Source organism: Euwallacea fornicatus, chromosome 26 (assembly GCF_040115645.1).
Source record: "Euwallacea fornicatus isolate EFF26 chromosome 26, ASM4011564v1, whole genome shotgun sequence".
Taxonomy (NCBI): Eukaryota; Metazoa; Arthropoda; class Insecta; order Coleoptera; family Curculionidae; genus Euwallacea; species Euwallacea fornicatus.
In genome coordinates, this window is record NC_089566.1 from 1,679,191 (window position 1) to 1,906,581 (window position 227,391).

Sequence of the window (227,391 nt, forward strand, 5' to 3'; positions counted from 1 at the left end):
TTTTGAAGTCTATGATAACATTTAAAAATTTAAACGTTGCATCTCAGGGAAGTTATCTCAGTAAAGTCAAGCACATTTTTTCGAATATTTTCAAAATATATTGGAAATTATTGTAAAATATTAAAGTAAAATATTAGCCACAATTGCTGAGCACAACAGTCCAAAATGCTTCTTATGCTAAATATAGCCGACTCCTTATTCCTTGCGATTCCTGGGATCCTCATATTAAAACATAAATTTGAGACATACTGTATATGCTAGTATAGAGTGTGATCCTATGTGGTGATGCATGTATTAGAATTTTCTAAGCTGTAAGTGATACAGGCAGACAGGAACTCATATCTGGTGTAAAAAATGAAATATATTTTATTGATTTTTAAAAAAAGAAATGAAAAATTTTAGGGAGGGGAGTGTTAAAAATTTAGAGACGCACAGTATATATATACTGTATTAGATTGATATATGCGTTGATATGTGTATAAACATCATTTAATTCCATGTTAATTAGAAACTTTTATAGAAATTTTGCTTTCTTTGCTTCTTTTCTTAGGAAATTCTACTTGCGCTACTCTTGTTTCAATACCTCCTCTATTAAGAGTCTTTGGTCTATCTGTCTGTAAGTTGGTCCGTCCGAATTTAGGTATATCGGTCAATTACTCGATCAGTCAGTTGATCGATAGATCATCAATCAATTAGATGGTCGGTGAGTTTCTGGTTTGTTTTTTTCTCTGTTGGTTGGTCAGATGGCAGCAATATAAATAAAGCGTTTGTGCAAGTGGCTCTTCATATTACGTTTTTTCCATACAATCCTGGACGGAAAACGGAGAGTAGTAGCAAATAAAAGGCGCATAAGACTAAATACCTTTCAAAGCGTATCATGGTACAAAACCATATAGAGTGCAAAAGAGCAAAGTTTTTGTCTGTATAATGGGAAAAAATTGTAAATAAATGGAAAATGGTAACAAGCAGGGATGAAATATAAGAAACAAAAATGGTTCAAAATTGAACAATAAATTTTGATTTTTAAGAAAAAACGATCAGTGCTTCACAAAAAATTTTGGGCGAAAAAATGTGCCACGACTCTAGAAAAACATACGACCCTGTAGAGTTTTACAATCAGTTTTCATATCTAAATCGCGATAATCTTAAAATATTTGCTATATTCAAAATTTGCGTTAATTATCTAATAACGTCTGAGGGCTATAAAGAGAAAAGTGAAAAACATTGGAAAATTCATCATTTTGCATTTCACAAAGAAAAAAAAACGTTTGCCAACCTTAATTTGAAGGACCTTTTCGCTTCACTTGCAGAAGAATGCGGTATTAAAATTGTGAAGTCTAATTTAGGGACACCCGCTATGTTCTTTACAAAAGTGTATATCTTTTTTTATTTATGAGAAGAATCAGAAAAAAGTAGTTATGTGTAAAGTAAACCTACCAGCATTACCATTTATTTAAATCAACATTATAATGCGAAGATTTCAAACAATTTTTAGGGGTTAATTTTTCCGAAAAATGCACATTTTACCGGCTATTTATTATAAAAGACAAACAGCGGAAATGACGGCGTCAGCCATTTTGAAAATTTTATTCGAGAAAAAATAAAAACGATTAAACCAAATTTGGTTGTTTTTTCTCAAAATTCAAATCATATTTCTCAAATATTAAAACAGCATTTCTTTAGTCTCTAAAATACGGACCTCCTTCCATGTTTAACCGACTTTGTATCTGCCATTTCTCAGACAATGGAGCCGAAACCTTTCTACCATTAATCCCTTTTTCCAATCTCAGCCTATTATAATTCTCACTAATACACTATTCACTTTAGGAAAATAATAGATTGCATTCACTTAAATGAACTTTTTCCTTCACGAGAAGTACACCGCAGAGATTTGATGGATTCGGCCGACCAAAGTGAGATTAATGGAAGAGTTGGAACTCTTTCAAAAATGACAATTTGGGATCCGGCGTATACTAAATTCAAATTCGAACCGTTGCAAACATGTAAAATTACAAAAAAAAGTATTGCAGAGGTACCATACCGCCAGAGGTACTATCAATGAACTTGATACTGCTTTTTCTCCAAATTCGGTTCTTGTGAAAAATCGCATGATGGATTCGATCAATAAACCGAATTTGACGGTACATTCGTGTCAAGTTTTTATAAATAGAGGAATATACAAACTTTTCAAGTTTATTATATAATTTTCAAATAATTATAATATACAAAAAATAAATAAATTATTCAAAATTATTTGTTGGAAGTATTGAAACTTTAATTTGCATTACGAAAATATCGTATATTATCAGAATTATAGTTTGTAATTGGTTCTGTGCGTGCATATCGAATTGGGCGGCACGTACGTGCCAAGGGTGTGCAGGGGAGACGTGATATTCAAACAACAAAGACGGAGATATAATGTGCATGTCTTCTAAAGGCAAGACTGACTGGTCAAAATTGATAATGAGAGCGTACACGGGTTGAATAAAGATGGTGGCATGAACACATGTCTCTGACTTAGTCATTTGCTACAACCAGAGGTGTGACAATATACAGGTTGTCCGAAACGATCATGTCATAAAATCTAGAAATTATAGAGAGGGCTGAAATAATGCATACGATTCGTGTGAATGACGCTTATGCGAAGGTTCAAATTACAACTGTACCTACATCACACATATTGAACGTACAAATATCCCTTACGCCTGTACACTTACGGAGGAGCCGCTCTACGATGTAGGCTAGTTCGTGATAAACGTACCTATATGTCCCTTTGTCAAAATCAAAAACATTCGAGCCCACCCTTGTACTCCTAAGAGTGTTACCTACATTTCTTACCCCTAATCTGTGGATTTAAATTTAAGATCTACAGCGATTAGGTAGAAAAGCCTTTTTTACAGTTAGTGCTCAATTGAGTGTGGCATTAACTCGAAATTTCAAACATGTCACATCTCGTGTCAGTTTTTGTTTATCAACACGAGAACAAATAATTTCAGTCATTACTTACACGTTTTGCCTCTTAAGGGTTTTCGAAATTATTTTCTGATATAAAACACAGCTGTCGTATCGCGCAGGTATTGTTCAGGGTAAGTCAAGGGAATTCCAAAGGGACTTAATCAATCCCGATTAAAATTTAATTGAAAATTGAATATATTGGGTGATATGGTTAGGAAATATGTATATTTCAAAAATATTTAGAGGCCTACAGGGTCGCTCAAAAAAGGGCGGCTTTCAAAAGCTACATTTTTTAGGTGGCACATTTGAATGGCTCTACTTGCACAGCTCATTGTAATCATGATTGTAAATGTTTTGTATATGTAGCTCGATTTGCCCGTTTTTTGTGGTTTAGGAGGTGTCGAAACTTTTTTCGAAAAATTGTCGTTTTCGACCACTTCACACGTGGCATCTTTAAGTTTCGTGGGTTAGCATTCATATTTGGCATCATGAAAGTAAAAAGATTGGTCAAAGCTTCACCAGTGAACCATTAGAAATAAAACGTGCAAGGGGCCTACTGATTAGGTGCTAACGTAAAAAAAATTAAATTATAAGAAGTTGCTTTTTTCAAATAGAACACCCTATATATTTTAAGCTTGCCTAATAGCACTTTGAAAAATCGCCACCTTTTTTAAATATTATATTACATTTACGTTCGTTTTACGCAAAATTCATTGTTACTAGTTACGAAATTATATTATAATTACATTAATTATTTATTAAATGACAAGGTCAAATATAAAAGGAATCAAATATAACCATACAATAAAAACACTTTTATTTTGCCATATTGGAAATCACGTTTGTTTAACTGCTAATCGATTAAAATACTATTGTTTTCGTAAGTAGTGTGTAGAATTAACTGAATTCAAAATATCTAAAAAATTATTAAAAATGCAACTTGGGCAGAAAGACCTAGCGGTCGATAGCCTATTTCCTAGGAAATAAAGATTGTTATTATTATTGTTATTAAAAATGGATGTAAAACCTAATATTACTAGGCCAGCTCAACATATACAGGGTGTCCCATTAAAAAAAATGACTTTTTTTTAATTTAATTTTTTTTACGTTGACACCTGAAGAGTAGACTCCCTGTGGTTTTTATTTCAAATGATTTAGTTGACGTAACATTGATCTTGCTTTTTACTATCAAGACTCCAAATATAAATGTTATCCCGTAAAAATTTAAGATTTTATGTGTCAATAAGCAGCCGCTTGAAAATGAAAATTTTTCGAAAAAATTCGCGATATCTCCTAAACTGTAAAAGATAGACATATTCAACAAATACATAAAAAAGGTTTGTGATTGGAATAAAATATTATACTCAAATACAGGGTGCATCACTTCAGAAATGTAGCTTTTGAGAGTTAAAGTTTTTTGACAGTCCCTGTAGCTCACCAAACATTTTCAAACAGTGCATGTTTCACAGCCATATCACACAACATGTTCGGTTTGAGAGTAAAGTTTAAATGTAATTCGTTAAGTTACTTTGTAATTTCGTCGCCTGACCCCGTACAAATGTAAAAGCTATATTCCTGAACCAATTTCATGCAAGAAATGTCTTATAAATATATCTACAGTATAACCCACGTAAATGGCATAAATACCATCAATAAAACTATATGGGATGTCCCGAATTTTCTTGCCATCAAATACTTTTGTAGAGTTTATTACATTGAAATTTAATAAGCTCAAGTTCGACCCAATTTAATGGCGAAACAACCTGAACTAATGGTAATCAATGTTATCATCATACAGTGGTGTATAAATGTTATACCCTGAATACTTTTTTGAAATTTGCTGTTACGCCTTGTTTAGTTTTTATTTTTATGGTAATGCACTGTTTTCTAATGAATAAAATTATTTAAAAAAAATAATAATACGTACAACACATACACAGGTTAGTTCAAGTTACAGTATGACCCCCCTGAAGTAATGCCTAGCGGCGGTTCCGGGGGGGAGGGCAGGGTAAAGAGGGGAGGTTTTTAGTGGGTAGGCGCCCCATTCAGGGGTGAATCCCACATAACCACTGCCGACAGAACATCAGGCAGTGGTACCTATGATAGTTTTCCTTCCCTATAAAAAAAAAGGTTATAGTATGAACAGTATGGTTAGTACAGGTTATTGTATGAAACACAGTACTAACTTACTGGACACGTTCTCTATGTCATGTTAGGCACAAAAAAATATGAACATACATCTGATTCACCCTGGTTAACCAGTTTACTATTTTTCTAACCAAAAATTTGAATCATCGTGACTTGCCAGAAGCAAACATGAAGGTACAAAAGCATCTCGACAATCATCCCCGTATCCCAGATCCCTCATCAAACTCACACCTTTCTTCTCTAGCGGCAACACCGTACCCTTTCCTGCAGAATGTCGCTGGACCACGGTGACTTACAGGGTGTTCTGTCACAAACACCCTCTTTATAACATTTTCATTTTTGATTTTCACAAAAAATGTTTTATCCAAAAAGTGTAGTAAAAGTGTGTCTAAATATTTGGCCACACGTTATTTAGAGCAAACTACTGAACGATGTGACAACTTCGATACTAAATAACTTTGGTTGCTCTTATATATATTTATAAAATACAAAGTAAATATTTAAATGTATATTTTAAATTTTGAACGTTGATAATTCGTCATCCACGGCCATTTCGACATATGTTCATACGATATTTTTGCATAAAACGAGTTCCACATAGTACGTTACACCATCATTAGACAATAATGGTGGGCATACCAAGTACATGTATAGACATGCGCTTCGTGTAATTTGTGTTAAGTTTCAAAATCGCATTTGCAATGAAATCGGCATTTACTTTATTTAAATTTTGTATGTTCTGTTCAATTTAAATTTAACTTCATTCCAGTCTGCATTGGTACCATTATAAACTTCGGCGTTCAAATAGACCCATAAAAAAACCATACGCGATATGCCTGGCGTAACGGCGTGCCCGGTTTTTTCAATGCTTTATTGAAATTGCACATCGAAAATTACTTTACATTTTATATATTTTTCATCAAATTGAAAAAACTGGGGAAGGCCAAATATGCATTAGTACACAGGGTGGCCCGCGAACACGGGCCTCTCCTCTCGCCGTATCTTAAAAGCCGTGCCTAATCAAAAATGTTCGCAATGTTCCGCGGAATCCAAATTTTATATAATATACAGGGTGTTCCGTTTAAAATAAGCAAGTTGACATTGATTTCTGGTATGGCCGGACGTGGTTTTTTGATAAAAATATTTTCAATCAATAGATCATTTCCACTTCAGTATGATACCCAACTTGCAATGTGTTCCTAATTGCAGTTTTCAAGATATGGCTAAAAGCTCACTTCCGTGAGCACACCCCCAGACAGGGTGTCCCAGTTAGAAAAACTGAACGTCGATTGACTTTTTTTTGGGTTCTGATATTCTTTTGTTTTTTTTTATATTATATCATAAAAATATACGGCAACATATAAAACTTTTATGTTAACAACTTTTTCCTAGTTTTACCAATAAACACGTGACAGCTTGTCAAATTATCAAAATTAACCTTTTAAATATTGGCTAGTTAAATTTAATTTTGCTTATAACGACGATATACTAATTACTTGAGCAATGTGGGGCACTGCTGATTAAACATAACGTGCCCTTGGCCCTGTGGAGGGAGTGGGAGGTTAAAAGAACCAATCACGGAGCAAATTTCCAGCAGCCCGCTGCTGGAAAATAAAAAATATTTATCCTCATTTTGCCGCGATGTGAGGAGTTGGGTGTGATGCTTTGTGAGCAGCCTCAGTTAGTTCGCCCCCATATGGTTCTGAGGTACCATCGTCAAATGGCCAGGTAAACGTCGAGGAGCGCAGCGAGAGGCGCCGCTTTCCTATGTTTTTACCCTAAGAGAAGCTTTGTCGAAAACTGCGAACTCTTGTTTAGGACAAATCAATATTTCTGAAGCGATAAGTTGGCCAGGCTTGGCCCGTTGGGAGGGCATCATCCTGTACACCACGAGTGGTAAAAATCGGAATAACAAGGAAGGTTTTATAATCGATTTAATAAAAATTCAACATCACTTGATAGGCAAGTTTGCTGAAGCTTTTACTAAACATGCAAAAAATAATCACTTATTAGGTTTCCTTATGCTGCCTCGTTACTTCAATATATACCCATCACGATATTAAAGGGCTTTGTTTTGTTCAAAATAACTTCTCAAACAGCCTTTTGAGTAGCTTTGTGCTTACAAACAAGCGTACGCCTTATGAATATTGAAATTCGCCTTCTCGAATTCAGCTATTTTGACTTTGTAATTTCGCCTTTAAATATTTCATCAGATATTCAGTTTTTCTAAATGCCCCGCGAAAAATGAGGCATCCCCACTGGGTTTACATATTTCAGTGAGTAATTGAAATTGTACGTTTAATAATAACGTCTTTTGGGCCTCGAAGAAACCCTAAATAAAATCAAACCAATAAAATCATGATACTGTGGCAGGGTGCTCATGAAACTGATGTGCGAATTCGCGGCACGATCGTGAAATATCTCTACGTTTCAAAACAACGTCCGCTCGGACGACCTAACAAAACATGTCAGAGCCGATGCCCCCAGTCAAGCTCTATATATTTCCCCTCGATTGTAGCTCATCACTGCCATTAAAATTAAACCCGTATGTACCTGAATAAGCGACAAATACATAAATAAATAGTCTTAGTGGAAATTAACGCCCTCGTTGAAATAAATACGAATTGTCCTATAGGAATTTGAAAATGACTTATAATTTCATCGATAACGCCATATAGGACACACTTTATTTCAATAAAAGGACACGTTGCCATCTGGAGTAAACGTTTAGATGCCCGAAAGCCACGCCACGGCTTAATTACAGGCTTGGGGTCCCGGGGGACCTGGGGCCCGTTCTCTTTTGCCTCCGACATTCGATCCCTCACAAAGAACAATTTACACCCCCCAAAATGTTCATTTGGTGACATAACCATGAAACAGAGGTTTTGAGCGTATATTTTCGAACTATAACAGCTACCTCAGTTTATAAATAATACATAAATAATCCGTTCTTGTGGAAGGGTAGAGCGCACACTTGCAGACATATACTGGGTGATTCGCTAGGAATGGGGCAACCGCAAGGTGGAGATGCTACACGTCAAATGGCGACGATTAACGAAAATACGCCGTGGTCGAGAGCTTATAGTTTCAAATATAGACAATGTACTGAGTGTTCAAATGTTAACTCACTTTTTCCCAGTATTTTCAAAATACCTGGATTAAATGTTTGAAAATTCGTAAAGTAGCGTTTTTTAGGTGACGAATAAAATACGGTTTGCAACTTTCGCGTTGCTAATAGAGGGCGCTGCTCGCGGCCAATTTCACGGAATTTACAGACAACTTTTTACCCTGTATGTAAGCCCATTTAACGAACACCATGTCCAAATTTGATAATACGAGAAATTCAAAGCGAAGCGCGTTTTCATTTTCTAGAACACGTAGACCGCACAACTTTACAAATTTTAACTACCTAACTTAGGCATTTTCAGAATAATGGAGGAAAAATTAATTAAAATTTCAATTTTCAACACCCCCCGTGCAGAATTTCCCGAAAATTCACGTAAAAAATGGTAAGAACAGGTAGTAGAAGTGTTGACTAGAACTTGATGTGGCCTTGTTAAAATTTAGAAGAAAATTTGTGGCCTACTGAATTTTGATTTCAGGTTGCATCCCTGAATACAGGGTGTCCTGAAAATGCATTGGTGTCATGGGATTCTCTGGGTCAATGCGTTGAAATTCGGTTCAGAACATATTTGAAAAAGGTGTCTCGTTTAGACGCTATTAATGGTCAATGTTCTTGAAAAATAAACATGTTTTTTGCTAGATCTAGAGAACGCTTGAATGGATTCTAATGAAACCTATTGTGCATTTATTCATTAGTACAAGGATTATTTTCATGTAACATTCCTGTCCATTCGCATTGAACAAGTGGCAAGTTCTTAGCCACCTTCCTAGAAAAATGGCCAGAACTTTTCACTGAGTCACCGATCGTATTGATTTTTCTTCTAATGATGCGTTAACCCTTTTTCCAACTTTTTTACCTATTGGAAATTTCTCGTATGGTTAGCACATCACGCCAAAGAAAGCTATTTCCTTTTCTCATACAGAACACCAATTTCCCATCGCTTCGATATACCATGTATATCGAAAATGTCATAAAAAGTGTATCTATATTTTTTTAAGTTTATTTTGAGTGGTTTCCTTCAAGACCAATAACATCGTTGCCGAACGAAGAAATGACCAATATGATTAAAATTGCGGGATTTCATGAACATGGTCTAACTAAGTTGTTTGATTTCAATTGAATGGCCGGCCAGGTCTCTCGGTTTGCAGCGAAGGCCGAACTCGTAAAAAAAATAAAATAATAGAAAATCATTTAAATGAACCATGAAATGCACATTTTCTCCAATCGTCACCATTTGACGTGTAGTATTTCCAGCTCTCGACTGTCCAATTGTCACCGAATCGTTCTGTATACATATATGGAGTCCCCGTCCTGCTTCTGTGTCCAAAAATACTATACCCGTTAAACGGTTGTCGACAGCTTTTATTGCTTCATGAAAGCGATTTTAAATACTATAAGCTTTCGTTCACGAAAGAGTTTTCAGTCACTAATTGTCACTTATAATCTATAAAACAATGTATAAAACGACATGATATAAAGAAGAGCAAAAGCGAGAGAGGTGATAAATAATGCAAATATAAAAGCTGGAAATGCAGAACGAGCCCTGTGGTGGTATGTGGCTTGTGGCTTTTGGCAAAATCGAAGCTGTTATACATTACTACATCGATCTAGGGCCCAGTCAGACGGAAACCACCATTGGAAATGTTGTAAATGTCCCAAATTAACCGGAGTGCTTTCCGGGCTTTTTCACCAAAAGCTCTGCTATGCTAATCTACTCGATTTCAGTTTTTGTATGTTGTTAAAGGGGAGATGACCAGTTTTTTGTTTAATGATTCTTCGCTTCAATTTTAAAAACGAACGCTGCTTCTAGATTATAGATACGAAATTAAAGCTTCGGAAACTAAAGGCGTTTTCGGCTCGCCTTTGGTACCTACTTTTGGTCCCTTAAACGCCAATAGATTGCGGATCAGGAACGGTGACGTAACGGTACGTCTCGAAGGCATTTTTGATCTGCTAAATGCTACACCGGTAACGGTGCGGTAATCTGACTTTGTATAGATTTCTATATATTGTTCATTTTATGGAATTTACACGGTTTTTAGTATTCGGTATCGCAGCTAAAGCTTTTTTGCTTGCGAATTTAAGTAAATTTTAACCTCGTCTTCCGGTCAAGCGTTAAAAGCTTTAAAAATGATGCGAAATTACTCCCTGTAACTATCAAAATGCTATTTTTTACCAAACAGTTTTATTCCATCAAAGTAATTGTATATTATTATTATTGTTATTAGTTAAAACTGTAATAAATAAACATTTTTAAAGAGAATGGAAAATACATTAAAGAGGGTACGAATGTCTTCGTGCAAATCTGATCTAGATTGTACAGCAAGAATCCGAGTTAGCTTATTACGGTACGTCAATAAAGCCGATTGGCATAGAAATAAGTTTGAGAATAAATATCAGCCCATGTAACACGCAGTACTAGATACATAATATACTTAAATGGCTACATTATCTATTAACGACCTATTGTGAATCACAGTCCTAGCGGGTATTATTTATAAAGCAACCCGAGCTTCAAAACCTATAAGAGGGCCATAAAACCGTCTCTTCATTCCGATAAGTTGTTAAGTTGAAAATTGTGAAATTATCCTAAGCCACATGCTCTTTTTTCGAGAAAAAGTTGATTTTATGTTGATTTCTGAAAAAAAAATACGCCTTATAGAAAAGCTTCTATCTTTAATGTCCGGCACCCAGGGAGAAATGTTCAGCAATCAACGGTCATTAGGTTAATAGCAAACTTTAAATTCGCTACTTCGATAGATGATCATTGGAAAATGATTTAAAAGCGATTAAAAAACCCTAAATTCGTGGAATTGAAAGTATGTTTGAATGTGGTTAACATCAAGAGTATGAGCTACAAGGGCAATAAGCAAACCTGAATTCTTGTTCTATAATCTAGATTGATTTTGTATCAAGGCGTCGTTTCGACGTATTTTATATTTTCTTTGAAATTATTTACTTACATGTGCGTTACAACTAAAACTGGCCGTACATAGAGTCCATCAACATCAACGAATTGTGATCGACACCACACTGCACCGAAGCTAATAAAAGCTCAGAAAGCAGCTAACACCGAAACTGCAACCACATCTACAATAGCGACTCTACGGACCATTTTTGACCTTTTAAGCCACTTAACCGTCTCTGCATTTTTACAGTTTCCGAGATTCTAACATGTGCCTCACCAATTTGGACCATTTTACTTACTTTTTTGGAATACGAGTTGGTACGTTTATGAAAAACTATTATTCACGAACGCGAGCACACAAGTGAGGTTTTGTAATTTCTATACGGCAGATACGAATCTGCACGGACACCTTCACGGTTTTTACTACGAATTGCGAAAAAAATCACTTCCCGTTCCGATGAAAATGATAAAAATGTTTGTTCCATATAAAAATAATAACAATAATCTTGATAATAAAAATCTCAATTCTCACAGTAAAAACGTACAACAAAGTAACAGTAAAAGAATCGCAAAGTACAACCACTTTTTGTCACTTACCAGGAGCACGACAGTACTTCTGCAAAAAGTACTGCTCCGAACTTACAATTTAACTCACTTTTTTCTTAACCGTTTCAATTCAGTGCGTTGTTTTGTATCTAATGGAATGACATCAAGTTTAATCATTTTAGGCGTTGACTATAGACCATTTTCTGAATTCAGACCATAGAATACCCTTGGTATTCCATTGAATGTTAGCCTAAAAGGGCTCCGAATTCACTGGGTTAGATTTCCTCGAACATAATGCCTTGCGTGTATTTGCCGTGTAACGGGTGTTTCCGATTGTCTACCGAGGCTTCTTATGATTTCCATGATATACATTTTGCACCACATTAGGACGATTTCATCTTCCACCGGTCTGAATCGTACCCGCAGTTAAAGAAAAGATTTCGAAAAATACTGTCAAAAATTATTACTAGAGAAGTAAAGCAGAAGTCTCAAGGGAGCAATCTCTTGTGGGAGAAAACTATGTTTTCGAAGGGAATATCTTGAATATATTTCCTCTAATAATCGCACCTGCTAGCCCTAGATGGTGCAAGTTCCTCAGGATTGAAGTTACACTCTATTTCCGTAAACACGTGGTTTCTTGTCCAACTATTCGTTAAATAATGCGTCGATGACTCATCATATAATGAAGAATCCGGACTCTCATCTTGAGCTTCGCCCCCGTCATTTTGGTGATAAAAAGTTTATCGTGTGCGTCACTAACTTCAGAAGGTTGGTCTAATATCTGAATCGTCGCAAACCAAATTATCAACGATATCTGGCAGTTGCTTCTGCGCCGGAGGTCCGGGAAACAAGGTTTTCTTGCCTCAGAAAATTTGCAATCTTAAAAACTTAACGTGTCTCCCTCGACGCGTTAACAAACATCCCGTCCTGGACAAAATATTGTTCCTTTCAACAGACCCAGACGGTGCCGTGCGTTGTCCAATGTTAGGTCAATACCAAAACGCCGATTATTCACTTGTTTTTGAGTTTGAGGCCGTTGCGCAGCCGCACGCCATATAAACACAACCAAAACATCTAATGAATTCAACCTCAACACTTTGAGCGAGCATGCGCAGGAATTACAGCGGTTAGTTCTAAAATATTTCAAGGGATAGATGGGATGGTTGCGGCGCCAGAACAAGCTCCGGCTAGTGTAAATAAGTTTGAATCGCATAGATCACCGACGATACCTGGGATTTGAAGAGGGTATGGGTGTGATATGGGGTTAATATGCCATCGACATAAAACCATCGACGATGCCCAGATGTAAGTTAACACAAACACTTGTTCGATAAAATAATTTGGGTTGGAAACAAAGCAGCTGGATGTGCGATATTCCCTTAATGCTAAATATATGTGCAAACGAACAGTAAAGTGTTCGTCAAATTCAGTGGATTTGGAAACACAAATAGTAAAGATTTTATAGGGAGCAGTTATCCTTCCTTTTTCGAGGAGCAAAAGCACAGGCAGTTGGAAGGACATCATGATGGCGAGGCGGGGCTTCGCCCGATAGGAAGGGAATAGCTCCCCCCGATTGGATACCCGTGTCCCCGCCTATCAACTGTTATCAAATATTGGTCGACAAATAGTTAGTGTTTGTTACATGTTTAGATACCCAGATGGGCCCTTTGCAAGAGAACAGTAACAGGGTGTAGTTTACCCCCTCTGAGCCAATTCTTAATAATGCTGCAAAACAAACTTATACCTCCGACCTCTAGACACTTTGTGTGCAATATTTGAGTGAATAGTGCCCCGTCGAACTTCTACCGTGAAGTGTTTAAACTGTCCGGCATGTGTAGTAACGAAAGTCCTGCCAACACCTCGCCACGCGTCCCGATGCCATTTCCTCTGGAACCCAACGGACCCAGAGCTTTACTCCCGATCGACCATTACAGACTGCAGCTCTATCAATACGCCGTTGCGGAACGCTTGAGGTATCCTCTATTGAACCCGTTTCCATCGCCCTTGACGTGCTATCCACTATTTCCTCGGGCCCTCCAACCGGAAGAACCAAAACCCCAGCACAGCTATATCGGGCTCATCGCCATGGCGATCCTGAACTCGCCGGAGGGAAAGTTGGTTTTATCCGATATATATCAGCACATTTTGGATAACTATCCGTACTTCCGAAGCCGCGCTCCCGGTTGGAAAAACTCAATCAGGCACAATTTGTCGTTAAACGACTGTTTCATCAAGGCCGGCCGCAGTTCCAGCGGCAAAGGTCACTTTTGGGCCATTCACCCGGCGAATGTTGAAGATTTTCGCAAAGGCGACTTCCGGAGACGTAAAGCGCAAAGGAAGGTCCGCAAACATATGGGTTTGGCAGTTGAGGAAGATGGAGCCGACTCTCCCAGTCCTCCGCCCTTATCCGTGAGCCCTACAGTTCTTCCTGGACCATCAGCTACGTCCGTCTTTCCCTCATCGTCGACGAACGTACGAAGCACGAGAAAGCGACAGTTTGACGTGGCTTCCCTCCTGGCACCCGATTCGGAAGAAGACACCACAGAAGAAGACATCGACGTAGTGTCAAGTGATCAGCAGGACTCCACCGAATCAAAATCTTGGCCAATGTTACCTATAGTGAATTATTATCAGGCCTTGCTCCAAGCTAGACCTTCGATGGCGTCTTCGACGGAGCCGACGCACAATGTGAGTCCAGATCCTTAAATTAATATGTTTTTTAGCGAATTCTAACTGTGAACATACTCAATTCAAATTCTCTAGTTGATGCATGTTTCGTTTTGGAAGTCATACCTGTTTGTAGTGTCAATAATATAAAGTTTAATTTATTTTAATCGATCTCACTGCTCGGCGCTCCGACAACTCTGAAGATGGTTATGTCGTTGTTTCATAGTCACTTTTGAAACTTGTAAATATAAATTAATATTACGTACTAAAAATCGAATAACACGTAGGTAGTACTGTATAATATTATTTGAACGAGTTACTACTTACAAAATAATTATTTCGACAAATTTCAGTTACTGATTCTGGCATTATTTTGGGGCAAAAGTTTACATAAATAACGCTCACTGGCGGCGTCGTTACGAAGATACAGGGTGGTGAAGTTTTACTGGCAAACCAACGGTTTTGCTCAAAACAAAAAATATGCGATGAAAGTATGTTCGAATCCATTGGCCAGTTTAGAGTACAGATGCTCTGTCGAGTTTCTGTCTTACGTCGTCGCGCTTCTTTCGAACGCACTTGTAGTAATCACCACTAGTGATGGGCAATCGGGAAATTTCCCAGAGACATTTACACTGCGAAAGAGAAAGTTCCTGGGAATTTTCCGCAATTCCACGTCCGAGCAAAAAACCAGAACTTTGTTGCGTTTTTCATTTTCGTTAGTCAAGAAACTCTGTTTCGAAGACGGAAGATTATGGTTTCCACAATGTCACACGTGAAGTACATCGTTGCATAGGATTTATTTTACATATTAGTTTGTTCAAATTTTGACTTCTAGTTTTCTTCAAAAATGACGAAAAATCACATTCAAATCAAAAAAACAATCGACTGCCGAATTGCAAAGTGTTTACTAAAAATTTCAAAATTTCTCAGAATTTGGAAAAACCCCACATGGAAAGAATCTTTCTCACTCCTTTTTTTCTACCATAATCCAATTCCTACGTTCTTTGGGCGATTTTGACTCGAATTTTTTTTTGTTTTTCCGCATTTCACCAACTCTACTTGGATTGATAACAGTCATTTAATGTGCATTGGCCGGGCATTCTAGGGTGATATTTGTTTTAACATCTACTTGTGCCATCTAGCTTCGTAAAAGTACCGCCTCAAGCTAACTTGAATATTTGCTTTATAATTTAAATCGAGTTTGTATCAAGGTATTCCTAGCCTCTTCAATGCATTTTGCATTTACATTAAAAAGACTTTTTATCCCAGTTTTCACTAATAAATTTTCATTTAAACAGTTACTTTGACGTAACAAAATTATTGCCACGAGACTGCTGACCGAGCTGAACTGAGCCTTTCGGAAATCCACGGAATTCAAAAAAGTTCAAAAACTAAAAGTTACCCGATCAAGCTGAAAACTGGTATATGAATGGAGGATAAGGAAATAGCCAGTTTTACTGGTTTTCCTAAGTTTTGAGAAATTTGGATATGTCTGTAACCAACCTGCAATTTAACAACTAGAGACGGTAATTTTTTTTAAATTTCAATGTCATTTCTCTTCGTTTTTGAAGCAGAGCCGGAAGACAAAGCGTCAATTGACTTCGATTCCCAAGTGAAAAAAATCCTCATAATTCGGACTCCATGTGTTGCACCTCGTGTACAAATACAAATTTTAATTTGTTTTCGTTTGGAGTTTGATTTGCTCGAATAGGAAACAACTTGAAATATTTCAGGAAAACTTCCTGAAAACCGTGCCGAGCCCCAAAGATTTTTTCAATTCAAAAACCGGGTGTCGTAGTAAGAAATTCGAGCAGCGAGATTTTATATTTAGAATTGAACAAACCAATTCAGAACCGTTTTTATTTTTGCGAACACCATTGGCGTGCCGTTTTCGTGTTTAGAAATATTCGATTTCGTTTCGACTCACTGGTGAGCCTAACTAAAACGGGTTCCTTTATTGCAAAATAGCGCCCGTTCGGCGTTCCAGGGGCAGGGTCCCGGAAATTTAGAAATCGGCAATTTTTACATAAAATTTGAAAATCTGCCTAACGATGTTGCCAAGGAGTATGGTTTATGAGCACTTACTGTCTTAAAACGATGCCAACAACCACCCCTCGAAATTTGTCGAAATACTAGCATTGAATCACCTTGTATAAGTACCTACCTACAAATAATATATAATTTCCATTTGTAGAATTCCTACGATCGATGATAGTTATCTATTAAGTATTTATTGATTGTTACCTAAGAATATTCTTTGTGTATACATATACCTAGGTACGCCAGTATACATATAGAAAGGACATGAGATATAATAGTTATAGGTTACACCAAATATTTAAATAGTCCTTGTACTGTCGGCTATAGATATCCTGTTAACATATTTTTATTTTTAATGCACAGAGAACCTTGTTCTAAGCAAGGAAATTCTATTCCTCCTTCTTTTATCGACTTCGCCAGGATACTTCATTACGCACAGACCCATAATATGCTTATTCTCTAGACTTACATCTTTATTTTACGAATTTCGCGTTAACGTCTTTCTTTTGATCCAAATACCTTTAAGTGTAATAGACCTCAGCAGCTCAGCAGCTCATATCATATTCCGAGTTTTTTCATTTTCAGATATATCAATTTCGATCATTTATAAATATCTATACATCTATGGGGATTATATGAAAGTCTGTGCGTTCACCAAATCTCGGCATAAGAACAACGTTCGATAAAATTGAAAATGCGAAGGGTAGAAGTTTCAAAATTGTATTTAAACTGCCACAGCTATATACTAAGTTGTATTTACATATTATGTATTTCTCGTTTTCAAAAATTAAGGCATATATATTTACATGCATGCTTAACACATCCTCGATGTGTGTGCAGGACGCAACATGTTAGTGGGTAACTGGATTTTTTCTATTGCCATTGAGATCGTTGAGAGAATAAATTATTTGTTGTACTTTGGGGGTAATTGAATTTCGCTGCATTTCTGGCAGTTCAACTTCGGTTAAAGATTTGTTATCTTTCAAATCGGGAATTGATCAATTTGATAATTGGTCGATAGGAACTTGCATAGTGGAGCCGTCGGGGGATATCGGCGGATTTTTTGTACGTTCACTTTCACATCCTTTCAAAATCGTGAATGAACGTTTGTTGCAACCTTAAGTTCGTTTTAACTCTGGCCGAATGAACAAATTTCATTTGAAATATATTTATTTCCCCTCTCCGACATCTTGAAAAATATAAACATTCGGGTATATGCTCCTTATAGTTTTGACAATATTCCCAAGTTTTTTTCTGTTTTTATGCTCGGTAATTTACCAATTTCACGGCCATGGGTCGTTAAAAAACCGAGAGGTAGGTAAACATTTAGCAAGGCATTTAAAAATGACTGCACATATCCATCTCCAATCCAAATAAAAAGTACAAGAATTATATTAAGTGGTAAAAACCCAAACACATTCCACCAATTTTCTTTCGTGAAATGTGACGTTGTTATACGTTAGCCCATCAGAGAACCAAACTACGGATGTAGGTCCTGTATACAGGGCGATTCGCGATACAATTGACCTAGAATGCATGGAGGATCTCAAAAAAAGTTGATTTTTGGAAGGATTTTTGTTCCCACGTTCGTGTTTGCTGAAATATTGCCTTCAGGGGATGCCTAATTTAAAAAATGGAAAAACTGTTTTTTAGCAATGCCTTAGCATAAAACCGCCAAATTTTGAAGATGTATTTCTTTAATTGACATATTCTGTTGGCGAAAACTTGAAGAAACTGGTAACTCAAGAATGGTGACTTGGAGGTGGGTCGCTCTCGAACATCCACCAATTTGTTTACCGTAATTTGATCTGCAATTAAGGTCTACCAGTTTCGGACCAATTTTAACGTCAAGTATGTATTTTCTTCATTCTTTTACCAGATCGTTCCTTTCAAGGAAACTGCAGATTTCTGATAGGGGTTAAAATCGATTGAATGCAATAAAAGCAAAATTACGTTTTTAAGGGTGTCCCAACAATTGCTGGTAAGGAGTTCCATGGAGAGAATTGAAGAGAGGAACTACATCTCATAACCTTTTTCCATTATTTATCAGTTCTTAACATCTAGAACTTAACTTCAACGTACTCACAGTAAATGAATTTTTTGGCACACTTTTTATGACAAAAGCCACGATTGAGCTTCTCTGCATTGAGATTTGGATTTTTGCGAACAATAAGCATAGTGTTGCCTTATCACGTGTTAAAACACTAGTATTTATTTGAAAAGAATTAAGTAACAGTAAAAAATGAACGTTAAAGGTGCTGCTCAAGATGGCTCCTACGCTCTCTTATGCGCAAATGCAGTTGTCGCCAAAAGGCACAGTCCACATTATTAAATACCTCAATATGATTTTTTTATAAGGGTAATGAGTGCATACATCTTCCTTAGTTGCATCAGGCATCGAACACACAAGCTTTTTTCAAATCTCCCAGAGAAAAAAAAGTCACATTCATATAAATCTGGCGATCGCGCTGTCCAGTGTCGAAAGCAGTTATTTCCATGATCCGGACATTGATTTGGAAACTGTTCATTCAAAAAATTCCCGGATTTCTAAACTGAAATTCAGAGGCGAACTATGGTGCATAGACCACGTTTCGGGCCGCAATTCTTAGAGCAAATCTTCCAGGAGCTCTGAAAGATATTTAGTAGTACAAAAAAGTTCATACAACCAGCAGCACCTGTCCAGACATGTGCTTTAGACTCTCTTTTGTGGTGATTGGTGTTTGTATTATGTACTACTGTGATAAAAAGAAAATAAGGTGATCTCATTTAAAAAATGGGAAATCTTTATTGATTCTGTCAAATAAACTTCGTCCCTTTCAAAGTACTTCCCGTTCGACACAACGCACTTACGCCATCCAATCCTCGAAACAGAAAAGTCCTCCTTTCGGTATGGCATTCGATTTGAATTTTATCTCGCCAGTCGAATCGAAACGCTGTCCCGGGAACTGTCCTTCGAGCTTGTTGAAAAACCAGGAGTCCAACGGTGCTAAATCAGGCGAATAGGGGGGTTGTGGGACGATGTGGATGGAGTTTCTGGCAAAATATTCTCGAAAAATCAATGCACATTATGGGAGGATCCGCTATCGTGGTTCAAAAACCGAGATGTTGTCCGCCCATGATTTAGGCCTCTTGAGGCTAATTGCTTCACGCAAACGACGCATAACGCTCAAATCAATTTCTTGTTAACAGTTTGGCCTGGCGGAAGAAATTCATCATGCGCAGCGCCACGATAATCGAAGAAAACTGTCAGCACGAGTTTGATCTTTGGGCAATTTTTACGTGAGTTTTTCGATCATAGTTCACCTTTTGCACGACATTCGCTCAATGAATCGGTCATTTCTGAGTCGTATGAATTGATTGAAGTCTCGTCTTCCATAATGATGCATTTCATGATAGTCAGAAATCGTTGTTTGACAGATTTCATCGCAACGCTTTCTTTCCAAAAAATTGAGTGTTTTTGAAACCACTCGAGATTTGACGCGTTTGAAGCACAAAACATCTTTTGAAATGGTTTGAAAAGGTCTCTAATTGTTAACCGACGATTTTGGGGCTGCGAATCTTCGACTTTCTTGACATGGATTTCGTCGGTAGATGTTGATGATCTTCCGGGGCACCATCTCTCTAGAACCCCTTCTCGGCCTTGTTTAAAGCGTTTGTGGCTCTTTTTATGGTCTTCGTATCACCGAAGGCCTTCTCTAACATCCTCAAAGTTTCCACTGCAAAATATTCGTTCCGCAAACAAGATTTAATGCAAATTCCTTGCTCAACCAAATCAGCTATAGTAAATATCTAAAAATTCACTTTTGTATGTTTACAAAACACTCTGCAGCAATTGAATAAATTAACGTGAAACTTTGCATAAATGTCACAGACAGTGCTACCAACTTACAAAAAAATAATTTTATAATTTTATAGTACCAGTGAAATTTAAATGAAAAAAACGCCTTATTTTGGTCACGATAGTGTATTTTGGTCGAAATATTCATGACTGTTATGTAAATTACTTTCGAAATTAAGAGTTATTTAAAAGTGAGTATAACGATTTAGGGAAAAATTACAAAAAGTCACCCTTGGCTCCAGGTTTAACGGCAACTATTGTTGAAAATTCTGAAAATAGTAGGGCTACAGCAGATTACGCCCTATTTTCCATTCAACATTGCAAATGTTTTGTGGCTTTGAAGTAATGGGCTTCAGAAATCTTTGGTATTTTTCTACACTTCTGGATAATAACCCCCGCAAAATCCGACTATTAATACCATATCAGTTTGTTCATTAAACGAACATTTTCCAGTCATTTTTACCAATAAATAGCAAGGAAAACAAGGACAAGGTTGACATTGTGTGTCTGGAAACTGATTTTCCTTGATTTTATCCCCTGTCATAATTAAAGTTGCCTTCTGTTTGTCTTCGTTTTTATCGATATTTTCTTTGATGCAATGAAAAACATTAGGCGAATTGGGTTTATCGGCTTCGCATACTAAATCATAGAGGCACATGGCACTATTTAGTTCCGCCTAGATCAGATGCGGTGAAAATTCGTAAGCTTTCCATGTACATCCATACACCTAAGTTCCTTCAGGTTTTTAACAACTAAATACTCTAACAAAAAAAAATACATTTTCAAAATTGGGTTGCTTTATGTTAAGGTATTGCTGAAATACACAGTTTTTGCGAATCATTTAAAACATTTTCTGCGGTCAATATCTCAGTAACCATAACCCTCAGAAAAAAATGTTCATACGAAAACTTAATTTGTATTGAGGTCCTCTATAGGCACCTGTCCTATGACCATTGCATTGCGACTCACCTTGTATAACGTTTTATAAAGATCATCAAGTGACTGGTGACGTTTAATTTTATTAATTTGTTATAATTTAAATGGCATGGAAATCTCGTCAAACCTAGTGTCACCAAAATGATGACGTGTTAATTCCTACAAAATTTCAATATTTCTATTGAAGTCTTAGAATTTCGTAAATTTATTTTAATTAATTTTGTAAAATTTTAAATTTTGGTACTAAATTTAATTCAAATGTATGTCAAAATTTTATGAATTTTATGGCCAAGTCTTGGCCCAATATCCGAAATTTTCATTCTTTTAGAAAATTTCGCTAGAATTCTTGGGGCAAAAAAATAGGAGGATATTTTGACAAAAACAGAGATAAAGCTTTTAATGAATTTCACGACGTCTAAATTCACTTTCTCTTTTAGATTTCATCGAAAAATTTTCTAAAATTTAAGGAATTTCATAAGATTTTGATTCATTTTGTGAAACTTAATCTTATAGACTTCAAAAACATGTATGTAAAAAAATCTTAGTATTTCGCTAATTCGAAAATTTAAAAAATCTTTCAAGCAGAAAATTTTTAGGAAATTTTGATCAATTTCCTTAGAGAATTTCAATGAAATTTATATAAAATTCTGTAATCTTTTGAATCATTCTTTTATCACTGAAAAGCTTCAATTTTATCTTCCGGCATTTCATTAAACTGCTATCGAAATGTGATAATTCAATAACGAAAAAATGACCAACCTTGGGAAAATTTATGAAATTAATTCTCTAAAATAAACTGATTTTGCAAAATTAATGTAATAGTGCTTCTTCCTGACAACAAAACAAGATAATTAACCAAAAACGTAATATTTGTCAGGTTGAACTTTACTCGCATTACCGATGTTTAATAATTGTCACATAAAAGTAAACTCACCATTTTCTACCATTTATCGACGTTATATACAGATGTCAAATGTCTGGATCCGTTTACATCAAATGAAACGTCACCACCTCTTGTCATTTGTTTATCCAGATGAGAGTAAATTTGACGTAGACTAATTAATGGTTATTTCTACGTATGCAGCAACTTTAATTAATGAAATAGCGAATTAGCATTATATGGATTTTTAGAATAGATGGTAAAATTCATTCGTAAATAATTTTTAAAAGTGAAAACTAGAATCTAATTAATAGTCAATGTTTCAGTTTAAGGACGAGAATTAATCGATTTTAAAGAGATAATTTTGAATGCGTCCACTCCATCGTTCCATACTGAAAATTATTCTCTGTTAGACAATACCTAATGCTTAAAAAACCTTTTTTTGGCAAAGTTTCTCTCAAAATACTATATATGCCCATGGGCAAGAAATAAGGAATGTACCAACCATGTGATCAGAGAAACACGCTGTAAAATGTTCCTATATTAAGCCAAAAATGATCTGTCATAATATACAATGAAATTTGTAAAAAAACTTCTTTTCGTATTTATTCGAATCTTTTGAAATTATCCCAAGGTATAGATTACCCATAAAAGACAGTGAGATAATAATATTAAGGGTACTTCATTAAAAGATAACATTTATTAATGCCACTCTTTTTCGAAACACTATACAGGGTGTCTCTAAAAGGTGCGGAGAAAATTCTACCACAAATTCCTGAGGCTAAAATACGACGATCTAACCCAACTTACTTCAGTCCAAAAGTGGATGATTTCAGAGGTACAGAGTGTCGAAAATTCAATTTAATTCTTTACGACGTATTAACCTTTGTACACACGAAAATGGAGGTCATTTTTAAAATTTCTTAAAAGCGTTTATTATTAATTAACTTTTCGTTGATAAATCTTTTATTGATTGTTTTTACTAGAGAATAAAATAAACAACACATTTACTTGTTTTTCTAATTTTTGGTGTTACTCTTGTGGCAATGCAATACACTGGTGAGTTTGTGTAAGAAATCAAGTTAATTTTCGTTTCAAATCGTGTTCAATCATTACAATTAATTTAGACTCGGACATACACAAAATGAACTTTTTAAATCCAGATATCTCACAAACGGTTGCTCAAATCAACTCTTACCACGCGTACCTTTTTTAGGTAAAAGACGTTGGAGAACAAGAAATTTTATTTAGAAGTGAAATACAGTGTGGCTCAAAAGAATTATTTCGTTTTAAATGTGGGCAAAGTTCTGCGGGTGGCGCCTCCTACATTTTACAACGAAAATGAGAGCAAATTTCAATTTATCACCCCAAAAAAGCCCCCCTAGCCGAATATTATGATTATACACCAGTTATTAAAAAAATATATTTATAAAAAACTGAAACCAAATTGAACTTTTGACACTTTGTATCTCCGAAATCATCCACTTTTTGACTGAAGTAAGTTGAGTTAGATCATCATATTTTAGCCTCACGAATTTGTGGTAGCATTTTTTCCACACCTTTTAGAGACACTCTGTATATTTCATTAAAATTTTAAAATATGTGCGGTACTTAATTCTTTCCAAGTTTTCATATTTAACTCGTTGTAAAAACTCTTAAAAAAGGTATCAACCGACGGCACGCGATTATGACACCCTGTATATGCGACAAAACATTGAATATTTTTTTCACATAGGTTTTTCTGTAATATTTTTGACAAAAATAAAATAAGTACTTATTGAAAAAATGTTTTTAAAAGATTATTTTTAATTTTGACGAGGAAATGACAGTTTTCGTGTGCGAAACGGGCGGCAAAACAAACAACTGGGACCAATAACAAAAATATTGATTGCGGTAGATTGCTTTTTGCTTGTGATTTTATCACCAAATTTCAAAATTCGAGAAAATTCGTTTTCCAAAAAATGTCTTTTGTCACAAAGCCATGCATTTCCTAACTTCACACCTCCATTAAAAGTATTCTATACTTATATACAATGATAATACAGAAAATAATTAGAGATCTGAGTTGTTTATGACGAGTTTCAGAATGAACAGCTTGTTATCTCTTGGGACTAGTTCTGGAGGTGCATGACCATAAAAGCAACGTTTCTTTCTATTAGTTTTGGATATATCTGCATAAAGCCGGGTTTACCCAATTTCTCAATTCGTAATTCACATTCATATTGTAGTTTATGCAAGTTCCTAATTCTAAATGTTGTATTCACGATTGGCTAATTGGTATTTTCCACCATAACTTTTTGGAAGTAGTTTTTCCAATCCGTTATTTGAAACAATTTCTCGTAAGGGACATTTTTCCAAAAAAAAAATGGCTACGATTGTTGTCCATTACAAATTTTCTAAAATAAGATGGTCATCGTTTCTTCAAGTGGAACATCTTGTAACTGACCAACACTGCACAAACAAGAAAATTCTTACGTTATAGGAGCACCTTCTATAATCTAATAACTCTCAGTGAGTTGTAGGAGATACTCAGAGATATCATTCGGTATCAGGCATTTTGTATCACCAATATTGAGAAATAACGAGGTTCACTTCCACTTTCTGACAATGATCTAACATCAGGAGATTTTTAAAATATGGCTGACCGGAATATTTTCAAAATCAGTAGGTGAATCAAGCACTAAGAGACCTTCAGAACATGGTGTGAATTGACCCTCCTTTCGATTAGAAAAAATGCTTCAAAACTCATTACGATTCTCAATTAAACGGTTAAGGCTGTCATTACCATCTCGCAGACAAGCAACTGTAGTATTATAAGCGTATCCCGCATTTCTTTGTAAACTTATCCAACGAGTCAACAGTAAGGAAGGAGCAACGGACTTTTTTTCCGCACTGTATACATATAGATATAAATAGGTACATACTTATATCGAAATACATTATTAAATTATTATTTAAACTTGTTTTCTTTTCTATCCTATCACGGACAATGCAAGAGCTCTCCTTCGCAACGTAGAAATATCTATGACTAGAGAGTGCTACGAGTTTGTAGAAATGTGTAGAGATCTTCTAAACCGTAAAAGTTGCAGGATCGGTTAAATTAAGGTAAATATGCGCATTCTAATTCTCACTTAAAATTCGCCTTAGCAATGTCTGAATCCTTTCGGAAATAATCTCAACAATACTCACTCATTTTAGGAAGAAAAAGCTAAGATGTTGGTAAGCCGGTTATATCATGATACGAAGTCCAAATTCGTCGCACACTTTAACCCGACGTGTAAACGTTACAGAAGAAAATATTACTTCCCTTACGGAATTCCTTACAAGAATTAATTTTCTAAATCATAATTAAAAGTCTAGACTATCCGTGCTTCTGCAAAATCATCTTTTAAGAAGCAATTTGCAAACAGCGATGAAAGGTTTCACTATAACAAACTGCCAGTTTAAGGAAAATTATAAATAAACTGCAAAAAATCTTTTTTTATGGTTTTAATGTTCTTAATTGTGTTCATAGGAAATTTCGAATCTCCTTACTGTCATTTTCTAGACAAAAATATACCGAAAAACCTCTGGAAATGCTATGCATAAAGCCATCAGGAAAATGATATTTTCTTCTTCAACATTTGCAGTAGCGCGCGGGAAGAATTTTAGATAATGTTTGGATGTCGCATAAAAAGGGCATTAACAACATTCTAGTTTCAACCCGAAAAAACACACAAAATGCGTCTACTACTGTGATAAAAAAAGGCGAATTTATAAAATTTAAATCTTTATTTATTCCTTCGAATAAATTTTATCGCATTTAAAGTACTCCCCGACACAATGCACTTACGCCATCGTTTTTCCAAACCTCGAAACAGAGAAGTCCTGTTCCGGTATGGCATTGGATTTGACTTTTATCTCGTCAATCGAATCGAAACGCTGTCCCGGGAACTGTCCTTCGAGCTTGTTGAAAAACCAGGAGTCCAACGGTGCTAAATCAGGCGAATAGGGGGGTTGTGGGACGATGTGGATGGAGTTTCTGGCAAAATATTCTCGAAAAATCAATGCACATTATGGGAGGATGCGCTATCGTGGTTCAAAAACCGAGATGTTGTCCGCCCATGATTTAGGCCTCTTGAGGCGAATTGCTTCACGCAAACGACGCATAACGCTCAAATCAATTTCTTGTTAACAGTTTGGCCTGGCGGAAGAAATTCATCATGCGCAGCGCCACGATAATCGAAGAAAACTGTCAACACGAGTTTGATCTTTGGGCGATTTTTTCGATCATAGTTCACCTTTTGCACGACATTCGCTCAATGAATCGGTCATTTCTGAGTCGTATGAATTGATTGAAGTCTCGTCTTCCATAATGATGCATTTCATGATAGGCAGAAATCGTTGTTTGACAGATTTCATCGCAACGCTTTCTTTCCAAAAAATTGAGTGTTTTTGAAACCACTCGAGATTTGACGCGTTTGAAGCACAAAACATCTTTTGAAATGGTTTGAAAAGGTCTCTAATTGTTAACCGACGATTTTGGGGCTGCGAATCTTCGACTTTCTTGACATGGATTTCGTCGGTAGATGTTGATGATCTTCCGGGGCACCATCTCTCTAGAACCCCTTCTCGGCCTTCGTCAAATGCTTCGTAGCATTTTTCGCGGCACATTCGTATCACCAAAAGCCTTCCGTAATATTCTGAACGTTTTCGCGGCAGAGTGTTCATTCCACTAAAAAAAATTCATGCAAATTCTTCACTCAACCGAATCAGGAATACTAAAAACCGGAAAATTCACTTTTACATGGCTACAAAAACACGTATAAGTAAGAAGCAATTAGATACATTGCCGTGAAACGTTGCATAGAGGTCGCAGAGAGGGCCACCAAAATACCAAAAAAATATAATTTCATGATTTTACAGCACTCGTGAAGTTCCAATGAAAAATTCATCTTATTTTTTGGTCACTTCACCCATTCACCAACCTGTTGAATGCATGCAACAATATCGCCAACCCGATTAGGAATACCTATCAAGCCTAATTTTTTATTGCATTCAAACATTCAAATATCTTGTGATCGAAAGGAGAACGTCAAATACTCGCTGTTAGTTAGAAATTTTTGACCTATCATAACAACATTTCAAACCATTATAAGCACGGTGGATCTATATCGCTGGATGGAACATTTAATAAAAGCGAACAATTAAAAAATAATTCAATTACTTGTGAAGTGCACGATTCATTGGTGAAAATTGCATTTTGAAATAGTTCACGAGATATTCAACTGTACGAATAGTTACCGCACTAGAGATGCGGCAAACTTTCAAAATCAAATATCTCAGAAAAGGGTGCTTGTAGAGACTTCTACCCAGAGACCTTTTCTCCCTAAAACACGTAGGAAAACACGAATTTAGTCACAAACAAATTTTATACCGGCTGATAAAAAAGGTATGCCCTCTTAAAGAGGGTTCATCGAGCGCTGACAACGCCCTCTACATTGTGCATCGGAAACGTAAACGGGTTCTGATTTCTCACCCCTAAAAACCCCCCGATGCGACACTTTGTGTAGATAACAGCATTGCCAACGAAGTAATGAATTTTTTTCGATTTTTTAATCTTTGACGCCCTGTATTTCGAAAACCGTCCACTTTTGGATTGGACAAATTAGGTTAAATCATCATGTTCGCACCCCAGGAATGTGTGATAAGATTTTGTACAGATCTTTTGCAGACACCCTGTATATCCGTATGTCTGTCTGTGTGTGTGTGTGTGTGTGTGTGTGTGTGTGTGTGTGTATGTGTGTGTGTATATGTGTGTGTGTGTATGTGTGTGTGTGTATGTGTGTACGTATCTCCATATACATATCCACTACATTATTGTATTTAATCAAATATGATTTGACTGGGTTCACAACACAAAGAATAAAACCTGATATGCAATCTGATGGAAAGAGAAAGAAGTTGCAAGTCACTTTCTAGGCGCACTTATTGAAAAGTATACAATTTTGACAAGATCCGGGCTTTGTTAGGGAGAGTGTTATTCGCCGGCAATGTCTTTTCGAGAAAATGAAAGCAACTTAGATGGTTTAAGTGACAACCATTGTTTATCTCGACATAGGTAGGTATTTGTTTTTTCAACTTGAATTGATATAAACGATGATTCTAAAGTGTACGAGGAAACAGCAAACAGGACTGTTGTTATACTTTCAACTATAAAATTAACACACATCACCTCGCAGCTATATCTATATTATGTTTGAGTGTTCTCTTTGACGCGGATCGTATGTACTGCTCCCTTCCAAAACATCTAATAAAGTGCTAAGATATCACCGTTTAAAAACGCCATAACTAAATTACAAGAGTGAAGAAATCCTCTTTAGGGGATAATACCCATCATGCCCCTGTCCAAACCGTTATCCGCGGCTAAATGTCATTAGGTATTTTCGGCAACCTGGAAAGAAATCATTTTTTACCACTTCCACCCATGCCGAGCTAGTTTTCTGGACCTTTTGACGTGGAATCGCAGAGTGCAAATAGGCCAACGATCTAAAACTACAAACAGGCCGCCATTAAGACAACTTTTTCGGGCTTTCAAAAAAGTTTTCGTGTCCCCTGAATTTACAGAGTAAGTGCGAAAAATCGCTCCACTCACTTCGCTTATTACATCATATCGTTGTATTTTACACGGTGTAATTACTTAACGACAGTTAATGTAGTGTGACGCGTAATTATGCTAATCAGACGCGATAATGAATAGTATGAAAGTTTAAGATTGATCACTACATATATGCAAGGATATGAATTTTCCTTATTTTGCGTTCGAAGTCTAAAACGTCTAAAAGACTTGTTAGGCGGCAAAGCGGTTATAGAATAAAAATTGTTTTTGATCTTATTTCCTCTGCCATGTAAAATTCAACACACATGTTATATATGAACTACGTGGACCGAATATTAAATCTACTTATGGGCGAAATATTACATTTTGTACAAAAATACGAACAGGAAACATGGAAGATGCTATTTTTGTAAAAAGGAGAAATGTGTGTTTTTTTTAATACGCACCCGCCCTAGGGTGAACTATCTGTGAAACACATAAGAATAATGATCGTTTCCTAGTGATTTTTGCCTTATCCACTTTCAAGTCTGCATAACATCGAGCATTTCCAATTATGGCATTGTGTTCGGTTTGTTAGACGATATAGCAGGCGATTAATCGTTTAAAGTTGGCGGGTCATGGAGAAAATAAATATGTAGAGGAAGACTTCTTCCCCTCATTTCACGTTCGGATACAAAGTTCCACCTTTTGTAAGGGCGAAACTGCGTAGAGATGACACACGGGATATGGATAATTGTGAGCCAGGGAAATGTTTTACCGAAAAATTATAGCAGTGGAAGTTAGATTTGCGGAAAAACATTTCTGTCGAACATGTTTCTTCAGAATGTGGACGTACGAAGCATCTAAAATAAGAAATACGCAAGGTGTTTTATGGAAAATTGATACAAGATTGCTTGTACAATATAGGTATGTTTAAGAGATTTGCCATACATAGAGGACCAAACGCCTCGTACAATTTGAATAATCAAAAATTGAAGGAAATACTTTGATGAAAACGCTGGAGCACATCAAAAATTGTTTTTTTTTATATATAGTATACAGGGTTACCCATGTAGTCGATAAATGCAGTTTTCATTTTTTTTTTCTTATGAAACCCTATGTACATTATGACGTTTTCGACTGTTTTGACAAATTTTGAACATATTTCCCGCAATATACCCATGTAACAATAATGTAATCAATGAAATTGATGAAGGGGACGATTAGAGCGGCCTGTTATTGTACAATAGATCACCCGACTTCGCACATCTCGACTTTTTGATGGGATTATCTGAAACATAAGGTGCATTTAAATGAGCTTAACCACACACAAGAGTTAACAAATGTAATTATTCAAGAAACTCAACAAACACCCCCTTAAATGATCAGAAAAGTTGCGGCTTGTCCACCGTCAGGAAGTCGACCAGAGACAGTTCGGACACTTAGTACATTGGATTATAGTAGTTTGCATTGTTACGTTTTAAGTATTAATAGTTTTATTGTTGTTTCCATTGTTTGTAATTTTTTCGAAAACTGTTGAATTTGGACATGAAATAGGTTCAGAATTTCTGAAAAAATTCAAAAATCTCATAATATACATACATGGGGTTCCGTAAGAAAAAAACATGAAAAAATACTTGTATCTACTACATGGACAACCGTGTATATACAGGGTGTCCCACTTAAAACAATTTACTTGAAATATTTTGAATGGAATTTTTTTCTTCGAATTACTCAAAATCTTTTACTTAAGCCCTTAAACCTATTCTGTTTGAAGTTGTATCAACGTAGATTTTTCTCTCGGCTCATGTTTAAAATCAATCAATATTTGATGCAACGATCGCCAAGAATTTTTGCTACCACTGTTACTTATTGCTCTTAAGCTATTTTAGGAATTTCTAGTGTTGTAACTAAAATTCTTGGGAATGGGTGCATTAAATAATGATTTATTTAAAGGAGAGTTTGTTATGAAATAAATTGAAAGGCTCTATACTGTTCCGACTGCAAACAAAAGAGTTTTGAGGGTTCGAACGAGAAATTTTAGGTAATTTAAAGAAAAACTTTCAAAAATTAATTTCTCAACAACAATAACATTTAAAACCCAGGTCATTTTAGCCAAAAGAACTTGCAAGTGACCCCACCAATCCACGGAAAAACTTTGACGATTCATGCGCCAAACACGGTGTATAACCTTTTTCGTTACGCCAACTACCAAGCGAACGTTATGTTACGCCACTGGAAGGATGATAGGTTCTATTGGCTTCTTAGAAACTTCTTAAAACGAGTGCTGGTGCCTATCTTCGATCAAAGTAAGTACCGGTACTGATTTCTCAAAGAACCTCTATAAAAAGCACCGGCTTCCGAAATTACAACCTACGCCGAGAAACCACTCAACTGAATGATATGTTGGTTTAAAATAAAAGGCAGGCTCGATAAAAACAACATATGACAACCAATTAGGTTACCCTACAAATTACAGCCGGGAACCGACAAAATGGCGGCAAGCTAGTTCACACCCTACGAAACGAAGTGCGGTCGTATGCCGGCAAAAGTATACCTGAGATGAGCATTATTCGATTTCACGAATAATTAATCTGAAAGGTTGTTTAAATAAGGAAATATAAACTGATACAAAATGTTGTTATACCTAAATATACATTGCATACGTAGAATACCGTGGTACTCACCGGTTTGCTTCGCACTTGTACCCTCCTTACACTCCAGGTACCGTCAATTTCAAATTTGTTTTTACGCACTGAACGTATTTTCCCCTCCCAGCACTGCATGGGCCCTTTAAGATATCATTCATATTTTTTCCAAATCCTGAAGCGCTTTACTTGTGTTTCAACGGTGTGCGGCTGCGCAATGGCTTTAACGTCAAAAACCAGTAAGTGATCAGGTTTTTATCGTTGTTTGCTAATATGGCACTGGACCGCGCATAGGGCCATATGGTCTTGCTGAAAAGAATAAAATTCTGTCTGGAATGGGATATTTGTTAACGCTTCGCTGAAAATAGGTTTTACGATGGCAGCATTGTTCAGATGAAAAAAATTGTCTTTTCAGAACCTTTGAAGCAAAAGGAAATTCATGATGTCGTGTACAAGTCAGGATTCTGAAAGCTCGCTCATGAGTTCTTCATGAGTTCGAGTTTTAGAAGTGGTTATTTATTTTCGAATCATGCTCGCGAGTCGTCCACGATACTCGTTCGGTTTAGGCTCGCGTCCATGAGTGAGCTCTTTTTAAGTAGCTCATGTGTCAGTTCTATAACTCGTATATTCGTGACTCACATCGTGAACACCACACCAACGTAAAAAATTGAAAACGGCAAAAATTTCATTGTTTAATGTTTACAAAAAGGAAGAGAAAAAATTCTTAAGCTTAATTTTTATGGGAATTTACGGTATAAATGAATTTAAAACGCTACGGAAATAATATACGAAACAGCGTTCAGTGAGTCACGCGCGATCGGCAGATGAGTAACTCATGAGCGAGTCTTTCCGAACTCTGGCGTAAGTGGCTCACCCATGAGTGAGCGTCGTTGATTTATTGAGCACCGTGAACAACTCATGGATCTAGAAGCAACTTGCAAATGGTGTTTTATAAGGCATGGACGAGTTTTTCCGAATTTTGCTATAAATTAGATATTGACAATTGCGACATTAACAAAGTTACTAAATATAATGATGCAGACGATGACTTTCTTTTTAACCAAAGTGCTGAGAAAGAATCTTAAGATAAAAGAATCGATTTTCATCTCATGCTCATTCATTTGAGCGGGGGTCACCACACTACGGCCCGCGGGCCCAATCCGGTCTTTAACACTTGTCCATGCAGTCAGCGGCCAAATTGGTTGTGAAAAAATTCTCAATTATTCACCATATTAAATATGAATGCCATATAAAAGCACATAGAAAATTTTCAATCCAGAGGCTTTTTGTATGTGGGGAAACGCTTAATTTAATGCACATTATGATTATTGTCGTTCATTTGGGAAATTTTATAGGAAAAGCTCGACTTAATCGTAAACAGTTTTCTTGAACATATCGAATTTTAGTAGGACGATTTATTGTACTACACTGAAACACCATGATTGAGTCGCGAAGCAATGCTAAAATGCTTCTTTGAGTTACGAAACGAAATTAATTTCCGATGGCCGATTAAGACCGGTTCCGAAACTTTCAGGTCCCATATGGTTCTGCGATTTAATATTTTTCACTAATGTAACTCGAGATCTTAGCTCCCTTAATGTAAAATTTACAAGGGAAAGGATAATTTGCATATGAACTTTGTTTCCATATTAAATCATTTCAAACAAAATTACTCCTTTTCCAGCAACAATTGCAGCAAAATAATTTTTCACATTTTCAGCTCAAAGTTAGATGGAAAAATTTTGTTGTTGGAAAATAAGCTAAGAATGCGCTCTCAAAATTTTTATAAATATAAAAAAATGTTCATTTTGTCCCAAAATCCATTTGACGCAGGTCCTGATGTCGATTTGAATATACAGGGTATCCTTAAGCCACCACGCCGAGCTGCAAGAGGTGGTCCTACACAACAAATGCTACCTAAAATGTAAGGTGGAATATTTCGGCAAAGTCGGCCCACTTTGAGGATTTTAAAAAAATTTTTTGTTCAGGTTAGTTCAGGTTAGTTCGGGGTTATTCTCAGTTCAAGTGGTTATCAATAGCGACACCCCCTTCACTGTTTTGAAAGTAAGATAACTCAAGAACCGCTACTACAATAGAAAGATGCTTGGTTGTAGATGTTTTTCGTAAAGTGTGAAATGGTTCAAGATGGGGAATCTTTTGCAGCAATGGACAATTGGAGATTTAACGAAATGGAACATACGAAAAAGTTTCACATTGAGGCCTTTGAAAAGTCGGCAAAGTGCAAATGAATTGAACTCGCCATGGTTGTTGATAATGGGAAATTTTAGTGGCTTCCAACGGTACTGTTGGAAATTTTGGTAGCGGCAATACAAAGATACGGGGGCATTTAGATTACAGAATACGATAAACCCTCAAAAATGAAAAAATTAAATTTCCTCAAAATTGGCAGAGTTTTCCGAAATTTTCCACCTTAAATTTTAGGCAGTATCTGATATGTTGAACCACCTCCTGAAGTTTAGCTAGATAGTTCAACGACACTCCGTATAAAATGAAAAATCCGCTTAAAACAGATCGATAATTGTTTAAAATATTTTTTAATATTCGCATTTCTAAATCGGCAACAAACATAAATAAAGTATTTGAGAGATCTATGATACAAAACAAGCACATCAATCACATTAAATATTTGTATTTATTTGTATCTAGTTGTATTTTCCGTTTGAGAATTTTATATATCTTCATAAATAATAAAAAATTCAATAATAATTTTTTAAATATTTTTTTCGTATAAAATTTTATATTCGATCTGCCCATAGTTCTATATATGGAGGCACATGCGGACCTGTCTCCAAAAAGTTAAAGGACCCCTGTATTGGAGCATTAACTACCAAATGGTTGGTTAAAAAATTCGACCTGAGGGATTAAATTTATCGGAACTTGGACCACAAGATGTGTATTCTCAAAAATATATTGAGCATATTTTCTTCTAAAACGTTGCCCTCTTAACAATACGCGTGAAGCTTTTTCAATAGAGATAAAAGCTCCTTTTGGTGCTTCCATATTGCTGAGATAGTAGGAAATGCCGACAACCCGGATGCACTGAGCACAAAAAAGCCATGAATTTGAATTGATTTTGGTAAGTTCGATCCTTGCTAATACGGTGCACCGTAGATGTTATAGAAGCTAACGACCAAATCAGTATGACTAAATGGAAAAGTTGTTTCTTTGCACGGGAATGTCCACGTGAGGCAATATAGTTGTGGAAAATTGTACAAATATGAAGGCTGTGGTTATGATGAGCATACGTATTGTCGCCTCTATGAAGAAAAAGGGACATCTCTAGAATCAGTGGTATCTCCAACAGGTGAAGAAAACGATGTTGATGGCCGAACGGTTTCGAAGCTTACTGCCGCGTGGCTTATGGGGGTTTATGATGTCAGACATAGATCTTTTAAATCAATTTTTTTAATTGATGCTCCATTTTCCAGACAGATTTTCTACAATGATGGCCAACCGAATTTCACAGAATGCGGTTTTGCGGATAGATAAATAGTTGAAGAAATTATGACAAGGTTGATCTCACAAATCAGTAAGGGAAGATAGGAAAATAGCGTTGGTTGAATGGTTTGACTCAAAAACTGTACATTTTGTAAATTCAAAATGAGGTGTGAAGCCTGAAAATACCTATACAAGAGCGTCAAAGACTGGTACTAAATGCATTACTGTCAAATAGCTTTACACGACGCGTACGATGGCAGTACCGGGACAGCAGATCTTTCAGGCAAAAATGATTGCGACATGTTTAATGCATGCAATGATCAACAAATGGACTATTGGTAAAATATCCCATTTTTTTACGTTGCAATTACTGCTGGTTGTCTGTAATGTCGAGAACATGCTACCCGGACAAATATACTGCCTGACATAGAAAAGAGAACCCACCGCAAAAATGGTTCTATTTAAATAATTTTCGGTATGCATGTTTGTCTATGGAAACACAAAAAACGATTAAATTATCAGTTTTTTTCATCAATGTATTTACGAGTTATCAAGAATTTCAGTTTTTTTCTAACTAAAAATATTTCTATAAAATATCAAAAATATGACTTCAAAATATCATTTATTGGTTTTTGTGTGTTTAGCAAGTGCCTTTAGATGAATCAAATATACCTAGACGCAGAACGCAGCGAAATTTTCATCGATTGAGCGAGTTTGAATCGAGCGAGTCGACAAAATACAGTCAGTTTGCTACCTTGGCCACCTTGCGCTCCAGACCTCTCCCAATTGGATATGTATGAAATGTTGTAGCTAGAAGGTTGCATAATTTACCCCACCCCCCACTAACCCTAGCAGCGTTATGTCATGCTGTCCAGTTAGCTTGGAATGAGCTGCCCCAAAAGGACGTCAATCACCTCCTCAGGTCCATGCCTGGATGTGTACAGGGAGGTACAAGACACTGCGGAAGACCGACAAATTATAAATTTTTTTTGGCTTTTAACAATTAAATTTGTTCAATTATTTTATGAATATAAATCTTTGTTTTAGCGTCAGAAACATGCACACCAAAAATTACTGAAACAAAACCATTTTTAAGGGGTGTTTTTTTTTATGTCGCGCAGTATATATCCAAAAAATATATAGTTAAATTATTAAGATTTCAAACTAAAGCTTACCGAATCGCTGATGACTTCCGGAAATGAACAAATTAGTTCTGAACGAGATGTTTTAGATGAAGTTGAACCACCTTATAAACAATGAAAACTTCGACCGTTATCAGAGTGATTTTCCAGCCAAGAAAATAATCATAATATTATGATGGAAAAAAAAATTCGTTTATAAAATGAAAAATCTTTATTTATTTTTTCAAATAAATTTCATCCCCTTCAAAGCACTCACCGTTCGAAACAATGCACTTACACCGTCGTTTGTTCCCATCCTCGAATCAGAGAAGTCCTGTTCCGGTATGGAATTCGATGCTTTCTTCGATTTGACTTTTATCTCGTCAATCGAATCGAAACGCTGTCCCGGGAACTGTCCTTCGAGCTTGTTGAAAAATCAGAAGTCCAACGGTGTTAAATCAGGCGAATAGGGTGGTCGTGGAATGACGTGTATGGAGTTTCTGACAAAATATTCTCGAAAAATCAATGCACATTATGGGAGGATGCGCTATCGTGGTTCAAAAACCGAGATGTTGTTCGCCCATGATTTAGGCCTCTTGAGGCGAATTGCTTCACGCAAACGACGCATAACGCTCAAATCAATTTCTTGTTAACAGTTTGGCCTGGCGGAAGAAATTCATCATGCGCAGCGCCACGATAATCGAAGAAAACTGTCAACACGAGTTTGATCTTTGGGCGATTTTTTCGATCATAGTTCACCTTTTGCACGACATTCGCTCAATGAATCGGTCATTTCTGAGTCGTATGAATTGATTGAAGTCTCGTCTTCCATAATGATGCATTTCATGATAGTCATAAATCGTTGTTTGACAGATTTCATCGCAACGCTTTCTTTCCAAAAAATTGAGTGTTTTTGTAACCATTCGAGATTTGACGCGTTTGAAGCACAAAACATCTTTTGAAATGGTTTGAAAAGGTCTCTAATTGTTAACCGACGATTTTGGGGCTGCGAATCTTCGACTTTCTTGACAGGGATTTCATCGGTAGATGATGATCTTCCGGGGCACCATCTCTCTAGAACCCCTTCTCGGCCTTACTTAAAACCTCTGTACCACGTGAAAACATTTTTTTTTGCGACAGATTCGTATCGCCAAAGGTTTCCTGTAACATCCTCAAAGTTTTTGTGACCGAAAATTCATTTTGCAAACAAAATTTACTGAAAATTCTTTGCTTAACAAGATCAGGAATAGTAAAAATCGAAAAACGTATTTTTGTATGTTTACAAAACCCCTGTAGGTGTGTGGCAATGACTATATTGATATGAAACTTTACATAAATGTCACAGGGGCTGCTGTCACAAAATAGTTTTAGTAGTTTATAGTATCTGCAAAGATTAAATGCAGCATGCAACTTATTTTTGTTATCATACTAGTATGCCAAGTTTGATGAAACATGGACAAAAATCTAGATCAAAGTATAGGTGTAGCCAGTGTGGAAAACTTACCTTTGCTAAATGTAGCTTATGAGATTTACTTATGTTGTGCGCTGGAAAGAAACCGTTACTTCATTTCATTAATAAATAATAATATTTAAATTTCAAGTCGATTCATACATTAGTTTTTATCAAGAAACATCCTGTCTTGGTTTGTTTTCAATTCTACTTTGCTCTTGGTCTTCTAGGTAGTTCAATAAAATACAGGGCGTTCCAAGAATATATCGACAATTCTTAAAAGGTGGTGGGGGACACTAATGCAAACTTAAAAAAAAATAAATATATGGCCGCGAAAGCGCCGTTAGGCATGCAAAACAAATAACACATTTTAATTTACATGAAATGACTAAATTAATTCTTGAGTTAGGTGGACACCACTGTCTTTCGTTGAACATTTTTTGTTTCGATTGCCTTTGTTGTTGGGGAACACAAGCATTTCTTTATCACAATTAGACATTCCAAAGATGCCAACTGTAAGGCCGTAGTAGGCATTATTTGCACATTATGATTATTCAGTTGGCCAGATAACATTCATTTTGTCCATTATTAAATCAAAATTTGTATTGAAAACGAACGTTAGTTTTCCATTTGAAGAACTTGCCGGCATGCACCGATAGATTTGAAGAGGAAATCCTGTAGCCTGTAGCTGACCCGCCCGTCCTCCTCATCTCAACCCCCTAGTTTTTTCCTTTGGAGGTATCTCAAATATCTGGTCTACGAAACGCTCGTTCATAATGGGGAAGAGCTCTCGGCAAAAATAATGGCCAGTTGCACCCATCGAAAAGTTATTTCCGGAATGTTCCATGAGGTCCGCGAGTCAATGAACCGTCGGTGCAGTCTTTGTATTGAAGCAAATGGGCGACATTTTGAACAATTGCAGTAAGGCACTCGTTTATTCATTAATGAAACAACGCCTAACATGAACGAAAAGTGATTATAACGACCAAAACCATACTGCATTTTCCAGCTTAAACAGCTCATTTGCGAGCATGTGTTTGCTTAACAAATAAGTAAGTACTGAAGTCTCCCGCCGCCATTTGAAGTGCGTCTGTATATTTTTGGGACGCCCTGTATGTTCTCGAAAAAATTTCCTCTGATTTGAGCCTGTGTCCGAAGGGGATACAAAAACTAGGCACCTGTACATATAGGGTAAAGGTAACGTTAAAAGAATACCATTCACATATAATGTATGAAAATAAACAAGTTGGTCACGTCGAACTGAACAAAGGAGAAAAAAGTTATTTGCATATACAGAGACACAACAGCCAAAAGGTGTTCAAAAACAACACGACGGAGGTAAAGTCAATATTGATCGAATCATTGGGAGTGTCAATTGATCTTAACAGCTTCCTATCTGGGAGGTCACTTACAATAAACACTCTAAAAGTAGTGGATAGCTACCAGTGGCCGTCTAAGATCTTCGGTTACTTTTGTTTGTCCGGTATCAATATAGACGATGAAAAACGCGCGTGGGTTTCACCGATAGATAATAATACACGATGGCTCATTTTTGCTGTGAAAGGGACCACCAAAATGAACTAAAAGCAAACAACTACAGTACGTGACAATAAAATAGCACACAGTGAAATTTATGTCAAAAGTCATTTGTAATGCATTTTATTTAATAATTTTTTGTTAACTTATGTAATACATAACAAAGGAGAATGATTACTTTTAAATTTTTATGGAAAAGAGGTATTAATAAATAATACAATCAAAATCGTGAAAAGTTAACGCGACAAAATAATAGCACATTCTTCAAAAATAACTAATATTACAATTATTTAATTAACAAAACTTAATACATTTTTAAGCTAGTACTTTGTACTACCACCTTTATTTTTTATCATCTCTGTAAGACGATCTGGTATTGATTCGAATAATTTTTTAATATATTTTCTAGGAATCTTATTCCATTCATAAATAACACAATTTTTCAAATCTTCTGCATTATTAAATTGTCTGCCATTTTTGTACACAGCTCTTGCAAGTTTACCCCAACAATTTTCGATTATACTCAAATCGGGTGATCTTGCTGGCCATTCCAAAATAGTAATATTATTCGTTTCAAAATACTCTTTAACGCACTTTGCGGTGTGTACAGCTGCGTTGTCTTGTTGGAAAATAAAATTTTCTCCTGATATTTGTGTAGCGCACTTTTTAAGTTGTGTATCAATTAATTTTATGTACTCACGACTATTTAACCATCCTTTAATAAAGTTCAATTCGGTCTTTCCTCTATACCCGATACCAACCCAAATCATAAGGCTGCCTCCACCCATTTGCCGACGACTTAAATGAACTTCCTCCTTTCTCAAATCATGATAGTAATGATTCCACCCATCTGGTCCAACAAGATTAAATTTTTTTTCATCACTAAATACAACACATTTTAATTTTTTTTATAGATTTCAGATGTTTTGTCGCAAACTGCAAACGAGCCTCTTTGTGCCTTGGAGATAGGGGTGGCTTCTTTTTAAGTTTTTGATGTTGTATGATTGAGGAATGTTGAAGTACACGTTGTACGTTTCTGATATTAGTATTTATGCCCACTGAATCAGCTATTTCTCTGGCCGTAGCAAAAGAGTTTGACGCTGCTCTCAAAATAGCACGTTCCTCACGGTCTGTTAAAGCTGGTGGTCTGCCCTTACCTTTTTTTTGCCATAATTACTGGGATTTTTAATTAAATTCTATATTACTTTGCGGCTTCTACCCACAATTTTGGCAATTCTTAATATGGAATATTTTTCTTTCCATAGGCATAGAATCTTAGCGATTTCACTCTCATTTAACTTTGTACCTCGCCCCATGACTTCGAAAATTGAATGGTATTTGTGTTTATTTATATTGCGTATGGGTTTCATCCTTCATAAAAAAAGATTAAGCATAAATACTTCAAATTACTATTCGCTGAATCACCGCAGAGATAAATCAAACCAATTTTTTTTTTTTTTTTTTAATTTTTAATCATGTTACAATCTGTCACATATTAATTACAAGGACATTCAGCAACTTATATACATGAACTTACAAAGAACAAAACAAAATATAAATGATTGAAGGGTGACCGAGGTCTCGGTCCTTCTCCCATTAGGTGCCGAACCTGTCGCTAAGTTCCAGTGGGTTGAATCTGTTCAATCCACTGGAATATCGAGAGGAGTCTAAGAGATTCAGCGCAAGGTGGTTGGGATGATTGTTTAGCCGGATCATGTACCTTCTGGCCTGTCTCCGGATTTCCTCTCTCACGGTTGCCATTTTGAGGTCGTTATGCAAAGTAAGGTTGCTCACGTACCAGGGGGCTCCCGCTAGCATGCGCAGAGTCTTTGACTGGAATCGCTGCAGAATCTCTATATTCGAGTTGCTAGCGGTTCCCCAAAGCTGGATGCCATAAGTCCAAACTGGCTTGACAATACATTTATAGATTAGGACTTTGTTGCTTAGTCCTAGTTGAGAGCGGTAGCCTGGGAGCCAGGCCAAATTCCTGATAATTCCATTCAATTGGACCCTTTTGGTGTGTATGTGCTTTCTCCACGTCAGCCTCCGATCAAGGTGCATTCCCAGGTACCTCGCGCTATCAGCCTGCGAAATTGGCTGGTTGAAGATGCTCAAAGTCAAACCAAAATGTGCTATTATTTTGTCGCGTTAACTTTTCACGGTTTTGATTGTATTATTTATTAATACCTCTTTTTCATAAAAATTTAAAAGTAATCATTCTCCTTTGTTATGTATTACATAAGTTAACAAAAAATTATTAAATAAAATGCATTACAAATGACTTTTGACACAAATTTCACTGTGTGCTATTTTATTGTCGCATACTGTAGACCTACCATAAGCTTTCGTTTTGAGGTCCGAAAACTGCCAGCCGATATCGACAATGAGACAAAGAAACGAGAAACAAATAACAACCATTCGCTCAATGCTCTCTGTTGTGGTAACTGGAAAACACAATCTGCATTATTTACCGCCGTGTCCAGGGGCGCCTTTATGCGTGAGAAGTTAGCTGTCGGTAACAAAATTTTATATGTTCGTTAAGTTTATTTTTATTCCAACTTTTTGAAGAGGAAATTCCCCGACAAAGCAGAAAATTAAAATGGTACAGCGTCCATATTTTCACCGAAATGAAAATGTTCGTGCGTTTTGCCACTTCCCTTCGAATTTTAGGGGCGAGGATTACATTATTAACCGTTTATTCGCTGTTTCACACCACCGCGCATATCTGAATAATTCAATAACATTGTAATAGGCAGCACTAGCATTAAAAAGACGCCTTCCCCCTAAACCGTCGAATTTTTAGAGACTTTCTTCCCCGGGGCTCGTATCCTGGAAAATTCCGTTTCTTAAATTCGAAAATGTACTTTCACAGAAGATGGGAGAGTTGCGTACCTATATCTTGCAACTACACCATACTATTATTGGATCATTTCAATTTATCACTGTTTCTATGTTTCAAAGAAATCCGCGGCTTTTTCTTTTTCGTAACTCGAACCTATACAGGGCGCGTTCAAGTGTTCCTTTCCGCAAATTGCCAATGCCCGCGTTTCGGAATTTTTTGGTTTGCAGGCTTAAAACTGCTCCAATGAAGAGTGTTCAACGTGACAAATTCAGCTGAAACGCCGATTTTCAACCTAGCAGACACCCAGAACGAAATCAAAAACCAATCGGTGAAACCAGACTACCTTTCCTTTATTTCAGTTTTGTCACAAAAAGCAATAAATATTATTCATTTGCCACATATACCTGTAACCATATACCACATACAGTGGTGGCCATAGAAATACGACCACTACTGGTTCAATTTTAAATATGTAGAAAAGTTTATTGAAAGTTACTCTATCTCGTTCGAAATAGGGTTCTAAATTTCTACAAGGTTGGTAATTATGTGTGTCAATAGAAACCAGGGGAATTACCTTATACTAGAATTGTACTTCCCCTGTTTCGTTCAGACGGTCAAAACTAAGGTGGTCATAATAAGAGGACCAGTGTATTAAAAGCTCGTTATTTTTTTAATAACTTTCATAATTCCTCATTCATTAGAATAGCAATTGAAAGGTAAATCTAATTAATTATTTCGAAGAATTTTGATGCATTTCAGTAATTAATATACAAACAGATGGGGCGTAAAAACCACTGTTCTTCAACTGAAAGAATTAGAATACAAACACTTAGAGATGAGGGCAATTCCCTGCGTCAAATTTCTCAAAAACTAGGAAGATCGAAAACGTTAATAATAAATGCTCTCAAACACGAAGAACAACAAGAAAATCGCTGTCGTAAGAGGAAAACAACCATTTTGACCGACCGCCGAATAAAGCGAGAATCCCAAAAAACCCTTTTTTAAGTTCCAAAGAACTTCAAAAGGACCTAAAATTGGAAATAAGTTCCAGAACTGTCCGAAGACGATTGCAGGAAGTTCATTTACATGGCCGAGTGGCTCGAAAGGTACCGTCGTTATCAAAAACAAACAAATTAAAAAGAATAAAATGTGCGAAAAATCATCTTCGCTTTGAAAACGAAGATGATAACATAAAATTGTGGAAAAATGTTCTTTTTTCGGATGAAACAAAAATTGATTTGTTTGGTTCGGATGGTCGACGGTACGTGAGGCGGTCACCAAAACAGGAATTGCTTCCAAAACATACTCTAAAAACCCTTAAACATGGAGGTGGTAATATAAAATTGTGGGGTTGCTTCTCTTGGTTCGGTGTTGGTCCTATTTATTGGATAAAAGGAATCCTGAACCAAGAGGAATACCTTAAAATAATGAAAAATGTTATGCTATCATATGCTTCGGAAGAAATGCCATTCATTTGGAAATATCAACAAGATAATGATCCGAAACATACGGCTAGGCGAGTGAAACAATTTTTTCAAAATGAAGCAATTTCTGTTGTGCCATGGCCTTCACAATCGCCGGATCTGAATCCCATCGAATATCTTTGGATACACCTTAAGGCTGCTGTGAGGAGTCATCAGGTCAAAAATAAAGAAGAACTGTGGTCCGTAGTCCAACGAGAATGGGAAGCTATTCCTGTTGAGCTCTGCCAGCGTTTAATAAGATCAATGCCTAAAAGTTTAAAGGCAGTGATTGCCCAAAAGGGAGAAGCAACGAAATATTAAACATTAGGCCATATTCAATTGCTAATTTCGTTTTTTTTTCCTTTTTTTTTTGATAATGTTTTACCGGTCCTATTTTTATGAGCACATATTTATTTTATTTTTATTGATTTATTGAAGACTTTATTTATTTTTCGTTAAATTATATTTTTGTATATTGTTTTCTTTAGTATTAAATGTATTCTAGTTTTTTTTGTTCTAATTTTTTATCTCTTTACTGATAAAAATAAAAAATTGAAATTTTTGAAGTGGTCCTATTTTTATGACCAGCACTGTATATCTGTAAATATGAAACCGGAATTTGCCTCCAAATATCCCTAGCGGTCAATATAGGTACTACCTTATCGTGTTATTAGGGTACTACATCTCTTATTTACATCTGGGAATGATTTTCAAATCATAACGATACAGGTTCAATACCGCAGTACAGTTTGCAATAGCTTTGAGTATGTCGAATTTTGTGCCTACATTGGACAGCATTGATTTTCTGTTACCACTTGAAAAAAACGGCTGCAGATTCACATCGCATGTTTGTTGAAGCTTACGGTAAACATGCCCTTGGAAAATCACAGTGCTATGAGTAATTTAAAAAATTCAAAAGTGGAAATTTTGACGTCAATAACGAAGAGCGTGGAAAACCACCGAAAGAGTTTGAAGACGGCGAGTCGCAAGTTTTGTTAGATGAGGACGATGCTCAAACGCAACAACAATTAGCGAACCAATCAAATGTGACACGCGAAGCCGTTTCCATTCGTTTGAAAGCTTTGAGAAAAATTCAGAAGATAGGAAAATGGGGTCCACATGAACTCAATGAAAGACAGCAAGAAAAGCGAAAAACCACTTGCCAATTGTTGCTCACCAGGTATAACAGAAAGTCATTTCTTCATCGAATTGTGACTGGTGACGAAAAATTGATATATTTTGAGAATCCCAAACGTAAAAAATCATGGGTAACTCCAGGCGAACCATCAGCATCGTCAGCAAGACCAAATCGATATGGACGGAAAACAATGATCTGTGTTTGGTGGGATCAAAAAGGCGTATTTATTATGAGCTGCTAAAACCTGGAGAAAGAGTTAATACTGAACGTTACCGACAACAAATGATGGACTTCCATCGAGCTTTGCGTGAAAGACGACCAGAATGTCAAGAACGGCAACACAAGGTGATATTGCTTCATGATAATGCTCCATCACACACTGCAAAACTGGTGAAGGAAACGATTGGGACGTCTCATTGAGAAGTACTATGGCATGCGGCTTATTCACCCGACTTAGCACCATTCGATTTTCGCTTATTCGCATCGATGGGACACGCTCTTGCAGAACAGCACTTCACCTCTTACGAAACAGTTCAAGAAGGGCTCGATGAATGGTTTGCCTCCAAAGAACAACAGTTCTTTTGGCGTGGCATCCACAAATTGCCAGAGAGATGGGAAAAATGTATAAGTAACGATGGGAAATATTTCGAATAAAATATTTTTTATACTTATTACGCATCTAAGTTATACTTTTTATTAAAAGATTCCGGTTTTATATTTACAGACCTGGTAGTACTAAAATATTCAACATTAATTATCATCTTACAAAATTCGAAACCAATGGGCGAAAGGTTATTCGTCCACTTGAAAAAAGTTTATAAATTTGCGTTTGGCATTCCGATTGCAGTGATGAAAATTTCTAGGAATTTATTATAAACATTTTCAATGTTAGTTTGAGACCATTTGTGGCAAAGATCACCAGCCAATTTTAAAGTGGGTTGCAAATCCACAGAGATGTCTCAAGAAATAAGAGAATTGATTGTTAAATGTTGTAAAGAAGGAAAATCGCAAAGAGATTTAGCGAAAATTGTGAGCAGAAGTCGATCTACGATTCAATACATTATAAAAATATATAATACAATACATACAACCAAAGATTTGCCGGGGAGAGGGAGGAAAAGTATACTGACACGTCGAGAGAAACGGGCAATATTAAGGAGAGTTCAAGAAAATCCGCGAACTACTGCGACTGAAATAGTGAAAAGTCCAGCCAGTGACCACCACAAGTTTTCCATAAAAGGACAGTGCGAAAATTTTTAAGGGGTGAAGGTGTACAGGCACGAATTGGCCGGAAAAACCATTAGTAAGGAAGAAAAATAGGACAAGGTTTGCTCAAAGGCATTTGGACAAAAATATTGACTGTTGGAAAAACGTCATATTTACTGACGAATCTAAAACTGAGCTGTTTGGAAAATCCAAAATGGTTCTTGTGTATAGAAAGTGAGGGGAAACATGTAATCCAAAAACTTAATCCCGACTGTGAAGCATGGAGGAGGTTCAGTTCTAATCTGGGGATGTATGTCGTGGCACGGAGTGGGACAATGAAATTTTATTGATGGAATGATGGATCGCTTTGTTTACGTAGACATTTTAAAAAGAAATTTAATACAAAGTGCGGAGAAAATGGGAATTAAAAACGAATTCGCATTTCAGCAAGATAACGAGCCAAAACGTATAGCCCGCGTCGTTAGAGAGCGGAGCAAGAGTGTTGGAAACGCCTCCCCAATCCCCAGATGTGAACCCGATTGAATATTTATGGTAGGAACTAAAAGGGTAAAAAACAACACATTTCGAACAAAGAACAGTTAAAAGCAACATGCCGAGAGGAATGGTCAAAGATTGAAACAAGTTACGTTAGAAAACTAGTAGAATCGATGCCTAACAGGATAAAAGAAATTATAAGATCTAAAGGATGCCCCACACGTTATTATTTTCGTACTGCTTCGACATATTAAAAAAAAAGTTTAGTGGACGAATAATTTTTTTCCCATCAGTTTTGAAGAAAATCTCATTTATTTTTGATGGTTATTATTAATGTTGAATATTTCATTATTGCATTTGGCATATAAACAATATTTTTTGTTTTTTGTAATAAATTTCAGTGTTTTGGATTTCATTCCATTATTTTACATTATTTCTAGGCGGACGAGTAATTTATCTCCCGACTGCATCTTGGTAGGACACAGGTCGCTTGTGCTTTACCCAGGTAATGTTTTATCAGTGATGATAACTCGAATATTTTTACGAATTCTGACACCCTTCCTCGTGATTATGGTTAATTTCTTACGTACCAACACATAATTTTTTACGTGTCCTTATTTCATTTTTACAGGGTGATTCATTGAAAATGAGACATAGCAAAACCCGCGATAGGAGAGATCAAAATGTGACGCTTGGAACCAACATATCTTATACCAATGTTGCGTGTTTCCAAATTACAGGGTGTTAAAGCTTGAAATTATATTTTAAAATCTCTTAATAACTTTTTGTGTTTTTATAGCATCAACACCAAAAATTAGCATACTTAGGTTTTGGAAGGTGCCATAGAAGAATTTTGATGTAACGTTTACGTAGCTCTCAGAGGGCGCTAGTCGCCACCCACCAATATTTTGCCATTTTTCTAAGAGGGCAACAAAGATTAAATTATGTTTTATATAATGAAACAGCGTCTAGTTTTACTGAAAAAAGATAATCTCGTTTAGTCCCGATATCTCTCTTCGTTTACGAGATTTTTACCCATAAACTAACTAATTCATGTCGTAATATTTCATATCCTTAATTAATTCAAAAATAAACTTTTCAATCATTAGAAAAAAAAGAAAACCCGTTAACAAATGAAAAATAAGTCTTATTATCAAATTCATTACCCAAAAACACAAATCATATCGTGCATCTCCCTAAAGGAAAACTGATTATGCCTTAGCATTTTTAGATTTGAATTTCAATTTTTTACTTAAAAAGAGAAACTAACAAAAGAAAATACTTTGGTAAGCCAAAATAACAATAATTAAGTAATTCTTTGCCATGCAACTGAACCGTAACCACTGTACTTTTTGAGGATTTGAAATGATAAAACACAATTTAACTTATGAGTGAAAATCTCGTGAACTAACAGAAATATCGGGATTAAGTGAGAGTTTTTTGTTTGAGTAAAAATACACGCTCATTCATTATATTGAGTAGAATCTGACTTTAATTGCACTCATAAAAAATATGACTAAATTTACCGAAGCGGTGGGTGGGGACTACGGCCCTCTGGGAGCTACGCAAAAATTACATCAAAATTTTTTCTTGCCATATAACAAAACCTAAATACACCAATTTCGGTGTTAATACAATGGAAACACAAAAAGTTATTAATTCATTTTAATTATAATATAAATAATTTTTAAAAAATTTAAATAAAATTTCAACCTTTAACACTCTGTCATTCTGATATATGCAATATTGGTTAAAAGAATGTTGGGCCCAATTGTCATATTTTGATATCTTCTATCTCGGGTTTTACCATGTTCCATTCCCAATGAATCACCTTGTATATGTCTGTAATTTATTTAGCAAGTAGTTACAGTTTATATTTTTGCAAGTTTAATAAATGTAGAAAAATTTGTTAAATTTCTCATTTTTCTCAAATTACTTGGAAACATTTTTCGCTCTTTTAACCTATTTAAAGTTTCATTTAATCAATTTGGGTGATTTATATGTATTTCGCATTAATCGTATGGTTTCAGAGCAAAATCAATGTTTCCAACAGTTTGGATTTATTTAAATATAGCTTTCCGAATTTTCAACTTTGTTATGACTATTTTGAATTTATACGAAGCTCAGTTTGATAGATTTGAATAAATCAGTCGAATTTCGCATTCTTTTCACGACTGCTTGCAAATCTTCGACATTTGGATTTTCGGGATCACTTAAGCAGAATTTTTGCTGTTTTAGCTTATTAATTTGATCAATTTGGGCGACTTATGCATATTTCGCTTTGATTGGATGATTTCAGAGCAGTTATCGATTCCCACACATCTCGCTCGTTTAAATACCAGTATTTGTATTATGTGAGTTCAATTCGAAACACCTTGCAGGAATTAGTTGAATTTCGCATTATTTTTATGACTAACTTTTAAGTTATTTCAATTTAAAGTAAAGATAGAAGAAAAATGAGCTTATTAAAATTCTTAATAAATTCACATAATGTTAATTGAATCGTTTGAAAATTTGTCCATTAAAAATAAAAGATCGTTCTATTAGAATATATTTTTAATTTACAAAAAATTTTATTAAAAGTGTGAAATATCCAAATTTTTCACATTTCAAGTGCCTCAAACTAGATTTTTTAAGTGTGACATCTTTTTTTTTTTTAATTAATTCTTCTTTTAATTAACTTTCAAATTAAAAAATTATATTCTTTAACTACATTCTAAATTGATACATTACTTAATAAGTTAGATAGATATGTAAGATCTCTTCAATTTATATATAAGTACAACATACATACATTATGTATATATCATTTGAAAGTAAATTAAAAAACTGATTTTCAAAAAAAAAGTCTGTCCTACTTCAAAAATCGAGTTTGAAACGTTTGAAATGTGAAAAATTGGGATATTTCTCTAATATTCTGCATAAAAGTTCTCGAAAATTAAAAATATACTTCAATAGAGTGACCCTTGGTTTTAAACTAGACAAGTTTCAACTAATATTATGACAATTTATTAAGAATTGTAAAAAGCTTTTTTATTTTAAACTGAATTAACTCAAAACTGCTAAACGTTTTTCATAATTTTTAATAACAGAAAATACTTGTAGTTTCACGCACAACTAGTGTCCGTGACAAAATACAGGATATCTCATATAAAATATTGTATTTTTGTCACGCCATGGTTTTCTGAACCACCATGTATCTTAAAAAATATTAAAAAATAAAAATTCATGAAAAATTCAATAGCTTTTATATTAAACTTTTGTTCTGGATCTCAAGTTTTTCGAAATAAAATACCCGACCACCTTACGTAGATCACCCTATACCTACTCGCTCATAGGTACCAAAGATTATGAGACTCTCTGCATCTCATAAATCATGGAGAAATAAAAATTGATTCTCTTTTTCGACCAGCGTCCTCGTTTGATAACATTAGGAATTAATGCATTTTAAACTTCTAAAAGAATAAATTAATTTTCTCGTGCTATTTTTAGCATGCTTTAATTCGCCAGAAGGTTAATGTTTATAAAAATGAAATATTTTATTGCGGTATACAGAGTGTTTAATTTACCGATATCTGAATTATAGTATAAAGTGATTCGTTTTTCATTGTACTACTATAATAAGAGTATACGAAATTTCTTTTTAAAATTTATACATTTTGGATGATATCAAACGCTTTTTTGATAACAGATCCAAATTCCCAGCGTCCTCAAATAAGCACGACGGGTGTTACATATTAAAAATATTAATTCTGCAAAAGTTCTTCATCAGTTGCTCCATGCCAAGGGTCTCTAAACTTTTTAGAGCCGCATATGAACATTGTAAAAATATGGGCGTACCGAATATGAACTATTATGCAAAAATAGTGTTAATAAAATGAGTTGTTGGATTTTTTGTTATTTATGAAGATATACAGGTTTAGTTGCCGCATATACCGGAAGTAGATGCCAATTTCTTAATTTTAAATCAAACTACCTAATTATCTTTTCGCATTTTCCCATTAGATTTTAAGGCCAGCTTATGTAAAGTGTCTTATGTCTAAAACTTACGGCAAGATCCTACGGAAATCGGTGTTGTGCTTTAACTGCTACGAATTTCGGAATCAGTGTTCTGGAACAAAAAGACGACTTGACAACCTACTTTTTGGTCGTTTTTTTATTAATTTTTTGTAAAATTTACCAACAATTTTAATATAGAATTACTGATAACAACTTAATAAAATTTTGTCACTTCTAGGAAGCTCTCAAAAATAGTACAATTTACAATTGGATAAAAAAGGAATATATTGCTTTAAAATTTTCTACGCAGTTCTATATAGCATTAATATGTATTTAATATAGTAAATATGTGTGAGAATTTTTGGCCACGCAGCCGCGGGCCGTAGGTTGGTGATCTTTGCTTTATACAGGGTACCAAAAAGTTTCCGTCCCATGGTGCAACATTAAAAAATTAGCTTTCAAATTGCAAAAAATAGCGAGTATTTTTATTTATTTTTATAGAATAAGTAAACTAGCACTATTTTAAGTATAATACTAAATAAAAAAATTAGTATTTTGTCGGGTTTCCAGATTTCTTTTCACTACTGCGAGTACTTGATTCCATTTGATTGTAATATTCTTTTTAGCTAATCCTTGTTATTTATGTTGTATGATCTTATTTTACGCTCCAATTATATCCGTAAATGTTCAATCAGATTTAAATCCGGTTATTGGGACAACTGGGCTAATGCATTTTCAATATTGTACACAAAGCACCAACTGCCTTTTCTAAAGCGCAATATGTTTTAGGTCGTTGTCATGAATGAAAGTCAACGATCTGTTGAGACCAAATTTTTCGGAACTGTTCAGGAGATTTGATTCTAAAATGTTCCGATGTACTTTACTGTGCACCATTCTATCAATAAATACCAAATTTCCAACCCCTGCAGCCGACATATAGCCCCACACCATAAGGCTTCCACCTTCGTGTTTAACAGTCGCAGATAAATTTTCAATTTTCAGCTCTGAATTCGGTTTTCTCCAAACCTTTTATGCACCATCTGATCCGGGTGCATTAAACTCACGTTTGTCGCTAAGTATGAGGTGATCCTAAAATCTTTGATTTGATATTCCCGACCATACTTCAGCCTCTTGGTTCTATTAACTTTGGATGTAAACGGCTTTTTGTGAATAGTTGGAGTGTTGTAATTGTGTTTCCTTTTACGATAATGGTCAATAAGGTATATTTGAACATTTTAAAGTCAAATCCCTTAGCAATTCTCAAAAACTGGACCTCGATAGATCGTTTACTTTTATGTACGGCAACGACCCACAGCACATTGCACTTTTAATGTGGCAGTAGCTGCTATGTAATATTAAAATTACATTATCCAACTCGCCCCAATTACTGGCTTTAAATCTCAACAAAATATTAATTGCCAAGTTTTTGTTCGAATTAATAATTGTTAATTGTAAAATAGTTCGGAAACTTTGTTATGATAGTATTCCTCAGGATTTGATGTCTTTTGACACGTCTGGTTAAAAATAAAAATACTAAACAATATATTTATTGTGTAACATTTAACGTAGTGCCAGTTGCTTATTGTAAAAATAAATATAAATTTTCGTGCTTTTTGAAGCAAAAGAAGAACTAAAAAAAATGAAAAGGTAAAAAGTTTAATAATTGGAGAAATAAGTTAAAAATTATGTAAAATGCATATATTTACTTAATAATTTTATTGCGTAAAAAGTTATAATGTAAAAAATAAATTGTTAATTTTAGTTATGCAAATTAGTAAGCATTACGAATCTTCGTCGACACATCTTTCACATTCACATCACTTCTTTTTTGAACCTCTGTTGAAAGCGCCGCACACCCATTGCATACCACTAACGCATTGAATCCATTGTCGATGGTCAATATAAAATCGAAAGTGGCATTTGGAAATGGTACACAAGTCACTGTCCTTATCAGCATTATCAGAACTATGCCTAATGGGTTTCTTCATTCTTCTTTGGCTGTTTAATTAACCTTTCTTTAACGTCTTGGACAGTTATTACTTTCGCTCTCGTTACTATCTTTTCGTTTTCTTTCCTTCATTTGACCAAATATTTGATGCGACTGAGCTTTAATATGAACTTACCCTCTATATAAATATTTCCGGGGTATAAGCAGACGAATATTTTGCTAAAAAAATATTAGAAAATCATCCACGATTTTTTTTAAGTAAACTTTATTTTTAAAAAAATATACTAACCAAAACTTACAATTCGGAACTAGGTATTTCACTAAAAAATACTGACATTCCATTGGGATTCCGAACTTGTATCCAAACTTTTGTTAAAGCGTAATTAATTTATTTACCCAGGTGAAACCCACAAATAATGCACTACATCTGTGCCGTTAGATTGAAACTACTATCAAGAAAATTCCCAATTGTTAACTAATACATTTTTCCTTTTATTATAATAGAGGGAACGCGGTAACGCACTTCCCCCCTACACATACTTGCCCCACTGCACCTTACCTAACTGACACAGTTGGGCCTCTTATTTGTAAATGATTAATTAGAATAAATACACTATTCGCAATAAAATTACCGACGTACGTAATGAATTACCTAGAAGGCAATGCACAAGACTGCAAACCTGACAGAACCAAACATTCAGAAGTAATTGTATTTTTTTTAACTGTTTGCTTTTATTAAATGTTCGAAGTGATCTTCACATAGTTGGAACGGTAGAGGAAATGATGCACCGGTAATATGGCCACCACGCTTCCCTGATTTAACTCCACTTGATTATTTTTTTATGATGAACTCTAAACTCCGTGATATACTCAATGCCCGTAAATAACGAAGAGGATTTGTGGAGACGAATTCAAAATTCAGTGAATATTTTAAGAAACGACGAGGAACTGATGGCGAAGATCCATTTTAACTTTTTATGTCGAATTAATTTTTGAAGGGATGTTAACGGAGATCACTGATTTCTCACCCCTAAAAACCCCCCGACGCGAGATTTTGTGTGTAGATAGCAGCATTACCAACGAAATAATTTTTTTTTTCAATTTTTTTAATCTTAACTTTGACGCCCTGCATTTCGAAAACCGTCCACTTTTGGATTAGACAAATTAGGTTGAATCATCATTTTCTCACCCCAGGAATATGTGGTAGGATTTTGTACAGATGTTTTACTGTATAAGCATGTGACGGTTGCCCTAAGTTAAAATATCTCTACGATTAGTGCAGTTTTGAAACTTCACAAAAACAATTACGGCACCCAAGATTTACAGTTGCCCAAACAAAAAAGGTTCGCATCCAACGAGGGTTATAAATAAAAAATAAAAATGTTGGAATTTAATGTATACCCATAATGTATTTTCGTTCTAAAAAATCCTCTGTTAATTCCCCAATCCAATTCCCGCGGTGATCATTGCTTTTTCCATAATGTGGCCACGTTGCCGACATTGAGGACTGTGACGTGCATCGAGAATTTTATTGCGAATGGTATAAAACCTACCACATCAACACCTTCGTGATAGCACCGTTAACCCTATGAAAACTATACATATAAAATTATAAATGACTTAATTTGACTATGTAACAGCATATATGCGCAACTAATATTCAATTTTAAACGCCCTTCGTTGGCGCTACTGGTTTCAGTTTCTTCACACTTATGAGTACCGGTCTCCGTACACAGTGCCGGCGCATCTCAAATATTTATAGTTTGACAACCGAAGCCGGGGCAATATTCATGTTGGTCCGCTGCCTTAGGCATCCGATATGTTACAGGGTCCTATCACCAGAGAGTAGAGGAAGCTTGGCGGTTATGATTTCATTTTGCATCATAATATTTTAGATCATACCTTCTAAGGGCGATGTTTTCAACTGATATTAAAAATACTACGCACTTATCAACACTAGGGCGCAAGGGCACTTCGTAAATAACAAGTGCATCAAGTGTAAACGCTAATTTTAAACATATATCAAAGGGTAAAAAACATTGTACACTCTCGACCGAACATGTGTATCAAACATCTTACGAGTTCACTATTAACCGAAGTACTGTTACTGTTAAAGCAAACACTCCAAGTGCCAGATCATTAAAAGAACGCCCGAAGTTATAAAATAAAATCTTAGTCAAGTTGAATAATCTATTGTGGGGGCTAATGTGATGTTTTCCATCCGACCGAGCAGCAATGCCGTCTGTAATTGTATTTATCGAACTGTGTGAAAGTTAGTAAATAATAATTGTACTCCTAAATACAGACTTGCTCACTCTGAATACCATTGTAAACGTATGGAACTCCTACTGCGAGTTAGTTACACTTTCGTGGTTGGTTTTCAATTTATTCCGTTTACATTGCTCCCCTTGCAGAACGAGGGCTAAATTAACACCCATGAGTTTTTTATTCTTCGTTATTCACTGTGTAGGTAAGTATTTGCCAGTGTACAGAACGACAGTTTTAAATAATCGCTTTATAAAAGGTACAATGTGGAACCGGTACTAATTAATTGGTATTCGTCACTCTTCCATGTACGATGAAAATAATAAGTTTATGCGCACGTACTACAATGATTCCAGAAGTACCCGTCCTAACACTTGGAGAAATTTTTGGAAATCATTACGTTATTTGTCAATATGGTTCTCCACGATTCCTTCGTGGAGTTTAGACGTGCCAAGCGATAGTGTGTTTACTAATAGAGTGTTTATTTCAAAGAACAATTGTTTACTCTCTGCATACCGAGTGCTGCGGGAATTCTATGAATATGGATGAAAATAGAGTTGAGAAAACTAATGAATTCGAATTTGCACGACGGCTGACGCCTATGCAGGTACATACCCCCGATAAAAGCCCGCTAGTCTCACCGCTGGTTATAGCAAGGAGTCAAAAAATGAATAGCAAACATTCAAAGGTAGGAAAAGACAAAGAATTAGTCCGAATGGCCCATCAGAATCCGTCAATGAAAGTCCGATTATAAAAAATAATAAATTCACCGCTTTAAGAGGTAATGGAGGCATCGACGAAGACATGCGGCAAGATACTTGCCAAAATAGTGAAGATGACACTAAACCTCCTCCCATTCTTCTACCGAACGTTACGAATATTAGCAAACTCCGTGGAAACGCGCGGAGTCTGGGACCACCTGTTGAACTTACATACAAAACTGTCAGCAGGAACCAAATACGTATCAACGTATCTACTACTGACAGCTGTAGGGCGATAATTAGGTACTTAGACGAGCAGGATGCTGAGTATCACACACATCAGCTAAAAAAAGAAAGATCATCCCGAGTAGTAATTAGAAATTTACGTCCGACAATGTTGCTCATTGATAATAAATGTGAATTAAGGAAACTTGGTCACGGAGTCCGAAATGTCGTCAATATAAGGAATAGAGTCGCCAAGAAAAATGCTCCGTTATTTTTCGTGGATCTTGAACCACATCAACCCTACCAGTAAATCTGCACCATCACAATCCTTCTTGGACCAGAGATAAAAGTTGAACCCCCTAAAAAGCATAAATTGTGCAATGCGCCTGATGCCAAAGATATGGACATGCAACAACGTGCGTAAAATCGAGAGATACACCGGCGCTATGTGCCTCGTGAGAAAATAATCATCTGGCTAATTATAAGAGATGTGCAGTCTACCAAGACGTTAAGGAAAGGAAAAGTCAACCGACAAAAACTGATGTAATTACATCTACTGCTCTAAAACAAAATATCTCTATCCCAGGCAGGAGGCAGGGCCGACAAATAACATTTTCAAACCGACCACGGCAAACCTATGCTCAAGTCATAAGAAGCAATACAAATAACAACTATGATAATGAAGCTTTACAATGCAATAATGACCCTATAGAAAAGTTCTTCGCCAAACTAGAGGCAACTATAATGAAACAAATCGACGAACTCGCGTCACTCATCAGATTATTAAGCACGCTATTCAATAAGATGTTACAATGGCTACAAACACAATTAGTCTTCTACTATGGAATGCTAGTGGATTCGGCCAGCACAAACTAGAGATTGGACAGTATCTTACGACAGACAGCGTAGATATAATGATTTTAGCTGGCACACATTTTACTGAAAAATCATAGTCGAGAATCCAAAACTATTAGATTTACTTTACTATACATCCAGATCGCAGAGCGCACGAGGGCTCAGCTGTCATCATAAAGTCCAACACTGTACATCACGAAATCGGGAGATTCCAAGAAGGTTTTGTGCAAGCTACAAATGTGAAAGCATTCACCAATAATGGATCAATTGTTGTTTCTGCGATTTACTGCCCATCAAGGCATGCATTCCGGGTGCAAGACTTGACAGGATATTTTGATGGACTTGGTCAAAGATTCATTGCTGGTGGAGACTTTAATGCTAAACACGCTCACTGGGGGTCAAGACTTATGATATCAAGAAGAAGAGTACTATTAAAATTGGTATTGCAAAAGACACAATGTTCTTCCAACTGGAGAGCCTACCTATTGGCCTGGCTTAGTGACCTCAATAAGATTCCTGACTTATTGGATTTCTTCTTTACGGCGGGACTCGTAAATTATTACTTCCAGACGGAATCAGTGCATGAATTAGCCTCTAATCATACTACTGTATCTCTTCTATTCAGCAGTGAAATAATTACCAAGCGACCCCCACTAAGTCTTGGAAATCGTAAAACTGATTGGTATGCTTTCGTCAACCATGTGGAAGCAAGAATAGATCTTAAATGTCACTGAAAGACCAAAAAGAAATTGATGAAGCCACTGAAAATCTAACTAGGCTTATACACGAGGCAGTACTAAGGGCACTTCCAGTATCAAACCCAAAAATACATAATCCTAACTCCCCGTCAGAAATTCAAAATAAAATCAGGGAAAAAAGAAAAATGCTACATATGTGGCAAAAACACCGAATTCCTAAATATAATACCAAACCGAATAAGTTGTCCAAGGAACTTAAGTAGCTACTTGACATCCGCTGGAATGACACGTTCAAGGATTTTCTTAAAAACTTTACACCCTCAAAGGATACGACCTATTCCCTATGGAGAATAACAAAGGCATTCAGGCGACCGAAGAAAAAACAACCACCACTCATCAGAACCTCTAATGGCTGGGCTAGAAGCCATAAGGAAAAAGCTGAAGTATTTGCTGACCACCTTCCAAAGATCTTCAAACGAAACAAACAGATCCAATGAATGGCAAACTAAAATTGAGGGTTTCCTCGAATGTCCACCACTTCCTACGTGTAAACCACAAAAACCATTTACACCATCAGAAGTAAGTCGTATAATTAAAGCAATGAAACTTAAAAAGTGTCCACGGTACCATTTGATAACCAAAGAGATACTTGTACGTTTCAAAAGAAAAGCCATAGTTCACATTATTACTTTATTCAATGGCATAAACTGTTCGGCTTGCTTCCCATCACAATGGAAAATAACTCCAATGGTAATGATCTTGAAGTCAGGTAAAGCACCAGAACTTGCATGGTCGTATCGACTTACTAGCCTTCTGCCAATAGTGTCAAAGCTGTTTTAAAACTCTTGAGGAGATTAAAAACAGAAATGCACAAGTTAAATTTAATCTCTGATTATCAATTTGGTTTTCTTGATAAACATTTCACGATAGAGCGAACACACAGAGTTATTGACAAAATAAGTGAATGCTTGGAAAGAAAGACAAGCTGCTATGGAGTTTTCGTGGATGTGAGGCAGGCTTTTGACAAAGTTTGACATGAAGCACTCCTTTGCAAAATCAAGTCTAACCTATCTCAATACTACCATATATGGAAATCACGCTTGAGTGATCGACTGTTTCAAGTGAGGGTGGGTGACAAATTATTAGACCTAAAAAGCATTAAAGCCGGAGTTGCTCAAGGCTCAGTTTTTGGACCATTCTTATATAGCTTATACACTGCTGACATACGTAATGGTCAAAATATTTTAATCTCAATTTTTGCTGATGATACCACACTAATGGTGACAGAAAGTGACTGTTTACAGGCTGCTGCTAGCATGCAGGAAGAGGAAAATAACCTTGAGAGCTGGCTTTCCAAATAAAGAATTCAAAAAAAGTGAATCGATAGTCTGTAAATGTAATCTACACGTTGAGCAAAAAATACTAGTCTTCCGGTTACATTAAATGGAGTTCCCGCCTCTTAATACGAATCTACCAAATATCTTCAAATGTATCTAGACTATTGTATGACTTGGAGAAAACATATAACAACAAAAGGAAAAGAGCTAAACTTAATTTTTTTTTTTATGTATTGGCTGCTGGGCTATAAACCTTAACTCACTGGAAAACAGAGTGTTATTATGTGAAGTTGTCATCAAAGAAGTTTGAACTTATGGAACTCAGCTGTGAGGGTAATGCCAGCAATTCTAACATAGCGATACAACAAAAATTCCAATCAAAAACTCCAAGACTCCATGGTTTGTAAACAACAAGACCATATACACGGATCTGAATTTCTCTTCGATTTGTGACGAAATACTTAGATTTTCACTTAAACATAAGGATCAGATCAAAAATCATCTTAATACCTTAGCGAGCAACTTGCTCAGAAAACCAGCAACTAGGAGACTGAAACGTTTCAAATCAAACGATTTATCTGAATATAAGGGAGGATGCGGAATAGGTGGGTGTATTGAACATATGTATATTCTGTATACTGTTATGTAAGGGCCGCAACATAATTGCGCATTAGAACTCATAATGCTGAGTTCTTCATAAGCTTTTTCTAATCGACAGATATGTTCTAATTATCAAATTTACTTATAGTAATATATTGTTACAGATTGTAAATAGTAGTTAAATAAAAAAAAATTCTCAACATAGCCTCCTTCGGGATTAATACACTTTTCTTAGCGATGTTCTATGACTTATACAGGGTGTAACATACGTAGGGATTTTCCTTTTAACACGACATAGACCTCAAAGAACTAAGCAATATTTTTATATAAATTTTTTTCGAAATCTAAAAAAAAAAACGAAATATGAGCAGATGAGTTTTAATACATTTTTTGTATAAAATCTAAATCCATTCCAGCATAAAAGAGTAATTCAACGCAAAGGAAATAAAATGTCCCACAAAAAATTATCAGCTATTGCAGGAACGCAAAAAACATTTAATGTTTACTGTTTTTATGCAATTTATCCGCGCCGCTCAAAAATCAGTCGTGAAGTTTAGCTCCAGGTGTTCTTTCGATAAATAATCACTATTGATACTATTAAATTGACAAAGGGCCATATAATTACTCGAATCACGAATTAGTGGACATATTGGTGATATACCGGGAGTGTCACCGGAATACCGTAGCAGCTTCGCAGTTGTGTGCCGAGTGCTTTCCGGAAAGACATCATCCTGGAGCCCGTAGATTTGTTTATCTTGTTGGAAGAGCTCGCAAAACCGGAAACTTAACAGCAATACATGGTGGACATGCTGGAAGACCTAGGCCACTTAAAATGGCACCCATTAAGGAGCATGTTTTAGATATCGTTCAGGACAATCTAACTACCAGTTCTAGAAGAATCGCAGAGCAAGTTCCTACATCTCACATGGCAGTGTGAAGAATTTTAAATGAACACCAACTTTATCCCTATCACGTGCAACGGGTTTAAGCGTTAATGCCACAAGACCATCTCCCAAGAGTATATTTTTGTGACTTACGGGAAACTGCTCGTAATAAAAATTTCCTTAAGTTTATTCTGATAACGGATGAATCAATTTTTACTCGTAACGGAATAAATAATTTTCTAAATGCTCACGTATGGGCAATGGAAAATCCTCACGTTATTCGTCGAACTAATTTCCAACAGAGATTTTCTTTAAATGTTTGGACCGGCATGGTTAATAACACGTTTATCGGACCTCTTTGTCTTCCACATCAAATAACGGGCTTAGACTATCTCTATTTTCTGGAACATAATTTGCCTGAACTTCTTGAAAATGTGCCTTTAAATGTTAGACAATCTATGTGATTTTCCATGACGGTGCTTCACCTCATTTTAGGCGCAAAGTACGGGACTTTAAACGATCAATTTCCTAACAGGTGGATAGGTCACAATGAGCTAATAAGATGGCCCGCAAGATCATCAGATCTTAATTCATGTGATTTTTATTTGTGGTATTACATGAAAAGTTTAGTGTTTGCGAGTAAAATTAATATAGTGGAAGAATTGCGTGAACAGATAGAAAATGCTACACAAATAATTAGAGGAAAGCCATCTCTTCTAACAGCAGTTTGTACAAATAAAACCAATGGAGACAATTTCGAACACTTTTTGTAGCCAGTCCTGGGGTGAGTAGTAGCTAAAGATGTAGCACTTATTAAAACTTTGATATGTGCATATTTTGGTTGTTTTTGAAATTTCAAAAAAATGTTATATAAAAATATTGCTTAGTTTTTTGAGGTCTGTGTTGTGTTAAAAGGAAAACCCCTACTTATGTTACACCCTGTATACTCTGTCATACGAAGCTTCGAACGTTTTAAAATAAACATTAACCTCGAACTTCAGCTCTTCGTTATTAGCAAATCTCTTTCCACCGAGCCATTTCTACAAGTTTGAATAGAGGAAATAATCTAAGAGGGTTAAATCTGGCCAATAGGGTGGGCGAGGCTAAAGTTCGCAACCAAAAAGTATTGAATTATCTATCGATGATCAATTTTTTTGAGGTTCGCAAAAACTCTAAAAGCGTTCATTAAAAACAGCTCTAAAACAAACACAAATCGATGTAAGATTCTAAAACTCTGGACATAAGCTTTTTAAAGTTAGGACTTTGCAATATAGGTAAATTTTTAACAAAAAATTGCCATTTATACGCTAGATCTGACACTACTGGGACTATCCTCGTAGATATCGTACTACAGGTTTTCCTTCGGTTAAATGAAAGTTAGTATGACCCTCGGGGACCTTATTTTCCAAATATCACAGCCGAAAAATTATTTGGCTACTAGCAGCAAAGAACAGTGAGAGTAAAATAAAGATTTTTCACACCCCTTCAAACACTATTACAAACTTTTACTGGAGTTTCTTCCAGATAAGGAATCATTTCGAGCAACTGAGAACAACAGAGAGCCGAAACTCAATTATCTCAACAAGAATCCTCCGTATTTTCGACGATCCCTTCCAGTTTACTTTTTAAAAAATCAAGCTAAACGTCGATGTATAGTATAAATGTACGGGGTGTAAGATTTATTTTTATAGCAGCACGTTAAGAGCTTATTGTATAACATCTTAGGGTAAAGTATCATAATACAGTATACAAGATGTGTCAAAATTAGATGATTACAGGATTTTATTAAAATCCCTGGCTAAATTCAAAGAGTAATTTTTTTTCTGATTTTAGGCCAAAAAAATGTTATTAACATACGTCCGATAATACTTCGTGTTCAAGATACAGAGTGTCAAACTTTTAAAATCAATTTTCTTTAAAAATTTTAATAATAATCTCTTAGCCAGTTTTGTTGAAATTTGGCAGTATTGTTTGTGATTATTATTGTTATTTGTGCGCCACTGAATTTTTAAAAACTATAATATTTTTTCCCATTAACCAACAAAAAATAGGACATGGTATGGAAAAAAATTCATGAGACAAAAATTTTTCACTGCAATGTCCGCTATAGTCTTCTTAAGTTTGGTACAACCTATTTCGAACATCCCGTATAAAGATAGGCCGGAAACTGAAACCTAAGGGAAAAATAATCAAGCATTGCCAAATTGAAACCTTTAAATTAAAAAATTTCAATTTCCGTAGCCAAATTTCAGGAATAATGGTAGAAATAAAAAAAGTTATAAGCAAAAATATCCTCTACATCTATATGTTTGTAAACAGCAAATTTTCGATTTCGGCAGAAATTAGAAAAGATCATGGCTGCATAACCGTACTACCGGCAGTTTTAATAATGAGTTCTATAACCGTACTGCTGTAGTAATTTTTCCTCGATTGTGTAGGCTACGACTCGTAATCAATTTAAATAGCAAAATAAACAAATACATCCAGAAACATAAAAAATTTCAGAAAAACACTTATCACTTTGTATCTAGGGAACAAAGTATTTTCTCTAAAATCGTCAAAGGACAAAAAATTCTTAAAATTACTCAGAGAATAACCCCGAAAATTTTTGCCTAACATGTAGGTAACACATTGTACATTGCTATGCGACCATTTCGAGTAAAATTCTGAATCACTTCTGCCCGGATAAATTTCTCAACACAATCTCAGATTATTGCACAAATTATGTAGAGACGATACAAAAGATACACGGTTGGTTATCATTAACGTAGGTTTTATTTCGTTATAGAGAGCCTTTACACTGTCGTAAGCTTGTATTTGCTGAGGTACTACCCTTCATTTATTTTCATGTCTAAAAAATATTTTGTCGGCTACACATCGGTTCCTGATATTTCAATTCCTCAATTTACTTCTCGCTTTGTCTGTGGAACCTGGGAAATTAGTTTCATTTTTGTCTTTTATAAACGTTCGAAATGGCTGTTCTTCGAAATAATGATTTGTTGATCGTCTTCAACATCAGCAGATTTTTCTTATGTAAAAGTACATTCTTACAATTTTTTTCGACTAAATAGGGGCAAGTCAGACACCTAAAAATGTGGCAACGTGAGTTACTTGACACCAAAATGATTTTCAATAACTTAGGAGATAAAAGTACTTATCCCATTATCCTGAAATTTTTTCAGTATCATTGTAACTACGTATAGGCCAATTTGTTGACACGACAAATTACGATACCTTGACGAAAGGGATTATGGGACGGAAAGGAAATGTGTAATAAGAAATGCCTTACATTGTAGCTTGAAGTCTACAATAGATTGTAAATCGCAATTTAAACTTTAAAATTTTGTTTAAATCGAAACTGCGACAGTGTTTTTAAAAATGATTCTAAATGACGTCAATAGTTGACATAAAAATATAATATTTTAAAACCACTTTAAACCTTTTTAGTAAAAAAAGACCCAAGTGTTGGAATTCTCTTAACTACATTTATTATTGATGCACAAAATTAAACATTTCTTACCTTAATCGTTGACAAGAAACGAAACCAGCAGGAAGTCCATGTTGTTGCGTAACTTTGGATATTTCTTGATCATTAAATACATTAAAATTAGTTCACCAACCGTAAGATTTTTAGTTTTTTAATGTTTAGAGAAACTAAAACTAACCACTTTCCAAAAAAAAACAATAAATTGTTTCGCGGAGTATTTTTTTCAAGGCACAAACAACTCCATTCACTAAGATAGTAAAATAGAATTTGCCATAAATGAATATGAAAAATAATGGATACCGGATATTACAGTGAATGCATTATATGCATATATGTACAAATGTTTTTATAACATTAATTATTTATCATTAGTAAGTTATCTATGTGTTATTTACCTATACAAAATTCACTAAAGATAACATCAAGAATCTCTTCAGATGTAACTGTGCCAATAAGTTTCCCCAAATTTCCAATTGCATTCTTAAGATATTCAGCCATAATAACCACATCACTGCCTTCATTTTTAGTAACTTCATTCATAAACAGCTTCAAATTTTGTTGGCATTTTCTTACTTGTTCTCGGTGCCTTTGTTGATTCATACTTGGGTGTTCTTTGGTAGGATCTCCACATCTGAAATTAGATGTTGAAACTAGGCATTGAATTATTTCCTTGTACATACAAAAATTTTAAATGTTGGGTCAGTACATCAACTAACTGAGAAATTCCATTTTCACTTTTACAGGACAGTTTCACCACATTCTCATTGAAATTTGCACTACAAATATTTTCATTATCCAAATCCATTTTATTCATGACCACAATGCACTCTTTATTAAACTGTATCACTCGAGATTTTGGATCATTTTTTACCAGATCTGAAACTCCTAAACTTTCAGTGTAGCTAATAATATAATCCTTCAAACATGAATCTTCATGAAGCTGGCACCAAGTGAAATATCTTGAAAAATCTAATACCAATACTACTAAATTTGCCTTCTGATACATGTCAAGGGTTCTTGACATGCCTTCTAATTCTACAATATCTTGTGATGAATTTCTCAATCCTGCAGTGTCTGCCAGTAGCAGTGGATAACCGCTAATATTCAAAGTAACTTCAATAACATCACGAGTTGTACCTGATATTGGAGTTACTATAGAAGCAGGTCTTCTGCATAGTAAATTCATTAAACTACTTTTTCCTACATTTGGTTCTCCAATAATAACTGTCTTGACTCCATGACGTATTAGCTCCCCTTTATGCCCATCTTTTAAGTGAGTTTCAATCTCTTTTAAAAGAACTTTTACATCTTTGACAACTAACTCTGTAAGTCCAATTTCTAATGTTTCGGTTTCCTCAAAATTTATGTATGCTTCTAAATGAGCCAGAGAATGTGTTAAAATTTGCTTCCATCTGTGATAGAGATTACTTAGAGCACCAGAGCATTGTAGAAAAGCCTAAAAAATCTTAGACATATTTATGTTTGTACCAATATACATATAACACAATTCATAATTAATTTATTTATAAATCATGAAATAATGGGCAACTTATATATTTATTTGAGGTAATATTTTTTATATACGAGTGAGTTCACATAAAAAAATGTGAAAATATAACCTACATTCCTAAAATAATTATATTATAAATATTCCTCTTAAATCACAAAATTCATCCTATATCTGAAATTTCCAAAAATAATTTTATTTAACTTAGAGAGCTTTGGAAAAAGATTGTGCAAAAATATTGCACTAAACTAAACTAACCTGTTTCCTTTGAGCTTCAGTTTCAGCTTGAAGCAAATCTGCTAAGCCCTCTACTTCAGTTAAATTTAGCTTTCCATTTAGAAAGGCACGTCTAGTGAATTCTCCTGGTTCAGCAAGTTTAAAGGTTTCCATACAACTTAAAGCTTCAAGAACACCATTAACAACAGCTGTACCCCCATGAATGTGGAACTCACAGCAGTCTTCACCTGTGAAACTCCTAGGGCCTAAAATATATAAAAACACAGAATGTTAAGTTATCTAAGGTTTAAGTAGATTTTGTGAGGTGACATACCTGGAAACCATAAAACGAACCCTTTATCTATAATTTCTTGTGAAATTGGATGCCTAATATTCTTTAACATTACAGTCCAAGGTTTTGGTAGATCAGAGGATTGGTGCCTAGTCATTTTCCGTATAGCACTCTCAGCTCTTGGACCAGTCACTCGAATGACAGCAACCCCACATTTTCCCAAACCTTACAAAGTTGAATTATGAACAGAGTGGTACTAAATTGATTCACAATAATTTAGAAACACAATATTATTCAGTACATCAAGCTATACAATCTTGAACTGACCGGAGGACAATGCGTACACTGTAGATTTATATCTAAAGAAAGATCTTCTAGTTGCAAATGATTTTGAAATAATATTGTTAACGTTGTTCATCACATATACTTTCAGCCAGCAACATCACAAATTAATAATAAACAAACGCCCACAAAAGAGTTGAACAAAATTTGATAAAAAAATAAAATCAGTCAAAAGCGTTCAAAAGACTACTAAAGAGGTAACTGCGCAAGAACAGGAACGCGTTCACAAGCATTGTCAGATGCCGGGTGCATGCCAACCAACCAACAGGTTAATCGCGTTCAATTTTAATTTTGTTTCAATGACTAAACAGAGATGTTATTATGATATCCATCATAATGGGCGATCATTAAGAAAAAACGCGCAATAAGTGAAGAATCGTAAATGTTATCCATTTGTTAAGCTATTAATTACTATTAAACATCTGCCTAAGAGATGAATCGTGTCCAGGTACGCCTCTGATATTTCAACTCCTGCTTGAGGATTTTCTAATGAATTCCCTTTATATATTGCATTTAAATACGAGTCGAATGACTCGACATATAACCGATTCGCGTTGAAGTATGCACGAGAAGTACGCTCGACATTGGCTGTGAACACAAACCTCAGGGAGAATCCGGCTGAATATCCCTCCTCACTGGTGACGCCAACAGAAAATGGAAAATAGAGGTGCTGCGTAAGACTTTTTTTAATATTATTTTTGCCATTTTTTCATTGTTGTCCTAAGTTTTTTAATTTTATATAACCGGGAAAACTCTAAACTTCCCCATTTTGGCGAATAGATGACCGAACAAAAACAAATGAATACCTCAACTGTCATTTGTTACTTGTCAGTTTTTATTTTGTTTTAATGTTTCAAAACTTTCGAAACCACTAAATCGGATTTTCGTGTATTTTGCAGAAACTACAGTGAAAATCAGTGAAAATGATGAATGAAAAGAAAGTGAAATTGTAATTTAATAAGTTTGGTTTGCATGAAGTTATCCTAAAGTGCTAAGTACACAATTTCTGAAGACCGAAGGAAAAACCTCAAGTAAGCGTTCCAACATTGCACGCATGTCTTGAATAAATTCATGAGCTGTTACCTTTTTGTCAGGTATTTAATGGTATATATCTAATGGCTTAATTAACGCCCTCCATTTGCGGTTCACTGCATAATGCGAGTTTTTTTAAGAGGATTAACTGCAAGCGATCCTCTGAAAACTAATTTCATTATTAAAAGTGTCATTTGCTCCAAACTGTGGTATATAAAAGGAAGTTCTGATGCCGCAAAGCTTTCAAACTGCTTTGTTTTGCGTAAATAATTAAACGCAATACTTGGGGGGCAATACGTAGAAATAATCCTACAAGATTCTAATTCATTGCCACCTCGTAGGGATATCCAAAAAAATGTGCAAAATTGATCTAATTAAGAAAATTAAGTAAACCGACACTTCTATGGTAGATTGTAGACTAAATGCGTTATGGATAATTGAAGGTACGTGTGGAAATAACTCTACAGCGGCCGAAGTCGTTGTCACCCCGTATAGATGTCTAATAACAAATATTGTGAAGAATGTAATTTTTTTGCTCTACACGTCTAATGTAAATCGCTCTGCTTAATAATTTACATGCGGTGAGTGGAAGTAAACACGTGATACTATATTCCTTGATAACTTTCAGATGATCATCGCATATAGGTGATTCTCTGAAAAATAAATCCATCGGGTGAACCTCCGATGGATTATCGAGCAGCTGTAAATACGAAAAATCTAAATATTTTACCCGATTAAAAGTCAATGAGAGTAACATGTCGAAAATCTTTGAACATGGCGTCACTTCCGGATACACCGGAAGTGTCGCCAATATATACTTTGTAATGGCCACCGATAATTTACATTTGAAAAAATGAAGTTGTACCAACTTGTAGGAAAAAGTTTAACGACAGAAACAACTTTAGCATTCCATTAGATTTTTCTCAAAAACGTGATATAATAATGTTTTACGCAATTCCAATATTTGAATAAATAAAAAAGTTTTTGGTGATTTTAAAAATGGCCAAAAATCTAAAAACCTTCTTAATGGGCTGCGAAAATATCGGAAATGGTTTTTGACATTAAACATTCCTCAAAAATTAAACCCGTGACACCTAAATCAGTTCTCTTCTATCTACTTATAAAATAGGTTTTTCCTGTCAAAACCCCCCACACTATTGAATACTCATCTGTTACGCCGTGCTTGGAGCCGTATCCTGCTACTATCAATATAAAACTACATAATTATTTAATAAACTTTACTAAATAAAAATATCTTAGTGGTTTTTTTCAACTTATATAATTTTTTCTGTACGTAATATATAATACAGTTAAAGGGAAAACGTTTTAATTGTAACAAATACAAATTTTTCATGGCCAATTGTGCGTTACCTATCGCTTTATGGGAAACCCAATTAGCGTCCATTTTCCGACGTCGGTATAACTGGAAAATATATGATCAATAAGAAAAAACATTCAGATAGCATTCGCGTCAAGACTCGACGTCGGAAAGATGCATATAACTGCGGACTCAGCCTTGTCTTTGGTCTAGGACCTGAAACCAAAAAAGAATCTATCCTCAGACGTCCTGAATAGTATAAAAACAAGGCAATAATTCTGACACCTTCTAAACGTAACATATCAGAATAAAGGGACACTTCATAATTATTTCAAATCATGCACAAATAGAAATTAACGAAAATTCAATAATTTTTCGAATCGAACTTCTTGCATTTGATTTTTCATCACCTACATCCAAAGAACAGACAGCGACTAATATCACAATATATAATAATAATAATAATCATATTTTTTATTTCTACACACAGGTTAACAATACCTAAGTTGTATTTTCCACATCTTTCTATCCTTTTCACTATCGTCGTTCAAATATTTCCTTAATGTAGTATTTCCTACTTAAATTAATTATGACTCCTGAGTTGTCATACACTTAACGAAATAATTATCTGTAACTTCATTTCATATTATACAGAGCGTAGTTTTTGGCACCTTACGATGAGTTTTTATTTGATCCCTTTCTTATCGTTAATCTAGTTAGCAATTAAAAAATTTCGCACTAAAATCACTTTAAATTAACAACAATAACATTATCTTTAATAATACTAACTCACTAAATATTAACCAACTAGAATAGAAGGCACAATGTTAAAATGTACATCTCATCATCATCAGGTCACTATTCTCCTTTATTACATTTATATAAGTACATAAAATACAGATTTTATACAGATCAATTCGAATTCACTGGTCATTTTTGGGATCTCGAAATCCATAAAAGATACGAGGTCGCTTAAGATGGCGCATTTTCGAGCTTTGTTAAATATCGTTTTAAAACTTGGAAAATTTCGATTATATCCGAAGATAATCAAAATAAAACTGAAATTTCCACAAAAGGTTTTTTTTTATTATTTGGAAAGAATTTTGTAAAATGAATTTCACTTCCTCAAGGGTACTTTTGCTCCTTTATAAGATTGCGTCATTAGATTTTAAATATAACGTTTCGGAATTTCGAAAACATAATCAACTTCTTGTTTTTAAATACGGATCTGATTTTTTTTTTGGTATTTTTGAAAAGACTGTGATTTTTAAAAATAAATTCTATCACACTTGTAGTAAAAATAAACATAATAGTGCGAAATGCATATTTAATAAACAAAATAATAAAAATCTACTCAGACATAAGTATTATCATGGAAATTAAATGCATCATATTCTACCATATTTCGTTCCAACTGCCAAAAATTTTAATAATGTGACTGTCTTTCTTCAGGATATTCTTGAAGATATGCTTTACTAGAATACGCAGATCTTCTATGATATAAGTCTTTACATATGACAATATAGTTCCTTTGTGTGTTCTGCAACATGTTTTTTTCAAATTTAGTACGCTGTTAATAGTTTTGAAAGTGTTACAAAACTATTTAATACTTTTGACATCTCAAAACTGACTATCCTATGGAGACTTAGTTTGTTGTTACTATGGTAACATTTTGGCAGAATAGTTTTTTATTATTTTATTTATTAAAAATGTATTTTTCATTTTTACGTTCGTTTTTACTACAAGTGTGACACATGACTTAATTAAAAAAATCGAAAGATTTCCAAAAATGCAATAAAAACCCAGGTTAGTTCACACATAGTAGGCACATTTGAAAAAAAAATTAAGTAGACGATGATTCTCAAATTCTGGAACGTTATATATGAAATCTAATGGCGTCGTTTTATAAAGGAGGACTGTGCCCATCAGGAAGTGAAGTTCATTTTAAAAAATCCCTTTAGATAACTTAAAATAATAAAAGGGATTTGTGGAAATTTAGTTTTTTTTTCATTATCTTTGGAAGTAATTGGAATTTTACAAATTTAAAACATTTTAGCAAAGTGCAAAAATGCGCCTAATTGTTCCAATTTAAGCAGCTTCGTATCTTTTATGGTTTTCGAAATGAATGGTGATCGATGAATTTAAATTTACCTGTATATAAACAAGTTAGAAGTGGTAGTTCCACAGGCAAAACGTAACTCTTCCCATATGGAAAAGGACAGAAAGATAGAAAAGGCGGTAACAATAAATAGGCATGGCAACTAAAATTAGTGAGAAACGTGGTAAGGATAAGAAGATCAAAAAAAGTTTTAAAAAATGTTGTTTGGCAACGTAGAAAAACAATCCATGGTTGTTAGAAAACTACACGTTATTAAATAATTAACTTTAGTCTTCCTTGGACCAGAAGAATTATTTAGGCACTTGGTAAATGTGGTGATAGGGGATGCTATAATTGCTGCATAGGGCTAGATTGTCCGTGGGTACGACTTTTGAGCTGACGCTCGTGTTGTAGCAATTGATGGGCGGCCCGATCCATCTCCTCTTGAGTCATGTGCAGTGCTTCTTGCATTTCCTTCGAGGTATTTCTTACAAAATCAGGATCACAATATTTACCTAATTAAACAAGAATAATGTAACGCAAAAAGAGTACTTCGTTCATTGATAAAAATTTACCTAATCCCTGTTCCACCAAAATCCTGCCAACTAAACTTTCCGCCGACCCAACTACCTCAAAAGACGGAGGTCTTCTTTCCGCGGGACTTCCAGGTAAGGAATGCGTCAGTCTTTCATTAGCCACGTGTCCATTGGGTTCACCAGGAGAAACTGGAACTAATTATTAGGGGCAACGCATTTAATCGTTTAAGAATTGGTATCTAGCAAGGAACGTCAAAAGTAATGGTTCATCTCTCGTGGCTCAAGGTCTCAATTTTCCCCAACTATAAATGTTAATTCATACAATATCCCCTTGTATTAAAAAAAAAAATTAAAATTCTTCAATTTCAAGACTTGGAATGTGATGTCTTAATCTGATAATAAGTAGATATTGTGTTTACCCAAGTTTGTTGGGAATGTCTTGAATTGTTGCTAAGAGGTAATGGGAACTTGGTAACATCGAGAAGATTCCAAATCTTCTAAGGCAGGCGCCGTACTCAAATATTTTAACAAAAGGAACTAAGTACTTTACGAGAGTGCCCATTATTTATGACTGACCCTGTAGCCATTGGAAATTCTCTCGATCGGCTATAGAAAACCCATTGTAAGGAAATGGAAATTACTTGAAAATGATTCTGTTTTATAGGTAGGTTTTGTTACCTTTAAATGAAGCAATCTGCCTATTATATAGGGTGTCCATTTAACAGGTCTCGGACTCTCATGAGTTTGAGATTTTATAAAATAATCAATTATGAGAAAGTATATGAGGTTAATGAAGATACATTTTAAAATTAAGATCAACCTTATAGGGTGTCTCAAAAAAGTGGAACTTCATAAATTGTAGTTGTTTTTAAATGGACCCACCTGCATTTTTTTCACTAAATCGAGTCCTCTTTTGAGCCTCTGTTAGTTCCCAGATTTTTTTTATCCTGATATGCAACGACTCAAAGCAATGAAGTTTTACAAGAAATTTTTGATATTTGCAGTGCCTCATAAAAAATTTATATCGCAGTTTAAGTTAAATTTTGATCATTCTAGGTTGGATTTTTATGGAGGATCACCTTAGCAGGCAGGTGACCTCATTTAACCAAAAATATATACAGTGTTTACAATAACAACTTCAATTTCCACCTTTTCAATTTAAATTTTCTTCATTTTTTCAAATAGGATGGTGTCCTTTTTATGATGTAGAACGACATAAAATAAAATTTTCTTCGTTTTTGCTAAGATTGATGCCATATTTATATTAAGTATTAACAGAATTATTAATTATATCAGAAAAACCTGTATTCTTAGCTAAGGGCCTTAGTGTTTAGCATACGTTGTCTTGGTTTCAATGTTATGGAGAGCACTTATTGGTCTTAAAAAAGCAACTAATGATTTTTTATTTGCAGTTTTTTACCAATTCCTCAATTTCTGTTACGCTGATTCTTGGGTTTTTTACCACTAATAAGGTGATGTCTAGTTCTCTAGGTCATTTTCTTCTCCTAAACCCCTCTTCTTTTAAGTTTTCTTTTCTTAATTACCATTTCCCATCTATTTAAAATGCTTTTTGAGACTTTATAGGCTAAGTTATCAGAATGTCCTCTATAAGCAAATCGTTGTGCGTTAACTCGAAATGTTAAGAAACAATTTTCATTATAAGAATCAATTATATAAACCATACTAATAAGTTATTTTTAAGTATGTTTTGTTTTAATGGCCAGTTTTAAAACAAACAAATTTCGAAGGAACGGAAAACTTTAAATGACATGTCCAAATTTAAATCGAATATCGAAACCATGACAACGCTTGCTAAACTTTCAGGTACTTGTGCAGAAATGGAATTTTGCTCGAGATAATTAATAATGTCATTAATATTTACGATCAACATGACATTAGTTTATAGCAATGTGGAGAAAGTGGAATTTTCTTTCGTTCGATGTCATAAAAAGCACATCATCTTATTAAAAAAAAAATAAAGTTGAAAAGGTGAGAATTAGAGTTGTTATTGTGAACATCCTATAAGTATTATTGGCAAAATGATCATTAGTTCGTGTTAAAGTGATCTTATATAAGAGTCCATCTTAAAATCATGAAAATCTGGCTTAAGCTAACGGCCATATTAATTTTTTATATTGTACTGCAAATGTCTACAATTTCTTTTAGAACGTCATAGCTCCGAGTCACTGCATCCCAGGGTAGTAAAAATCTAGTAACTAACATAGGCTCAAGGGAGGATTCACGTGATCACGTGATAAAAATACAGGTGCTTTAAAACAAACACATTTTAAAAAAGTACTCCTTATGACGTCACGCTTTTTTGGGACACATTTTAAAATTCACCTTCGTTAGCCGCATCCTCATAATTGATTTTTTTATGAAATCATAAACTCATAGGAGTCCGAGGGACAGTTAAATGGACCCCCTCTATGTTATATTGTTACATTTTTAGTATAACCGATTCATGGAATTCCCGCTGGGCCAGAATGTGTAAATGCTTATTATATGTGATTTTTAAACACAACACAAGTGCACACACATGACACATCTAAAAGAATCTGAGTATTAAATAACACTCCTCCAAGCTTACTAATATTGCAATGAGACTGGCAAGCTTATACGTCTATGAATAATAGAAAAAGTTATTATTAATTGTCTCACTCACAAGCTCTTATTCAGCGAATAGCGTACCTTTAGTTTAGATGAAGCCATGCCTGTGCTAGCTATGCATACTATGCGGGATATCTCGTGTCGATTGTCCGTTAACAGGGTGTGTTGGGGAAGCAATTTTAAGTCTAAAACATCTAGTAAACATATACTCGAAACTCGATTCTGACTCAGCTACAAACATTTCATTTTTCAAATTATTTCATGTGACATAAGCACAAATGATAATTTAGTGCAGTTGCTTAGCCGGTACTCTGATTATCTATCAGTTGCATTTTGCGATAATAAATAATCCTAATCTACAGCCACCCTAGTTTTTCATTAGTTATTGTTATAGTTTAGGAAATAGAGGTAACTAATTGCTCACTGAAAACTAACCGAAACAATGCTAAAAAAAAATAAACTAAAATGCTCGGAGTCCGGTTAGGATTGTGTTTCAAGCATATGCTCACTAGAGATTTTTGACTCAAAATGACTTCGACAATACAATTTTAAACTCTGGCAGATACGCCACGGGACACCCTGTATGTATGCTATATCTACGTAGATATATCAACCTACTAGCTAATAAAGTTAACGAAAGGTAAGAGGGTGACTTTTAGGGCAAAGGAAAATGAGCTTGGGACAACTGAAATAATATTAATTGAGAAAATGCTTCCTAAACAATGAGGAGAGAGAATGCAGAATCGCTCAAAGAAACGTAACCTACTTATATTTATATCCACATAAATGGGGATATGGGATAAATTAGGAAGTGGGTCTCAGGATGGGCGGCTAACCTCGGCCGTGGAAAGAAGCTCGGTGGTTTAGGAGACAGCAGCGCCCGTGCCGGTCTTCCATTTTGGAATGCGGATCCACAGACTGAAGCGGGTGATTATCACCAAGGTCACATCCACCAGGAGCTGGAAGGAACCCGGCAACCGCCATAGCCTGGGCTTGGGCTAGTTTGAGGCCGCTCGCGATACGACTAAAACCGCCGCCACCACCTGGCGAGACCCTCCTTCGAGGGGGCGGCGTGGGCGGCATCAGCTCTTGACTGTCGCCCTGAAGACTGCACAACGCAAACAACGATTTCTACTGTACATTTTGCACTCAAAATAAATGCTTTGGGGCTTAAAGTAATATTTTTGAGCTCAAAATTTACAATAACTGTCAAGGCATCACAATTACCGGTTAGCGGTAAATCAATAAAAACCATCAAAAACCAAACATTATTTGTTATCGTTCAACTATATTCGAAAAAAGGCACACCATATCAAATACTACCCCCCCTCCCTCCCCTCCCCATCCCCCTTCCGCCGGTGTGAGCTTACCGTTATAGCCGGGATGCAGAAAACCAGAGTTACTGAAAATCAAAGTACATATATTTTTTGGGAAATGACCTTTTTGACAAGCCCCAAATTTAAATGAACGATTTTTGATAGAAATTTATGGAAAACGATTTTTTTTTTATTTCGAAATCCTGCGCGATACAACGAAAAATAATCCACTTCATAAGAATTACCAAAAGGCAACAGACAATCCACGTTCTGATGGCGAATGCTTATTTACGAATAATCAACCAGCACCAACGAAACTTACTCGATAATGGTGTACGCGTTCTTTTCCGTGTCTCCATTACGCAGATTCGTTAGAGACCTGAGGGGAATGTCTTCGTCATGGTAGGCTTCATTCAATGAAGCAACGCTCGTCATGTTTTGAACGGCATTTTTCACCCCAGAAGTGATGTGATTCATGGCATCTGTGACCGACGCATTCCTTAAAACATTGTAAGGCAAATATTCGGCGCTGGAGGCCGGGCTAACCTTTATTTCAGTCGGATTGAGTTTCAGGGATTTTGCCCTGTTGAAGCTGTGTCCCCGCTTCATCGAGGACCACACACTTCCGAAGAGAGAGTGATTTCGCTATCAACAGATCGCCTCGTCATTCAGTGTTAAACCTACGTAATAGCAACAACTTTCAACTCACCCTATGCATCGGCTCAGGATTATCATCGATCAATTCGTCCAAGTTGCCTGAAATAGCCCTCTTAAGCTCAGGGCCGGCTTCATGCAACGTCCTCAACCCAGCTTGGAGAGTTACCGTGTTGTGTTGCTCTTTAAGGTCTCCTTCGCGGAGTTCCTGTTCCTTTCTTTTTTTAAATCTTCGGAAATAATCTTGAATAAGAAAGGTGGCGTAAAATTTGCCCACAGTGACTTCATCGTCCACTCCAGGCGGCGGTACCACCTGATCAAGCAGTTTTGGGCTGGTTCTTTTCCATATTTTTTTGATGACCGCACGTAATTCAGCGTTGGCGTCATCGATGTTTCCTTCGGTTTTGATTCTCAGGGAAGTTCGAACGACCGCAAATAACGTGGCGTTAAAAAGCACAGTACCGTCGCTATTTAAGGGCATATTCATCGAAACCAGTCGTTTACAGGCGACACGATGAGGACATAGTTTTCCGAAGCCTAAAGGAGGCGAAATTTTTCTAAGAAGCGTCACGACGTCCAGATGCTTAATGCGACCCTTCGCGTCTGGATCGTACTCGCTCCACAATCTGATGAACTCGTCCAAATGATGTGGACCAAGAATCGACCAGTCTCTCGTTAGGTAATCAAAATTGTCCATAATTACCGCCACAAATAAATTTATAATCTAAAACAAAGAAGTGACTCTAGCACGTCGAAAAAACAGAGAAAATTTATGTCTTTACCAAAAATGAACATAATACGTAGAACGAAATGAAATATGGATAGGCAGTGTCGGAACCGCAATATTGCGTTTCGGTCTTATTGAGCCTGCTGTCACATTTCGCTCTTTTCGTATCTGCACAATCCATCATTATTTCTTGCCAAGCTTCACCTAAGAGGAAAAAAAATCAAGATTTTGTATCTAACGTAAGAATTTAACGTAATAAAGTGCTTTAAACAACCTACAGGGTGTCAATTTGAAAATGAACCACTCCCTATATTTCGATTCGTATCAAAAATATTCAAAAACACAACGATGTTTAAACACCGTAAGTCCGTTTTCTGTTAAATTGCATGCAGACTCTAGCGGGGGTGGAAACGACCACTAAAATCTTAAATGAGAAGGGGGGTTGAGTTATATCTTATTTAAAAGGTCTTTCAAATACATTTCCAAGTGTACCTGTTTTTTTATCAAAGAACAGTTTTCGAAAAATCATGTCCACACCGCAAACTAGCTTAAGTATCAGTTGTATTAAAAAAAATAGTTTATTAATGTTTAATTAACCAAAAGAAAAGGTTTTTTATTAAAAAAAAAAAAAAAAAAAAAACAAGGGTCGAAATATGCTTTAAATGGCCTTAAGTAAAAATTTGATTGTGTGCGTTGGACGTCCCCTTTCATAGCAAATTTGAAGCTTTTTTTGATGTAAAATTTGATTTCGGAGATAATCACTTTTTTAGGCCATGGAAGCTGTGTGTTTGAATTCTTTTTCGGTATTATTACCGACTACCCAACTCGTTGGAATATTGCATGTCGTTCATTTTTCACTAGGCTATTAGATTCACTATACCGAAATAACAATGGTACATGTTTGTACTTATATCACCAGTTAGTACTTGCCTGTTGCTGATCGAAAGAGTACCAAAACAGCTTGAAAAAATGAGGCAAAATTATTATTCCTCGATAACTGCGTGTCCGCTTCTAAGTCGCCGCTTTCAATTTTTCCGAACATCTGTAACAAAACCAACATGTACATTCTATTGGACAACCTATGGAACGAAGACGAATATCACACGATTCACTACCTAATAATCAATTTTGGGTCAGCAACAATAATGTAAGGTATGCCTGGTATGTACTTTTCGACTGCCAATTGCTATAGTGAGCCTAACCGTGCGATATTTTGATACCTATCGTTGTTTATATTTTTCGTTTTGTTTTCATTTGAGACTGCGCGTCTTTTTATTATATCGAATTAATTAAAAAATTGACGTTTAGCAAATCAGAATTTGTAAATTAGGTTTTTTTTTTAACTACCACCATCCTTCTTGCTAATCAGGCAGTCAGGTACATAACGCCCCAGTTCTGACGTTTCGCTTACCAACTGTCCTGCTAGAAATCTTACCAAAATAAAAGTATCAAAAGCTAATCGAAATTGGCTCCGATTATATAATAATATTAGTGTACGATATCAACCGCCATATTAGGGGTACCCGTGGCATCAGTGCGCACTCGGCGTGTCAAATATGGTCAACTTTCTCCTCTGTCCTTGTTTTGTTATGACGTTTCGTTAAATGCGCGTATTGGTGCGGGTGCACGAATTCGCCATAAGAGGTATTAATAACATTAATATGAAGTTACCAACGAACTCACCTGCATTCCTATTACGGCATAGATGAAGAAGAGCATTACTATGAGTAGTGCTACGTAAGGAAGGGCTTGAAACGACTTGAAAAATGTCCACAGTAGAGTTCGTATACCTTCTCCTCTACTTAGTAATTTGATAAGTCGCATCACACGGAATAACCGAAAGAAGTTTCCAGAAAATTTGATTTTCTTTTGCCCTGGCTAAAAAATTGTTGAATTATTAAAATCGTAAAAATAAACGATGTACAATGTGGTCCAAAATGTAGGTATCTTGAGAAATGTAAGAGGTAGAAAAATGGTTAACTAGGAAAAATACCATTACAATACGAAAAATACAAAATATTTAAAAAGTCTGTGAACACACTGAAGGGCAACTTTTTGCGTCTCCACCGTACATTGAATTGTCAAAACGATGTGTCGATTCCGAGATATTTTCATCAACTTTTTTTTCCATATTGCTTTTTTTATCACAGGCAAGAATATCGTGAACATTGAAGATTTTCCCTCTCCAATGATGTCCTTCACACTATAGAAATTTTTAGGGTCCATGTCCGAAGGTGACAAAGTTTAATTCGACCCTAACCGTAGGCTTCTTTTGCTATACAGCACCCTTACTATCATCCCAATAATTAACTAGACAATTTACTACTTTAGTAATAGTGTAAGCAGAATAAAGAAAGCTAGATTAGAAAGAACTTTTGCCCTGAAGGAATGCCGAAAGGCGATACTGGGGTGAAGAAGGGAGGTGGTTTTAGTAGGTAGACGGGCGACATAATGGTCGGTCGAATCCCACATTACCTGGCTTCACATCGAAGCCAGGTGCCTTAAGAAGATTCCCACCTCTCAAAAAAAAAAAAAAAATAGAAAGAATTTTAAAATATATATCGACTTAACCTGGATTTTTAAAATTACGTCTATTTTTATTAATACATTTTTGCCATTTCCGAAGACCACCTTAATCATTCTGCGAATAGTGTTTCCATTGAAACCCTTTAAAACATATCGGACTCTTCTGCAAGCTGTTGTATAGTAAAAGGGGGTCAAACTTACACTACTCTTTTTTTACATACCCGCAAAGATAAAAATCGAGGAGTGTAACGTCCGGCGATCGAGCTGGCTATTTTATCGAGCGGCTGTTTGCTATTAACTTGAACCCATTTACCTTTGTAATCATTACTATTTTACGCCCTGTAATTAACTTACCACACATGTTACGCTATACATTCAATTCAAATGTTTCATGTAGCCCACAATGAGTCAGTTGATGAGGGATCTCAATGGCTTAAAGATAGTGAATGTACGTGTTAAACAGTTCGCATTTACTGAAATATATTCCATCTGCCCAAATCAGATTCTTGCTGAAATGGCGTATTTCTTGACGTTGGTTTAGAGGTCAATTTGGAAATTAGGAAATTTTGTATTGCAATACACTGAGAAATCAGCACTCACTGTTTATCACAAAAAGGGCGGTGAAAGAGATTGGTCGACTTCGGACCCTAACGAATGAAATAACGACATTGTTCTTCTATAAAGGGAAATTGATACCAAATGATACTGAAAACTCTTGTATATTTTTCCTGTAATTTTTGAAAATGTTTGGCCCGTTTAATAATATTCATTTTGTTATATTGCGAACGTGTTTAGGGAATTTCAGTTTTTCATCAACAGTTACCCCCCAAGTAACGTAAGCTTTTTTTGATGAATAATTGTTTTATTGTTAATTACTTTGTTCATAGGCGAGACCAAATTAAACTTTGTCGTTTGGTGCCACGAAACCCAAGTATTTTTATAGAGCGTAACATGTCGTGGGAAAGACAAAGAAAACGTTTTTTCTGACTATCTTGAAATACAATCTTACGGCCATAGGATAATAAAAAATTGTTGACGATATCTCACAACTGAAACATTCCAATTGGAATGCGAAGATTGATAGGTCGCAAAAAGTTGCCCTAACAAGGTTTTTACAGGTTTGAAAAATATTTTCATTTCAATTAGGGCACTTCCAGTACTTTTCCAAAAAGCAGGTTAAATTTTTTTTTTCCATTCAACCTTTCAAGTCTCAAGATATCCATACATGTGGGTCCAATGTGGTCCATATTATATACTGCCTACGTTAGATCAAACATATGCAATGATACTTACGCTAACGTCTTGGTATACTATGTCAATGAAGCTACCTAAAACGATGATGAAATCGAAGGTGTTCCAAGCATCTCCAAAGTAATTCTAGGGGCGAAACAATGACTGCAAATTTAAACACTCTAACGGTGGCTCAAATGGAATTTACCTTGACTCTAAATGCTGCAAGTTTAAACACAAACTCCATGGCGAAAACTGCGGTGAAAATCATGTTCAAGTAATCCAAAATGTTGCCATAGTCATCTGGTTGGTTGTGGAATTTCATAGCCAGTGTAATGGTATTGATTATAATCAACGTGAAAATGGCATACTCGAAGGGTTTGGAAGTGACGAACCACCACACCTTATACTGAATCCTATGTTTGGGTATGTATCGCCTAACCGGCTTAGCTTTCAGAGCAAATTCAATACAATTTCTTTGGTTTTTGTCCAATTCACAATTCTTGTATTCCTGCTCGCCCTCGTTCTGGAATGTAACGATGACGAAACCGACGAATATGTTGACCATGAAAAACGCAATGATAATTATGTAAATTATATAGTACGCCGCTACTATAGGCCTATAATTGTGAATTGGCCCTTTATTTTCTTCGTTGGAGTCTATTGAAACATAGAGCAGAGCTGGCCACCCTTCGAAGGTCGAAACGGTAAAGAGTGTTAACATCGCTTTGGCCACATTATCGAAGTGGAACTTATTCTGTTCCCACTCCCTATCCTTCATTACTGGCTTGTTTATGTCTCCGTCTACATAAATTAAGTAGGTTCCACTAAAACCAATTACAGTAGGTATTTTCTATATTTGGATTTATAATATCACGACTATTCTATACTTACTTGCATTCGGTTGCTGTCAATTTCGAGCGGTCTGTGCAATGAGAAAATTTACCCTACACATAAAAACGAAAATTATATTAGACGATAATAGGTACTCATCACAAACATGTGCGGAACGCGCATGCAAAAACGTGAAAAACTGTTTGAACAATTGGAAAATCAAAAAAACAACTGTAAATTTATCAAAATATAAGTACCTACATACAAGGTTGCTCCAGGAACATGTTGCCAAACTTTGGGAGGTCATAAAGGGTGATAAGTTAAGTTATTTTGCCTCATAAACATATATCCGGAAATGAGTCGTAAAGGCACAAGACAAAAAAATTAAAATTAAATAAACAATGCTCATGGTGTCGCATTTCATTGATTTGTTTATAGCCGTAAAAGTCACATTTGGAGCGACCAAAATCCCCATAGAACATTTAAGAAGTCTAACCGCTATCAGTTCTCTACCAAGGTGTGGGCTGGCATAATTTCCTACTATGCCAACCCACATGTTAGTAGAGAACTGATATTGGTTTGACTAGTGGAGTTGCTGAACCGTACTTCGCGAGTTGCTCGAAAACGTCCCGTTGAATATCCATCAAAGGATGTGGACTCAGCATGTCATGGAGCTCCGGCAAATTTAACTTGCGACGTGTGGGACCACTTAAATTTACAATTTCCTGAGAGTTGGATTGGGCGCGGTCGACCTGTTAACTGGCCGGCCCGGAGTCCAGATCTAATACCTCTCGATTTCTTTTTTTGGGGTTACCTCAAATCACTAGTTTATGAAACAGTTGTAACAACAAAAGAAGAATTGGTTGGAAGAGTGACGGCTGCAAGTCACTTTATTCAGGAAGACTCACATGTTCTTTTTCGAGTGGTTCGGCGTACGACCGCATGCCGGCGAGTTGGTGGCCGCAATTTTCAACAAAACTTGTAATACTTTATTTATTTATTTATTTATTTTGATAATTGTCTTAGAAGACAAAAATGCAAAAAGCCGTAAATACGAAAACTTGTGCATTCCTTAACGTTTTTAACAATTTTTTTGTCTAGCGCCTTAACGACTCACTTCCAGATATATGTTTAAAAGGCAAATTGGCTTAACTTATCGCCCTTTAGAACCTCCTAAAGTTTGGCAACATGTTTCTGAAACGCCCTGTACATGACATATAAATCTGGTTAAGAGACGACAAAAACATGCAAAACTTTTAGGAGCGGTTATATAAAAACTGCGTATCACTTGTAGTCATAACTAGTAAAATATAACATCATCATAACCCAATGTAGGTACCCAGTAATTGACCATAACTGTGTTAAAGATTGCTGTTCGGCACAATTCCCATTATTATAATATATATTCACAAAATATATATAATCTGAAATTAAGTGCTATTTCAGAAAACATCAATTGATTTACATTGTGCTATTTCTCAATTGAGCTCAAGCTTACCGGCATCACTACTTTGATTTGCATTGCGCAGCCGCTGAGATCGGTGATAAAAACATTTCATGGCAACTACAAACATACAGACGGCAGGCTAAAGACAATAATTAACAAATAAGTTTAAAATAATGAGCATTCCTGCGACTGGCTTTTAGATTTTAAGTGGCAATCAAAATTAAGATAATTAGTCTTCCCCCGCTGGTAAAAGAACGCTAAAGTCGGCTCTAGAGAGTTTAAGTGGCCGATTATAGCAGTCGCAGAAACTCCACAACAATAAGTATCGAAGTGAAAGTCTCAGCACGTGATCTGTGAGCTGAGAGAACGGAGCGCTCTATTCATGCCACTACTTACTATACAGGATGAGTCAGTTTGTAGTAGCAGAGCTCTAGGAGCAAGTTTCGTAGAATAGATTGACGTCGAAATGGACGTAATTTCAGTTTTTTTATGGCTACACGGAACACAGGTCTCAATCCTAATGTATGCAAACGTTTGCCAGATTGGTTTGATTTTCTTAAAATTACACTAATGAAGCCATGTGCAACGTTATGATACGAAATACCCTACGCAAGATGTTAAAAATCTCTCATGGTGATGTCGAAACCTCTCGAAAAAAGTTCTAAAGACAATATATAAGGAAACGAATCTATATGTCCGACAATATTTTTGTATCTTTCCTCACAGCTCCTATTTTATATATATATATATATATATATATATATATATATATATATATATATATATATATATATATGATTGTAAAGGATCTACACAGGGTGTTGTTGAAGTACATGACCAAACACCAAGGGGTGAAGCTTCAAGTGATTCGAAAACGACAAGTTTATATAAATATAAGTCCGGCAATGCTGCATTTTTAAGCTACAGGGTGTCGAACTTAAAAAAACAAAAATTTTTCGTAAAAATCTTAATAATCCTTTAGACAACTTTGTTGAAATTTGGCAGTATTATTTATGGTCATTATTGTTATTTATGCGCCACTGACTTTTTTTAATTTTTAATTTTCTCGCATTAAGTAACTCAAAATAAAACTTTTTTATTTCTTGAACTTTTTTCGCACCGAGTCGCATTTTTAATTGCTCAATACAAAACACATATAAAGTCGGTGGCGCATAATTAACAATAATAACTATAAATAACACTACCAAATTTTACCAAAAACGGCTTAAGGATTATTAAGATCTTTATAAAAAAATTATAAAAAAAAAAAATTTCAACAGATTCTATGTTGAAAATGAAGCATTACCGGATCTATATTTAAATAAACTCTTCGTCTCAGATTCACTCAAAGAATCACTGTGAAGTTTGCCGACGTACTTGAAAAACACCCTGTATATTGAGATTTAATAAAAAAATATTGGAAATTAGAAGTGCAATTAATATTCAATAATCATATGCAATATTTAGAAAATTTTCAAATACTGCATATGAAAAGAATTTTGAACATAGTGGAAAGGGATTCAAACAAAGGAACTTCTCATATATTTCATGAGAGATTTTTTTTATTTATTTACTAGTTGGTCCACTAATTTTATTAAACAATGTAGTTAATGAAATATGATTTGACGTTGGTTGACTGGACATGATAGTGCCACTCAAGGCTCCTTAGATAGAAAAGGTTTTTTTTAGTTTTATTCTTATAAAATTCATTAAAATACTGGAACATAACATATTACTGCAAAAAAATTTCATGAAGATTCCAATTTTGTAGAAATCCAAGACGACGCGCTTAAGAAAATCCAAAATAGTTCACAATATCTCAAAAGCCAATCGTCGAGTAAAAATACCGATGACGCCAATAGAAAGCCAAAAGAAAAGTGGTCTAATAATCTTTCATTATCAGCTTCACTTTCTCCAAATAACGGTTTTCAATTAAAAAAAAAAAATCGAAAATGTAAATTTTCAGTTTTTATCGAATATATCCGAAACTATTGCGATTTTTTTAAATTTGCAAATGGATTATCGTTGAGCGCTAAAATATGCAACTTTGCCTCCGTTTAACCAACTTAGTGTCTCTTACCGTTTCTGATTTTTCATACATAGCCCCTAATTTGTTGCACCCTGTATACATGTATTTAAAGCTCTACGAATTTGTTTTAAAGAAGTAATTAATCACCGTAAAAGACTTTGATTAAATTTATCTAAATTAACATAATAGGTTCTTCGTAAGGAGAAGGATCGGCATATGGCAGAGGTGACTCGTGTAATAATTATATGATACTATCTGTTTTTATAATAATTATTTTCATAATCAAGCAGAAACAATTGTGAAATTGTGACATAACTCAATTCATTAAACCAATTATTGAACAGCTTCTGATATAAATTGAAAATGGTAAAATAAATAAATCGAAACGGCTAATTCTAGGCTCCAGCGTGATTCTGGCCCCCGAAGTTGCGTGATTCGATCACTCTTGACATTTTCTATGAGGGTTTTCAAAACAAAATATTTGTAACCAAAGACCCTCGAGCTCGATCATCTTGAGACTATTATTCGAGAATATATTTTACGCGTAAGCGGGTAAGCCGTCAAGAATTTGATGGCAAAAAGACGACTCTTTGTATTGAACGCGATGAAAAGCATACGATTTTTTTTTTCTTTTTGGCAATTGCCTCAAAGGAAAAATTTCGTACTTTTATTGCAAATGTTATGTCAGAATTAAATTTCCATGAAAATGTATGTTTTTAAATAACTTTCTTTTTATACATATTCTATACTGCCTTATAGCAAGTAAAATTATTGTAGAATAGGATCTTGTCTTTCTCTTCTAAAGTTATTAGTGTTGCAACGTGTAATGAGCGTTTATTTGGATTTATAATGACTATTTAACACGTAATATAGAGATTTCTAAATATTTGTTTAAAATCTATTTTTGTGCCAATCGGCTTTATGAAAATATCGCAATAGGCTAACTTAAATATTCGCTTTTTAATGTACTTCAATTTTGCATTGATCATCTTTAATTGATTAATAGTTATTAAAACAAATATCTTGAAGCATTAAAAATTATTGTTGCAGCTTGCTGCCGATTTGAATAGCGGAAACAATACAAAAATTGAAGACGCCTGAAAAATTGGTTTGAAACTGAAAAATAAATAGAAATTTAAAAAATCTTTATAAGTTTTGACAATTCTGGCGAATAATATTTTCCACTTTTGGATTAAAAAAAAAAAAACGTAATTTTGACAGTTGTAGAGAGTTATTTGTCTTTTGATTTGAATGCCGTTTCCCGCCATTTTTGAAGCAGAACCGGAAGACAAAGTCAAAATTTACGCGAACTCATAAGCGAAAAAACTCTTACCATGATGCGCACCCCATGTGGGGACGTACGTTTGTATGTATAAGTAAATTTCACCTCACGTTTATCTCCAATAACTCTTTATTGGGTGAGGAGTCCTGCTACTAGAAACTAACTCACCTTGTATATCATCGTCATCGGCTACGACAGAACATGCACATCTACTTCGCGAGAGGCCTGACGAGGATTACCTTGAAAAGTTGTACTCCAATAACAGCGAACATGAACTGGAGAAGGTAGGTAACCAACATGATATTGCCAATTGTCTTAATGGCTACTATCACACATTTGACTACATACTAGTAGCGGCAGGATTCGGCACGGGGATGAAACAAATGAATTAATCAGTTAAAAGATAGCATCCGACCATGCTTAGTTAAAAAAAAATACTGTTAGGTACTATATGTTTGAGCGCCAATTTGTGGGTACGACCCACATATAACAATAGTTGCTAATTTAGCCGTATTCAATGAACGGGTCGATCGACGAGTACTTGTACGATTTTGTACAAGTATAAGCGATAGAAAAATAGAGATTAAGCGGGTGGCGGGGCATCGCGCAGCCGTCTCAAATGCACCCTGGGTCGACCAAGCGGCGACGGTGCCCTACCCTGCTAGATATGACTACAAGTGGCTGATGAGGGTGGTGTCGCTAGGAGGTCGAAACGTCGCCATGCGGGGTTAGTAGCGATACGACTTGGCTCATCCACTCGAGGCTGCAGCTGGGAACCAACCCATAGGTGCATTTGCGGGACAACAACGGACTGCTGCTGGTGCCTACCTTAAATAACTGGACTCCGATTACCGCGAACATGAACTGAAGCAGGCTCGTGACCATCAGGATATTGCCTATGGTCTTAACCGCGACTATCACGCATTGGACTACGTGCTAAGAACAGACATTAAGTTGGTATCAATCAAATATGCAGTCCTCCATAACCTGCTTTCTGTACCCCGTAAAAATATTGTCATACATATTAAGAGGTGCGATGCATTTAGTACAAGATTTCGCCACTGTACAAATTCGAAAATCGTTAAATCTTACCTTCAGTCCTTTGGCGCGATTGATGGCTCTCAGGGGTCTGAGCACTCTTAAAACTCTCAAAATTTTAACCACGGACATCGCTCCTTGACTGAAAATAAAAACGAAATTACAATAGATCTGGGTACAAAGGTTTCCGGGGTAGCCGGCAAATTAGTTCCCTAACTCAGTTAAAAATTTCCCATATCGTATCTACCGAAAGTAGAATGAGTTGATATGATTGCACCCCTTCGTCTTCGACTGCGCATCACCCTTTCTGCGCTCTATAATGATGGAAAGTTACCTATATTTAACAAGCCGTGAAGAAGAAGTCAGATTAATGCTGGCTTCAACTTCATTTCTTGATTTGAATGAATCACTCGATGACCCCAAGTGATCATCAAATGAACGTTTGACTTGAGCACGCTGTTTGTTATCCAACTTAGTAAAAATCTTAGTTAATTGAAAACCACTGTTTCGTCCTCGTATTAGTAACAGTGGACAGCAGCAGTAACCCAAATTTGACAGGTAAGTGTGGATGGGAGTTCAGTAAATTTCAAATCGATTAGACTGCATGAGTTAACAGCGGGTCATTATCAAATGGAAATTGTTGCAATGTTCATGCCCTTGTCGATAAAATATTATGACAATGTACTGATTGGTTGAAACTCGAAATTTGCTGGATTTCTAACCTTACTCATCTGTCAAATTCTGGTTATCGCTGTCGCTGTCATATTATCTATATTTATTGCGTGGTCCACACGGAGGAGAGGATTGTATCGAGGGGTGGTTGAGGGCACTAATCAGACATTTTAGGAAAACTGTGTTATAAACGACATTTCATAAAGCAAAAGCTCCCTTGTCGCCAATTTCACTAAAATATCGGTTTAAAAAATATTGCCCTTCCCCCGATGCGGCCTATCCCTTCATGTAGGTTAATGGGTTAAAGGTAAAGTCAAATTTGACAGTTACCTCACGACTTGTTAAATATATGGCGCTTCAAACTTGGACATACCGGAATCTCTTACCGTTCATATCTAAGAACGAATCGTGGGATTTTTCCAAAAAAAAATTTTCTCACGAATTTAGAAAAAAAGTAATCAACAATCTTTAATCAATAGAAATATTTGATCACACCAGTTTGACAGAAAAGTGAAAATGACACTAACTAATAGATTTACCTGTTGAAAATAGAGACCAACGACACGCAAACGACAACTAGATCCAAAACATTGAAGGCAGATCTTAAAAAGGCCCCTTTGTGGAGAATGCACCCGTATGAAATGGTCTTAAGAAGTAATTCGATGGAAAAAATTCCGGTAAAAAAGTAGTCGAATTTGGTTAAGATCTGTAATTAAAATTAATAATTAGAACAATCGTGTGAATTGTTAAAATCGAGTTTTACTTGCTTCTGTTTTTTTATTGTCCTTATCGGGAATTGGGTCTTCTAATGCTAAGAGCGCTGAGGAAACCAAAATGCAGACCAAAATTATGTTGCTGAAGTAGCTGTGGTTACATAACCAGTGGCATAATACACGAAACCTAAAACCAGTTGAACGAACTATGATTAGTACTATGTCTATATTAATATCTTTTGCACGTTAGAACTATAAAACGTAGGTATAGCAGTCAAGTTCTTGTTCGTTGACTGTCTAGTATTTACGTAGGAGTTAGAGGTGGAACGAATATGGTTTTCTGCCGAATTCGAATTTCGATAATCAAAAAAATAACATCAAAATTAAACAAATTAAGTCGAACGTTATGTAGTTTGTTCATTCATATATTTTTTTTAAAGTTTGCTAAATATTTAAGCAATAAAAATGATTGATTTGTCTTATACAGGGTGCGGCACGGACATCGAGTGTTTTTCAAACAATCATAGAATCGTCATTTTTTTATACATCATATAATTTGTTTTTTTTTTGTATTATAGCGGCATGGTCGAAAACAGCATTTTACAATCATGAACAGAAAATTACATCTGGCATGTGCTGTCCGTTCTCGTTAACGTAATGTTAAAGGCGTTCGAACAATTGACTTCCACCCTTTCCAAGAGGTCTCCGATGATTTCGGCGATTTCATATCGGATTGTCTCTTTCGGTTCTTCTAATGTGGGAAGCTCGGCCTCGTAGACATGTGCGTCCAGATAACTCCACAAAAATAAATCGCATAAGGCGAGATCAGGCGACCGAGGAGGCCATACAATGTCACTAAACCTCGAAATGAGATGGTTGGGAAGCGAGGGGCGAAGAGCAGCCATTGGCGCGTTGGCAATGTATGCCGTTTCCCCATCTTGCTGGAACCATAACTGTTGTCTATCGACACTTTCTATTTGTAATTAATGGATGAAAGAAGTGGTTATCATCTCAAGGCAACGTTCAGATGTTCTAGTAAAGGAAATCCAATTTTCTTCAGAAAAATAGAAACCAATAACGCTACCGCACCCTAAACTGTCGCTTTAGGGCCGCGCAACGGTTGTTCCTTTAATTGTCGAAGATTTTCAGCAGCCTAAATTGGCAACATCTAAATTTTTGTTTAAAATCTCCGTTAAAATGGAAATGGGCTTCATCACTCACTGCCACCAACATATTTCCATTCTGCTCATAAAGTACAACTATTTTCTGTGCAAAATTCCGTTGTTGGGGGTCATCACTCACATCAAATTTCTCCAAAATTCCTATTTTGTATGGGTGGAAACGTGATTTTCCATGCAAAATCCGTTTTACAGTGTGATCACTTATTCGAGGAGCAGTTGAATGTTTCCGAGCAGAGCGGAGCGGACTTCTCTGTATCGCTTGTTTCACCCTATCGATGTTTTCCGGGGTTCGTACAGTACGTCGAGGGCCGGAGGACTTTTTTTCATTATTGAACCTCCTATTTGTAGGTTGTTAACCTGACGTAAGATTGCATCACGCGTGGTGAGATGATCATTTCGATCAATATCGAATCCACGACGAAACTCACGCTGAACTGCAGTCGCAGACTCACCACTGCTAGCAAAACGATCATAAACCAATATTCAAACTGAAATATAATAATAAAATACTATGAGCAGAAAAAATGAATGGCCTATCGTAACACAATCCAACCATTGTGAACGGTTGAGTACTACTAGTTCTAAAAACTCTTGGTTTCCGCGCCGCACCCTGTATTAGACAGGGTGATATAGATTTTATTTGCAAAAATTGAACGTACAACTGAACTCGCAAATAATTAAAAGACTTAGTTTGAACTTGTATGTTTTACCTAGAGCTTTGCTGGTCAAATACAGGGTGTTAAACTTGAAAAAAATTTTTAGTTTTCCGTTTATAGCTATTACAGTTTTTGAGATATTTGAGTCAAACTTTAAGCCTATGCGTAGTTTTGCTGCGCACAAATTATGCTCTTCGAATCGTGCCCACAATCCTCAGGGTGGTTATTTTCTGGGGTCAGGCCCCCTTCAACCGCCAAGCCGTCTCTGTGGTACGACCTACTATGTGGCTTTGGCTTTTTATAAGAGGAAATTTGAAATTTTCGCTCAGTTTATAAACCACTTTGGCTCTTTCTTTCGTATAGGTTTAGGACTACTTGGGGAAATACAAGATAGTACATGATTTTCTTCTATTCGTTGAGTAGAAGTCGAGGTCGTTTTCGTGTCGGATTCCGAATAGTAATAAATTAGAGTTGCATCGTTGAGTGTAATGTCTTGTTTCCACAAGTAATTGCAGAAAGGTCGCAGATGTGGAAGAGACACAAGTGACGAAAAGTTTTTAAATTAAACAAGCAATTCGACTGTCTTGAATCGAACAATAAGTGGCGTGCCACACAAAAAAACTGGGATGTTAGAGGATTGCTTGTTCCAAGGAATATCATCATGTTGTAGATTTTCCCCATGAACCCCCATTTTCCCTTTGAATAGCAAAATGACGTAGAGTGACTTACCGTACGTTAAAAATTTTAGTGAAATATCTGAGAAATCGCAGGACTCTAACAAAAAATCAGCTAAACAGGGTCCTCCACCTAATCCCCAGACTCACGGTTTCTTTCTTTTCGGTACAGCGTTAAATGATATATTCGATTGAATATATTTTTAAACCCTTTAAAAATGGCCTGGCAAGGGCCCAAAGAAATTTTTGCACCTGATAATATCGCAAAAATAAAGTGAACTTTTGTAAATATTTGTTTACCTACCCCGTATAATAAATATTGTTTTTTAGTTCGATTCCGACTTTTGTCTTGTTTAATTTATGTCGTTACCGTGTATGTCTGATTTATTGAAAAAATTGTCGTTGCTGTTGTCCCTTAATCATATTTTTAATGCACGATTTATTAGTTAAAATTGGATTTTCAAATAGTTTACGAGGTATTCAACTATGCGAATAGTTACTGCACTAGAGATGCGGCAAACTTTCAAAATTAAATATCTCAAGAAGGAGTGCTTGTAGCTATTTCTACCTAAAGACCTTTTCTTCTTAAAAATACGTAGGAAAATACAATAAATAAATTTTATACCGGGTGATAAAAAAGTTATGCCCTTTTAAAGAGGATTCATCATGTGCTGACAGCGCCCTCTAAATTGTGCACTGGAAATATAAACGGATTCTGATTTATCACCCCTAAAGACCCCCCGATGTGTAGACACCAGCATTACCAACGAAGTAATGAATTTTTTTCAATTTTTTAATCTTAACTTTGACCCCCTGTATTTCGAAAACTGTCCACTTTTGGATTAGACAAATCATCATATTCTCACCCCAGGAATATGTGTTGGGATTTTGTACAGACCTTTTACAGACACCCTGTATTTTCAATGGTAATAACCAGAGTAAAGTTAATGTCATTGCGGTTGTTATTTGCTATTATGTTTATTTGTTTTCATTGTCATTTCTACTTTTGTTAGATTAATTAATTATCAAAAAGTTCTTAAAGTTTGTAAATTTGTAAAAGAGTCGGCAGAAAATAGCATCGACGATTTTTCCATTAAAAAAGAGTGAAAATGAGGCACACATGGAAATGGCATAAATCGAGGAAGGCAGGAGTTGGCATCAAACTACGAAGCAACACTTTTTATACCGGGTAAGTTAAAAAAATTCTTGCAATAATTCACTTTATTTGTGGAATATCAAGTGCGAATTTTTTTATGGGCACTTGCTGGGATATTTTTAAGAGTTTAAAAAGACCTTCAAGTCGATATATCACTTAACTTTACATCTAAAAGGATAAAGAAAATGCGAGTCTGGGAAGTTTTATGTGGCGGGCCGTGTATACAGAAATGGAAAGTTTATGACCCTGTATTTCAAGAAAGAAGCTTTAAAACTTTCAAGTTCATATGAAATGTTCTCTTTACTTTTCAGAGTGTATCATAATCGTTGCTTGCGCTGTCAGGCAGAAAATCCAAACAAAATTGCCAAAAAAAAAAAAAAAAAAAAAAAAAAAATTATTCGACATATTCGAATTACTGTTCATTGCAGGAAATATCGCAGATCTCGAATAGATACGTATTGCAACATTCGGACATTCGAGACTTCACAGGTTCGACTCGTCCACCTCTAATGGGGATCAATAAACACACACGAAGGCTTAATAACGAAAATTCAGTCACCAAATTCTCACACACCGCAAAAGAAGTAAAATTCTTGGCAATAAATCTTCAATTGTGTGCATAGCATAACATGAGTTACATTAAGTTCATGTAGATCGAGACAAGAGTTTTACTTTTTATTAATGAAATAGGGGTTGTCACGATATCAGTGAAATTGATATGGGGCTACGGGTCTCGGAAACACAAGTTTTACTGATGCGGAATCTAACTACAACTCGTGGCAAGGGAACATGCCGCAACCCTCAAAGGGGGTCAATCTCGCTCTTTCACCTGTTCGTGGGGGAAAATACGAAGAAAGATGAGGCGAGAGGAATCGGCTCAATTTGAGACGTTTGTTTTAATTGGGAAACGCGTCGGGGTCGAGTATTCTCACTGTAACATTCTGATTCTTCGTCATTATCTGCAAGGCACACAATCATACTTATCACTAAGAGTTGCTACTCAACATAACTGCAGTTTCTATGGCGTGAAGTCACCTTTTACGTACTGCATCCAATACAGTAACACGTTTTTACTATTAACTATTAACCATTATACAATGTCAAACACAAAGAGCATGTCATATGGGATTTTTTTTCACTTACGAAGTTAGGAAAAATTTTACTTTGCCTTCTAATTCTGCTTCAAAAATGAGACAAATAACATTGAAATAAAAAAATAGTGTTAACAATTGTCAAATTGCAATGTTTTTACAAAAAATTTAAAAATTTTGTATTATGTCTCAAAATTTTCAATCACTTCTCAAAATTTTCTATTATTTCTCAAAATTTTCTATTATTTCTCAAAATTTTCAATCACTTCTCAAAATTTTCTATTATTTCTCAAAATTTGGTGCAACAACACACAAAGAGATTCTCAGTTTCTCATTTTCTGCGCGCCTATCCAATTTTATAGATTAATAAGCGATCTTCATTTGAATTTTTTACTTTACCTTCCGATTCTACTTCAAAATTGATGAGAAGTGATATTCAAATAAAAAAATTACTATAAATGACAAATTAGAATTTCAAAAAATCAAAAATTTACCTCTTTTTCTTAAAATTTGGAATGGACGCTAACGAAATAATTTCGTATTTTTCATTCACATACCAATTTTCAAATATTTCGGATGATTTTTTTCAATTTCTTTTGTCCAGCTGCATTTCTGAGATTTTCAAATCGGTCACCAGGGTTTAAGCAATTACTTTATTACATCTAAGTAATTATTTCAATGAATATTAAATTGAACATTGGAAGATGAAAATGATACTAGATAGTCAGGGGTTAATAAAGTTTAAAAAAAATATATATAAAAATACCAATATATTTCAATAATATATACTTTTATGGAAATTTGCTTTGTAACGTTGGCCATTATACCAAGAAGGTTTCCTCACCACCAACTACTAAAAAGAAAAGGAAATTATGTTCTTATGTGCTTTCCATTGTACTCATTCTAAAATGTTATCTTTCTAGGCACCTTCGTCATTGAATTCTCTTAATGGCTCGCAGACATGTAATATACAGGATGTCCATTTAACAGCCCTTCGGACTTTTATGAGTTCATTTGTGATGCCGTAAAAAAATAAATAATGGGTATGTATATGAAGCTAATGAAGGTACTTTTTAAAATTAACCACAGCCCTACAGGGTGCCTCAAAGAAGCAGGGCGACATAAAGTGTTTCTTTTTTAGTGGGACCACCCGCATTTTTTTCACGTGCTCTAGCACTAGGGCTCTAATCCCCTGTTAAACCTGTGTTAGTTCTTTATTTTTTTTAACCCTCGGATGCAGTGACTCGAAGCTATAACCTGTTAAAAGAAATTTTAGACATTTGCGGGGCTTCATAAAAAAATTAATATCGTAGTTGCCTTAAGTTGGATTTTGTTCATATTGGGATGGATTCTGACGTAAAATCACCTTAGCAGGTACTGATACTCGTTTAGCCAAAAATGCATACAGGGTGTCCACAATAACAACTTTAATTCGAACTTTTTCGACTTCATTGACATTTCACGCGACTTTGAAGCAGAGCTTGAACGCAAAATCAAAATTCACCCAAATTCATAAATTAACATTTTTTCCATAAAATTTGAATTTTATGTGTCACATTGTATAAAAGGGCAGATTCTCTTGAGCTTTTCAACATTTTACTCCGAACGAATGACAATTCAAGGCAGAAAGCAGAACAAAACTCGCTGCATCCCAATTGCTTTCCCTATTCCTTCTGTGCCTGCACTTCCCGGTTTCTTCTCGCTACTTGCGTTATTTACCTTTGTACCTCAACACAGAAGGAAAAAAGTTCCTTCGAAAGAAGAACCGTCCATTTGTACGACGTCAAAATTGAGATTGTTGAATGATACGGACGGACCGCACTTACAGGGTGGTCCCTAAGGGTGTTCGGATATTCAAGGAGCTGATTCTCTGGATTGCTCTAAGAGGAAAATGTTACTGAGTGTGGTAACTTTAACTAGAATAAATTCGGTATTTACATGGTCTTTGACAGTTAACAGAATTGCTTAAACACGTCAATTTTTATTTCACCCGATACAATTTTTTCAGTATTCTGATGTTACAAATGACTTTAACCCCTTAACTAGCGTAGCAGCTACCCTTAAAAATTTTAATTGAAATCGAGTTCAAGTGATACATGATTTTGAAGATCTTTACAACTTGACTTTATCAGACATTCCTTTTCATCTTAGAACAAAATAATAGTAAAAATAAACAATACTTTAAACAATCAAATTATTATTCCCTTTAAGTTAGCAATTGTTCGAAATGTTCACCGTTGACTTCTTGGCGCTGCCCTAAACGGTGATAAAAATCTTATCTCGCATTTTCTAAAGTATTTAGAGTGATTTGTCTAAGTTCTTGTCTTATACGTTCTCTGAGTTTGTCGAAACCACGTGGTTTCGCAGTGTGAACTCTCGATTTCAGGTATCCCCATGAAAAAAAATCGAGAGGAGTTTCAAAATTTTCTAGTAACTAATTGTCGTTATGAGCGAAAATGAAGTACCATATTGCTACCATTTATTGTGCGCTATAAATGGTATAGTAATGGTGTGGTGTGGAAACGCCCTTAATGGTACGCGGAACGCAACGTACTCGTTACCCAATTTAAGCCAAGCGAGCTTATCGTGTCCGGTTCGTTCGAGGTAAAATGGTCATGTAAAGCACCTTATGAGAGAAGGTAAATGTATTAAAGAACATTGAATCAAATTGAAGATATATACTGCAGCTATGTTCTGTTCAAGAAGGCGTACCTGTTCTTATGGGAAAATATAAAAAAGGCACTGCCTTTAGGAATCGGCTTGATTTTATTAACAATAGTGACCTCGGATAAACGTCGAGGTCTTGCGGACTCTTTTTGGTTCTCTATATCATCGTCATCCTCAGCATCTTCCTCTGAAAATTACCTAATCGTTTAAGGTCCTTTTCTAAAATCTTCCCTAGTTACACTTAAACTAAAATAGTCCCTTTGTTAGTTTTAGGTTTGAAATCTGTTTTGATTACCTTCGTTATGTTCTCTATCATCTTCGTCCTGTTCAATACCGATTTTTGTGTGAGATTCTAGTTCTTCTTCCTCGTGTCCAGACCTACACTTATCGTGCGTTAAGTGGCTACCAACGGTGCCGAAGCATTTACCTCTCAGAATACTGCCCATCCCCCGTTTCGTCGTCCATGCTATGATCCTCTTCTTCTTCCTCTTCTTCAACATCCTCATCTAAATTCGGAGTGGGACTCTTAGATCTTTTCCCTTCCTGTTCCTTCTCCTCCTCCTCTTTTTCGATAGCCGTCAGTGATTCGGCATCGGCCAAATTGTCTACAGCGATGGCCAAAAACACATTTAGGAGAATATCTATTGAGGTGAAGTTAAGAAAAACAAGACTTCTGTCGCTGTTTCATTAGACCGGTGTAATATGAAAAAGGATACAGTTACCACAAATGAAGAGGATAATGTAATATATACAAGCTAACGCCCCGAAACCTTTAACTCCACCGTACGCTTCTATTCCTTCGTACATAACAACGTTCCAGTCTTCACCTGTTAATATCTACCACAAGAGAAATGGAACTTACATTATAGTATTTGGACGTGATCAAGATATTTATTAACTTAAATACCAACCCGTTTTAATGTTAAAGTACAGTGAAAGTCGCAAATAACAACGTTGATTATGTCGATAATTTCGAACAAATCGAACATTTGGTTGAATTTACATTTACCTCACTGCAACGAAGTTGCTCTTAACATCCTCGAGAAAGACAGTTTTGATGGTTGAATTGCCGGGTATAATGACGTTACGGGGGATGGTACTGCGTTTCAATCTCAAAATTCTGGGTTGCTTACAATTCCGAAGATTAAAATTTGTTTAGACTATTAAAAATCCGTCTCGACAAAATGGAGAAGGAACCGCTTTAATAGCGGCTGCAAGCTTCTATGCGACCCCCAGGGGGGGTAGCTACCCCAACTTTAAACTTTTAAATTACAACAGGTGTCATGTGATACTTCTTTTTTAAGGTGTTGGTAAACATCATGTAAAAAGCTAATTTCAATTTAAAAAAAAACAATTTTTGAGAAGTTGCAGTATTTTTAGATCAAAAATATCGTATTTAAAAAATATTTCTCAAAAACTATTCAAAATGTTTTCGCCAAAAGAGATTTTTTCGTTTTTTTTTTTTATCTTTTTTTTAATACAACTTAACTTGTTTATTGCTAGTTTGAATATTGGTATTAACGAATATTGTCACAAGCCCTACAACCCTGAACAGTTTTGTGCTATACACTTTTTCCGGCGACAAAAGGCTTCTGAGTGAAATTAGTTTCATAGAATTGATTTATTTCAACGTAAGTTACAAAAACCAAATAAAAATTAGTCAGAAGTTATATTAATTTTTTTTATTATTTATCTGTTATGGGTTCAATTTCTTCAATAAGTTTTTTTTTTTCATATTTGAATGTAACGACTCTTTTCGCTTGGTCGCCTCGCCGTTGTTATATTCGACTTTCACTGTATTCACTACGCATTTTTCTTACCTGAAAAACAGTCAGTAAACTTTGCCAGAAACTGTCAAAATTGTATCTGATCTTTTCTTCGGTTTTCTTATTGAATCGCCCACCAAACACTTGCATTCCCAAGAGTGCAAAAATAACAATAAACAAGAACAAGAGCAATAACAACGAAGCAATCGATTGTATGGAGTTCAGCAACGACGCCACCAAATTCGAGAGTGAACGCCAATACCTGAAAGGAGCGATTTAACATTATTTAGACTTAAAATCAAACAATAATCAGAATCTACAGGGTGTCTAAAAAAACGGGTCAAGCTATATAACTCAGTTATTTATGAACAGGTTTTGATGAGCTGAGAACCAAATCAAATTATATTTTTTAGACTACGTCAACATTAGACTGATTAGTAACCCCAAAGTTGTTTTTTTTAACTCAACTTCTTCTACTTCAGATGCTAACTCCAGAATTTCAAATAGAACTTCATTTTTTTTTTACATTTTTTGATAGAAAATATCTTTCTGAGCCTAATCATGTATCAAATCAGCGTTAAAACAATTTTTAACTGGAAAAATTTGAGCAATATGATTTCTGCAGGCATCTGTATCCTAAATTGTGACGTTATGAGACATGTAACGGTCTGTATCGTAATGGGGTCATCTGCGTTATTCTGTGGTCATGTGTACTTCCTTCTATCTCATCCTATCGGTCAGAGGCGCCTGGCACTACGGATAAGTGACCCCATATGATACTCGGCGAAAAGGGACACTAATATTTTATGTGAAATAGAGATAAGTGCGTTATTAAATGCAGAAGAAAAGTCCTATTTTTACTATTCTAGCCAATGCATTAGTGTTTAAATAAATTAAAATTTTCAAGTTTTTTCAGTTAAAAATTAACTGAAAAAATTTGAAATATTTACGACGTTACCTAGTCATACATCATTGAATCCAGAAAAATATTTTCTATGAAAAAATGTAAAAAACATATGGAGTTCTATTGAAATTCTGGAGTTGACATTCTAAACAGAAAAGAGAATAATGAATTTTAACGCTGGTTAATAGTCTGAAAAATATAATTTTATTTGGTTTTTAATTCATCCAAATCCGTTCATAACAACTGAGTTGTAGCTTCGCCCGTTTTGTTAAACACCCTCTATAAAATTACTTACTTCGTGACCTTAAACACCCGCAGTAGTCTAACACAACGTAACACAGATATTCCCAACGGTGGCATAATATTTGTATTAGTTAAAACCATTTCGGATATACTACCAATAACTACGAAACAGTCGAAACGATTGAACAAAGACACAAAATAACCCTGAAAAAATATAAAAATATAGTAACCACGATGTACAGGGTGATTGTTAAGTTCGGCATTTTTCCAACAGGAAATAAAACTAAAGAGATAAACATTTTTCCCTTGGCACTTTTTCGAAGAATACTTGTCTAAATGTTTAAATATTCAATGACTTGCTGACGCTGGTGTGACACGTATATATTTGCGAAATGACGCATTCCTTATAGTTACCAACATCTATGCGAAATGTCATTCAAATATCTGAAACGGTTTCGTAGATTCAAATTACTTAACCGTAATTTTTAAATAAAACTACAACACTCTGTATAAATAATTAACTCGTAACTGCTGTCCAAGGAAAAAACTTCTTTAGTTCGATCATGGTAGAAGGAAATTGGTAACTTAAAAATCACCTGGTATGTGCTGGGCTGTGATGGACGTGCTTATGGTGTCCCAAACTTGAAGAACCAAATTTCAAAAAGTACAAAAATGTTTTATTATATATATGAACAGATACGGTAAAAAAATATACAGGGTTAGCCACGTGACTATTTAATTAAAAAATTTTGATTTCCCACTGTAGTACCCCAATGAAATTTGGTTTCGTTGGGGTACCGCGGTACGAAACGATTTTGAGTCCAAGTAAAATATTTTCAAAATGGCGACACTTCCGATGAATGACTGAACTAAAATTTAAAGACCAATTTATATAAGTAAAGTGTCCTTATCCAGGATCGGTCCAGGGAACCTTGATAATATTTGCTACGTAACTAAACTCTAAACCGTAAGATCCTTTAAGCTACAAGGTGTCCCAATTAAAATAAGCAGGTTTTTGAGACTTGAAGTCCTACAACTTCGGAGGCGTGTTTCGATAGTTGTGGAAGCGTTTTTGTCAAATTAAAATACGTCAAAGCGTAGTTTATTAGGTCCTTTTCGAGTCCCAGAACACCGATATTAAGGTTCGCAGCGCCTAGAGAACAGTAGCGATTTCCGCGAGATCGTGCAGCTGTCAAGATTTTCAAATTTTCCAGCATAACTCGAAAACGTTAAATTTTCGACCTAAGATTCTTTACATAAGCTTAAACTGGCCTTAAAATGTGATGAGAAGTCAGAAAATGACGAACAAATTAGGGAGTTCCGTTTAAAATGACGAAGTTGGTGGCTGCTTCCGGCACAACAGGAAGTTACCGCTATTTTGAAAAAAATTTATTTGGATTCAAAATAGTTGCCTCTAGCCCGAAACCAAATTTCATTGGGATACAACAGGGGGGAGTAAAAAATTTCCCAATGAACGGATTGTGTGGGCGACCCTGTATACTGTGGTGGTGGAAAAAAATGCTTATTATAATTTTTTTTTTTAGTTGGACTTCCGAAACATAAAAAATTTTAATAGAATAATTACATGCTAATACTAATAGCATGCAAAGATTAATTGATGAAAATTATTATCACTTTATTGCTCACGATACATTTTGTAATGAATTTCAATCAGATCAGCGATACTTTCGGCACCTGGTAGAATCACCACCACCCTGATAGAAATGTGATCCAGAGTGCTCAGTAGACAGCACGTGAATGAGTGTTACAAACTTAAATATTGCCGTAGTTCAAATAAGTTTTTTGAAATATAAAATTTTAAATTTATATATAAAAATTTATTAATTATATATATAATTTATAGTTAATATATAAAAAACGCATTTAATTGCGTATTATTTCTTCTGAAACCAAACTCTTCCAACTACATGATATTAACGATTTCTTCAATTTAGAAACACTTTCATACGCCTGTGCTTTTCGTGTCATTTCCACAATCAGTATGCACCATATTTACGAGGACACTGCCAAAAGTACCCGACCTAACGCTTTAAGAAAAAAAAAAGTGGAAAATATTACTTTATTTCTCAACACAGTCTCCTTTGCGACTGACACACTTCTTCCGGCAATGTTCTTCAACTTCCATGCCCTCGTCCATAGCAACAAGCTTGAAATGTTTCAAAATAGGCATCAACCCCGGACTCCACCTCTTCATTATTGGGAAATCTCCAGAAATCTATCAAGCCACTTCTTTTTGAAGTTTGAAAATAGAAAAAATCCGAGGGGGCCAAATCTGGCGAGAGAGGTGGCTGGGGGAAATATTAAAAACCAAGTGGATTAATTTTGGCCATCGCGATGAAGGAAGGGGAAACTGGCGCGTCGTTTTGATGAAGCAAGACTTTCTTTTTCGCCAAATGCGGTCATTTTCCCCTAATTTCTTGACTCAAACGCTGCAATAATTTGATATAATGTTCTCCGCGTGTTGTTTTCCGTTCGGGGAAATTGTCTCACGTACGTCCCAAAAAATTGACGCCATCGCCTTTCCTGTAAACGGAACGGTTTTCGCCTCCTTTGAAGCCGATTCTCCCCTTTGAGTCCATTGTTTCGCCTACTCGTTCATCTCAAAAGTGAAATAATGAGCTCACGTTTCATCCATGGCTATGAATCGGCGGAAAAATTCGCCTTTACTGCTGCGTAAGTTTACTAAACACTCCCTTGGAACATCCTCCCGGCGATGTTTTTCTTCATCCTGCGCGCAACTCTCTACGTCCAATTGTCCCGTTAAAATGCGATATACAGTGTTTTATAAAGTGCTCATGTTCGAGTATATTTTTTGTGGATTTTCACCACAAACATCTGGTGTGGTCAGATCTGGAGTGTCATTGAGTCAACCACTGCGAAGTTAGTCTTGGCAACTCGTGCGATCGCGTACAAACCCAAAATTTTACGGTTGTTAAACAAGGGCCAGATTCCCCCAGCGTAGAATCTTTTTTTTTTTTTTTTTTTTTTTATATTTTAATCATGTTACAATCTGTCACATATTAATTACAAGGACATTCAGCAACTTAAGAGTAGAATCTGACTCCGCTTTGATGTTGGATTGACCAAAATCTTTCAAACGAAAGCATTGAATCACGTATCGATCACCGTTTTTTCCTATGCTTCCAAAATCATTGAAAATGGCTCCGACACAGACACGGATCAACGTAGCACCCTCAAACTTCAGCCATAAGCTTGCTAAGGTTATGTCTTTGTAATAGAGGCAAATTTTTATCAAAAAAACCGCCATCTACATGTCAAATCGGGTACTTCGGGGACTATCCTCGTACTGCAACGCGCGTCTAGTGAGATATTTTATAGATCTAAGCTCGAAAACACGCCCTTGATACTAAGCCGAAATAAATGCTACCTATACCTATGAACATTTTAAGTAGAGATAAGAACGAAAATAATAGAGCATTACCATTCTATTGAGTTTTGTGAAAGCTATTCTCTCGAATATTGAAGTTTTTGTTGCACTTTTTCATTCGGTAACGGGTGTAGCGAGCGCTTCTTATCGGATTTTAATGAGATAACGCGACTCAAAGCTCATTGAATACGACAATGCGTCGGCGTGTTTCACCAAGGCGAAAAGCAATTTCACAAGAATTTACTAATACCACTACTTACTACTACTACTACTACTACATTTGTATATATATTTTTTTAATAAAAATATACAAGAGACCTTCAAAAACTTTTTGTTTGTTGTGCTATATGGCGGGAGTTCACCTCCCAGTTTAAATAAGGTAAATAAAATCTAAAAGCGTACGAAGTGCTGAATCGGTGGAATAAAGCGTTTATGGCTAAAACGTAGCTTTACAAAATGGTTTCGTTAATTCAATCAGACCAGTTATCACAAATAGAAGAGTCTGGTAATTGCGAAACGTCTACTGATACGAAATTAACTCGCGTTGCTGGTTATGGTACGTTTTTGGGTAATTTTTGTTCGTTGGTCGAAAATAGAACATACGAACGCTCTTAGGAATATTTGATTTGTTTTTGTTGCCTTAGATGGCGGACGCGTCGCATCCGACTTTATTGAGAGGAACCGAATTTAAAGATTTATTAACTCAAGAATCAGAGCGATTATTTTGAATGAAATATTGCATCTGTGTATTTTATGAGAGTGGAGCGAATTGACTTTTTAAATTATGTACGTTGCCATTTGCATTTTAAAGGGCAACTTGTGAACTTTAATTTGAGAGGCAATTCGAGCGAAAGAGAAGTTTTTTGAAAAAAATTTGGTCCTTACGATAATTTCTGTTCAGAACACCTTACACCCCCATGTGCAGAGTTATTTACCCAACCCGCTCGATAAAAGTTTACTGAAAGTGTGACGAATGTGAAAATTTGAAAATAAGTTAACTTACATGTGTACTATTTTTTTGTGTTTTAAACGTCCTATCGCTTTCGGTTTAACCAGAAACACCTGTCAACTTGCTTATTTCAAATGCAACTCACGGTATATTGTTTTATTTTTAGATCCTTCGTAATATTTCAGACACATTTTCCGTACAATGTATTATGCTTAATCTTCACCGTTTTTGAGATATTTGACCTTGAATTAAAAACGTGCCTCCGTAATGACGAAATTTCGAATTCCACACATCCGCAGTTAATAAAGACGTAATTTTCACATTTTTCAAAATGTCAATAAATAGCTTTAAGCTTACGCTTTCGCTATTTATATGGGTTGGTATTATATAGGGTGTCCAAAATTCAGCTCCTGACGTTCATATTTTTCGATTTGCAGAAGTCTATTTTTTAATTGGAACTCCCTGTAACTTTGAGCAGTATCAAGTAGAGAATGCAATTCTCTATCGAATTGTACCTATATCTATTTCAAACCACTCTCGAAATAATGCGTTGTCCTGTCAAAGACGACAGTTATTTAAAAAATTAAAAAGTCATTAAAAAAATTAAACTTAAACTCCCACTAGTTTTACATAAAATTTAATTATTTCGAAAATGGTTCGGAACAGGTATAAATAAACCTGATGAACTCCGAGAGCGAATTAAACTCTCTATCTAGTACTCTTCATAGTTATGAGGTGTCCCATTAAAAAAAATAGGCTTCTCCAACTTCAATGTCTCAATCTTCAGAACTGCGAATGTTAGGAATTGAATTTTGGACACCCTGTATGTGGAATACTAAACCATATAAATAGCAATAGTGTTAACTTAAGACTATACAGGGCGGTCCTCTGTGAAGTGTCTCGATCGATTCCGGGAAAAATCTGAAAATTAGGGGATATACGTTTATTATACGTTTCATATAAAAAGTGTTCAGAATTCATTGTAGAGTCCAAAAATGGAATAAAATATAGGGCGTTCTATTTAAAATGAGCAAGTCGACATCTGCTTCCGGTATAACCGGAAGTACCGCCATCTTGAAAATATTTTTAACTAGTGTCCCCCAACGACTTAGGTATATCCCCCCATTTTCATATTTTTCCAAATTATGGGATTCCCTCAATCGATCGAGGGGCTTCCCGGAGAACCACTCTGTATATTGATATTTTGTAAAATATGAAGATTATGTATTTATTAACTGCGGACGTGTGGAATTTGAAACTTCGCATTCTACTAAGGCACGTTTTTAATTCAAGGTCAAATATCTCAAAAACGGTGAAGACTAAGTTTAACACATTATACAGAAAATGTGTCTCAACTATTACGCAGAATCTAAAAAAAATGATATACCAGGAGTTCCATTTGAACTAAACGAGTCGACAGCTATTTCCAGTTAAACCAGAAGCAACGAGAAGTTGAAAATGTAAAAAACTAGTATACGTCGAAGTCAACTTAACTTCAAATTTTCACATTCCTGTCGCCTTCAGGCCCTAGTAAACCTTTGACGAACGAGTTGGGTGAACAACCCTGTATACAAAATTACCTGGAATCCCAAACTGTACATCTTTAGTAACATTTCTAATGTGAATAAAGCTATGAAAACCATGTTTGTATATTCTGAAACAGACAAATAATTTAATTAATCGCACGTAACTACGTGGTCAAAAACGGACTACCTTGGAAGTCATCAAGCCATGGCGGTTGTTCGTAGTGTTCGGTGGCCAAAACGCCTGTATTCAGAAAAACCAACACTATAATGAGCCAATAAAAGGTTTGCGATTTAACGGCCTTCCTGCAAGCTCTTCGCATTCGACGATTAGCTCGGTCAAAGTCTTTCTTTTGCTTGGCAAACCAGGACTCCTGCTGAATTTCCTCCTCGCCCAGTTGATCAGTAGACGCCATTTCATTGACGATGTTATTCCTCTGGTCTTGGGTCTGTTGGTCTTCGCCCTCGGGCTCAATATCCTCCGCTTGAGTTATCCAATCCAAGTAGCCACGCAGATCTTCTTCCAATTGCTGTTTTTCTCGAAGCTTATGAAAGTCGCCTCGAGCTTTAGCTTTCTCTCTTTCTTTGGAAAATTCTCCGCTCAGCACACCGAGAATTAAATTCATAACAAAGAATGCTCCCAATATCACCATTGAAACAAAATAGGACCACTGCCATTCGCGTCCCAGAGCATCTTGAATCTGCGCAAGTACCAGAATTAAGTTTATACGGGGTGTTTCATTTAAGGCGACACAAGAGATTATCTCCGAAAGCGAATTTAAAACCGAAAAAAGTTTCAGACTAGCATGGTTTGTTATAAAAGGGGACGTCTAACACACTTAACCAAATCTTTACTCACGGTCATTTAAAGGCCATTTCCAGGCCATTTTTGTTTTTTTTTTAAACTTCTTGTTTTCCAGATATCGATAAAAATTCATATCGCAAATTTAAAATAACATTACAACGACCTTGCTAACAGAAAATTAAAATTCACAGATTCTAAAAATTGACCTAAAATCGTAGTAGAAATTATTTTAAAACATTTATCAGTCGAATAAACGTTCAAAATGTTGATTTTTCACAGTCAGGCATTTTCCAATTCTCATAGTAAACAATCTGGAAATATTTCCAAGTATTTCTTAAGTGATTGCTTCACAAGCCGCTCTGATGTAGTTTTCTTAGCGTCTGGAGTTGTTGAGACTTGATATAACTTGAACGAAAACGGGGTATTGGGATCAAGTCAGGTGATCTGGGTGGTCAGTTCAGCGGACCATTACGTTCTATCCATTTTTCAGAAAATGCTTCCTTCAAGATATTTCATATCGCGTGAGCAACACGGGCTGGATATTCATCATGTTGACACCACCAAGCCGCTCTTCGATCAAGAGGAGGGCCAGCAAAACCGGGAGATCATTTAAGAGAAAACTACGGTATATCTCTCCATTTGAAGTGCCTCCAATAGAAACGATCTAATTATTTTGTAGCTGACAATACGGAACCGCACATTAGCTGACCAAGATCTTTGGTATTCTACTTGTCCAAGCTATCGAGGATTCTAGAGACCAATAGTGCATGTTGCGGCGATTTACCTCATCGTAGTTCGTGAAAATGGATTAGTCGGAAAAAATTACATCGAGGAAAAATTTTTCATTTAAATCTAATTTTCCCTTTGCCCAATACAAAATTGCACCCGCTTTTCAATATCGCTGCCACGTAATTCTGGGCGGAGGGAAACATGATGCAGATGTAACTTATTTAATTTTAAAATGCGATGCACACTGTCCAACGAAATGTCCGAAGTTCTTGACGGACGACTCACGGAAAGTTACATGGGGATCAACAGCTACAGCCGCTAACATAGCAATTTGGTTGTTTTCAATGGTGGCAGTTCTTGCGCAGTTTTTCTCACTTGTCTCCATCTTGCCGCTTCCAAGAAGTTTCTTACTGTTCAATTAACTGTGTGATGATAAGGTGCTCTTTCTTCAGGGAATCTTTCGTTAAGCTTCGGTGCTGCTTTCACCACTTTCTCCGTAAGCTAACGCCGTTTCAGTCTTATTTTCTTTAGCAAAGTTCTCCATTTTTCACTTTTAAATTAACAACTTTAGTTGCAAAACAAATAATTAGCCTCTACTTAAAAGTTCCTTTGAAGTTCACAAGTAAATTCGACAAATCCCAAAAAAATTAGGACATTCTAGTGAAAACATGGCGTTTTCGTTCGATTGATACATGTTAAAAAAGTATTTGCTATGGTTTTGTATTCGGTTTTTGAATCTGTGAATTAAAATTTATCATTAATAAAGTTTTTTTTTTTAACTTAAGTCGTCTATCGTTTTAAACGTGCTACCTCGATTTTTTTGTGATATTTGGTAAATATGATGTTTTATTAAAAAGCTTTTCCAGTAAAAAATAATAAGTTTTTTCAGTTCTTTCAAATTTATAGGAAAATTGTTGTTTCATTAAAAAAAGCAAAGCTGGACTGGAAATATCCTTCAATTAATCTTGACTAAAAATTTAGTGCGTTAGACATCCCCTTTCATAACAATCAACGTTTGTTTACATTTTTTGGAACAACTTCATTTTACGGGAAATCAGATAATCAAAAAATATATATTTTCCCTGATTTCGCACATTATTGTGGGTGTAAATATAAAAATTTTCACTGCGCTGCTTCTCTATTACGGAGTTATTCAAAAATTTGTGTTCGAAATTTAGAAGCATATACAGGGTGAGTCGGGAGGATCGTGCCAAACTTCAGCAGTGTGTTGTACATGAAAAATAAATGTAAAAAAATGTTGTTATCCGATTTTCGTGTGTTTACAAGTTATAGCGTAAATAAAATTAAAACATAAAATTAAAAAAATTTATAAATTTCATAAGAAATTCCATAAATAAACGTTTGGATATCATAGTAAATGTTCAAAAATATCGCCATTAACTTCTAAACATTTTCGGCTTCGTCTATGAAGAGCATTCGTTGCGCTCCTGATCGTTTCATGTCTTTCTTTAATGGCAGCTGCAGCATTTCTAATGCGTTGAATTAGTGCATCTTGAGTGTCCACTTTTGCTCTGTATACTTCAGTTTTAAACCAACACCACAAACAATAGTCTAGTGGTGTGAGGTCTGGAGACCTTGGAGGCCAACTAATAGGGTCACCATGACCAATCCAACGTCCAGGAAACGTTTCGTCTAAATGTTGCTTAACCTTTATGTTTTAATTTCATTTACGCTATAACTTGTAAACAAACGAAAATCTGATAACATTTGAGTTTTTTTACATTTATTTTTCATGTACAACACGCTCGTGAAGTTTGGCACGATCCTCCCGACTCGCCCTGTATAACTGAAACTATCGCTCGTGTGAGAAAAAACCGTTAGACTTCTTATAGGAGATTTCGTTGGCTGCAACTTTAGTTCGTATGACTTTTTTCGTAAATGTAGCGGTTTCTGAGATATTCCCGAAAACCGGAATTTTAGGCAAAAAGTGTATACTAAATCAAGTGCTGATAATTTATTTAACTCTCTTGCTACACTGACTGCCAATTCATGAAAAGTATCCAGAAACATTAATTTTCCTATGGAAGTTCCCGTATTCATCAAAAATCATTTTCCAAAATCGCGTCACGTGGCACTCAACGTGTTTAAACAATAACGCGTTCCGACAATGTATTTTTAGGTCCAACTGGCACACGGGATCGTGGAGTGAAGGGGAGAACGCTGGATGGGGTAACTAAAACGTGGTTTTAGTGTATTTTTAATTTTCTCAAAGGCGAGATGTCTCTTGTGCGAAATATTTTTTTGCACAAGAGCCACCTAGTATTTTAGTTTTTTTTAGGTTCGTTCGAATGAGGAATTACACGCAAAAAGGGATGTAAAGGCAAAAAGTTAAAAAAAAATTTATATATTTATACTCACAATAATATTTGAAATCGGGGAAAAACTAAATGTTTTTAATGTGTGATTTCCCGTAACGTAAAGTTGGCCCTTTTTTTTTTTAATTTTAACTTTGGTTTCAGGGATAATTGCTCGTGTCCCTTTAAAAAATGAAACATCCTGTATAACGCAGTCAGAATGCATTTGCCTTACATTATAAAGTACATCAGTCCACCCTTCTAGGGTAATACACTGGAAAACTGTCAACATAGCTAAACCAAAATTGTCGAAATTCGTAATGCCGGCATTTGGACCCTCCCAATCCAGCCCACAAGTATACCCGGCAGAACAATTGAACCCATCCCCACACGTTATCGGCACTTCCATTGATTCATCTACGACCTGAGACATTAAAATCAACCTCTCGATAACGCAATCGGAAATATACTTGTTGAATCCTTGTAACAAGTCTTATGCATCTGTCCTGAGAACAACTCCAGTCCTATTATGGCGTAAATTATTATTACAAACAACACCAATAGAGCAATGTGTAATAAAGGCACCATGGCACGAAGAATTGAATTTAGTACAACTTGAAGACCTAGAAATCAATAAGGACATTTAATTGTCATCGAGCGCTAACGACAACAAATAAAGCTAATATACGTACTGGGTACTCCAGAAACAAGTCTCAAAGGACGCAACACTCTAAAGGCTCTTAGAGCTTTCACATCGAAGCTGTCTCTTGTTAAAAATGAGAGGGCAGTACTTATCATCCTTGAAAATTAATAAAGTTATAAAAAAGATCTGCAGGCACCTTCGTGAATATTAAATAGTTCTCACCCTATCACTACGATCGTAAAATCTAACAGATTCCATCCATTTCTCAAATACGCTCCTGGGTGCATTAAGAAACCATAAGCAATAATTTTCATAATACATTCCGCCGTGAAAATTACTAAAAAGATGTACTCAATTTTTTCCTAAAAAAAAAATAATTAACGATAGACGAAATACGTAACACGTATAAACAATTGTGATTGGACCTTACCAAATATGTATTTGTGGTATTGGAATCACCATTAGGAAATGGAGTGTATACAGCCAGAGCTACGCAATTGGCAAAAATTGTCATCAAAATCAGCCACTCAAAGGGTCTTTCCAAATACGTTAAGGAGAGAAATTTCTAAATTCAAATAGGTATTTGTTCGGAACCAGAGAGCTTTTTTAATCGTTTAGAAATAGAAAAAATTTTGATTTTAGCTGGCTCTCCCTGTAAACTTACCCGACACGTCGGTTCTTATTTCATTCCGAATGGAACCTCGACGTTTTGCTGTAAATTGCGTAAAATGATTTTATTCCAAAACTTGATAAAATATAACTTCGCGGTTTTACTATTAATCTCAATAATTATCATAATCAATAAACTATCAATTCGATAAATTCGCTCATTAATTGGTTTCCAATGAAACTACAGAGGGTCATTACCCACTATTAACATACGCAAAAAAATATTGAAATAATATACATTTATACGTTTATAATAATAAAACAATTAATCGAAGGCAAACACTTGAATATTATTTTTAATATAGCTATTTCGAAAAATGAAATAAAACAAACACTAAAACTTTGAAATAATAAATCATTTGATATGGTGATAATCCGAATGACGTCAAAAACTGAAATTCGGCGTGTGTCCATTAATGTGTATATAGGGAGTTTTAATGCGATTATGTTAGTAATTTTCAGGACGCGCCCCTCTTAAAAATTATGGAATATTCTAAATAATGCAATAATCCCTAAAGTGGCATTCTTGTAATCTATTACAAACATTTTACCTCGTAATTTGGTACTTGGGGGTTCCGTAGGTCTTCATTGATGCATAGATTCAAACCAACGTCAGTTCCAGACAGTTTTTAAAACAGTGCAAAGTACCGAAGACGGGGGCCAAGTTTTGGGTAAAAACGTGTTTTTGATAAATTAATTAAAATAATTTAAATATATTTAAAATTTTAACACCCTGTGTCATTTTTCTATCTCCCTGGTCACACAAACAGCACCCATCACATGGGCATTTTTTTTGCTCATCAATTTTCGAAAATGTCGAATTTCCGCTTCGATTCTGCTTTAAAAACGATGAGAAAAATCTTCAAATCCAAAAACAAACGACTATTTATAGAACTGTAAAATTGCAACTAAAAAAAATGCATAATGTCATTTTTCAAGGAAAAGCAGCAAAGGATTTTTTAAAATTTCTTATTTTCTTATTTTCTATCCATATACCGAAGTCAAGTTTCTCGTGCGACTTTAAGTTTTTTTTTCTGAGTTTCCAAGATATTGAAACAGCTTGGCAACCTAGTGACAATAGTCTTAGTGCAAGAAAGTAACTATTTGAATGAATATTAATTAGTTAAAGTTGTACTAAATAACTTTAAAAAAATGCAAAGTACATTAAAAAGGCTATACACGCCTTACAGTAGAAAGTTGATCTATATGGTAAAGCATGCATTACGGCATACATGGTGGTATTCTGATAAAGATAACTGCTACAGAAATAAATTTATAAACAAATATCAGCCTAAAATGGCTACATTATGGATTAAATAGCTATTATAAATCCCAGCAGATATTAATTACATGTCGTGCTATTAATAAAGTTAGCAGAGAAGGATGAAAATATATTTCACAATAATTACTGTTGCTATACCGTAGTATAAAAAGTATGCAGGGTGGGCCAATGAAAACGAAACAAGGCCGATTTCTCATATTTACGCTCAAAAAAAAAAAATCGTTGAGACTCCTCGATTTTTATTTCGAGGGGGAAATCTTTTACGGCCATTGTCAACATTGCTAGTTTCAACCCCTTGACGGGGGAAGGTGCAACCCTTAAACCTTAAATGGGATTAGGGGTCAAGTGATGCCTGATTTTAAAGATCATCGAAATCTCTTTTTAATGCTATCGAGTTTTTGAATTTGACGCAGTAGTTTTCGGGAAATCACGTTATAAACGTTGAAGAATCCAACATTTTAACAAATAATAGTGTTTTTTCAATTCGTAACTTACATTAAAAAAAAATTGTGAAAAAAACCGAAGCCGGGCCGAAGAGGACCAGTGGAGGGGCCCGCAAGATCACCAGATTTAAGTCCGTTAGATTTTTTTCTATGGGGCGACTTAAAGAGTAAAATTTATAAAACTCAGCCAGAGTCTCTAAATTGTTTACGTCAACAAATCATTGATGAATGTCGCAAGGTTACATCTGAAATGCTGCGAAACGTCCGAGATCGGTTTGAACAAAACCTCTATTTCTGTACGGAAGCAGGACATTTGTTGAAAACATGTTACACCGCTGCTTTTACAAAAAATAGAAATCGTGTTCTTAACGGAGGACATTTTCAGCAACTTATTTAATTTTTGTTCGTCTAAATGGTCGTTATAAATTGCTACAAATTAAGTATTATTATAACTAATTTGGTCGTTATTGTAACATACAATGTTAACTACACCGTTTGTTGTTTGGAAACGCTCGATGTTACGAAAAAAATTTAAGAGACCATTTTTTCAACAAAAACAACTAAAATTAAGAAAACGACTTTGATTTTTTTGAAAAAGCAGCGGTGTAACATATTTTTCACAAAAAGTGATCACGGTCATGGCCTTGGAGGCGCCACTGCTTGCATTTAAATATTCGTTTTTCTTTTAAAAGATGGGTTTCTACACCTAACTTACGCCCACCAAGTTTGATAAAATTATTTAATGCAGGTCCGGACTTATTAAAAAATATATAGCAGATTTTAACACCCTGTATTTCAGACAGAAAGCGAAAACGGAACTAGGTTCATATAAACTTGTTTTCTCAAAATCACTTCCGAATCACTCCTTAAATTTATGATATACTATTCTGAAACACCCTGTATATTAAATCAAATATACACAAAAATGTTCGTTACTGGAAATAAAATTCTTTATACACTTTTTTTCCTCTGGTATAGCAACAGTAAAACATATATATATATATATATATATATATGTGTGTGTGTGTGTGTGTGTGTTTTGTATACTTTCCATGGTATTCAGTACGAAATCATGTTTTTATGGAAGCCTCCGTTAATTAATTTGTTATTATTTGCGAATTTACAGGTGTTTGAAACATTTTTTCGAACAACTATCTCAAAATGATCGACATCGTGAAAGGTTCTTTGTTCGTAAACGTTTTGATTTAAAAATTACTTTTTAATAAAGTCCAGTGGGCTCAAATCAGGTGAACTGCCGGGTCAAAATGATTCTATATTGCGCCCCATTAATCGGTGCTAGAACATTTCCAGAAAGCGTTCCCTAACGCGCCTTTATTTATGTAGAGATATTCCGTCGCCCTAAAACCACAGTGTTCTTGCGACTAGATCTATTCTATGGAAAGTATCGATTAATTCAGTACTTAAAAAATTTAATAAATTTTCCTAAGCATCATATATAACGTATATATATATATATATATATATATATATATATATATATATATATATATATATGTATATATTTTTTTTTATACCACTTTACATTAGTTTTAAAATCATATTGATCGCTTCATTCAGTTACAGCGAGATCTACAGTTTTGTGAGCTTCATTAAATATAAAGGACGCTTCGCCGGTCCCTAATATTTAATAAGAAGATTCAAGACTTTCTTCTTGTTTGCCTTCAAGCCCAAAAGAAAACTCCACTCTCATGCCGAAATCACGTTTTTTCAAGGCGTTTTTAAATTTTGGCGTGTATGGACACAATTTGCTTCCATGCAAAACGTATTTTATGATGTCGACTACACCCAAATAAACTTGTCATTTTACACCTTTAGGGCTTTTTGGTCGCTTATGAGGCCATTTGAAATTCACACAATCATCTACTGAACTAGTGAATGTAAACTTGGCTATTAAGTTAGTGACCTTAGGTTGCTGAATATTCTTTTTTGGATGTCGGATATGCAAGGTGACAGCTTTTCAATGAGGTGTGTTTTTTCCCAGCAATCAATATAATTTAAATTTTCTTTTGACGAGATGGTATATATATATATATATATATATATAACGATAATTTCACAATTTCCAACCTTAACAATTTATTGCAATGAAAAAAAAATTCTTTTATTGGTCCTCTTATAAATTTTGAAACTCGGTTTAGTACATAAATAATAACTAGTATATAGTGGAGCCATTTGGGTACAATATGGATGTAGTGCTGTGTATTACACAAGCTGACGTTTGTCTAAAAATTTATTTCTGAGTCAATTTGTTTTAAAAAATTACCGTAATAAAGTAAGCTGAATTGTTGCTGTATGATATACATCAACTTTGCACCAAGGCGAACGTATTCTCTTCAATGTATTTTACGTCTTCTTGAAAAAAATGTATTTGTTACAGCTTTAATTAATAAATACTAATTCAAACGATATTTTTTATGTAATAGTATTGCCGTGCTGGCAGATTTCAATATCTCAAAAACGCAAAAGTCCAAAAACATTTTTAAAAAATTAAAGTTCTCAAAAAACTTGAAAATTGCTACGTGATTAGAATTATTTTAAAATTAAGAATCTGTGTCCTTTTTGTATTTTCCACATTTTGAGGTATAATAGTAAATGGTGAAGTTTTTTATATAAAAAAAAACCAGCTTGAACGTGATAGACAGCCATTTGTTTTTTATTTGTATGTAAGATCTAATCGTTTTTCAAGTAGAAGCGGAAAACAAATAGAAAATTACTTAAACTTATAAACAAAGAAACGTCCCATATGATGCGCACTCTATGTGGTGGCATTTGATGATATGCAGGGTGTCTCGAGTAACGTGAGTTCCATGAGGATTATGGAAGCGGCAAGAAATAAAAGGTGGCTCAAATTAAAAAAAAAAAAAAAAAAAAAAAAAAAAAGATGCGCATTTTTATGCCCGTTCAGAAAATACATATTTTAAAATTGAAGATATTTACAAGAATTGTGAAAATTTGAACAAAAAAATGAAAACTGATTTTCGAAAATCATAAATTATGATTAGACTGTCTGAATAAATTCTACGAAATTTGGCAATTCTATATTATCGACAACTGTCATTTGAATGGCGTTCCCAGAATTTTTCTAGATTTTCAAAATTTTGATAAACTACATCTAACTTTATTATTTCTTATGGCCGCCATATTGAATTTTGGTGGCGTCAAATAGTCAATAAAAACTTAATATATTTTTAATATTAACGCAATTTTAATTCCATAAATTTTACCAAAATTAACAGAGAAACACAATAAAGGAATTGGTACATTTTCTTGCCATGAGCAGGAATTATTAATCCTAATAACTATAAAAAATGTTCAAATATTTCTCCGTTATGGTTAACACGAACTTTACAGCGGTTAACAACGGGCATACCACTTTTTACCATGTCTAGAGATATTTCCTGAATGGTTCGCACAACTGCAGCCTCCAACTCTGCTGCTATATCGTAGGATCTGCAATAAATCTTATCCTTTACATATTCTTAAACGAAAAAATCGATTAGTGTCAAGTCTGGAAAACGTGCTGGCCAACTGACAGGTCCTCGATTTGCAATCCAATTATTTCCATACGTATCATTTAGATATTCCGTAAACACGAACGAAGTTATGTGGCGGTGCCCCATCCTGCTGAAACCACATGTTAGCTACAGTAGCCAGTAAGGAATCTTCAATTATTTATGCAACGTTTTGCTGCAGAAACTACATATTTTTCCCCAGTCAGTGTTCCATCAAAAGTTACAAATATCATATGTCCATTAAGAATTTCAAGCCATACATTAAAGTCCCATTTGACTTGATGCCTCAATTCCCAGTTCGTTCTTGGATTTTCGTCATCCCAATATGCGTTGTTTTTCCTGTTGAATATTCCGCAGTTTGTGAAATGTGTTTCGTCAGACCATAAAACTCTAATAGAAAATTGAGGATCTGTTCTAGATTTTTTCAAAAATCAATTGCAAAAATGAAGTGTTCCCCCAGCGTCACCATCTCTAAGACCTTGGCTAACAAGTTCTCGGTATGATTTAAATTTATTTTTCTTTAGGGCCCGATGAGCAGTTGATCTCGCTGTACCAATATTATATTTTCTTTTTCGCAGTGAGATACAAGAGTTTTCAACAACACTTCCAACAAAATAGTTTTCAACATTTTCATTAATCCTGAGTGTTCTGGTTTTCCTCTCTAGAGATCCCCACTTAACTAGGTTCACTTTAAGTCTATTAAATACTGTAAGCTCAGGTTGACGCCTCTGAAGATGCACATTTTGAGCTTTGCCTGCATTTCTTCCACTCAAATTGTAGCAGTTATTAATCTCCAGCTTTTCTTAATTCGAAAACCGTTGCATAATTGTATTATTTTTTATTTTTTGCCGAATAAAAGTGTAAAATTGATCAAAATAACTTTAAAAGAGTAAAAACTAATCTCGAATACAACGATAGTGAAGACTTGTTCGTAGGGCTTCACGAACGTATCTATCTTAACACCAAAGTCTAGTGATGCTCTTTGAATAGTATAAAACATAGCACTTGTTTTTGAACCTACTAGGGTGAAATAATGTTTTTATTTTTCTCCCTCTGGCGGGTCCAATGGCGCTTTCATGAGGCGTGGCTGGAAAGCCTTTTTTTTGTTTAATCGACGCCACCAAAATCCAATATGGCGGCCATAGGAAGTAACAGAGTTCGATGTAATTTCTCGAAATCTAAAGGAAGAATTCCGAGAACGTCATTCGATTGACAGTTGTCGATAATACGGAACTGCCAAATTCGATATAATTTCTCGAAATCTAAAAGAATTCCGAGAACGCCATTCGATTGACAGTTGTCGATAATACGGAACTGAAAAATTCGATATAATTTCTCGAAATCTAAAAGAAGAATTCGGAAAACGCCATTCGATTGACAGTTGTCGATAATACGGAACTGCCAAATTCGATATAATTTCTCGAAATCTAAAAGAATTCCGAGAACGCCATTCGATTGACAGTTGTCGATAATACGGAACTGAAAAATTCGATATAATTTCTCGAAATCTAAAAGAAGAATTCGGAAAACGCCATTCGATTGACAGTTGTCGATAATACAGAACTGCCAAATTTCGTAGGATTTACACAAACTGCGGGCTCGAATTTTATTATTTTCGAAAATCGCAGTTTTCAGCTTTTGTTGCTCATATTTTGACAACCCCTGCACTTATTAATGTTAACTTTAGAATATTTTCCGAACGGACACGAAAATGCGCATCTTTTTTCAAATTTGAGCCCCTTCGCATCTCTCAGCGCGTCCATAATCCCCACAGAACTCACTCTATTTGGGACACCTCGTATTGTGGATGTTATGTTGATTTATTCTCATCGTTTGTTGAGAGAAGTCTCTCTCCTCGAAGCTTATGACACGCATACATCAACACCACGTATTAGTCCATTACACTCTAAATAAAGGATACTTCCATTCGACAACATCAATGCACATTTTTCTAATAGGATTCTTAAGAGTGAGACAGAAGAGAGCGCGTTTGGGACGATCCGGCGGTGGTTTTTGAACACGTCTGGGAGGTCGCTTGGGGGCGGTAGGGGGCTGTTGCTGTTGCCCTTGAGAAATGTTCCCTACCGCCGATGAAGCTCCTGCCAGCCCCCCACCTCCTACTGAACTCATTGTTCCTCTTGCTCTACAATTATTATTGCTAAGCGACACCACTGGCCATGTACGACCCTCTCCCGATGCACGGTCGCTGTACCCGGTAACGGACCACAGACGACTGTTGCATGAAGAGGGATCTCGGTGTTCATGCTGCTGCCCTAAAGCAAAGAGTTAAAGTACTGCAGTTATATGAATGTACATGTACAGTTAGTAAATATGTATTTTGTAAAGTATTTTATAAAGCTTCGTACAGCCCACATCAAAAAACGTACTGAATGCCGAACAAGAAAGTAATTTGGACGAGGCACCAAATCTTGTGGTTTTGTTGCCCGTTTCCTTTTATCCGGCGTTCGGTTCGTTGTATTGTTCGATGTGCGGTGTAACGTTCAGATTTGTATGAAACTTTGTTGTCAGCCCATTGTTGGGTAACAAATATCTAGTTATGTAATATGAACACGATATAGTTTTAGAGAAAATTTACAAAATATATCAACGCGTGTCCTTGCGAGAAATAGAGTTGATGTAACGCGCAGTGTGGTCGGAATCGGTCAGTTTTAACAGAGAAAGCCCATTTCCCGATTAGATAAGGCAAAATCGACTTAGATGTCATGGGTTCGATTTCTGAGATATGTTCAATGGTAAAAACCGCCCGACGCTATTTGCCGTGTCAACCGAGATATAGGGCGTTCTCAAATTTTTGGAAATTTTGAAAGTTCTCCGTAATTTGTTTTGTGTCAAAGAATATTTTAATTTTGTAAACACATTTTTGAGAGCAATCCAGTGGCTGATTTAGATTTTTTCTCTAGTTTTTTTCATTTTATCAGGAATACATATACAGGGTGTTTCCTAACTACGTATAAAAAATTTAAAGGCGTAATCCTCGACTGATTTTGAGTCAAAAATGTCTAATAAACATATGTCCGCAAATGCCTTGTTTCCAAGATACAGGGTGTTGAAATGTGACAAGAAAAAGATTTTATTTCCAAAATGACTCGATTTGGGTGTTTGAATTTTAGAAAAGACAATTCCGGGGGTTCCGGGGTTTTCTTCAATACGTCTTAAGATTTCTTCCTCCACTTCTGGTGTTCGACGTGTTATTGGCTTTCCTCCTCCTAGAGTTTTCATAAGAGATCCTGTATCACAAAGACGTTGAAAGAGGTTTTTAAAGGTTTGGTGGTTGGGAGCTTGGTGGTTCGGAAACCTTTCCATGTAAATGCGCCTCACTGCCAAACACATACCATCAGCAAGGCCGTAAACAAAAACCATTTTGGCCATTTCTTGATTAGTGTAATTAGGCATTTGAAAAATTTTCAAAACTGAGGTATAATTTGATTTTTGGGACACCGAACTAAATTCTTTCACTTTAGAGAGTAAAACACCAAAATAACACTGACTATCTTGATTATAGTAGTGAAAGTAGCAAAAAAACTAACAATAAACAAGTTAGTAAATACCACCAAACCTTTAGGAACCTTTAAAACCTTTTTCAACGTTTTTCAGTCAACACCCTGTATCTTGGATACAAAGCATTTGCGGACATATGTTTATTAGATATTTTTGACTCAAAATCAGTCGAAGATTGCGCCTTTAAATTTTTTACACGTAGTTAGGAAACACCCTGTATACAGGGCGTCACAAATTAGTAGGCCAATCCGCTAACCACAGACTCTTTGAGCGAAAATAAGTCGACTTTCTTTATGCGACTTTTTTCTTTGGCGTTTTATATTCACTATACAGAGTGTTAAAGTTATTATTATTATTAACCACACATTTCGACGCACATTTGAGGGCAAATCATCTAGTAAATTTCTAAATGAATTTCTTAAAAAAAATAGAAATTGTTCAGCATTTAATCGCGGAGACATGAAAACCGGATCTCAGAGAAAATTGTCAACTGTTCCTGCCCAGATATTTAAACGAATATGTGCTTTCAGTTGGATGATGTTCCACCACATTACCATGTGTTGAGGGGCAATATGCTGGAATATCTTCTAAAGTAAGCGGTAAATCAAAATTTTACAAAAATGAACAAATTAAGAAAAAAAATATTTAGTTTAAAAAATTAAACACGTTCACCATTGGCGCGCGCAAAAAAAACTTTGGGGGGAGCACGCGTCCGTGCCCCCCAATTTCCCTTCTCCGGTTAAATTTTTTTTTACTTAAATTATAGCAAAAGAATGCCTCATCGAACTGTGCATCACTGCAAAATTTCATTAAAATACCATAAGAAGTACCGAAGTTATTAACCAAATAAACTAATTTTTTAATAACTTTAACACTCTGTATATATATTTTTTTATTTCATATTATATAATGAGGACCACAGTTGACTGTGAAATTAAAAAGGGCTGGTGTTTGGCCCTTTCCAACGATATAAAATTGTGGGTAACTATTTACAGAAATGGCGGAAACATTCGACGTTTTCCCTTTAATCGAAGCGGACCTCGGAGCAATCACTCGTTTCCGAGATTTTATTTATGTTTTTATCAGATTACCGCTGTCAATCGTTAAAGTTTGGTGGTAAAATTGTTAAATAAAAATTCGCATTTAAATGTTGAAAAGCTTGGTGTGCTAAAATGTTACATATCAGCAAAACGGAGCTTTTCCAGCAGCTTGCGGGTCAACTCTCCTAGATTTCTTTCTCTGGGAGATGTTAAAAAATCTTATATTTGAGGGAATAACTATTGAAACAAGGGCGGAACTGCAGCAGACTACTAGGTCAGCTATTAGACTAGTTGAGTTAATAAATAACTGCAACTCGGTGCCTAAAGGATGTTCATCGTGTATTCAACAAGAAGGTGTTCAGCTTGAACACCCTCGCAGACTACTTCTTTAGTTAGACTTCTAATTCGTGAAATACCTTGAATGCTCCTTTGTTCGTTTTATTGTTAATTATAGTTTTAAATGATAGATTAGAGTTTTACTTATTTTGTTGGAACAAATATAGAACATTAAATTATAAGTGATTGAGTAAAGAAGTTAACACAAACCCAAGGCCCGTTTCGGTTAAAAAGGAAGGGAAAAAGGGGGGGGAAAGGTTAAAGGAAAATTGTGTAATATTTTCGCCATTTTTGGAAATAGGTACCAACGATATTGTATCATCGGAAAAGGCTAAACACGAGCATTTTTTTAAGTTGATAGCCAGCTACGGTTTACGTTTTAAAAAAATTATCTATTTCTGACGGAATGGACAAGCATAGAAGCATCTGAGTGAGCCACTGGTTTGCAACCAAAATAGCTTCTTAAGAGTGTGCTTGCAAAATTGGAATATTCTTTGAAATAAAAAAATTGAGCGCAATTTTCAAAATAGCCAAAAATTGAAAAAGCCCCATGTCTCGATTGGCAACGAAGAAATCGAGCGATTTTCAACATTAAACATTTCTCAAAAATCTAGCCGCTGGCGCTTAAGTCTATTTTGCTCTGTCCAATCGGGAAACACATTTTCTCTGTTAAAACAAACCAATTCCGACCAACTGTATGTACCCACAGACTGCACCCTTGGACGCGTCACAACCTCCTTAACTGACGTTTAGCACCACGCAAGTTTTAAGTACCCACAGCAACTTAAACACACTTAAGTGATACAATCGATATTAAGAGAAACTAACTTGTCTCGGAAACACAATATTTATTCCAAAATATGGCATAAGACAATTCACTTAATGTGGCTGTTTCTTAAGCATAGAAATTAATACTTTACCTCAGATGTGCCACACTTAACTACTGAAAGTTTATTTAAGAAATTTCATACATACACGCTCAAGGATATTAAAGATTTTAATTAATAAAATGTTCTCTATCTGCTTTACTATTGTGTATGTAGCGTATCGTGATATCTGTAATGCTTACTAATGTAAACATACAAATAGGAGGTATTTTTCAGACAGCCCTGTATAAAAACATTTTTTATACAGGGCCGTTGCAGTATATAGAAAAGCAACGTTAAGATTGACATACGAAATTACTGTACTGGGATTGTCTCGTTCGGTACCTACTGATCGTTTTTTTTCATAATTTTACATAGTTTTCATTATTTTAAAGAAGTCTAGACGACATTTAAAAAAAAATGAAATTTTAGGACCTGTAAGAATATGTAAATCCGGGCTATTGCAAATTGCCGTCGCCGATGATATGGGAACCACCCAGAGCGTTAACACTCGCCTCTGGAGCTGTTATCGAGAGACTGGCAAGGCGCGAGAGACACACTTGGATCGGCCGAAGGTGAGCCATCCTCGTATGGACCGTTACGTCCAATTAGAAGCTCAAAGAAATTGCACTATGACTGCAACCCAGTTGTATAATCATCTACACGGGATTCATAACGTAGATGTTTTGAGGCATACCATCTACAGGAGATTCAGACAAGGTAATTTCGTCTTCAAAAGGCGTTGGAGATCTCAACCTTTAAACAGTGGGAATCGCGCCCCTTGACTAGTACGAGCTCGACAACGTGTGATATGGAAACTGGATCGGCGGAGAAGCGTTTTGTTGAGCGATGAGTTTTGATTCGGCGTTCATCCAGATTCCCGAAGAACACGTGTTTGGAGAGCATCTGGTGCACTCAACACACACGGGAAGTTCACAGCTACAGAAGAGACACAATCATGGTGTAAGCGAGAATTTTATTTAGTTCTAGAACCAACTTAGTTTTCCTAAAACCTCCTTCTCAGCATAAGGTTCCGTTAAAAACGTTTTAGAACTTGTTGGTGTTAGAGTAACATTATCGGTTCAAATTTTACCTCGATGTATGACGATGCTCTTCCACATATTGCCAGAATCACTAGCAATTTCCTGGAAGAAGAAAATATTCCAGTTGTGGATTAGCCCGCGCAATCTCCCGATCTAAACTCAATTGAGTATGTTTGGGACATGCGTCAGAGAAGCGTTCTTTGAAATTCGAATGAATTTTAAGAGCAAAATCAGTCATTTTGTGCTCTCCAACAAGCCTGGAACGATATTAATCAGCAAGGTTTGGATAGCTTTATCCTGAGTATGGAAATGTGTTGTAACACCACCACAAACGCGTGAGCACAACACACTTCATATTGAACTTTAAATCTGTATTTTTTTTTAAAGAGTTTTGAATCATTCATTCTCTTACAATTTATGTTTTGCATACCTGTAACCTTTTATGAAGATCCCTTAGCTTGGAATTTAGTAAATTGAGATAAAAATAAGTGTTATAAGTAAATTCAAAGCTCGTTTCAACGTAAAAAAATTTATAATTTTAACAAAATTTAAAATATCCCCAGATTTTTAGCAAATATGTGTATTTAATTTAAATATCACGCCATAAATGCTGAAAAACGCAAATTTAAAATATTTATAAGATTAACAAACTCCCATAAATTAACACGGCACTGCTGACACTTGGTCGGTTCTCTCTTGTCATCAATGAGTGCCTGTGAGCATTCAGCAGGCATCGATCCTACCAACAATCTCACATCTTCTGGGCTAACGGTGCCCCCAGCTTCGATGACTTTGGATTTTAAATCATTTTTGTCAGATATTGGGCGTTGCGCACTTTATTTTTTATTATGCACCGCAAACTGTCACTTGCACTTAAATCTGGAGGATCGGGTGGTGTTTTAATGACATTTGGGCAGTTATGCAGCAACCGACTGCGGGCCTGATGTGAAATGTCCTCGGGGTCGTTATCATGATAAAAACGATAATTATTGTTAAGCTCTAATTTTTTAGCACTTATATCTTCCCTATATTGTCTTAATACAAGCTTTTATGGAATAAGTGGCCGATATTTCGCAGGGTGATTTTCCAAGTAGTTTTCAAGTGGAAAGTTCTTATAAACAGGTGTTGCACACACAATATAGCTCGTTTAGTTTTCGAGATACGGGGTGTGAAAGTTGAAAAAATAAATCACACATACTTTGATATTTTTCGACCTCCTCCGGTTAATTTTGTGAAATTTCCCACTCGGAATGCTTTTTGAGATGGAAAATTTCAATTTCGCAACGATTTAAATATTTATATCCTCTAGAGGGGGCCACAAGCAACAATTAGGACACCGTTAAACGGCTGCAATTTTTGTGCGCCACACTGTACGTCACTTTCAGGTGGAACAAATTTTTCGCGTACTTTACTGCCGTCGCTGAAAGCGACAGTTTTCCGGGAAAATCGCACCTCGAGCTGATCACGCATGCTAATTATCGACGTAATCGTTTCAGATGCCTAAGGGTGTCCTAATGATCGCTTGTGGCGCCCTCTAGGAGATACAAGTAAATCGTTGTTAAAATTCGGATTTCTCACCCCCCAAAAAAAAAACTCCCGGATTCGAAATTTCGCAAAATTGAACGGAAGAGATCGGAAGATGTGAAATGATGTGCGATTTGTGTTTGCAACTTCGATACCCCGTATCTTGCAAACTAAACGAGCTAGGAGACGTGTTTACAAGTACGTTCCATTTTAGAACTGCTTGAAAAATCACCCTGTGCAATATCGGAGGCTTATTCAGTAACATCAAGTACATCCAGACGCATGCATTTTGTTAAGACTTAGTGAACCAAGTCTTGATGTCTTCATCGAGCAGGTTAAAACCCCAAGTTGCGCCCCTGCACATCTTACATTTGTTGCCTCCCAGATGTCGCGATCCGTCAATTTCCCTAAGAAATGGTTTATGGTTCAAATTCCTCGTCTTTTGTACTTTGGCTAAGAGCTAAATTGGGGGGCACTCAAGTTATAAATGTGCATCGGAGGTTATTCTTGGGTACCGAAATTCCCCACAATTACCATTGGCGGTGGTCGTAATTGGGGGTGCCATCACGTCCCATTCGGGATAAGGGCAATATTCGGGTCACGGGATAATCTGCCCATTGGCCGTCAGGCCTGGCGAAATGGGTATTCCTCGAGTGAAATGCGCTCCGACTAAGAGTACGCCCATGTCTGCTGACCATCAGCTTCCAGTACTTAAGGGCTGGAAGAAGCTGGACATTATCATTATCTTCTTTCCTATCACGATTGTCACTGATCAGTTGAAGGCGGATCGATGCATCGCCAATTCACGATCATAATTCGTACTCTTCATCGGATCGCGATCATTCAATCCTATATTTCTGCAACTAAGTCTTAGTCATAGCTATGTGTTACAAGTCAGTTAGTAAACCGTGTTAATGTTCAAAGGGTTGTCCTGATTCCACGACTTTCGGGAGATCCCACGCGTTTACCTTGCTAAGCAGGTGTCTAGTCCGTCCTGGACTCTCGTAACTAGAAGTGCAACGTCGGTACTCTGAACCGACAAGTATTACAAGTAGTGCTCGCGTGTAAGCGCTCTCGTACAATAATTCGCGGGTGGTACCTCCAACCTCCAAGGAAGGAACCCCTGCATATCGATCAACATATTTGTTCATAAGTTCTTCAATAAAATACAAGTCACCGACTGTACAGACTGCAAGTCTGCAGACGACATACACCCCCGCTTCATCGGTCACCTTCCACCGTGCTTCACTGTAACTTCCAAATTTTTTTAAGTTCTCCATTGGTTGTTCTCCATGCTGACGTTCTTCCATCTGACCCAAATAAGTTGATTTCATCAGCAAATATCACTGAATTCGAGAAGTTTAAATTTCCACTGCTACTTCTGCGGCTTCCTATCTCTTTGGGCAATAAACGGTTTATTTCTGGCAATTCGACCGAGCATGTCATTTTTTTCTCAAAAAGCGTCGAATTGTTTTCTAGTTCAATTTTTTTCCTAAATTGTCTTTTCAGCTCGATAGACAATTTTGAACAACTTTTGTTCAGAATTGTTGGTTATTTCTTGTACAATCCATCGTTCTTCGCTTTCGGAAAATGTTTTATTTGGGGCCACACGGGACTTATTCGCGGTTCTATTTTCATTGCAGTAACGCCCAATGATGTGATTTTGGCTACGTCCCTTTGGCCGTAGCCATCTTTATAGTGGATCAGAATTAAATTTCTTTCACCGACCGCCGTTTGACGACTGATTTTTATGTATTGTTTGTACTTTGGATGTTTACGTGTGTACAGAATTAGGTAGCACGTACGTGCTTATGGTATGTGGGACGATCGAAATTCAAATAACAAAAACGGAGATATAACACGCGTGTGCTCTGCAGACTAGAGTAACGGATAGAACCGATAATGGGAAAGTATACGAGTTTAATGAAGGTGGTGGTGGTATGGACGTTGAGTTGGTTATGTGTTACAAGCTGGAACTACCGGAGGTGTGACAATATACTGGGTGTCCGGAAAGGTGGTGTCATGAAACCTGCTGTTACAGAGAAGGCTAAATTAATGCTAGTATTTTTATATCGAAAGCATTCCTAGCAGCGTTCGTTACAAAGTTATTCGCTCCTAAAGTAAGAAGTTAAAAAACGTATTTTTGCTGCAACTTTCAAACAGTTTTCATGGTAACAATGAAAGTTGGACGATTGTAGTAACTCGTAGTCGACCTTATTTTCATATGTAAACAAATGTTTCATAAATCTTCCTTATACAAAGGAAGCCAAAGTTTTTCATTTAAACTCATTATTTTTTTTAGTATGTTGACAAAATCGGTATTTTTTTTATAGTTTGATTTCTTCATAATTTTTGCACAAAAAAGGTACATCCTGTACCTTTTTTGATCACGTTTTGATATGACTATGCACCGTTCGTGCCAACAATTTCAAATAAAATAAAACAGCAGTTTATTATAAAAAAAAAAAAAAAGAAATGTATTACAGCTGAAGTTATCAGGAATGTTTAATATGAGCACCTTGGATGCAGCACAGCAGCTTCGACAGCATTACCTTCTGCAAGGCTGAGCATCAGATGCATATCTGAATACTTTCGCCGGTAAACTCCAAGATATTATTAAAATAACTCATATTGATGACGATGAATGTTAACATAAACATTTTTGATAACTTTCGCGGTAACACATACCATCTTTGGTATGTGCTATTATATTTGATATCAAATTGTTAGCACGTTTGATGAATGTCGATAAAAAAGAATGCGATTTTCTCAAAAACGGTACAAGATATCGATTAAAGTAAGACACACCTTTCTTGTAGAAAAATTATGAAGAAAATGAAGCTATAAAAAAACTGATTTCGTCAACTCACTAAAAAACGAGTGAATTTAAGTGAAAAATTTTAGCTTCCCCTGTATGAAAAAAAAACATCGGTTTTACATATGAAAATAAGCACCACTATGAGTTATTGAAACCCCCAACTTTCAGTGCCACCATGATAATTTTTTTGAAGTTACAACAAAAATGCTTTTTTTAACTTTTTACTTTGAGAGCGAACAACTTGGTAACGAAGACCGCTAGGAATATTTTATATGAAGTAATAGAATTACCTTAGCCTTCTCTACAACCCTCAGAATATATGTGCTCCGTACAACTATAAACAGTTTTCGTACTTTCGAAATTGTTTTTCTGCTGTTTGCTTCATGAATAAATACTTCTTCACTTTCTTATTCTTTATCTGCTTCACTGGCCTTTTTCCTATTTCAATTCAAAAACCCGAAATTTCAGACACGCCACTGGTCATGTTTTATGTTGACCTTGAATCGATTTTACACATACGATTCATATGAATGGTGCACGTGCAAGGATCCAAACTATAAATTATCTGTTTTGTTTATAACTGATTGAAATATTCCTTTGAAATGTCAAACTAGGTGAAAAACAATTGCTAAATCAATGTCGACTCCGTAAATGAAAATTGACACTTTCGCGCCGATTTATCTTAACTGCATCATTTAAGTTGTGACAGTTAAGTCGCACGTAAAATTCAATAAATGTTTACTATGGCTTAAGAGTGGCACATCTGAGTAAAATATTAACTTGCACGCTTTCAGAACATTCGTGTTAATTTACTCTCAATATATTGTTTTTTCAAAATAAATATTGTATAATTGAGACAAGTTAGTTTTTTCCAATGAAGACTACAACACTTAAATGAAAATAACATGGAAATTTTTTATTTAAAGATGTCTTAAGTTAATAACAACAATTGAAATTTATTGTTATTTTCTACCAAAGTTGCTTATATGTAGTCCAAGATCATCTGGCCAACTTAAAGGGAGGACACCGCGCCGGGAGGAGGTTTAAGGCAGACCTTATTACACGTATAAGCGATATTTGCCCCCGTGCCATCAATTATAAAAGATTTCTATTCCGCAGATTTTACTGAACATCTCAGCACTTCCATTCTACACGTATTATTCCCAGTTTTTATCGCCATTGTTCACTGAGCAAAATATTTCTTTTGTGTGAATAATGGTTCAATTATAAACTCATTTAATATACCTACTGTTCTGCATAAGACACCCCATCCATAATACATTATTAATGGATACCAAAGACCACAGACACTTGAAACAAAGCCGAGAACATATCCGAATCTTCCTAAAATGTCATAAACATTAGATGCAAACCCAATTTTGCGTTTATCACGGACGTACCGGGCTGTGTCAGTACGCACCCTGGACCGAGCTACGTGTAACACTGACCGTCGCATTCGGATTGCCGGAAATTTGCAATAGAAAACGTTATTTGTCTAGATATTTTATGACAATTTAATCGTTGAAAATACTCGATACAAGTTGATTTAACACGTTCTTTCGTAACGTCTCCTTGATTGGGGATTATTAAGAAATCTCGGTTAGAAATAAAGATACTTAAAAATGGGTTACGCAATACTGTGTTACTTAAAAAAAATAAATCATGGTGTAAAGAGTTTTTTCGTAAGTTTCTTTGTTTCTGTAATACAGAGTGAAATCGAAATTTTTGCACTTTGGAACCCCCTTCTAACTTTTTTTTTTTGAGAATTTTGCAATTTTTAAAACCTGTTTTCATATGTTTTTACATGAAATTCGGTGATAATAAAAGATTTCGTATTCATCTAACAACTTTTGAGATATAGACCAAACTTATTTTTTTTCAATGGAACACCCTGTATTTGTTTAATCTGTCGCATTTGCTTTTTGGAAAGTTTTCGGTAGTATGTAATACCATTGAGAAGTACTCGGAAATACAGGCAAAATTATAACTCTAGTATTGAAACAAACATAATTTTTTCGTCTTTTGTGACAAAATATGCCTCAGTCATCTGCAGCCAAAAGCTATTTTTACAGTAAATGCTTTTAAAAGAACAGACAGGAACTGTAGACTACGTTTAGAAGCATATGGTGAAGTTTTTCAAAAATTGCGATAAAAACAACATTTTATTATAATTTCCGTTTATATGTAATCCATTTAGATAGGAGCATTATCGGTCACTAACAGTTTTCTCTGTGTTTTATGTGTATTTCTGAATGCTTCCGAACAGCCTAATATATTTCTGAAACGCACTTCAGAAGGAGAACAAGACAGATTAAACAAATACAAGGTGTTCCATTTAAAAAGACACATAGTTCGGTCTATATCTCAAAGATGGTTGGATGAATAAGAAATTTCACGGTACCAATTGAATTTTGCTTTTAAAAAATCTACAAGGATTCGCGTTTGAAATTGCAAAATTTTTTTAACGAAAAAGTTACAGACGGGATCCCAAAACGCAACAATTTCAATCTCACTTTGTATAATAGGAACCAAGAGACCTAAGGAAACAGTGTTTACATGATGATTTATTTCTCGAAAAAATACCTCAGTATTGCTTAAACCATTTTCAAGTATGTTTATTCCTAAACGAGATTTCTTAATAATCCCATCAAAAATGGGACCCCCTGTACAGGGTTCATTTTTATAAATTGACAAGTTACAGCGAGTTTACTGCTGAAGCTAAGAAAAAGTGTTTTTTTTTAATAAAAGTTTCATATATTGACGTATATTTTTATGATATGATATTGGAAAAAACAACCGAACATCGGAACCCGAAAAAATTAAAATTACATTTTTTTTCATGGAATCCCGTGTTTTTTTTTTAATGCACATTTGCATTCCACCAATTTTTATCTTTTTAGAAATGTAAAGGGTGTTTCTAAAAGGTTTGCACAAATCTTTGTCACAGAATTCTGAGTCGAAAACAAGACGATTTAACCTAATTTACCTTAAGTGTAAAAGTGGACGATTTTCAACATACAGAATTTCAAAAAACAAGATTAAAAAAAGGAAAAAACTCGTTCCTTTGTCTGTAATGTTACTATGTGACCGAAATGCCGTATCGGAGGATTTTTAAGGGTAGGAAATTACAATCCGTCTACATTTTTAATGCACATTGGATAAGGCGCTGTCAGCATTAGGTGAATTTTCTTTAAAGAGGCATAAATTTTTTATCACCCGGTATAAAAGTTATTTATGTCTAAATTTGTGTTTTCCTACATGTTTTACGAGAAAAAGGTATTTTGGTGCTAGCCCCTATGGGCATTTCTTCTTGAAATATTTGAAGTGTAGAGTTCGCTGCCTGTTTTGAAAAATAACTTTGAAGTATCCATTTATTTATACAGTATAGCAAAATAAACAATAAATAATTGGCAAAGCGATATAACAGCATGTAAATTGTTTAAAAATTATAAGATTTGAAAATTAAGGCAATGTTTTCATTTTTTTTTTTTTTTTTCAACTGTGCGAATAAATATGTACTTTTGCTACAGAGATTTTAAGAAAAAACGGCAGTAAAGACTCGTACCAAGAGACCTTTTTCGTAAAACTTGAAGGGAAACACGAATTTGGCCACAAAAATTTTTTACCGGGTGATAAAAAAAAGTTATGCTTCTTTAAAAAGAGTTCCACCAAGCGCTGACAACGTCCTGGACAATGTACATCGAAAGCGTAAACAGATTTTGATTTCTCGCCCCCAAAAACCCCCTGGTGATTGTTTAGAGAACAGCATTACAAACGAAGTCATTAATGTTTTCCCTGTTTTTAACGTCTACTTTGGTGTCCTGTATTTTCAAAACCGTCAATTTTTAGACTAAGGAAAAATTGAGTTAAATTGTTATACTTTCGTCTCAGAAATCTGAGGCAAAATTTTGTACAGAACTTTTAGAGACGCCCTGTATAATACGTTAAGGTTCGCTCCAGTAGTTTTCGATATTCGATTTAAATAAAATATTTACAAAACGCCATAAGTGGTCAGAAGCGAAACAGAAAAAACGCAAGACGCCAAACTGTTATTTGCTATTGTATGTGATATTAACTTACTTATTACTTATCGTTCAGTTATCGAAGAAAGATAAATTAATATTTAACGAAAAAGGAAAGTTCGAAGTCGTTCGTTTATCTTATAAAAATAATTAAAATGTTAATTCAACTCGGGCCGAGTACGCTCGTTTGCATTCAGAGTTTCCTCTGCCCTCTCGAAGTTCACTTTATTATATCAAACGAGCCGTATAAAAAGGAAAACTCTTAAGAGACAAAAACGATCGATTATTCCAAATGAAGATTTGGATCTAAACATATTATTATGTTCCAAGGCAAGAAAATCTTTCCTCTGCGTCGTTTCTCAAGATTAAAGAGAAAAAATAATGTAATTTTTTTAATGGAAAGGTTAGGTGATTCTACAGTAAATGCTTTAAGATATTCCAACCTAAGTCGAGAAAAATTGCTTCAGTAATCCATAAATATCACTATCGTCCATGTAAAACTATGCCCGTCCAGAAACTAACGGATAATCAAAGAACAAGACGTTTAGATCATTGGGAAGGAATGCTGCTGTTGAGAAATGAAGACCCAGATATTTTTAAGAAAAAATCACGGACCGACGAAGCATCTTTCAGAGCAGCTGACAATTATAACAAAGGAAAAAACTCAAATTTGGACAAATGAAAATCCTCGTTCCGTTTGGGAGATCCCATTCAAGGGCGTACTTCAAACAATGTTTGGTGTGGTATCCACCGAAACAAAGCCGTTGACCCAGCATCTCATGGGGTCGCTTTCACAGGGGCACGATGCTTACTTCTGATGGAATACAACAAATTAATTAGCACTAAGACGGAGCACCTCCGCACAATCTAACGCAATTAAAAAATCACATATTTAAACAATGGGTACGAAGTGCGGATAGGCAAAGCTGAAACCATTGTGTGGCCTCCTCGCAACCCAGATCTCACTCCGATTGACGGTTTTTTCATGAGGCTGCTGATAAGCCATAGTTTGTAGCGATAGTAATACAGACTTCAATGGAAGAAAAGATAAAATTGAACAGTGCACACGACATTTAAATAAAGTAAATTTTGATTTGATTTCAAATGCGATTTTGAAACTTAACACAGATGATATTATCTGTGTATGTTAACGATAATGGTGGTTACGTTGATCATTACTGATCAATTTCGATACTTTTTCTTTTAATTGATTACTTTCAAAAATAGGTTCCATTTTAGGTCAATATGTCGAGACGCTCTTATGTAATTTTAAGGATTTAACGCATTTTAACCCATCGTTCGTGGCTGCCTCGTATCTGTCTGTCATTGGGCCGTAGAGGCGTAGGAGCCCATCTTCTCAATTGAAATATATCGAAAACTACTGAAGTAAATCATGACATTCGGATTATCATGTTCTCCTTTGTTCTTTGGAACGAACATATTTGGCTCTTGCAACTTTGGATTTTTTCGCTCTACCCGTTTCTCTAAAAGTTCGCAGCAATCTTTCACAGGTTCTTCTACTTGGATGCCTTTGCTCCGGGTACCTTTGGACATAAACTCTCGAGGCTAATAAACAGTCTTCTTGACACTCACCAATTACAAGTAATAAATAGATTTTCTCTCGTAGAGAGTCATTTTTGACTATAAACTTCCGAAATTTGATAAAAAAAGAGATACTTGCGTAACGTAAGTTGGCCATTGTTATTATTTGACGTTCAGATGTTTCTGTAGCCATAGCAACCAGTACAAGGCATGCTCTGGCATTGAATTGTTTTCTTTAGTGATATTTTTGAAAATGAAATAAAATCTCACATTATGGAAAACGGCAAAAGATCAGCATAGGACACCATTATTTCAATTGAAAGGGCATTAATTAGCGGTCATAACTAATACATAAGAATGTATATGTCGGATCATCATTAGGGAGATTTTCCATGATGATATAGAGTATTTGTTTATTTTTAACAGCAAGAATGGAAAAGAGCAGAACCAACGAGTTCGCTACCACACGAGCGCTTCTCGTCCCCTCCAAATCTTATCTGCCTGTCCCTTCTTGGTCTCGACGTTTTCCAGATCTCGCAAGTCCTGCAAATCCGACAGATAAGATACTTGCTAGTCCCTGGTTCCCAAGAAAAGCTCGCGCACATGGCCTCTCGATTGCGCCCTTGGTGGTGCCGACCCCGTTCGACAGTGCTTTGTCTTAAGATGGCCCTGTCAGCCTGCCCTTCGTCTCGTCATCAGCTCTTAATGTTACACTTTATAACTTAAGGACTGAGAAATCTCCGACATATACATTCCATTTGAAATAAGAGAGTTATGCTGAATTATAAGTGAGTAAGATTTGACCACTCTTTTTGCTCACCCTGTATATGAGTTTAATAAAAAATTAATTTTAATGTGAAAAATAGTTTGTATTTAAGAAGGTATAGTAAAAAAATAATAGCCAAGTAACTCATTTCATTTAGGGAAAGAATGATTTCTTGATCTTTACATTTTTATATTTTCTCAAATTCCTCGAGAAATGTTTGTTTTAGACTTAATGTTTATTATACAAACTTCCACTATTGTCTTCTTCTAATTTTAAACATGTAATAATACATAGGGTGTTTCATTAAAAAAAAACAAATGTTTGAATTGTATCTTTTTTCGCGATACTCTGTATGAATGAAAATACTTTTAAAATGCACCTTATAAGCTCCTACATACGCCTCCACAGACAATTTTCGATCAAAATCACTAATAAGCAGGTAATACTCCGAGGCGCTCTTGGTGCCCCGCCCTGTATATCGTTGAAAAAGGAAAGGTTGAAAGGATTCAAATATGCATTAATATACAAGGTGTCTGGAAAAGTGAGTTCAAAATTAAAGGAGGATAAAGCCAAAAATAGTAAAAAAAATTCTATAAACGTTAGTCTGACAGAGTACCGTTATTGAGATATGGCTCTCCAAAGGGGTTCCATCATTTGGATATTGTGGAAGGTAACTTTCTTTCTAATTAAGAAATTAGAATAAAATTTATAAGTAATAATCATACCATAAGAGTCTTTAACTATCATAAGTTTCGCCAAAACGGTTATAAATAAGGATAGTTTTCTAGTTACCCTTAATTGAAATTTTTTGAATATTTTTAATTTATTTGAATTATTAAGCAAATAATATTATTTTTTAATTAATTAAACTTAAAAAAAAAGTATGTACTTTTCAAACCCTCTGTAGTTTAGTCATAAATAATTATTTTTTAAATAATGTATTGCTCATAACACTAACATGTTTTAACATTTTCACATAGTAGGAATCTTTCACGGTGACAGTTTCATTAGAGTGATTTTAACTTACATGTCTTTTATGCAATTTACAATTAAATGTTGCAACCTAAAATCTAATGTAAACTCCTATTTTCTGTTGCTTTCTTATGTTAATCAGCAATGTTGTAAGTACGTCCGTAGGTGTTTTTCAGCATACAGACTATTTACATTACATTAAATTACAATCACGACAATGAAACTGTCACCATGAAAGTATTATGTGCAAAATGTTAAAAAAACGTTAGTGTTCTGAGTCATACATTATTTAAAAAATAATTATTTCCGACTAAACTATGGAGACTTCGAAAAAAAAGTAGAGATTTTTTAAAAGTCTAATTTATTAAAAAATAACATTATTTGCTTAACAATTTAAATAAATAAAAAACATACGAAAAATTTGTGTTGAGGGTAGTCAGAAAACCACCCTTATTTATAATCCATTTTAATAAACCTTATGATATTTAAAGACCCTTATGTTATGATTATTATCTACAATTTTCATTCCATTATCATAAACAGAGAAAAAAATATTTAAAAAAATATTCATATGATAGGACCTCTTTGGAGGGCCATATTTCCGTAAAGGTGCTCCGACGGACTAACGTTTTAGGGAACTTTCTTACTATTTTTGGCTCCACTTTCACCTCCTAAAGTTTTGTACAAACTTTCCCAACCCCCTCTGTAAAGGGGTTCCCATTCCAATACATTTTACTTTTATTCATTTTTTCGGGTTCGGTTATTCATTTGTTTTTTCTAGCATCATTACATAAAAATATTGATCTATCTATTGATCTATATATATAAAACTTTTATATAAACGACTTTTTCTAACTTCAGCAATAAACTCGCAGTAACGTATCAAATTATAAAAATTAACCCTGTCCAATCACACTCCTGGGGCGCGTTCACAAACGTTCTTGGTGAAGTGTATCCGGCAAGTAGGTTGAGTTATTCAGTGTTTATCTTGTTTCCATTCACTTTGTACAGTATCGGAGAACATCCGACAAATTATTTGTTGACTGAACAACGTCACGAATGCACCCCTATTTTTGAGATTTGATAATTTTACCGAAAGAAATTTCATAAGAAAAATTGCCCTTCTTTCTCCAGTTTTGCGTTATATTTGTAAAACATTTTATGGAACTGCAAGAGTTCTTTGAAACGTTAAAATTTATTGTTTTGTAAATGAATGAATGCATTAGAGCGATCATAATTCCATGAAGATCTATTTTCGGAACAGTTACGACTACTTTACCGCACTGCTAGAAGTTCGATTATATTATAGTATTACCGTACTGTTGCAATAACTTTTTTCTCTATTGTGTTGGCTATGACTGATGTATGCAATTTAATTGTTCCGCAGTGCTGTCAACCTAATTTTTGACAATCTTAAAATAGCTATGCTCGGTACACCGAACAGATGTAGTGACATGCATTTGTTCGACCATGTAAATCATCACATCTGTTTAGCGTAGTGAATGCAGATGCTTCGAATTTATATCTATTTTTTTTTAATTTTCTACCAATTTTTCAGCCTCAATAGAAAAAATAACGTAAGATATGTATAGGTTTGATGGAGGCATTGGCGCACTCCGCCAGTGCCGACTTGTTGCGCTCCCCTTTTGCGAACGTTATAGATCCGTGCGCCACTGCGTTCTGTTACGAAACCTTTTGCTACCGACCATTTCAAATTTATTTTTTCCTAAACCGTCTGATTCACCCAAAAGCATCACGAAATGTTTCACGTGATTCATCTCGCAATTGATGTTTCACATAACTCATCCGGCCGTTGTAAATCCTTAAATGGGTAGATTTAACATGTACAAAAGCGAAGTTGGTGGATGTGTTTTGTACAAAGTTTGTTTCTCTTGCAAACAAACATGGACGTTAAGAAAAAATCATTATTTTCAAGCTGTGCAGCAGGTCAAGTTCAAGAGCTACAACGTAAAAAATATCTCAATTCCACTGCTGTGTGAGGGTTCACACCCCTGGCATTTACATGAATTGATGAGCGTCATGATTAGCAAGAAGTAAGATTGTCTGGAACATATTTGATCTGGAGATCTATCCCCACATATTACTTTGATTCAAAGAAAGCATCAAGCACGGGCTGACGCTATCGGTCAGATGATTTTTTTTTTTAATGTATATTTTTTTTATATATTTTATGTTTTTATAGGTTTGAAACATGGTGGCGATGGACAATTTACAGAATTGAAATCTATTTCATATCATTGAAAGAGATTGAAAAAGAAGCCAAACCAACTTGAGAAGTTTCAAACTCAGAGCAAAGTACATTTCACATATAAATAAACTATTTTGAAACTAGCAGATGTGTGTGAGAGTTCAATTTCACTTGAAAGTTCTAAATATTGTCCAACAAACCTAAAATCGGGGTTTGCAGCGTAATAAATACTAATTTGTTTGTAGATGTGAGATCGCATCTCATCACTACAACAATAATTTATCGACATAAATGAGAAAACGCATAAATATTTTTGCTAAATCTTTCATTTATCAATATGGATGTTTTTAAGTAGATCATTACATTGTCACGCATTACAATTAGCACTATAGTAGATCACGTTCGGGTGACAGCCCTGGGATCACTAGATGGTCGGTACCAAAAGCCTACCATGCCGATGCGGGGGATCGAAATACGACGATAGTTTAACCGAAATTGCTTTAATCCGAAAGCTAACGGATTCCGAAATAAAGGATGTCAAAGCTTTTTTTGAGTTTTTTATCTGTTTAGCAATGACCGTATTTGACAACACTGTCCTCTTCGGTCAATTTTATGCACGACAAATGTGAAGGTTTTCATATTTTTATTCTATCGTCGGCCTAATGGGAATTAGTCTGCCCCGCCCATTTTCGTTGTAAATTGCGCTAGATGGCGTTGCAAAGATTTTACACCCCATAGCAGAACAAATTGCAAGATGAAGTATCGAAGCACTCGTGTGACACGTGTAAAGAGTTTTTGAAATGTATTTTTATCGTATTTACTTATCACAGACATTAAATACTGTCTTTTTGGATCTTCTTTGAAAAACGGGGCAGCTTACATCTCGAAGAAAGAAATTCCGCGGAAATTCCTGCGAGGTGCGCTTTTTCACATGCAACGACGTTTTTTTTTTTTGAGCATTTTGCTCAAATAATGCCATTTAGCCAAAGGAATAATACCAAAAATGCTTTTTCGACTGCCTTTTGACTCCAGTGTGCCTTTGGAAAATCGTTAATTTTCCAACGGTTGTAACATATTGTGCTGTGCATTGCGGCGATTGTTGCACCGTCGAAATTCTCTCGTTTTTCCAAACGAACGCAATGGGGTGAATTTTGTGCAATTTTGCATGAGCCACGCGGGTGTGTACACAACACCCCGTATTGTGCCTTGAAAAACGCGTGTGTTCCCTCATGTTCCTAAACAAAAATAATGTTAAAGTAACCAGCGCCATCACTCATTTCCTGTTCAAATTAGAACATTTTTTTTTTGGTGGGTATTATTTTTAGTTGGGGTTTTACGTCAATATATTTTATTACTACCTACTTGAAAAATACACGAAATGCTATCACGGTGAGCAGTTTTGAATGATTTAGATGGAAAAGTTACGAAGGTATTTGTCAAAAGCTCGGTGTCGAAATTGATCGACAATTATTATTATCAGTTAAACATCATCAGATATTCCACATTAATATATCCATGAAACACTTTCTATTATAAACCATTAGTCTCGGGCTATAAATAGTTCGAGAGAATCCTGCTCTAATCTCAATTGAGGGACGCTCAATGAGGTATATAATCGTAAAACAATGGGTCTAGAGGCAGATAATTTGTTGATGGGAAACGTCCTGGAAGATACGGGAAAAACTCTAATATATAGCATCTTTAACAGAAAATCCTCTATACACCTTCACCTTGCAATCTGCGTTAGACATATTGTAAAAATGTAAAAATATTGTATATTTACTACAATAACTTTAGAGCAAACTTGATCTTAAAAGTTATGAACGTTATGATATGTACTACCTTTTCAGGGCTGCAGTAACTTATAGAAATGTAATGTTCCCATAAAATTTTTCCGTTTGAAAAAAGCACCTCGAGATCACATTCAACTATGTACTAAAAATAGCATTTACATTCTGAACCCGCCACGAAACCGACTAAAGGCGTCGGGACGGTGTATCCCGACTCCCGACGCCGAACCTATTGCGTAAGCACTGCGCATGCGACACAAAAGAGAGAAGCGATAAATAGGGATATATTGGGATGCTGGTTCTGCAAGCTTTTTCCTGTTTAATTATACAACATTATAATCATGTTTGGTTGGCGAAAGCTATACAGGCCTCTTGCCTATCAGTGCCGTTTCACAGAGCCAGTATTGGTTCATTCGTTATGGTGCTTTATTTCGTGAGTATGGATCGACACATCCATACATATTACCTATATATACCTAGCAAATGGTTGAACTTCAAGAAAACTGCTCGTAACAACGTTAGTAATTAATAATGAGATTGCGTATGTTGTGCTTTTCTTCGGAACTATATTACACACATACAGGGCGGTTCATCAATAATGGGACAACCGAAAGCTGGAGATACTGCACGTCAAATGGTGACGAATCCAGAAAACATGCCTTGTCCGAAAGTTGATGGTCGCGGATATATACAGGGTGCGGAAAGTTAAAAATGTTTATTCGTTTTTTTGCTGAAAATATCTAAGTCAGACGATCACTTCAAATGATTGTTACACGCATCCTTTGTTTTACATTTATGTGTTTTAGGAAATAGAAATACACTTGATTCGTTTCGCTTTGAATTTCTCGCATTATCAAATTTCAACATAGTGTTCGTTGAATAGATTTTTCGCGAAAACGGGTCGAAATATCGAAGTGCCACAAGAATGCATAATTAATGGAAAAGTGATTGCTCTTGCCGATTTTAAATCGAAACGTACGTTGGACGTACAGGATAAAAAGTCATTAACTGACCGTAAGCGGTGCTCTTTATTAGCAACGTGGAAATTGTAAAGCGTATTTATTCGTCACGTAAAAACTATAACTTTATAAATTTTCAAGTATCCGACCTAGATATTTTCAGAATAATGGCAAAAAAATTAATTCATGTTTTAACTTTCAACATCCTGTATACATGTGAACCCATCAGCCTTAGGATAAGGCGCATTTCCTCTACCCGTCACCATTAGGATCTCCAGCTTCGGTTGTCCCATTATCATTGGCTCACCCTGTATACGGTGTCGCAAATAAAGTACACACCATAAAAGAAATGTGTTTTAGGTAAATTTTGATTTTGTCTTCAGTCAGGGTCTGCTTCAAAATTTATGAGAAATAAAATTCAAATTAAAAAACTGGCAAATCGTCATTTTTTTACAAAAAAAAAAAAACAAAAATCGAAATTCGTTATAACGTGTCAAAATTTAGAAAAACCACAGATTCTTAAAACTTTTTTTTCTATACACCCACCGATGTCTCAGTTCCTCCGACGACTTTAAATTTTGTTTTTTTGCATTTTTAAAGGTCCAAGGTATTCGACCAAGATGAAGACCCTCGCACCAATAATCCCATTATGCCAAAGTAATTGTTAGAATGAATATTTATTATTTCCGGCTGGAGTAAATAAATCTTTTTCAAGAAGATGCAAAATACATTAAAGAGACTACTTACGCTTTAGGTGTACGATCGATCTGGATGATAAAGCAAGTATTCATGTTAGCTTACTGCGGGATTGTTATAAAGCTAATTGACACAAAAGTAAATTTATAAACAAATATCAGCCGAAAATGGCTACATTGTGTATTAAATGGCTATTATGAATCCCAGCAGATATTAATTACACGTCATAACATTAATAATGTTAGCAGAGGAAGGCGAAAATACATTCCATAATAATTATTGTTATTATAGAGCAGCATAAAAAATGTATGAAGAAATTTTATTTCAGGAACATATAGTTTTACAGATATTCGATTTATGATATAATAGACGAACTGCGATATGATCGACAATTGCTAAAAGAAACAATATGCATACGTATATGTTTTAGTGTGGTTTCCATGGCATTAAATACAGTCTTGTTCCCATGGAAACCTCCGTCAATTAATTCTTGATGACTTGCGAATTTGCATACGTTTTTTGAATAACTGTCTCAAAATGATCAACATCGTGAAAGGTTCTGTGTTCGTAAACGTTTCGATTTAAAAATTGCTTTAAAAAAGATCCAGCGGGCTTAAATCAGGTGAGCTGCCGGATCAAAATGATTCTATATTGCGCCCCATTAATCGGTGCTAGAACATTTCCAGAAAGCGTTCCCTAACGCGCCTTTATTTATGTAGAGATATTCCGTCGCCCTAATACCACAATGTTCTTTCCGACTGGATCTATTCTATGGAAAGCACCGTGTAATTCAGTATTTAAGAAATTTAATAAATCTTCCTATTCAACATGCATAACAAAATATACAGCGCGTTCCACTTACAGCTGTGATTGGTGGTCACTCAAAAACGGTACGTTGTATGAAAAAAAGTTTCAAATAAAAGTTGTCCAGTAAAGAGGGGGACATGTCCTGAAAATAGGGACTTTTAGCAAAAACGTCATTTTAAGGTAATTTCAAGGGCGATTTTTTTTTTCAAATGGCAACCCCGTATTTTTTTATCCTTGTAGACCTTCAAAAAATAAATATATTTTATTTGAACAATTTTTTTATTCGACGTTTTGCTGCAGAGTTACCCTGGATTTTTGTCCAATTTTTGAGATAGTTGAAATTATTGAATTTTTTTTCTAAAAAAGTTTTACAATGCATATTCTGTTTAAAACTCATAACAATCCTTCTATCTAATAAAAAAATATATATATTTTTTAATTTAACAATTTAATTTAAAATCCTTATTCGAGAAACTTATGGAAGCAAATGTTCAAAAAAATGTGCTCCTGCTCCAAACACGTCTCAACTCTCATTCGCAAAGAATCCTTTACTTTGCACAAAATCTCCCCGTTTATCAATTGACACGCATTTTCAATTCTCCTTTTCGTGTCGTCTGCAGTTGCTGGTACTTCTGCATAATCTCTGTCCTTTAAAAAACCTTAGAGGAAAAAATCTGATGAGGTCAGATCAGGTGACCTAGGAGGCCAGTTCACATCGATCTGGATACATTGCACCTAAAACCTCACGAGATGTTGTGTGAGCTGGACAGCTGTCATGCTGACACCACATCACCCGTCTAATGACAAGTGGGACGTTTTCTAACGCGTACGGAAGATTATTACGAAAAAAATTTCAGTGCATTTCTCCATTAAAGTTTCCTTCAATGAAGAAAGTTCCAATTAAGTATTCCCCAATAACACCGCACTATCCATTCGCTGACCATGGTCTTTGATAAACTTCTCTAAGCCAGTGTGGTTTTACAGCACTCCAAAAATGCAAATTATGGCGATTCACTGCACCATGGATTCGTCCGAAAACAAAACGTTGGAAAATAAATTTGCATTTTAATTTAATTGCTGTCTTGTCCAATTACAAAAATTGACTCGGTTTTCAAAGTCAGTCTCATAGATTTCCTGATGTAGAAAAATGTTGTAAGGAGGGTTATTTATTTACCTTCAAAATTCTTTGGACACTTGTCTTTGATATTCCTGAGCCAGCAGCAATTTGACGACAACTTACATGGGGATCGAAGGCAACAGCTGCAAGAACTGCTATTTGATTGCCTTCATGTGTTGCACTTCGAGAGCGATTGCGTGTTTTTGTTTTCAACATTTTCGTTTTTTTGAAATTTTTAATGACGCTGTGGAAAGTCGTCCAACAAGGGACTCTTTCATCCGGAAATCTTTCAACATCAATTTCTACTGCTCGTCTAACATCTCTTCCAGCCTTTCCACAAATAAAAATAATTTCTAATTTTTCATCCAAAGTGTAGCGATCCATTTGAATTATTGAATTTTGAAATGAAAAGAATAATTTTTGAATAATTTCACACAAAACAATTAGATTTCTTGTCGAAAAAAGAATATAGATTTCCTGTAAGGTAGACTCTAACAAGAGGAAATTTAAGAAAACATTTTTTTCATAGACATTTTTTTTTTGGTCAGAGAGCAGCATTTTTATGAGTTTTTTAACAAAATATGCATTGCAAAACTTTCCTAGAAAAAAAAATGTAATAATTTCGACCATCTTAAAAATTGGACAAAAATTAAGGATAACTTTGCAGCAAAATATGTAACAAAAAAATTGTTCAAATAAAAGATATTCATTTTTTGAAGGTCTACAAAGATCTGTAAAAAAATACGGTGTTGCCATTTGAAAAAAAAGTTAACCTTGAAATGACCTTAAAACGACGTTTTGACTAAAAGTCTCTATCTTCATGCCATGTCCCCCTCTTTACCGGACCACTTTCATTTGAAACTTTTTTCATACAACGTACCATTTTCGAGTAACCTTCAATCACAATTTTAAGTGGAACACCCTGTATATATTTCACCATTCCATATTTGTTTTGAAAACATATTGATCGCGGCATTCAGTTATAACAGCATCTTCAGTTTTGTGAACTCGTTGGGTGTCAAGGGCATTTCCCTGGTTCTTAATATTTAATAAGAAGATTCAAGACTTTCTTCTCGTTTATCCTCAAACCCAAAAGAAAACTTCAGCCTTACGTCAAAATCACGTCCTTTCAAGGCGTTTATACATTTTGGTTTTATGACCAAAATTTGTTTCCATGCAAAATACATCCTGTTACGTCGACCATATTCAAATACAGAGTGTTTGGCGAAGTAGAATGAAGCTGTCGCCATGAAAGATGCCTATTATGTGAAATTATTAAAAATTGTTACTGCTCATTACTAATTCATACATTCAATTATTGAGTCATACATTATTTAACAAATAATTATTTGAGACTAAGCGACGCCGCATTCGAAAAAAGTGATTGAAGAAAAAAAAGTGAAAAATTTCTCTTCAAAAAATTTTAATTCGCCCAAAAATTATATTATGTGTTTGATGAGTCAAATGAACAAAAAAAATTCGAAAAATTTGCTTTCAGGATACTTGGAAAATTGCCCTTAAACTTATGATAGATCGAGACTCTTAAGGTATGATTATTAACTACAATTTTCGTTTTATTATCTTAATCAGAAAGAAAATTATTTTAAACAATATCCAAACAATAGGACCTTTTGGAAGGTCAGAGATCACTAACCATACTCATTCGGACCAATGTTTATATGAACTTTTTTTTTTATTTCGGTTCTACTTTCACCCTAAAATTTGTACCAACTTTCCCACACACCCTGTATACTTATTATTTTAATCTTCAAGTTTTTTAGTCACTTGTAAGATCATTCGAAATTATCATCTACTGAACTAATGAATGTAAAATTAGCTATTAACCTAGTGACCGTTGATTGCTGAACATTTTTTCCTTGATGCCGGACATTAAAGATAACGGCTTTTCAATAAAATGTGTTTTATCGCAGAAATCAACGCAATTTCAACTTTTTCTTGAAGAAACACCATGTAGCATAAGCTATTTTACTATTTTCAACTTAACAATTTATTTGAGTGAAAACATAATTTTGGTGGCCCTTTTACAGGTTTAAAGCTATTTAGTTACGTTATGTAAATATTTAATACCGTCTATTTCGTAAAGTAATACTAGTACTCGTTTATATATTTATTTCTGTGTCCATTAGCTTTTTAAAAATACCGTCATAAGCTAAACTGAATTTTCGCTTTATACTATATGTACATTAGCTTTCCATTAAGGCGTTCGTAGCCTCTTTAATAAATTTTACATTTTCTATAAAATTATGTATTTACTGCAGCTCTCACTAATAAAAACGTCCATCAAAACACTAATTTTGATATAGTAGAATTACCATTACAATATTGCTGATCGATTTAAACACCTCATTAATGCAGAAATATTAAAAAAAATCGAAAAACGTCGAAAATTGCATGAGAAATTTGAAAATTACCATACGAATTGAAAATAAAGTATTAAGAAACTTTCTCTTTCGTGATTTTTCCATATTTTGAAAAACAGTAAATTTTCATTTTCCTTTTGCAACTTGATAGTTTTAGACAGTCACTTATTTTTTTATTTGATTCGCACCATTTTTGAGGTAGAACCACACCGCAAACTTAAAATTAACCAAAGTAATTAATTAAGTATTAAGTAAGTAAATTAAAGTAAGTAATTAAATTTCTCACATTATTGCATACTTTATGTGTGAAACTATATGTGTGAGAGACTTTTGTGCTTTGTGTTTGTCATTTTTAACTGTTTGGCACGGCATTTCCGACCAAAAATTTTTTGAGCCTTTAACGTGGATATACCGTTAAAACTATATTAAATAAAGCGACTTTTATAAAATCCCCAAAGAGGTAGTTGGGAAATCCCTTTTGTACGCGGCCATCGAGCAATACCAAGAAATATGGGGTTGGATCTGAAGAGGCACATTTAGCAACAAAATTATCTTTTCTTATAGGAAATCTAATGTGGATTTTAAAAATATAGTTGTATTTATGTTTCAAATCGTAGGAAATGGAAAAATAGCAAGATTAGATAAAAAAGTCGAGTTTTCATCGAATTTCCTCAAATGTTATTTTGAAGAAGAGTTTTCATCCTGGTTGCATGTATTTACATTTTAGATGGTTCATCTACCTTGGACCTATGGCCCTTTCTTCCTGGAAGATCCTGTATATAAACACTCATATGAATCTTCATGGATTCTCTTTTTAAATTATTTAACAATATAGACCAATATCATTCAAAATTTGGTGTTTTATGAGAGCTCTAGTAACTACACTCATAACAGTTATCTAAGTAGGAAACCCGAAAATATTCAGTTGGCGGTCGTGAAGCAATAAATGAATTATCGTTACTTCAATTTTTAACCAATAACTAATTAATTACTGCATAGGCCACCATATTGCCACTCTATGGTGGCCTTCCTATAATTAGTTCGTGTTAGTTCAGGTTAGTTAGTCAGAGTATCTAGACGTAGGAATCTATTTGTAATATCCAAAAACACATCTACACATCATAAGTTCAATGGGAAGACGAATATTACAGAACGATTACAGCAAATAAATGAAATTATCAATAGCTTTAATAGTATGTTGGGCAAATCATAGGAGCACAATTTAAAGATGATAATAATTACTGCTAATCGTAGTCATTAACCTAGACAAACATTATCACACAGTATGGTAAATAAACCTTTTGTTGGATAGCGGAGACTATTAAAAATCAATGTTTAGGTTATGCGATATGCACTAACTTCTATTACAGATCCGAGATATGTTCATGGCAGATTAATTAGTTATCTGACCCGAAGACACTGGTTTTGATCATCGTACAAACTGCAGTAATGCCTATATGACATGAAAAGTATAGAACAGGCGGTTTGTCAGTCACTATGTTACACATCGTGTTCCGAAATTCAGTGGCCAAAATTAAACAAAGGAACCTTCAATAGAAACACATATACAGGGTTCGCCATTATTCCGGCCTTGGTTCCTGGTGTCTTTGTATAAATATCAATATGAAATGTTTAGTACAGTACCAATTTATATCGGAAAGCTGCATGATTTAATAATACTTTTGTTTATACTGAGTGTTCCGTTTTCGCTGGGCAGCATAAAGTTATAATTTTTTAAATAGCAACCCATCATTTTTTTCTATGCCATTTGATGAAATCTTAATTTAGAAGGAAAATACATTAAACATTTTTTAAATTGGATGCGGCGTTGCCATATTAGAAGGTAGTGACAGGTAACATGACAACTAAATGAAATAAGTCATTTACGCTTTTGTTAAATAGAAGCAAAACCTACTAGAATAAATCTATGAGATTATGATAATGCCTGTTGCAATATGATTGAAATTTTGTAAATATCTCCATAACTGTAAATGTTAGATGAAAAGATGTTATTGCAAATTAATAGAGAATTAAAAACTACATTAGAAAGACTTGAAAAAAATCATGGGTACCATTTAAAAAAAAAACGAGTTTCAGCAAGTTGTAAAATTTGCAAATTAGCGCTCTTATACAAAAAAACGTATGGTGCATTAAAAAAAATTTTAAAGTTTTTAAGTACTTTACAAGAACAAATTTCAAAAAACACAAGTTTTGTGATAATTTTCTTCTGACGCTGCATTTTTAAAGAAATTTCTCTAATATGGCAACGCCGCAACCAATTTAAAAAATGTTTAATGTATTTTCCTTCTAAATTAAGGTTTCATCAAATGGCATAAGAAGAATTATGGGTTGCTATTTAAAATATTATAACTTTATGCTGCCCTGCGAAAACGGAACACTCTATCTAAACAAAAATATTATTAAATCATGCAGCTTTCCGATATAAATTGGTACTGTACTAAACATTTCATATTGATATTTATACAAAGACACCAGGAACCAAGGCCGGAGTAATGGCGAACCCTGTATACGTATGCATATTCCAAAAATGTTTCGTCATCGAGATACAGGGTGATAAAATTTACTATTTTTAAATTTTATTTCACGGCTTCTTGAATTTTTTAGATATCAATTTGAGTTTTTGTTCGTGATCTATTCTTAGAAATCTGCATGACTGCGATTTATAATTTGTTGTTACAATCCGAGAAGATCAGATAGAACTTTCTCGGAGGTCAGAATCCCTTTTACCGCCCCAAACTTTTTCGTCGCACGTTACTGACAATCTGTTTCCGAAGCTTGAAGTCCGTCTTTCCTTCAGAAAGTTTTCCTCTCTCTGCCAGCGTTGTTCCCGTTTATGTTACTATTTGCCAGTAATTTGCGAAAACATCTAGAAATGCACTTGATTTTCCCGTAAAAACTCAAAAATGCAGATGTTTCGTGTGTTTCCAATTGGATTTCTGGATGGATAGTAAATTGACCAGCAAACACAAAGCGCAGGCCCCGTAAAACTTCCAAGAGGACCTTAATTCGTCGTTCTGCGGTACGTCAGCTTTTTGAGCTCTTGTTTTTGTATGACTTTGTATAATACGCAACTGCTTTCTTCTCGTTGAAACTCATCAGGTATCATTTAAGCGCACGCTATGTATGGAGTTTCGAAACACTTCAGAGTATAGTTTTTGTGCATTACGCCGTACAAAAAGCTCGCACAAATCTTTTGATATGTCCCCCCAACCAACAAGTTCCGGTAAAGAATAAATAAGGGCGATATACAACGAAATAGTTAAGTACAGTATGATACAGGTTCATCCAACGAATCTTTGCACCTTGAGTTTCAGTATTTAAAATCAAAATATGAAAAAAATACTCAAACTCTTCAACCCCTGAACGGGGGGTGCCAGTCACCCCCAAAATTTCTAATAGGAAGAGGTGTCGTGTGACACCTCATTTCAAAGTTGGGCGCGTCCTGATTGCAACCTCCAAGTCTGAAGCGACTACCACCACCACGTTAATATAACAGCTTGTCAAAGTTCGTGGAGAAAAGAGGTTTTAGGTAAAAATTAATTTGTCACAATAAGAGCTGCAAGATGGCGCCACTTTTAAAAGTGAAGTACCACTGATTTGTTTTGATGGTGGTCAGTTTTACCCATCAAATTTAGAAGCGTCCCTCGATTTGTAATTTTTTTCTTACCAAAGTAAGTGAAAAAAAATTCACGTTAATTTTCTTACCAATTTATTAAATGGCGAAAATGACCGCCATTTACGTCCATAGAATAAAACCCATTGTTTTCGTAGCGTTGCCTTATGTTATGTTTCGAGTACGATGTGGTGGCATTGGTGAATTACACGATTAGGGGTGAAACTCACCTCCGTCAAAACAATTAGGCGATATCTCACATTTAAAGATCTTCCTACCTTCGTTCTGAAACGTACAGCTCTTAGTGTGAAAAATTAATTATTAACGAAAATCTTTTTTTTAGTATCACTCGACACCCTTTCTCAATTAAAAATTTTAGAGATGGCTGTCATCCAGATGCAGGGGCTGAAGTTGAAGGGATGACGATAGAATTAAAAAAAAATGGCCCCGTCGTATTAAAAATTAACGAATCCCACCGATTTTACACGTTCACATTTTAAATAGTAAAATCGAGGGGTAAAGTTTTCGTTCTCTCATTCTGTGAATTTTAAACTGTTACAGCAATCTACATTTGACATTGGTAAAATGCGAATCAAATTAATTAATTCAGTTTTATAGTATATAAACATTTAAAAAAAATGTTCACTAACAGGAAATAAAGAAACAATAAAATTAAATAATTGATAATAATAATAATAACAATAAAGTTCGTCTGTGATTTTGTACTAACAAATGATCTCTGGTTATTTTCGATAAATTGTTAGGTAGTGTCTAAAGGTGCTGATAATTTGTTAGACACGCGTGCGTTAGAAGAAAAAGTTTAAGCTGTTTGTTTATTTTTTGTTAGAGTCGGTCGAAACTACGAAGCTGCCGAAAGGTTGTTCAATTATGTTTTCTTTCCCATTAATCAACAAGTTTTTTTTTATATTTATATATTATCAAACTGAATTTGAGACGTCACGGTTTACACTTATTGTTTTCTATTTGTTGGGAAAAAACCCAACATAAATCAGCGTTATCGCTGGGCTCCAATTAGGCCCTAAAGACGTTGGAACAATCCCTAACACATCTGCTGCATTGCACCCCGCGATGCAGCACTTACCCTCACGTGTTTAAACCCGGCCACCGTGATGGCACTGGTTCCTTGAACTATCGCTGTCCCGATTTACGGGGGGCACAAGATAAATCTGTCAAGGGAACCAGAGAGCCACATCTGGGCTTTGACCGTGGAGATTCTTGGGAAAAAAACTTTCCACAGAACTAGAGGGCGGTGTCGATTGGGATTGATCAAGATCTTATCGTGGTGATCTCCCTCCAGCCCACCATCCCTGGGACGCGACAAATCTAGGACTCTCAAAATACATTCTCTCCAAGACACTACTCGCGAATGCTCTTCTTCCCGTTTTTCGGACACTTCTCGATCCCTGAACGCGGAACACTATCAAACCTCTTTTGCAACATTAGCTCAATCTCTGCTCTGTAGCTCTTTTACAAGTCACCCTTCAAACTTTATACGTATCCTCAGATCTCGGGCAACCCAGTACCGACTCTGTAAAATATATATATAAAGTGTATATAAAGTTGTAAATCCGTAGTGTAAATTAGAGTGATATCTGTAGTGTAAAGTAAATTACTTAATTCGTGCTACGGAGTTTGTCTTCCCAGAACCCTTGAACCCCGTTTACAATCAATTGACGCATCAACGTCTGGTCCTTCGAATCAATAACTCACACCAGCAAAATAGGAGATACCTCTTCGGGTGCCTTGTGAGGCAGTCGATTCTGTTAGGCAGTGACTAAAAGCCCCTGGCCTAAACACTATTTATAGCTGTTTTTTTCAGAAACTACTTGCTCGATTTTAAACCGCATTACACCACTAACTGTAATTTTCGAACACCTTTAATTTGAGGTGCCACGTGATTCGTGCTTCAGTTAAAAAAAAAATCAGCCGTTTTGCCTTACTGTTGACGTAAACAACATTTGGGGACGTAAACAAACATCGTATTTAGCGCCGCTTTTGAGTTAGAAAAAAAACTAATTTGTTAAAAAGTTAAGGAGGGAACAATCTGGAGCCTCGTGTAAAGTTTGAAGGCCTAAATCCGCAGCGCTTTGAATCAAAAAGGGGGGTAATTACAGCTCTTAAATGCTTTCCTTTTGGCTAGCAACTTTCAAACGGGGCATGGTTGTACCGTTGATAACAATTTGGTGTGTAGTATCTCCAGCTTTCGAATTTCCAATTGGAATTGCCAAAATGGAAACACTCAATTTTCAGCTTTGCTCAATGCTTCTGAAACCAAGTTTGGAAGCGATTTTGAAAATGATTCAATATTAGGAGACTTTTTTGGTTAGATATCGATAACATATTAAGTATATAGTCGTTGTCACCGGCTTCCGTGTTTCGTAAACTCGTATTGAAGCCATAACATTTTTTGTTATTTTGAGAAAAGGTTCAAAACATCCTCTTCAGTGACGTAGATGCTCCAATATTAATTTCGCATTTCGAACATGCAAAATCAAATTTGCGTTAGAAAATGTTTTAAGTAATTTTCGAATATCGAAAAAAAGATGGCGTCCATAAGAATTTACGAATTTACAAGAAATAACTCATAAACAAGTTATGATAGGTTATCTCTAGGTATGTGATCCCATTTTACTTAAAAAGTGCCCTGTGCCCAATAATGTTACTTTTTCAAAATCACTTTCGACTTGGTTTATGAACCATCAAGCAAAGTTTAAAATTCGAGATTCATATTCGTCGGAGAATTTCCGTATTTTCGGGAAATGGTAAAAGTTAAAGCAATTTTTAAATTGGATATTAGTTCCTTATATAATATTCTAAAACTTTGCCTATTTCACCATTTCTATATTTCCTACATTTTTCGAGGCCTTAATGCATATGCGTGACCAATTTTACTTTCAACAATCCACCACCTAATCAAAAAAGATCAAATCGAGGTTCACAGCAGTATCTATCATGCGAAGATGAATTCATACCCATTTAAAAAAGTTGATTTTTCACTTACACGGCTTATGGTAAAGGAGCTTCCACGTGCAATATTCAGATATATGACACTCGTTAAATTTGATCTCAACAGAGCTTTAACTTTAGTGTTCATTAATTACATGGCAAAATGTTGGTTTTTACTTTGTTTTTATTGCTGAAATAGGAAGATATCGTAAGAAATCCCGTTTTTCCCCCAGATACAATGGAAATTATATTCTTTAAGAGGTATCTTAGTTTTTTTTATGAACCCTAATATCGCACTGGGGAACACACCGCATTATTTCACAAGAGATCTGAGAATTATTTTTAATATAAATGCATTTTTGATATATTGTCTTTTGCATTTATAGCCGTGTTGTACTGTCTGCATTTTAACGATTTTGCATAGCTATAGTTCAGTTTTTAATTTAGCAATTATAAGAATATTTTTGCTTATTCTGACGCTTTGTATTAAATAGTTCTTAATGCGTCAGAACATGCCATTTTGGAATAAAAATTCTTAAAATTATCTCCTTAGAGCTACATTCGAAGGGCATTAAAAAACTAAGAAGAAAGGCACGAAAGAAGATTGTAAAGTTATATGCAACACTAGCATATCTTCGTAATAGAAAAATGGAGATATGCTGATTTTTTTGGATATAGGGGCAGTATAAAACCATAATAAACGTAAAATACAACTTCGGCGAAACTCTTCTAGACCTCAATACCAAAATAATTCAAACTAGAAATCGAGGTAAACTAAAAAATAAGCTGACACTGCGTCATTAGTTTGCAAGAGAGAGAAAATGGCATAAAATGCAATTTAAAATCCATATGCTAAAAATCTTATTACATCAGTAAAATGTAATTTTCTCAAAACACAATTTTTGAAGTTATCCTAGTTGCCGTAATAGCGTTGCAGCACGACGATATGTCGAATTCGAAGGTTAAAATAAGCAATAATAAGCATCGAATTGAGGTTACTATGGAGACGCAATTTGTACTGCTTACCGGGATAGTAGAGGGGGTCCATGACAACCCAATTTCACAAGTTCTAGCAGTAAACTCAATGGGTCGTTTTTCATAGTGCGGCATCTGACATTTCTGAGATGGCAACGGCGTATTGCTTAAATCTAGCTGAGGCTCGCATATATATCATTCCGAAGTCAACTTGGACATTTTTCCTAATTCTACAATTATTCTACAGCCTCACCCGGCGCGATTCGATGTGGAAACCATTGACTCCCTGTGGTCCTCATGATATCTTGAAATTGCGTGGCTCCATCTACTGGCCGAAGCTCGCAATTCCCTTCAGCAGTTTCCGTAAGCCGGGAGCGACGCGAGAATTGATTTGAAACAAAAATAACTCCCATTTGGAAGCGGCTTCGTAAATTGATGAAGGTGAATCCACGCAATGTCTTTGAATGAGCATTTTGTTGTTAGGTAACTATTCCTTAAAGGGAACACGTCGCAAATCGTTTTACTGTCAGTCTCACAAAATAGCTGTGCTCAGAAGTATACAGGGTGTTTTCTAAACATACGACGCAAATTTAAAAAGTTATTCTTTCTAATAAAAACACAGAAGTTCCCGGGAAAGAAATCGGTTCCTTGTTAATTTTGAAAAGAATGCTTAGAGCGATTTAACAGTCATCCAAAGCATTTAAAAAATACATTAAAAAAAAACGTTGTTAGTAACAATATTACAACGTGTATTGTAAATATGTATATCAAAGTCCATCTAAGAGTTTTACACGAAAATTTTAGCCCCATAGTTTTTTGCTATGTTCATAATTATTTTATGTAACATGCCCACGTTTAAATTCAACAGTTATGGAAATATTTGCGCAATATCGTAATTACAGTGGCGTGCTAGATCGCCTGAACTTACCGCTATGAATTTTTTATGGAGTTATCTGAAGTATAAAGTGCATTTAAATAAGCCCAACAATATAGACGAATAAATTTTTAAAAAATTGCTTACGAAGCTCAACAAATACCTCCTCAAATAAGAAGAAACATTCCTGAAAAATTTCCCTTGCGCCTTGCCCACTGTCATGAAGTCAACGGGATATAATTCTAACAATTAATACATTGAATTATATTCGTTTATATCGTTATTTTTTTATTATTAATAGTTTTATCATCATTTCTATTTTTTGTATTTTGTTTGGAAAGTTTTGAATTTATACATGGATGTGTTAAATGAAATATGTTCAGAATATCTCATACAACTCAAAAATATGATAATATACGTGAAGTTCCATGTTTCAAAATTAAAAAAAATACTTTTACCCACTACAAGGGTAGTTCCGTACACATGTAAGTTATAGCAAAAAAACAATTACAATCAATATTTGACGTGTTCCAGCATTTTTATGAAAAATATGTTCTTCAACGTCTAAGGTATTTATGCGGGATATTTGGTCATCTATGTATAAAAAGTGCGTTAATAAACACAATATGCGAACAACTGAAGAGTTACCAAAATAGCTAGTAGTAATGACATCCAATTAAATGTTACGAAATGCCAATAGCATCGCCTTTAGTTAGCCCTTATGAAATTGGTCATGCGCAGAAGAAAAACTTTTTGTCATTGTCGTTTTTCTTGCATATGAACTATCGCCATGGGAAAAATAACATGCATAACCCGTAATAAAAATTCTTGATAAACTTGTGTGATTGTCGCCTACACCTGTGTCTTGTCCGCAGTAACCAACATTTAACGTTAAGGTCGGTCCAAAAAGTAAAGCAGAGTTGCTATTCCTGCGAATCAGAAACTGAAAATTCTGTTCCTATTGGTCAGTTTGGAAAAAAATTTAGGACCGATGAAATTTACTGTCATAAAATATAAGATTTTTCAAATCTACAAACCAATTATAATCAGTTAAATATTTCACGGTTTTTTCTAGCGAATTTTTGTCGTGCATGCACGCTACCGAGAACTTTAATTCAATTGGCAAGTCTTTTTCTAGTTTTCCATCAATCTAAATTTTTATTTAGATAAGCCGTTTCACTCTCCTCTAAAACAATTATTAGTGACAGTAATATCTATCTGCTGATATTTTATTAAGTAAGCAATTATATTGTCTATTTTTTTTGTACCATCGGTACTTTTCTTCATCACCATGACCGTCAACGAAGCTTTCTTCGTTTACTAATTGACAAGGACCCACGAAACTCACTTTTTGAGTGTCTCATCGGAGTAATGAAGAAAATCGTTTGATGTGCGGATCGCTGTTAACAAAAAATGACCAGAAAGATCTTTAGCTTTAAGTCTGAGACGGAACAAGGGATACCAGTTACGTTTTTCTGGACTAACAAAACGACAATATAATATTTGTATTCTATGAAATTACTTTGACGTAGTAATAAGAAGTGTGCAGGTTCTCGCGAAACTTACACTTTTCAAATAATAGTGCTGTAACTACATTAGAAAGAGCTTCAGAGGCCGAGGATGTCCACGATAGAGCTGCGCCTATATGATGGTATTAATTTTCCGCCGAAATGTATTGGTTTGAGCCAAAACTATAGTTGATTTTGACATAATTCGAACAGCACCTCCGACTTAAAAATGTTTGTGATATCAACAATATTAAAAAAAACTACACTCCCGAAGAAATCGAATATATCCAAAAGTATACGTCTTGCACTGGTAGTTATCCTAATTAAAATTCTTAACTAATTTCGACAATTAACGAAGATAAATTCTCTATGAACACAGAATGTAAAATTAAAAATGAATGATGAAATAGAAAACACCATATAGGTTCAAAGTGTCCTGGTTCTAATATTTCAAAGTGACACTCTGACAGATCACAGCCCAACACTGCTCTGATGTGATTCTGACACGACTCAACAACCTCGACATCCGAGGATGCCGAACACGCCCTTTGCTGCCTGGTTCGAAGTTGACATGATGGGAACAAACAAACAAATCTTTGAATTTTGAATATGGAATTCGATACATTTTGCATTCTAAAGAATCAAGAAAAACTCAAAACCGAATATTCAAGTGTTATGTTCGTTAGCATTTTATTTGAATTCATAACATTAATCGAAAATTTATTATTAATCGAGCATTCGGACTAGTTACTAACCTGCTATTTAGACATGTAAATAAACGTCTTGAGTCTTAGTAAAATCTAAAAACATCTCACAAATTGGACAATTATAATGAATATTTACTGTAGGGATCCGTTTTAAATGCTCTGGCACAAATCTACTCAGTTTTATCAGTGGGAAAAATGGAAATCTTTCTGGAAAAAGAAGTACCTAGTGGTAGTTCCAATTGTGATGAAGGAGGAAGGGGCTGTCGTACGAAAAAGAAACAAGTAGATCCAACTTGTTGTCCTGTGTGCAGTGTTACTTTGCGACAAACAGAGGTGGACTCTCATTTAAGTGTAGAAATAGAAAAACTCAATAAACTTCCCCAATCAAAGATCAAAGTAAATGGTAAAAGTACCCCATCATGTTCAAACAATGGCAGCCCATCAAGCAGCACAGTTGATCCCAGAAAACATTGGGAAACATATCATAAAGTAAAGAATAATCGTCAGAACAGGTTGAGGACAAAAACTAGGAAAAGGAGAGCAGAAGATTCAATTTGTCCCATTTGCAACAAAGAAACTCCAGAAGATTTAACTCTTCACGTTGAACTATGTCTTAGAAGATCTGAACAAAATGTGGCTGATCAAGAAGATGAGAATATTGATATAGAGTCATTTGAGGAGTATGAATGGGCTGGACAAAGCAGAGTTCGTGCAACAACTCTTTTACAGGGAGGAGTATCTCATTTAGGTCAGCAACTTCAGAATGTTGATGATGATGAAGATCTAAATGTAGATGGAGATGGAGAAATATATGGAATCCCACAGTACTCTGAACGGGACATAATTTTGCCATGTGAAGAAGCAGCTGAGGATTTAGCGCTACGCAAGGCAGTGATAGGAATAGAACCTAATCGTATAAGCCCCACTGAAAATGAAATTTCAGTAAAGGATTGTAAAGGAGATCCAGTGTTAGAGGTGCTTAAAAATAGAATAAGAGAACTAGAAGCAAGACTTGAAACAAAAGATGAGATTTACAAATGCTTAATTTGTATGGAAAGGTACAAAACTCCAGTAATTTCAGTATGTTGCTGGCATGTGCATTGTGAACAATGTTGGCTTCAGACTTTAGGTGCAAAGAAACTGTGCCCTCAATGTAATATGATTACATCATCTGCTGATTTGAGAAAAATATATATGTAAATTGTAACTACTTTTTTTGTATCTTTTAGAATATTAAGTTTTTGTAACTAATACTACCCTTAGGTAGTGCATGTAAAACCAGAGATAAAGGCTTACTGTCCAGAAATCAGATAGTGGAGAGAATAAAGAGTTGACTTTTTTGTTGTTTTATACAGAATATAAATATTTTGTATTAACTGGTCTGTTTTTATCTTTTATTTAAAAAAAAGTGACAACTTTTTCATAAATACTTTTATTCTGATAACACTGCTACTAATTCATTTTATCTTCATACCTAATATCACTAAAATTACATAACTAGCAAAATTAATCTATAACTACTAACCTTATAACACACAATATACCGATCTACGGTATAAGGGTATCCTACCTAAGTGTATAAAACTATATGTAATATCACAGGTGCGCTCTACTATTTTACATTATAAATTAAATAAAGACAAAAAATACATAAACTCAAAACTATTGTTGACATAATAACATTAAAAGGATTTATCTACTAATTTGAGCAGTGATATTAGTTCATGGATAAATGAGTATAATATTCACCACCGTATTATAAAAAATGCCTTTTTACCATAACAATGATATCTAGGTATGCCAAAACTAATGCCCATAATCTATTTGTTCTTTCAAAGAAGACTTAAGGGCATTGAGGAATATTTTTCGACCATAGTCCGAAAAAACTTGGTACGGATCACTTTTTGCAACTTTCCTAAACCGGTCGCTAAAATTATAAAGATTTGCTTTAGCCGTCTTATTATTCAAAATAATCAGTTAATATGCGTACATATGAAACACACACGGTATTCGGGAATTCCTTTGCCTTCAGGGTCTAATTTTTTGGGATACATTTTTAGTTTCAGTCGTGGTCCTTTTGAACTACATTTAATGTTAAAAGTGTTCTTGGCCCCCAAAGTTATTAGATGAGGTTGATTATATCAGAGAATGAGCAATTTTCAAAATTTTGAAATTGTCAAAGAGCCTAGGCCAAAATAGGTATATTTGAAAAGTTAATATACATAGATATTCAGTTTCCGTAAAATTCACTTAAAATAATTTATTTTAGCTGACCAATTAATAATTTTGAAAATACCAGGGACGGACCCAGATTTTTTAGCGATGTTAAGAAAAATATCACCTATAGAGATTTTCATAATCACTTCGCGAGTCTTATGTTGAAAAACTCTGAGAACTAGGAAGAGAAAAACTAAAACCTTAACATAAGTCAAAGGTGTAATATTCCGAATTTGGCAAAAGAATTTCTGAACGCTCTGTATATGTGATTAATAATAAGTTAAATTTTTAATATACTTACAAATCCCTTTTCAACTTTTCACTTTCCTTCAAAAAAATTGTGTTCATGTCAATAACATTGCAATTCAAATACGGATCCGATGCATAATCCAATATCGCTCTATTAAATATATCCATTCTCGTTTCAAAGCGCTGATAGTTGGGTAGTTTGGGTGATGGTATCAATGTGACCAGTGTCAGGCGGATATTCTTTTTCTTCAACTCTGTAACGAGTTCCCTTAGGTCCATTATCATTGCGCTAATACTTTTTCCCTACAAATTTAAAAATATGTAATGTCCATAGCCAGCATCATTAGGTAGTTCGTTTCCTTTAAATTAAATTTGTTGACTCACCTCAAGCAAGTCTTGAAATCCAATCATTACTACCACTCGAGGCGCTAAAATCTCGGCATCACGGACCTTTTCTGTAAGGCCTGCAATAGTCTGTCCCACGCAACATAATCCAGTTTTCTTCACACCTGCATAAGTATTACTTATTGATGACAATATCAAACTCAAAATATCAGTGAATTACCTTTATCGGGAACATAATAACCCATTTTGGTGTCAGCAATGTCTACAAAAAAATCGTCTCCTAATGCTTGATGCTTGTAGAAAAGCGGTAACATAGACTCCTGTAATGTGTATTTTATTAAGATGAAATTAACTTACATCTCCTGTAAACGACATTACCAATTGCTCAAATTTTTTCTCGCTGTCTGAAGATGAGACGTTTTTAATAGATGTATGAACAAAAAAGTCATTAGGTAGATTTTCACATTCTGATCGTTTCATCATTTTAAAAGGTGGTTGAGATTCGTAATACTTTCCATAGCTATCCATAGCGTCGCTTTTCCTTTTAAGTGCATCCAATTTATTTTGACGATGATGGTGAGAGCGCTTCTGCTTCACCACCAATTCTTTAATATGTCCGGATTTAGGGCTGTATTCTATAAGCACCTCCTTACGTACGTGATTTCTCACCAGGTATATGTAGGGCAGAGTTATCAACCATGACTTCAACGATTCCGCTCCGAATCGTTTCCACGGTATTGAAAATCCACAGTACTCAAGAAACTCACCCTCCACTTCATCGAGAGGTAAACCATCATTACCGTATAAGCATATAATAGATATAATAATTTTGGCTATTTGTTGTTCTTCCATAGAAATTTGTTCACCAATAATGCCCATTTTGGAAACAGATTTTTAACGGCAAATGCTTTCACGAACACAGTACGAATAGAACACTGATAGCAGCCGTTGATACTCTCGCCCATTTGTTGTATTTTTTTTTTTGGTATATCATAGAGACAAAAAAGATCTAAGTCCCGGCCCAGGATGTTTTTATTTAAAGTGATCCAAATAATTCGTGGCCCCGCAATCTATCGGTCGTTTAAATCAAAATTGTTGATATGGATTTTAATATAAGTCATATGTAGTTTATAAGCAGCCATTGGCTATGCCGTAAAGTATATAACAATGTAAGAACACCTTTGCATATCCATGTAATTTATTATACAAAAAGTAAGAAATGTAGTAAAAATAATACTGATTAAAAATAATATCACAATGTTATAAGAGACTTTAAATCTACTGGCACACATCACCATAGTTCACAATAGGTTTAACAATTTAAACAGATCGTTTATTTGATAATTATAAAATTGATAAACATGATCCACAAACTGAAAAAATTCAAGTCCTGCCATTTTCTATAAATACCGACTTGATCGGTCGATTCGTCCATTATTACTCCTACAAAAATGAGATGAAGAACACTGAAAATTGAAAAAACAAGTAAACACAATCTACAAACAATATTATCTCTTTTAATTTGATGTTGGCATGAATTGCAAGACCGAACTCTGACACATATGTCAAAAGCTTGTGCTATGTAATCCCTAAGTGCCATCTGTAAGTATGAAAATATTCCTAAACTAATAAGTACTGTAGAAACTTTTAACTCAAAACCGTGGAACAGCGATGATATAATAAAAGTTAATAGGAAGGCCAAAAACCTTCCTGCGCGTAACCATTTTCTGTAGACATCTGAAAACAAATTTAATTCCCTTCCAAATACAAAGTCTGAAACAGTAACACTTACATTTTTTTAAAAATTCATGCATTGGCTTATTCCAGTTAATAACCACTAGCGCAAGAGACGTGGGAAACTCGATGCTCATAAAGTCTGTTATGGGAAAATGCCAATACTTCTCATCAAAATGGAAGTTTGGATTCTTCCACCCAGCTGCTAGCATGGTTGTTTCAGAAAGGTAACAGATGAAATAATGACCTGCTCTAAATGATAATGCCTCTTTGTAGCTTCTGAGTAAACTGCAACAAACACACTTTTTCATGCCTGATGAATTAAGCATCTACTCTACACAAGTATCTACTAATATTAACAGAAGCCCTCACAACTTACATCACAGCATTTTCTGAAATGAGATAGTTCAACCAACAATTAGATACTGTCAGAAAGAAGAGACAAAGCAGCGTTGATTTAATCACTCCACAAAGCCAATAAACGTTCTGAAAATGTAATTATATGCCATTTGGTTTAATAGCCAAACAATTGGAATAAAACCTTTTTAGTTGGAAACTTTGCCTGCATCAAATAGTGCTCGTAGCTTATCCATGGGCCAAATAATACATTTCCACCACAAAACATGTATCCACAATATTGTATGAAGTTAGGGAAATTTTGGAGTGGTAAATCAGCAACTGTAGAAATAAGTTTCATAGAAAAAATCATCATTATGCCTCGGATTTCCAGCCACGTCTCCTTCTCAAGGAACACATGTTGACTGCAATGCAAGAAACATTTTAAATTGACATCCAATCCCTATTACCATCACTATTGCTAGTACTACTAGTAACACTTAATGAAAGAGTGGTCATTTAATACATAAAAAGGAGAATTTTTTATGAGACTAGTTAATGCACATTTTAGTATGTAATAACAACCAACCTATTTTACCCTAAAATAATATTGTACTGAGACATCTAACATGTTATTTAACCTTTAAAAAATCCTTTTCAAAGTAAACTTTGTTTGGAAGACTGAACTACTCATCATATTTGTTATTATCTGTGAAATGTGGCAGATATTACACTATTTTTTATTTTTTACTAGTAATACATTAATATAAAAAAAAGGATCTGGTACAAAGAGAAAAAATTTTAACATCACAATAACATACATTTTTTTGAAATATCAAAAAAATTATTTGGAACTGAAAACTTAAAACTGTACACTCTAATTCTCTTGATCATAATTTCACAAATGTCGAGAGGCAATGACTGTGCACAATGATGATGTTCCCTGATTCAACTAAACTGTCAGTAAACTGCTTAGTCTATAATCTGCAGGGGCACTAAATGTTTTAAAATGTGCCCCTTCAACAGCCTCAAAAGATGCTTTGTTTAAATCACACAACTTATTTATAAGAAACTATGACAGCATTAAATGAACACCCATACGTAAAAATAGGAGTTAACACTCACAACAAAAGAAATGTTGCTATTAGAGCATATTGAACAACAGGAACATGGATTCGATTTTTTAAATTTGAGATGTCTTGTTCAAAATGACCTCTTAATATTGAAAACCTATAGTACTTCACTATCGCATAAGATAACAGTACAGAAGCAAATACCACTATAAGGCCTGTATTTGACTGAACTGTTGTTAGCAGCATATATATCCCAAATGATGATGAGAGACTGTGAAACAGTGCTTCTGGAAGTTCTAAAATACACTTATATAAAATACATCTCATAAATATTCTAACATAAATTTTAGGCATACCAAGGGAAGTTAATAGTCCAAAAACTACATTTAGAAGGATCAATCTGTTAACAGAACTGTAAATACTTTGAATGGACTCCACAACACAGTTTTCCCAGACGTCATGGAAAGTTTCCTCAAAATTTTCTTCATAACCATAGTTATAGATGTTCAGAGAGCTAATAAAATATTAATTAAAACAATATTGTATTATGCGAAAAACAGCAAAATTACCTATCTTGCTGATAGCGGTAGAGACTTCCGATAGGTTCATCCATAACAGCCTTTTACAAGCGTACTGAATATTAATTTATTTTATAAAGAAAATCTGCTAGGGTCTGCTACTGCTACTTTCTGCAACTCGAACGCAGCTAATTCGTTAAAGTTAGTTTACATGTTTGGTTATTCTGCGAGTAACCTAACCACAAAATCGAATAAATAGTTATACATAAAGCAAAACATTGAACAGCCTAAAGTAAACCAAAACAAGTAAAGTGAATTAAATTAATTAATATAATTTAATTCCTCTTCTCGTTGCCACAACTCCGTCCGGCCAGGTTAAAAAGCGAGACACCCGTGCGGCATAGGTATTTTCAGATTTGCCAGAAATAGTAAATTTCTGGGACTCTATTCTTCAGAGGCATGCGAAAATGGGAATTAAATTGTGATGCTGCTAAAAATCCCATTTTCACTTTCACATATAACTGTAGAATCGGGCTCCAGCGCAAATAGGTTCGTTTAATGCGCATGCTTGACACTTCCACTACCGAGTCCCGAATCTCGTATTGAAATGTCATCGGTCCCAGGTAGCTACCGCGAAATCACACGACTGTAAGGAGACGCGCCACAGCCCGAAATTGAGCTGTATAGAGCTCACTCTCTCTACATCCTGCAACCAATCCCTGATCACTTCGTAATTAATACTGTTGTAATGTGATGTATTGTAAAACGCGTTCGTTAAGTAATTATTAAATAACGTTTGTAGCAAACTCTGTTAAGTCTATTTTGCTTTTTGATGAGTACTCAGAATCAAGGTATCACAAATATGATAATAGGTATGTGAGAATTTCTTATTATCATTAAAATTTTTGGTAAATATTATTTGAAAATATCTGTAAATTTGTATCTAATTCATCTGAGAGAGTGTTTGAAAAGGTGGAATGTAAAACGAATCACCGTGTTCGGCATGGGTTTGGTGAAACACGGTGGGAAAATGTGAGGGGATCAGTCAACAAGGGCGATAGAGTAGTCATTTTAAAAAGCAAATCTTGTGGATTTTTAATTAACCTGTCAGTAAATCCTGCATGTATACAGGATTATTCCCCTAAATCGTTTATTAAAAATTTGCTGGGATCTAAAAGCGATACGAATATTAAAATTTGAAGCTAACTTCGACGTGTTCTATTATTTTAAAATATTTTCAACTTCCTGTCACTGCCGATTTAACCGGAAATAACTGTCAACTTGCTTATTCCAAATGGGACCCCCAGTATATTATATAATTTTTAGATTCTATAGAATATTTGAGCAACATTTTCTGTATGATGTCCTATACTTAGCCTTTGTCGTTTTTGAGATATTTACCTTTGAATTGCAAACGTGCCCCTGTAACAATTTTAAAAATGCATAGCTCCGCAATTATTAAAGACACAATTTTCGTATCTCGCAAAATACCAATAAATAGTTTTAAGCTTACACTTTGCTATTTGTGTGACTTAATTTTATACAGGGTGCTCAAAATTCAACTCCAAATATTTCCATTTTACAAGTTGCGGAAGTTCATTTTTTTTTATGGGACACCCTATAACTTTAAGCAAAATCAAGTAGAAAATGTAATTTTCTTTCGAATTGTATTGAGGTTACCTATACCTGTTCCAAGCCATTTTCGAAACGGGCAACTTTTATATGAAACCAGTAGTATATATTTATTTTAGTAAATACTTTGGATACATGAAATTGAAACTCGCAAATTGCGGGGATGCGTGTAAATAGGCCAATATACAGTTTATTACACTGCGCGAAGACTAAAAATTTAAAAATTGCATTAAAGTGGCTGGAAGGCATTTAGAAGTTATCATTTTTTAAAATTTAATAATTATCTAAATTAATAATAAATCCTACAGGTTTAGCTACATTTGAGCCTAATAAACATTTTTTTTTACTTTGGAAGGAAAGTTTTGATTTGATTTTTAGCGTGCACAATTTAATATGGGGAACCTTATAGTTTAGTAACGGCCACATTCACCATTAGATTAAGAAATAGTCTCTATAAATTACGTAATAAAAACTTCAAAGTGTGTATTAACGGACAATTCAAACGACTAATTAATTAACAGTCTCTAGAAATCATTAACCAACATATACGTCAAAGTGTAATCAAGTTGAAGTGAAAATTGAACGCAAAACCAATAAAAGGATACAGAAAAATGTGGTGTTCCCATTTGAAAAAAATCCAGAAATTCAAAGTTTAGAATGATCACAACGTATAAAGAGTCGCCTCATCGATGGATTTATGAGGCATTGCCAAAACGGTAATAGATAAATAAAATCAGATTGCACATTCTCGGGTCCCATTTTCAAGAGCAAATTTATGATGTCGTTATTTCGCGGCTAACTTTTTTGATTTTTGACTTATTGGGCGTCGTTGAAAAACTTTCCACTTGAACGCCAGTTTGGATTGGAAACAACTTTATTCCACTTTCCATACTCGTTACGATGCCCTCCACCTTCTTTACATAACATAAAATTTCACTTTAAATTCGAATCCAAAAGTGTGCAATCAAATTTCATCCTTATATGGCCGTTTGGCAATCCCAATATAAATTTGTATGTACGTAAGTTCTGGTTACGATTTGATAATTAATGAACAGTTTAGAGTTTCTGTTAAATGAGATCATATTTCCCTTCGGCATTTTCGCTCGTAAGCGAAATACGAACTTCTAAAGGCGGTTGATTTTCATCATTTAAACCGCTATATTTCCGAAGCTTGTAGTGCCAGTATCATAAATCCGTATTTTTTCCTGAATCACTTGAAAAGAACAATCTTGGTATCCAAAAATAAATAAGGTGACTCATTAAAAACAACTTTATGTGGCTCCCGGGTACATCGAGTGTTTAAAAAAAACGTGGGCAATTTTGCGAAAATGAAAATTTCTTCTTACAGATTTACTTATGCTTGTAACTGGTTTTGCAAAAATTCACTCTTACAGAAATACAGCTCTTCAAAATTTGATAGCGGGATTGGCATGTTCTAAATAACTTTTTTCCAGTTGATGAAATTTAATGAATTTTGGTTCACTATATACTACATCAGGATTAATAATCTAGGACCTGACTCTCCTCTGTGTATCTTTAGGAGTTTGCAGGGGAGGCTACCTTGTACTTCTTTATTCCTAAACTTCTAAAGTCTTGAGTTTTTCTCAACTGTTATGTAGTTTATAAGGCTTTTGGCGTACCTAAGAAAAAAAAGCGCTCATGGTTAATGTACGTAAACCGAGTTTTTTTACAGAAAAACACCATTTTGTCGATGGGCGTATATTACAAACGCAATATAATTTTGCGTGTATTTTTTATTCTATTACCTATATAGCAAAATAAATAGCATTTTTGTGTTCGAATTATTAAAAATAAATTTATTACTTTGAAATAAGTTCATTAAATTTAATAAACTGGAAAATAGTGTTGTTGATATAAAATTTTAAAGACCTGTATTTACGTAAGAGTAAGTTGTTAGGAAACCTTTTAGGAAATTTTTTGACAAGAAACTTCCATTTCCGGGATATTTCCTACATTTTTTGAAACATCCTCTGTAATCGTAGGCCTTATAACTATTAGATCGTATTTGACACTTATTGATCGGTTTAGAAACTAATGATGAGCCCTGGTATAACGGGTTTCCAAAAATCTCAAATTAACCCAAATGTTATACAGGATATCCGGAAAGGTCATGTCATAAATTCTAGGAATTATAGGGAAGACTAAAATAATGCTAGTATTTCATATAAAAAAATCCTAGCAGCCTTCGTTACCAACTTATTTGCTTTTATGATAAGAAGTTAAAAAAAGGATTTTTGCTGTAATTTTTAAACAATTATTATGGTAACAATGAAGGTTGGACGGTTTAAATAACTCATAGTCGTGCTTATTTTCATATGTTAACAGATGTTTCGTATGTGTTCTTCACACAGGGGACGTCAAAATTTCTCATTAGACTCATTAATTTTTTAGTGAGTTACCGAAATCAGTATTTTTTCTGATAACTTGATTTTTTCATAATTTTTCTACCAAAAAGGTACATCTTGTACCGTTTTTAAGAAAATTGGATTTTACTATCAACATGCCCTATACATGCCAACAGTTTGAAATCAGATAAAGTAAGAGTTTATTATCAAAGATGGAGTATATTATTGCGAAAGTTATCAAAAACGTTCATGTTAATATTCAGTGTCATCAATATGAGTTATTTTAATAACATTTTGGAGTTTAGCACCGAGAAGTATACAGATATGCGTCTAATGTTTGGACTTGCAGAAGGTAATGCTGTCGAAGCTGCTGTGTTGCAGTCCAAGGTGGTCGTATTAAACATATTTGATAACTTTAGTTGCCAAATATATCATTTTTTATAATAAAATACTTTATTAGAATTGAAATTATTGACATGTCTGGCATATGCTGATAAGAAAATGCGATTTTCTCAAAAACGGTACAAGGTGTCGATTAAAGCAAGGTATACCTTTTTCGCGGAAAAATTATGAAAAAGTCAAGTTAGGAAAAAAAAACTGATTTTGATAACACACTAAAAAAAATTAATAAGTTTAAATGAAACACTTTGACTTCTCCCCTATAAAGAAAATATATGAAATATCTGCTTACATACCAGCATGAGCATAATTATGAGTTATTGATACCGTCCAACTGTCATTGTTACCATGAAAATTGTTTGAAACTTACAGTAAAGATTCTTTTTTAACTTCTTACTTTAATTAAAAATAACTTCGTAACGAAGCTGCTAAGATTTTAAAAATAATATAGAGTATTAGCATTATTTTCGCCTTCTCTATAACCCCTAGAATTTATGACACGTTCTTTCCGGACACCGTGTACTGTAATAAATTGTATTCTACTATTATTACAAAGTACACATACGATGACTACCCAGCGTGTTCTATTAAGATTAATATTCATTCCAAATATGAACTGCAACTATTATGTAAATAGATATTATATAAACGCTGAGAGCTGCAAAGGAAATATTATATTGGGAAAAATTGTCATACTTTAACGCCCTGTATTTCGGTAAAAAATCATTTCCGGTTGTAGATTTATGGGATTTTTTTAACCACATTCTGCAACCTCCTGTACACGCAGTCGTTGACATCCTCTTAAGGGTACGCCCATGGTGTAGGTATTAGTATATAGATGAGAATTTCCAACCATTTGCTTTGTCGACATAGAACTTTTTCGCAGTAAACTTTGTCGGTCCTAGAAATGCAGTCCCGGTTCCGTTTGGCGGAATTGGCGGCGAAGGACCAATTCCTACTTAGGCGTCACAGTTTAATGCGGCGCGTAGCGTAGATTGCGTTAGCGGCACCTTGTCCAAGGTACGCCCATGGTTTATCACCATAGGCTTTTTATTCTTAAGGGAGTTGCAGAGGAGGAAGAGAGACTTTAAAGATCGGGCAGGCGACATCGACCCCCCCCCCCCCCTTCCCCCTCCCCCTCCCCCTCCGAGAGGCACACCAACAAAGGCATAGAGCGATGGCAGAGTAGAAAGCGCTAATACCGCTTGATTCTGTTATCTGATGCCAAAATCAAAACCCGGCCTAAAAGCGCAATCGAGGATTTCGGGCACGGGCTCGAAATCCTCTGCAAACACGGAGTTTTTTAGTGGGTGAAACCCCACGCAGACTGATAATACGAACTTCAGCACCGTTTTACCGACAAGATTTTTTTATCCCCGGGGTCGGGTCCCTAAAAAAAAAAGAAGAGGGATTTTTTCTTCCCCTTGGTCGAGCGACACAGAAGCTTTGTCCACGCTCTGTCCTCCGTGATTTTCAAATCACACTTATAATCTTTCCTCGTGACCTGTGATTACTTTCACATATATAAACACCGCCCTATATCTACATCAGTATCAAAATCGCCGATACAATACTAACAACAATTTACAATGTAAACTGATATGCAAACGAATCCGTCGAATTTGTAATTTTCTGATATAAATACAGACAAGATGTTAAGGACTTTGTTTAATTTTGTTTATCAATTTACTTGTATCTCTAGCCCTCAACTTACTCCCATGTATATCGGTACGTAGGTAGAAGGTTTCCAGCCATAAAGGTTCTTTATGGCGTGGAATTGCGCTATTTTTCCATAAGAGTTTTCTGAAACTGGGTTATTACTGACATTTGCTATTCGCCATATCTGCAATAATCCAATAACTCAGTGATATATTATCCGCCCGAAAGTTGCACATTACAACCTCAAGCTCAAAGCTAGCGTATGTTGGCTTCTGACAGGAGTGCGCCACTGCATTGAAGTCCTCAGTTTTAGTACTTAAGGACCGAACCAAGTACTCTCTCTAATTTTTTTTTCATTGCTCATGATGCAATTTGTATAATAAATTTAAATCGCAAAACTCCCATTGACGCGCACTCCCGATTAGTATTTAGGCCTTTTGTTACAAATAAGTCAAAATTGTAATGCGGTCCATTTCGACAAACAAAATTTTCGTTTTTTTGGTTTCATTTATCGAAGGAATCTTAACGCAAGTTTTTGCAAAATTTTTTTTCAATTCAATTAAATAGTTAGAAATAGTTAGGGGAAAATGTGAAGAAGAATATAAGAATTTTTGTCCACTTAAAATTTCTAATAAAATATTTTCAGGGGTCAGCCATATCATTTACACCAATAGGGAAGCTGGGAAAGTCCAACCCACCCTCGTTGAACAACCCTCTGAACGAATATCTTCACTTTGCCATGCCTTACCTAGACGATAATGTTCCTATTCTCATGGTTTATATACAGTGGTCCAAAATGCAAAAACGAAAAGTCCAAGTGTTAGTACGATCGTATAACATTAAATCATTAGCTTTGAAATTGCCAAGCACGAGTATTTTTATTAATTTTTATTGAGTGACTAATTTGTCACCGTTAAACGTTTATGTCAAGTAGTTTAGGAATCCTTTAGCAAAAATAATCCCATTGGGGCTACCCTGAAGAAGCGGTAGCTCCGTTAGGGGGCACTTCAGGACATATATTTAGTTACCAATTTGATATCGCTTTTGCACGTATATTACGCTGTCTAACATCTAAAACCTTATTATGATCCACCCTGTACATGGTACTCCAGGAAAATGTTCGCCCCGAACATCTTTTCTGCGTTTGTTAAAAAAAGTTAAAAAAACCTCAATTTTGATGAGGAGGGGGGCATGATTTGGTGAAAAAGACGTTTTCGAAATGTTATTTCTTTATCTTTGGAAACCGCCCCTTTGTAATGTTTAAATTGGAAGAGGAGTTGCTTTATACAGGTATACGGGTAGATGGCTTCATCGTGATATGGACGGTTACATAACCTATATTGTTCTAAAGTTTCAATAATTTTCAGTTAAAAATTGTTTTAATATTAACTTGCCACACATAATTAAGTTCAGAAAAATATTTTCTAAAAAAAAAATATTAACATAGAGTTCTATTTAAAATTCCGAAGTTGGCATCTGAAGCAGGAGAAGTTAAGTGAAAAGAAATCAACTTTGACCTTACTCAGTGATATGAAAAATGTCATTTTGCATGGTTGTTAGGCAGAATTCGGTCATAAATAATTGAGTTATAGCTTCGCCAGTTTTTTTTAGACATATAAAGAAATCCGCAAACCCTATTAGACTGCAGACATATACTGGGAAAAAATTCAAAGGGAAAGACAAAACAATACGTATAAGCTACAAAGCAAGTCGCCCTAGGCCTAATTACAAAAATTGCAATGTAAACAATTTGCTACACAATCCCTCCAACCAAATCTTTTACAAAGACACAAAAATGACAAAAATAACAAAAGGACTGATGCAATTACAGGAAAAGTGGAAAAACAGCCCTCATAAGTGAATCGTACTGCATCCTCTCTGCATAACAAACCATTATCTCTTTCGATTCATCAACACAACCCCAATTTATTGCATATAAATGTACTTATAAATAACTTCAAGGGCAATAAGACCTAAAGTTCGATAGCACGCTTCTACTTGTAGATGAAGAGATTTAAAGAAAGAAATAAGTAACGTATCGTAACGTTGTATCGTGTTCGAAGGTCTTAAATTAAAGATAAATCTAAACGAGAAATTTAAATTTATTTTTTATCAGAAATAAACTTAAAGGTTGAAGGTACAATGTGGCGTTCTACTTATGGTACAGTGCGTTGGTGCGGAATAATTATACGCGAGCAAAAATACAAGACTTTTATTAAATTTCTCAAAAGTACAAGAGTAGAAATTAGGGCTAAAGTAAGATACAGAGCTGTTTCGTGTAAATGTAAGAGAAGAATCTGCATCCGTAAGGATCTTAAAATTACTTACGCTAAAGAGAAACCATAAGCGTACAACTGATGCCATGATTTTTTATCTAAAACGCATTATTAAAGGCAATTTGCGATTTAAACCGATCTCGCTTTAACCGAAGCTAACTATACAGGGTGAGTCGGGAGGATCGTGCCAAACTTCAGGAGCGTGTCGTACATGAAAAATAAATGTAAAAAAACTCAAATGTTGTTATCCGATTTTCGTTTGTTTACAAGTTATAGCGTAAATAAAATTAAAACATAAAATTTAAAAAAATTACAAATTTCATAAGAAATTCCATAAATAAACGTTTGGATATCATAGTAAATGTTCAAAAATATCGCCATTAACTTCTAAACATTTTCGGCTTCGTCTATGAAGAGCATTCGTTGCGCTCCTGATCGTTTCATGTCTTTCTTTAATGGCAGCTGCAGCATTTCTAATGCGTTGAATTAGTGCATCTTGAGTGTTCACTTTTACTCTGTACACTTCAGTTTTAAACCAACACCACAAACAATAGTCTAGTGGTGTGAGGTCTGGAGACCTTGGAGGCCAACTAATAGGGCCACCATGACCAATCCAACGTCCAGGAAACGTTTCGTCTAAATGTTGCTTAACCTTTATGTTTTAATTTCATTTACGCTATAACTTGTAAACAAACGAAAATCGGATAACAACATTTGAGTTTTTTTACATTTATTTTTCATGTACAACACGCTCCTGAAGTTTGGCACGATCCTCCCGACTCACCCTGTATTTGCATGGTTTTGACATATGGGACAAAGAAATGGTTGTTTCTGAGTAAACGAACGCTCTAATCGTATTGTAACATTACCATTAGGTTTCCACAAGCAAATAATGAAAAGTAATACAAGGGAAATAAATTCATAAGCGTAAACCTAAGGCACTTTATTATGATGCATATCATTTTTATTTATGACATTTTTACCTCATAAATAACAATGAAATTTTTGAAATAGAGCTTTATGATGTAGAGCTCTACTTTAGAAAATGCACGCCGTGCCAATACTTTCGTCCACCACTGCTTTATGCTAAAGTGCAATTACATCAAGCTTTGAATACATTTAATTATTAAAATTAACAACCAATGGGTAAAATTCCTAATTTATTTTATCGCAGTGAAGAAAATCAGTCAATCTGTAATGGATCTTGGAACGGGAAACTCGGGAACAACTTCCGAAGTAATTTATTTCATTGTTAAATAATGCACCTTAATCAGGTCTCGAAAAATGAAGAGCTCAATTAACGAAGTACACACCAACGCGGCAATTTATCCAAGAGAGGGTTTACAAGTACTTCGGAGTTTTAAGTAATAAGGCTGAAGGTTAACGCACATAGGCGTACCACGGCGAACAGGCAATTATCGATTAATTTATTGTCTATATTTTTAGAGCGCAATATTTTGTTCGATAGCGAGATAGGTCTCCTATCGGTATTTGGCATTCATACCAATTTAGCGAAACGGGGGTTGCACCTAAATTCTACTTCTTACAAGGAAAAGGGGGTAAAAGTTCTATTGTATATACAGAGCCACATGTTTCCGAGAATAATGGATACTAAAATCTGACCATGCTCGGCAAATGCTAAAAAATGACGAAGTACAAGGTATTCGGATTTGGAGTGTTTTGACGGGAAAATCTTATTTCCCGGCTAGATAGCGAAAACTAGTATACATGCCAAAAGCTCGATTTTTAAGAAACTCTTCATGGCGCAAACCATATTTCGATATGATTACAGACCACGGCTCTAGGGGATGTTTTTCAAAATTCCTCAGCTTTTTTGTTTAGGACAATAATGAAATAAAACAAAAACGCTCTTAAAAAATTTTCGACGTGATTCCAGTGACGTGCGTAAATTTCTGCTACAGCGTACCGTTTTGTCAAAAACCTACATAAGTTTTTCACTTTATATGAAAATCACAGTCGGCCATTACTTAAAAAAAATTTCCATTTTATACCATTTTCCACTATTTATAGCTATTTTAAAAAGCAGCTGAAATATTAGACTTTTTGTGTTTATGTTGAAGATGGCTTCGGCATCAGCTATCCAAGTAAAATTATCTATTTTACACGTTTTAACTTATGCGCCAAAGTTTCTCATTTTTAGTGTTGATTTGGTGCCGATTTTTAAAGTAAAAATGACGGATAGCTTTAAATAATATGACGTGATAAAGTGTTTCACATTGTGAAATGAAAACTCACAAACAGCCTGAGAGCTGCACTTCCATATCTATCTCGAGCGACATCAATTAGATAGAAGATTATTCAAGCGATTTAAAAATAATTTACAGGATTATGGAAGCTCCAAGAAGTGTAGTCCACAACGCTGCAATTTAAATGAAGATGACAAAATCGAAGAACTAAATGCGATTGGAGAAGCTTTAGAAGATTCAAACATCCCGCTTACTTTTGAAAATAACTATAGACACCCTTAAATAGGGGAAATTGGTTTAAAATGGACATTTTTTTGAAGTCAGCCGACTGGGATTTTTAATCAAAATAAAAAAGTTATGTCGGCTTTTGACAAAACGGTACGCCGTAACAAAAAACTAGGCACGCCACTGGAATCAAATCGAAAAAGTGCCTCAAGAATTTTTTTGTTTTACTTCAACATTGTCTTAAAAAAAAGGTACGAGGAATTTTGAAAATTGCCCAAATTTGAAAAGCGCCCTCTAGCGCCGTGGACTGTAAACATATCGAAATACGGTGTTCGCCATTAATAGTTTCTCAAAAATCGCGCTCTTGACATGTACGCTTATTTTCCCCAATCTAGCCGAGAAATGGGATTTTCCTGTCAAAACGCTCTAAATCCTGAAACCATGTACATAGGCGTAGCATAAGACTACATTACAGACAGCAGTTGCAAGTTTCTATGATTGTTTCAATTTTTTTGTAGATCGAAAGAGGAAGACTTTTTCAATGGGTGCAAATTTGACATTCTGTCAATGTCATTTCGTGATATTACGTTGAAATCGATTACAGTTAAACTTGGTTCTGGGAGTACTACAAAGTTTTTGGCAATAGCAGCGACGTTGCCCTTACAGTTAGGCCTGTTTCTCGAAGTGTTTTCGTTTTTATTCCTATAACTGTGCTGCTCGGATATTCTATTGAAAATCTTCCTGGGACTGCATATTCCATATGAATACAAACAGTCTTCCACAGACGTTTCGCTATCATAATTGATGTTGAGGTTTTTAAAATGAAGCTGCGCTTCAACACGTCCTGTTAAGGATTTCCTTTTCCTTAGAGGACGTTTATTACTTCCATGACGCTTTTGAGAGGACCTGGAGGTTTTCTTTTTATTTGCCACTTCCATAGTAATTTCCAAGGGAATTGCTCCTGTCGTTCTGTAATATTCTAAAAAAGCTCGTATGAGATTTCTTCCGCAACGCATATCTGAAATTTAAGTTAAGGATAAAACAGCATCGGAATCGGGGCGATCTGAAAAGAAGCCAGGCTAGCCGAGGGAAGGGGCTCGCTAGGAAGCCTGCAAGGATACAACTCTCTTCTGTATAAGGAATGGTCACATCGCTACCTTTTAATTTATAACCGAATATAGACACCTCGAAACTGTAGCAGTTGACTTTTTCACTTAGAAGCGAACAGAGACACCGTCGGGCTGTTCCTATTTTACTGTTGTCAGAATTGAACATGGTGTTGTTTGGAGCGTAATCATCTGCTGTGGTTGCCAGAAGTTTCGGAAATAAGATGTGCCTCTCGTATCTAAAACAAACAAAAATATATGAGACTAATAATTCTAATACGTAATTACTAACATTCTACGATTGTACGTTCAGACCTATATACATCTTCATAGGTGTTCCCATATACAAAACATCCTGTCAAGCCAGAATGAGCGTGAATATCTACCACGAAGTCCAGCTGAAAGTCCTGCAATGACAATAAACGGATTTTGAGCTGCCGAGGATTTTCGTTTAGTTTAATTATCATACTTTGCTTTTATCTAATATGATTAACGCGTCTATCACAGATTTAGTTGTTGGATGCAACCATTGATTGGCGATATGCCAAGATCTGTTTAAATTGGTGCCCATCACTGTACTATTATAATTCCCCAGGAAGACTCCATCTGGATTGAGCATTGGTATTACTTTAAATGTGACCTTTTCTCTGAGAATATTTGCTATAGGATTCGAACTGGCCAGCAATTCTAGTAAACCTTGAAAGGAAAAGAGAAACATACCTAAGTGTGAGGTGAAAGAATACTAGTTCTACCTTGACAGACGAAACTAGCCGGCGTTTCTCCCGGATGGAGTCTAGCCATTATGCACACCATTCTTCTCTTGGTTTTAGGCTTAAATGCGTGACGTGTCAGAGATCCCACTGTTATCAAATCCACCTTTCGTTTTTGCTGAAAATGTAAACTAGGGAACATACGAGGACGGTCCCAGAAGTACCTGACCTAAGACTAAAAGGAAAAAATTGAAAAATATCCCATTATTTCTCAACATAATCTCCCTTGAAGTCGACACAATTTTTCCAGCAATGTTCTATAGTTCCTATACCCTGTTCAGGTTTCGAATATTTCAAAATAGACATCAACTTCGGACTTCACCTCCTCATTATTGGCAAATCTCTTTCCACCGAGCCATTTTTTCAAGTTCAGAAATAAAAAATTATGTGAGAGGGCTAAATCTGGCGAATCGGGGGGGCGAGGAAAAAGTTCGAAACCAAATTGATTGGATTGGTGCGTTGTCTTGACGTAATAAGACTTTTTCGCCAAATGCGGTCACTAATTTTTTCCCTTCTCGTTTGGTTTAGGGAAATTGTCAATGAAAATTATCCCCGGTGCACCCCAAAAACTAACGCCATCACCTTTCCTGTAAACGGAACGGTTTTCGTCTTGTTTGAAGCCGATTCTTTCCTTTGAGTCCATTGCTTTAACTGCTCTTTCGTCTCAGGTGTGAAATGATGGACCCATGTTTCATCGCTGGTAATGAGTTGACGCAAAAACTCGGCTTTATTGCTGCGAAACTTTGCCAAACACTCCCTTGGAACATCCTCACTGTTCTATTTTCGTTCAGCTGTGAGTAGTCGCGGCACCCATCAGCTTTCTCATACGTAATTGGTCGGCCAAAATGCGATATACAGTATTTTTTAAAGTGCTCATCTTCGACTACATATTTGTGGATTTTCACCACAAATATCTGGTGTGGTCAGGTCTGGAGTGTCGTTGGGTCGACCACTGTGAAGTTTGTCTTGGCAACTCGTACGGCCGCGCTAACACTCTGACATCCAATATTTTGCAGTTGTTAGCGAAAGACCAGATTCCTCCAGAATAAAATCTAATTGTGTTTTAATGGTCGATGGACTAAGACCGTTCCAGTGGAAGTACTGTATGCAAATTGAGCAATTTTCTCCATGTTCACGAAATCTCGAAAAGCGTTCACTAAAAACGGCTCCAAAACAAACACAAATCAACGTGGCATCCTCAAACTATAGACTTAAGCTTTTTAAGATTAGATCTTTACAATAGAGGAAAACTTTGAACAAAAAATGGCCATCTATATTTCAGTTCGGATACTCCTGGGACTGCCCTCGTGTGATGCGAATCAAACCATTATTCCTACCTAAATATGAAAAATCTTAACCTTGCACAGTGCCTTAATTACTCCAGTAAAAACTATCGTTTCTTTTGAAAATGGGTCACACTGTTAAAAAAAAATGAAATTATCTTGCTTTTCTTTTGAAACAGTGATTGTGCCGCGAAGGCTGCAAACTTGTCTAATGCACAACATCCTGAACAACACGTGTTTCACACACTTTCACAACTAGTCTAGTCACAAAATTTTGAGAAACTGGATCTATAAAAAACGAAAAAAAAGATCGTTCAAAATCTAATGAGGACGGAAGCAGTCGAAATAGCTGTCTTGTGACACTTAATAATGGAACTTATCCTGTGCGCTAGAAGACTATCGGATATGTTAGATATTTGACGTACAATTATCCAAAAGGTATTAAAGTCACGTAAATTTCACCCTTATATAATTGAGTTAGTCCAGAATCCGGAAAAACATTATAACCGTCAATGTTTGAGATGTTCGTACGTGTGTGTGAAGATATATCAACGAGTTATTATATTAACTATCAAGTGTATCTTTATAACGGTTGTTTCTCTCATGAGTGTTCTCTCTTCCTAAACGCCGAAGTTAACCGCCATTACTGCTGTTATGTGTCGTCTAACAATCCGAGACTTCGTCTTGAAGCTTACACCCCATATCCCGAAAAACTAAACATTTGGCCAGGAATTTTTGAAGATTTTTCCCCTTGGAAATTTGAATGGAAGAATCTATTTTGATTTGTTAGACAATGTCATTAATCCAGTATTAATACAAATAATTGAGCAGAAAATAGCCGTCACCGTGTTGAACACACAATTTTTGAACAAGATGGCGGTTTTCTGCATTACTCGGCCTCTGTAAAAGCGTAGTTTAGATCCGACTAGTAATTTAGTGCTTGCGGACCATTAGTAGAGTGGTTTAGTGTAGTAGATCTTTCCGATTCTATTTTGCGGTCGAGTAGAGTCCCCCACCACGTGCAGCTAACTACTAAATTGCCACTAAATCAAGTCTGGACGCGCGTGTTTAATCAAGTGCGTTAGATGACGACACAAAATACCAAATGTCCCGCCGAAATGAATATACGACATTTAAATTTGTTAGTGAATATTTGAAATACGAGGCATCATGGAACGTGAAAAGTAAATTGTATGATAACAGACAAGCGAAAGAAGTCGCGTATGCCAATTCGGTAAAAGCCACGAATATGCTCTTTCAAAATTCCATTTGAAGCTCCCAGCGATTCTCTTCTATTCATCCACCTTCTAACCCACAAACGTTTCGATTTTTCGGATATTCCTTCTTCAATGTCTGTCAACGTAATACTCATAAAACTTTTTACAACCTTATATAATTCCCCACGACGTCTTTGCCTGTCCATTTTTGGACGTCACTACTGGACGCTTGTTACAAGCTAGTCCGAACGAGAAATGATTTGTGGATACTGGCTACTCGACTAAATTACTAGTCATTTCTGAACTGGGCTTAAGGCAGTTTTTGGACGAAACATTTTCTCGACAATGGTAGAAGAGGGGCCTACTGAATGGCCTGCACGTTTCCCAGATTTGTCTCCGGTGAACTTTTTTATGGGTCCATTTAAAGTAAAAAATTTATGCCACACAACCTGAATCGCTTGAAAACCTGCAGCAACGTGTTATACACGAGTGTAATCTTATAACGCCAAAAATGCCCAATAAGGAGCGGGAGCACTTTGAACGATGTCTCTATTGGTATATGCAGGTCAGCAATGGTGACTTTAAATGTCTAATAAATTGAGACAATCAGCAAGTGAAATCTATAACATCGCTTTGAAGGCTTAATTTCCCCAGAACTGATCATCGAAAACTAAAGAATAAAGTGGCATTGAAAAGGCAATTGCACGCCCTTTAAAAATGATGGAGAACACGATACGCTTTTCAATTTAAGATTTTGATGGGGAAAGTCACCGCCGTCATAGAAATTTATTGCAGAGTTTGAGCGAAGAAATGAGGAAAAAGCGACCGCATTTGGCGAAAAAGAAAGTCTTATTTCACCAAGAGAACCCACTAGTCCACATTTCCGTCATCGCGATGGCCGAAACCAATCAACTTTGGTCTCGAACTTTTTCCTCGCCCATCCTATTCGCTAGATTTAGCTCCCTCAGATAATTTTCTATTTTCGAACTTGAAAAAATTGCTGGGTGGAAAGAGATTCGTCAGTAATGAAGAGGTGGAGTCTGAGATTGATAATTATTTTGAAACATTCGAAGTTTCTTACTATAAACAAGGCATAAGAGCTATAGAAAATCGCTGGAAAAAGTATGTCGATGTCAAGGGAGACTGTACTGAGAAATAATTTTTCAATTTTTTTGTTTTAGTCTTGGGTAAGGTAATTCTGGGACCCTCCCCGTATTAGTGTTTGAATAAAATTTAAAACTTTTCGAGAATTTTCATTTAATGACAACATGCCAATAACGAGAAGTGCGATAGATTTCATGAGCTCGATATAAAATGCCATGGAAAAAGTTTGAATACATTTTGGGCAAATCTGCAGCTCAAAGTCATAATTACTCTGACGGGCACTATGAATAACACATTATTTGGAATAATTCGTGGAAATGGACATGCGACTTATCAATTTTGCACCAATATTTGAGCACATTTTTCATATTTTAACAAAAGCTCGTTGAACAATTTTCCCATCCCCTAAAATATTGCTAAACTATTTTAATGATTAACGAGCAATTATGGCAATATGTGGGTAATGCTATCCGACTTAGGTGAAGGCACTTATATATTCATCCAGCTTACGAGTACGCTTATGTTTCAATTACTTACCACACTCTGGGCAAGAAGCTCTCTGCAAAAGTTTTCTTTAAGGTATGCAGCTTTTTGCTCAAGCACCGATAGGAAAATTTGAAGTTTCGAATAACTATAGGGAGGCGCAAGCGCAAAATGAAATATGTCTTCTTCCTTGTCGAACCCATAACAAAAACTTAAAATGTAGTGACCTTGGTGCACATTGGATTTGTGATAGAAGACATGCTTGTTGGGGATCCTTTGCCTAGAAAGTAAAAACTTGATATATTTTGAAAGGTAAAACGAAACTGGAATAAATATATTATTACCATTTTGGTCTACTTGACGATTTAACTAACGGAGTCATATTTTCCATGAACAAGTTACGTTCCTTGCTGATGTTGACGACATTAAAAATCACTCTTTGATCGAGTTTCACGTTATCGACGGTAAAATTAAACCAAAACCTTAATCTAGGGCTGCAGCTATCGGGTCTAATAAACAAATCGTATTCGAATTCGTTAATCAAGTCCACTCTTCCCAAATTCCCACACTCAAACGAAGCATCGAAGCAGAGATGCCCCCTTTTCGCTTTACCACTATGTCCTGGAGGACGCATTATTTGTCTGTTAACATTCCCCAGACCTCCTTCACCATCGCTATCATCCGAATCTGAAAAATGGATACAACACAATATTCAAACGAGCAGGGGCCAGGGGTTCTTCGTGATGGCACCTTCTTTGCCATGATACACGCTTGTGTGCTGCAAAGGATCCGACCCAATATTCATACTTATATTACTTAGATACTACTGTAACGTTATTGCGAGTTCGCTAGCAACTACTCAGCAAACCGCTTCTTTCTAACTGCTTTCTAACTAGGTGAATAGCATGAGCCCATGGCATTTATCTTTATACCTCGTTATCCGAAATAGAAATCTGATAGACAGGATAAGTGTTAATGGATAGCGTGAAAGTTGATATAATTACACCGGTAGACGGGGAAACCGTGCACGTAGTTTCGGTTATATACAAAGTGGCGCAACTTTAAATTTCATCAAAACACATAGTATTTGGGACTGTTAGGTGGGTAAATAAACTTTAAGATTTTAGCGTTGCGTTCCAAAAAAAACTGAATAAAAAATATACGAGGTCCTTCATTACATTTTGAAAAAAAGAACCTCTATAATTTTCTCTCAAAGGGCTTTTGCGATTTTATTGAAAATTGTTACGCAAGATACGTCCGTCAGGCGCAACAAGAACTGGCGGAAACATTATTTTTAGTTGCTATGGTAACCAAAGGACAGAAGTGACCTAGAGGTTTTTTCAGTAATTTTGTTGTGCATGGACAAAAGGCATAATTGGTCAGTTCTTCTTAAAATGTGTTCAAAAATACACGAAAATGTTGTACGGTTTCAAATCGATAAGGTACACTGTCTTCGAGAAAAATTACTCTGAGATACAATACATTTCTAATCTATCATTGAGTTAAGATTTCGGATGTCTAACTTTCCATGCTTTTTATTACTTTCTGTTTTTATCGTCAGCGTTTGACATAAAAAAAGCTGGTAATAACAAAACAAATTTCACCGTACAAATTGCTTGAAATGGCTTCCAGCAGCACGAACACAAGCTCTGATCCCCTTTTAAGCAAGTTGAACTGTACTTCTCTAATTTTGTTTTATCTGTGCCGACATAATCTTAATTCTTTACCCTAAAAAGCTTTCATTGGGTATTGATCTACTGTATACTTCCTCCTTTACATTACCCATAGAAGAAAATCTAACGAATTTAGATCGGGGCTACTCGATGGCCATTCCTGCGGAGCATCATGCCCACGACCAACTCACTAAACAGGGAAAGTATTATTTAAATATCTCCTTACATTTTTGGAGTGGTAGACGGAGTGCCATTGGGCATAAGCTAGATTTTTCGACGAGTTCTGCAAATCGATATCTTCCAGTACTTCTAGTGCCCCAAGAAGTTTAAATAAAGAGCACCATTGAAATTTTGAGGTAACTCAACAGAGCTTAAAATTTTAGTTCCCAAAATGCTCACCCACAGATTTATTTTAAAATAGCGCGATCGGCTAACTACTGTTTCCTTGGAATTCTCTTTACTCCACCTGTGGTTGTTCCTTGAATCTGCTGTAAATAAATGGTACGAAGTAGAGAATTGCTCTCTAGCTACCCTCCATATTACTGAATGAGGTAAAAAAATTCTTAGTTAACATTTTACAAAATCTAAATATACCAATTTTAGTGTTGATACAATGAAAGCACAAGAAGTTATTAAGGAATTTTACAATAAAATTTCAACCCTTAACACCCTGTAATTCTGAAACAAGTAGCACTGGTTCAAGACAGATATGTTGATTTCAGTCGTTATATTTTGATGTTTTCACCTCGAGCCTCACTATTTCCCATTCCCAATGACCCAACCTGCATCGAATTTCCAGCGTAAAATAACATAATCTACCTCACATATCAATTGGGCACCATAATTTAGAAACACCTTGTATTACGGTCAATACGTACGCATTGAAGGTCGGTTACTTCTGGCGTAGATGCAAAAAATTTAAGAGAGGCTAAAAGGTGTTTGGATTCCACCTGGAATCCAAACGCTGTAAGAATACCCCAGTGACGTAATGTAAAATGACATTTGCTCTTAGTGTTCGAACATTGTAACAAGAAAACCGGTACATCGTGTTTGTAACATACAGTTAAAGGGTCGAAATATTCAGTTCAAATTTCAGTTTGATATTTAAACTAACTTGAAAGGTATTATTTTGTGCCTGTTGGGGAAATGTGTTAGAAAGTGCATATTGAACGATTTTGGTGAACATTAAGAATGAATAAATTAGAAATATTTAATAATATTTAATAGTAATTTTTAATGATAACTCAAATGATAGTAGATCAAACACAGCAATTAATTAAAACATATTAAAGTATGTTTTTCTTCAATATTTTCGGTTTAAACTTAAATGTTAATCGGAAGTTTTACTGATAGTTACAAAAAGTGACCCCAAATGCTAATATTAAGATGGGAGGGTTCTTGCTTATATTGATAGGACCCTAACAGTGTATTAAAATCGTGATGTAGCAATTTCTTCTCGCAACGTTCGGACTCCCACCCGTGCCACCCTCGCCTGTACAATGACGGCTATTTTACTTTTATGACACCGTGACATCTTAGTCCTACATTTTTTCTCTGATCCTAGTATTATTTTATTCCACCTTCGCTGTCGGTTTATTTTCTGTTATTTTTTTAGCATATCGTTCTGATAACGAAGCGATGGATAGCGAAGTATTTACGGCTTTACGACCTGCGCACCAACCAAGCATAATGCTAAGATTATGCTAAGATAATATTAAGATTAAGATACTAGGTTAATATACATAATATTGGTATAATGTTTATATGCAACCACCGTATTTTTGAAGTATGTTTTTTTGATTTTTGGAAAAAACCTGAAATTGCAAAAATATTTTTAACCCGATATGACTTCCGGCTATACCAGACCCTGGCCCTTGCTTCATTTTATTAAATAGATTATGGCCGTTTTTTAAACGAAAATGTTTTTTTTTCAATAAACATAAGTTTGATTATACAAGATAGTGCCAATTTCCAACTTTTTTTTTAATTTATCGCGATTTTTACGAGTTTTTCGACACTTGTAGAGCTTTAGTAAAACTCAATTATTCACAAAACTATGTGACATAAAGTGATGAAGTAAATTACTGGAAAATTTACATATTTTTATAAATAATTAAAGAATTAAGAAAAATATTTGAAAAAGTTTTTAGAAAAAATAAAAATTTAAAAATTTCAAAAGCATCTTTTTGAATCGCTCGGTATATAGTTAATCCGTGCCCCGGGTATTTATAATTTAAAACTTTCGCGGAGTGTAGACTTTGAGGTGATTGCCTTTTAACTGCAAATTTATTTCTAAACAAGAGGAGTATACGCTCCTGAATATAGAGGGTGATTTAAAATTCAGTACAAAGAAGTTGGACGCGTATTTTTAAAGTCAAAATAAAACCTTTTCCTATAAACCTAGGTCCGCAAATGCTTAGAGGTCGATATACAGGGTGCTAAAATATTGTCATTATCTAAGTTCATAGTAAGCCATGTCCACATAGCTTGACAATTCTGCGCGTTTTCTGTTGAACCTGTTTACAATTTTGTTTAGCTAAGAATTAGAATGTTTCATCAAGTTTTTAAAATTTCAAAATAATTAATAAAAACTCGATTTTTTAATACAACTTTGACACCCTGTATCTCGAAAATGATGCGAGTTAGGACTCATGTTTATATGAACATTTTTTCATAAAATATGACAAGGAATCATCCCTTAAAATTAATGACGTCACTTAAGTTATACTTTCTATTTACAAATCGGTTTCATTGTATGACATACCGACTGTAGCTTACTTACCACATATTCTATATTGTATTCCGACGACATACATATAACTATCGATTATCATTCCTAAAATATATCTTTCTGTTCCATTGGAAGTTTTACTATTTGTAATTCTATATAAAGTGCCTCATTTAATGGAAAATTTTTCGATGTTTTGAACAAAGTTCTATCAAAATATTAACATAAAAATAAATAACGCTGGATTTATGATATTATCCTGTGGGATCTTCATTTCGAATTTCACATCGATTCTGGAGGTACTGTGTTTCCCCCATTATTCACAGCAACCACTTGTTTCTTTCGGTCAAATGCGATTTGCTCCGCTTTGACATCTTTTATTTACCCCCACAACAGTTGAGTCCATAGAGTAACATAACAATATCCACTGTATCATAAACTTTGCTTAAGGCTAGGGAAAGCCCCGCAGGCGCACTGTCCGCCTTCAGTGGTTCCAAAATTTTCTAAGTGAATTGTGTTGTTGCACTGGAAAGGGGTGTATACCCCTTTTGATTTTAATTTGGCATGTCAGGTTTCGTCATAAAACTAAGGATATGATTAGGTATAACTTTTTAAAATGTTTTGCAAGATGTGTCTACATTTTTAGGTAGACTTATAGGTCTGTGGTTCCCCGTTGCGTTGGAGCCACGTTTTTTACTCAAAAAAATAGCAAATATGCCAAATGTAGTAGGGTACATCAAGCAAGGGAGGCCATATTTAATTTTACTACAGATTAACTTGTCGCTTGCTTTATTTTTAAGTTTCTGTACAACTTGTAGAACTTTTTTACTGCCTGATAATTATTAACTAACGTTTGCAACATTGAATCCTGTCGGTATCACTTACAGTTCCGACACTAATTTTAGAACAACACTGACGAAATACTCATTAAAAATATAGCAGTATATTTACAATTATCGGTTTTTGACTCCAATATGAGCTCTCCCCAACTTTTCCATCGAGTTATCTGACTCTATATTCGATTTGTATATCTTTTCGTCTTGGATTCCTCCAACAGATTTTTTTTTACATGATATTTTGTTATTTTAAGTCTGCTATTTATTTTTACAATTAACATAAAACACCTATCTCTACTTTAAGCTTCACTATTTCAGGTGCCTCCAGAAAATACTTGGCTTTGCTGCAGCTATTAATTAGAATATTTTTAATTGAAAAGAATTTGTTGAAAATATTCCGAAATACGTTTATGAACGTAAGCTATTGCTAGTTATCTCCTTTCACCCTATAGAACGGAGAACTCTTCATTTAGAATTAGAGAGTTAAATACCGACGCGAGTTATAGAGCGATGTGTTGGGCTCGTTTTTAAATTATAGGACAATATACAGGCGGTCAGAAAATGCATTTTCTTAATGGGATATCCTCCATATTATTATCTCCGTGTATTCTATGAATGATTCTGATTCTGCGCAATTCCTATGAAGCTCACGTATAATAGTACACTTGCCTTCAATGCATTTAGGTATGTAATGTAGAAGTTCCTATTTTTCATAGCATAGCATAGTTATAATTTGAAAATTATTTGGAGCATATAGTACTGTTTTGCACGCAATAAATTAAGTAATTTTGAAAATTTGAAAGTACGAAACGTTTTTTGAGAAAAAAAATTACCATGGGAAGATGCACACAGTAAATAACTTAACTTAAGAATGGCACTTTTTTTAACTTCTCCGAAACATTCTATATACTTCATGCAACTTTAAAATATGGACAGCTCCTCGTTCTACAACTTTCGTAGTTAAGTTTTTGTTCTAACTGTAATGCTGAACGAGATATCGACCAATTTTTGAGACACCCCGTCTCTGATCTTACAAGTCTCAAATAGACGTTCATTTCTTTTAGATATTTAAATGAGCTATTTTTCATTTTTGAGTATGTATCCCGTCTCTACATATGCAGTGCTTCCATTCAAGTTTCCGTAATAATAGAAAATCAGTCCACTATTGACCCAGTTCATGTTTAAGTTGTCTGAATAGCGAGTTATCACGAATGAGTTAGAAACGGGAACAGATTTTAAAATTCAATTTTGAAATTAGGATCCTGCATTATAAAAAGTTTCATATTTGTGTACTCGGGACTTCCTAAATAATTCACTCCCGGTTCTGAATTCCTGGTATATAAGTGAGGTATATATAGTCACCAGATTCAAAATTGGCTTGGGTCAGTTCCAAAGACAAATTAAGTAAAAATTAACCGAATTAAGTTTAAGAAGCCTAAACTTCTAAACTAAAAATAAACGTAGCTAAGTTTAACTAAGCCTCAGATTAATCTTATTATGGTTCAACGTAGCACAATTCAGCACCAACTCACCCTCTCCAAAGTCTCCCATATTTCTAAATTAGTGGCACAATACAATGTCAAGAAAAGAACATTTAGATTTGCCGTCCAGTCACAAACTGACTTGTCAGTGCCGCATTCTTCGTCATGTTGACAATTTTTAGGCCAAGTTTGGTCGATATCCTCCTTTCACGTTATTAATATAGAATGATTCCTTTTGACCCATTTGTAGCAGCTGCTTTGGTTTTCCAGTAGCGTAACTGTTACTAACAATATACTTTCCATTACGCCCATTCGTCTAATGCGATTAATATTAGAATTAAAAAAATTCCGAATGGTATTCGCACAGTGGACTACCCTAAGGTCGGAAACGTCTGAAACACATTATTATATTTTCAATATGGCCGTGCTTCCGGTCGAACCGGAAGGAGATGTCAGCTTTCACATTATATTTGCGATCCCGCTTTGGCGCATGACTCCACTGAGTACCAAATCGCATCTGTTAGTAATGTCCTAAAGCTAAAGTAATTGTTAGATGTTGCGTAACAAAAACCATTGCAAAGGAAAGAAAAATGTGTGAGTCCTCATACGGTTTATAGCTGGAAAATGGAAAAAATAGGAGAGAGTTGAGCAAGATATAGTTCACCGCGAGGGAGCATGAAGTGTCTATGGTGTTTTTTTTCTGTGGAAGGAAAGATGTCAAAACAGAATGCGAGAGGTAAGGCAGGAATTGAAAAGTAGGTGAATGGTGGGCAATAAAAAGTTGTGGTCGGTCCTGCATCGGACGTGCAGAAAGCTGGCTTGTGCACTGGGAATCCGGGCTTGGAGGAGGAATGGGGGCGGTTTGCAGGAATAAAATCATCCCTAAAATCGGTGCGCGCTCATCGTATCGACCAGCAGGGAAGCCGACACCCTTTCTCCAAGCGCCATGCAACACCATTTAGTTATTGCACTCTCTGAATAACACTTGTGTTACGTTTGGTAGTGTACGTTATGTAATAATATCATTCTTGCATAATTAATTCTTACTAATATAATTATAACTATTGTGTACGTTTACGATAGTGTTTGACAATTATCAAGAATTAGTTACATTTTTAACAGTTCGGTTCGTTCAATTTGTTTCTTGTATTTCTTGGTTGGCTTCAATAATCCTGCAGAAAAGTAATTCAGTGCAATTTTTCCAAATTTGTCTCGATTATTATACCTACTGTAACTTGCCTCAGTTACTCATACAATCACCCCCTACTATTCCTAGTTCTCCATTTTGTGATCGCGAACGTTTTTGATATAACATTTACAAGTTTTTGAAAGAATTCTCCTCAGTAAGGTAGGTAAGTAAACCAGATGCACTTTGTTAATAGATATTTATTAAAAAACGGTGTTCGATATTCAAATCTGTGTATAGTGTAAATTTAAAAGACAGAATAATTCTATTTGGAAAAGCGTAGGGGTGGAAACTGGGTGCGCGGGGGCAACCAAGTGAGGGGGGGCGGGGAGAGGGCGAGTGTCGCGGATCAATACAACGCTTGCAGGGTTAAACCCGAGCTGATTTTAACATGTAAATCACTATTAAAAGTAAATAATTCTCGTATTAAAATATGCTGCTCAGGCTGCCAAACGTTCTATCTATGAATATTTTCTATATATTTTAATGATCTTCCTATAATATATTAGCTCTTTAACATTATTATACGTATGCTTGTGATATTATCCTTACCTATTCCTATTCCTATACAGTGCCAAAGATAAACTACGCACCATATGGTGTCGTAAATTATGAATTTGCTTGTTAATGGAAAATTGCAATTTTTTAGCGGAATTCGTTATTTCAAAATGAAACACAAAGGAAAAGTCAATTTTCAAGTTTGTCGAGCGGCTTCCAACGTTCTAAATTTCTTTTGTATTTCTACAGTTCAATATTATCTCTTTGGATTCGCAATAACCATTAAATTATAACACAGACATTCTAAGCTGATATTTGTTTATAAATATATGTACTAATTAGCTCCATAAAAATTCTGCAACAATTTAACCTGAATATGTACATATTTGCTTTATCATTTAGATCGATCTTACATCAAGGCGTAACTAACCCCTTTAACGTATTTTTCATTTTCTTCAAAAATGTTTATTATCGCAGCACCAATTAATAAATATTAATACAAATAATTACATTAATATAATCGAATTAGTACTGCAAAGTCGTTAACAGGCTTGAACAGCTCGGAAATGCAAAAATGCTGAAAAGTATGTATTTCCTAAATGGTTATATTAATAGCTGTTATGCAAAAGTTTTTAGATGTTTTACCCATTTTTGGATATCGCATTAAGCCGACAACAACAATTTTACATAATTTAAATACAAAACTCTAATGTATACAAGGTGTTGTAAATTTTCGTAGCTAAGAATTATTTGAAAACATCTGAGAGATAGAAATATGGTTTAGTTGTTTAAAGGCAAAAGATATAAGATGGAGGCAGAGATGGGAGCTCGACATAATTTTAATCATACAGAGTGGCTCGAAAAGTGCCCCGCACGGTGCTCAAGTTTTTTCTAGCAATTTAACAGTCGACATAAATTTCAAAATGAGTACAAAAAGTTCATATAAATATGGGTTCGAAAAAGTTTCGTTTCCGGGATTCACAATGTTAAAGTTAAAAAAAAAACTTATTTGTCTTATACAGGAGGATTCAAAACTCGATGCGAAAAATTGAGGAACGTCAACAGTTTGATATTTTGGTTAAGAATGTGTAAAATAAAATTTTTGCCCGCAGGTCTTTGTTTCCGAATTATTACACTTCAAAATTTTTGCATTCATCGACGTGGTCAAGTGCTATGGCCTGCGAGATTACCTTACTTGAATCCTTTTGATCATTCTGTATTGTATTTAAAATTACTGGTTAATACAGTGGAAATTTATAGCCATTAGCAATTAATGGAGAGAGTTTTGAATGCGGTCAAATACGTTCGAGATAGACAAAATATGCAATTAGCATACGATTCGCTTATATCGCGCTGCCAAGTTTGTACCCGCGCTAATGGTGATATTCTTGATTATTATTATAATTATTATATTATTTTTATTGCCTAATTATTAATAATAAAAAATTATAATTATTATCTAATTATTATAAGTTATGAATAATGACTATATTCAGATATTTTGAAGTGAAATAACTCGGGAACAAAGGCAAAAATTTAATTTTACATTTTTTAACTAGAATATCAAAGTTTACACGTACCTTAATTTTTCGTATCGAGTTTTGAATCGCCTTGTATACACATACCGTGCGTTTCAGAAAGTCTGCACCATAAGCAAATTTGTTTCATTATTGTTAGTAACGAAAATTCATTGCAACGGAACTTTGGTATTGAAATTGAATATGATGCAGATTTGTGAAATACACTGTATATGTATAGAGGATGTATATGTATATATTTCTGAGATATTTAGCTCGCATTTGGAACACATCTAACCTTTTAGGGGGTGCGTCGGTAGGTTTCCTATAAGTTATGACGCATACATATTATAGGAAAATCCTGTGCATTTCTTAGAATTTTTTGGAATTAGCTGAGAAATGGTGACTGACAGGAGAAAAATCTGAGAAATTAAAAAGTTTATTTTCGTCTAAATTGAATGGAACACTCAGTATTTTATGCAGAAACGATTAGTGGCTCGCCACGAACAATTATGGAGGAGAGAGTTAAAAAAAGGCATCGTAGAAAAACACCCTGTATATTCTAGTAATCAGTTGTCATTCAAACAATGAAGTGTAAATTTAAATTAGATATTTTATGAACTTTGACCGTTATAAAGAAAAAAAAAATTGAAACTTTGCCACCCTGTTACGGTTATTTTTTTCTCTATTGTGTCCTGTGTTAGTTACGATTGATTTACATATTTTAAATGAAAAATGTGAGAAAATCCTGTCTGGAAACGGGGTTACCGTTTTCCTTCAGTACTGTAAAGTTAGGCTTCGCTCCTCGTTCTGCAAATTTGGATTTGCCGATGTGAAGTTTTATGAAACCTGTATCTTGATATACTGGGCGTTTAAAAAACACAACGCATTTTTTAAGGAAAAATTAATTCGAATGAAAACAATGAAAATGTTTGTACATGTGTCGAATATTGCTTCGTTCCCTAAATACAGAACGTTAAAAAAATAATTCGGTTATTTTCGGAACAGTTCGAAAGTCACTTAGAAATTAATAGGATTCATGTTTCCTCGTGAGGATATTTGTTTTAAACCATTTTTCTCTTCCTTTTAGAGCCTCAATTCCATTAAAAACTTTTTTTTAAAGTATATTAAGTTTGTTAAAGTATGTTTAAGGTTTTGGAATTTAATTTTAATCTAAAAAACGAAGCGAGATAGGAAAAAAAAAATCAATAAACTGACAAGTTCTATTTTTAGTTATTCTATTCGAAATAATTATGGGGATAAAAAAAAAACCCATTAGGCGTTAATCTTTTAATGTTAACTTTGATATACGGGGAGCGTCGTATAGAGTGGTGTGCAAAAAAATCGCAGTGTTGACTGCCGTACTCATTAACATACTAAGTAACATTATTCCATGGTTGATTAAACGTTTTAAAATTTTTAATTAAGGTAAATATAATGTAAATAGCAAGATTGGACTGTACATTGACGATTTTTAGTTGAAATACTGTGGGTAGAAAAGCTCGTTGGGCGATAAAAATGCAAAACAAGTTTTAGCACTTAGAAATGAAGGGAAAAGTTATAACTTTATTCAAAATGTATTAAAATGTTCCGCCAAAATGATCAGCAGCGCCGTAACATTTGCAGAAAACTGGAAATGTGTGGTAGAAAAAGAAAAACCACGTCAATAGATGATGGACGAATGCAAGGGATAGCGAAAGTGTCTCCTTTATTAATATCTAAATAAATAAAAACTCAAATTGGAGTTAACGTGAGCACTGCTACAATGCGGAGGCGATGTGCTGAAGAAAATTTACATAGTAAAAGCCCAAGGAAAGTTACTAAAGCAATTCACAGACAGATCTCCAAACGCCTAAAATTCGCTAGAGACCATATCCCTTGACCCCTTCTAAATGGAGGAATATTCTTTGGTCAGACGAAAAACATTTTTTTATTGGCTCTTCTGGACAGAGACAATATGCTAGAAAACCGCTACAATCTGAATACAACTTTAAGTATACCCCGAAAAACATAAAACATAATGCGTCCACCATAAAAGAAGAGGGTTGTTTTTCGTATAACGGTATAGGGCATTGTGGTAATCATGAACCAAGTTCTCTATGTTGATATCCTGGAAAATGTGATGTTTCCTTATGCCGCCAACAATATGCCCATCAACTGGATCTTTATGCCGGAAAATGATCCTAAATACACAGGCAGAAGGGCAAGGGCATGATTTGCCGACAATAGGGTTGAGGTTTTGAAGTGGCCTGCCCAATCTCTGGGCTTCAACCCTATTGAGCATTTATGAACACATGTTGAAAAAGAAGATTCTGCAGCAAAACCAATCAATAATGAAGATCTGTGGAAAATTGTTTAGGACACTTGGAATGCAATGGCAGTTGTGATTTGTCAACGCTTAGTCGACTCACTGCTTAGGAGATTTTAGCTGTTATTCCCCGAAAAGGGTGCAATGCAAAGTATTAACATTAGTTTACTTAAATAAGTTGTTTTTATTATTATTTTTTAAATATTTTCCTTTTCATTCCCTCTAATTTTTAAGAAGGGCTGCTATTTGTTTGCAACATTTATTTTTGACAAAAGAATGCAAATATATGTTTTTTACTTGAATAAGGTTTTTTTTCATAAATTGTTTTTGCTTTCCCATGCGTAATTAGTAAAGTGTTATGTTTCATTGTTCCATATATAAAACTAAAAGATTTTCTTACCAAGTACTTGCACATTGTTATTATTTTTGCACACGTATTTAGATGGAATAATGGCAATAACTTTTTAAATCATTTTTTTATCAAAAAATGTTTGAAGCAACAGTTACAAGGCAAATTTGTAGTCACTTTATGATACCCTTGAACTTTTTTTTCACTATAACAAATCAACGAAGTCCAACTTTGGTTTATCAAATTTAATCCCGTGTTTTCGATTTTTTTCATGGAATCTACACTTATTTAGGCGTACAGACACACATATCCCGTTTTATTGAGGTTAAATAAGGAAATTTTCGAAAAAAAAATAGATTTTCCCTACCTTGCACAAAAAGAAATTTAATTCGATTAGTAAAGCAAAACGAAATACCCTCTGTATTTTTTGAACGTGAAGTAGATAGTGTATCTCAAATTCTAATGTTTAATTTAAATAACGGAGCACTAATTTTTTGCTTGGTGAACTAGAGTGGCCAGCTCAGTCACCTGATTTAAATTCATGCGGCTTTTTCCTTTGGAACCATTTAAACGGTCAAATTTATCAGGATTATCCAAATAATGTAAATGACTTGAGAGCTCGAAACATCGGTGCGATGCAATCGATCAGGCAAGACACGTATGGTCGTTCCGATGAGAAGATTATTCATGAAAAGAATAGCACTGTGTTTGGACACCGACGGAAGACATTTTGAACAAATGCTTTAAACGATAAATAACAATTAATTCTTGAAAGCAGTAATTTGTTATGTTGCGTTTCTATTCGATTAAAATTTTTTTTAAAAATAAAATAAAGTATATAATTTTTTTCTTGTAGTTTTTCCCATCTAACCCCGATAAAATTTCATATTTATGTATGTGCAAGCGAATGCGGATCCAACGAAACAATTCAGACATAGAGGATTCCATTTGATAAACTAAAGTCGGATTTCGTTGGAATGTTATGGGGTAAGAAAAAAAAGTTCAAGGTCTTATAATGTGACAACAAATTAGTCTTGTAACTTTTACTTGAAACAGTTTTTGATAGAGAAATTATATCAAACTTATTGCCATTATTCCATATATGTATATGACCATATATATGACCTGTATGTAAAATGCGTATTACAGTGTTGCTAATAAATGACGAAAATTTAAACTCGTTTATTCAAAGTAACGAAAAAAGATTATTTTTTGGATTTCAGCACCCTGTATTTCGGAAATGAAACGATTCGGAATATATTCGCCGGAAACATCCTCTTGATGTTCCGTCCTATATTTAGGAAACACTCTACATAGAGTATATACATACATATAGATATTATTTAACTGACATAGATATTAAAATAATGAGATACACACTTTTATATAAGGCATAACTAACGATTATTGTTCACCACCAAAAATCTACCATTGAGAATAGATAATAAATAAATCCATTAAGACATGATTAATATTTCAACACCAATTTTAGTTTTTTTTAACGATCACTCGTCAATTACACATGTGCGTTAGTATTTCCTTAGCTTCTAGATGCATCAATACCTAAAATGCAGGACTTGATTTTTTTAGTTTCTATTTCTATGACCTCTTCGAATTTGGAAACTTTTTTCTTTTTAAACGTATATTGTAAATGGGGGAAACTTATGTTCATTGCGCCACTGTGTCACAGTAGTTCTTTTACTTATCCCGCACCCATCATCAATGTTTTTGATATTTTCTGTGGGTTGTCACTGTGGCCCGAATCGAACCTACAGCTATTTTGAGAACTATAAGAAGTAGTTAGAAAAACGATAAATGGGAAAGTCGAATGGAATATATTGGTTAGTTCGATTCCCTTTTGAAAACTATTTCATTTTTTTTTCGTTTTTAAGCTATTTACAACAAACCAAAACGTTGCGTTTTCGAAAAAATACTATACGTTCCCGAATTGAAAATCTATAAAAATAATGAAAAGATATGTTTTTGTGGGCTATCCACCTGTGCATTCACTTATCAATTACGACGTTTCGATTCTCAGGCATCGTCATCCAATTATGTCCGCCATTTTGTTTTTAGGACGGTTGAAAATGTTTTTTTTCGTTTCCATTGATCCATTGCACCTTAAGCAAATATTTTTATTTCATATAGAAAAAGGCGAAGTTTCATTTTTTCTCAGTTAACCATGATCTCGATAGATTTTCCAACGTAAAATAATCGCTCTCCCTCTATGGGCGCAATAATTAACAACAAAACAATTTCACATCGTTAGAAATTAGATTTAATTTTTCTTAACTTTTGATTATTAATGTAAAAATGGGCCTGCAATATACCAATGAGGAAAGTCTAAACGTAAAAAGAATAAGCATTTTATTTCCACGGATTATTTGGAATTTTATTTTTTCTGAAAGGCCGCAATCCTGGGCAAGATTATTAAGAAAATTATAATGAACCTTGGAAATTATTAGAGATATAAAGATCTACGGCTGAAGCATTGTCGACATGATAATCGGGTCCCCAACAATAGAAGTAGTGAACAAATTAATGCGGATTCATCGGCGTCGACGAAAGTCGCTAAAAGAGAATTAGTGATACCAAAGGCGACAATTTAAAAGATCATCAAAGAAAATAAATATCGTTCGGTATATAAGCCAACTATTGTGCGGAGATTCAAATAAATAGACTATCAGAAACGATTTAAATTTTTAAATTGAAAACATGCAAATTTCGCAGGAATGTTATTTGGACAGATGAAACGAATTTCAGCAACTGCGGAGTGTTTAACAAACACTGTCGCCATTTTTAAGCCAGTCAGAGCCCTCAATAAGATACCCAACGTGAGTGACAAGAAATATATGGATTGAATGCATGGTGTGGCATATACGGTAAGTTAATCACAGATCGCAAAATATTAACGATTATGACATTAAATGGTATAACTATAAGAATCTATAGTTATACGCTAACTAGGCAAAAATTTGAATATCTTGGAAGGACAAATATTACCAGCTATTAGAGATATGGTTCTTAGGGAACAAATGATACATGGTTACGACAGGATGAGTGTCCTGAACTCGCTAAGTTCAAAGTTTATTTAGACAATTCTCTAAGCTAATCTATGATAATTAAATAAAGTTTTGTAAGTATTGTGCATACGTATGTATGTATTAACGAGAGACCCAGTAAAATAGCCAGCTTATTCGTAAGAATTTATTTCCCTTGATTTATATCTTTTTAGGGGTATGTAAAAAATTAGATGTATATAAATTTAATCCTTTCGCGACTGTATAATAATTAGGATAGAAAGTCCGAAATATTTTAAAGAATATAAATAAACACACGTTTCATGCAGTTTTCAAAAAATGTCAAACATGTGTTCCTAAAAATAAACATCATTTTGAAAACCTGGATTAGGTTAATGTTAATTTCACCATAAGTATAAAAATAACTTTTTTTATTTTGTTTAAACAATAACTTCATTAATTAACTCTCAAGTAAATTATTGTAGGAGTTGATTCTTGCGGTGACAATAACTGTTTTGAATAGCGGCGGGCTGCCGAGGTGATGATCCGCTTAGAAACAATTTAAATTTTGTAATTTTTTACATAAAATGTATGTAAGACACCATTGGAAGGGAAAAAAGTTATTTCCACCTGCGCTAAAACCAATATGGCCGCCATAGGAGAATGAACAGTGATGATGATATATGAAAACTAATGCGACGTGACTGACAACGAATGCACGGGTGGACAACTTCCAATAAATTCCCATAACAATGTTATTCCGGAAATAAAAAACTATTTTTGTTCCAAGAATTTCCACCACTTCTTTAAAAACGCAAGAATTTGGTTTTTTGAAAATAACTCAAAAAACTTGAAACGGATTTCAAATCATCAAAATGGCCATTATATTTTCTTCAACTTTTTTCAAACATCCAATGATTTTTCTAGCCCTTATAGTTTTCAAGGCACCATTACATGCAGAACCCGCTTGGGAAACACTGGATAAACAAAATTATTCAAAAAATTGTGGCAAATGCAATTTGCAACGATGTAAAGACTTTAGCAAATACGGTTCGCATCCTATTTTGTTTTAAATATAAGCCAGTACGCACTGCATTGAATTAAAAATAGTACTGGGTCAATCAAATTTAATGCTCCACCCATTTTTTACGGAAACTGGTGGGCTTAGCAAATTAATTTTTTGGCCACATTAAATAAGAAGACGTAAGCTAAAATAATTGCAAAAAACATTAAAATATGGAGAGTCATGCTCGGCGTCGCGACGCCGACGCTATGCTTTTTTCAGCATGGTTTTTTTCTTCACAAATGTGAATCGATATATTCTAAACAGGTTTTGTATAATTTCTTTTTAAGTTTCGAATCATTTGAAAGCTACAGAAGAAATAAATATTATCTTATTAGGTACCTATCTATATTAATATATAAGATGAATTGAAGTTTTTTTATACAACATTGGTTTAGAGCGTACTGATGCTCACATTTTTGAAAGAAAAGCATGTTTCTGAAAAAAATATACCGTCGGCGTCGCGACACTGTTGTTCGATATTTTAATGTTTTTAGCATTTATTATAGCTTAAGTCTCTTATTTAATGTGGTAAAAAATTACTTTGCTGAGCCCATCTGTTTTCGTATACATAAAATGGATGGGGCGTCGAGTTTGAATGACCCTGTACATTCACAGCCACTTTTTTTAATTCAATGAAATATTATTGTATACGCATGTCTTAAAATTTAACTCGCCGTTACATAATCACTGAACAGTAACTGTCCGGCATGCCAAACACAATAGAATGCAGATCTGCATTAATCAGTAATAAGGGGGTAGTAGATACAAAGCGTCGTCTGCCACGTATAGGTACAGGGGTAGACAACTGGAACCAGGAACTTAATGCTACATACACATACCCTCGTACCTACAGCCAAACTCATGTTGTTCCGTCTGCATGCGGCACGTGAAACAGATCTTTTATAATTTTTGGAGACGGTTCTATGGACTCTATTATGGATATGTTCGATTTTGAGCATTTAATTAGTTCAAAACTTTGGGAGAGTATTAAATTATGATTCTGAGCAGCGAAGGCTGTTTTTTAAATATGAAAAGCGGGTAGCCCTCGTAGGAGTCGTCTCAAGTGAAATGTGACGCAATAATATAGGGTGAATGCCCTCATGAAACCTAGACGTATTGGTAAAAACTAGACAGGGGAAACCACCCTTAGACCTTCGTACCCTCTAGCGTCCATGCATCAGCTGGTCTTAAATATATGATTTTTCCCCTATTGTTCAGACGTGAATGGATGCATGTCTCGTTTTATTTTTGATTAAGCTTTTACTTTTACTTTTAATTGTATTTGTATACTGCGCAGCTACATTTCGCCTTTGCGCACAATCAAATTTGCCTATTGCGCACAGCGAAAAAACAACGTTTTTTTTTTGTCCTCTTTAAAAAATTCCCGTCAGCTACTTAAGTACATAGGTACGTTATATACAATCATCTACATGTATGTGCCGGACAGACACGCAAGCCAACACAAATGCAACCCCTTTGACAACGAAACCGACGCCATTCGAAGCGAGGGGTGAGAGTGCCCATGCGCAGGAAAGAAGTACAAAATTGAGGAGCGCGCGTTTTGCAGGCGTCGCGTTCGCGTCGTTTAATTCAGAATTTAGTTTAGATTTAGTTAGTTTAGTTTAGTGTGAAAACTGACCGAGTAGCGCGAAGGCGGGTGTCGTTTTAGTTCGTTTTTATTTTTTTATTTTAGTTACTTTCCTTTTAGTTTCGCTTTTAGTGCCCCGACTGAGTTCTGGATTCAAACTGAACATCCTTGTGTCACAGCGCATCGTTTCGGTTACAGCAAACACCCGACGACTATAGCATAAATAACATTATATAGGTAAGCTGCTCCTGTCGTTGTTTTCCCCGAAGAATCGATAATTCACATGGGCACGATCAACAACAGTAATTTTAGCGTTAATAATGGATAATTATGTGGGAGAATTATCCGGGGTATCTGCCCTAGTGAGTACACGTATAATCCCGACTTCCGCTATACGTAGGTATTTTTAGAACTAAATTCAGAGTTCGGACTCTGATAAACGTATACGTTTACGTTATGCCCTCTTAAGATTCAAATTTTTCAACAAACGGATGTTTATGTGTTATTCTTGTGAATGTGGAATGTGGCATCATTTGCAGGCAGTTTTGTGCCCTGACACCTTATTTTTCACTTTTTTACCCTCGTTCTGGGAACTAAAATAACCTGATCCAAAAATAAATCATCATATTTTCACCAAATTGTGCGCATACTAGGAAGTTCAGACTGAGCACAACTCACACAGAAAATATTTCAAAATCATTTGCACAGATCACAACCCGTACCGGACTTTTTCCACGTAGCTGCTCATTTTCCCTCCTATTTTCCGGATTATTGAGGTTAAAATTATAAGAGCAGACTTTGGTAAAAGTGCATGGGATTTACGAGCCTAAAAATAGACCAGACACATTTTTTTACATTAACACTAAAACAAATAATACCGGTATACATACATATACGTTTGTATGACGTAGATCACCGTACATGATCATTTTGGCGTGCTCTACAGTATTAAATTATTTTAATTAATTTAAATTATGCATGTACAGGGTGTTAGGGTGAGGGCGTATACAATAAAACAGCTCTATGCCAGCCACAAGAATTACTGTCCAACCGATTACTCGGCTTTAAAAAAGGTTAAAATTCTTCAATTTGGAATTTTAGGGGTGAAATTTATCGAGGTTATATTTTTAAACTGGCAAAAACGCTATATACCTGAGTTGTACATAATCATGTCTGGCGCATTTCAGCTTTAAAGATGTCTATATACATTTGTTATCTGGAAGGAATCGTTTGCCAAATTGGCCGAATTGATTTAGGGACATCAGAGATCACATTTGTGGAGGCTTGCTGTGCAGGGTGTCAATTTTTCGACACTTGCAGTGTACCTCCGTTGTAATTACAATGCGAGGGTTGGGGCATTCGCTAACCTGTCACCTTTTTGTGGATAAAACCATGCTACTAACAGATTTATCATGCCCTCCTCGGTTTTTGAGATACAGGGCGAAATTGAACATTACGCATTTTCACACCTTATATTGGACAGTATCCAGTGGCGTATTCAGTTTTTTCCTAGGTGCCCCAGTTTTATAAGAAAATTACCGAAGTTTAGATTTCTTAAATGAGATATCCTGCACGTTAACTGCTAGTTAAATTTTACACCTCAAGACCTTTCCAGAAATATATAATTGTCGGCGCTTTATTTCGAATCGAAAGTGGAAATTTACATTTCTTTTTAAACGAGCTTTAAATTGCCAGTAAGGAGTGATATTATTTTACTTGTTTTACATTGACAGATATTTGGGAAAAACTCGAGACTCTATCTTTACCGATTAGAGGCTGAATAGGTTTACGTGTGCTTATTAAATTTGCATTAACAATGAAAAACTAATAGCCTGTAGATATTTGTCGAAATGATTGCCATTTTCCTTTATACAAAGCTAAAACATTTGTGCAATTTCACTTAAGGCATTTAAAGTTTTTACGGGGTGATTTCGTAGACATTGAAATGCTAAATGGGTAGTCTCCCGAAGTTCCTCTACTGTTCTGCACCGATTTTGTATATTTCGTTTTTCATAAGCTCACCATATATCAAAAATCATGCTTTTTCAGTAAAATAATACCACTTCTTACTGGCAACTGAAATCCGTTTAAAAAAATATAAATTCTCTTCGATTTCAAACAAAGTGCTGATTATTATATCTTGATAGAAAGCTCTTAATAGAATCTAACTAGCAATTAAAATGCAGAGTGTCCCATTAAAGAAATTTTAACTTTGACAATTTTCTCAAAAATGGGGACACCTGGGAAAAAACTAAGTCATCCACTTGATTTTATGTAAAAAATGTATAAGATTCCTTTTTTACTTAGTCGATAATTTATAAAATAATTAAATTGCAATAGATGTGTGAAAATGTCTAATTTACAATTTCACTCTGTAGTTCGAAAACCAAGACGACCATGATAAATCCGTTCTTGGCATGGTTTGTTTTATAAATAAAGTGTCACAGGTTTGCGAAAACCCAAACCTTCGAACTGTAATAATAACGAAGATACACTACAAAAGTGTCGAAAAATGAACACCCTGTACAATAATTCCCGATATGGTACCAAAAGCTTATAACGATAGTGCCATTTATTGGTTTCTTTTTGAAGTTAATATCAAAATGACTTTGTTGATTTTTTAAAAATAATTATTGCTTTATTCTAGTGAAATATACCCTTCGATTATTTGCAGAAAATAATTTCAATTAAATTACCGCTTCGGCTTGTGTGAAGTTTTTTTTTAAGTTTCTTACTTCATGCTTTGGCGGCCATTTTTTTATTTCTTTTTAAACTGACTTTTTAACCTGTATTCATAAAGGAAGTTCTTAAAACTGGCATGCTTGTGGATAACAAAACCTATCCAAGTGCGCATCCAAGGCTCATAGTCGAAAAAATTGCTGCTATTGCCCAAATTGTGCGTGAAAACGCAATAACCTTAAAAACTCCAGATTTCCCAAAATTCACACGTAATCATAGAGAATCCAAAGCATCCGGAAAGAGTTGCTGTTTGGTGTGAATTTTGGAGTGAGGGTATTACTAGTCCGAACTTCTTTCAAGGTTCGGTAAGTGGAGTGGGCTACGGACACATGGTAATTGATTTTTTGTGCCCGCAAACAGTCGATTTAGACTTCAATGGGGTTTGGTTCCAGTAGGATGGAGCAATGTGTCATAGAACCAGAGAAACGATAAATCTTTTACATACCAAATTGCCGTGTTCAGTTGGTTTGGAGAAATTAATTGGCCATCGCGCAGCTGCGATTTGACCCCACTGAATTACTTATAGGGTTACGTTAACGACCCCTAAACAATTAAAGTACTTAGAGGAAACAGTATTCAAATTCTTCGTGAAATATGGTGAAAAGAATGGGGTCCTATCCAGCCAGCCGCGGCGGTCACTTAATTGAAATCATTTTCGGTAAATATTATATTACATTAATATATATTATATTATATGAATATTTATTGAATAAAGCACCAATTATTTAAAAATAGTTAACAATGTAGTTTTAATAGTAACTTCAAAATTAAACCAACAAATAGCCCACCCTTTATTAGGGAACTACTTCGACGACTTGAAGCATGTTTAGAATCTCAAGGAGGACATTTTGAACATCTGTAAATACCACTCTCCTAATGCGATAATAAATATTTATTTTCTGTGTGTGTCTACACGCAATTAAAAGTGTGGAAATTTATTTTTAAATACTCATCTGAAATGCACTTCACAATCTCTTGGTTTTAAGTATAGCATATGCTATATCAAATGTGTCTAGAGTTCGACTAGGAACTCAAACATATACATTCTGTACCATTTAAAAAATTGCAAGTTCATTTCGTCATAGCTTTACGCACCATTCTGCACATTTTATGATCACTTCAGTTTATGGCCACACGCTCAGCCCTCCGTATTTCTATTAAAACTTTTTTTTTAATTCCTACAAAGTTTGTGAGATAATTGCTGTGAACTCTACTGTGAGACAGTTTGTATTTTAGAACAGAACCGTTTAATATGTAAATTTTGAGAACAAAATTGTATTTTTGTTGTAAAAATTTCACCATCGATGTAGCAGTTGAGACTCAGAATTTATGTAACTCAGAATGTTATTTAAAATTTTTCTTAGTCAGTGACCATGAGTCACGCCAAAACGTCAAACTAAACGGAAAAACGGAAAATTGCAGCACGAAATTTATACAAAACAAATAAAAGTATTTTTACTGCCCATTGAAAAAATAAGTTATGGATCAGGAAGTTATATGGTTCAGATGGGCGTTAGAAAACTTCTTCAGGAGTCTACATGGCTTGAAAAGTTGGAACTACGAACGTGGGAATATCGCTGTAATTAAATTTCTGGAATGTATAAAGAAAACACTATGTGAGAGATAGAGTAATGACTTCAAAATTTGACACTTCAGTGCTGGAAAAGTTTTAACAATGATATTTACATTAAGCACGTACAAAGAAAACTATGCGCGTTGACACACGCAAAATTTGCCATATACCTATTAGCCAAGACCCAGAAGGTAGAGATCCGCGGACGTACCTCTTGGACTTCTTTAACAAGATAAAAATGCGTATATGAAAATTGAGGGCCAAGCGAAAAAGAAAATAAATTAGCAGTAAATTTAGAAAGAAATAATGTTTGTTGGATAAAAAATGTATGTATGCTGATGTATCATTTTTTTCCAAAAATTACAGACCTGTGAACGTCTCCAGGAATTTGATCATTCGTGCTCTTAAAAGCTGAAGATTGTTAAGTTGTAAAAGTCTGTATAATTAAAATTACAAAAAATGTATAGAAATCATACTCTATCTGTTAAAAATGATCTCATAGCCGCATCGACCTGATTTATCACCCCTGTAATTTCCCAAAAGTCAGCATAAATGCTCTAGGAAATTAGAAGATTGTAATATAAAAAATTTCACTATATTTAAAAACTATTTGCGCAGTGTCTGATAAGAAATATGCAATGAGCCTCTCAGTCTTATATTAGAATATGAAAATCTCTAAGTGTCTCTCCGACAATTTTTCAAACAAGTCGACACATACTTTTTTGATATTTTTAAGATTGTAAATTGTAAAATCTCTCTGAATCTAAGGAAAACTTCATTCGGTTTGATTAAAAAAAATAATAATAAATATCTGTACTTATACTATTGCCTTTTTGGGTTCCTTACTGACTTTGAAATATTACATAATCAAATGATGGTTACATATAGCGTATGTCTACGAAATCGTCGAGGAGAGATTTATTTCAAAATACAAAAATTTGCGGTGAAAGTATACTTTTCATGAAATATTTATTTTGCATACAATATGAATTTGCAATCATTGGTTGTTTAACCGAGAGTAACCACAAAATTCCCATTTTTAATACAATTGTGTGTATATTTTTTCAGATTCAGGGAGAGAGCCAAGTTTCCTTTAGTTTGATGTAAAACAACCTGACATTCAGATCCGAAAAGGCTGCTTAGACGGCACTTTTAAAAAACCAAAATGCCGGCATTTCCGTTTTAATTTTAATTATCAGAAAATAATGGGGAGAGGTAGAAGTGAGAATGTACAATACGTTCTGTATAACGCAATACTTTTCGCTCTAATTTTGATTATATCGCCTCCTCTATTCCACATATTTAGCACGAAATGCTCACCCACGAGAGTTCATCTATAAGTAAGAAAAAATTAATATGATTTGAGATATTTTCGTTAAACGTTCACACCTGGCTTATTTTGAGCTTCCTGCTTTGTATCGATTTAGTTTTTTTTCTACAACTGACTGTAGATCTTTTCAGTAATCCTTTCGATATCGTACGCATTTTTATTGAAAATTAAGTTTGGAATTTTTAGCTTTAATGCGAAGATCGGTGCAATGAATATAAAGTAAATTGTAAAATTACAACATGAAAATTTATAAGCAAATATCACCGGATTTATAATGCAGGTACTTTTATTAATTTAAATTTAAAATTTTAAAAGGTTAACTTTTCTTATCTGCATTTTAGAACATTAGTCATGTTCACTTTTATGTGTATTATTGGTTATATTTTTACTCTTGAATGGGCATATGTTTGCTTTCCTTTCAAAAATACTATCCTATTACATCTTCGATGTCCTACAGGCGTATCATGGACTTTTTTCTGTGTGACGCCTGAATTTTCTATAGTAAAATAATCTATTTGTCTTGTTTTTATTTCTTACTTTTTCACTTCAAATAAAACACCCCACATATTTGCTCAGGACCTAAATTTGCAACTACATGTTGCATAAAAAACATTAAACCAAAAACAATAATTCGTTTGCAAATTTCCACGTTGAAATGTTATTACTTAATTCATATTCATCGTACTTTATTACTATGTAAACGCTAAAAACTTCAAACTTTAATTATTTCCCGTAGAAAATAAGCTTCAGTTAGCAAGCAACTAATGCTAGTAAGCATGCTGCATAAACACAGTTATTGAAATGTTTACAAAATTTCCATAAAAAGTTAGAAAATTCAAAAATCCCCTTCACAGCACCTAATGAAAGTTCAGTTTTTAATTTATTTATTTACTTAATTAATATTTAAATGTATACAATCACGCAAATTCCTTTAATGTGCGTGTCGAATAAGTGAAATAGTTGTACACTTTTTTATTTTTATTTTGCAGCATTTAGACGAGATTTCTTTTATGTGTGCCGATCTAGGCCAATGATTCTGCTAGAAATCAAATTTCAGGCATGACTTTTTTTAAAAAGGGCTGAGGTACTTCCTATTTACGCGATAACTAAACGAGAAACGAGATCTTTCTGAAAATACCTAAGGAAAACACCGCATATTTTTTTTATTGTCGTAATAAGACATGCACAAAGTTGAAAATCTGCCCTTTGGCAGAGTATTTGTCCTTCTTACTGTGCATGACATTAAAAAAAAAATTCTAAGATCAGTACTCGCCAATGATTTTAGAAAAAATTTACTTTCAAAATCTGTTACCTTGAAGGACAAGGATCCAAATATATCTTAAATGCGAGCTCTCAAAAATGTGCCGTTTCGATTATTTTTGTGAACTCTAGTTGATTATACATCGGTACGTCATAAGAATTTGAGACGATTTTCTGCATGCTCTTGATTTTATAAAAACACGTGAGAGTGATAATAAAACTTTTGCCAGTGGTTATTGGTAAAAAAGAAAAAAATGTTATTCACCAATTCCATTGGACGAAATGTTTATTTTCGCCTTCACGTGTTCCTATATAATCGGGAACAGGATATATATTTGGAAAACATAGATTTAACTCGGATTACGTTTGGATTTAACATTCTTTTCGAACATCTGCTAAACGTCCTAATAAATCATTTTTGTGAACTCTAACGCCGTTAGTTTTTTTCTTTTTTCACGCATATAATTGAATATGTGTTCTTTTTTCAGCTACCTATTAGAAGAAGACATCCGTAGAAAGTCGTCCACAAGACTGGAACCGACTGATTACCAAGTAAAAAACAACAAAATCTTGCACAAGAGCTACTCGTTTTTCGTCGAACCCTGTCCCAACAAACCAGCACCATTGAAGACTTAATAAAGAAATTTTCAATTACTACTTTTAATTTGAGCGACGATAAAACAGCCACGGCCAACAAGAATATGATGTCAAACGGGTTGGACGCCCAGCAAAACGGCGGAAGTAATAATGTTGGTGGGGGACAGGAGGAATCTAAGACAAATTTGATAGTAAACTATCTGCCACAAACAATGACGCAGGAAGAAATAAGGTCGCTATTCTCCAGTATCGGCGAAGTTGAAAGTTGTAAACTTATTAGGGATAAAGTTACAGGTATGTATCTTTATTACTATGTATATGTTTTTTCTTAAATAATTCATGATTTGCGTACTAAAATATAGTAATTTACCAGTTTACATATTAAAGACGTACACAAATACAGAAAATCACAATTTAGTTGTTACATATAGTGCATTCCAACGAAAGACGCAAACGAGCCAACCTGAATTGTTGTTACCGTGAACTTAAAAAACACGCCAAGAAAGAAATCTATTGACATAAGTCAATCAAGTGTCACATTATCAAACAGTGTCGCCACCGCCGCTTGTGTCAAAAATTTCAAATTAGAAAACGCATCGAGCAGCACTTTGTTCAAAAGGTCCTTTATTCTTTATTAAGGATTGTATTTGAGATACTTAGTAATTTTTTTCAAAAAAAAAAAAAAACTAAATGTATAAAAAAGAAAAATGAACCACCAAAAACAGTATTTAATAGAACTGAACCACGCAATAAACGTTCAGTACTGCCTCTAGGCCAAATGACAGGTACTAACGTTCCTCCATTTTACAGTCATACCTAGTGTAGAGTTAATAATGAAAAACTTATTATTTATTGTCTGTTATTTTTTAGATTTTATTCAAACAGGCTCGAGCAGAGAATAAAAGGACGTTTGCAACAAGGTGATTAACTCTTTCAGTTTGAAAGTTTTGTCACTAAAAATGTTGGGGACAAAGAACGAAAGTGGTACATTGGATTCTTATATGGAAAGGCCTTCTTAAAACAACAGTTTTGTGCACCATAATTTTAAGTTTATGATAACTTAATAATACAGGGTGGCTCGCTTTCGCTAAAACACACTATACACCTATAACCACGTCATAAAATTTATCTATTTTATGTTCGAAGTCTCAAAAAAATCTTACTAGAAAAACAAATTTAGAACTGGATGGCGGGATTAACCCGAATGAATGGTATCAATATGAATCATTAACCGGAAATATGATTTTACCCCTATTGCGAAGGACTGAAAAAATTATATCGCACAACTTAAAGAGAATATCATTTAATATCGGGCATTCAATCGGAAAAGTTGTTATTGAAAATGCTAACTTGCCATTTCCGTTGTGTTTGCAGTTTCCTTAATTGTACTATTTAAGTCGCATTTTGTTAATAGAGCGCAATTAAACATAGCGTAATAACAGAAATTGTACTTACTTTCGCACTAAACATTGCCATTCCTAATTTCTAACATTCGAGGAGGTCTTTCCTCAACTAATAAATTTTATTGTCTTTAGAAGTACCAATCAGAATTACTTTCATATATTTCCTTGCAGAAAAAAGGTCGGCTCTTAAACTAGGATCTACAGATGAAGGTACAATAAACATATATTCTATTGGGGATTACTAATTCTTTAAAAGGGCCGGTTTTGCGATCTCGATACCAATCGCTGCTTTATTGATAATCGATTGAAAAACTGGTCCTACATTTTCCCAAACTTCCGGGTGGCAGTCAAGGTGTTTGCCGAAGTATTACTTGTTCTTATTACTATTCAGACATGCATTTCTAACAAAGCTTATTCATCATTATTAAACTATGTATTCCACACACCGTTTAATCATGTGCCAGTAGATAATTGTTTTTTTTAATAAGAGTGTTTTGAGAAATCCTTTGGCAATAACTTTTAGTACTACCTCTAAACCAAAATTATATTTTACCGGCAGCTTTGTATTATCTACCGCGGTACGCATCACAGCAACCTCATGTAGATCAAAGTGCATATTTAAATACTGACATTTTCGTTGTATATTCATAAAACTTGTATGTAGCAATTTGCTATTTAAGAAATAAATATATATACTGTAAATTATTTCAATTATTTATAACATTGAAGTGCTGTGCATATCGTAGGTGGTATACTGAAGTAGATGGGCTTAGAGAACAACTAACATCAAATAATGTAGTGTCCAAATATGCAACCATTACTAATTAAGTTTATTTGTAATAATTACAGGACCTACATAGTAGGTATCAATAATAATAATAGAATCATTCCGTTGTCCCACTCCAATACGTTAATTCATTAGTTCTGTAGACTGGAACTGAATAATATGTGTATTTCGAGACATACCTTATAAAGATCTCCCTCGAATTTGATAATTGGTTTGGTGCACATTAGTGAGTCTGCAATACCGGGTTCGCCTTAAATAATCAAATGTACGCGGTGTCTCAAATTCGATGGTGTTACGGAATATCTCATTTATATTTATATAACAAAACAATGCATAAACATGTACTTAGTAATTCTTCGCCTGCCAATTTGTATATTTTTTTTCGGATCAGATTGTGGTAATTAGGACGTAAATCCGAAATTAAACGTCAGGCCATAAAAACTGTAGTTTATCAATTCGCTGGGAATACCATTGTGCTTCCCCTTTGAACAAAAAAGTGAGTCACCTTTTCATTAGCACGTGCCATTTAAAATGTAGGGGAGACTATCATGTATGCAGGGTACCGAAACAGTGCCGTATTCAAATTTAAAATCGTTATGTCTGGGTTTATGGCAAATTTAAAAGTGAATATTATGAAAGTCTTTACGACAGAACCGTTTTTTTGCAAAAGTTTCTACGAGGCTTATTTTGGGACTAAAGCGATGATTCATACTTTGAAGTCAAATGTAGATTATACACTACGGCTCTGAATGGATACTTCCTTCCCCATCACTGAAATGTGACTCGAGGACGTACCTACGTAGCGCATGTACTGTGTTGCTACGTTGCCTCATGGTACAGGGTCATTCAGTATATCTATTATGTTGACCCATATGATAATGAAATTAAAGGTAGCAAATTCGGCTGATATGAAAGTGGTCCATATTTAAACTGGATCTGTGATACAGACATACCAATAATAGAAAGAAAAAAACGATTCTTTGCAATCTGACGCAGAATATTTGTTCGATTTGTTTCATTTCAAATTTTTGTAGTTACCGCTTTTGTAGTTCATTAATTATTTACTACTCACATTATATTAGAACTACTGGATAGGTAGTGTTTACCCGACCTCGACCATGTTTGTGTTGTATGCGTATCTACATATTAACATTTTTCTAACTTCCGTAAATAATTCTCTTCTTTAAGTCGATTTTACCCACTAACATTTTTTTGCATCAGAATGCATGTATAATTCATATAGATTTTATTGGATTTACAATACATGTTAAATGGATTTACCTCTTTCCAAAAATCAAGATTATGTGAATTATAAATGCTCGAATACGTTATATTTAACTAATTACTAATAGATACAAAACCTATACAGGGATGCGCATGATATGATTTATTGATGTTTGGAAAACATCGATTTTTCTATTTCGATAACACGATGTTATTAATTTGATGTTATCACTTAACATCGATATCTTTTCCCTAAGTCTCGAATTCTAATGCGTCTACATAGTATAAGAAATTTGTTAAATTACAAATACTCTAATATACGCACATTCCTAGATGACATGGATACATAGGTCCATGTAATTTACAAATTAGCAGCGTTTTAGGATTCTTTGCTTCTGCCTAATGTAAGGAATAACGAGAGATTTGTTCAAAATAGGTTTTTCAACTATTCAACTTCGATGTTTTAAACATTTTTCATATCCATCCCTCGTTGCACGAGATTTGTCACAGAATCGGAATAGTTCGGATGTTACCGAATGAAATGTCATATCAACTTCGGGCTTTTTACACTGTAAACTGTCAGTCCATACCTCAGAGAAATATGGATGATCCCATGGCTCTGATTTCAATTCGTGACTTCATCATTCACGCAGCAAGATGAGAGTGCAAATGTTCCAAGGAGAACAGCGCTACGTCATAATATCATCGTTAAAACGATTTTATTCAAATCTATACATTTTTGTGTTGTTAAACACTATTTTATCTCCAAATTCCAAGTAAGGTTTGAACTTTTGATACCCCTATTTTTTCCAACGGGTATGTGCACACTAAAGCTACATTTTTACATTCCCATCGTCTCAGCCTTATACATCGAGCTTGATACCCGTCAGAATTTTAGAGATGTCGAATTTAAGACCTGTCAAAAATCGACACAAGTATTGTACTCTTGATGGAGTTTTATTCGAACTCGTTCCGATTATTGAGACAAATCTTGGATATGGGTTGTATTTACACATACCTGGTAATATTTTGTACACTGTTTAATTTGCTAGTTAACTTTATTTTTAACTTAGTTTTTTGGGTTTATTTTGTGTTATTAACATGTGTTTTTTTCGAAATTGGATTTCCAACAGTTCCTGGGGTTATCACTAGTCCGTTGCTTACAGGGCAATCACTGGGCTACGGATTCGTGAACTACCACCGGCCAGAAGACGCTGAAAAAGCTATCAATACTCTTAATGGGCTAAGATTACAAAATAAAACTATCAAGGTAAGTTTTTCAAGTTTGGGAATCCGATTGGGACTCGTACTTTTATTTGATAAATCCATCCTTGAGACTCGCGCTTAAAACGTGCAAATCGTTGTCGTGGTCACCGACAAGCCTCAATGTAGGATTTAGAATCAGCTCCCGATCAGAATTCTGCATTTTTAAATTTTGTGTATCACTATTTTGTGTTGTAATTCCTTACCATGCTTCGAATAGGATGGGTATTTTTCGTTAAGTTTGGTGTGTTTTTTTGTCAGTTTTTAGCCTTGGTTCCGTCAGAAATTTGCAAAGAAATTTATATTTAACAACTAGTCGCAGAAAAATCACACGTTAAGGAATTGTGACCCGTCAAATCGCTACTCGGAAAATTGCATACCTAAAGTTTCTATACACATTGCTAATACGACCTTTGTTTTGGCAACGTTCCTCGGAAACGATCGTCACCATATGTGAATACGTGTGCCAAATCGATAAATTATATACAGACAATTTGGAAAAAAGTACCTAATGTAAATTTAGGGATTAATAGGCCTGATTGTAGGGAAAAATATAGATTTATTAAACATATGTATGTTTGTTCACGCTTAGTTATTGATATACAGGGTGCATGTTAAAGTTTTCGAGTACATAGAGTACATTTTTAAATCGATGTTGTTCCTAGTTATTTTACGATCTATCTATCCCTAGATTTAGCACTTCTTTCTGAATCACCAGGTACCGCATAAGTGCAAGGTTGTAATTAAATTAAGAAATATATTAAAAATCTTTAAAAAAAAACTTTGTATTGTTCGAATACAGACTATTAATCATTTCGTTTAGGTAGGTACCTACTTAAATAGTGTAGTCATATAGTCAAGTTTTTAAAATTATTTGTAAAGCAGTAGGCCGAAGAATCATTACTTTTCTCCACTATTTTCTTCGTATGCATACCCGCAAGATGCACAAAATATTTCAATTTAAAATTTTCACAGACTACCGCTTTGCAAAAACAAATCAATGGGATATGTAGGTTCTTAATTTTATTAATTAAAAGAAAAATATAGAATCTACATTAGCTGCTCATAAGAAAATCACTATGAGGTTTCCTTCATTGCAGGTGTCATATGCACGACCGAGCTCAGAAGCAATCAAAGGGGCCAATTTGTATGTGTCTGGATTACCTAAGAATATGACCCAACAAGATTTAGAAGCCTTATTCAGCCCATTTGGTAGAATTATCACTTCTCGCATACTATGCGATAATATCACCGGTTAGTATCATTTTATGTTGTTCTTTTGTCTAATTCTCTGAATCGCTAATAAGAAGAAGTACTTATGTGCTTAGATTAAACAATTAACATTCATATCTATTAGATATAATGCTTCTTCTGATTAATTTGGCTGAAAGTAAAAGCATATGGGGTGGTCCAGGAAGTGCTGGACGGACAATTAGGACAATTAAAAATGTTATCCGTTGATGTTTAGTATGAGTATACCCATATATAATTGTTTCACGTTATCAAAATATTCTAATTTTTAACATGTCCTAGGTACAACTGACGTTATAAAACTATATATCTTACGTCCATAAGTATTTAATGTGTTAAAGTGTATTAGAGATAAATAAACCTTAAGTGCAACTGGAAAAAAAGTATTAACGATAGGTATCCAGTATACTTTATCGGAAAACCTTAAACTCATACAACACAATTCGAACGGAAAAAATCTATGGTGTCGTCGTTCTACATTGTAATATGTTCGAAATAGTTCATCTTAATAAAAATCTGTTTAATTATGGGACCACCCTTTATACTGAATTAAATATAAAATTTACGCTACCAGCATGTGGACAGATGATTGCTCCTAAACGCTCCTAAAAATATGTTAAATCACTATATTTCCTAATATTAAACCAAGAAAGCATTTGAGAAACATAACTTAAATATCTATATACAGGGTGAGTCTTAAGTAATGGGACACAGAGCAACGATGGATTTATGACATAAAAACAATGCAATATAGCTAAATTTATGTTATACCAAAAGTTGATAATAACTAAGATACAGGGTGCCAAAGTTGAAAAATGAAATCAAATTTTCTTTAATATCTCTGGAACAGTTCGTGCTAATTTTACGAAATTTCTTATATAGGGGTTTTTGGAGATGATCAATTCAAATTTATCGACGATTTCGGTGTATCTTCTAGAGGGTGCCACAATCGACAATTAGGAGTCATTTAAACCATTTAAACTTTTTTGTGCCACGGCGTATGTCATTTTGTCCTCATAAAATTTGTTCCCCTATTTTTTCTAGTTAAAAAAGTTATACCTTATTGGTGTCGCTAGGAGCAACGGTTTTCGAGAAATTCAATTAAATAACTTAAATTCCCATTTTTTCTACTTGTTGACATGTAACAACATAATTTTTTTGTATTGTTAAAAAAGCACAAAGATTATATGACAACAATTTAATACCGTAGTTGGTCTTCTATTGATATATTTATTTAAGCTCCAAACGAATATTTTAACAATAACTAAAAAAATTAAAAATTAAACATATCTCCCTGTGACAATAAATGTTCGACGTGTCCACCATTTACTTGGATACATTTTGCAATTCTTTTACAGAACTCTGTACTTAGAGTTCCTCCAAAATTAACTAGGGAACCTTCTTGATGATGTGCCTCTGAATTTAAGGCAAGTAATGTTTTTTTGCAAGATGGCGCACCCGCACATTTTTCCTGTCCAGTGAAGGATTTCTTAAGTACACGTTTTGCCAATCGTTGTATAGGACGTGGATTTGAAATACCCTGGCCCCCACGGAGTCCCGACTTCAATCCTATGGACTTTTGTGTATGGGGTTACATGAAATCTTCCGTTTACCAAAATACAATAAATACACCTGAAAAATTATGAAACAAAATTCAAAATGCAGCTACATTATTTCGAAATGAACAATTGCTATTTAAAATAAAGAGGTCGTTCTGTAAAAGAATTGCAAAATGTATCCAAGTAAATGGTGGACACGTCGAACATTTATTGTCACAGGGAGATATGTTTAATTTTTAATTTTTTTAGTTATTGTTAAAATATTCGTTTGGAGCTTAAATAAATATATCAATAGAAGACCAACTACGGTATTAAATTGTTGTCATATAATCTTTGTGCTTTTTTAACAATACAAAAAAATTATGTTGTTACATGTCAACAAGTAGAAAAAATGGGAATTTAAGTTATTTAATTGAATTTCTCGAAAACCGTTGCTCCTAGCGACACCAATAAGGTATAACTTTTTTAACTAGAAAAAATAGGGGAACAAATTTTATGAGGACAAAATGACATACGCCGTGGCACAAAAAAGTTTAAATGGTTTAAATGACTCCTAATTGTCGATTGTGGCACCCTCTAGAAGATACACCGAAATCGTCGATAAATTTGAATTGATCATCTCCAAAAACCCCTATATAAGAAATTTCGTAAAATTAGCACGAACTGTTCCAGAGATATTAAAGAAAATTTGATTTCATTTTTCAACTTTGGCACCCTGTATCTTAGTTATTATCAACTTTTGGTATAACATAAATTTAGCTATATTGCATTGTTTTTATGTCATAAATCCATCGTTGCTCTGTGTCCCATTACTTAAGACTCACCCTGTATAAAGGAGTCCCAATTAAAAAATAACTTTATGTCACCACCCTATATATATAATTATGGAATGCGTTTATCATAGAAAGTTCAGTCGAATCAAAACACAATGCTAATAGGACCCGCACAGAACCATATTCATAAACACGTTGTTTGTAGCAAAATGAAAGGTCTGTTCCAATAAAGAGAAAAACCGATTTCGAACCGTTAGAAATATGCGCAGTTACCATTTGAAACTAGTTGAACATATTTTTAATCGTTTGTAACAATTTTGCATAATTCTAAATAGTCCGGAATTAATTTCTTTTCCTTTTGAAACAGAATTAAAGTTGCTACTTTCACTGCTTCCACAGGAAGGGGTGGGGCAGCAGGTATAAGTATAGTTAGTTTATTAAGAACGTATTCAGGCGTTTAGCCAAGTGCCGTTTCTATGCTGAATATATGTTTGGTTCTATAAATCTAAACCGTTTTGAAATTAACACAGTGAACAGCTATCGATAACCGAAGTGAAATTTAGACAATGTCTTTTTGCATTTAGGAGCAATAATCCATCTACGTATTAGAGGCGGACCCTGTATATTCAATAGAATTTTTTGAAGCAAATATTTTTATTTGTACGAGATGATCAAGTAAGAAGTCTTCCTATGACATTTATCTGCCTACTTCACCTGAACGTACACGATGTCGGAACATAACTTTGAATTCCTCTTCAAAATCACGACGTGTCTCTGTTAAAATATGAAATGTAGACCAGTGAGAGTTCAGGCTTTGAACATCTTGTACACTTTCTTAAATACGATTTTAATAAAAACGTTTGCTTTATTTAGAATAAAAATGCCACTATCACAGTAACATACATACAATATACATTAATATACGTTTTATTGATTATGCAATAATCAGTAAAAGTTTGTGTTATTTTATTATTATTTGAATTCGTAGCTTTGGGTTGTCCATTTTACTTTTCTCATTTCGTGTTACTGTTGAATTTGGCCTTGATATATTTTTGTTTTTATTTAAAACGGTTTTAGACTTCACTCATGTATGTCCACTGTCAAGTAGCTACACTTTTCCTTATTCTCCAATATTTATGTTGAATTCAATTGCTACTGAGGTTGAGATACAACGGTGCAGTCTTCAACTGTTATTTACGTCATTAGTTGTCTTACTGTGACCTACATTTTGCGTTTTTCTTCTTTTCCCTAGTACGTCAATTTGTCTCGGGGGCCGGAGAAAATTTACCTGGTACGTACCTGTCTTTCTACCATTAACACCAACTGAACACCATACCACCAATACGAACCCACTTTTGGTTGTTCTGTTTTTCGCTCTAAATGTTAATTGATAAAAATTGTTCGTGATAATGAGTATATGTAAAATTTTGCTCCAACGTCACCCCTCTGCCCCAAAATTGACGAACACATGAAAGTGATTTTAAATTAATATTTTTTTTTAGCGATATATTTTGATTTTACATTAAGCATGACACATTTATGTTGCCATTTTATTTCTTTCTTTATATTTTCGTTGATTTCGTTTAGTTTTATGTATAAAGAACAGAGCAATCACTACACGACATTGACTTATACACACATTTACAGACCATAGTGTATTCTCGTCGCCAAAGCACGGCTCCGCTCCAGCAGAACGTGGCACTGTGCTTAAACAGAACAAACCGATCTAACAAGACAATTCTTTATAATAGGCCTTTCCAAAGGAGTAGGATTCATTAGATTCGATCAGCGCATGGAAGCCGAGAGGGCGATACAGGAATTAAATGGTACCATTCCTAAGGGATCTACTGAACCTATCACCGTAAAATTTGCAAACAATCCCAGCAATAACAATAAAGCCATTCCACCGTTGGCTGCTTATCTTACACCTCAAGCCACCCGACGATTTGCTGGACCTATTCACCACCCTACTGGACGATTTCGGTAAGTTCCGGTCGTTATTGAACCTATTTCTCGTTCTCTCGACGTCAACATCTCCCTCAGAATATGAATCGATACGTTTCAGATATTCTCCATTGGCGGGCGACCTATTGGCGAATTCCATGTTACCCGGAAACGCTATGAACGGATCTGGATGGTGCATCTTCGTGTACAATCTGGCTCCAGAAACAGAGGAGAACGTCCTCTGGCAGCTATTTGGCCCGTTCGGAGCTGTGCAAAGCGTAAAAGTGATCAGGGATCTACAGACCAACAAATGCAAGGGATTTGGATTCGTCACGATGACAAACTACGACGAGGCTGTGGTAGCTATCCAATCTTTGAATGGTTACACGCTTGGCAATCGAGTACTCCAGGTCAGCTTCAAAACAAACAAAAGTAAAACGACATGAAGCGATGATTCGCTTTAGATATTTACACGCGTCGAGACGCCTCTCCGACACATTTCGCCGTTTTAACTTATTCCATTTTCTTTTTCGGGACGATGACTCGATGATTTTTAGGCAATTTGACGTGGCGGAACGTGCGGAGACGCGGTGGTATTGGGGCCCGGGGGCGCTGTTGGCGCGTCCCCCGTTTATTCTAGTACTTAAAAAAATACGAAGCTAGTCAGAAGTGCATTCGCGTTTCCTAAGCACATTGAGCGGTTCGACGTTCAATAACTATTAGTAAATTTGTAATGACTGTGCCATACCGTTTGTGTGGAACGAAAGACGCAATTCTTACGCTCTGTTGCTTACGGGATAGTATTTTGCTAGGTACCTCTTATGCAGTTGATTACTTACTATTGATTTCGATGTACCTATGCCTTAGGTGTTGTAGTAATTTATGTATTTAAAAGGTAGTGTTTAAATTTGTGTATTTGCTAGTCCCGGAATTTAGCCGCCGAATTCACGTGCGCACCTAATTCGGTGGTCTGTTCCGCATCTTAATGTCGTCGTAATTTGTGTTCGAAGCAGCGTGCTGCGTCGAGGGCGTCATCTATAGCTTTGTGATAGGGTAGCTTCATAGTTCTAGTGCCGTGTAGGCGCAGACTGACTCGTAAATAACTGGTAAAATAGTAATCGCCCTCGTCGCTGAACGTTGTTTTCCAGTTTTGGGTCGGTGGGCAACCGCGATTCTCTGATCTAGAAGTTCGCTACTCTTCTAACGTTGATTTGCCGAATTGTCGGGATAAGTCAACAGGTCGAAGCTACTCATCGGCCCACACGTATAGTGTGTTGTGTTCATTTGACAATTTTCGCTATAATTTCAATTTCTATTTATTTATTTTAAGAAAATCGATTCGTTTTATCTGAGTGTCTGCATTCACGCCGATAACAGTGCTTTGGCAAGGCCACAACAACCTTTTCTTTCGTTTTTATTTTACTTTTGTTTCATTTTCATTTTTTGTTTTTCGTCTCCACGGGATCTATCTTTTATTTCTTTATATAATTTATTAGTTTAGTTTCACTTTTATGACTATTTTTTATTTTATTTTCTCATTTTTCCGTTTTACACTACAGAATATCGATTAAAGTTTATTTATAATTTCTGGCTTTCTTTGGTTTTTCTTACTTCCCAGTTGTGTTTCGCATTTTTAGCTGGTGGCATCGATAGGCAACCAAATACCTACAGTTATTTTTTAGCTTTGCACAAATAAAAGCAAAATTATTACGCAGGCGCTCGCGTCTATCAGAAAAGATTGTGGTAATAAAATCACAGACTGGCCAGTCACTACCACACTTTTTGTAAACAGTACATACTACGGTAAAAAGACTTCAAAATTGAAATGGATTTAACTGAAAAAATTATTTACACATATGGCAGATTCAATACGTGTTGTTATATTTGCCTTTGTAACATCAATATTGGTTTACTTCATATTATACTCTTGTCTTGATTTCCAGAAAACACGGTGCTAAAAATAATTGTAGCGAACATGTTTAATTTCGCGTTGCACATATTGCCAACTTTGATAGTTCTAGAACTGTAAATGAAAAAGTCCGAACAAACGGGCTAACGCACACCGTCATCGACAAACAGCGCATCAGATTTACGAAACTGTAAATAAATAGGTAAATTTATATACAAACGTTGAAAATCAACCGAGTGAACTGCTAAGTATATGATACTATATCTAATCAACCTAAGAGGTGTTTGATACTAGTTATGAGCATAACGAAGGATGGTAAGCAGGGTAACTTGCTTCCTCTTGGCCTTTCAACAACTGCATATTTTCGAATTACCTACAAACAAAACATTATATAGGTAATAATTATTTGTCAAATTTATTTGTCTTTGTCATTCGAGCATATAGGTACTCCCGCCCAAACATGCACGATATGTACCTACTAGGGACGTCCTTAATAACCATCCCGGTATTCGCTTGCAGCTTGCCCGTGTTGCGAAATTAATTTCCTATAGTTAGGCAATCTAAATTTAACTTCTAAAAATAGTAGCTGACATACCGAATACATTTTTAGGTTGTTTTATCGAAATTGAAGAAATCTGCTACCTAATAAATTATATGTAGTTCCAGACTGTAAAAGAACTCTATCAGATTGCCTAAAAATAGGATCGGCATAGAAATTATTCGACTTGGAATTCGATGAATGATGGACCCAACATAAGCAATCCCTCTCGCTATAATGATATACATATATATACATATATATGTAGATAATAAGTATATATGTATGTATGTATTTACTTGTTAGTTACTTATTGCTGAAAACGCTACAAGCAGACCTGGGTTTATTGATTTCTTTACTTAGTACGTAGGAAACTAATTATTATGGAATCCCTAAACAGGGTAGTCTTCGCGTAATGGGCAAAACTCCATCCACATATTGTTTGTGTGAAAATATTACGAGTTGAAAGACAGAACGAGATAGTTCAGCCAAATTGAAACAGTTAAAAAAATGCGTGAATGAAGTTTGTCCCATTAGGTTTACACACAAGGATTGGGATATCGAGGGGGAGATCTTACTCAGGAGTTCTTTGTAATGTGGGTTGCATCCCCCAACTGACCTAACTTAAAAATCTTTAATATCGGACTCCAACTTGGAATCTAAAGTATTAAATATCGTAAAAATCCTAATTCAGTGCAAAAATAAAAAATAAAAGAAACTCACCTGTGTGCCATTAAACATTTTTACGTAGGGTCAGTCAGCTAGTGAACGAGCGGATAAAGTCTACATTAAAAGAGGCGACGATATTCAATATGCCTCTTGATATTTTAACTAACGTATTTTGGGCTGTATAGTGCCTTAATTTCAAAAGTATTCATCTCCGTTATTCATTTTCGTAAAGAAAATTAGGCCGAGACCAAAGACACATTTAAGTCAGTTAAAGTAAAAATCGAATTTTATTGATGTGTTTAAACAGATTTTCAAGAAAATCTCGGGGCACTATTTCCAATTAATACATATAATTTACGTTTAAGACGTTTAAATATCAAAATATTTTACTCATTGGTGCAGATTCAGCGGCCCAATGAAGTTGTTTTTGTCATAATTTGAGCGCCATTGTTCTTTTCACTTTGTTGACTAAGTTGTTACATTTCTTTAAGAAACGATTTTTAAAAAATGCTGTTTTTATGTACAAAAGAGATTCACACTATAATGCTCCGAGTTTTAAAGTATTTAGAATAACCGTTTTCCAAATATCATCTCAAATTCAATTTTTTTTATTCCAATACCCCTTAGGGCACGAACCAAACAGTTGTCGAACTTTATTTATAAGATGTGCCCCTCTTGGTTTGGCGGATTCTATGAGCTCTCAAAGTTCGTCCAAATATTTTAGTAACACCGTGTGTACCACAAGGTAGGGTGTACTATTTTGACACGATCGTACCAGTGAGATTCAAGCTATTCTTGTTTTAAGTTTAAGCTTACTTGAGGCTTCTGATAGGGAAAGCGTTGCTGTCAAATTCGGGCCTACAGGTTTTCAGGTTCGGTTAATTGGAGAGTAGGTCATAGAAGCCACATTACCAGATGCACTTATTTTAGACTTCTCCTACCTATATCTAAATTCCTGCGTTTTTGATCTCGATCTAACATGCAGATCTACTCTTTTTTACTTATTGCAGACAATGATAGGTCGAAAATCACACATTCACATACTAGGCGTTAAAAGTTTTGTACGTATAGGTAATTGTATAATTATTTCTTGCCATTTTGCAATGTTTGAATAGAATTTAATCTTTTCGTTGACCTTGCAGTTTTCAGTCCCAGAACTAAATAATGGAGATGGCTACTTTTGAAATGAATGCACTGTGTATATGTAAAGGGTGTTCCAACCTCTGCGTTCTTGCAAATGTTTTGGAGGAATCGCCCTGAAGAGTCAAAGGACATTTAGTTGGAGAGGATTTATACAGCATATTAAGTAAAGATATTGTTTTCCCTCTGATTTCCTAAGAATGCATTTTTTAACTTTCATTACGAGAACTTTCTTTTTGAAATTCTAACTTAAAATGTTCTTTGAACTAATTGCTATTATAATTTGCATTTACCGGATCGCGTCGCTATAACATAAGTTAGTCGAGGCTAACTCGAAATTAATTCTTTAGACTTCAGAAAGTTACCTCGAATTGCATTGATATCGGCCATTTCTTCAAAAAGGAGCCCGGATTTGACTTGAAACACCTTCTAAATCTACATGTAAGCGAAACTTATTTTCTTACTCCATAAACTGTTCGCGGGATTTAAACAACGTCTGACGTTATTTACAATGGTCAAGAAGTTCTCATTTAAAAATATAAAGCGAGTACATAATATATGTATGTAAGTGCTTATTTTTCATGGTGCTGCATTTCCGCACAGGTGGAGGAACATTAAATTTTCAAGTATTTCGTATGATTTTAAAGCATTAAAATGACTAGATATAGCAAATCATTATGCACAGTGCAAATTATCTGTTGAAAAGGACCATATCTACATATGTGATACGTCACAGCAACTAAAAGTATTAGGTATATTGTAATAAAATGTAATTTGAAATTAAATCGAAACATTCCAGCACGCGCTGTCTGCGGAACTAAAAATTATATCTAGTATCTAGTTTTTGATTAAGTAACTAATCAAGCATTAATTATACGCATATACATTACTGGCGCATTTACATTAGGGCATAGAAACAGATTTTATAATGTAATATAATCGATTTATTTATACATACCTATAGCTATAAAACCAATAAGTAGGCAATACAAAATCTCAATAAACTGTCTTTATAGGAAATGGAAGTATGAACAACGTTGCCCGTTCAAATTTCAATTGACTGACGTTGAGAAGTGAGAATAGATATATCCAATAAATAAAAAAAAAACCCATCCAGTAAATCCAGGTCTGGTCAGAAAACAATAATACACATTACTAATTAGTAATTATTGTTTCGAGTTCGTTTGCATCGGTGTCTGCGAAAGAGCCGCACCGCGCGCACGCCTGCAGTGTACTAGTGTACGGGTCAATAATGTGAAAATTATGTACAACCTATGGAAATTAGAAACTGTTGTCGATGGAAATTTTTTCTTTACTTCCATCACTACACGTATAAGTGTAAATTTCCCCTTCACAGTTTAATTTCCACGCATGACCTCGTTTCAATCTGATCAGCTATTTCACCTTAATAATTTGCCCTGTTCATAAGATCTCCGAGGTGGAGATTAAACGATTATAGGGAAGTGTTGAAACATACGACAGGGATGCATGTATAGGAAAGGGAGATAAATAAGTTCCATGTATTAGTAGGGTACGTTTTCATTTTCTCCCTGATTTCAGTTTTTACCTATGTACTTATAGGTATACCAGAGTTTCACCTAGTTCATTTTTCAACGGGAGGAAAACACGCGTCGAGGCAATTCTATGAAATTCTCAGTTTGGCAAATAATTGGCACTTCGATGCACGATAAAAAAACTATTCATTACTTTTTTACGAATAATTTCCTTTGATCATATGCGGATGCGTTAGTCGGATTCATTGGCGTGACACAGACATGTACTGTCCGAGCACGACGCGGTGCTCTACAAAACGTATAAGTATCTACCTACGAAAATGGGAGAATTGAATAAATTTCAAAATGGCTGTGATGGAATGGAGAGTAGTAGTTATTAAATTATACAGTAGGTAATTATTCATTGTCGGATAGTAAAGCGACATATGCTTTAATAGGTACATTGAAACCTTTTAAAAGATTGTCTCAAAAATGTAACATCCACCAATATGACGGTGAAATAGCTGCCAGGAATGGACGGGGTAAAACTAAATATATTAATGATAATGCAGTGTTCAGAGCACAAACTAGCGACGTAGGAATGTAGTAAAGGTGAATATTGGTTACTCAGGCCTAAAATCGAAACTCGTTTAGACTAATTCCAGTTACAGAACAACGATGTAGGTATTTCCATAAGTATTAATCAATGTATCTATATGGACAAAGCTTATTTAAAAAGTTTGCCCCTAATTCACTGATAATCTAACTTTCCTTAAATTTTTTCCTTACTGATGGTTAACTATTATTAATGATTTTGCGCCGTTATCTGATACGGTGCAAGTCCTATCTGATGTATTTCTATTCTAATTAGGAGTATTGTCTTTGTGTGTTGTGTAGTTCTAGAATAAGTGTATTATACATATAGACTATTATATATTCCCATTGGTTAATTTATCTATGTGTAGCAATTGTGTTGTGGGCGGAGGTTCCATACGGCACGTGCGTGGCAGCTATGTTAGATGGAATTCGCCGCCCTGGTCGGTTATGTTAAAAACAATACCGATCCGACCCCTGATTAATACTTGGGGGTATTAGCTCAAAACATTGTTGTGACATGATGCATTCCATTTTAAAAAGAAATCACCAATTAATATTTACATAAATTATTATATACTCTGCCTATATTCTATCTGTTTTGATAAAATTGTGGTTATTATTATAAATGATAGGTACGAATGCAAAGTTATAATATGTACAGAAGTTTTATTATTAGGTGATACAGTACCTCAAAACTGTAATTCATGCAATAACTTATTATAAGAATGTTCTAATTACAATGTACTTATAATTTTTGATAGATGTAAGAAAAGCGAGGTGTCACTAATTTTTCTGTTGCTTCTTTTTCACGAATGTCACACAACCTGCACAAAGATACGCTTCTGCACCACATCTAATTATCATTTTTCGTCCTCATTTCAGTCCTGGTGCATTATGAAAATGTAAAGTATAAAGACATCCAAGTACTCCAATACTCATAGTTACGATTTTCTAACACCGCTGTCGAACCGATAATTGTAATCTTTGCTTGTAACTTAATATGATTTCGATATTTCTATTATTACTTGCTCTCTTTCAAAAAGTATACCTGTTAAGTGTATGTGTATAGTTTGAATCGCAGTGTCATTGAAATATTTCCCTTCATTGTATGTATATTGGTGTCAAACCGTAGCTTTTGCGAACGTTTCATACAAGCCGAAGGTTCAATGGATTACGATTTGACTGAGAAAACAAAAGAAATACATGGCCAATTTTCGTCCTATGTAACGTGTACATAAACAATATATCTGTATACTATATATGGTATACTACTAGGTCAAGGTATACCTACTAAAAAAATTTGATATGCGCTTTACGCTTACTGTAAGAACGCATACTAGTTTTGTCTTAGACACACCTAAAATTTTTTAAATCGGATCTCGACGATCTTATCCAATCACAATACTAGTCAAGGTAGGTATACAAAAGTAATCCAAAATTTGACAAATGATAAGGGATTATCGCATTTTTATACGAGATATTTAGGAACATCTTGAGGGAAATTGTATACCGTCAAGATATTAAAACGAAACCTGTGAACGACTCATACGCCGTATGTACATTAAGTGCAGCTGATTCCGACAACATATTGCTAATTAATTTCATATTTAACTCACGAACGATAAAACAAGAGAGGTTGAGCGACATTGGTGAAAAAGGAACACGCCATCTGATGGAAGGTTTGGGCTCTAGTATAAACTGTAAGGGGGCTCGGATTTCCCCTGATCCTCTTAGCGCCGCTATAGAAAAGTCGACAGAAGCGTCGAAATTGGGAAAAGTAATAAGGAGCGAATGACATATCAACAAATCACAGCTATTTCCCGTGCGTAGTTCCAAGCCCCCTTCATGCTGTATCACTATAGTGCATAATATGATGATCTGAGTTTGCGATCATTAAATCAAGTGTCTCTCGTAAAGGTACTCAGTGACTACTAGTATTTTTTTTATTCGACACGACGCCATTTTAAAGATTTATTATTTAGAGAGCTTGAAAGTGCTCGTGTTAAAATCAATCACTAAAATACCGTTTTTTTAAGTAAAACGGCAAGATCTGCAACAACTTATCATACCTACCTACGAATCTTGTTTATTCAAAAATTGATACCAAAAGCAATATAAAAAAGTAATACGTTTCAAATAAGTACTTATTACCTATGAAGAACCTTTCAGGACATGTGGAAACTGTTGCAAGTGTGTATGTAAGGAAATACGCACAGAAAGCTCTCAGAAAAATTCAAAACAATCTTTGGGTAACGATGGTGCGTTTGCAGCCATATACGTCTATGGTAATAAGTTAAATATACTCTTCTTCTATAATGACACCGCCCAAAAGTGAAAGTTTGTCGTGTGAACTTCGATTTTCTTACCCACCTACTTACATACATAATATGTTACCTGCATACTTTACACTCGAAACGCGTATTTCAGAAATCCAAATTTTCAGAAAAAAGTGCAATATAAAAGTTAGCTTATGGAAGTTACAAAAAACTAAGTTTCGTCATGCTTCATTTGGTTTCATGAGAGATTATGAAGACCGTTCGGCAATAGAGGTGAATCTTCATAAAATGTTCAATGAATCGTCCAAATTATACCTACGTCGAAATTAAAATCCAGACTTTTCCAAAAATGTCACTTGCGGCGGATGATATACTACCATTGTTTTGATATTATATAAATAAGTACATAATTACATGTATATCATAGAATTACTAATAGAATACAATTTATTCGAATTGTTACAGAAATCCGATAGATCTTTCCTTTTGCTGTTTCCAAAGATAAGTATGATGACTTTTGGTTCGGCAATATTCGAATCATTTGAATTTATAAATCGTAATTTTATCGTTTAATCTTTATCACTGATTTTATTATTTAAGCTTTAAATGTGGGTAGAGTAGGTACCCGCACGCATTTCGGTGTACTACTTGATAGGTAGGTATATTTTTTAACTAATCAACACATGGGTACATTATTTGCTATAAAAGTTAGCTATGCCATATGCTTATTATACCCGACCAACCCCTATTGGCAAACAGGATCATGATATATAAACCTACCTATATAGGTACATGTACTTTATAAACCGTTTCTTTTTTAATCGAAAGGTACGAATGAATGGTAAAAAGTCATACCTGAACAGTCCCCGTACTATGCACTATGTCGTGATACCTTTTTTGATTTCAACAATAAGCATTCACCTATAAAATTATTGATAATTGGCCCTAAAACGAAGGGTTTTGATCATAGGACATAAAAAGCATATATCTAGGCAAGTTGAAACTAGGGCTATTCGACTACGACATTAAAGTTCCAGTCCTGACCGGTGAGGGAACATGTACTTAAGTATATCACCACATAATATGAAACCCCATTATAGAAACTGAACTGATTCACTCATTATCCACGGTGCTTCGATAATTCGCCATACCGTCAGAATTACATTATTATTAACATTATTTTTGATCTAAACATTTAAATTATGCGTGAATAACTAATTACCCATCGCCTACCGAACTGCGCTGGGCTTTTCGGAAAGTTACCATGATAGTACCCGAATTTTAAGTGATCTTAGGTTACTCGGCCCTAGGCATACAATGTAAATTTTAAGTACAAACAGTAAGTCGAGTAACTTTCCGGAGAAGCGTTGCGCCGTTCAATTTCAACCCTTAATTCTCGAGCTAGGTAAGGAAGGTATAAGATAGACGCACCTAGATATACCACATACCTATACCTACCTTTTCAAATATAAATCATCAACGATGTCAGCGGTCTCTACCTTTAATCCACTCATCATGTAAGGTGAAATGCGGAATTTCCGACTATTTTCTAAATCGTATGAACTATATTTATTATAGAACAACCACGGAAGGTGTTGGGTAGGTATAAAATGAAACTGAACATAAGTTTTAATTGCGTTCTTTAGAATGATATATCCGTTACGTTAGTATTTATGTATTCCTGTTCGTTGCCCTCTCTTATTGCTTACCTATATTGTCCTGTCCAGTGTTAACACTATAAACTGCATTTGTGTGTATTTATTGTCATTCAATGGTTATACTTATTGTATCAAGTACACCTATTTATTATTGTATCAAACATTTAGAATTAGTTGCGTCGATTAGTGTAGTCAAGAAAAAGAGTCGTGGGTCTGTTAACACGAAAGGAAGTACTTATAATAGTCACACGGTGCAATGTTTGAATGTTTATGGGTTCGTTCAAATTGATTTGATTTTTATTTGATATCGAAGAGCTGAATATCGTTCGGTTTCAGAACATCGCATAAAAGTCGATCATGCTTTTTCAAGTAGCAAGCATTTGCCAGAGCTGGAGAAGGTCGATTATTATACCAGAAACGGCGACTGTTACTATAATAAAAAGCACTGACACTAGATATACGTTTGTTTTGAGTAAAGTGTCCTACTTCAAAGTTTCGACTATTCAATGAATTTTTGTATTCAAATTGACTCTGACACAGTGGGGGTCTTTTCAACATATAACAAGTGTCGTGTTATGCAATATTTGTACTTTTCCATATGGACAACTGAATACAATAAAGCATATGAAGCTAACTCAAATATTTTTTCACCTTCCACTGCCTCACCCAACAGTTGCTCGTTGAGCCACAAATCCTCTCACCTCCGGACCTTTTTCGGTTGTATGAGCGCGCATGCCGAATCGTCTTTAAATTGTAAGACACTGACTGTTAAAGGTCGGTGCGCATATTTACACAGGACCTAATACCTTTTAATTAATTTAAAAAAAAACTTTAAATACGAAAGATGTAGGGCATATCCTAAAACGCCAGAAAATGTGACGGAAGACTGCAAGTGAATATTCCAAAAGAACACAAAATCGCAAAATTTATAATGCAAAACCCTACATATTTTATGAAAATTAAATTTGCTTTAATTTTCTGATATCAAAAATACACAGTGACCGGCAGAAAATACGCACCATACAATTTTTTTTTATTTATCAGAAAATTTTATTATTGATAAATGTTTGTGCATTCCTCCAAATCCGCAACGCAGTTTACGAAATTTTTATGTCTGATTTCAAATAGGAGAGATTCAAAAATGATTAAAAATGTTCATGAGTAAAGCAACTTCATTTTTAATTTTAAAGCAAACATGTGTTATGAAAAGTTTTTTGAAATTAGAAGATAAGCCCAACATTGAAGTTCAAAATTTTTATCGCATGATATATTTTTTCGAAGTTTTTTTATGATTTCTAATTTTTAGATAATATTATTGTAGTGCTTAATCCTCTATGAATCGAGAGTGGCATACTAAAAAAATCGTTGTATTTTCTATACGGGGTAAATCATATAAACTTCCAAAAGTGTTTTTTGGACTAAAAGCTTAAAACTTCTTTTTCGAGCTTATCTTTTAGTTCTAGACAAAATTTCAAAATACATGTTTTCTCTAAATTTCAAAATAAAAGTACTTTACTTAAGAACCATTTTCATAATTTTCAAATCTTCTCCGTACAAAACATGATATACTAATTTTGTAAATTGCATTTTGTGTTTATAGGATGGAATGTCATCGTTGTTCCTCTTCTCATAATTAAGGGTATTATTCGAATGCGTCTTGACTTTCTGAATCCGACTTTCGAAAGAACCTATCCTTCTATTAAATAAATTCGGTTTTTCTCCATTTATTCTAATGAAGCCTTGCAGTGTGACGTCTATCTCGATTCGACGCACTTTTTTAAGATTTGGATTGAAAAAAAAATTGAGAAAAAAATTGAAAAAAAAATTGAGAAAAAAATTGAAAAAAAAATGAGAAAAAAATTGAAAAAAAAATTGAGAAAAAAATTGAAAAAAAAAATTTAACATTTGAAAAATTAAATGAAAAAAAATGGGAGGTTGTTTTTTTACGTCAATAATACAAAACAAAATTTATTGCCTCGTCCTTGCTACTTTTTTTTCACAAGGAAAAACTTTAAAAGACATGCAGCCTGGTGTCCTGGCAGTTGGATAATATGGGATTCACCTATTGCGGCTACGCACTAAAAACCTCAGGTTACCACTCTTGTTTTGTGCTCACCCGGAACTGTCTTGCGGGACATCACGCCGAGGTGGAGGATTCGGTGTTGTTGGTTCGTTGTCGAGCGACACGGTAGCTAGTTTGACGCAGTTTCGTTCGGTGGAGTCTGGAAACAAGAAGCACAACGATGTGCCTCTTTACCTTCCCCTGCTTATTTTTTGCGAGTTCTTACATCGAACAGAGCCAGGATTTAAAAAAATTGTAATTTTTTTTTCATCTTTCAATTGGGTTACCGCATTCACCTCCTATTTGATTTGCCGATACTTCTTCCTCCCCATGGTTATTACAGTTCGTCGCGTGGTTTCTCGTCATAGTCTTAGAGTAACCAGCAGTTTATGCTCCCTCTTTCTCTCGGGTTTCAGCCGAGTATCCGCAGTTTTTTGAACGCCTCCCCATGGGTGGAACTTCGGATTTCGTCTTCACCGGTACCAGTTAGAAACTCCTCCTTGGACTTCTAGATTTTTGTTCTGGCCTTTTCGTTTAATTCCCAGACTCCATGGTTTCCCGAATAAATTTCATTCGCCATTTCGTCTAGAAAAAGTCACAAGTTATTACTAGAAATGAAAGTTTTTCCCAGAGTCCTCCGAAGAAGAAACCGGCCAGAATTGGCTTTTCTAGATTCGATTAGGTTCCCCGGAATTTTTTTAAACGGTCCCCCGTTGTCGGTTTTTCGTTTCAAGTCGTTGCCAGTACCAGCTAGAACCTTCCCTAAGGATCCATTGACTTTTGTTCCGTCCTCCTTGTTCAATTATCTAGATTACGTGGTTTCTTGAATAAATTCCGTCCGCCATTTCGTTTAGAAAAACTCGCAAGTTAAAATTAACCTGACTAACCTTTTTTTTTATAGAGGTAGGAAAAATACATTTACGGTGTGGCTCCGGTAAACAGCAAAATGCCGACTACCCACTCAAATTTCCTTCTTCTCTTCACCGTTGTTCCCCCCAGATCCGCCAATAGGCATTACTTCAGAGGGATGGTGGTATCTCATCTACTAATCCAGCCTAGGCCGGTTCACGTCGCGAAGAACTTCACCTTGTAACACTCTTCGTCTTTCATTCTCTCTCGCACGTTTCGCATTCATGATCTCTATCATTTTTGCAAACGCATTTCACTTACATTCTGTCTCCAGAATTTCACTGCCAATCATGCTCTGGTTCAGTCTGAGTCCACTCATCTTGGCTTCTGCGCGATCGGCCTTCCATGCCTGACATTTCCATAGCATGTGCTCGGGAGTATCACTTACACCAATTTCTTCGTTTTCGCAGAATCAGCAGTGGTCACTGCGTTCAATCCCTATTCGTCATAGGTATTTCCCGAACACACCGTGCCCGGTAAATACCTGCGACAGGGTGTAATTGGGCTCAGTCCGCTCGCACTCGGATCACCTTCTGATCCTTGGGACGAACACTTTTGTACATCCGTCGTAGATGGTCCATTCCTTCTCCCATTCGGTCATTACTCATTCTGCCGCTTCGCTCTTACTCTCTTTCCCTCTTTCCTAGATCATTCTTCTCTCTTCCACTCGCAGTCGCACAGCAGGCATTTTGGCCAAGGCCAAAACCGTTGCGTCCGGAGTCGTCCTGTAAGCACACACCACCCTGATCGTGAACTGTTTATTCGCTCGTTCCAGGATGGCATTGTATTTCCGGTACCCGAGGTCTGATTGCCGTCTCCAGGTCAGCACACAGCCCCTTCCACGACTCCCTCGAGGCGTTTTGTATGAACGCCTTGAGGGTCTTTTTCGCGCCTCAACTAATCCACTCTCACATCTCTGTTGCTCGACCGCAACGTTCCTTCCTCTCTCCTCGCTCCCTGGCGGGGAAGGAGAACGGACATTCCGCGAACCACTTTCACCTTCCCTCTTTCCTCCCAAGGGGGGAGGGGCAGACGTTTTATTATCGCGCCTCTTCTTGGGGCTCTTCTCCCCTTCAGCACACTTGGGCGGAGAGGGAGAGCGGTCGTCCATCGCTTTTGTTCAGTCCTGCCCTTCTCCCGAAGGAGGAGGGCCGGACTTTTCCTCTTTTGTGGGCCGCGAGGACGCGGACTTAGTACCCTTTTTAGCTCTTCTCCCACAATTTGGAGCTCCCGCGCTGTAGCCGTCCACGTCGCAGAGGGGGTAGTACCGGCAGTTTTGACACTCAGCGGCCCTGTACCCCTTCTTGGCGTATTCGGTTCACAGGTGTGTCCTGTCCACGCCCTCGCAAGCACCGGCCTTGTGGCCCATCCCTCAACATCGGTAGCAGCGCCCGGAATCCTTCAGCTCCCTGAATCGACATTTGCTGATGCCGACCCGGACTTCGGTGACCTTCCGGGCCCAGTTCACCGCCTCTTTCCCCCCAATTATTTGGACGGTGGCAGTTTACTAGTAGGCGTAGATCGCACTATTTTCATGATTTGGAGCAAAGCTGCAAGCAATGTTACTTGTACACGGCCTAATCATGGCTACAGGCGTTTATTATACATTAGAACGCTAAAATTTAAAAACTCAACTTGAGCCATATTGGAAATATTCAAGGAAAGCGTTTTTTTTTGGTATATTTTAGGAGTATTTTTTTATTAAATATTTTTCACTTGAAATGCGTTCAGGATTACACGTTTACATTTTCTGCATGTCGTCAGAAAAAACCCTGTATAGTCATCTAAATATTGAAGAAATTAGTGATCACCGTAGGTCACACAAAAAATGGGTCAGAGATAAACATGCATTCCGATTACAGTGGTTCGAAATATGACTAAAT

The 227,391-nt window shown here is 35.1% G+C and overlaps 8 protein-coding genes and 2 long non-coding RNA genes across 28 annotated transcripts; 5 read left to right on the top strand and 5 right to left on the bottom strand.

Annotated features, from left to right (window-relative positions):
* Positions 1–13,354: 13,354 nt before the first annotated feature.
* Positions 13,355–166,755, top strand: LOC136347105 (fork head domain-containing protein FD5-like). The gene is made up of 3 exons (XM_066296796.1): positions 13,355–14,369; positions 160,201–160,449; positions 166,280–166,755. Exons 1-2 carry the CDS (start codon positions 13,512–13,514, stop codon positions 160,309–160,311), a joined length of 969 nt encoding a protein of 322 aa, XP_066152893.1. The 5' UTR covers positions 13,355–13,511; the 3' UTR covers positions 160,312–160,449; positions 166,280–166,755.
* Positions 50,066–65,514, bottom strand: LOC136347084 (tRNA modification GTPase GTPBP3, mitochondrial). Of its 4 annotated transcripts, XM_066296759.1 has the most exons (7): positions 65,319–65,514; positions 65,034–65,216; positions 64,742–64,965; positions 63,657–64,432; positions 63,372–63,607; positions 63,010–63,073; positions 62,246–62,575 (listed from the first exon to the last, which is right to left on the bottom strand). In XM_066296759.1, exons 1-7 carry the CDS (start codon positions 65,407–65,409, stop codon positions 62,434–62,436), a joined length of 1,716 nt encoding a protein of 571 aa, XP_066152856.1. In that variant the 5' UTR covers positions 65,410–65,514; the 3' UTR covers positions 62,246–62,433. The 4 variants fall into 4 exon arrangements, with proteins under 4 accessions (XP_066152860.1, XP_066152856.1, XP_066152859.1 ...); XM_066296763.1 differs by lacking the exons at positions 62,246–62,575; positions 63,010–63,073 and adding an exon at positions 50,066–50,088; XM_066296762.1 differs by lacking the exon at positions 63,010–63,073 and having other exon boundaries at positions 62,442–62,575.
* LOC136347118 (uncharacterized) lies at positions 65,502–105,383 on the top strand. The gene is made up of 5 exons (XR_010733436.1): positions 65,502–66,000; positions 66,233–66,364; positions 93,077–93,196; positions 104,910–105,044; positions 105,099–105,383. It is a non-coding gene; the product is annotated as an uncharacterized lncRNA (long non-coding RNA).
* Positions 67,461–150,273, bottom strand: Ca-alpha1D (Ca[2+]-channel protein alpha[[1]] subunit D). Of its 3 annotated transcripts, none has more exons than XM_066296705.1 (30): positions 150,068–150,273; positions 115,955–116,306; positions 108,537–108,642; positions 108,329–108,468; positions 108,156–108,262; positions 107,934–108,086; positions 107,699–107,880; positions 103,805–104,315; positions 103,672–103,745; positions 97,786–97,937; positions 96,641–96,848; positions 95,537–95,657; positions 95,248–95,461; positions 95,116–95,198; positions 94,866–95,007; positions 87,450–87,582; positions 87,222–87,388; positions 86,065–86,152; positions 85,212–85,319; positions 80,275–80,327; positions 79,589–80,207; positions 79,444–79,527; positions 77,308–77,502; positions 76,555–76,666; positions 75,680–75,828; positions 74,953–75,621; positions 74,566–74,888; positions 73,764–74,035; positions 70,357–70,512; positions 67,461–70,296 (listed from the first exon to the last, which is right to left on the bottom strand). In XM_066296705.1, exons 1-30 carry the CDS (start codon positions 150,087–150,089, stop codon positions 70,130–70,132), a joined length of 5,862 nt encoding a protein of 1,953 aa, XP_066152802.1. In that variant the 5' UTR covers positions 150,090–150,273; the 3' UTR covers positions 67,461–70,129. The 3 variants fall into 3 exon arrangements, with proteins under 3 accessions (XP_066152802.1, XP_066152799.1, XP_066152800.1); XM_066296702.1 differs by lacking the exon at positions 85,212–85,319 and adding an exon at positions 85,801–85,908; XM_066296703.1 differs by lacking the exons at positions 85,212–85,319; positions 108,156–108,262; positions 108,329–108,468; ... (1 more) ...; positions 115,955–116,306; positions 150,068–150,273 and adding an exon at positions 85,801–85,908 and having other exon boundaries at positions 67,462–70,296; positions 107,699–107,887; positions 107,934–108,057.
* On the top strand, positions 152,940–154,481 carry LOC136347104 (E3 ubiquitin-protein ligase RNF220-like). Its single transcript, XM_066296795.1, has one exon. It carries the CDS (start codon positions 153,301–153,303, stop codon positions 154,303–154,305), a length of 1,005 nt encoding a protein of 334 aa, XP_066152892.1. The 5' UTR covers positions 152,940–153,300; the 3' UTR covers positions 154,306–154,481.
* LOC136347102 (maternal effect protein oskar-like) lies at positions 154,522–156,826 on the bottom strand. Of its 3 annotated transcripts, none has more exons than XM_066296792.1 (6): positions 156,586–156,749; positions 156,295–156,521; positions 156,137–156,236; positions 155,956–156,080; positions 155,624–155,874; positions 154,522–155,032 (listed from the first exon to the last, which is right to left on the bottom strand). In XM_066296792.1, exons 1-6 carry the CDS (start codon positions 156,614–156,616, stop codon positions 154,912–154,914), a joined length of 855 nt encoding a protein of 284 aa, XP_066152889.1. In that variant the 5' UTR covers positions 156,617–156,749; the 3' UTR covers positions 154,522–154,911. The 3 variants fall into 3 exon arrangements, with proteins under 3 accessions (XP_066152889.1, XP_066152888.1, XP_066152887.1); XM_066296791.1 differs by having other exon boundaries at positions 156,574–156,749; XM_066296790.1 differs by having other exon boundaries at positions 156,295–156,826.
* LOC136347116 (uncharacterized) lies at positions 156,609–158,411 on the top strand. Of its 2 annotated transcripts, none has more exons than XR_010733431.1 (4): positions 156,609–156,701; positions 157,744–157,877; positions 157,927–158,144; positions 158,200–158,411. It is a non-coding gene; the product is annotated as an uncharacterized lncRNA (long non-coding RNA). The 2 variants fall into 2 exon arrangements; XR_010733430.1 differs by lacking the exon at positions 156,609–156,701 and adding an exon at positions 156,996–157,085.
* On the bottom strand, positions 157,097–160,173 carry por (Protein-serine O-palmitoleoyltransferase por). Of its 3 annotated transcripts, none has more exons than XM_066296773.1 (7): positions 159,629–160,173; positions 159,416–159,573; positions 159,275–159,365; positions 158,192–158,411; positions 158,030–158,136; positions 157,709–157,938; positions 157,097–157,653 (listed from the first exon to the last, which is right to left on the bottom strand). In XM_066296773.1, the coding sequence occupies exons 1-7, from the start codon at positions 159,670–159,672 to the stop codon at positions 157,250–157,252; spliced, it is 1,254 nt and encodes a 417-aa protein (XP_066152870.1). In that variant the 5' UTR covers positions 159,673–160,173; the 3' UTR covers positions 157,097–157,249. The 3 variants fall into 3 exon arrangements, with proteins under 3 accessions (XP_066152870.1, XP_066152869.1, XP_066152871.1); XM_066296772.1 differs by having other exon boundaries at positions 159,112–159,355; positions 159,629–160,165; XM_066296774.1 differs by lacking the exon at positions 159,629–160,173 and having other exon boundaries at positions 159,112–159,365; positions 159,416–159,542.
* A 1,075-nt stretch (positions 166,756–167,830) lies between the features above and the next one.
* LOC136347082 (cytosolic carboxypeptidase 6-like) lies at positions 167,831–183,277 on the bottom strand. Of its 2 annotated transcripts, none has more exons than XM_066296756.1 (8): positions 183,074–183,277; positions 176,649–176,991; positions 176,359–176,584; positions 172,200–172,335; positions 171,917–172,143; positions 171,763–171,854; positions 171,463–171,686; positions 167,831–171,359 (listed from the first exon to the last, which is right to left on the bottom strand). In XM_066296756.1, exons 1-8 carry the CDS (start codon positions 183,090–183,092, stop codon positions 170,845–170,847), a joined length of 1,782 nt encoding a protein of 593 aa, XP_066152853.1. In that variant the 5' UTR covers positions 183,093–183,277; the 3' UTR covers positions 167,831–170,844. The 2 variants fall into 2 exon arrangements, with proteins under 2 accessions (XP_066152853.1, XP_066152852.1); XM_066296755.1 differs by lacking the exon at positions 183,074–183,277 and adding an exon at positions 177,055–177,124.
* Positions 183,278–183,995: 718 nt separating this feature from the next.
* Positions 183,996–213,849, top strand: LOC136347147 (ELAV-like protein 3). 8 transcript variants are annotated; one of them, XM_066296873.1, is made up of 8 exons: positions 183,996–184,374; positions 201,945–202,347; positions 203,628–203,666; positions 206,601–206,737; positions 207,831–207,984; positions 211,566–211,604; positions 212,065–212,296; positions 212,379–213,849. In XM_066296873.1, exons 2-8 carry the CDS (start codon positions 202,158–202,160, stop codon positions 212,701–212,703), a joined length of 1,116 nt encoding a protein of 371 aa, XP_066152970.1. In that variant the 5' UTR covers positions 183,996–184,374; positions 201,945–202,157; the 3' UTR covers positions 212,704–213,849. The 8 variants fall into 8 exon arrangements, with proteins under 8 accessions (XP_066152970.1, XP_066152971.1, XP_066152974.1 ...); XM_066296874.1 differs by having other exon boundaries at positions 183,996–184,370; XM_066296872.1 differs by lacking the exon at positions 183,996–184,374 and adding an exon at positions 194,548–194,791.
* The last annotated feature ends 13,542 nt before the right edge of the window (positions 213,850–227,391 follow it).

Bases quoted from the DNA above. Each gene is read 5' to 3' on its own strand.
- LOC136347105 (XM_066296796.1), top strand. From the start codon at position 13,512: ATGTGTAGTAACGAAAGTCCTGCCAACACCTCGCCACGCGTCCCGATG. The intron at 14,370-160,200 runs GTGAGTCCAGAT...CATCGGTCCCAG, and splicing joins CGACGGAGCCGACGCACAAT to GTAGCTACCGCGAAATCACA.
- LOC136347084 (XM_066296759.1), bottom strand. From the start codon at position 65,409: ATGAACAACGTTAACAATATTATTTCAAAATCATTTGCAACTAGAAGA. The intron at 63,074-63,371 runs GTAAATAACACA...TTAATGATCAAG, and splicing joins CTTTAGTGAATTTTGTATAG to AAATATCCAAAGTTACGCAA. The intron at 62,576-63,009 runs GTAAGAAATGTT...CCACATTTTTAG, and splicing joins GTTTCTTGTCAACGATTAAG to GTGTCTGACTTGCCCCTATT.
- Ca-alpha1D (XM_066296705.1), bottom strand. From the start codon at position 150,089: ATGGACCCCCTCTACTATCCCG. The intron at 116,307-150,067 runs GTAAGCAGTACA...TCTTTGCTTTAG, and splicing joins GGACCCCCTCTACTATCCCG to GGCAGCAGCATGAACACCGA. The intron at 107,881-107,933 runs GTATATTTCCGA...CTCAGGTCGTAG, and splicing joins TTGTTACAAGGATTCAACAA to ATGAATCAATGGAAGTGCCG.
- LOC136347104 (XM_066296795.1), top strand. From the start codon at position 153,301: ATGGAAATCTTTCTGGAAAAAGAAGTACCTAGTGGTAGTTCCAATTGT.
- LOC136347102 (XM_066296790.1), bottom strand. From the start codon at position 156,795: ATGGGCATTATTGGTGAACAAATTTCTATGGAAGAACAACAAATAGCC. The intron at 156,237-156,294 runs GTAATGTCGTTT...TACACATTACAG, and splicing joins AGAAAAAATTTGAGCAATTG to GAGTCTATGTTACCGCTTTT. The intron at 155,875-155,955 runs GTGAGTCAACAA...TTAAATTTGTAG, and splicing joins GATTTCAAGACTTGCTTGAG to GGAAAAAGTATTAGCGCAAT.
- por (XM_066296772.1), bottom strand. From the start codon at position 159,672: ATGGATGAACCTATCGGAAGTCTCTACCGCTATCAGCAAGATAG. The intron at 159,574-159,628 runs GTAATTTTGCTG...ATATTTTATTAG, and splicing joins TACCGCTATCAGCAAGATAG to CTCTCTGAACATCTATAACT. The intron at 159,356-159,415 runs GTATGCCTAAAA...AGTGTATTTTAG, and splicing joins TGGACTATTAACTTCCCTTG to AACTTCCAGAAGCACTGTTT.
- LOC136347082 (XM_066296755.1), bottom strand. From the start codon at position 177,109: ATGAATATTGGGTCGGATCCTTTGCAGCACACAAGCGTGTATCATGGC. The intron at 171,687-171,762 runs GTCTGAACGTAC...TGTTTGTTTTAG, and splicing joins ACCTATGAAGATGTATATAG to ATACGAGAGGCACATCTTAT. The intron at 171,360-171,462 runs GTATCCTTGCAG...CTTAAATTTCAG, and splicing joins TCCTTATACAGAAGAGAGTT to ATATGCGTTGCGGAAGAAAT.
- LOC136347147 (XM_066296873.1), top strand. From the start codon at position 202,158: ATGATGTCAAACGGGTTGGACGCCCAGCAAAACGGCGGAAGTAATAAT. The intron at 202,348-203,627 runs GTATGTATCTTT...ATTTCCTTGCAG, and splicing joins TATTAGGGATAAAGTTACAG to AAAAAAGGTCGGCTCTTAAA. The intron at 212,297-212,378 runs GTAAGTTCCGGT...GATACGTTTCAG, and splicing joins CACCCTACTGGACGATTTCG to ATATTCTCCATTGGCGGGCG.